This window comes from Vombatus ursinus, unplaced genomic scaffold (assembly GCF_900497805.2).
Source record: "Vombatus ursinus unplaced genomic scaffold, bare-nosed wombat genome assembly UNPS02014789.1, whole genome shotgun sequence".
Taxonomy (NCBI): domain Eukaryota; kingdom Metazoa; phylum Chordata; class Mammalia; order Diprotodontia; family Vombatidae; genus Vombatus; species Vombatus ursinus.
The window spans coordinates 8,929,682-9,200,986 of record NW_020954567.1 but is presented as its reverse complement, the minus strand read 5'-3'; the positions used below and the strand labels follow the sequence as shown (position 1 = coordinate 9,200,986).

The 271,305-nt window shown below is 36.7% G+C and overlaps 1 protein-coding gene across 1 annotated transcript; it reads left to right on the top strand.

Annotated features, from left to right (window-relative positions):
- Positions 1-40,005: 40,005 nt before the first annotated feature.
- On the top strand, positions 40,006-241,985 carry KIFAP3 (kinesin associated protein 3). Its single transcript, XM_027868293.1, has 20 exons — positions 40,006-40,068; positions 60,812-60,943; positions 63,436-63,590; positions 71,898-71,953; positions 72,573-72,714; positions 81,476-81,575; positions 82,100-82,224; positions 85,210-85,308; positions 86,990-87,168; positions 110,163-110,325; positions 152,752-152,852; positions 161,863-161,971; positions 162,424-162,536; positions 168,845-169,010; positions 169,504-169,629; positions 174,714-174,812; positions 181,931-182,016; positions 206,595-206,784; positions 211,801-211,900; positions 241,509-241,985. Exons 1-20 carry the CDS (start codon positions 40,037-40,039, stop codon positions 241,615-241,617), a joined length of 2,382 nt encoding a protein of 793 aa, XP_027724094.1. The 5' UTR covers positions 40,006-40,036; the 3' UTR covers positions 241,618-241,985.
- The last annotated feature ends 29,320 nt before the right edge of the window (positions 241,986-271,305 follow it).

Sequence of the window (271,305 nt, the reverse complement as noted above, 5' to 3'; positions counted from 1 at the left end):
AGAAAGAAAGAGGAAGACAGAAAGAAAAAGGAAGAAGAGAGAAAGAAAGAAAAAGGAAGAAAGAAAGAGAGAAAGAAAGAGACAGAGAAAGAAAGAGAGAGAAAGACAGAGAGAAAGAGAGAGGGAGAGAAAGAAAGAAAGAAAAAAAAAAGAAAAGAGATCTGGTGAGTCTAACCTGTCAGTCAATAGATTATCAGAGTAGCCTTCCAGTTGGCCTTCCTGCCAACTGTCTTTCCCTATTCCATTTTATCCTCTACTCATCCATCAAAATGATCTTCCTAAAGTGCAGGTTTGACCATGTCAATTTCCTTACTCAATTAACTCCAGAAGATCCTTTTTGCCCCCAGGATAAAATATAAAATCTTATCTTTCGCTTTTAAAGCTGCTACCCTGTTCTAGTTTCCTTACACCTTACTCCCTGCCATGTACTCTTTGAGCCAGTGACAATGGCCTCCTTGCTGTTCCATGAATAAGACACTCCATCTCTTATCATTGGGCATTTTCTCTGACTTCCTCACATCTGGAATGTTCTCCCTCCTCATCTTTACCCAGTGGCCTCCCTGGCTTCCTCCAAGTCCCAATTAAAATCCTCCCCTCTAGAGAGGAAGCCTTTCCCAACCTCTCTTAATTCTAGTGCCTTCACTCAGTTAATTATTTCCTATTTATCCTATACATAGCATTTTTGAAAGGAACCAGAGAAGCCAGGATGCAAAAATGAGGAAGAAGAAAATTTCAGGCAAGGGACAGCCAGTGAGAAAGCAGAATTGGAAGATGGAGTGTTTTGTTCAAGGAGCAGCAAAGAAACACTTTTATTTGCTTGTTGACTCCCTCATTAGACTGTGAGCTCCTTGAGGACAGGGGTTGTCTTTTACATATTTTGTAGTCTTAGTGATTAGCACGGGGCCTAGCACATAGCAGGTACTTAATGAATGCTTATTGACTGATACCACAACCTGGTCCTCTCCTACCTTTCCAGTCTTACACCTTACTTCCCACCCACCAATTTAATACAATCATGATGATTCAGTGACGCTGTCTTTTTTGCTGTTTCTTGAACAAGATACTCGTCCCAGCTCTGCATTTTCACTAGCTATCTCCATCCCTGGAATTCTTTCCCTCCTCGTCTCTGCCACCTGGCTTCTCTGGCTTCTTTCAAGTCTCAGCTGAAATTCCACCCTCTGCTAGAAGCCCTTCCCAGTCTTCTTTAATATTAGTGTCTTCTCTCTGAGATTATCTCTAATTTATCCTCTACGTTGTCTTGTTTACGTATAGCTGTTTGCATATTGTCTCCCCTTTACTGCATTAGATTATGGTAAGGACTGTCTTTGCTCTTCTTTGGATTCCTAGCCCATAGCAAAGGATCTGGTACATAGTAGGAGCATAATACTTATTGACTTGACTATCTGCCTACTTATCTTGGATATCATCTTCCTATTAGCTATTTTTTTTAGTCCTGCCATTTCCAAGTCAAAAATAAATCTCCTTAGAAGAGATGAGAAAGACCAAATCAAAGTTGAGAAGTTAGTGGTTACTTCATTAGTTGCATCATTTTTTCAAAATTCAAGTTGCTGTGGAAAATGAAGGCTACACAGTTAAATAGTGCTAAATATAGCACTATTCCCAAACCCTTAAGAACAGAGAAAAATATAGCATTCTGCTCCTCACTTAGACTTAACTAATTTACCACCAAAGGAAATTTGTCTACTTTTGTAGTAAATGTCAACAGAAAAACAGGATTCACTTTCTATTAATACTGCTGGTGTGTGTCTCAAATCCCTTCTATTAAAAATAAACAACAAAAATAAAGAATGACTGTGCTTTTTTAAAATGGGGTAAGTTTTTGTTGCAATCATTTTTTATTTGCTACCCTTCACAATCACCTCTTCCTATTGCAATTCTCTTCTTTCAAGACCCACCTTCTTTCTGAAGCCTTCCCTTATTTCTCCGAGTGAAAGTGATGTTTCCTTCCTCAAATTTGCATAGGGTACTTTGAATCTTTCCTTGGTCCCCATCACAATCTATCTCAATACTGATTGTTGTCCTTATCCTATCTCCTGAATAGACTTTTCTAGGTCAGGAGAAGGATCTCAATTTAGATTTCTCATTTAGAAGATCAAGGAATGGGATACTCTTCTAAGAACCAGGCTTCGTATTTACTTACTCCCTTAGTGCATATAACCCCGGAAGTCTGTTAACAGAGGCAATCACCCTTTCTGAGCTTGGGACATTAGGCACATCAGTTACTTTAGGTATATACTTTCAAAGCCTGACCCTCTTCAGCCAGGATAACGCTTCATGAAATAGAGAACGGCTCTCCTTTGGCTAGTCAGACCAAACAGATTGGAGGTCAGCAGCTCAGTTTCAACTTAATGGTGATCATTAAACATGAAAGGGGTTGTGGCAAATGACCTTTCACAGCTGAAGAAATAATTTAACTCCCAATTTTCTTGTTAATTCATTTCATTTAGCAGATAAAGAGAAAGAGAGGGGCCAGGGCCTATGCTGGGTTCCTTGCTTCCTAAAGAGAAGAATTCAGATATGTAGCTTGGATAGGATTAGGCATTTTAATTCTCAAAGCATCTGAGACGAAAACACAGTGGCATTTTTGATAAGATAAGGATAATGCTCCTGCCTACAACATCTGGTTTTTGTAGAACCTGAGGAGGAGTTTCCTCCCCCACTGAAAAAAGTTGGAAAAAAATTTCAGGTCCAGATCAGGCTTCCTCCTTTTTATGTTATAATACATACCTTCACCTAACATCCAGAACATACTATGTATATGACTTCATGCAGAATCTCTCCTAGAAAGTAGAAATGATATCAGGAAGCAAATGAGCCATAATCCAGTCAGCTTGGTTTGATTTACATTTCTCATCTCATTGAAAGATGATGATAGATGAGGGTTAGTAAAAGCAGGCGGGTTACTGGAGTAGAGAGGGAGGTAAAATTATATCACATTTTCTTACCTTCCCTGAAGAATTATGGGCACTGGATTCAATATGGTAGAAGCATCATTACTTGGCTGGATCACAATGATTTGGAATTGAAAAGGTCCTAGTCCAACATGATCATTTTAGAGACCACGAAACTAAACCTCATAGAGGTTAAGTGATTGGCAATCAGCAAAAGAGCCAGAGCTTGAACCCAGACCTTCTGAATTCATAATCAGTGCTCTCTCCAGAACACTATGCTATCTCCTTTTTGTCATGCATTTTGTATCACAATCCAGTATTTACTGTTTGTTGGTATTATTTATCAGAAATGCTAGGATGGGGAAGTATCAAGAAGATACATGGTTGGGAGGATTATCAACCTATACAGTGAAATTGCTACCTTATTCATAGTGCCTCTAAGCTCACCAGAATCCTCCAACCAAGCACAGGTCTATATATTTGTCCCCATCTAAATGACAGACAGCATGGTGTCATACATAGAGTATGAGACTTGGAATTAGGAAGACCTAAGGTTGAATCTCATCTCTGACATTTACTACTTAAGTGACTAAAGGCAGGTCACTTAAATCACTCTCAGACTCAGTTTCATAATCTATAAAATGGATAATCATATTTGAGGTAGATAATTCACAGGGAGGATATGAGGCTCAAATGAGATACTATGTATAAGGTGTTTGCAAAATCCAAGTAAATGTAAGCTAACATATAGATCATTGATATAGCTTCTATTTAATTTCAAAGTTTTTCCTCATTACTATTTTCTTCCTCTTCACTTCTAAATATATCCCTCCCCATCCCCTTCCCAGAAAGTCATCCTTGTAACAAAGTTTTTTGAGAGAGAGAAAGAAAAAATTTCAGCAAAACTAACCACACATCAATCATGCCTCACGATATGCAGAATATTCCACATCCATAGTCCCCCATCTGTGCAAAGAAGAGAAGGAGGTATGTTTTCTCAAGCCAACCTTGGTCGTTAAAATTAAATAGCATTCAGTTTCATTTTATCATTTGTTCCATTTCCATTGATGTAATCATCCCAGTACTTTTGAACTTCACCTTTCATTGGTCCCTATGTCTTCCAATACTTCTCAGAATTCTTCATAATTTGTTTAGACAGAGAAATATTTTATTATATGTATATAGTGCAATTTGTTTAGCCATTTGCCAATCAATAGGCACCTATTTTGTTTGAAGTTCTTTGAAGTTGCTACAAGAAGTATTTTATTTTGATATCTATAGAACTTTTATTTTTATCTTTGACTTGCTTGAATTATATGCTTAGTAGTGAGATTTCTAGATCAAAGGATGTGCCCACATAAATAATTTTTGACGTAATTCCAAATTGTTCTTCAGAATGGATAGACCAATTCACAGCTCTATAAATAGCATATTAGTGTACTGTATTTACACAGCCTCTCCAAAATGGGTTTTTACCCATCTTTTGTCATTTTTATCAATTTTCTATGTATGAGGGGTAATCTTAGAGTTATTTTTTTTTTTGCTTTTTGGTGAGGCAATTGGGGTTAAGTGACTTGCCCAGGGTCACACAGCTAGTAAGAGTCAAGTGTCTGAGGCTAGATTTGAACTCAGGTCCTCCTGACTCCAAGGCCAAAGCTCTATCTACTGCACCACCTAGATGCCCCAAGAGTTATTTTGATTTTCATTTCTCTTCATATTAATGATTTGGAAACATCTTTTATGGTTGCTAATAGTTTGCAATTCTTCTATTGAAAACAATTTGTTCATATCTTTTGACCACTTATTAGGGTCTTTCTGAGTAATGGCTTTCAGTCATATGTATGTGTATGTGTATGTGTATATATGTATATGTATGTATGTGTATGTATGTGTGTATGTATGTATATGTATATAAAATCTGTTAATTCTCTGTATTTCTTGGATATTAGACTCTTATTATGATGCAAAGATACCCTGCCTCTCCAATCAACAATTTCCCTAATTATCTCAGCTTCATTGATTTAATTTGGGCAAAAGTCTTTCAATTTCATGTAATCTGTCTCCTGACGATCTTATAGGATTGTCTTGCTGTTGAATTTATACTCTTACCAGATAGGTGTGTGTACATACGTATGTATGTGTGTATGCATATATGCATATAATTATGTATTGTCGTTGTTCATTTGTTTCCATTGCATCTGACTCTTTGTGAGCCCATTTGGGATTTTCTTGGCAAAGATACTAGAGTGGTTTGCCATTTCCTTCTGGAAATACTGAAATATTATAATGGCCATGGCATTCTCCCTATCCTATTGCTGAATTCTCTGAAATCTCTTCTCCCAAAATCTAGGCTACATTTCAGACTAAACCTTGCCTTTCTGTCCTTCTTTATCACAAACTCTGAGATGGAGTTCTCTCCCAAGTTTCCCATCATTTCTACTCCAGTTTCTCCTTTTTGGTCAGAATTGAGTCCAGAATAGTGACAATCGTACTCATCCTCTTTATCAACTTCCTCCAAATTTTGAAAGACCAAATTATTAAAGAATGAAATCTACAAAATACATTCTTCACAGAAGAATATAAGTAATGCAAGATACCCTAAGACATAAGTAATGCAAATGTAACTACCCCTATTTTACAAATGAGGAAACTAAGGCTCAGAAAAGTGAAATGACTTGTCAAGGATTGCACAGCTAGTCTAGAACACTGGCCTTGCTCAAAAGTCATTATGCACAGGGTAGAATTTCCTGAATCATTTGTTAGAGAAGTATCCTGAACCTCCCTTTTTTCTATATCCACGTTGACATTGACAGGCATCAATTGGATCATGGTGCAGCACAATGTCCTACTCAGAGGAGATGTTTAATAAATGTTTATTGAATTGTAATAAATTATTGAAGCCTGATTTGCTGTGTCTGTTGTTGTTGAAGTTGAAGGAGGGAGAGAAAGGAGTTACTATTGTTGGAGGAGGAGAGAAAGGAGGAGGAAGAGGTCCAGTCCCGTGGTGTAGGGACTATTAGGATGAAAGCTCTTCTATATTTATGGTTATTTTTAGAGTAGAAAACTCTCCATGTAAAAACTCCCTCCAAAGGGATGTAGGCTGCAGACTGATAACTGGACCTGGTGTCACGAAGACTTGCGTTCAAATCTGGCCTCTGACACTTAGTAGCTATGTGACCCTGGAATCTCCCTCCATTGATACAGAATGCTAACTCCTCTGTAATTCACAGAATTAGAGAACTGTCTCAGTACACTGAGACATTAAGGACCATGCCCATGGTCACATGGTTAGTATACATTAGAGGCATGATTTCAACTAAAGCCTTCATGACTCCAAGGCCAGTTTTTTACTACATCATCATGCCACTCAAAGTCTGAATTTGGAACAATAATACCCACTACTTAGAGAATGAGAGGCTAAACATTTCGTGATTGAACTCTGGTCCTTGTTAGACTTCCTGGAACCTTCTGGAAACCCTTTGTCCATTTTCAGCAAAGAGGGACACCCTATATTTCCCATTAATCAATCTGTTCTAGAATAATGCCCTAACAGCTAATCACTAAATACTGAGGCAGCATAGAGAGGCAGCACAACATAGGATATAGAAGGCCAGCCTTAAAGTTAAAAAAAATCTAGGTCCAAATCCTGCTTCTGACATATGCTGAATGTGTGACTGTGGACAAAGGTGCCTAACCTATTGGTGTCCCAGACAATGATACCGAATAATATATAACATCTACCATTTATACAATACTTTAAGGATGCAAATTACTTTACAAATATGACCTCATTTTATCCTCAAAACAACCCTGTGAGGTAGGTGATATTATTATCCCCATGTTACAGATGAAGAAATTAAGGCAGACAGAGGTCAAGTGACTTGCCCAGGGTCACATAGCTACTAAGTGTCAGAGGCCAGATTTGAACTCAAGTCTTCCTTACATCAGGTCCAGTTGTCAGTCTGCAGCCTACATCCCTTCAGAGGGAGTTTTTACATGGAGAGTTCTCTACTCCAAAAATAACCATAAATATAGAAGAGCTTTCATCCTAATAGTTTTATCCAATTACAAAAAGCAGTCATTTTATCTACCTGCCTATTCTGAAGAATATTAAATATAAAATAATAATAACAGAATAGTTACCTGACACAGGACCATTTGTATCTGAAAATCAACAAAAAAGATGAGAACAAATAACTAGAACAGCTCACATTTGTATATTTCTTTAAGATTTTCAAAGTACCTGGCATACATTATTTTTCTTGAAACTCTCAACAACCCTGAGAGGTAGGTGCTATTATTATCCTCATTTTAAAGATGAGAATGAAACCACAGATCCAGAATTCCTAATGAATCAATTTATTAATTCCATAATGAATAATGTATTTAAGAGAGCTGCCCAGGAAGTAGGAAAAATACCATAATATATTGACATTTCAATAATAGAAGAGAAATAAGGAAGAGGACTTTTTTTAAGTAATGAAAAGATTGCCTATGTCACAAAGGCATAAATTCCCTTTACCCTCTTCAATAAGACACACATGCATATACACATGCATACACACACATGCATGTATATATACAATCTATTGGTATGTAAAAATTGTCCTTTAGTACTGGGAATTAAGACATGAAGTGGCTCAGATAGCTAGGAGGTTTTTCTCTAGAGACAGGGGATTAGGGGTATAGTTCTAGAAGCAAATTTAAAAAATAAATTTAAGCTCTTAAAGGAACTTGACAAGGGAAGCTTAAATCTTATTTTAAAGAGTTAGACTGTACTAAACCTTGAAAAATTCAATCCTCTGGAGGACTATATCTCACTAAGAAAGCTCTATGTAAGTTTATCATGTATCCAACACCTAGACATTGGGCCTTGGGGACCACTAGGATAATATTTCCTCTGGATTAGCACTGAAGCTTGGAAGCAGCGTTTAAACGAAGCATACCATAAGCTCCAGAACTTTTCCTATTATAAAATGATAATGCACAAAAAATAGTGCTAAGTTAAGTAACTGATTTAGAAATCTCAGACAATATTCCTCTTATCAAAATTACTTTGTTGAGCTAAAGCTTGTTTATTTTTTTTTCATTTTAAAGGTACTTTTTTTTTTACTAATACTGAATTCCAATATTTGTTTTAGTCTTTTTTCATTTTAATTTTTAACTTCTTAAAGAATACTTCTTTTTTAAAAAATACTTCTTTTAATTCTAGTGACACTAGCAATTAAATTTTACTCAGGCATAGGTACAAATATGGACTTCAAGATTTTATATATATATATATAATACATATACCTACATATATATATATATTATGAAAACAGAAAGGTATCAGTCAATGGTGTGCTAGTAAATATTTAACAATCGTATCTCAAAAAATGGTAAGCAAGACACATTTGCAAGTTTAATCTGAATTAACTTTTTCTCCATCAATTTCTTACAATCAATAAAAAAAGTCAAGCTTTGGTTTGTAGCATTTGCCTCTTTCCAACATACAAATGTCCCCACTGAAAATTTAACGATTGGACCTCCCAAACTGATTTGAGCTGGCTCCCAGTACACTCCTGGTATCAGAAGATAAAGTGCTGGATACAGAATCAGAAGAACAGAGTTCAAATTCCAGCTCTACCCTCTGTGTGACTTTGGTGAGTCACAGTTTCTCTGGACTTCAGTTTTTCATCTGTAGAATGAGGGGTCTGGACTAAATGACTTCTAAGGTCCCCTCCAGCTCTAAATCTGTGAGATCATAATCCTCTAGAAAATAATCCCACTTTGCTTCTTTTTAGAATGGCCAACATGAACAACTGCCTTGTTTTCCTAACAAGTTACGCTGGTTGTGTGAAGATAGGGGGAGGGAAAAAAAAGCCCAGGCAATTATTAAGTGAGGTTGGTAAGCTATCTTTAATTTTCACCTGTTTTTCTATCAAGAACACCAGGGAAAACTCCTACTATCCCAGTAACAAAGGGTACTTGGAACAAATATCCAGTCACATTCAAGGTAACTCTCAACAGCATTACTCTCCAGATCATGCTACCAAACTGTCTTATACAGATATTCATTTGTATATGTATTTTTATATTGCTGTGAATGGATAGATTGCTTGTATGTGGACATAAGTAACAATTATTATAATAATTATTATATCTAATATTTATAATAGGTAAGTATTGTTCATTATATATGTAATATATACTATATTATATTACGTGTAATAAATATTATATTTTATAATACAAAATATATTATGTATAATAATATAATACATATTATTATAATGATGTAACACTTTAAGGTTTTGCAAAGAGCTTTACAAACATCTCATTTTTTTATTTCAACAATCCTTTGGAAGTAGGTGCTATAATATCATGCCCATTTTACAGATGATAAAACTGAGGTAGGCAATGGTTAAGTGACTTGCCTAGGGTCATAGAGTTAGTATGTGCCTGAGATGGGATTTAAACTCAGGTTTTCCTAACTTCAGGTCCAGTGTTCTATCTACTGCTCTACCTAGCTGTGTAAGAGTGTGCATAACTAATACGCATGTAATATAAGCAAAGATACAATTGTAATAGAGTATACTTTGCCCACAGAGAGAGTATAACAAATGTTTATGGAATAAATTCATGTTTCCCATAAGTATTCAATAGCAACAACAAGAAGTAACATCTATATAGTATCTACTATCTAATTTCAGGCAGGCACTGTCCTAAATGTTTACTCAACTGTAAAAGCCTTCCAAGATTGTTTTCCGGATCAAATGAGATAATATTTTTAAAGTGCTTAGCAGAGTGCCTGTCATATAGTAGGTACTACATAAATACTTATTCCTTTCCCTTCCCCTATTGTAGGTAAAGCATTCTGTAAAATTTTAAAGGACTGTATAAATGTTAGTAATTAATTACTATTATTACCATTACTAGGTATTCCTATCACTCCTGCAATATTGCTAATGAGACTATCTTCTCCCTTCTCCCCAGTAGCAGCTTTTGGGGTAGAAGGTGACCCAAGTGTTGTAGGAGGAGTTATGGCTAGATCCCTGCCCTCTTAAGAATCTTCTTAGTTTAACACCAGGACTTGTGTAATTTTCAGTGTCTCCCCCATGACATCTGTAAGACCCTAATCTGTCATTAAGAGAATAGAATATAAAGTAAGGAGGTTTGGCCCACTGGATGATTCATGTTCTCATATGTCAGCATCACCTCAGAGCAAATGGATCAATCCTTTCCCTACTGAATTCCAATAAGTTAATATCAGTTCTCATGTTTTGGCTCTAGGGAACCTTTACTGTATCCATTTTGTTCCACTTTGACCGTTGTCTACCCAGCCAAGTTAAGACAAGGCCAGGGTTAAATAAAAACTGAGACATTATATTATATGTGGACTCCCAGGAGAGGAAAATCCTGAGGCGTCCACAGTATGTGACAGACCATCTATGCTTAGAAGGGTCTCCTGGTAAATTGCCAGACCTGACAAAACTGTGGGATAATAGCAACATAGTGATGAAAAAGGAAGTCAATAGCAGGAATTTAAGCCTCCAGTCAGAGCTGGACTACAGAACTTCTAATCCAATTCTATAGTTCTATAATTAATTCCCTTTGAGAATGGGAGAGGAGAGAGAGTCCCGTGAAATGCCAGAGGAATCTCTAGAATTCATATTATCCTTTGCTCAGATTAATCAATGATCAAAAATAGATGGGGATCCCAATACTTCACCACACACACCTGACTTTGTAATCCAGACTAGAATGAAACAGTGTATAATAGTAGATGGAGTGCTGTATTTAGAATCAGGAAGACCTGAGTTAAATTCTGCCTTAGGTACTTTGTGGGTGTGTAGTTCTGGGCAAGCCACATCTTCTCTGTCTTATTTTCCTCATTTGTAAAATGGAGATGATAATAGCACCTACCCTGATAGGCTTACTATGAGAATCAAATGAGATAATGCATATAAAGCGCTTTAGAATAAATGTCAGTTATCTTATTTAGTCAAAGAATATGAACCTTAGGACTCTGGGGGTATTAAGTAAGAATCTATTTATCAGTTCCCTTCATCTCATTTCCCTGCAGAAGATTCCTGGGGAATTTGCTTCCTTTCTTTCTCACTCAGACAAGGAGCCTGGAGACCTGTCCTCAAAATGCTTGAGAGATTTGGCGGGAGGACCTAGTTGTTTTTGAAAGGATAACATATGGAAATGGGATTAGACTTGCATTGCTTTGTCCTAGAAAACAGAAACAGGAGCAATGGGTAGAAGTTGTAAAGGTAGATTTCAGCTCAACATAAGAAAAAAAATGTCCTAATATTTCAAACTAACCCAGAAGTTCAACAGGCTGCCCCATGAGGTAGTGGATTCCATATAATGGGAATTAGTCAAGCAAAAGATTGGATAGCCACCTGTTAAGTACAAGCGCCATTACATATGAGTTAATAGGATTTATAATTGGAAAGAGCCCGAGAGCATCTAATCAAACCCTCTCATTTTATATATGATTAACAAACATGAAGTGACTTGTGCAAGGTCACACAGATGGTACTGAACTATATTACTTATGAAATTCCTACCAAATCTGAGTTTCTTTGAGATACATTTGAAATTTACTTCAAGCAAATGGATGAAAACAGAATAAGGTGCTTGAAAATATTTTGACTAAAATGCAAGTAATTCAGTGATAGCTGCAGATATCAATAGATGGAAAAAACAAGGAGAAATCTGGAAACCAAGCAATAAGAATAGAGTGGTAGAAAGGAGAAAGGGAGAGAGTGGCTTGAAAGTTTGTCCTATGATAGATAGGTAAATGTGACAAAGATGAAAAATTATTCAGAAGAATAAATTTTAGGAATAATTTGGGAAGAGTTTAGAGATTTTAAAAGTTAGAAAGAACACTCCAGAATATTATCCAATGCCTAGTCCTTAAGTAGGCTCCTGAAAAGGATCTGTGTAGTAAAATACCATTGCTTCCAAGTTGTCATCTGGATCATACACTGGTATCAAGCCAGGTAAAATTGTTTTTCACAATGAGAATTGCCATCATAAAATGCTTAAAAGATACTCAGTTACATGATTAATCTATTGCTTGAGATTGACAAAATGAATTTTATTTAACCCAGACCTTCTTTTTCTAGTTCATGGTTGTCATAATGCTTTTCACCTTGTTTTAATTATTTAAATTTAATTATTTTACATATAAATAATTATTTTATAAATAAATCAATATTTAAATTTAAACAAATATTTAAACAGGATCTGGTGGCAGAAACTTCTCCAATCATTAAAACTGAGACTATAATGACAAATATACAAACTCTGTTTCTACTCCCTGCACAGCTAAGGCCAATGACTTATATCCATCTGATTCTGTACTTTGGTGGCAATTATTTTTTTGGTGGCTTTATTTTTTTTAAGTAGACTAAAGTTATTAATTTAAGCAGACCATTTATTAATAACTAAATTTAATTAACTAAGTTATTAATCAACATCACCATTTGCTTCTAGTCAAAGACAAGCCCCAGTAGGACAATTAGGTGATGCATAAGGGTTCTGCTTTGATCTGTTCCGTATTATGAAGTACTACTTAGGGCTGGGTTTTTTTTTTCGGTTTTTTTTTGTTGGAATTAAGCTACTACGTGCTAAAGAAGACATGCATGAGTGACATGAGCTAACTGCAGAGTTTATGATTATCCTTCTGTTTGAGTAGCACTGATATCACAGGACCACAGATTTAGAGCTGTAAGAAATCATTAAGAAAGTTCTTAAGAAATCATCTTGTTCCAGCCCCCTTAGTTAGAATCCAAACCCATGCCCTCTGGCTCATGATCTAATGCCTCTCCCATTACAGAACACTGATATGATCATTTCATGTTGCATACATGTTCATCTATGTGACCTTTCAGCCCCCGGGTCAGTACTTTGTGCCTATAAACATCTGCAAGTCTTAAGCATGTATTTCCTGTGCATTATTAGCAGGTAACCAATACTACTCCAGTCTGCAGGCTGGTGAGCTTTATCTGATTGATATCACTGACATTAATGATATAGCAAGGTCAATTCAAGGTAACATTTCAGAGAGAAAAATGACCTTTTATTCTACTTTGCAATATATATATATATATATATACATATATAATGACCAATTGGATTTGCTTTTTCTGTTTTCAGGGAGAAATTTGATGGTAGAAAAAAAGTCAGGCTGTTTTCTCTCTAAGTCATTTTTTTGTGATATCTGATATAAAAAGCAACTAGAATTTGGAAAGCCTAATACTATTCTTGGAAAGAAATTTGAAAAATTTGAAAAGAGTTGTGATTCACAGGTAACCTAAAGAGTAAAAAATAAACAAAAAGTAAATAAAAAAGCAAAAACAGTAAAAAGTAGGTAACCTAAAGAGTAAAAGAAGTAAAAAGGAAAAAGGAAAAAAGCAAAAAGAATAGAAAGTAAAAGTAAAAAGAATTAATTTTTTTCATAACAAAGGAGTGAGACTGCCAGATTCTTGCTTCCTACTAGCTTTGTTGAATTTTTTTAGTTAACTAAATTAAATGTAACTTTGAGTAAGTTTAAGCCAATGTTTCTCAAAACAGAAATCAAATCCAAAAGACTCAGATACCAGATCTGTAAAGGTTCAAAAATATTCTGAATAGAAGTAACATTATCCTCAAAAGCCAAATATACTAACTGGCAGTTGGTGTGGTTGGATGGGACATTTGGAAGCACTTTCCTTTTGGGTTATTTTTTGACTATTATTATTATTAACAAAAACAACAACAAATGACATTTACCTAGCACTTTAAAGTTTGGAAAATGTCTTAAATAAATTTTCATTTGAGTTGAAAAGTGCCTAGGTACCACAGTGTCTAAGTACATTCCTTTGGGTTGTCATTTATTAATTTACTGTGAATTAATTTAATAGATATGTCTATCATCTTATTCGGGCAGCTAGGTGGCACAGTGGATAGAGTACTGGGCCTGAAGCCAGGAAGACTCATCCTCCTAAGTTCAAATCTGGCCTCAGACATTTACTAGCTTGTACCCTGTGGAAGTCACTTAACCCTGTTTGCCTCAGTTCTTCATCTGTAAAATGAGCTGGAGAAGGAAATGGCAAGCCATTCCAGGGTCTTTGCCAAGAAAACTCCATATGAGGTCATAAAAAGTTGGACACAACTGAAATGATGAACAACAGAGTTTTATTTATTTTGTTATTTCCCCCAGTGACTAACAATGCTCTACACAACATGGAATACATAACAAATGTTTGCTCAAGTTGAACCTAAAAATATTATGGATACATGGCAGAAAACAACCTTTGCAAAACGCATTTATGCTTAAACCCCTAAAAAGTATGGCATTAGCAATAAGACAAGAGAAAAAAAAACAGTAATAAAGGTAGACAAAGAAGATAAAATAATTACCCCTGTTCACAGATGACATAATGGTTGCCTAAAAAATATAAACAAAGAAACTAATTAATACAATCAATACTTTTAGCAAAGATGTAAGCTAAAAAATACACTTAAAAATCAATAGCACTTGTATATAGTAACAAAAAACTAAGAGGTGATAATAAAAAAATAAATACTACTCATAACCACAAAATGCATAAAACATTTTGGAGTCAATCTAATGCATTCAATACTTTTATAGGTTTCATTACAAATTGTTCTTTAAAGAAATTTAAAATTGCATAAATAGCTAGAGAAATTTTCAATATTGTGAATTGTTAAGTGGTTTCAGTTGTCTGATTTTTTGTGATCTCATTTGGGGTTTTCTTGGCAAAGAAACCAGAGTGGTTTGCCATTTCCTTCTCTAGCTCATTTTACAGATGAGGAAATTGAGGCAAACAGGGTTAAGTGACTTGCCCAGGGTCACACAGATAGTAAATGTCTTAGCCAAGATTTGAAATTAGGTCTTCCAAGCCCAGCACTCTATCCACTGTGCCACTTAGCTGCCCAGTATTGATGGATAGTCAGTGCCAATATAATAAAAATTACAAAAGTATTAAAATTAACTTACATATTTAATGCTATCATCAAGTCTCAAAGGGATACTTTATACACCTAGATAAAATAATAAAAAAATTAATTTAAAGGGAAAAAATTCTAGAATACCAAGGGTAATAATGAAAAAAGTAGGAGCTTTGAGATACAGACTTCTAGGGAAACCACAATCAAAGGAAGGGAATCAGAAAGTGAGCAATAAGGGAATATAAGGGGAGAAGGGTGAAATTGCCCAAAGAGCAAGAAAACTCATTAAAAATGTAGAATAACAGAAATCCTAGATACATCATTTACTGATCATCATGTAATAAAATTATCTTCAATAAAAGGCCCTTGAGGAAAGAATGAAAAAGTAATTGGAAACTAGCATAATCTAAAGAATTGGTGGGTCAAAGAACAAATTACGTAAACAACAGAAAATTTCAACAAAGAATGCCATCTTTGATTACAATGAGACAACATACCAAAAAATGTGGGATGCGGTTAAAGCAGTTCTGAAGCAAAATTTAATATTTATAAATGCTTTCATTAACAAATGAAAGAAAAAACAAATTAATGAATTGGGAATACAATTCTTTAAAATTGAACAACAAGAAATCAAAGTACCCAGCTAAATAATAGGGTGGAAATAATGAAAATGAAAGAAGAGATTAAAAAGTTGAAAGCAAAAAGACCTGAATAAATATGCTAGGTTTCATATGAAAAAATACTCTAAATCACTATTGATTTAAAGAAATGTAAATTAAAACAACTCTGAGATACTACATCATATCTATCAAATTGGCTAACACGACAAAACAGGAAAATGATAAAAGTTGAAGATGTGGAAAAACTGGAACACTAATGCATTGTTGGTGGAATTGTGAACTGATCCAACCGTTCTGGAGAACAGTTTGGAACTATGGCCAAAGGGCTATAAAACTCTTCATAGTCTTTGATCCAGCAATACCACTACTAGGTCTGTATTCCAAAGAGATCATAAGAAAGGGAAAAGGACCCACATGTACAACAATATTTATGGCAGCTCTTTTTGTGGTGGCAAAGATTTGGAAACTGAGGGGATGCTCATCAGTTGGGGAGTGGCTGAACAAGTTGTGGTATATGAATGTGGAATACTATTGTTCCATAAGAAATGGTGAGCAGGAAGACTTCAGAAAAACCTAGAAAGACTTGCATGAACTGATGCTGAGTGAAGTAAGCAAAATCGGGAAAAAAGTGTACACAGTAACAGCAACATTGTGCAATGACCAACTTTGTTAGACTTATCTCTTCTGAGAAATGCAATGATCTAAGACAGTTCCAAAAGATTCAAGATGGAAAATGCTATCCATATTCAAAGAGAGAACTATGGAGTCTGAATGCAGATTGAAGCATATTATTTTCTCTTTTTTTGTTGTCATTTTTCGTATTTTCTTTCTCATGGTTTTTCCCTTTTGTTCTGATTCTTCTTTCACCACATGACCAATGTGGAAATACATTGAATATGATCAGACATGTATAGCCTATATTAGATTACATGCTGAGGAGTGGAGGGAGGGGAGGAAATTTAGAACTCAAAATCTTATAAAAGCGAATGTTGAAAACTAAAAATAAATCAGTAAATACAGCTAGGTCTTGATTAATGAGAATAATGAATAGTGAATACTGTAAAATGGTTACAAGCATTCAAATTTGCACTATTCAAAGTTATAATCATGAAAAATATGGTTGTTGACTCTAGCTCAATGGAAATATGCATTGCTAATTCAAATTAGGCAATGACAGTGGGATTTTATTTATATTTTTGCACTAATGTAAAATTAGGAACTGTTTTTTCAAAAAATCTTATAAAATAGATTTTTTATTTTTAGGTAGATAATATTTAGATAGATAAATATTTTATATTTTCCAATTACTTGTAGAAGCAATTTTTAGTGTTCTTTTTTTGTAATTTTGAGTTCCAAATTTTCTCCCTCCCTCCCCTGCTCACTCATTGAGAAGGCAAGCAATTTGATATAGGTTATATATGTGCAGTCATGAAGAACATATTTCCATATGATTCATGTTGTGAAAGAAAACACAGACAAAAAAAAACAAGAAAAACAAAGTAAAAGAAAGTATGCTTTGATCTGAATTCAGATTTTATTAGTTCTTTCTCTGTAAGTGGATAGCAGTTTTCTTCATAAGTGCTTCAGAATTGTCTTGGATCATTATACTGCCAATAGCTAGGTCATTCACAGTTTATCACTGTACAATATTGCTATTCCTATGTATACTGTTCTCCTGGTTCTGCTCTGTTCACTTTCCATCAGTTAATGCACATCTTTACAGGTTTTTCTGAAAGCATCCTGCTATCATTTCTTATAGCACAATAGTCTTCTAGGTTTCTATCTTCTAACTTTCTATGGTTAGGTTATTTTGTTGCTGTTTGCTCATTTTTCCAGCCTATTTCTTGACTTTAATTTTATGTTAAAGTTGGGCACTGCTCTCAGGGTGGAGGGGGTACTGTCCCAAGCTTCAGGTTTTTTTGTGCTGCCATTTTCAGAGCTAGTTCTGGCAATCTGTGAGTTTTTAGTTCTTCCAAAATATTACGATCTAAGGAGGAGTGTGGTCACTGCTCTCCTGGCCTATGTTCATTTGTGAGTGACCACAACCATTCTTTTCTGCCCTGGAACTGTGACCAGAGTTCTTGTTCCCTGCAGCCCCCTGCTCTAGGGTGCTAGTGCTCCTTCCCACCCTGGACTTCAACCAGGAACCATTTATGGACAATGCAACAGAGTCCTGCACCAACACTAGCAAAGGATCCCTTGTAATCTCCTTCTGACCAGTTATCTTACCCCACTCTACATCTCTGGGCTGAGAGCTCTGAAGTCCCTGCTTATACAAGTGCACCTAAGGGTTGCTACTGGTTTACAAAGGCATGGCTTGTGCAGCTTTGCTAATGTTAGTAATTATTTTAAATTAATTTTTTACTTTATATGGTTCATAAGTATACCACCACATCATCTGCCAAAAGTAATAATTTTGTTTTCTCTTTAGCTGTGCTTATCCCCTCAATTTCTTTTTCTTGTCTTATTGCTATAGCCAGCATTTTCAGCACTATGTTAAATATTAGTGATAATAATAGGCATCCTTGCTTTACTCCTAATCTGACTGGGAAGACCTCTCTAACTTTCCTCCATGACATAAAATGTTTATTCTTGGGTTTTGATAAATACTATTTACTATATTAAGAAAAGGTGTACTTTTCATTTCTAGAGTTTTAAATAGAAATGAATGTTTGATATTGTAAAAAGCCTTCTGTGCATCTAGCTACATAATCATCCATTCATTTTTGAGGCATTATTTTAAAGTTGTTTGAAGGGGAATTTGGGAGAGCTCAAGAGAGTCCCTGCCTTTACTTCATCATCTTGGCTCCACTACCTGACTTTATTTTTTAAAAAATTATTTGTATCCAGAAAAGAACTTAAAACAACTGAAAAAGAAATAATGAAATTTGTCAGAAACTATTTTGTCCAATTACATGCTCACAAAGTTGATAACTTAGACTTTTGGTTCTTCCTGTATATTTGTTTTTTAGGTCTATAAAATATGCTTTGGGGAGTTTGGTACAGCACTGAATAAGTAAATTAATGAAAAAGAGAGTGTATACTTCAAATATCTTTATGTGATGTAAATATGGTCTTGATACCTAAAACAGAAAGAGATAAAGCAAAAAAAGAAAATGATTCACCAATGTCCCTAATAACCAATGATGCAAAGTGAATTAAATGCTAGCAAGTAGGCTGCAACGTATTAGAAAGATTATATACTATGACCAGGTTAAGGTAATACCAAGAATGCAGGGTTGGTTCAATGTAAGGAAGATTTCAAATTATATATTGTGATGATAATAAAAATAACAAAAGCATTATGATTATGTAGCTAGATGCACAAAAGGCTTTTTACAATATCAAACATTCATTTTTATTTAAAACTGTAGAAATGAAAAGTATACCTTTTCTTAATATAGTAAATAGTATTTATCAAAACCCAAGAACAAACATTTTATGTCATGGAGGAAAGTTAGAGAGGTCTTCCCAGTCAGATTAGGAGTAAAGCAAGGATGCTTATTATTATCACTAATATTTAACATAGTGCTGAAAATGCTGGCTATAGCAATAAGACAAGAAAAAGAAATTGAGGGGAGAAACATAGCTAAAGAGAAAACAAAATTATTGCTTTTGGCAGATGATGTGGTGGTATACTTATGAACCCTATAAAGTAAAAAATTAATTTAAAATAATTATTAATGTTAGCAAAGCTGCAAGATATAAGATAAAGTCACCTAAATCATCAGTATTCCTATATGTAATCAACAAAATCTAGCAAGCAGAGCAAGAAAAAGAATATTAATTCAGAATAACTACAGAAGCTACAAAATACTTGGAAAAATGTCTTCAAAGAGTCACCCAGGGACTATATGAATCTAACTATAAAACATTCTTTGTAGAAATATAGACCTAAATAATTGGAGAAATATTAATTGCCCATGGGTAGCTCATGCCAATATAATTTAAATGATAATACTACCCATTCAGCACTATACCAATCAAAATCCCCAAAGCATTTTTACAGACCTTAAAAAACAATAACAAGTACATTTGGAAGAACAAAAGGGTAACAGGGTAACAATGAAAAAAAAAGTTTAAAAAGGAAGGGGGTCTATCTATATCAGATCTCAAACTGTACTACAAAACAGCATGCAATAGAGAGATCACACAAGATGAAATGAACAATTTTGACTCCATAAAATTAAAAATTATTTTTCACAAATACAATGTAGCTAAGATTATAAGTGAAATGGTTAACTAGAGGAAAATCTTTGCAGCAAGCTTAACTGATGAAGTTCTCATATCTAAGATATAATAGGAACTTACTCAAATTTATAAGAACAAGAGCTGTTCCCCAATAGACAGATGTACAAAGGACATGAAAGTCTTCTTGTAGATGGTGTAATTTCATCTGGGAGATCAAAAAAAGAGGAAAGAAATCTATGTACAAAAATATTTATGGTAGCTCTTTTCATGGTAGTCAAAAAAAATGGAAACTTAAGGGGCTGATATCCTAGTAGAGAAAGGCTAAAGAAGACATGGTATATGAATGTATATTACTGTGTCATAAGAAATTATGAAAGCCAGTTTCAGAGACCAGGCACACCTCTTTGAATTGAGCGGAACTAGAACAATCCACATAATGATAAGATACAGAGAAAAACAACTTTGAAAGACTTTAGAACTCTGAAAGAATGAAAATAAAACATGCTCCTCACCTCCTGACATAGAGGTGATGAATTTAAAATACAGAAGGAAACGTACATATTTGGACATGGCCAATGTGGGAATTTGTTTTGCTTGAATATGCAGCTATGGATTGGAGACTCTATTTTTTTTTTTTAATTGCTCAACATCGGGGAGGAACAGAATAGCAACAACAGATTAAATTTTTTAAAGCTCATTAAAAAAAATAAAAAAACCTTTTTTGGAAAAGGTTCAATGACTCTATTACCTCTAAAATAGCTTAAAAACTCCTCTATTTGTTATTTAATGTCCTTCACAGTCTTATCTTTCTAAATTTCTTTCACATTATTCCGTGTCATATATTATAGATCAATGACAAAGTAGTCTACTCTCTGTTCTCCCTACATGACATCCTTTCTCCCTCCTCCCAGCACAAGCTGTCCCCCATGCCTAGAATGTCCTCTTACCTTCAACTCATGGAATCCCCACATTCCTTCAAGACTCAGTTTAAGTGAGCTACAATAGGCCTTTCCTTATCCACCCAATTTTTAGTGCCCTCCCTAAAATTACTTTGTATATAATTTGTATTAACTTATCTGTGAATACATTTCCCACATTAGCCATGTCCAAAAATCCTTGTCTCCTACATTTTATGTTCATCAACTCTCTGTCAGGAGGCAAGTAGCATGATTTATTTTCATTCTTTTGCATTCGTGTTTTATCATTGTGTAGATCAGAGTTCTGAAGTCTTTCAAAGTTGTTTTTCTCTGTATCTTACCATTATGTAGATTGTTCTACTTCTGCTCAATTCAAAGAGGTGTGCCTAGTTTTCTCTGAAACTTTCATAATATATTTCCTTCCAATAGAATGAGAGAAGGAACCTTTTCTTTTTAGTCTTTGCATAATGACCCAGTGCTTAACACACAATAGATGTTTAATAAATGCCTTTTGAACGAATGGAAAATTGAATGAATGATTGATTCTTTGTCTTAGAATAAACACAATCAGGCAGGTTTAAGGGGAGGTCATCTCTGCTGTGACCAATTATTTTAAAAGTCTGATATTTATACTGCTCTTCAAAGTTTGCAAAGTACTTTGTACATTCAATCTTTACAATAACTTGATATGGCAGGTACTACAGATATTATTACCTTTATACATACAAAGAAAGGGAGGTTTAAAGAGGTAATGTCTTTTACATTTGTCACATAGCTAGTAACTGTCAAAAGCAGGATTTGAACCCAGGTCTTACTCCAGTCCTAGCACCATTTTGGCTCTCTGTACCACACTATCTTGCCATTCAGATAGGTTCTAGGTTGCAGCTCACCATAGTTTTTGTCACTGCTCACTTCTACAATCCTGGTGTTATACTGCGTGTGGTCTCTGTTGGCCCCAGATAGACACAGACACCAGTAATAGCCACACACACCTCCACTCACCCCTTACTACATGGATGACATAAGGAGACCCAGGACCAAACAGCAGTGACTTCCTTCTAGCCTTACCCTGCCTCTTGCATTCCACTAAATCTCAGTCCGTATTTTCTCATCACAAAGTTCAAGCTGGTTCAATCAAGCTTTAAACTTAGGCTCACATTCTCTATTCTCTTGTGAAAATGCACACTGATGCACCCATAAACAAGCTCTGCTCCTCTTCCCGTTCACAACATGCAGACTGACTTCCAGTTCCCTCTGAAGCCACATACACTGGTCCCCCTAAATGATGCCCCCAAATGCCCTTAATTAAGTTGAAATCAGTTGATCCCTACTGTTCAGAAATGAAGTGGAAATCTCCAAAGAGACAACATCTGTATCTGAATTCCTCTCAGCCCTACAACCTTTGAGTATTCTGACATCATGCCCTCAATAATCTTTATTCCCTACTATCCTGACGGCTTCCACTGGCATATGGTCACAGAACTCCATGCACATTCTTCAGACACTTGACTTGAAAGTTAATTTGTTCTCTTCCTTATGATTCATTGCCTGCTTTAAATCAGCTGGGGATTCTCTCTAGCAAATTTTCATCTCTACTTTTTATTTGCTTAATTAAATGTTTTGCAGTCTTGCTAGATATTCTTGGAAGGGAAGTCTTTCTAAATCAAAATGATTAATTGATTCTTTGTCTTAAAATAAGTGTGAACTGGCAAGTTTAAAGGGAGGTCATCTCTGCTTTGAGCTGATGCTTTGAACCAGACCGAAAGGTGAGCGAAGCCATTTTGGAGTTGCCTCTTCCAACTTAGACTTTTTCCAGTTTGGTTTCATTGTTCTTTTGGATTTCCAAAATTAACAGTCAAGATACAAACATTGTCTTTGATAGGTGTAAGTGAACAAGAGGATTACAGGAGAACCTGTGGCTTGTTATATAGATTCAATCAGGAGTTGGAAAAGGTGGGACATAAGAAATGAGCTTTACCAGTCGGTAACTGGATATAGTCCGATTATGAGATGGCCACAGAACAATGATCAGATAATCCATAATTGCCAAAATGCTCCTCTTGATCCCAACTCTCATGTTTTGTTCTGGTAATTTTTTAAAATCATTCTTTACTGCATACTAATGTACTATAGGTTTTGTTGCTACCAATTTGAATGACTAGGAATGAGAATTTTGCTTAGCCTTAAGGAAAGAGTCCTCTCTATTTAAACTCAAATCTAGCCTCAGCTGTTAATGAGTGCATAGCATAGACTTTCAAGATCCCACAGTTCAGCTTTAGAGATTCTGTTTGTTCTTAGTTTGGTCTGTCTTACATCATTAAAGAAACAGTGAGGAAGTCTATGATCCCATCTGGAATCAGAAGCTTAAAAGGTCAATTTTTCTTCCATGAATCCAACTTGTTGAGAAAGCCACTTGTGATTTGATAAATTTCTGGAAAGGGATTAGGAGAGAATAAAACAAGCATAGTCTGTTCTTCATTTTATTTTCATATCTGACACAAAATTTGATGTATAGAATGGTTAAGCACACACACACATATACACACATGCATATATACTGAATAAATGATAAAACACATGTACATATATACAGATAAACATATATACACTTAAATATTTGATTGATGAAATACATACATTTTATACACATATATGAATTTTTAGAAAAACATTTTAACTATATTACATCAAATTAGTGGTACAAATAAAATTTTCAGTTCCCTATTGGTTGTTCTGGTATCGTGTATATTACAGCTCTATCTACATCCAGTCTAGTTGTACTTCTTTGTAACTTAAACACGTTGTTCCAAGTTTCGTCCTCCAGGAAACAAACAGAACAAGTCTAATCTCCCTTCCATATGATAGTCTTTCAAATACTTGAAGACAAGTTATCATGTGTACCTTCTTCCCACCACTCCCCTCCCCAGCCTTCTCTTCTTCATGTTAAACAAACCCTAGTTCCTTCATTCAATGCTCAAATGACATGAACTCAACCCTTTTCATTATCCTAGTTGACATCTTCTAGAATCTCAGTGCTCTACAGTAGAGGTGTCATACACCTTGCATGCAGCCCACATTGTAGCCCGCAACACTCCCGGATGCAATGGCCAGAAAAAAATTAAAATGTAATTGTAAAAGAGTTAACAAAATAAATAAAAATACAATAAAATATAAATAATGTTAATATATTGTTTTCTAAGTCAATAAACAAAGGGCAGGCAAAGATCCTTCCTTTAGTGGTCCCCATTTCTATTCAGTTTGACAACCATGCTCTACAGTTTAACAGGGACCTTTCTAAAACACAGAGCTCCAAGCTAGACACAATATTCTAAATGTAGTCTGACTAGGGCAGAATGGTCCTGCCTCTCTTAATGTAGCCTAAAATTACACTGTCCCATTGGGACTCACTATCACACAATGACACATATTGAGTTTAAAGTCTACGAAAACCTACACATCCTTCTTCACATGAACTGAACTGTGCCTTGCCAATCTTGTACTCATGATTTATTAAACCCAAGTGTAAGGCTCTTATTTTTATCCCAATTTAGTTTCACCTTATTAGGCTCAGTCCAATTTTCTAGCTTTCTCTCTCTCTGTCTATATATATATGTTTTTGTTTGTGTGTGTATATGATGTTTATATATGTATGTATGTATGTATATATCTATGTAGATATGTACATATACATAATATACATATACATACATACATATATATACATATATATATGTGTGTGTGTGTGTGTGTGTGTGTGTGTGTGTGCTCAATTTTCAGTTTCTGGCCCAGAAATCTTAAATTAGAAATACATCGTTAAAAGAGATGTAATGTAAAGTCATTTTGCATCAATGGGCTGTGTTTTAAAAGCACCCCTTAGCAATATATTTGAAGTTCATCAGTTTTCCTTATAACTTTTGAGCCAATTGAATTCAAAATATAATTACTTTTACAAAGTCTTAACACCTTTCACCATTTATGAGATCTGTGAAGAGGCAGCAGCATTTCATCTATTTTCTTTCCCTTTCCTGTTCTTTGTCCAGGAAAACTAATTGTACTTCTTTAAAGCAAAATGACATTTTTGTGATACTGGTTTATTTTTTTTAATTTTAATTACTTAAAACAATCAAACACTGAGGCTAATGAGAAGCACATGTAGGGCTCCAACCTTTCTGGAAATGAATGTGAAATGATGTTCCAATCAGCACTGGGTCAGGTTTCCTGGTCTGTTGCTACATGTGCTAAATTGGAGTGCATGAGAGGGCATATGTAGGTGTGTGTGAGTGTGAGTGTGTGTGTGTGTGTGTGTGTGTGTGAAAGGGCTGCTTCTCCTGCAGTTGACAGCCATATAGAGAAGCAATCTCTAACATGTAGCAGGACACACTCCAGGATATTAACACTCCAACCTTTCCAAGAGCCTCTGTTCACACCATGTCCAGAGTAAACACCATGAAAGAAGGAACCCCAAGCTGCTAAAAAAGGCAAGGAAAGCACCAAGGAGAAACAGACCTCCAAATGGGCTGGAAAATCATTCAAGAACAGCTGCCCATTTGTTCCTGAGTGCCCCCCAGAGCAAGAGGGTAAACAAATCACAGTGCCTGTTAGATTTATAGGCAAATAATCACTATCTACTTCATGCAGATGAGTGAAGGGTAATTTTATGTAAACCACAATAAGTGAATTCAAATAGTATGAACTAAGACTGCACAGTAAGCTCCATAAGTTCAAGGAGCATGGGAAATGGTATTTTCTGTGTGGTATAGCACCATCCTGGGAAATTCATGAAGGAGCCAAAAACCATAGGAGAATTTTATAAAGAGACTGGTGTGAAACACAGCTCTGTTCCCTTTAGGACCTATTCAATGACTTCATACCTGCAGCTAATGGCTTATTACCCCACTGGAAACTTCACATTGCAGAGTGCCCAGTCTACCATGTTCAAAATCTCAATGGCAGATAAAACGTTAGTGAATCCAGTATCTCCTCTCTGACAACCCAGAGCAATCTTCTCAGGAGGCAAGTGCTCATGCTGATAGATCCTGAGTCCTTATGGACTAACATCTCAGAACTACATGCCTGACTAAGCAAATTACTAGTTTGTAAGATTTTTCTCAGGAGGAAGAGTTACATTTTTCCAAGTTTAAAACCTCCTTAGCCTTTGTTGATTTTCAATTTGGATGTGAATTCAAGATTTTTAAGGTTCAAATTTCATTTACTCTTCATGAAATGTGGTTTCCTGAAACAAAGATTTTAAAAGGCTTTTAAAAGATTATATAAAATGCCTATAAATAGATTCATTAAACCGTGGGCATCAATTTGCTAATAACAAACAATATTTTGATGAGGTAGGTGTCAAGGAATCTGACATTTGTGGGTTTCACTTTAAAAGCACATTATATTAAACATTTGTGGGAGAAAGAGTACTTGGAACAATATGGGCTTAGGATTTGGTAAAACTATAATTTTGGAAAGCTGGTTTTACTGAATTCAAAGCTCCAGTGGCTTCATATGGTTCAACTTGACAACAACCTTTCTCATAAATCAAAACAGAACAAATAATTCTCTGACAAGTAAAAACCACAGGATAGAAAAAAATAAATGTACACGAGGGTGATGGTGGGTGGGAAATAAGGACAATCAGCAAAACACCCTTTTAAAGACTGTTTTCATTATTTAAAAATAATATTTCCCATGGTGGATAGATGGCTGACCTAGGTGTCGGGAAGATCTGGGTATAAGTGTTGCTTTCTTACATATTCTAGCTGTATGTATGCCATTTGCCCTCTTCACTGCCCCAGGTAACTCTCAGAGCTGGTGAGTTACAAATGAGTTGCTGAATTACATTGGTGGGAGTAGTTTGAACACCAGGGACATCACCACATTGGTTAAATCATAAGTCTAAACCCAAAACAAATATTTTTCCCTAACATCTTAACCTTTAACTTATGAGCCATGACATTAGAAGAATTAGGGATCATCCCAGCTACAGCCTGTGGCCAACCTCAAAGCCATACAGCAGAAACTGGAGATAATTAACAGAGGACAGGGACTAGAATTAAGGAGGGAATAAATAGAAAAGCATTCCTGGAGAAGATGGGATTTTTGTTGGTACTTGAAAGAAGCTAGAAGGTAGAGATGTGGAGGGAGACCTTTCTAGGCTTGGAAGACAGAAAGAATGCCCAGAGGCAAGATACAGAGAGTGTCTTGTTTGCAGAACAGCAATCAGGCCACTGTGGCTAAATTGAAGAGTACATGGTGAGGATAAAGGTGTAAGAATTCTGGAGATATGGGGCAGATATGTAGGATGTTGAACACCTCTAGGATCATATGAAGTGAGCAGAACCAAGAGCACATTGTACATAGTAACAGCAATATTATATGATGAACAACTATGAATGACTTTGCTATTTTCAGCAATACAATGATCCAAGACAATCCCAAAGGACTCATGATGAAAAATGCTATCTGCTTCCCAAAAAAGAACTGATGGCAAATGAATAAAGACTAAAGCATACTATTTTTCTCTTCCTTTCTTTTTTTCTACCTTCCTTCTTTTCTTTCTTTCTTTTTCTTACTTTCTTCCTTCTTTTCTTCCTTCCTTCCTTCCTTCCTTTTTTTCTTTCTTTCTTTCTTTCCTTCTTTCTTTCTTTTTCTCTTTTGTTAGAGTTTTCTTCCACAAGGTTTTTGTGAGGAAAGTTGAGACTATTTCAAGCATCCTAGCAGGATGATCTCTATTTGCAGAAATGAAGAGAGGCAGTGGAATAGAGCAGAATACAAACTAGATTTAGGGTCAGGACACTTGGGTTTTAATCCCAATCCAGACATTTACTAGCCATATGACCTTGGGATAATAACTTCTTCTCTCTGGAGCCCAATATTCTCCTTGTAAAAAGAAAAACTTGAATCACGGGTGGGAAACCAGCAGCATTGAGGCCACATGTGGCCTCCAGGCCACAGATTCCCCACCCTTGGCTTGGATTAAAATGATCTCCAGTCTCCTTTCTAGTCCTCTAACTTATGATATGAGAAGCATGCCCTCCTCAATGACCAAATAACAGTACCTGCTTCCAGTGGACATCTCTGTCAACAGCCAAGGTCAGTGTCAACTGTCACGAAGTCTCTCCCAGCTTTAAAATTCTGATTCTGTAACTTGCTGCTACAAAGCCACTGTCCATACTCAGTCGGTCCTGTTCTGAAATGGAGAACTTTGGCAATCAGTATGCTCCTGCTAGCTCCAAATTCACTGAATATTTCAAACCCCGAGATGAAATTTTCTGACAGCTTCCTAAAGATGAGCCAATAAGTTGAACAAAAATTGTTCACTGTATAAGAACATGCTAGAAGGTAAGCATAGCTGAAAGTATGTATCACCGCATTATCTGGGAAACAAACATACAAATACATACACACATAGATACAACATGCATATACATGTGTACTTATGTGTGTATATATGCATATATAATATATATAACCACGTGTTAGATTGATGAATATTGCTGGGAAAAATTAACGAAATGATGTGATGTGGTCAGTGGTGAAGCTAACATAATATTGGGCTTCATTATCAAAGATACCATTCAGAATGAAGGAGGTGAAAGTTTCATTGTACTCTACTCTGGTTATACCACATCTGAAATACGTTCAGTCTGGGCACCATTTTTAAAGGAGAGATCATTGGCAGATGGGAATGAGTAGATGCAATTTATAGCTTGATGTAAGGAAACATTTCCCAAGAATTAGATCTGTCCAAAAGTTGAACAGGCTACCTTGGGAAGTGGTGGGTCTCCTTTGGTGGAAGTCTTCAAACAAAGGCTGCATGATTACTTTGGATTATTTTAGAGTAGATTCTTATCCAGGTACTGTTTAGAATAGATGTCCACAGAGGTTCCTTTTAACTCTAAAATTTTTTTATTCTCTGATTCTAATCTCCCCACTTCCACATCTTTCTTTGCCCTATCTACCTTTTATATACCATTGCCAACTCAGTCTTCCTAATGAATAGGACTAATCACACTTCTCTTTCATAAAAACCTGTTTCCCATAGCTTACCAAATAAATTTCAAACTGCTTATTCTAGGATTCATGACCCTTCTTAACCTTGCTCTAATATACCCTCTCATTTTTATCTTGCCACTCCTCTCATTCAAATGTCCTCTACTCCAATTGACTGGGTATAGTTACAGTCCCTTGAATACAGCTTGCACTATCTAGCACTCATGACGTTTGTTCCAAGTATTTCTTGTGATAGGAATGCCCTCTCTCCCTCAAGTCTTCCAGTTGAAACACCATTTTTCCTTCAAGGCCCAGCTCAAATATCACCTTGTCTATGTAGTCTTCCTTGATGTCTGCCAGCTAGACATAATCCATCTCTCCTGTGAACTTTCATAGTCTCTGTTTCATACTCCTATTATTATTTTTTTTGTATATATTTCTTCTATCCAGCCTACAGTTAGAATATAAATTCATCAAGGGCAGAGACTTATGGGTTATATGTCTGTGTTCTCCTTGACCCCTCAGGAAGTAACTTGCACATAGTGGAAACTCAATAAATATCTGTCTAACTGAAATGAAACACATTAGGATAACATTTACATCATGATTAAATATATTTGGGTGAGATACATCATGCTGCCATATCTCTCTAGACTCTTAAAGCATGATTTAGGCATCAAAAGGACCTGAGAAAGGAGAAAGGCAAAGAGATCGAAGGCCCATTGTTGGAGTGGGACTTTGTCTCCCTCTTCATCCTGAGCTTACTGGAAGTGTGGTGATGTCATAGTTGTTGGCCTCTCTGTCATGCCAGTTGTTAACAGGGGAGGGGAGGAGGAGGTCATCAGGGAGGAGATTTCTTTGAAATTCCTTTTCAACTGAAGACTCCTTTGCAGTAAGATGTGCAATGTGAGCTCAGGTTAACGTGAAAGGTGGGAAGATGACTGCATTAATAGGCAGTGGAAGTGGGCTCTTTGGGCCCCAGTGGCCCTTTGATGATATCCCAAAGGCTGTAACCAGGTAAGAAAGGCTTGGGAGAAAGCAAAGGCTGTTGATATGGAAAGGTCCTGAATGTTGTGAAGGTTTTGTTCGTCTGTTATCTTAAGCCTTAGACACCTCTCAGGCATGTATTGTTTTCACCCAGCAGAAAGTAAAGTCTTTGGGGCAGGGACTCTTCCATTTTTGTGCTCATCTCCAAGCACTGAGCACATCGGCTGACATATGGCAGGTGCTCAATAAATGCTTTTTGAATTGAAGTCAATTGAATTTCTCTTTAAGCTCAAGTTATCTATCCCATGAGGAAATAATTGATATGAGTTGAAAAAAGAAACACCTTTTTTCATTATGAATCTTTTTATTATGAGTTACTTAAAACACACACAGAGTCTATGTCTATACCAAAAGAAACTAATCTGCCTAATACATGCCTAAACTAATACGTGCCAGCAAATTGTTCTTTCTTGTCCTGTACATCTTCTCTGTCTTCCGTAATACTGTGAAATCTTCACTTTTCCAATCACCTAATTGCTCTCAATTTTCTCGTAGTATATAACATCTCTACGGCAGCTAGGTGGCACCATAGTGCACCGAGAGCCAGGCTGGAATCAGGAAAACTTCTTCCTGAGATCAAATCTGGCTTCAGATACTTAGTAGCTGTGTAATTGGACAGGTCATTTAACCCTGTTGGCCCCAATGTGCTCATCTGTAAAAATGAGATGGAGAAGGAAATGGTAAACCACTCCAGCGCCTTTTCCAAGAAAACTCCAAATGGGTCGACTGAACAACAGCAACAATAGAACATCTCTAAATGGATCGTGTGTCAATTTCTGACCCCTGGGAGAATATCTGACCATGGCTTTCAAGTATCTTTCACCAGCTAACCCCATCCTATTTGTATGTTCTGCTATTCAACTCTTCCCCGTTTCTTTTCCTACCTACCCCCTACATTTTCTTAATCACATTAACCTCACTGCTGCCCTTTATACTTTAGTCTTCCCTTTCCATCTGAGTTTGAACCAGACTGCCCAAAGGGCACAGAACAGGATCTTTCATCCTCTTTAAGGAAGGAGGTCACTCCTGTCCTTTAAATCACAGTGAAAGTTTTCCAAAAGTAACTGCAAGCAGCCTTCAGTCATCAGTACAATTCTTAACTCTCTCTCCCCTGGGATGTTCTTGCAATTAGTGTATTTATATACATTTAGGCTGATTGCATGTTTGTCATGTAAGCTTCCTGGAGAGTTGGGGCTGTGTCTAATTTTTGCTATATATCAAAGCCCCTAAGGCTCCCTGCACCCTGTGAATATTTACTGACTGGCTTAACTGAGTCGTTGAGATCAAAGGAATGGGGAAATTAAAGGAGTTCAATATTAAGGCTACAGATTAATTATAGCTTAATTTCACTGCAAGTACTAAAGGACAGGAACTATGCCTGTTTTAACTTACTTGGATTTTGTGCCTAATATTCATTCATATGGGTATTTACAAAAAAATTATTTGATTATGAAAACATAAAAATACTTTATAAAAAGAAAAAATTTACCCACTCTTTCTGCCAGTTACATTTCAGAGATGCCATTCTCTCCCAGTTATCAACCTACACAAACACATATAATCTCTCTCTCTCTCTCTCTCTCTCTCTCTCTTCTTCCTTCCCACCCCTCACTGTTTCTGTGTCTCTCAGTCTCTCTACCTCTCCTTCCCTCCCTCACCTCAGGTAGTTTTGCTCATTCCCCGAAGAAAAATGGGTGTCACTGTCCAAATGTTCTTTTAAGTTCTTCTTAAACTGTGATGCCCAGAATGGAAAACAATAATACTTCAGATGAAATCTGATAAGAGTAGAGTACACTGGGTTTATTATCTTTCTATTCCTGGTTTCTCATATATAGTCCGAGATCAAATTTTTTTTTTTTTTGGTCTACCACAACACATAGCTGATTCAGAGCTTTAGCTTGCCAGAACCCTTGGATATTTATTTGTTTGTTTGTTTTCATATTAATTGTTGTCTACAAGACTTTCCTCATCTTATACTTTTGAAATTGGTATTTGTACCCAAGTGTAAAACTTTACATTTATCCCTGTTGAATTTCATCTTATTAGATTCAATCCAGAGCTCTAGTCTGTCAAACTCTTTTCAGATTTTGACTCTATTATCCACTGTCCTAGAGATGCCCCTAACTTTAGGTCATCTGCAAATCTGATAAATATGACATCTGTGTCTTTAAGTCACTGATAAAAATGTTAAAGTGCACAGGTCAAGCAAAAATTCCTGGGATAAGACACTGGAGAGAATGAGATTGAGCCAGTAACAGCTACTTTTTGAGTCGAGCCATCCAGCCAATTCTGAATTCATCTAATTATATTACTATCTAGTCCACATCTCTCCATCTTCTCCACAGGAAATAGTATGAGATACTTTAACAAAAGTTTTGCTAGAAGCTGAACTACATCTGCAGCATTTCCCTCATCTAGTAGTTTAACTGAGGAATGATGTCTAAAAATGAAATCAGGTTATTCTGGCATGACTTTTATTGATGTAGCCCTGTTAGTTCTTTGCTATCACTGCTTCCTTTCTAGAAAGCTAGATATGCAACAATCATTTCTTTAATGATCTGTAGTAAAATTTGCCCTAGAATCAATGTCAAGGTCACTGGCCTTATAAGTTTGCAGCCTTTGTTCTCTTCCCCATTTTTGAATATTGAGACGTTTTTCTTCTATCTTGTGATATCTCTCCTGTTTTCCATTATCTTTCAAATATTATCAACAGTGATCCTACAGTTTACATCAGTCAATTTTTTCAGTACCTGGAAATCTAGTTCATTCAGGGTAGATAATTTGGATTCATCAAGGGTAGCTATCCTCTTCCTTTTCTTGGGCATCAGCTTCCTGTTAGTAATTTTTGCTTTGTTATTTCCAGTGCAAAGTTTGTTCTCTTTGACAGAAAAAATACAAGCAAAATAAAAATTGAACAGGCCTGCCATCTTCTTTCTTTGTCAGTTATCATCATTCAATCCACTTCACGGAAAGGTCCTATACCTTATAAAGCCTTTCAAAGTTTTTTTTTTCTTCACAGCATTATTATTATTGTATGAATTGTTATCTTTGGTCCATTCACTTCACTCTGCATCTGTTTATACAAGTCTCAGGTTTCTCTGAAAATCATCCACTTGCCATTTTTAGGGCATAGTAACATCCCATTATATTCATATCCCATAATTTTATGTATGTTTATTTATTTAGTTTCCAGTTCTTTGCTAGAAATAAAAGAGCTATGGTAAATATTTTACATATAGGGTTGCTTTTCCTCTTTCTTTCATCCCTTTAAGGTACAGTCATAGTCATAATGACTTTTAGGGAATCGTTCCAAATTGATTTCCAGGATGACTGAATAAAATTAAAACTTCACAAATACTGTATTTATAAGCCTGTTTTCCCACAGCCTCTCTAAAAATCATTTTCCTTTTTTACCAATCTGATGGGTTGGAGATAGAATCTCAGAGTTAACTTTAACTTAAATTTATTTTTTTAGTGATTTCAGGAATTTTATTCATGTAGCCATTGATAGTTTGGATTTCTTCTTTTGACAACTGTCTGGTTATAACTGTTGACCATTTGTCCCATACTCTCTCTCTTAACCGCCCCCTCCGCAATTCCTATCTCTACCTATTTCTCCATTGACTTTAATGCATTTCTGTGCAATACTCTTTGCATATATGTGTGTGTGAATATATTCAATTTTCCTTTGTCCAGTTCACATGAAAATGAAGTTTATGGGAAGCCCTTCTACCCCACCCCCATTTCCTCCATGTTTATGTACTGCTCATCTCACGCACACGTATTTGAGTGGACTTCTCTCTCTTTCTTCTTTTTGTGCTACTGTGTTTGAACTTCAAATTTACTATGCAGCTGTGGTCTGTTTCTCAAGAATGCTTAGAAGTTCCTTATTTTATTAAAGGTCCACCCCTCTACCCCACCCCCTCCATGTCTCACCTTAGAATTATACTCACTTTTTGCTAGGTAAGTTATACTTGCCTGTAAGCCTATTTCATTTAGCTTTTGGAATATCATTGATATTTCAACCTCTCTGGTTTCTTTTTTCAAAAAGTTTGGTCATTTTTCAGTAGTGTCCAACTCTTCGGGACCCCATTTGGGGTTTTCTTTGCAAAGACACTGGAGTGGTTTACCATTTCCTTCTTCAGTTTATTTTACAGATGAGGAAACTGAGGCAAACAGGGTTAACTGACTTGCTGAGGATCCCACTGCTAGTATCTGAAACCAGATTTTAACTCAGTCTTCCTGACTCCAAACTGGGCACTCTATCTACAATGCCACTTAGCTGCTAAATCATCTGTGATCCTGACTACAGCTCTTTAGTACTTAAATTCTATATTTCTGGCTACTTGCCATGTTCTTCCTTTTAACTCAAAGCTGTGGGTTTTGGCTACAATGTTCCTTAGAGTTTTCATTTTGAAAAAAAAAATTTCCTTCCCATAGGTTACCAGCGGATTATTTCTCTTTGTCTTCTGGTTCTAAGAGATATAGGCAGTTTTCTTCTAAGGTATATGATATCTTTTAAGGAAATATGATTAGGTTCCTTCTTTTGGTCATGAATTTCCAGGTATTCCAATGATTCTTACATGTTTTCTCCTCAATCTATTTTCCAGGTTAGTTGTTTTTGTTATGAGATACCTAACATATTCTCCTATCTTTTTAGCTTTTTGACTTTGTTTTAATATTCTTGTCTCATGGAATCATTAGCTTCTATTTGGTCCATTCTAATTTGGGGGGAGTTTGTTGCTTGAGCAAAGTTTTGTTCCTCATGCCAATCTGTTAATTCTTTTTCCATTTCTTTCTTCCATAACTCTCATATCTTTTCCAAATTTTTCCTCTAGCACTCTCATCTCATTAATTAAAAATGTGTTTAACTCTTTTTTTTTTTTAATTCTTGCTTCATTTCTTAATTCCTCCTGGACATTACTTCCTTTTTCCACTCTCAGGCAGTAAGTCAACTTTTAGTAAGCACCTATATTATGTGCCAGGCATTGTGCTAAGACTGGAGATACAAATAGGAAAGAAGAAATACAGTCCCTGCCCTTGGGAGCTTACAACGAACACATAGAAAAGCCAAGAGGGAGAGGGAGGAAGAGAAAGAAGATACTCAAATTCCCTCGGAAAAGGGAGTAATGGGACATGATGAAAAAAGTCCACAGTAGTAGAGCCAGAAGGGAAATGAAAATATGGCTAGCCTGGGGGCCTTCCTTAAATGGAGGTTCTCCATCCTCCATTCAGAGGAGTCCCAAGGGTACAATACTGATGAAGTATGAGTATACTAAGGCTGATTTAGTCTTACAGGTTACTATGTCCCTTATGAGGAGATTCATTTGTGATGATGAAGATATAGCATTTATATGTAGTGCTTTAAAGTTTACAAAGTGCTTTCCAAATCATTACTTTATTTTACTATTATAACAACCCTTGCAGGTGGGTATCATTATTATCTCTATTTTACATATGAGGAAACTGAGGCAGACAGAAATTAAGTAACTTTCCTAGAGTTATACAGCTAGGAAGTGATCCAGCCAAATTGATATTCTCTCTGTTCTTTACACATGGCGCTCTATCTGCTGCCTCTGTCTTGATATTGGCTGCCCCCCATGCTTGGTCCTTATATCTACCTCACAGAGTTCTTTTCCTTTAAGACAGATTTCAGGCACCATCATCTGTAGGAAGCCTTTTCTGATTACAACTTCTAGTACTCTCCCTTCCAATGTACCTTGTATTTTACTATGTTTGTTGTGTGTGTATACAAATGTATATGTTACATTTATGCTGTATATATTTGTTTTATGTATTTGTCCTCCTCCCATTTGAATGTAAACTTATTTGAAGTAGAGATTATTTTACTCTTGGTACTTGTATACCCAGTGCTTACCACAATGTCTAGCACAAAGTAGGTTCTTAACAAATTTTTAATTGATTGATACTACATTGGCAAATCAATATCCTTATGCAGAGAATCACCATCTACTACCACTCTTTGCTTCTTTTTCTGACCCTAATTCCATCCTCTTTAGGAAGAGCCCCCAAATATCCTTTTAAACTCTGATTACATGGCTGTCCTTCCTTTTCCTTTGTGTAAAACTCTTCTATTCTCCAATATCTTGTAAAGAATCACCTCCCTCCACCTCAAATCCCCCTTGTCCCCAAAAAAACCCTTCACTTCTATTTTCTGTAGGAGTATTTCATTCCCCTCGACACCTTGGAGTGTGGAGAAGTATTCTTTGAGTCCCTTTACCTTTTCTTTGGGGGATGAGGGGTAGGCATGGTGGTGCTTCGGATCAGCTTTCTCTTTCACCATAGATAACAGTCATTTGGCCTGTGGTAGAAATATAAACATTGTGCTCTCGTAGAAAGTTGCTGTACAATTCCCCCTCCTCTTCAAGCTGGTTGACTTTTCAGTTTATTTATTGATTTATATTTTAGGTGTTTGTGAGTGTTTGCATTTGTCTTTCCTGGTTAAAACTTTTACAACCAATTACAACTTTTTAATCACTTGATAACGTCACCTAACTTCCTTCCTAGTCTCACCAATAAGTCCATAGTCATATCCCCCTTCCCCTCAGCCTTACACCAGCCTCCTTTTTTATCATTTGGTCCCACCCACCAATCTCCTCTATCCATTTATTTTATCTTCTAATTGTTCCACTTAATCTTTTATTACTTATCCTTCCCGGGTCATACCAATTCCCTTCCTTTCTCTCCCTCTTTCTCTTCATTTTCTATTAGCTAATCTTCCTTGATCCTCCTTAATCCTGTTATTATCCTTCTTAATTGTCCCCATCCTCTTGCTCCATCTTGCTCCTCTTTCAGCTATATAGTCAAATCTAGACCTGTATCTAGGCCTGGAAAATTTTCTCCTTCAAATTTCCCTCAAATTCTCCCAAATTTTTCCTCCCCAAATTCAAATTATGACCTCACTTTCCTTAACATGTCTGATTTCAGAAATCTACAGTATTTCCTCCTTATTTAACTCAAGCCCTTCTCCCTCTCCTCCCACAATAATGGAAGTCAGACATAGGTGACATTGCTCTACCTGTTCTCCTACCTGCCTCACCCCTCCTTTTCGGTCTTCCTTGCTTGGATCATCATCCATAATAATGTATTCCCTAATTATGGAGGTGTGCTACAAGGCTCTGTCCTTGGCCTTCTCCTCTCTCCTTATTCTCTCTATTTTGATGATCTATCCCATCAACTCCCACGGTACAACTATCATCTCTATGAAGAGGAATCCCAGGTGTTAGAATGTAATGTCCTTGAGTAGAGATTGTTCTATTCTTTTTATTTGTATATCCAGTGCCTATCATGCAGTAGACACAATAAATGTTTGTTGATTGAGTATTTGATTATATATATCCAACCCTCCTGAATGCCAGTCCAGCATTACCAACTGAATGTTGGACTCTTCAAGTTAATGACCTATAGGCACCTCAACTTCAACATATTCAAAATAGAACTTATCTCTCCCACCAGACTCCCCTTTTCTGAACTTTCCTGTTTCTATTAAGGGTACCACCATCCTACTAATCACCAAGATTTGAAACTTCAGAGGCATCCTCAATTTCCATTTTGGTCTCACCCTTCATATTTAATCAGTCACTATTTCCTGTCCATTTTACCTCTGACATCTCTCACATCTACCCCCTTTTTTTCTGTTCACAAAGCTAGCTCTGGCCCTTATCACCTTTTATCTGGACTATTATAAAAGCCTTCTTTTTTTTCCTTTCCTGTTTTTCCTTTCCCATGTAATTTCAAAACAAGCTACCAATTCCCCCGAGCATTTAGATGTGTCTGTGTTTCTATATTGCTGTCATCTGTGGTGTTATGTCTCTGCGTTTGCCCTGTTTCTCACAACAAATATAATGCCCTTGAGTTCAGGAACCCTCTTTTCTCTTTTTCTGACTTCCAATTTGCCTACTATAGTGTTCCAGATCCAAGGGTTATTCAACTAACTATGATGATCAATTGATAGATGAAATTAGCAAAGGGATGGGCCTTTTGATGAAGACCATGTAATTCTACAGTGGCATCTTGGATCAACTTATTAAGGAGATTGTATACTGTTAAAGCATTGTGAGCTCCATTAGTTGTCCATTAATCCATTATATTGCGAGCTCCTTGAACGCAAGGACTGTCTTTAGTCTCTTTTGGTATTCCCAGCTCTTAGCACAGTGCCTGGCACTTAGTAGGCCCTTAATAAATGTTTACTGATTGATCTCTTCCCTACCCCTCCTGTTCTGCTGCTTGACTCTACACTTCTGCCCAGATGCATATAACAAAACCAAGATTAATAAAAGTAAGTCAACATCAACTGAATGTACAATCAGCCTGGCACTAGGTCAGAATTAGAAGGGATCTAAGACATCACTTAGTCCAAAGATCACAAAAAGGAACCTAATCATAATGATGCAATGTTTGATTCTGTGATGGCAATGAGAGGAAGGATTGAGCTCCCAAGAAGCTATGCTCCTGGTGTTGTAGCTAGTATAACTACATGCTTTGCACAGCTGGCAATGGTAGAAAACTGTAGGAGGTATAGCTTGAGAAAGAGGAAGGGAAACAGGAGGATCCACTTACCCAGCCAATACTAATTTGTGAGCTTTTTATTCATTCCACCTAGTATTTACTGATTGTCTGCTATGTGGCATTGGGCCAGATGCTATAGGAAATACTAGAGAAGTATCTTGCCTCATTGAGGTTGTAATCTAGTTGAGATGGAAAAACCAACATAGGTGAAAAAAAAAATAGTGCTAGCTTAGTGTGGTGGAAAGGAGCACTGGCTTTGGAGTCCGGAAGACCTAAATTTGAATCCTGGCTTTGCTATTTAACTGTCTTTTGCCTCCTTTTTCTTTTTGGTACTGGGAATTTTGAGGTCCTGATTTCAGTGGATGAACTTCACAGATGATACCAAACCCTAGGGAGATTAAATTTCTTGCCCCAGGTCACAAAGATATTAATTGGCAGGGAAAGGATTTGAACCTGGGATCTCTGATTTCAAACTTATTGCTTTTTTTGACTTTTTATTTTATGACTATGCTACATTGCCTCTTTACCAGATGAATTTCCTTCACTTCAAATATGATGAGCCTAGAGTGAATTCCTTACCTGTAGGGCCAGGCTATGAAGGAAGGTTATATTTTGGAAGCCTTGTCTGTAAAGGATGAATTGAAAGGGGGAGGGACTAGAAGCAGGGAGATCCATTAGCAGGCTATTACAACAGTCCAGGTGAGGGGTGATGATTGTCACTGTGGCAGGAAATTTTCAGGAGGTGCAACTGATTTTTCTAAAGTTATGATAATAACTAGTATTTATGTATCAATTTAAGGTTTGTCATATAGTTTACATACATTTTCTCATTTGATCCTCACAACCTATCTAAAAGTGTTAATTAATCCCAGTTGTACAATGAAGAGAACCAAGACAAAAAGAGGTTAAATGACTTGCCCAGGGTAAACAGCTACTAGGTGTCTGAGGCAGGATTGGAACACAGGACATTGCACTACCTAAGCCGTTGTTTTTTATACCGCTCTCAGTCAAGCATTGGAAGCTAGGTCTATCCACCCCAAGGCCATTGCTCTTTCCTTGCTTTTAATAGATTTGCATCAAAGTTACACCACTTCTTAAAACTTAAACTGGGCAGATTCCTGGAACATCAGGCCCAGGCTAGGATTTCTCAGGGCAGCGCGGCTGCCTTCTGCATACTGTCCCCAAAGTGCAAGTACAGGGTGCTGCACAATTCTTAGTGCATTTAATGCCTTAAGTCTTTGGGTCACCCTCTCTTAAAGGTTACCCTGCAGGTTACTGAGCAGATGCCCTATTAAGGCCTGGAATACTTGGATTCTCTGCAATTCCACACCCCTCGTGACCCCACAAAGTGCAATCCAGAAACATCGGCCTGCTTTCCTCAATGCCAAATACCAAGTGTTCATTTCAGTCTTTGCCCATCGGAAGCTTGGGGCCAGCAGTTCCTTTTCCATCCTCTAGGTGACAGTGCCCCCAGGGAGCCTGCCACCCCACTCAAATCTGTCCCAGCGTGCACCCAGACCAGCCGGGCCTCTAACTAGGAGCGGCGTCCCCTAAGGCTTGGGAGCCGGCGCCGAGCACTGAGCCTGCGCGGGCTGCTGGGACGAAGGGGCGCAGGCGCGGTGAGGGGAGTAGCGCGCCTCTGCGACTCGGGCGCACCCAGGTCCTGCTGGTGTTTGGGGCCCCGCAGCTGGGGGAGGAGCCGGCGCCCTCACCGTGGTAACCGCAGCGTCGCCGCCCCTCCCTGCCTGGCCCTGCCCGCCCCGGGACTGTCATCACCTTCGGGGGCTCTGGGCAGCGTTCTCCCCCGCGTCTGCCTCCGAAATACCGCGCCGGCCTCCCGCGGAGACCCGCCCCAGGCCCCGCCGCCGCCGCCGCCATGCAGGGCGAGGATGCCCGATACCTCAAGAGGTGACGAGGCCCCGCCCCCGGCGGGATGCCCCTGACGGGCGTGGGGGGAGGGGAGGGGAGGGGAGGGGAGGGTGAAGAAGAGGGAGAGGGGGAGCCCCGGGCCTGCGCTCGCCCCGCCCTTCTCTGGCCGCCCCTGTCTCCTGTCCTGCTCAGCCCACCCCTGCCATGTCCATCCCTGCCCTGCTCGGCCCACCCCTGCCTTGTCCAACCCTGCTTTGGCTACCCCTGTCTCCTACCCTATTTGTCCCACCCCTGCCATGTCCATCCCTGCACTGGTCATCTGTGTACTGTCCATCCCTGCCCTGCTTGGCCCATCCCTGCCATGTGCATCCCTGCATTGGTCATCTCTGCCCTGTCCATCCCTGCCATGTCCATCCCTGCATTGGTCATCTCTGCCCTGTCCATCCCTGCCCTGCTCAGCCCACCCTGCCATGTCTATCCCTGCACTGGTCATCTCTGCCCTGTCCACCCTGTCCTGTTCGGCCCACCCCTGCCTTGTCCACCCCTGCCCTGTCCACCCCTGCCTAGGTCAGCTCACCCTTGCCTTGTCTACCCCTGCCCTGCTCAGCTCTCCCCCTGCCTTGTCCACCCCTGCCCAGCTCAGCCCATCCCTGCCCTGTCCATCCCTGCTCAGCCCAGCCCCACCCAGGCCCTGCACTGCTCAGTCCTGCCCAGCAGGCCACTTTCTTTGGACCCTACTCCTGGAAGGGGTAAAAATGCTCCTAATGGCTGCTTAAATTGAAATATTTCTTTACTGAAATGAAGAAAGCTGACAAAGAGTTCTTTCCTCTGCACTTCGTTCAACTTGGCAGTCCTAAGATAATAATATATTGTATCTGGTCCATCTTATTTTGTGAAGTGCCTGCCCTGGTCCAGGGATGTTTCTGCCTTTGCCCATTTCTGTCTCCACCTGATTATCTGTCATCTTTACTTGATTTTACGTCACAGTACAACTCCCCTCCCCCTCCACGTACACCCGACAGACTGTTAATATTCTCTAATGTTTGAATCAGTGAATTCTTTAATGTATGAGATAAATTAGAGCATCATAAAGTTAGAATGGGAAGGGTACCTTAGAGATTATCTATGCTAGTCCCTTTAGTTTTCTCATCTTTCAAATATGAATATTAGCTGCTTCTTTAGCAGTTTCATGGAAATCATGTGAGATAATTGAATATGCTCTGAACATCTTAAGATGTGTGAAGAAGCTTGCATTTTGTGAAGGTGACAGTTTATAGAGGTTGGTATATGTAACGTCATATCGATTGGCTTGCTGGTGTTGTCAGCTGATTGCATTTGCTGTGCTGTTGGAGAGTGAGCGATGTTTCAGAATATGTAGAAAGAAAGAAGACTCCATAGACCAATGAGTGGAGAAACTTTATGCCTCTGAATCCTGCTGTACAGCTTCAGAGACTGAAACGATTACTGTTAATTCCTACTTTTTTGGATTAAGATCCAAAGAAAGGGAGGTTAATTGACTCACCATTTATTTTCTGGATTTGGAGGGCTGTAATGTTGAATAAAACCACTTGCTTTCACTTTATAGCTGTGATTTCGTTGCATTTATTACCAAATTTTTAAAAATTGTGATAGCATCCACAAAAGGAGGCAGCTGGGTGGCATAGTGGATAGAGCATCGGGCCTGGACTCAAGGAACACCAGAGTTCAAATCTGTTCTTAGACACTTACTAGCTGTGTGACCCTGGGAAAATCACTTAACTTCTGTTTGCCTTAATTCACTGGAGAAGGAAATGGCAGACCACTTCGGTATCTTTGCCAAGTAAATCTCATGATCCTTGGGGTCACAAAGAGACATGGCTGAATCAAGTGAACTACAGCATCCGCAAAAATTCATGTGTAATATAAGGAAGGATAGACATAATTGTGTAGAGATGACCAGTGGAGACTTAGGCTAACCCCTTGCTCATAAATTGCTTAAAATTTTCTCTTAGACCAAAAGTTTTTATGCCACTAAAATTAAGATGTCATAGTGGAGTATGTTCTGATGTTTTGAGGTAGTGGACTATATATATATATATATATACACATGTATATATACATATATATATATATGAATAGGTATGTATGCATATATATTTCATCATTTTCATCATATTTATTAAAATGACTTTCGGTGAATAGTGTAACCCAACAACACCTAGTAGAGTAGTTTATGTGTTGCTATTTTAACAGTATGATTGTTTTTAGGCTTGATTTCATCATGCGGTATATGACTTTATAATTGTTAAGGGATTTTAGAGACCAAACCTCTTGCTGTACTTAGCCTTAGATTATTTAAGTCTATGGGAAGGTGGTATTGATATTCCATAAGTTTTAACCTAAAATATTTCCCCTTAGGATTCATCACCATTAGGGCTACTAAGACATAGATACATTGGAGAATTTGTTCAGAGCCATACAGATTTGTGGCAAAGCTATGAAAAGGGCCAAGACATTCTATCTTTTAAATCAAGATTCTTTTTATTTGCTTAGAAAAGGTCCATTCAATTCAGAACTCATTTGTTAAATACCCAGTATGTATAAAGTACAATGACAGGAAATCCCGTGAATCTTTTAGACAACTCAGGGTAATAAAACTATGACATGTTCCTTGACTCCGGATACTTAATGTGGCAACCTGTTGCTTCAAGTAGTGTTGTCAACACACCATTTTAATATCATAGACCTGTGAGTCATTTATGGCTGAATGTGAGTATCTCATCTTTAGTTCTTCAGAGGCAGTGGTATTTCACATCTTGTTGCCATGTAACAACAGTGGTAGAGTGTCAGTATTGAAGAGATGGGCTTTTGCTTTCAAGGGGAGCTTAGAATCAGTAAGAGAGCTTTGCAATTTCTCCAGAGCAATCTAACCACTCTCTTCCTGTTCTTTTAAGAAAGTAAGACTGATATGAATTTAAACACAAAATTCAGGAAATGAAAACTATTCTATCATTAATAGGTCACGGTCCATGTGTGGTACTTTCAATTATTAGTTGGGCTATTAAATGTGATACCTTTGAACACAACAAGTGAGATATGGCTAAGTTCATTTTGCTATGAAAGACTCAACAGTTCATTTCCTGAGCCTCTTTTAGTATTTACATTCCCAGACTGAAGTATTTCATTAATTCATATTTTTATATTGAACACATTATATATTAAAATGAACATTTTCCTAAAAATAATGAGGCAATATTGCTCAACTTATGTTCCTTGCATGAAACATTTGAGGAATTATTATCTAGTGAATACTTGGATAGGAATTCATGAAACCTATCTTGTATTTCTAGTTCTGCCATGGTCTCACAGAATCACAGCCTCTCAAAGAGATCATATAGTCCATATCTGAACATGTCATCATTTAACTTTTTTTTGCTTGAAGGCCTGCAGTTATGGGGAACTCATATTTTTAGGGAACCTATTCCACTAAATTTTGGATAGCTCTGACTATTAGGAAGTTTTTCCTTATATTTAGCAGAAATCTGGCTCTGCAATTCTACCACAATTACTCCTAGTTCTGTCTTCTGGGGCCAAGCTATACATGTCTAATCTGATCCTCCACATGACCACTCTTTGGTTTCAGTTAGTTTATTTTTGGGCTAGACCTGTGATTTCATAAGCATAGGGAATTGCTGTTGAGCAGCTTATTCTACCAATGTAGACTGCCACCTTCTCTGCAATTTATTCAATCTTAAAGCATTACTTCGGGCTCTGAAATATGACTTGTCCAAAGTCACATAGCCATTATGTGTAGAAGCAGGATCTGAACCTACGTCTCTTTGACTCCCAGGCCAATTCTCTATCCATTCTCAAGCTTTCTTTCAGCCCTTCAAACATTTGAAGAAAACTATCTTGTCCCTCCAAAGCTTTTTCCTATTGAAGCCAAATAGCCTCAGTTGATAGTATATAGATAGGGATAGAAACCTTCATCCTAATTCATGTGGTTGCATGGTGGCCAGACTTCTGTATATAATCGTTCAATCAAATGTGTAAATTATATATTTGTGAGGTTTTTATGCCCTTTGTTATAAAGACATTAAGCACAATTGGGAAATGTATATACTGCTTGGTATTTCTATTTAGTAATCACCAGAGGCCTATCATATCTTAATTTTTCTAAAATTTTATTCAAGTTTTTAACTTCTTTATTTTTGTAGTTAACTTTATCTAGGTAAATTGAGGGCCCCCTCAATTATAGTTTTATTATGCTTTTTTTTTGTAATTGGATTCTTTTGAGTTTTTTAATGGTTTCTTGAGATACATGATATCCAGGTTCTTTTTTAGTCATGGATTTCAAGTAATCTGGTTATTCTTAAATTATCTCTCCTTGATATAATTTCTAGGGTCAGTTTTTTTTTTAATTGAGATATCTTATAATTTATTTTCTCATTCTGTTAACTTCATTTTAAAAATTCTTGTCTCTTGGAGTCATTAATTTCCATTTGGTCCATTTTTATTTTTAGGAAGTTAGTTACAAGAGCACAGTTTACTTAAAAGATGTTAAGCTATTGACCTTTTTTCTGTTTCTCTACTTCATAGTTCTCATTTCTTAAAAATCTTACATCATTTCTTTGAGGAATTTTAATTGTTCTTATGGACAAGCTAGTTTTTTTTTCTTTAAAGTTTTGATTACAAGTATTTTTGAATTATTCTTTTCTTATGGGTTTTTGCCTTGTACATCCCTTGCATATTGTAAAGGTTCATTTTTTCATTCATGTGTTCATGCATTCATTCAGCTAGCTAGCTGGTTATTTTTATTTATGTTGTTGAGTCCTCAAGAATTGAGTTCTAGGTATCCCTTACTCTGGAAATCGGATTAAGTTGAGATTCTTTCATTTACCCTGGTTGTCGTTAGTTAGACCTTTTCCTTCACTACATAAACTAAAGTTCTCTTCTTATGACCATCTTTAGTTCAAATTCTTTCCTTTGGATGATGAGAGAGAGGAAGAAGAGGCCTTTTCTTTAATCAGTTAATCTGAGGGTGCCTTCGTCTGGTGAGAGAGTCCTAGTTGAGGTCTTTTTCTTCGGGGGAAAGAAGTTAAGGTCTTCTTTGAAAGTATTTTTTTTTAATCAACTGTCAGCTTGTGGGGGAGCTTTTTTCTTCTTCATGTGGAGATTAGGTTTGTTTATTTCTTACTTTGACATTGGAGTCTATCAGTTTCACTTGGAGGGCTCAGGAGATTTCTTCCTGCTGAGGACAGTGGAGGCTTTTAGGGTGAAGTCTATCACTTTCACATTTCTCCTGGAGGGAAATTCTGACCGGGGAGATCTGAAGCCTTTCATCTTCATCCCCTACTGGATCCAGATCTAGATCTTATTTACTGCTTGTTTAAGGAGTGAATTGTTTAGCAATTGGGTTGATGGACAGTGGGATAGAGCTGGCATTGTTTCCTTCTCTTGTGCCATTTTGTTCTCCAGTTCCCTGTTTTTATAATCTTATCATAGTATGTTGTCAAATTGTTTTGGTTCTCCTCACTTCACTCTGAATCGTTTCATGCAAAACTTACCAGGTTTCTTTGAAACTATCCCCTTTGTTGTGTCTTAGAGCACAATAGTATTCCATTACATTCATATATTATACCTTTTTCAGCCATTTGCTCAATTAATATGCAACTCTTTAATTTCCAAGCATTTGCTGCCACAAAAATATCTGCTACAAATATTTTTGTACGTGAGTCCTTTCCTCTTCAATTGTTTTTGGGCAGGATAGGCCTAGAAATGGATCAGAAGGTATGCAGTTTAGTAACTTTTGGAGCAGTTTCAAATTGCTTTCTGGGAGCCATTGGAACTCATTGCATGGGTAGGTGATGTGGTCAGACCTAAACTTTAGAAAAATTACTTTGACAGCTTAGAGGAGAATGGATTTGAGCGGGGGAAGACTTGAGAAAGTCAAAGCAGTAAATTCTTTTTTCTCGGAATTTGGCTAAGGAATGGAAAAGAGTTATAAGATGATAGGTAATAGTGAACATTTTTTAAAGTTGAGAGAGACACATATTTGTAGATGTTATGGAAAGTACCGGTATATAGGGAAGAGAAGGAGGATTGCTTTGCTGTGGTGAGGGCCTAGTCAAGATTAGATAACATTAATTTTTATTGTTAGTTGAATGGCTTTTTCCAGCTCAGTTCACCTGTATGTGAATAGGACCAGAGGAGGTAAATCTGGATTCGAGTGATATGGGTTCAAGTCCTGGCTTTGTCACACACTACCTGTGTGAACTTTTGTATGAAGTTATGTGACCTTTCCATTTGCTCTTTTGTAAAATAAAGAGATTACACTAGATGGCTTCTGGAATTTCATTCAGCTCTATATAAATGACCTGTGATCTTGTCAACCTAGCTTCTGTTTTTGGATTCCCAGATCAATGGCAGTTATTTTTCTTTCCGGTTCCTCCATTTAGACTTCCTTTGAATTTTAGGCCTGCAGGAAGCTTATAGTTGCCTCCCTCCTCTGCAGTTTGTTGGCTGTGGACTACCGGAAGACCTCTGATTGAGTGGTGGGGGAGGAGAAGCCTTCCCTATCAGACCTCCAAATAATTCTCCTCTGTGCTTTTTACCCTTTTTTACACTGCAGTTGACTCCTTCATATGATAATAGGTGACATTAATATTGTGCTTTAAATGCTTTGTACACATCTGATTTGATCTTTATAGTATCTGGTAAAGTAGGTACTTAATAAGTATTCTCTCCATTTTATAAATGAGGCAATTGAAATTCAGAAAAATTAAATGACATACTTGTAGTTGCACCACTTCTAAGGTCAGAGGCAGGGTTTGAACTTAGATCTGTCCTGATTTCAAATCCAGCATACCACTCAGTGGTTCTAGATCCTGTAAATATTCTCACTCTTACCTTTTCTAAATGCAGGCTTGGAAGGTTTGCTTAAAGTCGATTCATTATTAGTTTGATTAATGGTTTGCTCTGCTCTTCATAGTGACCTTTTGGATTCTCTACTTGTTTCCTTAGACTGAATTTAGGGCCTGTTCTTTCTGCAAACCACATTGCTCCTAGTATATTTTCTAACAGTGATTTCTCACTTCCCTCTTCATGTATGTACTCTCTGGAAGATAACTTACCAAGTTTCTATTTCCAGGATTCCTGTGGCTTCCACTTGATTAGCCGATCTGAGATATAATAGACACATGATAGACCAAAAAACAGCAATATATTCCATTGTCCCAGCTATTTTTTCTCTATTCCCCTTCGTATAATCAGGTTTATATCATGGCTTACATCTCTTTCATGAAATTATTTACTAAGACACAGGTTTTGATACAGTTTTACAATAGAAAAAAAATTTCTAGATGTAGTAAACAATAACACATAATTATATCTCCCTCAATTCAAGTAATTCTTCTCTCCCATGAATGTTTTAAGAGTTGAATGTGGCAGTATCTGAAAAAATACTATGTGGTATCTTCAAAGTAATTAACTAATGTAGTAGATGAGCTTCAAATTACTTCTAAGTAATTACATTATAGGAAAGGACGGTTTTTTTTTTGAGTTAGCATGAACCTCCAAAGAGAGGAAGCATGTCCTTTTATTTATATTTCATAAATTTGTAGAAGGATTAAGGGCAAAGAATAGGTAGAGCACTTTTCAATATGCATTCAAATTTAGTAAGCTCCGTCTATCCAGGATTCTCTTTCCTGAAAGGATATGACTGGTTTAGAATGAGAATGCTGAAGGGACATGTGGTTGAAATTCCCACACTAAGGAATAATCTTTAATAGCATTATATAAACATACCTAATGCTCCTTCCTCCAACATGACTACTCTGTTATAAAATAATACCATTATTTTAAAATGAGTTTAAGACATTTAAGCCAGAGACTTCCCATCACCATTTTCTTACTGTAAAATTATGTAGAAAATACTTTTCCAGAAGTACTTCTTTAATAAGGAGGTTTCCTGGTAAGCTTTTTTTTAGTGACTAGGTAACCTACAATATGTTTTGTTCTTAATTGAGCAAGTCTTTTCCCGAATCCTAGATGTGGGGGGTAAAATGCATGGCCTGTATTACTTTAGAAATTATAGATTATCTATCCCTTTTGAATTGCTAGTTCTACCACATGGATATGTAATTATACATAATAGCCAAACTATTAGTAATGAAATTCTATTCCACAAATATTTATTACCATCTTTCACATGCTTAGCATTGGCCTTGGAGGGAAGAGCCAGAAAGGGGGGAAGAGAGAGAAGTAAATGTGGGAGGAGAGTGGGGGAAGACAAAGAAATATATCAACAAGCATTTATTAAGCACTAAGTATATTTGTTTTTTATACATGTAGTTTTATTTCTGCTTAATTTTTTTTCTTTTTTGATCTGCTTCATTAGAATTATGGTGTTAATAAGTCCAAGGTCATTAATCAGTTTATGGGTTTTTAGCTTTGTTTTGGGAAGAAATATTTTTGAGAGCCCACAACCTGTATGTGTATATGTATGTATATCTATGTGTGAGTATGTATTATATATATATTATATATATATAGCATGTATGTATGTATACATATACACATTATATATGTGGGTATACATACATATGAATATACAAACTTGTATGTCTCTTGAAAATGTATGTATAGATTGTTCAGTCAGTCAATAAACATTTATTAAGTACCTACTGAATACCAGGTACCATGTTCTAAGCACTGGGGATACAAAATTAAAAAACAGTCCCTGCTGTCAAGGAGTTCACAGTTTAATGGGGGAGACAATATGCAAACAAGCTACATACAGGATAAATTGGTATTGATCAGCAGAGGTATGGTACTGTAATTAAAGCGGTTTGAGAAAGCAGTTCTATAGAAGGTAGGATTTCTCTGGGACTTGAAAAAAGCCAGGAAGCAGAGATGAGGTGCAAGAGAATTCCAGATATGGGGGTCAGCCAATGAAAATACATACATACATGGAAAAGTAGAGGGACATTTTATGAATGACTTTGAATGGCAGAGGATCTTACAGTTGATCTTGGAGATGATAGAGAATCACTTTAGTTTATTGAGCAGGGAGATGGTATGAGCAGACCTGCCATTTAGGAAGATTGCTTTGTCAGCTGAGTAAAGGTTGGACTGGAATGAGGAGAGACTGAAGCATTCCATATGTAAGGTTATGAGGGCCTGCACCACAGTGGTGTCAGTGTATGAGAACAGGAAGGGGGCATATCTGAGAAATGTCACAAGAAAGCAATGACTGGCTTTGGCAACAGATTGGCTGGAGTGGGGGTGGGGGGATAATTAAGAGTGAGGAGTCAAGGCTATGTTGTGAGCCTCGATGACTGGGAGGATGATGGTATACTTGACAGTGATAGGGAAGTTAGGAAGAAAGAAGGGTTTGGGGAGAAAGATAATGAGTTCAGTTTTTGGTATACTGAATTTAAGTTGTCTGTAAAACATCCAGTTTGGGATGTCTGAAAGGCAGTTGGAGATGCAAGACTGGAGGTCAGCAGAGAGGTAGGGCAAGGTAGGTAGATTTGAAAATAATAAGGATGGAGATGATATTTCAGTTCATAGGAGCTGATGAGATCACCAAGTGAAATAGTATAGTGGAAGAAGAAGGCTCAGGAACAGAGCCCTGCATTTGACTCAGCTGAAGATCCAGCAAAGACTGAAGAGAAATATTCAGATAAGTAAGAGGCAAAGCAGGAGAGAGTAGTGTCGTGAAAACCTATAGAGAAGTATCAAGAAGAGCATGTTTAGCAGTGTCAAAGGCTTCAGAGAGGTTAAGAAGGATGAAGATTGAGCAAAGGCCATTAGATTTGGCAATTAAGAGATCATTAATGACTTTGGAGAGAGAGAAGTTTTGGAAGCCAGGCTGTAGAGAGTTAAGAAGAGAGGAAGTTGAGCCATCTATTGTAGACATCCTTATCAAGGAGCTCGCCACAGAAAGGGAAGAAAGATAGGGGACAATAGCTTATAGGGATGGAGAAGATATGGGCATGTTTGTTGGCAGAAAAGCAACTAGCAGACAAGGAGAGACTGAAAATAAGTGAGAGTGTGGATGATAGACGGCAATCTGCTGGAGAAGACAGAATGGAATGGGATCACTTGTGCATGTAGAAAGATTTCTCTTTGCAAGAAGGGCTACCTTAGTATGTGACACCATGAAGGTGGAGAATGGCAGATTTGGAAGATATAAGTTTAGTAGTAGGAGAGAAAAGGGAGCTCTCAGTTAATGGTCTCAATTTTTTTAATGAAAGCAAAAAAAGCAAATTCTTTAAGAAGGTGGAGGAACAAGGAGCTATAGAAGGTTTTGGGAAGGTGCATGTGAAAAGGTTTTAAAAGCCACTAGGGAGTGGATTAGTGAGTCAGGGAAGTGTGAAAGGATTGCTTTGCAGCATTGAGGACCCAGGTGAGATTACAAGGTAAATTTGTAGTGGATCCAGTCAACATGGTTTCATGACTTTATCTAGCATCATTTAGCAGCATGCAAGTAGGAATGAAGGCAAAAGATGGGAATAATCCAGGCTTGAGGCTTGGTGGGATAAGATCAATGACGGGAACAGGTGGGAAGGGATTCAAGAGAAGAGGATAGTGCAGAATTGAATTGGTCCACTAAGGGATCAAGATGAAGAAGGAAGGAGAGTGTAGAAAGTGCAGGGATGATGGCTTGGGAGGGATTGGAGGTCATAATGAAGACAAAGAACGGTATTTGGGGTTGCAGTGCAGGGGTAGAGGTGGAATGACAACAGATTTTAATCCGAAAAGGAAATTTCAGCATTCATAAATATGGGAGTGTAATGTATTTGTGGGTGATGGCAATATTAAGAATATGATAATCTCATTGCATGGCTGAGGTAGAGTGAAAGAGTAGGTCATTGGGAATGAAAAAGTTGAGGAACTGAACGATAAAGAGAGTAACTTTATATGTTGAAGACCCCTAGTGTGAGGGCAAGAGTTGGGGAAGAGAGAAGACTGTGAGAGCTAGTTACTGAACTCTTTGAGGAATGAAAGGGATTCTCCTAGAGGTCAGTAAATAAGAGTCAGAATTTTGATTGGATGGAGTAAACATTAAAGGAAGAGAGATTATTGAGTGATGCAGTACAGTTATCCCTTCCACATTGCGGAGGTTAGGGTTGCAGCACCCCCACAGTCTGGAAAATCTGTATAAAATTTTTTGGCCCTCAATTCATACCAGTTAAGAAGTCTGGACTTTTTCTTTTATTGGGGTGTTTACAGTACCTTATTGTAAAATTTGGGTTAAGTATTTGGTCATATTTTAACATTAAGAAAGAAATTGTGTATATTTGTGGTATTAATAGTAATTAAATCCTGGACTTTGTCTTCCTAGGAACTGCATGCAGATGGAAGCAAGGAAGCAAAACATTATGAGGAAAATTACTATCTTAAGTTTTTTTTTTTCATTTTTAGTATGCTTTATTTTATGGCTAGCAGAGCTAGTTGGTGCAGTGTTTAGAGCACTGGGCCTGAAGTCAGGAAAACCTGAGGTCAGATATGGCCTCAGACACATACTAGCTTTGTCATCCTGGGCAAGTCCCTTTTAACCTTGTTTATCTCAATTTCTCAGCTGTAAAATGAGCTAGAGAAGGAAATGGCAAACCATTCCAGTATCTTTGCCAAGAAAACCCAGTGACAGAAATGACTGAACAGCAACATTTTTTGATACCTGTATCTTTGCATTGCATGTAGCCTTCCCTCCTGCCCCAATATTGAACTCTATCTTGTGACAAAGAAAATCAATTAAACAAAGACATCTGATACAAGTGTTTCATTTATGTCCAGTAGTGGGACCACAGAGTTTAGTTTAGTCACCTTTGTTGCATAATTCTAAATTTAAATCCAGAAGTTTTGAACTACTTCACAGCTCTACCAGCAGTGCTTATGTGTTTGTCTTCCCATAGCCCCTCTGTCATTTACTGTCCTTATTTTTTTTTCACCTTTGACAATTTGCACAGTGAGGTTTTTTAATTGAGTTGTTTTAATTTTCACTTTTCTTTTCAAAATTCTATTTTTATTCTAAAATTAACAAATAGCTCCCCTAAATAACATTTCCACATATAAAACAGAAGAGGAGAGTTGTATATGAAAACAAGTATCATGTAAATCTTTCTTTAAAAAAAATTCAAAATGTTAACTGTTTCCTTTTGAACTTCATTCTGTTCTCTTTGTTGCATTTTAAAAAATGCTCAGTAACTTCTTTTCTTTTTTTTTGTATTTTGAGGGGGACAACCCTATCACTAGTTCTCTTTTCCCCTAAACCACCTCATAGTGAAACAGGAAAAATAAGTCTTTGTCATTCCTTGTAACCCATGAGCATAATCTAGCAAAACAAATTTACACATTTGCCATGTCAAAAAATATATGCCTGATTCTCTACTTTGACCTCTTTGTCAGGAGTTGGGTACCTTTCTTCACCATTGGTCTGCTGAAATCGTAGCTGGTTACTGTTGATCAGAGTTCTTAACACTTTCAAAGTTATTTTTTATAATGTTTTTCTAAAAATTTTCTACTCATTCTACTCACTTCATTCTATACATCCTATTCGATTTAGGATTATTCCTTTACAGGTACTTAACCTCATTTTCTTGTAATTTTAAAAAATATGTTTATATTCATGTTGCACATCCATTTTAAACTTACAGTGCTCCCTGCTTTAAGATGTTGGGCTAAACCTAGTTTCCACCAAATTGCTTTCTGGTTTTCCTAGCATTTTTTTTGTCAAAAAAAAAAGAGTCAGTTCTTTCCATGTATCACTTATGTTCTTAGATTTTGCAAACACTATACTACTCTGTTTGCTTCTGTTTCTTACTTATCTAGTCTAGTCTACTGATCTGTTTTCTGTTTTTTAATGCATACAAATAATTTTGATGACTGCTGCTTTAAAATGTAGTTTGAGTTCTAGTAATGCTTATACTCTCTTCATACTTAAAAAAATTCCCTTGGTATTCCAGACTTTGGTTCTTCCAAGTGAATTTTTTGATTTTGTTTGTGCAATGAATATCCCCTTGGTAAATGTTCATCACTTTTCTTTAAATTCTCATTTCTGCTTTCGCATAATTTTGTTTTTAGTAGTTTCTGGTAATTGATTTATTAATGAGAGTATAACATAATTTTTCTTTTCAAAATAATCACTATTTTTACTTACTCCTCTCCTGATTTTTTTCTGTTCTACATTTGTTCCTTAGATTCTTTAAGTCATTGATGCTGTCTTTGCTTTCATTGCTGTTACTCTGATAATGTCAGATTTAAAAAACAAACAAACAAAAAAAGCTGCTGCATTGGAGCATGTTAGTTGCCAAGAAGAAGAAGTCTGGAGAATGAATTAAATTGAGAATGAACCATGGGGTGTGCTGGAGCCAGCTCATTACCAGCTCACCAGAGGGTATTGTTAAAATTTTAGTGTAAGCATTTACACTTTTGAAATTGCAAAATGCTGGGGCAGCTAGGTGATGCAATGGGTAGAACACCGGCTCTGAAGTCAAGAGGACCTGAGTTCAAATGTGACCTCAGACCAAACACTTGACACTTACTAGCTGTGTGACCCTGGGCAAGTCACTTAACCCCAATTGCCTAAAAATGAAAAAATAAAATAAAAAGAAATTGCCAAATGCTGCAAATCAGGGTTCAATTTATGTTTTGATGATTTTTTTGGACTTAAGAAAATGATGGAGAAAATATTAATGCAGGTTAAATTTAAAAGTAGTCATACATACATCTTTTTGTTTGTTTTGCTTTGTTTCAGAGAGTCAGGTATTAAACATTTCCCAGCATACCCTTGTAGTTGAGTGGGGAGGCTTTAGCTACTCATAAAATGTTGTCCTGAACTTAGGGAGTCACCAATCAAGAGAGTAAGTCTCAGTGTATAGTTTTCTCTAGGCTAGGAAGGAGGCAGAAAAGTCCAGAGAGTGAGTCATTTTATAAAATGCTATTTTTGGATGCAAGGTAGAAGCCTTTGCTTTTTTGGAATATGATGTCCCTTTTTCTTGGGTGTTTTTTGCTTGTTTGTTTTTTGTAACCATGGGGTAATCCTACACTATTCTGATTTTTCGTGGGACTTTAATGGATTTTTCTTTGTTGCCTGTAAGATTTGTTATTTGATGACATAGTTCTGTAATGTGAGCACAGTGTTTCATAGAGATTTAAACTTGAAGTTTCTCGCTTAGTATTCTGCAAATTCTCTCATTTTTGAACTTTACCATCTGCTTTTCATATTTCTGGGTAAATTTCTGTATGATTTCTTGAAGTTTGGTATCCATACTTTCTTTTTCATTGTTTTTTCCTGGAAGAAATTTACTTCTTAGATTCTTTTCACATCCTATATTCAATTCAAGTCACTATTCTCATTTTGGGGAACTGTCATGTGTTCTTACTTTTTTGTTGTTTTTATTTTGTTCCAACATTTTTCCTTTTAGTCTTGATTATTTTTGCATTCAAATTCTGTCATTTTCTTTTTCAGATACTCTACTGGTATAGAGAATGTCTTTCAACTGCTGTAGTCTCTGATTAGATTTGATGATTTATTCCTTAAGAGCTTTAATTTGTGTTTTTATTTTTCCTGCATTTTCAGTTGTTTGATTGTTCATACTAACTATTCTAGGGCTTCTGAAATTGATGGATTAATATGATTTGCAGAATTTGCTATTCAATCTTTACCTTCCTTCAGAGATTATGATTCAGTTTCCCATGTTGTAAGGTACTTACCCACTGAGGTATATCATTTCTTTGAATTTTCATTTCTCCCTTTTCAATGAGTTTCTGTCAGCCTTAATTCCTCTTCTGAGTTTTCCTCAGCGTACTTGCTGAAAATATGCTTTATTGTTAATCTTTTCCCTTCAGAAGGCCTACTAATATTACGTCCCTTCCTCAGCCCTTACTGCCTCTTCTCTGTGGGGACTTATGAGCCCCATATTTGGAAGAGGTCTGTTTCCCTCATAGTATGAGAGTGCCTATTTTGGACACTGCTGGAAGGAGAATCCAAGTAGTCATTATACTCAGACTTATACTTTACTTTTCCCAGACCTCCTTCTGGGTTCCACTGTCCTTTCCAAAACTGGCTTTCTTCTATTGCTAGCCTGCCCCATATCCACCCAGCATGGGGTGGGGAATGGGTGATGGAGTAGATATGGAATAATCAGGGGTAGGTGCCCTAGGAAACTAATGAGAAAAGAAATTCTTTGGTATGAAGAAAGAAAAGCAAGAATTCACGGCAAATGAAGTTGTGAACAAGCATTTATTACGTGTCTACCCACTGTGCTAAGTGATGGAGTTATACAACAAAGCAAAAAACAGTGCCTGTTCTCAGGGAGCTCATAGTCTAAAGCAGTGGTGTCAGATTCAAATAGAACTAGGAGCCTCCAAAGTATAGATAAGGATTCCTGTAGACTGCGGTTTTAGTTAGTTTTTAAAATGCAGTATTATTCTTGATTTATTGTATATTTCCTTTGCTGAACATTTTTCAATTACATTTAAATCTGATTTAGGCCATATTTAGGAATGTTGCAGGCTGTATATGGCCTGTAATCTTGGGTGTGGGTGTTAGAAAGGGGAAGAGAATAAGCATTTATATACTACCTACAATGTGCCAGGCATTGTGCTAAGTACAAATATTATTTGATCCTCATAGCAATCTTCCAAGTTAAATGCAGTTATTTTCTTCATTTTATGGTTGAGGAGACTGAGGCAAACAGAGATTAAGTGATCTACACAGTGTCACACAGCTAGTATCCAAGGCCATCCTGACTCCAGGTCCAGAAAGGCATGCAAACTACTTACATAAAAGCAAGAAATATATAGAATAAATTGAATATAATCTCAGAGGGCAGGCATTAGAATGGAAAAGGCTTTGTGCAGAGGGTGGGATTTTCACTGAGACCTGAAGGAAGGCAGTGAATCCAGGAGATGGAGATGAGAGAGAGCATTCCAGGGACAGTAAAAATGTATGGAGTCAAGAGATGGTATGTTTTATGTTAGGAACAGCAAAGGAGGCCACTGTCAACAAAGAGTTTGTGGTACAGAGTAAGGGGTAAGAAAACTGGAAATATAGGAAAGGACCAGATTGTGAAGAAAAAAGAGAAGGAAATTATTACAAACTATTTTACCCAACTACATGTCAATAAAACTGACAACATAAATGAATATTTATGGAAAAGTAAAATATCCAGATTAACAGAAGAAGAAATAGTTTTTAAGTAACCCAACATTAGAAAAAGAAATTGAAGAAGTTATAAATGAATTTCTGAAGAAAAATAAAACTGCAGAAGAGATGGATTTATAAGAAATTTCTATCAAACATTTAAAGAACAATTCCATTATTATATAAACTATTTATAAAAATAAGAAAAAATGGAATCCTACCAAATTCCTTCTGTGATAAAAATGCACCTTGATACCTAAACCAGGGAGAGTCAAAACAGAGAAATATAACTAATTATAGACCAGTATCCCTAATCAATATTGACACAAAGATTGAATATAATTAGAATATAATTGAAATAATAGCAAAGTAGTCATAGCAGCATCTAAAAAAACCACGTACTACTATTAGATTGGATTTAAAACAGGAATGCAGGGTTGATTAAGTATTAGGAAAACTATAAACACAATAGATCATATTAATAAAGTAATTAATAGAATAATAGAAATCATATGATCATATAAACAAATGTAGAAAAAACTTTTTTAAAAATCTAACACTTGTTTGTTTAAAAAGAAATGCCAGAAAGCATAAGAATAAATAAATAAGTAAAGCATTTATTAAAGTCTTAACTATGTTTAATCATTATTCTAAGCACTAGGGATGCAGATAGAAAAGTAAGATAGGAACTATTCTCCAGGAGTTCACAATCTAATGAGTGAGGCAACACATAAAGAAGTTTGTTCATCAAACAAAAGGAACTGGGATGATTTTATCATGAGAAATGACATTAGAGAAAAGGCATTGCTATCTGCTTTGCCCCACATCCTAAGGATCAAGAGAATCAGTTTTTTTAAAAACATCAAGGAGGGTAGCTTAGCAGTTCTAGATCTCAAACTGTATTTTAAAGCAGTAATTATCAAATCTCATACTGACTAAGAAATAGAATGTTATATTAGCTACACAGTACACAGTAGTAAATGACCATAGTAATCTAGTGTTTGACAAACCCAAAGATCCAAGATTTGGGGACAAGAAGTCACTATTTGATGAAAGTTGCAGGGAAAACTGGAAAGCAATTTGGCAGAAACTAGGCATAAACTGAGATAAAGTCAAAATGAGACTTTAGTCACTGCTATCTCGATATCACCTTAGAGCCCAAAGAACTTGCACTATGCTTTGGAGGCATAATTCCAACATAAAACTTGAGTTTTAAAGACAAACAATAAAACTGCAAACAATAGATGCACAAGCAGCTCTTTTACGAGGGTAGTGGGAACCAGACCAGTGAAATGCCTAGTAGGATACCAGCTACTCCACAAACTTGCATGAATTGCATCTTTCATTTTTTTCTCTACTGAGCATAGCTGTGAATGTATACTATTGTCAACATGAAAGTGAAAATGAGGTTCCTAATAAAATCATGCTAATACTTGAAGTCGCAAAAGTTCATGAATGATGAAGATTGTCTGTACAAGCAAGCTATGTTATATACAGGATAAATAGGAAATAAAGAGAGAATGCATTAGAATTAAGAAGAGTTAGGAAAGGCTTTCTGTAGAAGATGGTATATTACTTGGGACTTGAGGGAAGCCAAGTAGGCCAGGAGGCAGTGATGAGAAGGGAGAACATTCAAAGGGGACAACCAAGGAAAATGTCCAGAGGCAAGTGATAGAGTGTCTTGTTCTGGGGACAACCAGGAAACCAGTGCCACTGAATCGAAGAGACAGCAGGGAAAAAATTCTGCCCCTTGCCATACTTATGAAAGGTATCTGATCTTGTTCTCATCCAATTATTTATATTCAGTTCACATACTCATTTGGAGTTTACTGTGTAATTTGTATTAGCTATTAGTCTAAATCTAATTTTTAGTTATAAAAAGACTGGAAGGAGGGTAGGGGTGGTGGGAAGATTATGAAGGGCCTTGAACACCAAAGAGAGGATGTCATATTTGATCCTAGAGGTGATGGGGAGCACTGGAGTTTATTGAAGAGGGTGATGACATGGTCAGACCCACGCTTAAGGAAAATCACTTTGGTGGTTAAATGGAAAACGGATTGGAACAGGGAGAGGCTTGAGGCAGGTAGACCTACCAGTAGGCTACTGCAATAGTCTAGCTGTGAGGTGATTGAGGGCCTGTGCTGAAGTGCTGGCAGTATCAGAGGAGAGAAGGAAGTATACTGGAGTGATGTTGTGGAGGTGAAATTGACAGGTCTTGACAACAGATTGGATGTGGGGGTTGGGAGGGGATGATAGATAATGAGAAGTTGAAGCTGACTCCTAGGTGGTAGGTGGTGAGCTTGAGGTACTGAGAGCATGGTGTTGTCATCATGCATAGACATGGAAGTACTTTTTAAAAATATGGTAAAGAATATCTTAAAATCAAAAGCTAGCATTATATACACTAGGGAAACATTAAAAGCTTTTCCAAATAAATGGATGAAGAAAAAGATGCAACTTTTCCTTGCTTTCGATATGGTTTAGAAATGCTAGTATTAGCAGTAAGACAAGAGAAAGACATTGAAGATAAACATAGGCAAAGAGGAAACAAAACTATCCATAGTTGCTGATGGTGTAATAATTTACTTAGGAAATCCTAGCCAATTAGCAAATAAATTAATTGAGACAATAGCTTTAATAGTTGCTGATGGTGTGATAATTTTCTTAGGAAATGGTAGCCAATCCACAAATTAATTGAGATTATAGCTTTATTAAAGTAGCTAATTAAATCACCCCTTCCCCCAAAAAAAACTTCAGTAGCATTTCTACTTTATAAATACAAAGCCCAGAGGAGTGATGGTAATAGAAAGAGAAGCCTCCTTCAAAATAACAGCAAAGTGCATAAAATATCTAAGAATAATTCTACCAATGCACCAGTAGATCAAGAGATAAAGAACTGACATGTAACTGAAGGGAATAATCAGTTCTTGTAGTGAGACCAACACAAATAACAAAAATGAAAATGCTACTTAGATTAATTTGTAGCTTTAGTGCCATCCTAATAAAACTACCAAGAAGATTCTTTAGAAAGTTCAATAAAATTTAACAAAAGATCTAGAATATAAAAAAAGAGAGAATTGGAAAGGGAATAATACCATTTTCAGACCTCAAATTATATTTTAAAGTAGTATTCGGAATCATTGATTAAAAATTAGAAAACTACAAAAGTTGGACAGACTAGACAAGGAAGAATTAAAAGCAAGTGAACTGGACAATCCATTATTCAATAATTTGAAATTTGAAAGCAAAAATTACTTGGAGAAGAGCTCCCTATTTGATAAGAATTACAGGATAGAGGGCTGGGGCTGGAGTCAGGAAAACTCATTTTCCTGAGTTCAGATCTGGGCTCACACATTTTTTTAGCTTTGTGACCCTGGGCAAGTCACTCAACCCTGTTTGCCTCAGTTTCCTGTCTGTAAAATGAACTGGAGAAGGAAATGGCAATCCAGTATGTTTGCCAAGAAAATCCCAAATGGGGTCATGAAGAGTCCAGCAGGACCTGAAACAGCTGAATGACATAACATGTAACATGAGGAGAACCTAGAAAGCAATCTCCAGAAATTAGATTTAGACTAATAGCTAATACAAATTACACAGTAAACTCCAAATGAGTATGTGAACTGAATATAAATAATTGGATGAGAACAAGATCAGATATCTTTCATAAGTATGGCAAGGGGTAGAATTTTTAACCAGTGATAGTGGAGATCACAGCATATAAAATGAATGATTTCACTTGCATCAAGTAGACAGGCTTTTGCATTAACAAAATTAATTCAACTCTATCAACTCCAGTGGCTTCCTGTTATCTTAGAATAAAATGTAAATTCCTGTGTTTGGTGTTAAAACCCTACATTCCTGGCCCCAGCCTCCCTTCCTAGCCTCACTGGAGGCTTCCCCTTCTGCACTTTATGATTCAGGCAAATTGGCATTATCTCTGTTCTTCATTCATAATACTACATGTACCCTCCCCATGCCTTTTTTCTCACACTGCTTGGAAGAACAAGAGTTCCACATATGTCTGTTAGATTGGAGAAGGAAAAGAAAAAATCATTAAGCTTTTTTGATGTGTTAGTGTGCTGGGTAATATGGATACAAATACAAAGAATGAAATAATTCCTACTCTCTAAAAGCTTATGTTCCATCTGAGGAAATAGCTTCCACATATACTTAACACACAAAAGTATCCACAGGATAAATACCAAATAAATAAGAAGATCATACGTGTAGAACTGTAACGGACCTTAGAGGCCTTCTAGTCCAAGGTATTAAATATGAGGAAACCTAGGCTTGGAGAGATTAGGTTATGTGCTCAAGGTCATAGAGCTAGTAAGTGTCAAGGGTGAGATTTGAACCCAGGTATTTCAGGATTCAAATCTAGAACTCTCCTATATCATACTGTTTTTCTAATGTAGCCTAATCTTAGCATGCTCACCCTTCTAGAAGTTGGGGGTAACCAGGACAGGCTTCATGTACAGGTGACTCATTATTCCGTGAAATAGAATTTAACTCCATGGAATGGGAACTGAATAGATGTGTTAACCTAACCCATGTGTATCCCATGTGTATATACAATTGTCCTACCAGATAATGAACAGGAAAATTTTGTGTGATTTATAACAGTAATGACATATTAATTTAACTTTTTAGGAAGGTTAAAGGAGGAAATATTGATGTGCATCCATCAGAAAAGGCACTTATTGTTCAATATGAAGTGGAAGCTACCATTCTTGGAGAAATGGGGGATCCCATGCTGGGAGAACGGAAGGAATGTCAAAAAATGTGAGTTTTATTCAGGTTTGTATACATGTTCTTAGTATTAAGCATTTTATAAATACTCACAACTTACTACTTTTCAAATTTGAACAGAATTTTGTTGGTGACAATATATGTACTGGAGTTGATATTGATTGCCATCATTAATTACGATAACTTTCTTTTTATGCTTTTTCATCTTGATAAATAATAGTCAGTACCAGATGAACTCCAGAGAACAGTTACTGTAGGCATTTTTCAGCAAGGCCTAATGACCAAAGCAAGGTGTCTAGCTCATCTAAAGAGTCTGTCCTGAGTTGGAAGTCCACAAACATTTATGAAGCCCTTATCATGTGCCAGGCATTGTGCTAACTACTTGGAATACCTACCACATGTAAAGAAAAAGAAAGACAGTCCATGCCCTCAAGGAGTTTAAATTCTAATATGTTTAAGCACATAAAAAAGAGCTGAAAAGTTGTGGGTGAGGGAGAAAGTCAGCCTGGAGAAGAGTAAAGAAGGGAATATGAATTTGGCCTGGGCACCTCTTCAAAATAGAGGACATGGATGTAGGGGGGAGGCCAGGGAAGGGAGTGGCGATCTTCCAAAGTGAGTCACCGGAAGGTATCTCAGAGGTCATCTGGTCCAATCTCCTCATTTGCAGATGAGGAGACTGAGACCTAGAGTTAAAGAACTTTCTCAAGTTTACATAGGTAGAAAGTGACAGAGTCAGGATTTGAACACAGTTTCTCTGATTGCAGAGCCAGTATTCATTCCCCACTGTACGTTAGAAGCAATTATATTAGATGCTGGGGATATAGAGACAAAACAAGCAAACCAGCCCCTGCCCTCAAGGAACTTGCGTTCTACTGTTGGGGTAGGGAGATAGCACATATAAAAAAATAAGCCTAACAAGTGTGTAGATATCATGCATGTTTTATGAGTGTGTATCCATATCAATATATATTCATACATATGTGATCATTTGAGGAAGAGAGAGTACGAACAACCAAGAATCAGGGAGGACTTCATATAGGAAGTAGCCTATGAGCTGATCCTGTGAAACATAGGAGTCCTAACAGGTTGGGGTGAGATAGGAAGGCATTCCAGGCACCGGATAGCCAGTGCACAGTCAGGAGATAGGTCAAGTTCAGGTGACAGCTAGCAGGCTAATGTGGCTGGAATGTAGAGTGCATGAAAGTGAGTACTGTGTACTAAACCTGTAAAGGTGATCTGTAGTGAGCGTGCGAATGGCTTTAAATTCCAAACTGAGGCATTTTTATTTTATTCTAGAGGCCGGAGAGGGCTGTTGAAGCTTCTTGAGACGGGGGTGACGTTATGGTTGGATTTATGTTTGGAAAGATTATTTTGGCAGCCGAATGTAAGATAATAGATTGAAAAGAGGAGAGACTGAATGCTGAAAGCCCAGAACTGAATAGGAAGAAGAAAGTAGGCTGGATTGCATTTGGGAAATTATCTTTGCTTTCAGTGATTCGTGGCTTTTCTCTGAAACAAAATCCCATCTTTTTACCATCATATTTTTCTCTGGTATTCTGTATGGCTACATCATGGAATATCACAGTATCTGGGAATCAGAGTTACAGGTTACTCAAAGCACAGTAGAAAAAAAGCATGATGATTTTAACAGATTCCAGCATATTAACATTTATGAATTGCTTACACCAGATGATATAAAAACTGTCATAAAAATTAGGTAGAATATTATCTCCTTGGTTATAGAAACAGTTTCATTTTTGTCTTTGTATCCCTGGTGCTTAACGCAGTGCATGGCATGTAGTAGGCACCTAATAAATATGCTTTCATTGAATTGAATTGAAATAAAGAAATATCTGAGATGAAAAGGAGATAGTCTGGTTTGCATACATCAAGAGCAAGGGGTAACAGACTATCACCTCAGGTACTGCATTGGTACTCCGGTAATGACAGGAAATCTAGCATAAAGCCCTAGCACCTTGGGAGAATCCTCTGTAGAGCATTTATGGGAAAACATGCATAAGAACTGCATGTGATGAGAAAATATGAGATCTGCACCATTGGAGAGAATACCCCCATTAATGAGATTGCTGATCTATTGAAATATGTTTTACCTCTTAAATCCTTTTTCAAATGTGGACTTCTGAGTTATTTTTTATTCTCCTAAAGGCTCTTCTGCTTATTTTCAGCTACTTTCTCCTCAGAGAAGGTAGCCTAGCTTTAAAGAAACAAGATTATTCACTAAGACTATTACTGACCATTGGTGTTCTTTTTCATTCCATATTGTCCAAGTTGTATTTGATATTTCATTGCAATTTCTTCCAATACATCTCATGGATAGCTAGATTTTAATGCTTTCAACTTGTGTATTCATTGGAAGCATGTGAAAAATATATATGTATATATATAAACAAACTTATAAATGTGTATATACATGCAAATAACTATATATTTATATAAATGTTTATATATATGTTAACATATTGCTTACTGTCATGATATCTGAATTGAAAAATTCTTTCTTACAGAATTCGTCTGAAAAGTCTCAATGCTAATACTGATATCACTTCCTTGGCTCGGAAAGTGGTTGAAGAGTGTAAACTCATTCATCCCTCAAAACTAAATGAGGTGGAACAGCTGTTATATTACTTACAGAACCGGCGTGATGCTTTGTCAGGGAAAGGTAAGCAGAATAGTCTCTGACCAGTGTTCAAGGCCAGAGGAGCAGGACTGCAAGGCTCCTCTATTGATCTTTCATAATTTGTTTTTTCCTAGATTTTACTATTTTGTTGTATATACAGAAACATAATAGGAAATTGCATGTCATTTTGATTCAGGAATAATTAATGGAAAGAATTTTAGGACAATATTTGAACAAATTTAGAACAAAATTCACTTTCTGTACTCTAAGTAGATGTGCCAAATTTAATATTGGTCACTATTTTAAAATTTACAGATGATTTACAATTTTAAAACCTTGTTTTATAATACTTATATCTATTATTTCAGAGATTGTCAAAGAAATTATTTTTTAAATGTTGTTCAGAAAAGTACAAACTGTTGTCCTTTGTCTCTACTGTTCCATCACCCTTAACCTCCTCCCCAAACAAAAAACAGTGAAGAAAGACCCTAACAAATAAATATTTCAGAGTATATATTTCAAAATAGCCCAATCCATGATTTTTTGTACTTTAGTCTTTCGTTATTTAAAAGGTCACAAACATATTAATGGTCTGTCACCTCGTGTTGATTATTAGTAGGTTGTACTATTTCACACTGTAATCAACTAAACTCATGACTGTTCCATTATTTAATATATATTTCTAGGCATGGTAGAAATTAATAGGATTTATAAATGTTCAGACTTCATTTTTATTACATTCAAAAAATTTTTTAAATCTTTGATAAGCTGACTTTCCAATGAAACATTCTAGCTCCACCCCCACCCTTTTAAAATAAAAGTTCTCGCTGCTTAATATATGCTTTGTCCCTTGACTGATAGCATCATTCACAACATGCTTAAAATAATGACCCTTGGCACATTTCATTTGGTAGTCAGAATATTTGGTGTGTCAGTTATTTTATTTCTAAAAATTTGTTTTTAATTATTGGGATTATATGCACATGTAAAATATCATTTTTGGTTGTTTTTTCATCGGAAATTCTCTTTCTGAAATATTTGTTCATGCTAAAATAACATTCCTGCTAAAGTATCTTTCTATGCTGTGGTAACAGCCACCTCTTTTTGTATATAGATAGTAAAATTTAAAAGACCATACAGATTATTTTTTGTTTCTGTGCTTGAATGTGTATTGGTGGGGGTGGGAAAGGAGGTGTTCTGTATATCTCCTGTTAATACTGAATATCTTTAGTGTCATATTATGATTATGAAAGTTTTCTTAACAATGTGTTTTTAACAACTAATTAGAACATTTTTACTTTGAATCCAGGGCAAATTCACTTCTCATGCCATTGCAGAAAACCATTTTAAAGTAATATTACAGACATATAAATTGTGTATGTGTTTTAAGTCAAGATGATATTCAGGGAGCAGGATAATAAAAAAACAGTATAACAACTTTAATTGTTCTATTTTATCACTTTCAGACCTTGCAAAATAAGGCCTCTACAATTAAATATTAGTTTGACCATTTATAAAATATTTGTCATTCTGAATCTTCAGAGTCATATTTGAATTGAACAAATAATTCATCCATTCATCTTTCTGTGCCAGTTTCCCCATCAGTGAAATGTCAGCTCTATCACAATACCTGCAGATCAGTGCAATGATAGGATTGAAACTTTGAGCTCAGAACTGCCCATCTTTTACTTGTATTTTCTCCTTACATAATGGCCTTTAGCATGTGGTGGTTTTAAGAATGAAGAAACTGAAGTGATGGAGACTGTTGGGTAGAAATGTACATAAGATAAGAAGAAATTCAAGAGCAAGGCAGAAGAGTTTTGAATATATGGGATACTTATTTTATTGTCTCAGGTTCCTGTTTCCAAGTTCTTCTGTCTCTCCTTAGTACTTCCTACAGACAGAACCTGTTTTACGAGAGATATAATTAGGATCAATACAGCTTCTAGAAAATATTCAGTAAAAGCATGTATAAGGTAGAGGCTGAGAGGAGAGAGAGTGTGGACGGACACAGAAGACATAAAGAAATTCCACGCATTTCATGGTAAAGGGGATCAAATAGCACAGATCAAAACATTGCTTCTTTGGATGTGGTATTTTAATATTCGCCGGCATGCCAAAAATGTTTCATTATGATAAGTGTGAAATATATTTCATATAAAAAAGATTTTATTTCTCTTGATAATTATACTTGTGTTGTTTTTTGTCAACTTCAAACACATGAAACTTAGTTTTAAAAGTTGCTAAATATAGATATATAATATTTTATATTGTGACCTTTCAACCTTCTTTCCCTTTATTAATTTTTTATTACTCAAGTAATTCTAGCATCATGACAAAATATTCATTTGTTCATAAAATTTTATTACTGTAATAAAATTTTATTGTTGTAATTTAGCTGATGGGAAAGTTTCTGATGTACATATCCAGAAATGCATATACCCTCCTTCTGTCAAAGTAATCTTAATGAAAGCAATGATAGTGACTGATAGCAGATACCCTACCTCTTTCAAAGTGATGAAAGTTTTAATAATAACAAAAATAATAATAACAGCTAGTTTTTATATAGTGCCTACTATGTGTCACTATGCAAGCACTTTACAAATGTTACCTCATTTGATCTTCACAATGCTATGAGGTAAGTGCTATTTTTATCCCCATTTTACAGTTGTGGAAACTGAGGCAAACAGAGGCGAAATGACATACCCAGGGTTGAACAGCTAGTAAGTTAGTAAGTGTCTGAGGTCACATTTGAACTCAGATCTTCCTGACTGCAAGCCCAGCGCTCTATACACTAAGGTGCCACCTAGTGGCATCTGTCTTAGTAGTAATTTATAAAGAGCTATAAAGAATCATAATTTCAATACTACTGCTATAATTTATCTTAGTGTAGAAACACCAAATATGAGTCAGTACTCATTCACATCCTAAAATGTATTCTTATCATTCAGTGCAAGAACACTAAGGTATTCCTAAAAGCTAGAATTTGCTAAAATGAAGCCAATGCCAGAATATAAATGTATTAGAGATACTTCTTGAAAATTAGTGGATTTAAGGGGGCAGCTAGGTGGCACAGTGGATAGAACATCAGCACCAGGGTCAGGAGGACCTGAGTTCAAATTTACCTCAGACACATAACACTCACTAGCTGTGTGACCCTGGGCAAGTCACTTAACCCCAATTGCCTTGCCAAAAGAAAAAAAAAAAAGAAAAAAGAAAAACAAAAAAAAAGAAAATTAGTGGATTTATAATTTAGCTTTAAATTGACCTATGTTCCTAGATTAATTACTTAAATTTTGAGTTGAACTGGAATTTATGGATGGGGACTTTAACTTCTTTTACTTCATTTACTGTTCTCTTCGTTACGAGACTTGCAGCTGCCCTTGACTAGGGGAAAGGTAGAATTTCTCTAATAATGCTCTGCCAAGGCAAATATAGTCTAATCACCTTATTTCAAAATAACAGAGGAATGGATGTGGGGAATTTATAGTTAGCACAATGTTTATCTCTACAACTCCATGAACTATTTTAAAGTGTGGCTGTAGCAGCAGTTTTCTCAGTTTGTTTCCAAGCTTTGAATGTTTCATGGTTTCCTCAGAGATGTTTGGGTAAGGATGACATGTATAAGGCTCCACAAATTACTGAAGTGTCTGAAGCACTTATAACTGGACTTGATTACTGTAGTAGAATTAACTACTTTAATTGCTTCTATTGTAGCCTGTGTTAACATATTTTAAAATTTTTTTACATTCTAAACTTGTGAATTTTAGAATTAGGCACATCTGAAAGTTGATGGATTCTGTGAGCCAAGCTGTAAACTAATGTGACTCAATATGTAGTATTTTTTAAAAAGTACTTAGTAATTTAGCTTGTGGTAAAAAAAAATTATTCAGGCATTACCAACAGAATTTGTTAATATACTAAAGATGAAAGATTTATAATTCTTCTGAATAAATGTGAATCCAAACTATGGTGCATGATGACTTACAATATTAATTACTATGGTATAAAAAGTCTGAAAATGGTAGAAAAACAGGTGAAGAATGGATCAATAGATTTACCATAGATCATTATATTTGTTTAATAAATATAAAATGCATTTTGAAATTTTTATTGTTGTTCATACTTCATTTTTGAAGAGGACAAGTGACATCACAGGTGATGTCTTGACTTGTGCGTGAATTGGATTTAAGTGAGGCAGAGTTGCATAAAATCATCAGCCTCACTCTTTCTTCCCGAGTCACTGAAGTCCATTGGCAAAACAAAAGTCAAGATGACTGGCATTGGCCCAGGATGCAGTGGATGATCTTGGCATCTTTGATACCTGTCCAAGCTCTAAGTGCTCCACAACACCTGCTTCAACCACCTTCGTGGCCATTGGAACAAATTGTTGTCATTAACCCATTCTGCTGGAAAATGTCTTCACATGCTTAGAGTAGACATCCCCCTAAATCACATACAAGTTTGAGGCCCATTGGTTACCCTCAACCTGGTTTAGCCTGTCTGCTGAGACAGTTTACCAGGGTGTGACCATTGCACATGGTACAGCTTCTTGGAGCCACAGGTGAGAGTTGGGTGAAGGTGGACACCAAAGGTGGATAAGTATCCTGAGAAAGACTTGGCAAGTCCTCATACTGGAGGAGCTAATCCTCCTGAACTCATGTACCTCCCAAATTTTATTGGAACATTCACAAAGTCCTATTCTGTTATCTCTGTTGCATAGAAGTGACTGGATTATTGAAGGCTATGCCAAGATAGTCCAAGATCTGGCAGGTTATGCCATAGTAGGAAGGATTCAGGTATGATACTGCCAGCAGATTGGATAGACTTTTTGAGGACCAGCCTAGTTATGTTCAGAGAAGCTAGGCAGCCATAGATTAATGACTTGGTGATGAATTTTTTATTCATGGCAACATGAAGCAAAGAAAAATACAAAATGGTCCTCAGTTCTCTGTGACTCCCATCTGTTTTTTCACTGACTATAGAATAAAAAGGGGGCAGAGGAGGCTAAGAATCACACATTCCTTCGATCACCTATAAATATTAACTGTTTGTATTCTACCTGTGAGAACCTTGTTCACTAGTGAATGAACAGAATTTTATTAGTCTTGGTTTATTCACTATAAATAAAACCAAGAGAAGGAAGTTACAGGTAAATAGAAGAGTATTTCTCAAGTTCTCCTTGAAGAAGAAAATAAAGGAGATAGCAGTTTTTATTACGTGTGCATAGGCGACAAGAACACATCATTTCATGCATTATCTCATAGTATAGTAAAAAGAACAGCATGAAAATAATTATAGTTTATATGCATTGTTACAGGAGGTGAAAAGGTAGATAAATTATATGAAGAACTTGATAAGGCCTAATAAGTTACATCGATGTGTAGTTAATTGATCTAAAACCTTCCAGCATAAGGAATGAGTGAAGCCAAAGACTTCCAGACTAAACAGAAATGTTAAGCCTATAAAAAATGAATACTTTTTTTCAAGAAATTATTGTAGGGGTAGCTATGTGAGGTCATGGTGCATAGAGTCCTGGGCCTGGAGTCAGGAAGACCTGTGTTCAGGTTTGACCTCATATACTTACTAGCTGTATGGCCCTGAGCAAGTCACTTAACCTCTGCTTGCTTCAGTTCCCTCATCAATAAAATGGGGATAATAATAGCACTTAACTCCTAAGGTTATTGTGAAGATCAAATAAATTAGTTGTAATTATTATAAAGCACTTTGCACAGTGCCTGACACAAGAAAAGACTTGGAAATGATATATATGGTGAGCACTGAATAACGTTACAAAAATAAAAATTGATGTTATTGATGTGGAAGCCATTCATGAATCAGCTGTGTTGTCAAGCCACCTACTTGTTAGTGTGAAAGTCTAAATACATAGCTAGAAGAATAAAGTTGAGAAAAGATAAGGTTTTCAACTAAAACAATACCAACCAGCATGACCTATTTAACCAAATAGTTATTTTGGTTATTTTAACCAAAAAATGGGAAATGGGCAGAAAAAAGGACATTGATAGTGATTATGACAATTTCATACAAAGTTCAATTGATATCAGTCAGTTTCCATAATGAGAACGAGTGTCTGCAAATGTGTGGAATTTCTCATAAAATAATTTTATATAGATAGAATAGGCAGTATGGTTCAGTCAATACTGATGTGTTCTCAGGGTAGATAGTCTGAACATTTTGTTTAAAATTGAGTTATTCAGCAAATAACTTTAATTCATCATAAGCAGAGAGATATGGAAGCCTAGGGCAATGTTCCTTTAGGAAATAAACTTGTTTGTAAAATCTTAGGTAGAATGATTGTGGGAGATTAAAGAATGCTGCCTTATCAAAAGGCAGGTGGAACTGAGGAAAGGAATGAGAAATAGGAGAGGGAGATAAGATGGATGAGGGGAAGAGAACCTGTGGGAATACAGTTACTGTAAAATAGATTGAGGAAAGATAACTAGAGACAAGGAACTATCTTTAAAGAGAGAAAGAAACAATAATGACAGCAAATCTTAATTCTAAAGAAAAGCAATATTAGAGATAAATGGAGGAAAATTAAATATAAATCTAACTCATAACTTTAAATGTGAATGGATTAAACAATCCAGTAAAATAAAAGAGAGCAATAGGTCGAACAGGAAAATAAACACCACAATCTTTTGCTTATAGGAAACACAATTAAAAGGCAAAGACATCCAGAATAAAAATGATGGTCAGGAACAAATTTGCTGTGCATTATGTGAATCCAAAAAACAAGAGTTGTGATCATGTCAGACAAAGCAAAAACAGAAATTTACAACATAAAAAGAGACAAACAAGGAGAGTTATGCTATCCTGAAATGAAACCTAAACATGCCAATGTCATATTAAACTTACATACTCCAAATGCCTTAGCAACTAAATTCATAAAGGTGAAATTAATTGAATTAACAAAAGACATAGACAAGAATACAATAGTGGCAAAATTGAAAAAAAAATTGCTGGAGAAATTAGAGCCAAAACACTTAAGGCATGTTATAAGCAGAAATTATAAAGAATATACATATTTCTTAATACCACATGGAATATTTAGAAAGATTAATCCTATATTAGGTCACACAAATGTTGCAAATAAATGTTGAAAGGTAAAAATGGTTGATACATCTTTTACAGACTATAAGGCACTAAAAATATTAATCGGTACAGGGAGTACAATATAGACCCAAATGGAAACTTAAAAGCAAAATCTTAAATAATGAGTGGGTCAACCAACAAATCTTAGAAATAATTATTATATGAAAGAAAATTATAATAACAAAGTCACATACTAAAATTTCTTGAATTCAGTTAAAGCAGTCCTCAGGGGGAAATTATATCCCTAAAAATATTTATTAACAAACTACAAAAGGAGAGGATTAATGAATCTCCATTTTTTAAAATTAGGTGACAAAATTAGGCAAGAATGAGGGATGACATTGGTATCTGTGTGCTCTAGTGGTATTTATCTAATGTCAAGAGAATGTATGAAGGAATGACCTTGTGAGTCACTTAACCTCTTGGGGCCTTTATTTTCTTCCATAAAGAGTGAAGGTTTTGAACTAGATAACCTCTGAGGTCCTATATCTATGATCCTGTTTTTGTGTGAAGACACTCAGGATATTTGGCAGTCTTCTTTTGATAGAGGATCATGGACAAAATTTGCCAAAGTTGGGCTTCAACTTGCGTCCTTGGTACATAATGATGAGATCACCAATCCATTAGAATATTTGAGAATTATAAAGTAAAATTGTATTCATCAAAAATTTTCCTATGTTTCCAGATTGTGACATATGTTCATCAGTCTCACTTTGTTGTTTTAGGTGCCAAGGGAAGGGAAAATACTGCCAACTATAAGCATTTACCTTTTTTTATATCAACTTAATCTATATTTGCAGCAAGACTGCTTCTTAATCATTCAAGGTCTGGTTTTCTTTGGTGTGAATTGTATAATCTCTGCTTCACCTCTTTATCTTCCTTTGTCTGCCTTTTTCTCTCTTTTCTCATTCTCATTTGAAATGTTAATTAGTCAGGAGACTAGAAAGTAAGATCACTACTATACAGGAAGTTTACATTACTGCTTAAAATGAATTTAGGGATTTCTGGGAGCTGTATTTATTTACATAGCTTACTTTAAGTAAGTATGAGTTCATTACACATACACATACACACATCCCTAGGTTTTTGGAAAGAAAAAAATAACAGTTTATTTTCCTAAATTATTCAGATTTAAAACATCTCACTAAGCTAGAATTAATATCTGTTCATAGGAAAGTATTTTATCAATAAATACTCATAACCTCATAATTGCTCTGCCTTTTATTGTTACAGAAAAAAAAGAAAAATCTAGCAAGCCTAAAGATCCACCTCCTTTTGAAGGAATGGAGGTAAGACTACACTTTAATAGGATGTTGATTTTAAAGTATTGTAGCTAAATAACTACTTGTTATTTTTCTTTGAATAATGACCACAATCAAATTAGTGAAGTATGGATTTTTTTTGTAAATGAGACTGAAAAAGAACTTGTCTACAATTACTGCTAGGAAAAAAAGAATACCAGCTTCTTAAACTGATAAAGAGGAATAATGCTAACTATGACATTTATGGTATGATTTCTTGTGATAAGATGGGTAAAGTTTTGAAATATTCTCTTTATAATAAAATTACATTATTGAATGGCCTTTTTAGTCTGTTGCAGTTCCTACAAATTATTCAGCACAGTGTTTTAGATATTTTACATTTGGAGTAATCGTAATTCCAATTTTTAGAGTATATGCTTCCCTCTATATTTTGTGTTTTTATAACTACTATACCTGGTGCCCCAATCCTAAATGTCCAGTTCTTTCCACAACAAAAAGAGGTCCATTACAAGTCCATTAGAAATTTGTTGTTGTAAGGAAGTATTAATTACAGCCTTGTGCCAAAAAATAAACTCCCTTTGGCTACACATTAGGTATAATTTTTTTTCACTTTAGTATTTCCTACATCTCTCTTTGTATATTTCAGATTGATGAAGTCGCCAATATTAATGATATGGATGAGTACATTGAATTATTGTATGAAGATATTCCTGATAAGGTGCGCGGTTCTGCCTTGATTCTGCAGCTTGCTCGGAATCCTGATAACTTGGAAGAACTACTGCTCAATGGTAATTTACATATGTCCTGATTTTAAGAAAAACAAAAAACTCATGGTCACAAAACTCAATTTTTTGATTATCCATGATAATAGATGGATCAATTTCATGAATAATCCAGAAATCACTCATAATTAGCTTTTGAAAACATTGTAATTTTCAGCTAACTTATTTTCTTGCTGATATCTTATTTAGGCTAATATTAAAATATATATGTCTTGGAATATGTGCTATTTGAGAGGAATGTGCCTATCCAAGGAGGTCACTTGATGGCAGATAATGATAGTGGATTGATTTTAAAAATTCTCTGTGGACTCTATAAAACATCTAAATCACACAGAAAAATAAGAGTTGCCTTCAATGTTATCTTTTCTCTTCTCAAAAATCCCTTTTCTTACTAAGGTAATAGTCATACAAACATTTTTATTCTGGTTACAATTTTAATATTTTCTTAGACAGAAATGAAACTAGCTTGTTTACTGTATTTTTTAATTCTCTGAATTCCAGATTCTTGTTTTCCATTCACCAGAAGTGCTTGATAGTTGAAGTTATTTCAGGTTGGTGTTTGCTTTAGGGCCTATTATGTGCAAGGCATTTTTTAAGTATTAGTTATGGTAAAAGTTAAATCTCTTGTGATTTTATTGATAATTCTTCCATTTAATAGAGTTGTTCCAAAATATTGTCAGAGTAGCCAAATAGTCTTTTTTACAGTTGCTATTACTGTGCACAATAATCACTCAGTTCTTCTCACTTCACTTTGCATCAGTTCATGTAGATCTTGTCATGTTTTTCTGAAACCACTCCCCTCGTCATTTCTTATAGCACAATCGTACTCCATCACAATCGTATGCCACCACTTGTTCAACCGTTCCCCAGTTGATGATCATCCCCTTGATTTCCAGTTCTTTGCCACCACAAATAGAGCTACCATAAATATTTTTGTACTTATACATCTTTTTCTTTTTTCATTAATCTCTTTGGGATACAGCCCTAGTAGTGTTATTGCTGGGTCAAAGTGTATGCACAATTTTATAGCCCTTTGGGCATAGTTCCAAATTATTCTTCAGAATGGTCATACCTCCCTACTCCACCAGCAGTTTATTATTATGCCTATTTTCCCCACATCCCATCTAGCATTTGTCATTTTTTCTCGGTGTGAGGTCATACCTCAGAGTTTATAAATTTGATTTAGAGCATATTTTCATATGACTATAGATAGCTTCAATTTCTTCTTCTAAAAACTGCCTGTTTATATCATTTGATCATTTATCAATTGGGGTTTGATTTTTTTTCAATGTGTATCTCAGTGATACAAATCAAAACCCATCCATAGTTACCAGTCTTGTGTAACTCACATCCATATTCTCTAATAAGTTCACCAAAGGGGTTTCCATTCAGTGTACTTTCTTTACATTTTCTTGGCTTTGCATAGATAACAATGGAAAATGAGCTATCCATCAATTATCTCTCCCTTTCTGTGTGACTGATCCATATTTTTTCTATTCATTTATTTCTCAGATGCTATCTTTTATACCAGTTTTCCTAATTTGTTTTTGTAATGTGCGCTAGCATACACACATCCAAGTCCCCTCTCACTTGATCTTTGGGTGATATTCAGCTGTTGTTCTTCAAAGACTGTAATATTCCATGACTCACAGTAATATGTTATCTTTGAAAGAAAATGGGCATTTGAAAGTTTAGCCTTTGTTTCAAAGAGAAGTTTGAGGATCATTTAAAGAAGTTGGCAGTTTCCTAAGGCAAACCAGCCAACTCTTCTCTTGTTCAGTTTTAGGCCAACTAAGCTCACTGCCCAATTGTAGTATGTGTCCAGGGTACACATACTGATGGATAAGCTATATAGGCTGTCTCTCCATCCATATACCATGTTCTTGAGAGAAGGTGATTTGTTACCACCTTGGTTTTTCTTGTGTGTCAGTAACAGTGAGACCAAACTCTTTAAAATGATTATGGATCTCACTTAGGAGGCTTCTCAGTCTTGATAAAAATCAGCACAATTTCATCGGAAAATAGGAACAACTCAAGGAGTTTACCATCTATGGAGAATTCCTCTTTGCGTTGGTCCTTACATCGAACCTCTTCTTCTCTTCAGTAGTTTAATAGTTATGACTGTTGTAATATCTTTTCAGAAATCTTTTATTATTTGGACATATGCATAAGAGATGTGTTGAAGGAGAGCATTTAAGCTACCATTTTGCTCAATTAAATGCTGAATTTATAATTGATAAGCACAGTAAGATTTTATATATTGTCTTGCATTTACTCTTTATACTTTGTCAAACCTCAACCCTGTCTCTATCTACCTCTCCTATTGCTCATGTTGAACAGAACTGAAGGAAAAAAATTCTGGAGTACACTATAGATTTAAGCTAGCTAATCTCAACTGGGCCCACCCTAATTCCCTTTATTGCTTAACTTGTTTCAAACCTTTTTCCTGGAAGCTGTTGACACCGCTTATTTTCTGCTGCCTATAAACATGCCCATGTTTGTCCCCATTTTTAAAAATCCTCAATAGATCCTAGCATCATTCTATACATCTCCTGCCCTTCTCAGCCAAGCTCCTTAAAAAAGTCATCTATACTTCCTCTACTTTCACTCTGTTCCAAACCATGTGCAATCTGGCTTCGACCTCATCATTTAGATGAAACTTTTCTATCCAAAGTCACTGTTGCTCTCTCAATTGCTAAATTTAATGCCCTCTTCTCAATCTTCATCCTTTTCGACCTTTACAGCATTTGACACTATTTTCTCCTCCTGGATGTGCTCTGCTTTCTGGGTTTTTGTGATAATTGTGGTTTTCCTCTTCCCCATATGACTGCTCCTTCTCAGTCTTCTTTGCTGAATCTGCTTCCACATTATGTTCACTAACTGTGGCTCTGTCCTGGACCCTCTTCTCTTTTCTCCCTCACTTGGTGATCTCATCAGCACCCATGAGTTCAGTTATCATCTTTATTCAGATGATTCCCATATTTGCTTATCCAGCTGCAGTCTCTCTCTTGACTTCTAGCCCCACATCACCAACTAGCTGGACATTTTCAGCTGGACGTGCTATAGACATTTCAAACTCAGCATTTCCAAAAGAGAATTTATCTTTCCTCACAAACTCTTTCCTCCTCCAAACTATTACTGTCAAGGGTACCATCATCCTTCTAGTCACCCAGGTTCACAACCTCAGGATTATCCTTGACTCCTCACTCTTTGCACACTCCACATATCCAAATCTCATAATTTTTTTCCTCTATATTGTCTCTTGTGCCCTTGTTTCTACCTATACAGCCACCAACCCTAGTTCAGGCCCTTATCACCTTACATCGGGGTTATTACAATAGGTGGTTGGTGGGTCTGCCTGCCCCATGTCACTCCTTATGTTAATCTGCCCTCCATTCAGCCACTAAAGTGATTTTTCCCCAAAGCAGAAGTCTGACCAAGTCACCTCCCTGCTTAATAAATTTCATTAGCTCTCTATTGCCTGTAGGACAAAATACTACTTGCGGTGTTCAGAGCCCTTCATAATCTAGCCCGCTACTACCTTTCCAGTTTTCTTACACGTTCTACTCTTTAATCCAGTAACACTGTCCCTTTATCTGTTCCACAAACAAAACGTTCCAGCTCTCAGCCCTGAGCATTTTTTCTGGCTTCTCTCATGCCTGGAATGCTCCCCTTCCTCATCTCTGCCTTCTGCCTTTGCTGGCTTCCTTTAAGTCCCAACTAAAATCTCAACTTCTACAGGAAACCTTTCCTAACCCATATTATTTCTACTGCTTTCCCTCTGTTAATTATTTCCTGTTTATCTGGAGTATAGCTTGTTTGTGTGTATTTATTGTCTCCAATAGGGCATGAGCTCCTGAAGGGCAGGAGCTATCTGGTTAAAAGAGGGAAGGATATACAAACACACAGTTGTGTATAGGTTGCCCAGCAGTGAAGTTGAAGGGAAAGGAGTTAAAAGAAAGAGTGAGGGGATAAGAGAAGAGGAAGGATAGATTAAGGGAGGCAGCAGTCAGAAGCAAAACAGACTCTTAAGTAGAGGACAGAGGACAGAAAGAGAAGGGAAAATATAAGAGAATGGGATGTAGAGAAATACCGTAGAACTTGAATAGATTACCTCACCCATAAAACAGAAGATAATAGAATAAATTAAAAATAGAATTCCATAATATATTGTTTATAGTAAAGACACTTGAAACAGATGCAGAATTAAAATAGGAGCTAGATCAAATTTTGTTACTCTTCAGCCCAAGTTAAAAAAGGCAGGAGTAGTAATCATCTCAGACAAAGCAAAAGTAAATATAGACCTAATAGAGATAAACAAGACTACATTTTGCTAAAAGATATCATAGACAATGAATTAAAATTAATACTAAACATATATACACCAGACGACATAGCATCTAAATTCTTAAAGGAAAAGCTAATGAATTATTGGAGGAAATAGAGAGTAGAACTATGATATTGAAGGATCTGGATTTACCCCTCTCAGATCTAGATAAATCTAATCTAAAAATAAACAAAAAAGAAGTTAAGGAGATGAATGGAATTTTGTAAAAGTTAGATATGGTAGATTTGTAGGGAACATTGAATGGGAATAGAAAGGAGTATATTTCTCAGCTATTTTTTAGCTGTACATAAAACCTTTACAAGAATTGACCATGTATTAGGGCATAAAAACCTCACAAACAGATGCAGAAAATTAAAAATGTTAAATGCACTTTTACTACCCATAATGAAATAAAAATCATATTCAATAAAGGACCTTTGAAGCAAAGATTAAAAATTAAAAGATTAAAAAATTAAAAATTAATTGGAAATTAACTTCATCCTAAAGAATGAGTAGATCAAAAATATCATAGAAACAATTAATAATTTCCTTAAAGATAATGACAGCAGTGAGACAAAATTTAAAAATTTGTAGCCAAAGTTGTGTATGTATCCAAAGTACTACAAAGGGGAAATTTTATATTTCTGAACAAATGGACTAGACATGCAAAGAACCACAAAACCAACAAATTAAAAATCTTGACTTAAACACCAAAATAGCAATCCTGAAAAACAAAGGTGAAATGAACAAAATTGAAAGTTTAAAAAAATAAAGCATTGAACTAATAAATAGAAGTAGTAGTTTTAAAAATAAATAATTTAGAAAATTTGATTTAAATAAAGAAGAAAACCAAATTAGCCATATCAAAAATGAAAAAGGTGAAGTCACAATCATTGAAGAAGAAATAAAAGCAATTATTAGGAGTTGTTTTGCCCTACAACATGCCAATAAAACTGACAATCTAAATGAAATGTATAAATATTTACAAACAAAAAATTTTCTAAGATAACCAAACAAGAAATAGAATAATCATATTTTAGAAAAATAAATTGAAGAAGCCATAAATGAACTCCCAAAGGAAAAATAAAAGATCAGATGGATTGGCAAGTGAATTCCATGAACATTTACTTAATAATTCCAATATTACATAAGCTATTTGAAAAAATAAAGAAGGAATCCAACTAAATTCCTTCTATAACACAAATGTGATATATGGTCATGATATCTAAATCAGAGAGTCAAGAGAGAAGGAAAACTATAGCCTAATTTTCACAATAAACACTTATGCAAAAAACTTAAATGAAATACTAGCAAGAAGATTATAACAATATATTACAAAGATCATACACCATAACTACGCTGGATTTATGCCAGAAATATAGGGCTTTTTCAACATTAGTAAAATAATAAGGGGGGCAGCTAGGTGGCTCAGTGGATAGAGCACTGGCCCTGAAGTCAGGAGGACCTGAGTTCAAATCCAGTCTCAGACCAAACACTTGACACTTACTAACTGTATGACCCTGGGCAAGTCATTTAATTCCAGTTGCCTAAAAAAAAAAAAAAGTGTCCTTGTCATTGGGAAATATTTAAAAGGGGCAGCTAGGTGGTGCAGTGGATAGAGCACTGGCCCTGGAATTCAGGAGGACCTGAGTTCAAATCCAGCCTCAGCCACATAACACTTACTAGCTCTGTGACCCTGGGCAAGTCACTTAACTCCATTGCCTGGCCCCCCCCCAAAAATAATGATATGATTGAACGTATTAATAACAAAAGCAACTAAGATCATTATTTCAATAGATGCAGAAACCTTTTGACAAAATACAACATCTATTCTCAATAAAAACACAAGAAAGCATAGGAATAAACAAATCTTTCCCTAAAATGATAAGCAATATCCACCTAAAACCAAGAGCCAACATTATATGTAATAGGGACAAGTTAGGTATTTTTCCAAAATGATAAGGAATGAAGCAAGTTCATTGTCATTATTACTGTTCAGTATTGGACTAGAAATGCTATCTATAGCAATAAGACAAGAAAAAGAAATTAAGAGAATAAGCATAAGCAAAGAGAAAAAACTCGCTTTTTGTAGAAGATAAGATATTTTACTTAAAGAGTCTTAGTGAGTCAACTAAAAACTAACTGAAACAATTATAAAATTTCAGGAAAGTTGCAGGATATGAAATAAAGACATACAAGCCATTGACATTTCTGTATATTACCCAGGACATCCACCAGGAAAAGATAGAAAGAGAAATTTCAGTTAAAGCAACTACAGATAATATAAAACACATGAGTCTACTGTTCAAGACACAACACATAAGAGCTATATGAACACAATTGCAGAACAATCATTATACAAATAAAGGCTGAACTAAATAATTGGAGACGTATTAATTTCTCATGGGAAGGCCAAGCCAATATAATAAAAATGACAATATTGCCTAGATTAATTTACTTACTCAGTGCTGTACTGATCAAACTACCAAAGAATTACTTTGACCTTGAAAAAAATATTAATAAAATTCACCTGAAGAGGGAAGAGTCAAAAATATTAAGGGAATCAATAAAAAAAATGGTGAGGAAGGAGGCCTAGTAATACCTAATCTCAAACTATACTATGAATTTGTAATTTTCAAAACACTTTGAGACTGGGAAAGAAATAGAGAGGTTGATCAGTGGAATAGATTAGGCACACAATGTATAGAAGCAAGTGAGTACAGTAACCTGGTGTTTGATAAACTGAAAGATCCCAGATATTGGGGCAAGAACTCATTATTTGACAGAAAGTATTGGGGAAACTGTATAACAATCTGGCAGAATCCAGCTATAGACTAATATCATACATCATATATCAAGATAAGCTCCAAATGGGTACATGATTTATATGTAAAGAGTGATGCCATGAGCAAATTAGGGGATCATGGAAGAAATCACCTCTCTGATCTATGGATAGGGGAAGAGTTCATGACCAAATCGATAAAGAGGTTAATAGGAAGCAACTCTGAAAGACTTAAGAACTCTGATCAACACAGTGACTAACCATAATTCCAAAGGACTCATGATGAAACATGCTAGTGGACCAGGATATAAATCAAAACTTTTTTTCTTTTCTTTTCTTTTCTTTTCTTTTCCTTTCTCAGATTTTCTTTCTTTCTTTCTTTTTGACATGACTAATGAAGGAACTTGTTTTGTATGAGTATTTTGTATGTATATTTTTAATGAGCATTTTTCTAGCCTCAATAAGTAGGGGAGGGGCTGGGGATAGGAGAGAATTTGGAAATGAAAATAAAATAAAATTGAATTTTTTAAATGGAAAAAATAGAACATATTACTGACGATTTTTAACACCCTGCCCCCCCGGTAAATACCAACTTCCAATTACCTATAGGATTGACTATGAAATCCTCTATTTGGCAACAGCCTGGCCCTTTCTACCATTGTTGTTCAGTCATGTCCAACTCTTCATGACTCTGTGTGGGGCTTTCTTGGCAAAGGTACTGGAGTGGCTTGCCATTTCCCTTCGGCAGTGGATTAAAACAAACAGAGATTGAGTGACTTGCCCAGGGTCTCACAACTAGGAAGTGTCTGAGGCCCGTTTGAACTTAGGTCTTCTTGACTCCAGGCCCTGGTTCTATCCACTGAGCCACCTAGCTGCCTCCTGATAATGTAATTGTCCCATTGCGTTTTTCCCTGGTAAGATCACCTCCGGAATATTTCAGTGAGTTCAGGTTATCACATTTTAGAAAGGTCTTTTAAAAAAAGAGATTGTACCCAGAGGGGGGTGAACAGGATGGTGAGTGGCCTGGAACCATTTCATAAGAGTATTTCTTAAAGGAACTAGGGAAATTTAGGCTGGAAAATGAAATACATGCGTGGAGGGGTGAGAAATGATTTCTGTCTTAAGGTATTTGAGCAGTTGTATTGTGAAGGCTTGTTCAGTTTGTCTCCAAAGGGTAAAAGAGCTAGGAGCAACAAGAGGAAGCTGTAGAGAGGCAGATTTAAGTTTAATACAAAGAAAATTTAACAAAGAATTAAAGGGGTCCAAAGGTAGAATGAATTCCCTTAATTGATTAGGGAGGTCCCTTTTACTGGACTTGGAGTCCACAGAAACTTAGTTTCAAAAATGGGAAGACATTCATAAGCTACACACCCCAGGCTCCTGAACTGAACTTCCATTTTGGCAAAATTTTATAACATATAAATAAAGGGAGTCCTTATTTTATGTTTACGTTCTTAATGTATTTTTGTGAAGTTTTACATTTTATGGAATTTAATTTATTGAACATATTTTCTGTGGCTAAAAACAAAGACTTGCTTTCTATCATCTTTTTCCCCAATTCTAACATATTAGCCTGATTTTAATAGGTGAAATTGTCACGTTGTACATTGTACTAGAGATGAAGTAGATAATTGTTCTTTGGAAATTTTTTTCATCAGAAACTGCCCTTGGTGCATTAGCCAGAGTATTGAGAGAAGACTGGAAGCAAAGTGTGGAATTGGCTACTAACATAATATATATTTTCTTCTGCTTTTCCAGGTAAGGACAAGAATTATGAAACTAATGTTAAGTGCCTCTCCTGTATTGCAGTTTTGTTTTTTTTTATCATTCTAACATAGTACATTGTAGAAAATAAACAATAAATGTTCATTTAGTAAACAGGAAGATATTGGAAGTTATAGTCTATGTGATAAAGTGGCTTTCAAACATTGTGACGTGATTAGTCTTGCTAAGTAGCTTTCTGAAAATTGTCTTTGAGGATAGCTTAGTGAATGGCTACTAGAGTCACAATTATTAAAAAATATGTTGTGAGTAATTCTATTTTTTTTGCTTTAAATTTTAATCATTTTATAAGAACTTAAAGAATGTCAATTCTGAGAGCAATAAAGTCTTACAGATTTCAGGTCTTCAATGTGTAATGTGTATATATTCATTTATAAAAATATTATCTCATAGTATAGTGTATATTACTTTATTTTACTGTGTACCTAAAACCTGTTGCCTCAAGCTTGAAATGCACCTATTTCTATAAATACATACATACATCTTTCCTTTTAATGTAGTTTTTCTCAGTTTCATGGGCTAATCACTCACTATAAAATTGGAGCTCTGTGTATGAATATAATTGATCATGAACTGAAGAGACATGAACTCTGGCAAGAGGAACTTTCTAAGAAGAAGAAAGCTGATATCCTTTCAGAATGAGAGTTCAGTCTGAAGACTGTAGCTTTTTGCAGTAGATACATTGAAAATTTTTTGTCTGGTCATATTGGTGATACAGCGTTAATAAAGTACTTTTACTCAAAGAAGGTAAAAGGGAAAATATCAGAATAAATAGTTATGCTAAAAAGTTCTTTGTTGTATCAAATTGAAATTTGTTTCCCTATAACTTAAACCCTTGATTCTAGTTTTCTCTCTGGAGTAACACACAACAAATCTTCATCTACATGCTAGCCATGCACATATTTTAAGATGCCTTTCTTCATGACAAATAACTGAATGAATGAATGAATGAATGAATCCTCAGCTTCCTCATTGTCCCTTCATGACAGTGTCTCTCTCTGTATTGCTGTCACCTGAATGCTCTCTATTTAGTCACTGCTTTCTCAAAGTGTGGCTGCCAGAATTAGCTAAGATACTCACTAACCAAATGGACAATATAGACAGCCTGTTGTGTTCAAAGATTTTGTATGTGAGGTGGTTGGAACTTGGAATTCATTAGAGCAAACCACTTTTATGACATTTTTTCCAATGGAAAATTCATTTAGAGTTCTAATTTAGGATGCCAAAAACACATCTACTTCCATTCCTACAATGAGGCTGTGGACCTGCTCTTCTATCCAAGAGGCAATAGTACTGTTGATAAACAAACATTTATTATATACACTATGTAGGAAGTACTATCCTGCCTGCTAGGAATACAAAGAATGGTTTAAAATATCTCTGCCTTCAAGGAGCTTATGTTCCAGTGAGAGAAAACATGCAGACAACTATGTACATACAAAATATATACAGAGTAGATGAAATAGTCTCAGAGGGAAAGCCTTATAAGGTAGAGGAGATTGGGAATGCTGGGAAAGATCTCCTGCCGAAAGTAGAGTTTGAGCTGAGTCCTGAAAGAAGTCAGAGAAGCCAGTAGGAAAAGATGAAAAGGGAGAGCATTCCAGGCATGAGGGACAGCCATTAAAAAGGAATGGAGATGGGATGTCATGTGTGAGGAATAGCAAATAATGCACATATTGCTGGATCATAAAATATAAATAGCGGAGTAAAGTGTAAGACTGGATACAATGATTTTAAAATGCAACATTATGAAGAGCTTTAAATGTTAAACAGAATGTTTTATATTAGATCCTAGAAGTAACAAGGAGTCATTTGTGTTTATTGATTATGGAGTGATATGGTTATTCCTCTCCAGGCTGCACTCAGGACTTCCTGTACTGTGCCCCAGCTTCTCTTCCTGAAGCTTTACTTCAACCTTGGAATTCATATATTGGAATTGCCTTGTTTCTCTGATTGATGGCTCCTCCCAGAACCTCCATTTATGGAAGAGTGCCCTGGCCAAACATGTCTCAGTCCTCATAGAACTGCATACGGGACTTCCTCTCCCTTGCCTCTTGGCAGGGTACTTCCCCCCTTAACACAAACACGCACGCACACACACACACACAAACTTTTCAGATTTTGTTTATGTGTTGTCTTCCCCTATTAGAATGTAAGCTCCTTGAGATCAAGGATTGTCCTTTTTTTCCTACTTGAATTTGTATTCCCAGCATTTGGTGCAGTAGTTGGCATGCTTCAAAAGTGCTTGTTGGCCAGCCGACTGACTCTACTACAGGAAGATCGCTGTGGTAGCCAAATGGAGGATGAATTAAAGTGGGGAGAGGCTTGAGGTACAGAGGCAGTTAGAAGCCTGTTGTAATAGTCCAGTCATGAAATGATGAGCGTCTATAACTCTGTGTGAGTCAGAAGAAGGGGATGTATGTGAGAAATGTTATAAAAGTAAAAACAATAAGACATGGCAACAGAGAGGATGTGTAGAGTTGAATGCAAGACGAATCAAGAAGGACACCAAGTTTGAGATCAATTGGGAATGTTGTAGCATGCTTAATAGTGATAGGGAAATTTGGGAGAGGCATATATTTGGTGGGAAAAATGACGAGTTTAGTTTTGGATGCATTGAGTTTGAGATGCCCATGGTCCATACAGGTCTAGATATCCAAGAATGCTTCATTGGCAGTAGCTCTTGTAGACTAGTAGTTGTGGACAATAAATAGGAAGTGAGGATAGGGATTTGGGGGGTTGAGGTTAAATAGCAGTAGCAGCAGAGCTTCCTATCAATATCAGCCGTGGGTGAAACTTCTTGGTCTCAGTCTTGGTAATATGCCAAAATCCCTTTTTATTTCTTCTGTGAGTCTCAAGAATTTATTTTCCTGTTTACTTTTTCTTGGTTAACAACTGTCGTTTCTGAGGATTTCATACCATTATGACCAATCGTTAATAGAATATTGTCTCACATATTGTATCTCTTCTATTTTCCTGAACCTGTTCCAAACACATTGCCCTATGGGAGTGGGCAGAGTTGTTTTTGTATGACTACTGTGTGCTAGTGATAGTGTACTTTATGTGCAGAAGACCTTTTCAACCCATGTCTTTTCCAACCCTAAAATATATTCAATGCTACTCATTCCAAAAGAGGTGTCAAAATTTGTCCATTTCACAAAACATTAGGCCTGGCCCTCTAACATTGAAAGTTGGACCTTATTTAAATCAGAAGCTCTGATAAACTTGAAGGAGAACTGTGGTAAACATTCCTGTCTGTAGTACAGTGTTTAACCAATCTTGTTATAAGTTCATGTGTTGTCTCTAGTTATTACTTAATTTTATGTTAAGTGAGCTTTTGGACACTGTGTAGCTTTTTAATGATGTATTTTAATTGAAGGTGTAATTAATAAGCATCATGTAAGGTGTTGAGGCTATAAAGACAGAAATGAAACAGTCTCTGCCCACAAGAGACTCACATTCTACGGGTATGTGTTTGTTCAGAATTAATGAATAAAGTTCTATGTGATTGAACATAGGAATATGTGAGTATGGCAATTTTGAATACTTTTTTCAATAGGTTTTCTCTGCTTTTATGAATATAATGTGATCCTTAACTTGATATTTTTACTTGAAGAAGACCCTGAAAACCAAACTATGAAAAAAGATTATGAAAAAACCTATAAGAAGTACCAAGGTTTGGTGGTAAAGCAGGAACAGCTCTTACGAGGTACGGATTCCTAATCCGTAAAAAGGAAAAAAGTATTTACTTTATAGATGTATTCATTTGTTCTGGTTTTCATCATCTTACAAAAGCTAAATCCAAAATTAATAGAAAATGTTATACATTTCAATATAATATAAGCCTTCTCATTGCCTATCCTTACCTTGTTTATTTCCAGTTAGTTGGTTGTTTAAGCAATCATCAATTCCCCTTCTATTCCTCAGTTACCTGCATTGGATTTTCATCAATATAGCACTCTAAATATTAAAGTTTATATATACTTAGAGCTCAAATATCTCAAACATAACTTTTCAGAGATGTTTTTCCTAATATTAAAATACCTTTCATCTAATTTCCAACATAAAAGGTTACTGTTTTCCATAGATGAAATTGCAAAAACATAGATAGATAGATAGTTAAAATAAATAAATAAATCTGAGCATTTCTTTGATTTAAGAACAGTACTCTCATGTTTCTGGACTTTTTTGATAGTATAAAATAAACATAAACAGAGTCTGGAACTTAGAATCTCTGGATCCTTGTTTAAGACTAAAACTCTGAAGATGGTTATTAGCAAGAATGAAATGATACTCTTTGATGGATGTTCAGCTCCATATTGTAGATAGCCATTGGTTATCTACAGTATTAGTATTATGTATTATTAGTATTATGGTCCTAAGTATTTATTTGATCAACACACTGAAATCTGGCAGTTTTAGTTCCTATGTTTTTATTGTTGTTCAGTTATTTTCAGTCACATCCAACTCTTAGTAACCCCATTTGGGGTTTTCTTGGAGAAGATACTGGACTGGTTTGCCATTTCCTTCTCCAGCTCATTTTACAGATGAGAAAACTGAGGAAAATAAGGTCAAATGACTTGCCCAGGGTCACATAGCTAGTAAGTGTATTCAGGTCTTCCTGACTCCAGGCCCCGTGCTTTATCTACTGTGCCACCTACCTGCCCATTAAAAACTGTATTACATAGAGGTAATTTGTTATAGTCACATAGCAACATTTTACAAAACCATTTAAATCTCTGAGCATTAACAGAAGTTGCATAATTTGTCCTAATTGTTCAAGAAGCACTTTGATCACATTTTTTTCAGAAGTTGGGCTTTAAATAGAATTTTTAGAAAGAGGCATGAGAGATCAATAAATTATCTTAGTCTTAAGGGATCTATTTATTAATTTCTAATGTTTTTATATAAAAGTTTAACAGACCTAAATTGAATTTTTAACTTTTAACATGCCACAATGTTAATCAGATATTTAAGTGATGTGTTGAAAATTATGATGAAATAACCTATTTTAAACTTTCTTATATTTTAGGCCTTCATTAACATTTATTGATTTATTGTAGCAATTTGAATGAGAAAAAATGATTTCTTTCTCACAAAATTTGGAGGCACATTTTTCATTTTAACTAGCTTCAGAATAGCAACCTTAGTGTATTAGAAAGCACATAATAAATAACTTGCCTTGCTTTCTCAGATCTCCAATAATTACTATTTTCACATCTGCATATTTTACAATTTTTTTCTGACTTATCTACCCTTAATTATTAACTAACAAAATTGACTGAAAATAATGCTCATCTCCCCTTAGAACTTTGGTTTATAGGAAGAAATTATGTTTTGAAAAACTCTTGTCAATCCAGTACTCTGACCAGTTACCTTTATTTTTCTAGTTGCTCTTTATTTGCTTTTGAACCTTGCTGAGGATACTCGGACTGAGCTGAAAATGAGGAACAAGAACATAGTTCATATGCTAGTGAAGGCACTTGATCGAGATAATTTTGAACTCCTAATTCTGGTGGTGTCTTTCCTAAAGAAACTTAGCATTTTTATGGAAAACAAAAATGATATGGTAAGTTGTGAACCTACTTCCTAAACTGTTCTATATTGGAAGTTGCTATAAAAAATACTGTAGTACTATCAGAGCAAAATCATTTATCCAAATTTCAGTTCTCCTTTACCATAGTAATATCTCATTTATCTGATAACATCAGGGAAAGAGGTATTCAATATCAGAGAGTCTTCCAGATAAGTCAAGCTTTTTAGATAAGCAAGATATATTTTATAGAGCACTGAAGAAAAGAGCATAATTTGACTTGTTCCGTTGAAAATTGAGTCTCAGTTGATCAGAGAGGAACGATTTAAGAGGTATGAACAGTGGATAACATGTCTACTTATTTAGTGCCCAATTATGAAATAACACATAGGGTTTTAATTCCAAAATTATCTATCTATCCAATAGGTAGATATACATAGAAATAGATAACATAAGCGTATGTGTTCTTAAATCTATATATACTTACACGTATCCTTGCATTCATACACATATCAATTAAATATATGCCCATAGAAGTACACACATAAATTAAATATACATGCATTTACAAATAATGGGAAATAAATATAGATATGTATAAACATATGTTTTTAAAAGAATTATTATTCAATATATGGTTTTTAAAAAAATTTTATTTTGAACTTAAACACAAAAAAAATCATTTCCATAGACATAACACAAAAGGAAGAATTATATCTGAAACTTTGAATCTCCATTTCATACTGCTTGTTTTTTTTTAAAAGTTATGGTAAAATCTACACATTACTTTGAGAACTGTTTTGCTTGTCTGTGCTTTCTTCTGCACTCCGTTCTGATCTCTTCCATACAATTAAAAAAAAATGTTTCATTGGTCTTTTGTTTTCTGACCTTCCTCCACAATTAAAAAAACTCCCTTGAGAAAGGAGAAAAAAAAACCCTTTATAACAAAAAAGCATAGTCAAGCACAAATCTACACAATAGCCATATTCAAAAATATTTCTCTTGCACGTTGAGTCTCTTAGCTTTCTGTCACAAGGTGAACAGCATGTTGCATGTTAGGCCTCCTAGAGGTGCAGTTCATTTTGTTGTTTGGCTCTTAGTTGGCTCTCAGAGTTGTTTTTCTTTACAGTATTGTTGTCCCTGTGTAAGTTTTTTTCCTGATTCAACTCACTTTATTGTATGTCAATTCATCCTATCCCGGATTCTCTGAAATCTTTTTCATCATTTCTTACCATGCAGAAATATTCCATTACATTCATAAACCACAATTTAGTCAGCCATTCCCCAATTGAAATTCACTTCTTTGGATTCTTGTTATTTATTTGTTTTCTTTTTAAACCCCTCCTTCAGAATAGTAAAGTATATTTTGCTGGGGGCTATTCCTTCCCCTTCAGTATTCTCCCTTTTAACTTCCTTATCCCTATCACCACTTGATTCTTTGTTGGGTTTGATGTATTTTTATACCAAACTATATATATGTATGTTCAACCCTCCTTTGTTTATTTCAGGTAAGAGTACAATTCATCTGATGCTGGCTTCCCCCACCTCTTGCTTCATGTTTGTAAAACTTTTCCTCTCACTCAACCCAATTGTGATAAATAGCCAGTTCTCTCCCCTTCCTTTTTTCTATAATAGTGGTTTCCTTTTGCATTTCCTTCTCTTTACCCTCTTAACCCTCAGAATAGAACCAATCCACTACTTTTTAAAATCATTTTATTTTTGCATGAATTTATAATCTGTCCCTCTCACTTCTTTTTCCCAACTAATTAAATTAAAAGAAAGAAACCCTCATTACAAATGTTCGTGATCTGGCAAATCAAATTTCTTACATTGTCCACATCCAAAAATATATGTCTCGTGGCATTTTAAGTTCATCACTTCTCTGGCAGGAACTGAGTGGCTTGTTTCATTTTCAGTCTTTTGGACTTGTGTTTTTTCATTGCATCGGTCAGAGTTCTAAAGTCTTTCAAAGTGATTTCTCTTTACAATGTTACTGTGAAATAAATCAAATCAAATTTGTCAAATCAAATAGCATTTATTGTGCCTCCTATGTGCCAGACACCATTCTGCTTACTTTGCTGTTGTCATGGACATCTTCCTAATTTCCTCTGAAATTGTCCATTTCATCATTTCTTCTGACATAATATTCCATTATATTCATTTAGGCATTCTCCAATGGGATAACTCCTGCCCCTTTCTTTTCAGTTTTCAGCTACTAGGTAAATAATTGCTGTAAATAGTTTTGTCTATGTAGGTCCATTTCCTCTTTCTTTTAATCTCTTTGGGGTGGGGTGGGGTGAGGTGGGGTATAAGCCTAAAAGTGGTATAGATGGATCAGTGACTATACATAGTTTGCAAAGTTACCACTTTGAGAGCATAGTATTGAATTACTTTGCAGAACAAGTCACAACTCCACCAACTGTGCATTAGTATGCCTCCTTTCTCACAGGCCTTCCAGTAATTTTCCTCTTATATCTTTACCATTCTGTTGTGTGTGAGTTGGAACCTCAAAGTTATTTTAATTTGCTTTTCTCTGATTATTAGCAATTTAGAAAATGTTTTTCGTACATTTGTTGATAGCTTAGATTATATCCAAACATTGATATTTATTGGGTAATGGATTAGTTTTAAAATTTTGAATTGATTCCATATATCTGTTAGATATGAGTCCTTTATAAGAAAAGTTTGCTATAAGATTTGTTCTCAGTTAAGTGTTTCTGTTCTAATTAATTCTAATTATATCAGACTTGTTTATGCAAAACCTTCTTAATTTTATATAATCAGAATTACCCATTGTATTTTCTGTGATCCTCCCTATTACTTGTTTAGTCTGTATCCATAGAGGTGAAGGGTAATTCCTTCCTTACTCCTCTAATTTATTCATAATACGACCTTTTATATCTGGGTCGTATATACATTTGGAACTTAGCTTGATATATGGTGTGAGGTATTAGTCTAAACTTAATTTATGTCCAATAGTTGTTTTTCAGTTTTTACAGCAGTCAAATACAAAAGCACTCAAATAATGAGACCTTTCAGTAAGTGGGGGTCTTTAGTTTATTGAACACTATTCTACTATTTTTATTTGCTTCTGTATGCTGAGTATATAATCTCTTCTACTGATATACTTATTTTTTAACCACTACCAGATCATTTTAACAGTTACTGCTTTGTAGTATCATTTAAGATTTGGTGCTAATGGATCTTCCTTCCTACTTTTTTTTTGTTATTATTCTTGAGATTCTTGACTTTTTGTTTTCATCCATATGAATTTCATTATTATTTTTCCTAACGTTTTATAATATTACTTTGAAAGTTTGATTGGTACGACACTGAATGAATAAATAAATAAATTTAGATAGTATTGCCTTTTTATTATAAATCTACTTGTGAGCAATTAATATTTTTTCCAATCATTTGGGTCTATATTTCTTTAAAGAATGTTTTATTATTAGATTCATAGGTTCTTGGGTAAATCTTGGTAAATATACACCCAAATATTTTGTAGTTATTTTAAGTGGAGTTTCTATTTCTATTTCTGCTGGCTTAGTTTTGTTTCTGATACAGGAAAACTGATGATTTGTATGAATTTATTTTATATTCTGCAACTTTCTTGATATTATTGTTTCATTTAGTTTTTGTTTGACTCTAGGGTTTCCTAGGGAAATAATTTTATCTGCAAAAAGTGATAATTTTTTCTTTCCTTTTGTTCATTTAGATTTTTCATGTCTTATTCTAGAGCTAGTATTCTGTGTTACATAGTAGTGGTGATAATGGATGTCCTTCTTTTACTCTTGATCTTACTCTTTTTACAGTTACATATAATGTTTATTCTTGGATTTATATAGATATTATTTACTATGTTAAGAAAAGGTTCATTTATTCCTATGCTTTCTAGAATTTTTAATTGAAATTGGTGTTGGATTTTGTCAAACATCTTTTCTGCATTTATTGATTTAATTATATGGTTTTTGTTATTTATATTATTAACATGATTTATTATATTTATAGTCTTACTTTGAACCAACACTGGTGTAAACCCAATCTGATCGTGGTGCACAATATTTCTAATATGTCATTGTAGCCTACTTGCTAATATTTTATTTTATTTAAAGTTTTTGTGTCAGTGTCCTTTTGGGATATTAATTTGTAATTTTCTTTCTCTGCTTTGGAAAAGACTGAAAGGTTTCCAGAAATATTACTGCAAGTAGTTTGTGTAGCACTGAAATTATTTTTTTAATGTTAGATAGAATTTGTTTGTAAATGTTTCTGTAAATTAATAAAATATTTCTTTTTCCCCTTTGGGGGTTTATGGGTTGTTCAATTTCTTTTTCTGATGTCGATTATTTAAATAGTCTGTTTTATTAATTTAGAGATTTTATGTATTTGTATTAATTCATTTGCTCTAAGTGATCAGCTTTGTTAGCTTATAATGGGAAAAATAAATTCTAAAAATTTCCTTTATTTCCTCTAACATTGTTTTGAGGTCTCCTTCTATATTTTTTTCTAAACATTTGGGTTTTCCTTTCTGTTTTTTAAAGTCAGATGACCTAATTGTATTTTATTTGTTTTTTTTTTTTTCAAAAAACTGTCTCCTAGTTTAATTTATCAATTCTTGCTGCTTTCAGTTTTATAATCTCTAATTTTTGGAATTTCTACTTTGTTGCTTAGTTGAGAATTTATTGATTTGTTAAGTCTTTTTAATTGTATGTTCAGTTCATTGATTTATTTCTCTTTTATTGAGGACTATGTTTAGAGATATATTTCCCCTAAGATCTGCTTTAGCTACATTCCATATGTTTTAGTGATGCTGTTAAAGTGCTGCACTCAATATGCCAGTGAATTTGGAAAACTCAACAGTGACCACAGAATTGGGAAAGATGAGTTTATATCCCAGTCCTAAAGAAGGGCAATGCCAAGAAATGTTCAAATTACTGAACAATTGCACTCATTTCACATGCCAGTAAAATTGTGCTTAAGATTCTGCAAACTAAACTTCAGCAATATGTGAACCAAGAGTTACCAGAAGAGTAGGTTGGCTTTCAAGAGGCAGAGGAACTAGAGACCACATTGCCAGCATTCACTGGATTATAGAGAAAGCAAAGGAGTTCTAGAAAAAGTCTACTTCTGCTTCATTGACTGCACTCAAGCATTTGACTGTGTGGATCACCGCAAATTTTGGCAAGTTTTCAAAGAGATGAGAGTACCAGATCATCCTACTCGTCTTCTGAGGAACCTTTATTTGGGCCAAGAAGCAACCAATGTTTGGTTAGAACCAAACGTAGAACAACTGATTGGTTTAATATTGGAAAATGAGTATTACAAAGCTGTATATTGTCACCTTTTTTTATTTAACATATATACAGAGTACATCATGTGAAATGCCAGGCTGGATGAATCAAAAGCCAGAATTAAAGTTGCCTTAATATCAGTGATCTCAGATATACAGATGAGTGAAGAGGAATCAAGAAGCCTCTTGATGAGGGTGAAAAAGGAGAGTGTGAAGCTTTAAAAAAATAAAATCTTGGCAACTGGTCTCATCACTTCCTGGCAAATAGAAGGAGAAGAAATGGAAGCAGTGTCAGATTTTATATTCTTAGACTCAAAGATCACCACAGATGGCAGCTGCAGCAATGAAATTAAAAGATGTTTGCTTCTTGGAAAGAAAGCTATGACAAATCTGGACAGGATGGTAAAAAGCAGAAACATCACATTGCTGACAAAGGTCCATATGGTCAAAGCTACAGTTTTTCTGGTAGCAGTGTTATGTATGAGAGTTGGTCTCCAAGGAAAGCTGAGTGTTGTAGATTCCATGCTTTCAAATTGTGCTGGAGAAGACTTTGGAGAGTCCCTTGGATAGCAAGGAAATCAAACCCATCATTACTTAAATAAATTAATTCAGGCTATTCAGTTGAAGGTCAAATACTAAAGCTGAAGCTTAAATACTTTGGCCACGTAACAAGAAGACAGGACTCATTGGAAAAGATCCTGATTTTGGGAAAGATTGTAGGCAAAAGAAAAAGGGAAGAGCAGAAGATGAGATGGATAGAGAGTGTCATGGAAACAACAAACATGAACTTGGACAGACTTTGAGAGGGAGCAGAGGATAGCAGGGCCTAGTGTACTATGGTCCATGAGGTCATGAGGAGTCAGACATGACCGAAGAACAACAAAATTATGTTTTAGTATATTATCTCATTGGGGCAGCTAGATGGCACAGTGGATAGAGTACTGGTTCTGGAGTCAGGAAGGGTCTCAGACATTTAGTAGCTATGTGAACCTTGGCAAGTCACTTAACCTTATTGGCCTCAGTTTCCCCGTCTTTAAAATGTGCTGGAAAAAGAGATGGCAAACCACGCCAGGATCTTAGCCAAGAAAACCCCAAGTGGTATCATGAAGAGTCGGTCACGACTGAAATAACTGAACAACATATTATCTCTTTATTTTTATTTTCTTTGATGAAATTTCTGTTGTTTCTATAATTTGTCTTTTGACCCACCCATTCCTTAGAATTGTGCTTTCCAATGCATTCTTTAATTTGAAATTTTACCCCTTTTACACCCTCTGAAGACTTTAATGTTCTGAAGGGCTACAGCATCATGTAGCGCCTTCTAATTGGTCAAATGCGCTTACTTTTCAAGATTTCTCCTGATTCTTGTGTTTGCATTTCAAACTTTCTATTCAGCTCTGATCTTTTCCTGGGGAATATTTTAAAGTCTTTATGCCTATAAAAGTACAGATCACATTGGTTATTTCAGAACACATACTGGGTGCTACTGCTCCCCAAGGATGCCAAGGGCCTTGCTGTGGGTTTATCCTGGGGCTTTCTCAAGAAGCATTCCATTCTTGCTGCCTCCAAATTGAGAGCTCACTAAACCGTATTGGCTTATTTGCTCATGCTGATGCTGGCTTTGCTGATTGTCTCCTTTCCTATTACCCATGGGCTGTTGGTTGACCTTTTATACAGTTTTCTTGATTGACACTCAGTTGGTTACTAATATCTCTTTTTTGGTGATATAGGTGTCAGGGAGCAGGCCATCCTGCCTCCATTCAGGTAGATGTTTGGCCAGAAATATCTATAAAGTTCTTATAGTATTGTTGGGTTTTGTCGAATATATTTATTGGTAATAATGTTAAATTTGTAAACATCTAATCCTAAGACTTGGGTGTTTTTATTAGTTAATTGGAAGAATAAGCTTTTAGATTTGTTGGCAGCAGAATTCCAAATTGCTTTTTTTTTGCAATGCATTTAGTAACACTATTTAGACATTTTTTAAAGTAGTAATTGCTTTAAAAAGTATTTTAAGTGAGTACAACATGCACGGCACCATGTACCTTAAGCTCTGGAGATTATAATGATAAAATGGAAATTAAGATATTTGGTGCCCCCTCAATAACAATTTAGATTTCCTTTTTATTTTCTAAGATCACTTTATTCTGATTTTAAATTTAAATTTATTAAATGTGTGTGTCAAAATGGTTGAATTATATGGCTAAGGGAAAAGAGATGCTATGATACTCTCTTTTTTGCCTTCCATCACTTCTGCCACAGCTATATTATCAGAAACATGGTCTGAGAAAGATTTCCCTTGTCTCCCTATGACTGTCTCTCAGAGCATTAGTAAGATGATCCCTACAACACCCTTTTTCTTTCCTCACTATCACTCTACTAGTGTGCTTTTATCTAATTGTGGGAACAGTGGGATCAAGTAAAGAGTTAGCTTCATAGGATTATTTGTAACATTGGCATGAATTTATCATGAGGTCAAGCCAGTCTTGAACTTAACCTTAGAATAGTACTGAGTTTTCCACTTTTGCTTCTGAATTCCAAAAACTGACCTTTAAGAAAATGAAATATATTATCTTTGTAAACTTTTCAAATCTTTGAGCTAACAATTAACACCTCTCTCACCTGCCACACAAATGAAACATCTTTTTAAGCTAACAGTTATTTGTATTAGAGTAGATTTTGATTGGTGACCTCATCCTTCAAAAGCCATCATCTAATCTTTTACTAAGTACCTGGCACATAAAAGACACTTAATAAAGGCTTGTTAATGTGACTTTTTACATGAAGGCACACACATGCCTTTTTTCATCAAAAATAAAGTTTTTGTATAATGCAAGATAAATGGTTTTAAGAAACGTTTTTGTGACCACGTATTAGTGGTCAGTGGTGTAAAGATTTCTAATGGCTCTTCTTTTAAGTAACCAAGGTCGCCACTACTTTTTCTATATAATCTTTTTTGTTTTTGTTAAGCATATGTGCAGGCACCAGTTTTTTATTTTCTTTATTTAATGATAGATTGAAGATTCTTTTAGTCCTTGGACTATTCTAAACTTTTTAAATTTCAGAGAGCATTGTGCATTGCTGTGTATTCTGTTGAATACACAGTAAATATTTGTTTATATTCATGAAGTTTGGCACTTAACCACAGCACTTTGGTCTCAACTGTCATCTATCATCATAATATAGTTACTGAGTTCTTAATGTGTTTGTGAACAGTGCGCTGGGAACCAGGTTATAGAAGCTAATAAAAAAACATGCTTCTTGTCTTTGTTGATCTTCCTTAGAAAAACAGTATGATGAGAACAATTAGTTACCCTTTGAGTTGATTGTATGTGCCTAGTTAAATCGTCTACCTTGCTGGTAGTTGGGCAGAGTGATTTCAGAATACATCATCATCAACATGCAACTAATATGTATGATTTATAGAATTTTAGAGAATAGATTTAGTGCTATGCAAAAAAACACTGACTCTGGAGTCAGAAAACAGATTCAAATCCCACCTTACAACATGTGTGACTATGGACAAGTAATAAACTTCCTGAACCTCATTTTCTTCATTTTTAAAGTGAGATAATTGAACTAGATGTGTTTCTAAGGTTCCTTCCAGCTCTTGAGCCTTGATCCTGTGATTCTTTCATTTCAGTGTACTTGGTTGATAAAAATGTCTTTTCCCTTAAAAAACATAACTAGAAAAAAAAATTAAGAAAGATTTGGTAGTTGTTTAAAAAAAAAAAAACTCCGAGGTATTTAGAGAAGGAATGGAATTTACTCAAAGGTGTTTCATAGGCATAATTTTTAGAGCTAGAAATTAAGGCCTTAGGCATGTTCTTGTCATACATTTGAAATTTACAGATGAGAAAATTGAAGCCCAGAGTGGTAAGTGGCTTGCCCAAAGTACATGGCAGAACCAGAAAGAGGTGGAATGGAATAAGCATTTGTATATTGTCTACCATATGCCAGCCACAGTGCCAAGAACTTTTTATAAATATTATCTCATTTGATCCTAACAGTAACCCTTTGAGGTAGGTGTTGTTATCTCCATTCACAGTTGAGGAAACTGAGGCAAACTGAAGTGACTTGCCCTCACATCACCATATTGCCCTATCTCTAAATTATTGGCTTAAGGAATCTTTATGCATTTTGAAAATTTTTGCCTGGAATATAATTTTTATGTCTGGATGATTTTCTATCAGCATCATTGGCAAATGAATACCAATAAAATGTTGACTTTCAAGTGACATTGGGGGAAATGATTTGAAGGCTGAAGTAAACTTATTGGTAGGTTAGATGTTTCATGATACATGATTTTTCATGTAAAACTCAAAATGGACACTAATCTGTGCTCCTAACTTCTATTCCATTTCATAGAAACAAGATACTGGGCATTCGTTTTTGAACAATTATTTCATTTACTGGTTGGCACTGTGCCTTTATCAACTGGAAAGGCATGGACTAGAGAGATGAATTAAATAAATAAGAATCTATCGTTTAACCTTGTGATTGATTTCCTGGCACACATTCACGTTCCATTTAGTGTAGTGAGAGGACAATTAATAAACAAAGCTGCCAGGTTATTTGTTTATAAATCTCTCGTACAACCACTGGTATGCATTGCAGATTTTTCAAAAGAAAAATGTAACTTAAAATAATTAGTATCAGATGTGGCCTCTAGTAACTATGCAAAAATAGTGAGTATCTAATATGTCAGACTACATCATTAATTAAGTATAGTTTTTTTCTTTTACTGTAATATTTAACTAATACTTCCCCTTCTTTTTGTCAAATAGATTATGGAAAATATAGGGTATTTATAGGCTTTTCATATGCGGTAAAGATAGCCTGAAGCAGAGGTATCTAACTCATGGCCTCAGAGCCCAGTATTCCTGAGTGCTGCCTGAACCATATTAAAATGTAATTGGGAAATACTTGATAAAATAAATAGAAATACAATTAAACATACATAATATAACATTTTAAAACTTAAGTTAATATATGGCCCTCAGGGATCCTTATTATGGTTTAGTGGCCACTATTTCTATTTGAGTTCGACACCACTAGCCTAAAGGTTCCAAATGAATTTTCAGGCTTTGGATAAAATAGGAAAGTCAACAAGGGAGTAAATAACCTCAGAAGATTTAAGACAAGCATCAGCGAAAATCAAGACTGCTTTTTTTTTTTTAAGTAAGAGAAAAAGGGTTCTCTGAAGACTTGCCACACACAGTATCTTTTGGCTAGAAGAGCAACCAGTGACTTCAGATAGTGATGTTGCTATTCAAACCTTAAAATACAATAACATTGTTATTCAAACCTTAGATAATTTTAAACATAAGATAATTTTTATTTTTCTCCATTTGAAATAAAATATGAAGGATCACAATATGGACCTAGATTTTTTTTTCATTGGTGTGGGGAACTCCAGAGAAAACTAAACTCCCTTCAGCAGTGCAGATCAACAAATTCTATATAATTTATAGTCTTAGAGAATTGCCCAGAATGTTGAAAGATTAAGTGATTTGTTCCAGTATGTTTCAGAGGGAGGACTTGAACGTAAGTCTTCTTGAGTCACAATTGGACTTTCTATCCACTATGGCATACTATCTCCATAACTTAAAATACATATATATATAGATAGATAGATAGATAGATAGATAGATAGATAGATAGATAGATAGATAGATAGATATACATACCCACACACATATTTGTGTGGCTTAAGTACAGTAGGCTTAATTGAATGTTACTAGTGAAACTGCTTGTTTTGGGCACCAGTGAAATTCTAGATATTGTATCATTCTTATTTCTTTATTTCTTGGCCAAGGGAATGGAAATTTTGTAATCCATTCCTTGTAATATAGTAGAGCAAGCTCTTAAGTCTTAAAGAGGGCAAATTACCCGGGCCCTTATCTTCCTTTCTGTTCCTGTAGATTAGTTGGTCATTTCTGTTAACATTTATTTTTGCATATAGTTTTATGAAGACAGATCTTGAAATTGTTAGATTGAAGATATTTGGGGAATTAGTTTTAGATTTGCTTTACACTGGTTGTGAATAAAAAAGTTACTAAGTATCTGGTTATGTCCTACATGTTGTACTGAGCACTGGGGTTACAGACACAGAAGTGAAAGAGTCTCTGCCCTCAAAGGGTTTACTTTCTTCCAGGAATATAACATATACAGACATAAATTTTATATGTATATATATATATGTATATGTATGTATGTATGTATGTGTGTATGTATACATAATAACAAAAGATAATGGAGGGGGAGTTGTTATTACTTTTCCTACCTTTTTAGATAATCCAACCAAAGAGAGAAGTTGAATAATCAGTTTAAAGAATCACAGCAAGTCAGGAAGTGATCCAGGACTTAAGTTTTGAATGTTTTAACCTTTTGATTTTGTGACGGTTTATGTAATTATTCTAGTAAATGCCTACTTGTTTTAGATTTCTGTCTTGAAGTTTATATGACTAGCAAAGCATCCCTCTGAGCCAAAAAGTAGAAAATTCAAGGAAGATATATGAATGTGTCTTTTAAAAACTTCATACATACATTACATCAGGTTGTTGTTTATTTGCATTCACAGTGAGGAGCAGAGACAATGGAAGGTTTGGGGCTATTGGCATTTGACCCTCCCCAATATTCTGGGTGGTTGTTGTTGTTGTTGCTGTTGTTGTTGTTGTTGTTGTAGAGTTGTTTCCAACAAAATATTTTGTCAGTTTCAGTCATATCCAACTTTACATGACCCTATTTGGAGTTTTCTTGGCAAAGATACAGGAGTAGTTTATCATTTCCTTCTCCAGCTCATTTTACAGATGAGGAAGCTGAGGCAAAGAGGGTTAAGGGACATGCTCAGGGTCACATAGCTAGTAAATATCTGAGATCAAATTTGATCTCAGTTCTTCTTGACTCCAGGCCCAGTGCATCCACTGTGTCACCTATTCTGGAAGTTTACTTCAAATAAAGTAAAGAAACAGTGTTGTAAAGTGCCACCTAAGGATAGGGAGAAAGGTGTCCAGTTTTTTCTTGTTCTTATATGGTATAACCACCTTTTTTGGCCTTTCTTTGTGTGTCCAGTGCTAGCCTAAAGCTTGTCACATGGTAAGCACTTAATCAGTGTTGGTTGACTGATTAACCAGGATATAATAGAATGTTGTGTTGCCATGTAGTGTCCACTCAAACCTACATTACTCTTTCTTGAACTTTTCTATAGAACAAGTAATGACTTGTTCTTCAGGTTTTAAAGGACTTCATCGCTATGCCAAAAAAATAGACCTTTCGGATAAAAACTAAATAATAATTCCAGTGGAATTAATTGCTTTTTGAAGTAGTCACTTCCCCCGATTAGAATTATTTAAACATCAGCTAACTGATTATATATCCGTAATGTAGAAGAGATTCCTATTTGGAGTAGGAGGCTAGACTAAATAATCTCTGAGGTCCCTTCCGACTGTTGGTACTCAGTCAGTAGTTAGTATCCCATGTTTTCAAAAGCTTCATCTTCAGGGTAGATGCTCTCAGTCATGAAAGCAGCAAGCTAATCAGTAAGATTTACAGAAATAGCCTCAGATCCATTCACAGCTCTGCCACTTATAACACTGGTCCTTAGCCAAGTCACTTATCACCTCTTGGGGTACTAGTTTCCCTGTAAAATGAGGAGGTTAGAATAGATAATCTAAGAAATCCATTCCCACTCAAAAATCCTTTAATCAGGAGTTGACTGTTTATAAATTGACAACCAGAATTAGATATAAAGTATAGTGCTCTGAAGGTAGTTGCCTCATGTTACTATGCAAGTTTGAAATATTAAAAGAATTGAACTTACTCCTTTCAATTTCAGAAATTATTTTTCATGATTTAATAACTTGGTTATTGGGCACATGCTTCTGAATTTACTTAGATTTTGTAGACTGAAAAGTAAAGAAAGTTAATGAACAGGGATTCCACCCTTAAGTGCAATAAATACATGCTGAGTAGAAACAGTCAATTAGCATTTCCTTGTTAAAGACAGTCCTAATAGAAAGAACTAAATCTTAAACCTTTATTCCTGTGGTGGTACCATAAAAGTTTTTAATGTTATCCTTAGGTTGGCATTTATATTTTAAAATGTATGGTTCTTTTTTATTTCTTGCTTTTTAAGAATAACTTAAAATACTGCAGAGTTTTAAAAGCTGGTTGGCAAGCGGGTTGGGTCTCTCACAGCTCCCTACTCCTAGCAGGTATATGTGGAAGAGAGAAAAAAAGGTAGACCTAATGCTAAAGTCATTGAAGGATATAGGATTAGAGGTTTGGAGCATCAAGGAACCTTAGAGGTCATCTTAGTCCAATCTCCTCATTTTACAGAGGAAAAACTCAATCCTAGAGAGGGTTGTGCCTTGCTCAAAGTCACCCAGTAAGTAGCAGAGCCAGGATTGGAGCTTATTTGCTCTGACTATAAATTCTGTGCTCTTTCCACTATACCATATGCCATTTATAAGGTAGCCCTCGGAGAAGTATCTGTGTATGTCTTGGGGTGAGTGGTAATGTAATAATAATACTTGATCTTTATATACTGCTTAAGGTTTACAAAATGGTATGTTAACTAAATTAACTCATCTTCATAACATCTCTGTGAAGCTAGTACAAGTATGACTGCTCCCATTTTACAGATGAGAAAATTGAGGCTTAAATGACTTGCACATGGTTCACAGAACTAACTAAATGTCAGAGGTGAGGTTCTAACTTAGGTGTCTCTTTAGTTAGTCATTCATCATCTATTTAGTAAGCACCTTCTATGTGCCAGGCACATAGCTTAAAAAATTGATGGGGATGCAAAGAAAGGCAAAAACATGTTGAATTTGAGATGCCCACAGGACATCTAGTTTGAGATGTCCAGTGGGCAGTTTTTGATGTGTGACTGGTATTGAGGAGAAAGAAAGACTAGAACTAGCTACATAGATCTGAGAGTCATGGATATAGAGAGATGAGAATTGGGCCCATGATGAAATCACCAAGTGAGAGGAATATAGATAGAGAAGGAAATATCTAGCAAAGGAGACTGATAAGGAGTAGTCAGACAGGTAGGAGAAAAACCAAGAGAGAAAATAGTCACAAAAACTGAGAGGAGAGGGCATCCAGAGAAGATGGTCAAGAGTGTTAAATGCCACCAAGAAGTCAAGAAATATAAGAATTGAGCAAAGGCTATTAGATTTGGCAATTTAGAGATCACTGATGATATAATTGAGGGTGATTTCAATAAATGATGAGGTCAGAAGGCAGATTCCAGAAGGCTTAGAAAAGAATGAAAGTAGAAGTGAAATGGATGATAGCTACTGAGGATAGTAGAAACTAGTGAGGGCCTTTCATGGAAAGATCTGAGTGTGTTTACAGGCAACAGGGAAAGAACCAGTAGATAAGGAAACTTTGAAGATAGAGTGAGGGAATGATAGTGGGGACAGTCTGATGGAGAATAAGGAAGGAGATAAGATCAAGGGTACATGTAAAGGAGTTTGCCATGGCAATGAGTAGGATCATCTCTTCATCAGAGACTGACATAAAGGACAACATAGTAGAAAATGATATCAAGGGATTGTGAAGTAAGGTAGAGGCAGGATGAGGGAGTAGTGTAGTGAATGATTTTTTTAAGTGATGCATGAAGCTATGTCCTCACTTGAGAAGGTGGGGGAGAAATAAGGTGAGAGACTTGAGAAATTAGAAGAGATAAATAATCAATTAGGGAATAGAAGGACTGCCTTTCTGTAGTGAGGGCCCAGTTGAGATTATAGAAGAAATTTGTAGCAGACTGAATCACACAATTTTGTAATTTATTTCAGCTCCAATCAGTAGCACATGTTTTAGAGTGAAGGAGGCAAATGGTGGAAGTAATTCAGATTTATGGTTTGGCAAAGTATAAGCAGAGATAGAACACGGGAACGTTTTAGTCACTTTCTTAGTATAATTCCAAATTGATCCTTCAGTTTTTAACAAAGGGAGTTTCCAGATTATGCGAGCAACAAGATGGCGGACTAGACATTTTCTCTAATGTCGCTGACTTCTCATACCTCTCCAAAACTGAAATTTTTCACCAAAGATAAAGCAACTTCAGCTATCTCCAAGATCTGTCATAACCAGGAATCCAAAAAGAAGTTTTAAAAATTCCCAAAACTCAAGAACTGACACTTACTGACCCAGAGTTCACTGAGCACCCCTCCCCTACCTCCTACACTACCAGCAGCAAGATTATACTAGCATACCCAAGGTTATAACACAGGCTTATGTAAAAAACCACCTCTGCACTCCATTTCCCCCATTCTTCTTTCCATTGATGTAGAAACCCCAGTTCTAAGCTATGGAAGTTTGCTCAGGACTTAACAACCAACTTGGCTACAACCCTTCAGGAGCAAAAGCCTTCCAGGGGCTACAGCTCAGAAGCACCAGTGCTGCAAAGCTCTGAACTGGCAGTGCCAGGAATTGCAAGTGCTAGTTCAGAGCTTTTGGGAATAGAAGGAATAGGACAGGACACTATGCTTGGGGTGGGGAGTGGGGAGGGGTGCAGCACTCCACCAAGCCTTAGGGAAAGAGCATAGCATCCAGAAGTTGGGGCCAGTTCTGACCATCCAAAAGTCAGTTGGGGCAAAGATGGGGCTGGTGAACCATGAATTTCTCAATGTGGGAGGAGGCTGAGACACTTTAGGAGTCAGCCCCCAAGAAAACCACAGTCAGAGGAGAGGGAGTCAAGAATTGAATGATAAGAAAAATAAGGGGAAAAGAAATACTTAAAAATACGAAAGATTTCAAGAAGAAAAATCAAAGACCTTGAACATAAGTAGATAAATCAACAGGAAAAACACTAACAACATAAGGAAATACGACCTCCAGATCTAGTTAATCAGTTCAGGCATCTATGAATAAATACTGCAAAATAAAAAGATCAAACACTTGATGAGACAGAGGACCCTGTGGAATTGGATAAGAACATGGAACCACAACACATTGTTCTTGAGTGGTTTAAAAGAGAAAAGAGAATTATGAGAACAGAATTTATATCCTGCACAACAGCATAAATGAACCAAATAGAAAAACTCGAATTTGCTGTGGCAAGCCTCAGTAAAGAAACAAAAGAGAACAAAATATTGGGAATATAGTACGTGGAAGTCAAAGACAACCTAGATGAATAGAAACAAAAAAATATATTAAAAGAAAATATGCTCTGGAGGCAACTGAGTGGCACAGTGGATAGAGCACAGGCCCTGGAGTCAGGAGGACCTGAGTTCAAATCTGGCCTCAGACACATAACACTCACTAGCTGTGTGACTCTGAGCAAGTCATTTAACCCCAATTGCCTCACCAGAAAAAAAAAAGAAAAGAAAATATGCTCTCTGTGAAAGCAAAACATACTGATCTTGAAGATAGGGTGCATAGAGACAGTCTAAGGATTGTTGGTTTCACCAGAGAACATAACAGGACTCAGCACCCTAACACCATAATGAAGAAAATAATAGAAAAGAATTATCCAGAATTTCTGAACATAGAAAATGAAATTCCAATGGAAAGAATTCACAAATCACCTCCAGGAAAAACAACAACAACAACAACAACAAAAACAAAACCCCAATGCTGAAAACTCCTAGACACATAGTGCTTAATTTTTACATTTCAATTCGGAAACAAGTTCTGCAGGCCATCAGGAGAAAGACCTTCAGATATAGAGGATAGTCACATAATGTAAGACTATTTGGCACCCACTAGAAAAAGGAGGAGGGAATGGAATAATGTGCTTGGAAGAGCAGTGGAACTCAGGAGGCAGCCCAGAGTGACCTATCCTGTAAATTTGAGCTTAAGCATACATGATAAAAGTTCAATTGTAAAAAAGAGATTGAAACATTTTTAGAAAGCAGACCAGAACTAAAGAGATTATTTGCGTCTGAAAATTTTAATGAGGGGAACTGTATTAAATTTGATTAATAGAAAATTGCCACTCATTTCAGTGTCACTGAAGAACTTTATTTACTTCAGTACTTAAGCCTCAATGGAACTGTGATCGTGTAGGTATAGGTACTCTTTCTAGTGGTACAGATTTCACAGCTCATCCATGTTTTCTCATCCTTTTGAATTGTTGTCCATGTCCTCTCATAAATATCCTCTAGATATTCTACCCACTGTACAATGGGATCTTTCTCTGAACCTCTTAACATTATGTGGGTACCAGGGCAGCTCACTAATTGTTCATTTTTCCTATGGTTTGCTTACTTTTTTGGCCAGAAATTGCTTTGATAGTCTCTGCATGCAATTCCTCATAGGTAATATATTGCAGCCCATTTATACCCACAATTTAACTCTTTCTATTGCCCTTTGAGTGATCTGCAATTTTATTTCTTTTGAGATTTTGATATTCCATGATTCACAGTTCCATAGCATAATGTGGGGGGAAATTGTTGTTAAAGGATAGGTTTTTTTAAAAGATAGAGGCTTGGTTTCTTTGAAATGAAAGTCAACTTGATTTAGTAGTGGGCTTGAGCCAGGAAGACTTGGGTCTAATCTCCATCCCAGATATCTAATAGCTATATAGTACTTAAGTAAGACATTTAATTCTCAGGGCTTCAGTCTCCTCGTGTGTAAAATAAATGAATTTGACTTGATTCTGTACCTAGATAGCTGATTAATTCACTCATGTAAAATCCCATGCTTTAAAAAAAATTATTGATGGAGCAACTAGGTGGTGCAGTGCATCAGCCCTGGAGTCAAGAGGACCTAAGTTCAAGTTTGACCTCAGACATTTTATACTTACTAGCTGTGTGACCCTGTGACTTAACTCCTATTGCTTCACCAAAAACAACAACAACAAACTATTGATAGTTTGTTTTTACTCAAGAGATATTTCCCAAGAGACATCTAAACGACCCCTTTTACAAAGTATGTTTACCTATAGCACTTACAGACTTCACACTATATTATAAATCATTAATTATCAACAATATTTGATCCTGGTTAAAAACAGAAAAGCAGATCAGTGAAAGATCCTATATAAAGAAGAATCAGAAAAAAATTACCTTAATAACTCAGTGTTTGATAACCTTATAATATAAATTAGTTGGGGAAAGAACTCCTTATTTGACAAGAACTACCAAGAAAATCAGAAAGCAGTTTGTCAGAAATTAGGTTTGCACTTGCATCTCAATCAATTGATCAGTAAACATGTATTAAATGATGGCTATATGGCAGACACTGCACTAAGCACTGGGAATACAAAGAGAGGCAAAAGACAGTTGGACAACAAATATCACTGTAAGCTCAAAATGTACGTGTGCCCTAAATATTAAAATTCATACTATAAAAAATAGAGAATGAGATAAGATACCTTTCACAGCAATGCATAGGGAATTGGTTTTTTTAATTAATAAGCATTTATTTTCTCCCCTGCCCACCTTCTAATTAAAAAGAAAAAGAAACTCATAATAAATATTCATAGTTAATTAAACAAAACAAATGTCCATTTCTGGAAAAAAAAATGCATGTTTCATTCTGCATTTCAAATACATCACTTCTCTGTCAGGAGATGAGTAACATAGATCATCTTCAGCCCTCTGGAATTGTGACTGGCCATTGTATTGGTCAGAGTTCTTAAAACTTCCTCAGTTGTTTGTACTTAGAATGTTGTTGTTATTGTGTATATTATTCTTCTGGTTCTGCCCTCTTCACTGTGCTCCAGTTCATACAAGTCTTCCCAGGTTTCTCTAAACCTATCCCTTCATCATTTCATATGGTACAGTAGTATTTCATAATATTTATATATAATAATTTGTCAACTATTCATCAATCTGGGCACTAGAAGGAGAATTCTTCATATGTATGTGTGTATATATATATATACACACATACATATATATTTCATTATTTCTCAATTACATGTAAAAAATTTTAACATTTTTTTAAAAGTTTGAGTTCCAAATTCTCTTCCTCCCTCCTTCCCATTCCCCACCCATTGAGAAGGCAAGTAATATGACATAAGTTACACATGTGAAGTTGTGCAAAACATATTTTCATGTTAGCCATGTTACAAAAGAAAACAGACAAAACTTCCCCAGAAAAACTAAAGTAAAAAAGGTATGCTTCAGTCTGCATTCAGAGTTCATTAGTTCTCTCCCTGGAGGTGGATAGCATTTTTTATCATGAGTCCTTTGGAATTATCTTGGATCATTGTCTTGCCCAGAATAGATAAGTCTTTCATAGTTGATCATCCTTACAATATTGTTGTTACTGTATACAATATTCTCCTGGTTCTGTTCACTTCACTTTGCATGAGTTCATACAAGTCTTCCCAAGTTTTTCTGAAACTGTCCTGCCCATCATTTCTTATAGCACAAGTGTTTCATTACAATCATATACCACAGCTTATTCAGCCATTCCCCAATTGCTGAGAATCCCCTCAATTTCTAATTCTCTAAAAAAACAAGCTGCTATAAATATTTTTGTACATATAGGTCCTTTTCCCTTTTCTTCAGTCTTTTTGGGATACAGACCTAGTAATGGTATTGTTGGGTCAAAGGGTATTCATGGTTTTATAGCCCTTTGGGCATAGTTCCTAATTGTTTTCCAGAATGATTTAACTAGTTTACAACTTCACCAACAATGTGTTAGTGTCCTGATTTTTCCACATCTCCTCCAGCTTTTGTCGTTTTCCTTTTCTCCCATTGTTAGCCAGTCTGATAAGTGTGAGATGGTATCTCAGAGTTGTTTTAATTTGCATTTCTTTTAATCAGTAGTGATTTAGAACATTTTTTTTATATGACTGTTAATTGCTTTGATTTCTCCTTCTGAAAAGTGCTTGTTCATATCCTTTGGCCCATTTGGGGAATGACTCTTATTTTTATACATTTGGCTCAGTTCCCAATATGGTTAAGAAATGGGGACTTTATCAGAGAAATTTGCTGTAAAATTTTTTTCCCAGTTTCCTGTTTTCCTTCTAATTTTGAGTTCTTTAGATTTTTTGTGCAAAAACCTTTTAATTTCATGTAATAAAAATTCCCCATTTTACTTTCCATGATCCCCTCTATATCTTCATTGGTCATAAACTCTTCCCTTATCCATAGCTCTGACAAGTACATTTTTCTATGCTCCACTGATCTACTTAAAACATAGCTCTTTATGTCCAAATCATTTATCCATTTTGACCTTATCTTGATATATGGTGTGAGATATTGGTCTTTGCCTAGTTTCTTCCAAACTACTTTCTAGTTTTCCCAGCAATTTTTGTCAAATTGTGAGTTCTTACCCCAAAAACTTGAATCTTTGGGTTTATCAGACACTGAATTCTATGGACATTTACTACTGTGTATTGTATACCTAATCTATTTGACTGGTCCACCCCTCTATTTCTTAGCCAATATCAATTTTTTTATGATTATCATTGTGTAATATAGTTTGAAATCCAGTAGTGCTAGGCTGCCTTCCTTCACATTTTCCCCATTGATTCCTAGAGGGAGAATTCTTAACCAAATAAGAGATATGCAATCACAAAAGATACAATAAATGATTTCCATTACATGAAATTGAAAAGATTTTGCACATAGAATTAATGGATTGAAGCTATAAAGAGAAATAATTAGGGGGAGGGGAAATCTTCATATCAGATATGTTTGATAATGGTGTTGTATCTAAAATATATAGAGAACTAATACAAATATGAGACCAAAAACCATTCCTCAGTGTTTAAGTGGCCAAAGAAAAAAGAATTACAAATGATTAACTGTGTGAAAAATTCCTTCAAATCACTAATGTACAAGAAATGCCAATCCATTCAGTTCTGGGCTTTCACTTAACACCTAGTAAATGAGCACAGATGCCAAATAGGGAAAATAATCAGTGCTGGATGGGTTGTGGAAAGACCAGGAACACTAATGCACTGTGAGTGGAACTTCGCATTTTTCTAAAGCATCTTGTAATTGTGCTAAGACAGTAACTAAAATGCCCATACCTTGGCCTGTAGAACCTACTGCTAGGCATATATTCCAAGGCGATCAGTGGTAAGAAGAAAGGTCCTATATACATCACAGTCTATGTAGCAACACTTTTATAGTAACGAAGAACTGGAAACAAAGTAGTTGCCCATCATCAATTGGGAAATGTCTAAACAAATAGTTATACATAAATGTAATGGAATATTTCTCTTCTATAAAAAATCATGAAAATAATGTATAGATAGGAATCTGGGAAGATTTTTTATAAGCTTAGGCAAAATGAAGTAAGCAGAGTCAGGAATACAACATACACAATGACTTCCACAAGTAAATGGAAAGAACCACACCGAAATAATCAAAACTAAATCCTATGAATTATAATGTCCAAACTTGTTCCCAAACCAAGAGCTTAATATTCACTCCAGTTAAAACTTGTCATTTCTTAATAAGAGGATTTGAAGAGATGTCAGTAGTCCTTAGACAGTCTTTCTCTTTCAGAAAGTAAGTTCATTTAGATATCTTCAAGTATGCTTATTTAGCTTTCAGACAACATTGACAGATAGCATCTGAAAATTATTTTAAAATTATGAAATTATGAATTGTGAAAATTGTGAATTTTGAGATCAATGATCAATTATGGAAAAGGTTCTCAAAATTTTGATGGGAGAAAAATGTGGTAGGAGAGAAGTATGTAAGTACATAACTGTGATACTTCGATGGTTTCATGATATGGATATTCCCTCTGTATAGATGGAATCTTTTCATTCTCTGTGATTCTTATCCATGTCCTTTCATTAATCATACATAGGGGAGTTACCCAAAGTACTGGATAATTTCAGAAGAGCAATAGTTTAACAGTTAATTTATATTTAACTGCCCATCTGTTATCCCTCCCTCTTGCTACATGATTAACCTAACTCCTTCTCTAGTCATAAATGACCTTGGAGATTTCTTTTATAGCACATCTTGCACACAAATTATTATCATTGGTGATATGCTACAGTACATTTGAACTCATCTTTCATATAGTTTCCAGTGTCCCTTGGGTAACCTATAATTTGTGATTCTTTGGAAACTATGGTGTTGGGGTACCAGTAACTGCTATCTAGCAGGTTTTTTTTTAAAAGATCCTGAAATGATCTGGAAGCACAGTGTGAGTCAACAGCATCATATGACGACCAAGAAACCTAATATAATCTTGGACTGAATGAAGAGGAATTTGTAGTGTCCAGGCTGAAGAAGTTGGGGATGTTTAGCAGAGAAGGCTTGGCGAGAAAGGGAAATGTTCATGAATACCATAACTATCTCCCAGTGTATGAATGGCTGTCTTGTGGATGGGGGATTATATTTGTCACATAAGCTTGATCACGTATGTCAGAACTGGGAGCAATGGGTGGAAGCTGTGAAGAGGTAAATTTAGGCTTTGTGTAAGAAGAACTTTAAAAATAATTTTTAACCAATTACAGCTATCCCAAAATGAAATTTGCTGCGTCTAGAAATAGTGACTTCTCCCTTAATGGATTTCATTAAGCAAATGATGGATGACCAAAGTATTTTGTAGAATTTCCTCTTCCAACCCTGAGTTTCTGTGTGTTACATGATTCTCAGCTCTATTGCATCACTAGGAAAATGTCAGTGTTGAAAAATAAGAGTTTTGTTTTAAGGAGGATCTTTTGATCTGAAGTACATACATATAATGCATTAAATATTTACATAGAAAGTATACAGCTTATTACAGACAAAGAAAAATTGGTTTTTTCTATTGCTTTAAATTGAATTTCAGTTTTTCTTATCCTGTTTTTTTATAGGTAGAAATGGACATCGTTGAAAAATTGGTGAAAATGGTACCTTGTGAACATGAAGATCTCCTAAATATCACCCTAAGACTTTTGTTAAATCTGTCCTTTGATACAGGACTGAGAAACAAGATGGTACAAGTTGGACTACTTCCCAAACTTACTGCACTTTTAGGTATGTTCTTTTAAAACAAGTGATAATGCTACTCACACTTTGAGCATCTTTAATGGAAAAGAGTTATCTTTGTGTTGAAACTTTAGCTGGAAAAAAGCATTCTGTATATATCCTTTGATTGAGAACTGAATAACACAAATAACAGAATAATGAAGAAAAACTTACCTCTTCCAGAATCCCCTGGTGGAAATACAACTTTTAACCCGATAGTTGCATTTCCCCGTTTTTTTGATCCAAAGTGAAGGAATGAAAAAACTGCATGGGGAGTGAAGTTGGGTATATATGCTTTCTCATTGGTAGAATTTGCTGTGAGATGAAAGACAGGATATAAATTCTGTGTTATAACATTTAATGCATCGTTTGTGAGTGATTCTTTGTTGTTAGTTCTGTTTTAAAATGCTGTTGTAGACTTTTCCTACAATTCAGGTAAATATGGAATGTAAGTATGGGTACTGAGCACTCGCAGTCAAAAAGTTCCTATAAATTAGAAAATATTCCACTAAAAGAGTGCATTTTATAGTAAATAAATAAAATTTACTCTAACTTTTCTATACTTAATGAATCCTCAAGCTGAGATAGATCCCAAAGAAAATGATAGTGCTGGCAGGAATGGAAGTTGATTTTGAGTTAATGCCTTGGATTAAATAGTAAGGGACACTACCTTAGAGATTCTTTATTTCAGATGAAAAACCAAACAGAAGATGCTTGTTTTTGATTATTACAAGTTAGCTTTCACAAGAATTGGGCTTTTTATGAATTATATTCTAGATAGTTGAACTTTGCTATAGCTCATAATTTCTGTTGGATTATTCATTTATCTTAAACTTGTACCATTTCTAGTAGAATATATAAGCTCTTTGAGGGTAAAGAGTGTTGTGTTTTTTCTAAATCTTTAACGTTTCAGCACAGTATATGTATCTAACACAATACTTTATAATTAGTTGACACCTAAATATTTGTTGAATTTGATTGAATCTAGTTTTTCACTGATTTAGAATTTTTAATTATTTATTTATTTTTAGTTTTCAGCATTCACTTCCATCAGATTTTGAGTTCCAAATTTTTCCCCATCTCTCCCCTTCCCTCACCCCAAGACAACATGCAATTTGATATAGGCTCTACATGTACATTTACATTGAACCTATTTTCACATTAGTCATGTTGTAGACAAGAATTATAGCCATTGGGAGAAACCATGAGAAAGAAAAAACAAAAAAAGAAAAAAAGAGAGAGAGCAAATAATATGCTTCAATCTGTATTCAGACTCCATAGTTCTTTTTCTGGATGTGGATAGCATTTTCCATCATTAGTCCTTTGGAGTTCTCTTTTTTACCACAATTTTAACACTTGATATTAGTGCCAGTGGATTTTATATCCTGCAACTTTGTTATTTCGAGTAGTTTTTTCCTTGATTCTCTTGGATCCTTGCATTGCTAAGAGATAAGTCTGTCAAAGTTAGTCATCACATATTGTGGCTGTTACTGTGTACAATATTCACCTGGTTCTGCTCACTTCACTCAACTTTAGTTCATTCACATGCTTTACAGGTTTTTCTGAAGTCTCCCTGCTCATTATTTCTTATAGCACAATAGTGTTCCATTATATTCATATACCGCAACGTGTTCAGTCATTCCCCAAGTGATGGGCATCACCTCAATTTCCAATTCTTTGCCACTACAAAAAAAAAGCTGTTACAAATATTTTTGTACATGTTAGGTCCTTTTCCCATTTTTATGATCTCTTAGGGATGCAGACCTAGAAGTGGTATTGCTGGGTCAAAGGGTGTGCGTAGTTTTATAGCCCTTTGTGCATAATTCTAAATCGCTCTCCAGAATGGATGGGTCAGTTCACAACTCTACCAACAATGCATTAGTGTTCCAATTTTCCCACATCTTCTCCAGCATTTATCATTTTTCTGTTTTGTCATGTTAGCCAATCTGATAGGTGTGATGTGGTACCTCAGAGTTGTTTTGATTTACATTTCTCTGATCAATAGTAATTGAGAGCATTTTTTCATATGACTCTAGATAACTTTAATTTCTTCCTCTGAAAACTGCATTTTCATATCCTTTGACCATTTATCAGTTGGGGAATAACTTATATTCTTATAAATTTGACTTAGTTCTCTATATATTTTAGAAATGAGGCCTTTATCAGAGATACTAGTTGTAAAAATTCTTTCCCAGTTTTCTGTGTCCCTCCTAATCTTGGTTTTATTGGCTTTGTTTGTGCAAAAACTTTGCAATTTAAAGTAATCAAAATTATCCGTTTTGCATTTCATAATGTTCTCTATCTCTTGTTTAGTCATAAATTCTTCTATTCTCCATAAATCTGACAGGTAAACTATTCTTTGCTCTCCCAGTTTGTTTACAGTATCAGCCTTTATATCTAAATCATGAACCCATTTTGACTTTATTTCAGTATATGCTGTGAGATTTTGATCTATGCCTCGATTCTGCCATACTCTTTTCCAGTTTTCCAAGCAGTTTTTGTCACATAGCGAGTTCTTATCCTAGAAGCTGGAGTCTTTGGGTTTATCAAATAGTAGATTACTATAGTCTTTGACTACTGTGTCTTGTATACCTAACCTGTTCCACTGATCCACCACTCTATTTCTTAGCCAGTACCAAGTAGTTTTGATGATTGCTACTTTATAATACAATTTAAGATCTGGTATGGCTAGGCCATGTTTCCTAGCATTTGTTTTCATTAGTTGCCTTGATATTCTGGACCTTTCATTCTTCCAGGTGAAATTTGTTATTATTTTTTTCTAGCTCTATGAAATAATTTTTTGGTAATTTGGTTGGTATGGCACTGAATAAGTAAATTAATTTAGGTAGATTTGTCATTTTATTATGTAAGCTTAGCCTACCCATGAGCCACTGATGCTTTTCCAATTATTTGGATCTGACTTTATTTGTGGGAAACTGTTTTGTAATTATGTTCATATGGTTCCTGGGTTTGTTTTGGCAGGTAGACTCCCAAATATTTTATAATGTTTACAGTAACATTAAATGAAATTTCTCTTTCTATCTCTTGCTGTTGGGTGGTGTTAGTAATATATAGAAATGCCTATGATTTATGCGGATTTTATATCCTGCAACTTTGCTAAAGGTGTTTGTTATTTCAAGTAGTTTTTTCCTTGATTCTCTAGGATTCTCTAAGTATGTCATCATATCATCTTCAAAGTGATAGCTTTGTTTCTTCTTTGCCTATTCTAATTCCCTCAATTTCTTTTTCTTCTCATTGCTGAAGCTAATGTTTCTACTACCATATTGAATAACAGTGGTGATAATGGACAACCTTGTTTCACCCCCAATCTTATTGGAAACGCTTCTAGCTCATCCCCATTACATATAATGCTTGCTGATGGTTTTAGGTACATGCTACTTATCATTTTAAGGAAGATTCCATTTATTCCCATGCCCTCTAGTGTTTTCAATAGGAATGGATACTGTATTTTGTAAAAAGCTTTTTCTGCATCTCTTGAGATAATCATATGGTTTCTATTAGTTTTGTTGTTGATATGGTCAATTATAATGATAGTTTTCCTAATATTGAACCAGCCCTGCATTCCTGGTATAATTTCTACCTCACTATAGTGTATTGTTGTTGTGACAAATTGCTGTATTCTTTTTGCTAATATTGTATTTAAAACTTTTGCATCTATATTCATTAGGGAAATTGGTCTGTAATTTTATTTCTCTGTTTTGACTCTTCCTGGTTTAGGTATCAGTTGTTTGTGTCATAAAAAGAATTTAGTAGGACTTCTTCTTCATCTTTTTTTTGGGGGGGGGCGGCAATTGGGGTTAAGTGAACTTGCCCAGGGTCACAGCTAATAAGAGTCAAATGTTTGGTCTGAGGCTGGATTTGAACTCAAGTCCTCCTGACTTCAGGGCCGGTGCTCTATCCACTGTGCCACCTAACTGCCCCAAAATAAAGATATAATTGCTTTTTTGGGGGGTAGGCAATGGGATTAAGTGACTTGCCCAGGGTCAATCAGTTAGTAAGTGTTATGTGTCTGAAGCCGGATTTGATCTTAGGTCCTCCTGATTCCAGGGCCGGTGCTCTATCCACTGTACCACCTAGCTGCCCTATTGACCTATTTTCCCAAATAGTTTATATAGTATTGGAATTAATTGTTCTTTAAATGTTTAATAAAATTCTCTTGTAAATCCATCTGGCCCTGGAGATTTTTTTTTCTAGGGAGTTCATTGATGGCTTGTTCAATTTCTCTTTTCTGAAATAGAGTTATTTAAGTATTTTATTTCCTCTTCTGTTAATCTGGGTAATTTGTATTTTTGTAAATATTCATCCATTTCACTAAGATTGTCAAATTTATTGGTATACAGTTGGGTAAAATAGTTCCTAATTATTGTTTTAATTTCCTCTTCCTTTGTGGTACTGATTTAGAATTTTAACACTTGGTATTAGTACCAGTGATGCCAGCAAACCATCTTTTTTCCGAACTGTCTGCACAATCAAATAAAATATGGCCACAGCTAACTTTGTTGTAGGGAAGTTACTCTTCAAAGGACTGTTTATGTCACTGGTAAGCCTTCTCTTTTTTAATTTGTTGAAATCATTAATTTCTACCATGAGTTAAGGATAGCACAACTTGGTATAATCTTTAATCGTTCTCCATTGTCCCCTTTCTTTTGACTAAGTTGAATGTATTCTTCCCATATTGGTAATTAAAATCGAGATTCAAAATAGACAGCTGCATTTTGGTCCTGAATTGGTTTTTGAATTGTTTATATTTTCAAGCATCTGTGGATCTTAATTTAAAGTTCTTATGCATATAATTAGTTCCCCAAGCCAAAATTAAAGTGAAAAAGTATTCCACTCTCCCCATTCACTTTGAGTATTTCAAGTATGTATCAAGTAAGTCTGGAAGAGTGAAAGGAAAGATTCTGGCAACAGCTCTCATTCCTCATTCTCTGTTCAGTTCTGACATTCTTCCTTTGAATCATCAGTTATGGAAGGTAATGCTCCCAAAGGGACACTCCAAATGAACTGGGAGAAGCCCCCTCGATGGTCCCAGGCACCTTTAAGAAATTTCTTTTGAGGGATGAATCTCAGGGTGCCTTCTAATTTGTAGATCAAGTATCCCAGTCCTCGGTGACTTTAGTCACCATGTTTTAAAGCCCTAGCTTGGGAGATCTTGAAAGGGAAGGAAAGGATTTTAGTGATTTAAAATTGAGATTTTGGAACGCCAATAACAATTTTTAATCATTTGTACATACTCGTCTCTTAAATTAAGCTTTCAGTTGAAGGACTTTATTTAATCCCTTCCCTAGTACAGGATAAGCATCCAATAAATGCTGGATGTTATTTAATCTTTCCAAGAGCTCCCATTCCTCCTAATCCTACCCTATCCCTTCGGTAAGAATAGGGAGCTACATCCTAATTATCTTGATTTCTCCATTATGTTTGTGTCTAATACTAGGCTTTTTTGCCCAAACATTTACATTACTTTCATGAAAAGACATGAAACAAAAATAGAATACAAAAAAATGTGTCCAACTTTTAGCCTGTTTTTTTCTGATACTTTGTGTCAGTTTGAAAAGCAATTCTATCATTATGGTGTGGCATAGGGAGCAGGAAAGAATTCTGAGCACAGAAAACAGCTTTTTCCCTCCTCCCAAGTTGACCTTTTATAGTGAAACTTCATCATTTTGTTTAAATTCCCAAGACATGAGATATCACTTTTCTGGACAAGGGGGAAAAAAAGCTCTTATTATTCTATCCTGATATTAGTAAAAACCAGAACTGCATGGTCTTAGCGTTTCCACTGCTATCTCAGCTACTTTTCAGGAATTGATTGAAGGCAAAAATAGTTCTGTTGGAGCATTTATGGCAAAACTTAGCTGGACCTTCATCTTCTGCAACCTTTGTTGGTACATAAGCTGCCATTACTTTCTTGGTGGCCTTTTTGTAATCATGAGCATTGCAGTAGGAGATGACCAAGTGTCCCTTGAAATTATGTTTCTTGTGGTCTTTGAGCACACAATAAAACCAGTTCCACCAATTCTTTTCTTTGCCTTACCAAGACATAGTTGCGAGCCATTCTTCTACTTGGCTGCAAATTCCTTCTTTCTTCTGGTTTTACATATAGTGAAGTGATCAAGATTATGATGATTTGTTTTGTATAATAACATGTACCCTCATTGATCATTGGATCGATTCCCTTAAGAGTACCTCTAGCCAAATTGAAGCTGATAGATGGTCTGAAAAATGTATTTCTTAGCACTGTCTTTCTTCTTTTATGACTCGCAAAAAGGATGGAGATGAGTCCTTGATCACATTCTCTCCTGTCTTCTCCAACAGATTGTGTCCTCAATCACCTTCCCACTCCAGGCCCCTTTAATCTTCCAACTTTCCCTATCCATACTACTCTCTTCTTCTCATCCTAACTGTTCAACTGTTCCTCTTATATCTCCTTAGCTGTTTCATCGTCCATATCTTACCCCTAAGTGTAGGTGTTCTCTCTGTAGGGGAAGGCTCTGGAGTTAGGAAAATCTTTGTTCAATTCTGGGACCATATTCAAAGTCTTTTCACCCTTGCTAACTAAGTCTGCTACAAAGCTGTATTATCTAATCTCAACTTCACTGCAGTAAAGTCATCCCTTTACCCCTCCATCTATTCCAAGTCTTCTTTCATCTCCTCAGGCTACTTGTACAATAAGTAGCCTCTAAGAGAACCTTACCTCATGCCTTGCTGAGATAATAAAGATGATTTGCTGGAACCTTCCTCTTTATTCTATACATCTCACATTTCTTACTCTTGACTTGTCCACTCCTATCTCCTTCAACCTATTACTCCACAGTCTGCCTTCCTCTCTCTCTGATCTTAAATTTCCCTCTTTATCTATTGGCATATTCCCTTCTATTAGCAGGCCTACTCACTCTCTTCTGTCCTTGCCCCTGCAATCTTTAAAAACAAACAAACAAACAAAAAAAAAAACAAAACCCCTCACTTAGTACTACTGTATCCTCAAACTGGCCTCCTATATTTCTCCTTCCTTTCTCAGTTATACTTCTAGGGGAAAAAAAAAAATCTACACTTATTGCCTCAACTCCCAAGTGACCGGTGCTCTCTTGCCTAATAAAGCTGATGTGCGATTCTTATTCCTCGCCCTTCTTGACCCCTCTGCTGCATTTAAAACTGTTAATTACCCTTTTTTTCTGAATTTTCTTTTTTCTCTAGATACCCATGACACTGTTCTCTCTTCGTTCTTCTACCTGTCTGACAGTTCTTTCTGTTTTCTTTGTTGTACTGACAGCAGTAGTAGTGATACCCTCTAGGCTCTGTCCTGGATCCTCTTGTCTTTGTTCTCTTCCTAATCTCCTTAGCTCTCATAACTTCACTTATCAGCTCTACACAAACAATTCTCCTATCCCTGAATATCCAGTTTGCTTTCCTGAGCTTTAGCTTAAATGTCACCTCCTACTGGAGGCTTTTCCTGGTTCCACACAGTTGTAAGTGCTTTACCTCCAAAATTATCCTGTTTGTTTTGTATATCTTTTGTATAAGAAGCTGAGTGGTGTAGGGCATAGGTGTCAAACTAGAATATCTCAGGCCACTACAAAACTCCCTCGAGTGACTGAGCTAAACTAAAACATAATTGGGAAATAATTAATAAAATAAATAAAAATACAAAAACATAGATGATGTTAATTTATAGTTTTCCCAGTCAATATGCTGAGAAGGGATCCATTTCTATTTGAGTTTGACATCAGTGTGTAGGGAATAGAAAGCCACTGAATATTAACATCAAATGAGGTATAAAGCAGGGAGAAATTGTTGTTTATACAAGGTGTATTGGCTGGTATTAAGGAAGATGCCCGACATGAAGTTCAAACAAAAGGGGGCACAATCCAGTTAATGCTAAGATTCTTCAAAAGCTCATATTCACAGGTAATATATTAATTTTACTGATTGCATTGGGCCCTGATACACTAACAATCCTTCTTGGTGAAATTCATAATTATTTGAATGTGTCTTTTAATCGTGCATTCTTGGAAAATTAAAGTGGATGAGAAACGTTTTCCAGATTTTGACATTAGTTGGATGGACAACCCATTGAGGTTAGTAGTCCATCAGCATTTAGACCTTGGGCAGGTGCTATGTAGCTGGATGATAACCTGGGCCCAGAGTTAATTAGGAGGGAAAGTTTAGGCTCTGACTCTTTGGGGAAAGTCAGTGCTTTCAGTTCAATCAGTCAGTGAATAAACATTTATTAAACACCTACTGTGTGCAAATGCTAAATGCTGGAGATACAAAAAGGGGCAAAAGACAGTCCCTGCCCTCAAGGAGCTCACAGCCTGATGGGAGAGACAACAAGCAAATATGTACAAACAAGCTGTATATACAATAAAAAGTGAATAATGGAAAGAGGGAAGACACTAGAATTAAGATTTCAGCTACTTTCTGCTATAAAAGCCAACCTCTTAAGGGGCAGTATTTTCCTTTTGATGCCATGTATCTGCTGATTATAGCTCTCAAGACTCCACATGCTAATGTTTCTCTACCAGTTGTACACAAGTCAACCACTTTAACTCATAATACCATAGGACTAATTTGTCAGCTCATGTAAGTCACTGTATTTTAACTAACCTTTACCTTCTACTTATAAGAATTTTTGTCAGTGGCTCCAAGGAAACAGAATAGTAAAACAGTGGAAGTCCGTAAGTGCAGGTGAAGTGAAGATAAGGTGAAAGGATGAGAAATGTTTAACCTACAGAAGAGAATGCTGGAGGGTGGGTGAGAATGGAGATCACCGGCTGTCTTCAAGAATTTTAGGGATTCTCACATGGAAGTGGAATTATATTTGTTTCACATCACCCCAGGGGGCAGAACTAGGAATAATCCATGGAAGTTGCAAAGAGGTAAATTTGAAGTCGTGTAAAGAAAAACTTCCTATCAATAATAAGCGCTATCCAGAAGTCGAATGGGCTGCCCCGTGAAGGAGAAGGGTTCCCTTCACTAGAGGTTTTTAAGCAAAGTCTGGATATGCCACTTGTTGTGAATAGTACAGAGGAGATTCAGGTTTAGGTATGTGCTGGACTATGATAACTTCTGTTTTACCTTTCAAATTTGATGCTCTGTGGTTCTGAATTGCCATTCTCAGAAACAAAATTCCTCTTCTTGATTTCTCTAAGTTTTTATTCCTTTCTGGGCAGCAGAACTTTTCAACATGCTTTTAAAAGAGACTTTGTTTTAGCTGGAAATGCTACCCAATTTTATGAAGATTTTCCTATTACTTAGGCCTTACCTGAAAAATCTGTATTTGTTGTTTTTTAGACAAAAGTGCCATTTTGATTAGTGAACAATAAATCATAAGTCATTCAGACTTTAAGAAACCTGTGTTATTAACAGATATACTAATACTTTATTTCCTGAAGTAAATGGCTGGTACACTGCGACCCCTGCTGATGGGAATGAGAGTAACAGAGTGTGTGTGTGTGTGTGTGTGTGTGTGTGTGTGTGTGTGTGTGTGTACTGAATTAGAAATTACTAGGAAAATTAATTCTTTTTAAAATTTATTTTTAGTTTTCAGCATTCACTTTTCTAAGATTTTGAGTCCTAAATTTTCCCCCTTCCTCCCCTCCCACCTCCCCAAGACAGTGTGCAATCTGATATAGGAGATATGTATGTGTGTGTGTGTGTGTGTGTGTATACACACACCCATAATATACATATATATACACATATACATACACATGTATATACATATACACATATATACACATGTACATATATACATATATACAATCATATATACACATATATACATATATATACAATCATATTAAACATATTTCTACATTAGTCATGTTGTAAAATAAGAATCAGAACCAAAGGGAAAAACCATAAGAAAGAAAAATAAAAGAGAGAAAATAGTGTGCTTCGATCTGCATTCAGCCTCCATAGTTCCTTCTCTGCATGTGGATAGTATTTTCCATTATGAGTCTTTTGGAATAGTCTTAGATCATTGCATTGCTGTAGGAAAAGTAATTCTTTTTTAATAATTAATTTTTAGTTTTCAACATTCACTTACATAAGCTTTTGAGTTTTAAATTTTCTCCCCCTTCCTCCCCACCTCCCTTCCCAAGACAGCATGCAATCTGATATAGGATCTACATATACATTCCTTTTAAACATATTTTCACATTAGTCATGTTGTAAAGAATTAGAACCAATAGGAGGAACCACAAGAAAGAAGAAACAAAACAAAACAGAAGAGAAAAAAAAGAGCAAATAGTATGCTTCAATTTGTATTCCAACTCCATAGTTCTTTTTCTGGATGTGGATGGCATTTTCCATTATGAGACTTCTTAGCTTCTTGCATTGCAAAGAAGAGCTAAGTCTATCAAAGTTAGTCATCACACAACGTGGCTATTACTGTGTACGGTATTCTCTTGATTCTGCTCACTTCATTCCGCATCATTCCATACCAGTGTTTGCAGGTTTTTCTGAAGTCTGCTTGCTCATCATTTCTTATAGCACAATAGTATGCCATTATATTCAAATACCACAACTTGTTCAGCCATTCTCCAGTTGTTAGGCATCCCTTCAATTTCCAATTCTTTGCTACCACAGAAAGTCCTACTATGAATATTTTTGTACATGTGGGTCCTTAGGAAAAGTAATTCTTAAAAATTATCTAAGAAAATATTTTAACTAGGAGTTTTGTTTTTTCTTCCAGAATGACACTGCGTTGTCTCTTAGGAGAGACATAACTGTCTTCCTCCTTTACATAAATACTGAGGCCTAGGAAGACCTTATTTCTCTGTTACTTTTCTTATCTTTTTCATCTATCCTCAGATTAATTTATTTGGTGAGAATAATAACTCACATTTACATAATGCCATAAGTTTTAAAAAGCAGATTCCTTACAACAGTGGGAGATAGATAATGTAGCAATACTATTATCTCCATTTTACAGAAGAAACAGAGGTTCATGGAGGCAATAAGACTTATGCAAGGTCATATAGCTAGTACATATTAAAGCTTGAATTTGATTCCAGGTTTCCTGGTAAGACCAAGTCTCTTTTTTCTTGCTTGGAAAGCACTTTAAAGGTCGTTCAGTCTAATTCTCAAAGTTGATAGCAAAAGATACTGAAAGAGGGAAAGTGATTTGTCTAACCTTAAATAGCTACTTATCAGAAGGGCTACAACTTGAACTCGTGTCCACTAACTCAGTGTTCTTTCCACTATATTGTCTCCCCAGTTACTGAATATTTATCAGGGTCTAAAGAAGAAGAGAGTACTCTCTTGGAATGTGTGAGGTTTTTCACTAATCACTTGAAAATATTATATATAACTTTCTTTCCTTTTGTACCATAGCACTGAAATTCATTTAACAAGTATTTATCAGCAGCTGCAGCAACAGTACTTCAAGGTTTACAAAGAGCTTTTCTCACAACAAGCTTGTGAGGTAAATAGTGTACATATTATCATTGCTTTTTGTAGGTAAAGAAATTGAAAGCTTTGTAATGGAGGTCATGAGAGAGATAGCAAGATTAGTAAGACAGTCCTTGTTCACAAAGGGCTTATAGTATAGTAGAGAAGATAAGAAAGATATTCACAAATAACTATAATAGAAAACAAGACTATAAATATATGAGGTACATAAGGTATAGTAAGAGTTCCTAGGAAAAGGAGATCAATTCTGGATGAAGGGATCAGAGAAACCTTCATAGAGGTGGTGGGATTTGATCTGAACCTTGAAGAATGGTTAGGGTTTTAAGCAGAGTGGGGGAGGAGTAGAGAGAAGGATAGAGTTGAGGTGTGTAGAAGAGTATTCCAAGCATATAGAGAAAGATAAGTTACTCATCTAATTTCATTTCCTACAGTTCAGTATTTGCAATTATTGTGATATAATAAAAGTTATCCATTATCCATCAGACTTCAGCATCCTAATATTGTATACTTTGGCACATATTTTTTTTATTATCTAGTTTTGCTTGACTTCATAGCATTTTGCTATATGGGATATCCCTATTAGCGTGGCCAGTACTGTAAGCAAATGAAAAGTAAGTTTATTTGTGTTTAGAAATCTTAACTTTAATATATCTAGAAGTTTCATATGAACTGTTAAGCATAATTCTTCCAGTATATTTTTACATGTTCCTAGTTAACTTTCTCAGCACATTTGTTGATTTTTTTTGGCTCATTCAAGAATAAAATATGAATCCAAAAGAGTACTTTATTAAAAGTTCTTAAGTCATTTGACCTTTATGTGTATTTTATAGTGCTTCCTTGTGTCAGTGTATCCAGGGATGTAAGATGCTGAGAAAATTCCTCGTCATAATAGATCCTCGTCCTAATAGATTTGGCAACTAGAGAGTACATTGACAAAGTTTCAAAAGTATTTTGACTAACTTTGGTTCTCCTCATCTTTTTTAGGGCTTAATGTATCAAGGAAGTGTATCAATATGTATACCTTTTGGGGTCCCCATCTTGACTACGTTATAAGCTTTGGGATGCTTTGGTATAGTAGCCCACCTCTGTATATCAGCATATGTGCCCCAGTGAAGGATGTCCTTTGTTGAATGTCTACCTCATCAAAAAAATTAGTTCCTACATAAAACTCACACTTCATATAATGATAAAGTTGAAGTTTCGTAGAATCCATGCTTGATATAGAAAATAACATATTCCCTAAGAGAATCTATTGAGAAATTTTAACACTACAATAATAGGTTTTTTCTTATAAAAACTGACTTTTTAAATTAACTTTAAGAAATTTGCATTAATTTTCAGAGAAAACAATATAGTGGGGAAGATTCATAGACTGTGTTGTGAGACTCATTGCAAAATCTTACATAATTTAATAAGTAGACAGTGGCAGGTGAAAGACAAAATGACTGAGGAAACGAAGGTTCAATCTTCTTAGCATATCAGTTTATTAAGCAATGCATAGCAGTTTCCCAATAAACCAGGCCCAGACCTCCTCAGCTTAGGCCTGGACCCCAAATACAGAGAGAGACAGACTTTTATACATTAAAAACAATTAATCAAATAAGGCCAGTTAACTGAAAGGAGATAATACCATACTAGGTAATCAGATTTCTAGTAGGATGAAAGATTAGGGGCTTTCCAAGTTGGGAGGGGGAAAATGAACAGGTACAATTCCCTGAATGTGCTGACTGGTGTCCCTTAGTCTGCCATTCCCATCTCAACACTGAACCCCATGGACAATGAGCTGGGTTTTGAAGGAGTGGTTATTGTTATTGTTAACATTACCTCAAGCGAGGCCAAAGTCCTGTAGCAGACCATATGACCATCCTTCCTATCTTGTCAAGTCATCTACTTGAGCCATCTTGCCATCCATCCATCCTGCTGCTACCACACTTCTTACAAACTATACTCCTGTATCATACTGGCCCACTAGAAAGCATCTCCAGAACCATCAGTTTCTATGGTTCCTTAATGTTTGCCAGCTTGCAGCTCCATCTGTAACACACATTTAAAACATTTGAAGGGAAATGCAAGTAGTGAAATAATCAATCATAGAATCTTATATTAGACAGAAACCTTGGAAATGATCTACATCAAGCCCTCATTTTACAAATGAATAAACTGAGTCCCAGAGAGAAATGACTGTCCCAAAGGGAATACACACAACTTATTATTGACAGAGTAATATTAGAATTTAAGTCTTACAACACCGAGTTCAGTGCCTTTATCACTACATCACACTAATTTTCTAATGAGCAAATTTTCAAATATAATAAAATGATAAGTTTATAAATAAAGCAATACATATATAACAGATTCTTATGTTCTCAAACTAACAGAATGAACTTCAGATCTGTAAATGTTATAATATTTTTCCCCTCAATTAAGTTTAGGTGGAATTATGCCTCATTAGCTTCAAAATTTCATCATCTAATGGTTATGAATAAGTATATTTTTTGGATACTTGTTTAATCATTTAATATGTGTAATTTCTTAATACTTTAGTTTTTCTACTTATTTTAAACTGAACTATTAAAGGTGTCATTCAGTGAGGCAGCGTGGTGCAGTTAGAAAGCATGTCGAATGTGACATCAGAATGTTATTTCACGTGCAGATATGTTGAAAGTGACATCATGTTGAAATCATGACTGCCACTTACCACCACTGTAACCCTGGGCAAATCACTTCACCTTTCTGAGCCCCTGCTTCCTCGTTTATACTAGAGAATCTCTAAGTTTCCTTCCCTCTCTACATTTCTTATCCTATGATCTTAAGAAAAAGTATTATTTAAAAAAATCAGGGTAGCCTACAGCAAATCAGCCAAAACCCACATAAGGTTCTCCATGTAATTATATTATCAAGTCTATCTATACTTTAATTCATTTTACTACTGAAAATTTAATATATCCAAATATTATTTTCACATTTAAAAAAACGTTCTTCTCTTTCCTCTAAAATTCAGTGAACAATGTTACATTTGAAGAATCAGCATCACAAATGTATAAGTAGGACTACCCTAAAATTAGGCTAAAAAATACTGAATTAGCCAATAAGTCAATAATATCAGTTATGAAAATGTAATCACATCAGTTGATAAATGATGATAATGGCAATAGTTGACATTTCTATCACACTCTGTGGTTTACAAAGTGTTTTACATACTTTGTCTTAACTGAGCCTCACAGATTGGTGGTGCTAAATACAAACATCCATGTCACAGTTTTAGGTATTGTTGACCCAGAGAGTAAGCATTACTGTCCAGTGATGTAGTGACCATGGATTTTATTACTTTCATTTATAGGTGAGGAATCTGAGGCTCAGTGAGGTCAAATGACTTGTCAGAAGCACTAATCAAGCAGTAAATTAGTAACAATATTTAACAAAGGCTTGCCATGTTCTCGGCACGGTACTAAGCCCTAGGATAAAAAAGTAAAAAACAATCCTTGCTGTCAAGAAGCTCATAGTCCAATGGAGGAGATAACATGCAAGCAACTATATAGAAGTTAAACAAGGAACAAGACAAATTGTGAATAGTCTGAGAGGGAAGATACTAAGATTAAGGAGCACTGAGAAAGACTTCTGGCAGAAGGTGAGGCTTTAGCTGAGACTTGGAGGAAGGTGGTCAATCAATAAACATTTATTAAGTGCCTACTTAACAAAATGCAGAGGCAGTTGATGACTCAGTAGATAGAGCAATGGGCCTAGAGTCAGGAAGATCCTGAGTTCAAATGTGGACTCAGACACTTACTAGCTGTGTGACCCTGAGCAAGTCACATAACCTCTGATTGCCTGACAAAATTATCCACTGGAGAAGGAAATGGCAAACCACTCCAGTATTATTGTCAAGAAAACCCCAAAAGGGGGTCACAGAGGGCCAACATGACCGAAATGACTGAACAACTACAAAGTGCCTAATATGTGTCAAGCGCTATGCTAAGCTTTGGGGATAAAAAAAATGAGGCAAAAGACAATCCCTGCCCCCAAGGAGCTTATGATCAAATTGGGGAGACAACACGTAATCAAGTATATACCAAGTGAGTTATATACATGATAAATAGGAAATAATGAGTGGAGTAAAAGCACTAGAATTAAGAGAGGTTGAGAAAGGCTTCCTATAGAAGATGAGATTTTAATGGGCCTTGAAGGAAGCAAGGGGGAGACCAGGAGGCAGAGATGAAGAGGGGGGAGAGCATTTCAGGCATAAGGGATAGTCAGAGAGAATGTCTGTCATCAAGAGTTAGAGTGTCTTGTTTATGGAATAGCAAAGAGGCCATGTTATTGAATTGAAAAGTACATATTGGGAAGGAAAGTGTAAGAAGACTGGAAAAGGGGTTGGAGGAGAGGTTATGCAGGATTTCAAACACCAGAGGATTTTGTATTTGATCCTGGAGGCGATAGGAAGCTGCTGACATTTATTGAGTAGTAGGGTGACATGGTCCGACGTGTGCTTTAGGAAAATCACTTTAATGGCCAAATGGAAGGTGGATTGGAGTGAGGAGGGACTAGAAGCAGGCAGATTTGCCAGCAGTAATCCAAGTGTGAAATGATGAAGGCCTACACCCAGGGTGGTCATAGGAGAGAAGGAAGCATATTCTGTGAAATTAACAGACCTTGACAACAGAGTGGGTACGGGAGACGAGTTGAAGAGATTCCTAGGTTGCAAACCTGGGGGACTGAGTGGATGATGTTGCCCTTTATTGTAATAGAGGGAAGGGTTTAGGGTGAAAGGTAATGAGTTCAGTTTTGGGCATATTGAGTGTAAGATGTCTATTGGACATCCAGTTTGAGATGTCTGAAAGGCAGTGGAAGGAGATTTGAGAATCATCAGCATAGAGAAAAAAATCCATGGAAGCTGATGAGATCACCAGAGGAAATAGTATAGAGGCAGGGAGGCCAGGAGGTAGAGATGAGGAGGGAGAGAATTCCGAGCATGGAGTGATAGCCGGTGAAAATTTTAGGAGTCAAGAGATGGAGTGTTGTGTGCAATGAAATCAGTATCTTTGAATGACAGAGTACGTGGAGGAGAGTAAAACATAAGAATACTGGAAAGGTAAGAGGAAGAACCAGGTTGCAAAGTGTTTTGAACACCAAACAGAGGATTTTATTTTGATTCAAGAGATGATAGGGAGCCACTGGAGTATAATGAGTAGGAGAGTCACATGATCAGGCTTGTACTTTAGGAAGATCAATTTGACATCCCAGTGAAAGACGGATTAGAGTGGGAAGAGACTTAAGGCATGAAGACCGAACAGCAAGCTATTGCAGTCCGGGCTAGCTAGTCCAGGAATAAGGTCATGAGGGCCTGCTTGAGGGTAGTGGCAGTGTCAGAAGAGAGAAGTGGGTTTGTGGGAACAGCAGAAGCAACTGATTGGATGTGGGGGAGGGGGGCTATGAGAGAGTAAGGAGTCAAGGATGACATCCAAGTTGTATGCCTGGGTTACTGGTAGGATAATGGATACCCCCATTGGTAATAGGATAGTTAAGAAGAGGGGAAGACTTGAGGGTAAAGATAACGAGTTTAAGCTGTGTGGGGGACATCCAGTTTGAGATGTCTAATACACAGTTGGAGATGCAAGAATGAAGATCAGCAGAGAAGTTAGGACTGAAGAAACCTGAGAAGCGTCATCTCAGAAAGATTAATTGAATCCATGGGAGCTAATAAGATCATCAAGTGAAAATACAATAGAGGGAAAACAGAGGAGGACCCAGACAGTAGCTTTATGGACACCCATTTAGCTGATGTGATCTGCAGTAAGATCCAGCAAAGGAAACTGAAAAGGAACTGTTAGAGAGTTGAGTCAAACCAGGAGAAAGCAGGGTCACAAACAACTAGAGAGTTAAAGGTATCAAGGAGAAATGGGTGACTGACAAGTGTCAGAAGCTGCAAAAACGTCAAAAAAAGGATAGGCATTGAGAAAAGGCCATTAGATTCGGCAGTTAAGAGATCATTGGTAACTTCAGAGAAAATAGTTTCTGTTGGATGATGAGTTAGGAAGCCAGACTGCAGACTGAAGATGTGAATGAGAGATATGGAAATGGAAACTTTTAATTGTAGTCAGCCTCAAGAAGAGGGAACTCATCAAATTTCCTCTGTAAAATAAGAGAGAGGGTCCTTAGCTGAGGTGGGAGTGGGAAAGGAAGGAGGAGATTTGAAAGGTTTGAGGAAGAAAAGAACTGCCTTGTTGCAATGAGGGTCCAGTTGAAGTTGGATATCATGAATTTGTAATGCATCTAGTCAACCTGTAATAAAACTTCCTCTGGCTGCATTTAGAAACAGAGGTAGGTAGATGGTAGGGAGGCCAATGATTGGAATAATTTAGGACTAAGGTTTATTCAAAGAAGAGTAACTTAATAGGACAAAGGGCCAAGAGATTCAAAAGTTTTGGCAACAGATTGGATAGGGAGAATGAAAGATAGTGAGAAGTCGAGGATATCATCTAGGCTGTGAGCTTGGGGGAGCGAGGAGAAGGTAGTTGACAGTAATAAGGAAAGTTGGAAGGGAGAAGGGTTAGCGCCAGGGGAAAAGATAATAAGTGAAGTTTGAGACATTTTTACTATAAGATGCCTACTGGAAATCCAGTTCGAGATATATGAAAAGTATTTTGAGTTGTGAGACTGGGAGTCATCAGAGACATTAGGGCAGGATGGGTAGATTTGAGAATCGTCAGCACAGAAATGGTAATTAAATAAATGGGAACTGATGAGATCAGTAAGTAAAGTAGTATAGTGCAGAGAACAGTAGAGTTGAAATGTCTAAACTTGGGTTAAAGTTGGAGAGTAATGAAAGTGAAGTAAAATAGGGTTAAATGGCCTGAGGAGATGCTGAGATATGGAAAGATGAGAGTTCTGGTGTAGGAAGCGGGTAGAGGAAGGGAAAGGAACAGTGCCTACTATGTGTCAGGCTCTGTGCTCAACCCTTTACAAATATTGTCTCATTTGATCCTCACAACTCTGAGAAGTAGGTGCTGTTATGAACTCTGTTTTACAGTTGAGGAAACTGAGGCAAAGACAGATTAAGTGACTTATGATCATACAGCTAATAAGTAGCCGAGACTAGATTTTAAGTCAGGTCTTCCTGACTATCTACTTGGTCACCTACCTGCCTCTAGTGGTGAAGCATAAGGTGAAGTGATAGATTGTGATCACAGAGGGAAATGTTAGAGTTTCTAATTAAGGAAGTGGGACATTTATGGGTAATAGTCTTGAAATATTATTAACTGTGTATGTGTGTGTCTTAAGGATTGATATAATTTTTAAAAATTTTCCCTCAGAAAAAGTTGAAATAATATATTCCACTTTTGAGCCTATGTCCAACCTTAATTTTAAAATAGTACCTTAAATCCTTCTCTCCCTCCATAGACGAGGTAACAATGATCAAATGTGAATCCAGCAAACTTTATAATTAGAGCATCTTCATTCTTTAGTCTTGTTTCTGTTTATATAATGTAATTTACATGAAAGGAGAAATTGTTCCTTTTTTATATTTTTCTCAATACTTAGGAAGTACTTACTACATAGTAGTCGCTTAATGCATGTTTGCTAATGATTGATTTGTGTTCTGCTCTACTGTTAACTTGAAAAAAAGTTTGTGACCCTTCATTATGGTCAGCAATTGAGCCCTGCCTAATCGTTAATCACACTTACTAGATTTCACTAAATCTGCTCTTTCTTATGCTTACACAGTGATCCCTGCATGCATAAGAGAAAAGGAAATGCGTGGGTCAGTGGAAGTGGTCACTAGCCACCAGTACATGTAGCTGTCCTTTACGATTCAAGATGTATACTGTGCAGATATGTGCACATTCTTTTTTTAGTCATTCAAGTGGATCTATTAGCAACTTTTGTAGATTCTTGATAATGTCGATTTAGGTCTTGACTTGAAGGTAGAAACTAATACCGATATGAACTAATGTCTTACAACAATATGGTGCCCTTTTTTCCTATAGTTTTTCTTTCCCCAGAAGCATCTGGTTGCTAAATTTGGGAGCTTGATACAAAAGTAAAAGCAAAATTTTCTAGGCCTAGTTTAACTATACAGCGTAGCAAGAATCATTTCTTTAAAAAATATATAGCTGTTCTGGTGGATCAAAGGGATATTGCAGATATATTTTAACCTAGATTTCTAGCTAATCATAGTCTGTTTCACTATGCTTACATACAAGATGCTTTGATGTAGGCTAGAAATGATAGAACATTTAGGCAGATTTAGAACTGGTTGAATGACTGAATCTAAAGAGTAGCATTATGTCCAAGACTAGGAAGATGACAGTCTCATTTTTCTCAGCCTTGAGCAGACATATGAAATGTTTTCATTTATGGGTACCACATTTTAGAAAAGATACTGATAAGCTGGAGAAAGCAGCTAGAGAAAGGTACCAGAATGGTGAAGGGCATCAGTGTCATGCCATGTGACAACTGGTTGAAGGAACTGGCAGAAAGAAGATCAGGGGAACTTGACAACTATCTTCAAGTATTTGAAGGGTTATCATATGAAATGGGGATAAAACTTGTTTTTCCTAGCCATAGAGAGTAGCAGTAGTAGCAATAGATGTAACTTACAGTGTGGCAGATGTAGACTTGTAAGAAAAAAAAACTTCCCTCCAATTAAGAGTTATCTACAACTTGAATAAATGGCTTAAGGAAGTAGAGGGCTCACCTTCTTAAGAGGGGAAATATAAATTCTATATGGTCAATTTCAGGGGGGGCGTCTTATAGAGGAGATTCAGGTATAGGTTGGATTAGATGGATTCTGAAGTCTCTTCCAACTCTAAGATTACATCATTTTCTGATTTATAAGCAAGAATGTGATATACTAAGCATTATGCAATGTGGGTGTCCACAAAATGTATTTTTTTCTCTTGTTCTGCTAAGTATTAAGTAGTCATATCATCATAGTGCCTTATAATTGAAGGAATCTTAGAGGCTATTTTCTAGCATAGTTTTAGTTTGGCTTCCTACCTGATGCAAGAATCCTTTCTGCAAAATCCCTGATAGATGATTTCCCCTGAACACTTGCAGGGACAGAGAGCCTACTACCTCCTAAAGTAGCCTATTTCATTTTTTAATTATATTTTTGTTTATTTCACTCAGTATTTTCCAGTTACATTTTTTAAAGTTTTAAAATTTCTTTTTTTTAAATTTTGAGTTCCAAATTCTCTTCTTCCCTCCTGCCCCTTTCTCCCTCCTTGAAAAGGCAAGCAATTTGATTTCAATTAAAATGTGAAGTCATGCAAAACATACTTCCATATGAGTCATGTTGCGAAAGAAAAACAAAAAAAAAGTGAAAAAGTATGCTTCAGTCTTCATTCCGAGTTCATCAGTTCTCCCTGTGGAGGTAGATGGCAGTTCTTTGGAATTGTCTTGAATCATTGCCTTGATCAGAGTAGCTAAGTCTTTCACAGTTGATTATCCTTACAGTATTACTGTTACCGTGTACAGTGTTCTCCTGGTTCTGCTCATTTCACTTTGCATGAGTTCACATACATCTTCCCAGGTTGTTCTGAAACTTTATAGCACATATTCTATCACAGCCATTCCCCAATTGATAGTAAACCCCTCAATTTCTAATTCTTTAAGAAACTGCTATAAATATTTTTGTACATATATGTCCTTTTTCCTTTTATTCAATCTTTTTGGGATACAGACCTAGTAGTGGTATTGCTGAGTCAAAAGGTATGCATAGTTTTATAACTCTTTGGGTGTAGTTCCAAATTGTTCTCCAGAATGGTTAGACCAGTTCACAACTCCACTAACAGCGTATTAGTGTCCCAGTTTTTCCACATCCCCTCCAACTTTTGTAATTTTCCTTTTCTCACATGTTAGCCGATCTGATAAGTGTGAGGTGGTATCTCAGAGTTGTTTTAATTCATTATTTATTTAATCAGTTGTGATTTATAACATATTTTTCATGTGACTGTTGGTATCTTTGATTTCTCCTTCTGAAAACTGCCTGCTCATATCCTTTGACCATTTATCGATTGGGGAATGGCTCTTATTTTTATACATTTGGCTCAGTTCCCTATATAGTTGAGAAATGAGGTATTTATTAGAGAAATTTGCTGTAAAATATTTTTCCGTTTCTCATTTTTTTTCTAATTCTGGCTGCATTAATTTGTGCAAAAGCTTTTTAATTTCATGTTATCCAAATTATCCATTTTACTTCCCATGATCCCCTCTATCTCTTGTTTGGTCATAAACACTTCTCTAATCCATGGCTCTGACAGGTACACTTTTCCATGCTCCACTAATGTACATATAATATAACGTAACATAACATAACGTAGTATAATATAATATAACAATATGTAATATAATATAACCCTTTGTATTCTGTTATATTAAATCATTTCTCCATTTTGACCTTATCTTGATATATGGCATAAGATGTTGGTCTATGCCTAGTTTCTTCCAAACTATTTTCTTGTTTTCTCAGTAATTTTTATGAGATTGTGAGTTCTTACCCCAAAAGCTTGGATCTTTGGGTTTATCAAACACTAAATTACTATGATCATTTACTACTGTGTACTCAATCTATTCCTCTGATCTCCCATTCTGTTTCTTAGCCCGTATCAGATTGTTTTGATGATTATCACTTTGTAATATAGTTTGAAATCTGGTACTGCTAGGCCACCTTCCTTCACTTTTTTTTTCATTGATTCCCTTGATATTCTTGAACTTTTTTTCTTCCAAATGAATTTTGTTATTATTTTCCCTGGCTTCTTAAATAATTGTTTGGTAGTTTGATTCTTGTGGCTCTGAAAAAGTAAATTAACTTACATATCACTGTAATTTTTATCGTATTGGCTCGGCCTACCTATGAGCAGTTATTATTTCTCGGATTGTTTAGATCTGTCTTCATTCGTGTGAAGCTTCTTTCATTTTTAAACAGTTTTGTCTGTTACCAAATTCTTCCTTATATTATGTCACGTGGTGCTTTCCTGAAATTTTTACTAAGTTTTTTAGTTCTCTCTGGGACTACAAATATTAAGTCTAATCTCATTTATGTGTTAAGACCCTTCAGAAATTTGAAGACAGCTTTCATGTATCCATCTCTTTACTTATTACAAGTCTTTTCTCCAGGCTGAACATCCCTAGTCCTTCAGCCATTTAATATGTATCTTGGATTCCAGACCCTACACCATCCTCTTAAAATATAGTACTCAGAATGGAACAGAGTACACTGGATGTGATCTAACCAGGACAAAGTAAGGATCTCTTCTGCCTTTTATGGCTAAACTCCCTGGGAAGGCCATCTGCAGTAGGTGCCTCCACTTCCTTTCTGTGTACACTCTCTTAGCTTTACACTCTGGTTTCCAACTCCATCATTCAACTGAAACCACTCTCTCCAAAGTCACTTGTGAACTATTAATTGTTAAATATGATGGCCTTTTTCTCAGTCCTCATTCTTCTTGACCTTTCTGCAGCCTTTGGCGTTGTCAGTCACCCTCTTCTCTTTGACACTTCCTTCTAGGTTTTCTTGCTACTGCTCTCTTCTGGTTCTGCTCCTACCTATATGATCTCTTCTCAGTCTCCTTTACTGGATCATAATGCTGGTCACACTTACTAAACAGGGCTCTGTTCTAGGTCTTCTTCTCTTCTCCCTCTATACTATTTCACTTGGTGATCTCATTACCTTCTATCGATTCAGTTATCATCTCTTTGATGATGATTCTCAAATCTACTTAACCAGCCTTAACCTCTCCACTGATCTCCAGTGGCACCTCCACTGCCTGTTAGACATATCAAACTGGATCCCCCCTGGACATCTTCAGCTCAGTATGTCAGAAACTGACCTCATAATCTTTTCCTCCAAACCTTCCATACTTCCAAAGTTCCCTGTTGCTTTCAAAGACACCACTATCCTCCCAGTCACTCAGGCTCACAAACTAGGTGTCATCCTTGGTTCCATACACTCTCTCAATCCCTATATCCAATCTGTTGTCAGGTCCTGTCAGTTTTACCTTTTTAACATCTCTTGAATCTGTGCTTTTCTCTCTTCTGACACTGCTACCACCCTGGTTCAGGTCCTGATTGTCTCATGCTTGGACTATTACAAAAGCCTGCTGTTGGATCTGTTTACCACAAGTCTGTCCCAATTATAGTCCATCTTCCATTCAGCTGTCAGTGATCTTTTAAAGTGACCTTGTTACCCCCTCCCTCAACCTTCTCCTCCCCACAACACATGCACTCTCAATAAACTCTAGTAACACTGTCACACTTCCATGACCATATACAAAATCCTCTGGTGTTCAAAGCCCTTCATAAACTGCCTCCCCTTCCCTTACCAGTCTTCTTGCACCTTATACCCCATCCTGTATTCTTCAATCCAGTGATACTGGTCTCCTTGCTATTCCTCAAATAAAAACTCCATTTCTCAACTCCAGGCTTTTTCACTAGTTGTCCCCATGCCTGAAATGTTCTCTCTCCTCATCTCTGCCTTCTGGATTTTGGACTCCTTCCAATCCCAGCTAAAACCCACCTTCTACAAGAAGCCATTCCCTCTTAATTTTAGTACCTTCTCTCTGTTGATTAATTCCAATTTATCTTGTATATAGTTTGTACATAGTTATGCTGTGCATGTTGTCACCCTCATTAGATTGTGAACTCCTTTACAGAAGGAATTATTTTTGCCTTTCTTTGTATCCCCAGCTCTTAATACAGTGCATGGCACATAGTAGGTATTTAATTTGACTGACTCTATAGATAGAACTTTTGTTTCCATTTATTACTATTAAAATCTGTCCTAGTTTTTACATGTCATTTTACCCTTGCCTGAGATGTTTTTTAAATCTTTTAATCCTTTTTTTAAAATTCATCATATCTTTCTTAGCTTTGAATCATCAATCCATTTAATCTGCATTCCTTCTTTGTATTCTTGCAGGCCACTGGCAAAAGTATTGAACATTATAGGGCCAAGGATAGTGCCCTGTAGCATGTCATTAGAGACTTCTCTTCAAATTGACTTCTTTAATATTTCTAAAGAGTTGAGACATCACTAGGATGGGTACTATTTCCACGAGTACATGTCACAATCTCTTCATGCCTCTAGATAGTTTTATGAGTTGTTATAGCACCCCCCCCCAACTCATTATTTGATGGCCAGCTTTCTGGGGATGAACCTTTCCAATCTAAGCTGTTTCTCAGAAAGTAATCTATTACTGAGCCCTCACTTGAACCCATTTCAGCTTAATAGGGCCTGCCAGAGCTGACCTCTAGGTTGGCATTGATCCATTACTAAAGACTCTGGGTACAGTGTTTAAATCCACTTAATTGCTACTACTCTGTTTACAAGCCTCTCCTCCATCAAAATAAGGTACCACCTCCTTCAAGAAACCCTCTCTAATCCACTCAGATAAAAATGAACTATCCCTCTTCAGATTTCTCCTAGAATGTTCTTTTTCTCCTTTGCCTTTACCATTCTCTGCCTCATTGTATAGATAGTTCTTTGTATATATGTCCTATCATTCTTATTAGCTTGTAAGCTTCCTGAAGGTCAGGTGTCTGTCTTATTTCCTTGTTTTTTCCCTGTTGTTGGCACAACGCCTTGCATGAAGCAGGTGTCTGATACATGTTGAAGTAAAATGCTTTGAGTAATCCAAATATATTACATCTACAATATTCTCCTTCATTGTCAGCCTAGTAATTCTATCAAAAACATTAGTAATAGTAATTCAAATTTTTCCTTAACTTGAATAATCAGAGATGTTTCCCAATGAAAATGGTTCTTTAACCAGATGTTTTTGGCACATAGTAAGCATTTAATAAGTGCTTTTGAACTGACTGACTATTGCTGCAGAACCCTTTATAATAAATTTAATAAAGAGTTAACTGTAATTCAGTGTAAATAATTATAATACATTCAGAATGTTGCTTATTTGAGCCTTGGACAAAAGTTTAGAAATTGTCCCATTTGTAGAGGAGGTCCTTCTACGTCTTCAGCTTCTTTAAGCCTTAATACAGTTACTTGTGTCATAGTAATGACTGACCTCATTTTTCTTCACCCAATATATCCAATCATTTACCAGATCTTACTATTTCTACCCCCATATCATCTCAAATTCAACTTTTTTTTTTACTCACATCCACCACCCTAATTCGGGTCCTCATCACTTCTCCCCTTCACTTAGCACAGTGTCTAGTATGCAGTAGGAGCTTAATGAATGTTTATTGATTGATTGACTATTGCAACAGTCTCCTTTCCCTGCCTCAAGTTTCTGTCTCTCCTAAACTGCATCTTCCACACAGCTGCCACAGGGATTTTTCTTAAGCCTTGAACTGACCATGTCACAACTATACTCAAATAAATGCCACTGGCTCCCTCGTGACTCCAGGATAAAATATAAACTTCTCTGGTTAGTTTTTAAAAATCCCCTCACAACCTGACCCTGACCTACCTTTCCAGACTTATTTTATGCTATTCCCCTTCCTGTGTACCTTATGTATGATACTGCATCTCCTGTATCTTGAGTGGACTTCCTCTTCATTGAACTCCTCTCCTCCTTCAAGATGCAGCTGAAGTACCACTTCTGTGCGGAGCCTTTCCTGATCTCATCAACTGCTGGGGACGTGCTTCAGACCACCAGCATTTATGAAGTGTTTACTGTGTGCCAGGCAATGTAGGGGGAATACAGATACAAGCAGAAGGAAAGAAAGCCCTTGTCCTCGAAGAGCTTACGTTCTAGTGGGGGAGGGTAACGCATAAAAGGAAGCAGAAAAGGAAGGGGAGGCAGGGGGGAAATGAAGGTACTGACTTGAGGAATGTTAGAGAAAATCTGAAGAGTCAGGAGTGCAGTCCTGATAGGGATGATGACATGATTGGCCTGGACTTCCTCCTTAAAATGGAGGTTTTGGGGGGAACCAGCCAAGCAGAGGGAGAGGCCCCAGGGGTCAAGGGCCCAGGGATAGGGTAAGCTTCCATAATGAAAAAGTGTGATATGATATTTATGTGATATTTAGGGTGTGATAGAGAAAAGGCCTATGGAGAGCTACGAGTGCAGGCCAGAAAGGAATGAAGATTACTACTTTGTATTTATTCCTTGTATACTTATATATGTTGATGCTGTCTCCCTAATAGAATGTAAGCTCCTCAAGAGTGAGAATTGTTTCATTCTTTGTATTGGGATCGCCTGCACCTAATAAAGTTTCAGCCACACAGAGAACCTTAATAAGTACTTTTTGATTAACTGACTTATAAATTAGTCAAAATCATCAGTTGTCTAAAGTAGTACAGTAGCAGTGTTCTATGCTGTATTTTCAGTTTTGATTAAAACTTTTTATCTGCATACCAGCATGATTTTAAAGGTCTCTTATAAATCTTTGCTAATTTGCATGGCTACCTTATTCAGAAAGAAAGTGCCTTTATTAGCCATGCCAGGAAAATTAGGATTCTGATTCAGTAGCATATGCTGTGCTTATTTCTTAGTTTTGCAACAGTCATTTAGATTTCATTCAGTGCAAGGTCAGGCCAGGATGTCCTTTTTAGAAGACAAATTAAGAGTGGTCTAAAACTATTCCAATTTAATGTAAAAATATGGGGGAAAAGAGAGCATCAGATCCGAGGAGAGCAATTCTAGAATTGGTTTTGTAATTCCTAATAAGGGGACCTGATTTCTCTTTATCTAAGTAGGTTATGCTTTAGTAATCTGGGTCTGAGGGTACTTTCAAGCGCTGTTGAAACATTTCATCAACATATAGAGAGTTGTTCCAGGTCAAGAGTTAAGTGATTAATGTTTGTTCTCTTCCGGTCAAGACAAGTCTGATTTCACTTACTTTTGGAGATGGCCAAAGCAGATAGTGTTGGACTACCACCTTTGATCCCTTAAAACTTAAGTATTATTTCCTCTGCCCATTGCATCAGATGTCTTTGAAACAACATTCAACGATTCGGCTTTGGACATCTACAGTTTTTTTTATGTTTGCATTTTAAAATAATGCTTAGGTATGATTTAATTTTGAATTCCTAGGAAGTATCAGCTAATGCAAAGACTGTACTTGCGCATGAGCTTGTAGATTGGGATTTGTGAGTAGAGGTATTGTATACTTCCATTAGATACTTGGGGTGGTTCACCCCAAATATTATTTCAAAAGTGAGATAATGCAAGTAAAATATAACATGGTATTTGCATTTAGCTAATAATTTTGGTTGTGAACAGTGAGATATTATATACTTATGTTCTGAGTTGATCATCCCAAATGTTCTTTTAAAACTGAAAAAGTGCTTTGTTTTTAAGTTAGCGTGCTTTTGCTTTTTAAAAACTCGGTTGCCTTTATAATGGCTTCTTTAAATAAAGCTGCAAGAAAAAAAATTTAAGTGACTTGCATTTTGGCCTTTTTGTTACCAAACTTGTTATGGAATTTCAAACATCTGTTTCAGAGAGCAGCTCCTCATAGGCTACTGCACTATTTCCCAATGTTAATAGGCCTCATTTATCCTATAAAAAAACCCTACATTTTCCTACCTGATCAAGTGAGCAAACAATAAGGGTCAGATGTGGCCAACACCCTAACACAAAGCACATGTCTAGCCGTCAGGGTGAGGTAAAGTCATATCAAGATTGCTTGAAGTTATTAATGGCAGTAAAATTTATGCTTCCTCCTGTTTTCCCAATTAAATCAAGAAGCCTTTTTTCTTCAGGTTCTTCTGCAGCAGCTGGTTCTAATATGTTGTGTGTGAACATTGCCTGAGGTGTCTCCATTTCTGGATAGTAAAAATGGACTAAAGCACATTAAGTAATAGGTCAATGGAAGGGGCTTATTGGCTAGAAAATAGTTACTATTAAAGGGTTTTTGTCCTTATTTATACTATGGGAATGCATATTTATATAGTATTTACATTCTTGCTGAAATTTGCTATGATGAAAACCACTCCTTAAAGTGCTTCTTTTTATATAACATTTGCTGATCTGGATATAATAAAGAATGTTACTTAAATAGGTAATAAAATAATGGAAGACATTGTGTTGAAAAGGTTTGGAAAAATAACATCATGGCAAAGTGTGGCAGTTGTACATAGTAAAACATAAATTATTGAATTTCACACAAATGCACATTTAGTTTACATTTTTAATGTGTCTAACATCCCCTTGATAAGTTTACAAGTTTAGTAACTTTTTGGTTTTAAGTGAAATAATTGGACACACTGAATACATCATTACATCAATCATCTAATCAAAATTACCTGTAAAGCCAACATTTTTCATATTTATCATTGACCTACAAATTCTTTAGCTTATTCATGTAATTTTAACTGATAATTTTTCTTGGCTCTTTCATAGCATAGATGTATTACCTATCCCAAAGGATAGATATTTATATCTTCTATGTGATAGAGCTCAGACAACCCCATTGGCTTATACCAATAGAAGCTTAAACAGAAAGGGGGCAAGGGATGGGAATAAGCATTTCCATATGCCAGGTACTGTGTGCCAGGTACTATGCCAAGCACCTTTTTTTTTTTTTTAAACAAAGATCTCATTTGATCCTCACAACAACCCCACAAGATAAGTGCTGTTATTATCCCCATTTTACATTTGAGGAAATTGAGGCAAACAGCAGCTCAGTGACTTGCCCAAGGTTATACAGCTAATAAATTAATAAGGCCAAATTTGAACTCAGAGTTTGCTTCCTGGTTCCAGGCCGAATTGCCTGCAAAATAAAAAGCATCTGATTTTTGTATTCAGTTTCATATGTGCTTTATTAAGCTAAGACACAGCAACTAGTTTGAAACTAATTATTGCATAGTGAAGAAATCCAAGTAGATGACACTTAATAAGTGTTTGTGGAATTTAATCGAGTTAAATACATCAATTTAGCATGTGTTTATAGTTTGTTTAAAAAAAACAGTGAAGATTGAACTTGTCTTGCTAATCTTACAAAAGAAGAAGCCCTATTTTATGCAGTTCAAGGGTTCTTAACCCTCCTTTATGTCCTGGACCACTTTGGTAGTCTGGTGAAACCAGAATAAGGTTTTTAAATTAAATTAATTTTTTTAATAATTTAAAATTTTTTTAAATTCATAAAATAATGTAATTTTCCCATTCATATTCAAACTCCTTTGGGGTCTGTGTAACCCAGATTAAGAACCTCTGATCTAGTGATATTCATTATGACATTTAAATAGTTTTGAAATGTATGTATATATACATACATATATCCATATTCAACATAACAACACCTGTTTTCTGAAAATATTGCACTAGATAGATGTTCCAGTTTTGATTAGCCCAACAGTACTATTACTTTAGTACTGCCCCATTTTGATACAGATGTAGTCATATTGCCACACTACTCTCATCTGGATTTGAAGTCTTTGTTGACTTCAAAGGGAGTCCTGTATTTAGAAGGCAGACATGGGGTGTGGAGAATGAGAATCTGGCTAATAATGTGGCCCATAATTTGTGTTCTCACTCTCTTCACAGAGTCTTGGGCTGGGCCTGCAGCAGAAGCGGAAATTTGGTTTAGAGTTTTGGTGTTCAGAACTCATATTTTTACTTGACTGAGCTATAAATGGAGAATACAGGTCTCAAAATCCCAAAATGTCTTAGAAAATTAGTTGCTGAATGGCCCTTTACTAATCACTTCAAAGATTGGATTGGGGGAAGGGGAGAAATTGAAGACATTTTTAATTCAGAACCTAATCAGTATGTATTTTGCCTTTTAATTGGCAGAAAATCAATTGCAAAAGCAGCCCAGGTCAGAGACTTTAGTTGTTTTTTTTCCTTCTCCATTCCAGCTGTTCCAGCTGACCTGCAGCTGCAAATTTATTTTAAAAATAAAAAAAAAGTGTTTCTATAAACTCTTGAATGTATTTTATAACAGCAATAATTCCCACAAAATCATTTACTAGGGTTAATGATTGGTTTTGTTAAGGCATTAACCGCCCTCATCTGGGAATGACCAAATTGTCTGAAATGGCTGCAGAAAGCGCTAAGATAATTCAGTAACACTTTCAAACAGTGATTCAGTTAATTAATGGTAAATTCATGTGGAAATCCTATCGAAGTACTTATGACCTCTGCATTTAATACCCAATGAGTTCATCATAATTTATGTTGATTACCACAAATACCAAAGGATTCCATAATGACTGGGACATTATTTTTTACCCTGCCTTCACTCCTTGAGTAGATTTGACTAATCTAACTGAAGTCATTAAGGATCGAGTTCTCAAAACTGTCAGTCTTTTCACTGTGTCGCTTGAAATTCATTTAACCTTTGGTGCTGTGCCAACGTACAGACTTTTGGCAACGTAACCTTACTTGCGTGTGCTGCTGTTGGGGTATAATTGATGTCTGCTAGTCATGGGGGAGCCTTTTTGAAATACCTGCTATTCACAGGAGAATACTAGCCATTTGGGTAGAGGTTGGGGCTCCTAGTGCAAAGGTGTTTTACAAAAATGAACCCCCATTATTCCTTAAGAAAGCCGTTTAGTAAGGTTATAAATGTTTCTTCATCTTAAAATGGTACTTTTAAGAACTAAGCTTGGCCTTTTTAGTCCAAAGATATGTAGAAGATTAGCTCATAATTAGGGATTAAACTCTAAACTTCACTCTGATCATTTAATCTCTCTTAGAAACTGTTTATTACTATGTAGAATGAAAAGCAATAGAACAGGCTTTAAATAACAATTTGCTGACTGCCAAAGAGCTACGACCATACCCTATCCACAGCTGTTGTTAGAGGAATAAATACAGGCTAATTTCAGAAACCTTCCCATGTCATGTCTTCCCTTCTTGTCCTAAATTGTGTCCTTTTGTTAGATGAAATCATCTGACAAAAGAAGTATATTTTTGTGATGAAATTTACTAGGTATATATATTGTGTTCATATTTAGAAAACTTATTTAGGTATTTGAGAATGAAAAGAGCTATAACATAACTAAGTTGTTGGCAATGTCTGGAATCAGTAAGCTAGGGTTCAGGATACTATACTGGTTATAACATTTGTCTATGAAGCCCTTGTTCGCAACATCTTTCCCCCCTCCCCCATGGTGTAAACTACAAATTTCATTGTCTCTGACTGGTCTCATTATATGAACAATTGAGGAGAGAGACAGCACATTTATTCAGTCAATTGTATTATTCAGTTAATCCTAGAAACCTTCAAGATACTTCTGTTAGATACTTGGGCAACCTCTACCATACTCCCTAGTCTCTCCACATAACACTGGAGCTTAAAGTAAGGACAGGGAGGCTTCCATGGCACTGTTTGAGGTCTAGGCAATGATCATGCCATCCAAACCACATAAAGTAGTCTGAGTATATAAGGGCTAGAAATAGAGATGTATCATAGAAAAATATCAGAACACAAATCAAAGATCTAAAACGAACTTAAAAAAAAAGAAAAAGAAAAGCTGTTCTGCCAAGTAAGCCTAGTCATCTACCACATCTGATGGTGGAGGCCACATTTGTCAGGAAAAACCATCCATGTTTTTCTTTTCTTCTTCTACCTTCACATCATGCTTCCTTTCTTGACAACCCTCTTTCATTCTAGAAAATGTGGGACTAGAAACTAGAGAAAGAGCTATGAGGCTCCTACTTCTTTTAGGGGAAAACCGAGATCCTAAAGCGAGACAGAAGTGCTAGACTCTGCTTACTCCATAGCTTGGAGAGCTGAGTTGGAGGCAGAGCCTTGAGATGCTTGCTCTCTTTCCAGGGGGCAAGAAAACATTTAAGAGCAAGACCATATCAGGACAACTAACTGAAAAATGCTAAGAATGGAAGATCATACTGTCTTTTTTGTTCTCTGTTAAATATATTTTGTTCCGTAGAGCCGAATGCAGCCTTAAAGACTCTCCTCCTCCAACGAGGTTATGCCCCTTTGGAGAATTTATGGGAGAGCATAGGCAAGATTTGCAGGTGATTAGGAGACATGGAGGGGTTACAATTTGCACTTATTGAGGGAATATTCATATTGTAGTATTTAAGATAGCTCTTTAAGGTTTGTGAAGCACTTTACAGATATCTCATTTGATAGCAGAGATCCATTAAAATATTAAAGAAGGAAAAACTTCGCAGCACATAGAACTGCTGCTTAAACTGACATGGGCTTTCTTGAGCATAGTGAGTTCTCCCTTATTCTAGAGAGCTTCAGAAGGAGGCTAATTGTTATGGATGTCATAGAGGGGATTCCTCTTTGGGTTTGAATAGATGGTCTCAGACGTCCTTCCTGATTTTGAGATTCTGTGATTCTCTGGGTATAGGATGAAACTCTAAATAGAAAAGGAGGCATTTTCTGTCAACCCATGCCTCTTGTATGAAGGATAGTACACTAGTGTCTAAGATCTTTTACAGCTAGATAATTTGACTTATCTTGCATGGAGGACCCATTAGTTTTTAAGGACTTCCAGACGAGGCACCTTGGCATGGAGCTCTTGACCTGTTAAAATACAGAAGTTATTTACTTTAGTTACCACCCTGACTCATGTAACCTTCATTGTTTTAGTGGCTGAGTCTGAATATAAAGTTGATCTGCTTATGGGTCCTATCCTGTTAACATTGATGCTCATTGCCCCATCCATATATACCAAAATATTTATAGTAACACTTTTTTGAGGTAGTAAGAAACTAGAAGCAAAGTAGATTTCCATCAGTTGAGAATAGCCAAACAAATTACAGTACATGAATGTAATGAAATATTACTATTGTAAGAAACTACAAATTCGATGAATAGAGAAGCATGAAGAGATTTAACATAAACTGATGCAAAGTCAAGTAAGCAGAGTCAAGAAAATAATATACACAGTGATGACAACAATGTAAATGGAAATAACAATAGCCCCAAAGCATTTAAAAATGAATGTTGTAAAATTACAAAGAATAAGTTTGGTCCCAAAGAAGAGACATGAGAAAATACCTCCCCCCACTCCTATGGGGGGAAGAGTGAAGGAGTCCACAAGTGTGGGAAACCACATATTTTATCAGAATTTTTATTATTAATTAGTTTTGCTGATTTTTTTCTCTTTTTCTTCTTTCTCTTTTATATAATTATTGGTTATATGAGATGGCTTTCTGTTTGGAGGAGGGGAAATTAAATTTTTAGATAAAATATAAGTAAAAATTTATTTTTAAAAAAACATGCTAATCAGAGGAATCAGATAACTGAGAAAAACTATAAGTTGGGAGGCTTTATGTAAAAGTTATGTAAATTAGCCATTTATAGGAACTAATCATTTTTGTTACTTTCATTCATGTCATTAATGTGTCTAGTAATTTTATTCTAAATTTGATTATAGTATTAAAGTTTTCTGTTGTCTATTGAGCAAGAAGCATAGTGATCTGCTGTGCAATTTTTAAGACTTTATCGACAGAATTTTAGAACTGAAAGTTAAGAAGTCATCTACTTCAAACCTCGTATTATAAATGAGTAACTAGGAACAAAAGGACTCATATGACTTACTGAAGATCACCAAGTAGTTATAGTCAGACAATAGCTGGACAATAGCTCAGGTATCCTGATTTCTGGGTCAGTCAGTAGAACACTTCCCATATTATCATACTAAAGTGCAATTGTGGGTTTCTTTCCTCCAAAACTTTTACTTTAATAAATTTCCTTCACCTTGCCCTTACAAATCTTTTTACCACCTCTTCCCACTTCTGCCTTTAAAGAACTGCAATTGCAGTCTCCATTCTGGAGCATTCACCCATTTGAGCAGTTGACTCCCTTTCTACCTGTCATGACTCCCTATTTTGGAACCTCCTTTTCCAAAATTCTTTCACTGTTACCAACAACACATATGCTACTTAGCACATAGAACTGTTATATCTCTACTTTCTATACCTCTGTTGAATTTTAGTGGATTTTTACTATAATGAGCAACATTTATACTTAAAACTCCCAACTGCTATATTATTATTGATTCCTTATTTTTCTCCATTACAACCCAGCAGGTCCTGTTGATTTTAAATCACGTCTTATTTTTTAAAAGCATTTTTAGTGTAATGACTAGAAAATAGAAAATCACTTAGTATAATAAAGCTGGGTAAATATTAGATAGGCATAGGATTTTATCTACAGTGTTAAACTAGTCATGTTTAAGAATTAGTTTTTTGACCCCAAATTGAAAGCATTCAAAAGTTCCTGCATTTCTGGAAAAGAAAGTTAAACATAAAGGAATGCATTCTTAGTACGATATTAGGAGTGCTTGTCATTTTGAATGTGTAAACTGAATTTTATTTCCTTATTTTCATGACTCCTCACATGAAACTCCATCTTCCTTCTCTGTATCTTTGCACTGGCTGTCTACCATGACTGTGCTCTTCATTTTCCACCTGGCTGGTCACCTCTGGACTTCATCATGCCCCCTAGGAACTTCATCTTCCTTTATGATCATATTAACCCTGGAACTCATACCTCATCAGTATCCCCTGCCCTTAGGTCCCTTCTCTCCCTCTTGATTGGAAAGGGTAGAAGGTGGACGGTGGAGAGCTCCTTCCAGATCCTTCATTTAAGGGAGGCATCCAGACTAGCTGTCACTTCATTTTTCATCCAACAGCACTGCCACTAGATACCATTTGCCCTCCCCTCTTTTTAAGTATTGTCTCCACCATTAGAATGTGAGCTCCTGGAGGGCAGGAACTATCTTTTGCTTCTTCCTAATCCCCAAACTTGCTGTGCCCTTAATTTACCTTGTATTTACTCTACATATATAAATATGTACGCATACACACATACACATACATACAAGAAAAATATGTGTGTGTATATATACATAAATGTGTATATATATACACCTACATATATATATATATATATAATATGCTTATTCGTGTACATGTTATCTTCCCTGATAGAATGTAAACTCCTTGAGGTCAAGACCATTTCATTTTTTATCTTTGTATCCCCAGCACCTAGCATGGTGCCTGGTGTATAATAATGCTTCATAAATGTTTTTTGATTGATTGATAACAAAGTTATTTTCTCTATTTTTTTGTTATGACCCAGATGTATTTTATATTGGCTATCACTGATCTAAATTAAATACCTTCTCAGCACAAGAATGTATATTGTTAGAACTTAGATATTCACATTTACTCTTTTAGGATGGGCAGTAAAGCACATACTTAGAGTTCTGATCTGAAAGGCTAGAATCTCTCAAGCACATTTTTAGATAGTTTTTATTTATAACCTACAAAATGATTGTACGAATATAATGCTACTTATTAATGGTATCCTATTTAGTAACTGTCATCTTCACTGTACAATATAGAAATATTTTATTTTTGAGTGATGTATTTTGTAGGGAGGGGGACTAGACCAGTAAATTCATTGAAAGAGGGAGCTCACAAAAGAGAAAACTTCTTTTATTAGTGAAGGTCAGCACCTTCTCTGCAACTGAAAGTGTTAGAGAGATGTCTGGAGCACTGAGAGCTTAAGTGACTTGCCCTGAGTCATAGCCAGTATGCATCCAAGGCAAGAGACTTGAAGCCAGGGCCTTCTAGTTCTGAGGCTTGCTCTCTATCCACTATGTCACAGATACCGATGAATTTTATACTATTACAGATATGAAGTGGCCTACGTGCCACTCTGTTGTTTCCTATGTATAAAACTAATAGATTACATACTGTCTAAAGTTCCTTTCAATTCAAAAATTCTATGATGAGTGGAAATAAAATTATATTTCAGCATATTCTAAAAATTAAATGACTTTGTATTATGTGTTCCCTCTTGTACAAAGGGGAGAGGTGTCAGGATACATACTAAAATTCTTCTTGGTAATTTGACTTAGAATTTATTTCAATGCATCTACTATTATATTGTTGAGATATAATGACACACAAATGAATATGGAGTACTGAGTCATTGTGTTAAGGCCAGGTCCTTAAATGGAAAATGAAAGGCAAAGAATTCCAATGGAATTATTTTTTTTGTTTGTTTGTTTAGTAGAAACCTCCATGATCAATTTGGCTGTGGTATTTAATATCAATCATAAAGACAACTAAAATGAGTAGACTCCATTCTCTCAGAGCCTGGCTCATCTGTCTGCCGACATGGATGATGTAAGATATTAAGTAGGTTGCCATGTTAGTTTCTAACTTACATAAACATTTTATAGTTACAAAGTACTATATATATATATATATATATATATATATATATATTTATAATTTGTTTTGCAGGAAACCCTAAAATCTTAAAAATACTTCTCAAATCTGAGGCAGGGCCTGATAGCAGGGCCCTAATTTTGTCTTAATGTGTAACATAGCATCTCTTTCTTATTATCTACTCGTCTTAGATCCTCTCTTGACTGAATGTTTAAAAAAAATGAGGGGCGCAGTGGATAGAGCTCTGTCCTTGGAGTCAGGAGGACCAGAGTTCAAATCCGGCCTCAGACACTTACTAGCTGAGTGACCCCGGGCAAATCACTTAACCTCAATTGCCTCAGCAGAGAGCAAAAACAAAAACAAAAAAAAATTGAGATCACGCAAGTGTTGATTAGATATGTACTATGTGTTCAGCCCTGTGTTAGGAACTATAGGCATATGAGCCTGTATGATTTACTTCCAGCCATCAAAGAACATAATAATCCAATTGAACTGAGTAAAATACATAAAAGAATTGGAGAATATAAAACATGTATCTTAGACCTCAATAATTTTGGCTATTTTTGTGTTAATTAGAGGTAAAAGTTAACACACTAAATAAAGGCATTTTTCCAGATAAAAGATGTTTTTTGGTTTGTTTTTGTTTTTGTTTTATGTCCATGGAAACCACCTGCCTGCCATTATACTCAGTGATTTATAGGTTAATAGCATTAATCAACAAGAGTAAGAATCATCAGTCAGTATGCCTTTATTAAGCACTTAACATGTGCACTGTACAAGGAGAATGAAACAAACCCATACTCTCAAGAGATTTATATTTTAGTGTCATATCTATAACTATATAGAGAATAAATATAAAGAGATAAACACAAACAAATACGTAATTAAACACAAGGTAGTTTGGGAGGGAGGACACTAGTAGTTTGGGAAGTGTCAGAAGGCTTTTTATAGAAAGTGATCCTCGGATTTTGTCATGAAGTGGAATTGTGTGGAGCAGTCATGAGGAGGTGTCTTCCACAAATGAAGGATGGTTAAAGGTGCAGATGCAACAAATGCATGAGGATCAGAGAGGAAGCTAGTTGGGATGTATCACAGGCTTCCAGAGGTGGGGGAGGATTGTACAGTGAAGCTGGAAAGACAGTTGGAGCCAGGTTGTAAAGGGCTTCAAAAACTAAACAGAGGAGTTTATATTTTATCCTAGAGTCAGTAGGGAACCATTGGAGTTTATTGAGTAAGGGAGAGGTATGGTCAGATATATGCTTAAGGAAAATCATTCTGGCAGCAGTGTGTAGGATAAACTGGAGAAAGGAAAGATTTGAGGAGGGAAGACCAGTTAGGCCATTGCAGTAATCTAGACAAGATGTGTGATGAAGGCCTGAACAAGGCTACTAGCTGTGTAATTGTAAGGGAGGGGTCAGGTTTAAGTAAAAACAGCAATAATTAATTGTTTATGTGTGAGGGAGGGGTCAAAGATAATAGTGATCTATTACTCTGGAAGAATGGTGATGCCTTCAAGTCAACAAGCATTTATTAAACATTTACAGTGCTAATCACTGGAGATAAAAATGTAAGCAAAAAGAAAGACATCCCTGCTTTCAGGGAGCTTAACATTCTAATGGAGAAAGGTAGCACTTAAAAGGGAGTTGAAAAAGTGGGGCAGGGATGGATTGGGGAGGAGAGAGAGATATCCCTAAGGAGGTCTGGGGTTAAAATCCAGAAAATGAAGGAGACTGGTCTGAGCTCTTCCTTGAAATTGATTTTGGGGAGGAATTCACCAGTGGGAGATGAAGTCTCAGGGGAAGAGGGAGAAAGCAACTGAGTCATGGTGGTGAAGTCTGGAGAATGAAGGCTGGCTGGTCTGGGCCCTTTCTCAAAATGGAGGCTTTAGGAGAGCCTTCAACTGAAATAAAGAAATTTGGAAGAGGAGTGGGTTTAGGGGAATGGGGATGAAAGGAGAATTCTGTTTTGAACATGTGGAGTTTGATATGTCTCCAGGACAACATCCAGTTTTGAAATGTTTAGTTGGTAATTGATGATGCACAACTAAAGCTCAAGGGGAAAACTGGATATAGACAGACAAATAGATGATAGATAGATACATAGATGGATGGATGGATCTGGGAATCATTTGCATAGAGATGATAATTAAACTCATGGAAGTTAATGAGGTCCCTGAGAAAATAGAGAGAAAGAAGAAAAGAGGGCCAAAGACAGAACTTTGAAGAATACTTACCCCTAGAGGACAGGATATGGATGATGAGCCAGCAAAGGAGATGTAGGAGGAGCATTTAAACAGTAGATGGTGAATCAGGAGAGCATAGTGTCACAAAAAAACCATAATAACAGTATCAGAGGCAGCTGTTGTTTTTGTCCTTTGTTCTCAGAGAGGACCATGACATCAAGAAGGTGATGCCATAACTTACAAGTGAATTGGATTTAGGTGATGGAGGGCTGTGCAGTCACCTCACCTTCTCCTCTAGAGCCATCTGGATCCAGTGGCAAGATGTAGATCAAGACAACTGGAGATGGTCCTGGATGCAAGTCGGAAATCTTGGCCTTTTTAAGTTAAGGTCTTTCCAAGATCTCAGTTTGACTGAGGTAATACCCATTCAATGATTAAGGCTAGCTAAGAAATGAGGCACATGATGGCCTCTTTTACCAAGTCCAGAAAAAAAATTAATCTGGAAGGGGAAGACCCTCAGGGTTTCTGACCAAAACAGAAATAATTGCTATTTACATTCACTCTGAACCATCTGGGTCTAAACAGTGACCAACTGAGGCATGGACTGGGACTTATTGTTGACCAATTAATGAGAGCCAGAATGATTTGGGTTTAAGGCATGGTCCTTAAGAAGGAAATCTAGCCCTAAACCCCAAGATATCTTGCCAGGTTTCAGTGAGCAAAATTTACATTCCTTTGGGCAGAGCACCTGCAGATAAGGGTATGATACCCGTTGTGGACAGAGGGAAAAGAAGGAAGGGAGGAAGGAAAGAAGGAAGGAGGAAGGGAGCAAGCTGCATTACCCAACTGGAACTGGCCCATTGAGTCCCCAGTGGGGCACCTATTACTACTCACAGGTCATTGTTTGTCCTTCATTCTCAAAGAGGACCATGACATCAGGAAGGTGATGTCATGACTTGCAAGTGAGCTGGAAGCTGTGTAAAGTCACCAGCCTCACTCTCTCCAACTCCTTCCTTCCCTCCTTCCTTTCTTTCCCTTTCCTTTCCTCTTTCTCTCTGTCCACAGAGGGTATCATATACCCTTACCTATGGGTGCTCTGCCTAAAGGAATATAAGTTTTGATCACTGCAACCTTGCAAGATATCTTGGGGTTTACAGGCTAGATTTCTTTCTTAGGACCATGCCTTAAACTCAAATCACTCTGGCTCTCGTTGATTGATCAACAATAAGTCACAGCCCAAGCCTCACTTGGTCGTTGTTTGGGCCCTGATGGCTTAGATTGAGTGTAAATAGCAATTGTTTCTGTTATGGCCAAAAACCCTGAGGGTCTTCCCCTCCCAGATTGAGATAAATATATTTGGACTAGGTAAAAGAGGTCATTCTTTGCCTCATTTCTTACCTACCTTTAATCACTGAATGATCACTGCCTCAGTCAAACTGAGACCTGGGAAAAACCTTAACTTAAAAGGCCAAGGTTTCCACTGCATCTGGGGCCATCTCCGGTTGTTCCGATCTATTTCTTGCCACTGGACCCAGATGGCTCTGGAGGAGAGAGTGAATTAAAGGCAGCAGATAAGTTAAGATCGATGAGAGTTTAGAAAATACAATTAGATTTGGCAATTAAAATTGGTGGTAACTGAAAAGAGCTCTTCCAGTTGAGTGATAATGTTGAAAGCCAGATTGTGGAGGGTTGAAGAATGACAGAGGAGAGAAAGTGGAAACAAAGAACGTAAACTGTTGCCACCTTGCCCCCCAGGAGTTTGGCTAAGAAAGAGAAGAGAGTTACAGGATGATAACTTTAAAAAAGATGGCAGGATTTAGTGAAGGTCTTTTAAGAATGAAACAGATACTTGCTTACTTGAGGGCAGTGGTAAAGGAAATAGTAGATAGGAAAAGATTGAAGATTAGAGAAAGGCAAATAGTCAATGATACACCTGGCTGGAGAAGGAAAGTGATGGGATTGAGGTCACATATAAAGGTTTTACCTTGGCAACAAGGACCACCTCATTATCAGACTGGGGAACAGGATTGGAGAATGAGAGATAATCTCAAGGGGCTGGATGAGGAGAAGAGGCTGTAAATTAAGAGGCAAGATCCTTAACTAAGAGAAAGGGAAGGATGGAAAGTGTTGGAGTTTTGAGGAAAAAAAGAAAAAGTTCAGAATAGTTTCTGTGGGGGTGAAATAGGGAATCAATTTAAGAGGAATAAGAGATTTGCCTTGCAATGTGACTCAGTTTCACTTGGATGACATGAATTTGTAATGTACCTGAGAGCAGTTTGTGACTTCCTCCAGCTCTGGTCAGCAACACATGAATTATAATTGAGGAGTCGGATGGTAGGAGTAATCCAGAACTGAAGTTTTTGCTGGGCTGGGTGGGGAGAAGCATTCAAAGATTGATGACAGTAAGGAGATGAATTGCCAAAATGGGCGGAGTGAGAAGATGTCTCCATGAAGGAGGGTGAAGAATGTATTTAGGAGCAGTGAGGCCTAGTGAGAGAGTCATGTTCAGAGTGAGGTCAGTTGTTTCGATTGAAGAAGTAGAACATTTATGGGTAATGGTAAGATCCAGGATCTGACCATCCTTGTGTGAGGAACTGGGAAGTTTGAGAGTTTGAGACATCATCAGTATGGACACTGAAGTCCCCCTTTTTAAGGGCAGGAGTTGAGGAGGAGAGGAAGACAATGAGTTAGAAGTTTAGAGAATATCTAGTTCAGTCCTCTCATTTTACAAAGTAGGGAATAAATAGATTAAATAAATCAGCTCTACCAGTGTGATCTGGGCAAGACACTTCTCTTTGGGCCTCGGTTTCATCTGTGAAATGATTGGGTTAGGTGAGGTGACTCTTTAGGTCCTTTCAGCTGTAAATCTATAATCCTATAATCATGTGACTTGCCGAGCAGAGCCAGGATACAAACACAGGGACTTCTCCAAATCTGCTGCCCCATGCTCCGTTTAAAATCTACAATGATCTTAAGAATAAATATTTTATTAGAAAAGTGTTCTATCCATCTAGCTTTGCCACTGACTTCAGGGGGTGTTTTTTAAGTAAAAGTTTTCTATACATTTAGAGTTGGAAGAAGATTTTAGAGCTCCTCTAATTCAAGCCCCTTATTTTTATAGATGAGGAAGTTGAAGCTCAGACAAGTTTAGTTACTGGCCCAAAGGCAATGAACTCCAGAGCTAGGTTTAAATCCAGCTCTTCTGACTCTAAATACAGTGTCCTTTGTACTTGGAAGGTGTTATTTAATTGGACAATGTGTTTTGTTTTTTGTAGTTATTCCTATATGATAAATATAGTTTTAAAATTAATATATTATATATTAATACTAATAGTGAAGGAAAGAATTTGCTTAGTCTGTATATTGTTAGCCACATACAATGGTGAAGTCAGTAAAGGAAAATTATAAAATGTCCTGGCCTTATATTATACACTATAAGAAAGTAGCAACTGTTCATAATTATGGTTTTATTATTTTTTTCTGAAAGTTCTTTTCTTCAGATACTCACTTCAATTAAAACACTTTCACTTTTGAGGATCTTACTGTCTTTCAAAGATAGCTTGAATGTGATTCAAGCCTTCTGATTGTCATTTGAAAATAATTAAAGTAGAGAATTTAAAATTTGTCAGATTGTTAATATTGGGTAAACATTTACGAATTTAAACACATTCTTTGTATGTTTGTATTTGTGGATCATTTACTAAAAATGTCATCATATGTGATTTGTCATTTCAGGAAATGAAAATTACAAGCAAATAGCAATGTGTGTTCTCTACCACATAAGCATGGATGACCGATTTAAGTCAATGTTTGCATATACTGATTGTATACCACAGGTAGGTATTTCTTTTTTAAGAAAAATTTGTAAGATGTCTGTTTTTCTTACTTTTCTTCCCCTGCACCTTCCTTGCCAATCCTCTTTTCTTCTTTATATTTTTATATATGCTTTATATACTTCTTTTATACTTTGATACTTAAATGAATCGTTTCAGTTCAACAAACATTTATTAAATAGTTATGTATATGCAAAGATACAAATGGTTGTGACCTGTCCTCAAGGAGCCTCCATTCTCTTGGGATGCCTATATATACAAGTAAATTCAAAATACATAGAAAACAATGCTATCTGACTTCAAGCAAGAGAATATGAACAAATGAGAGGAAAAGCAAAGACCCCATTGGTGGTAGTGCCTGAGCTGTCTGGAACAAAGTTAAGGGTGCCAAGTGGTCGAGGTGATGACTAAATGCATTTGAGATTCAAGGGATTACCCTTGCAGAGGAGGCAAGAGATGGGCTGGTGTGTATGTGGTATAGAATGACTGAAAGATTTCCTACCTATTCATCTCAGGTCACCCAGCCAAGTCAGCAAGCATTTATTAAGCACTTAGGATATACTACCTACTATTTTAAGATTGAGGATATGAAGACACAGTAAAACAGCCCTAACCCTCAAGGAGTTAACATTCTCTTGGTGGGTAATGGAACGATATGTCCGTATAAGTAAATACAAAGTAATTTCTAGGGCAGAGAAGCACAAGCCCGGCATAAGAAGTGCTTTGTTAACTCCAAAACCAGATTACAACTGCACTGGGAGGGGGCAAGAGAAAGGATGGCAGAGTGGGCAACCAGAGGGATGAAGCTTACGGGAATGGGTGTGAGGGAACAGAGGGTAGTGCTTAGAAAAGGTAGGAAGGCCAAAGGATTTGGCACACCAGTGGTAGGACTGAGGACTAGTCCTTGCTCTCTCTACCCAGTGATAATGTTGAGGTACTCTCACCCATGACCAGATCAGTTTTTTCCAAGATTTATACCAATTTTGAGTTTTCTCCTCCATCATGGTGGGGAAGGGGCATGGGTCAGGAGTGTGGTCAGCCATTGTGGCACAGGAGGGGCAACAGAGCAGATGTCCAGTCCTTGATCCTGGCTGACTGAATGTCTTCTAAAGCCCTTTCTGGCTCTATATCCTATAATAAGTAGCTGTGGAATTAAGGTTTCCAACTCTGACCTTCGGTGACACTTAACGATCTTGGGTCAGTAGTCAGGTCCTAGGTTTTCTATGGGCATCTTGACAGTGCTTCAGGAATTGTCAAACAGTCATAAAGACAGTCCATGATCTCATCTCTCCATCAGTAAATCAATCTACATTTATTAAGTACTTAATATGTACAATGCATTCTACCAAGAGCTAGGGATAAAGACAAAAGTTAAATAGTTCCTACCTTCATGGAACTTAGGTTCTCCAGTGGTACAGTTTTCAATCTATCATACCTTCTCATCCTGGGGCCTTCTTCTCCATGTTCTACCAAAAATATTCTGGCTATTATTGATGGAGTGAAGCAAAATTTTTATTTTGCATTAAATAGTAGCTTCGTTTGGCTGTGTTCTGAAGGACATGATTTATTTTGGCAAGATTTGATGTCCTACTAAGTAGTAGAGCAAAATAGATTAGAACCCGGTTTTATCTAAACCTAGAACTCTTTCCACTCTCAGGTGATATGTTAATAAAATCCTTCTTAAGTTTCCTACAAATTTTTACCAGATATTCTGTTAGTTTAATTGGAGTTACTACATAGCAAGCCCTTGAAAGAAATAAACTTTTAAAAAATGTTGTCTTTTCACTAATTTAAACAAGTACCCTTCTCATCCAAATTAAGTTTTAATGTAATTGTGTTTCCTATCAGTGAACTAAAGCTACACCTGCAGGAAGTTAAAAAAAAAAGGTGAACACAACTGAAAATTTCACAAACCATTAGGCCTTTATTCCAAGACGCAACCTAATTATAGCTGTTTGTGGAAAATAGATCTCTTTCAAAAGAATATGCAACAAATCTTAACAGACAGACGTTTTCATCAAAATGCTGTGTGTCAGCTTATGGCCAGTGCTCTGTGTCATCAAGCCCCTTGTCAAAACAAGTTTTCAATAAAAGAGTAGCCCTGTCAAAGGGGGATTCCAGGTGATTTACTGCCCTCCTGCTCCAAGTGTCCTGAAGGCCTCTGCTTTGCAGTTTCAAAGGGGGCTTCTTTTCTAATCCTGTTTTGTGCCCAGACTTCATGAACTACAGGATATGAGCTGGAAACCAGCCAACCCAGAATAATGCCCTCATCTAGATTGACAGGTCTTATACAGCCTAAAGTCACAGCATAATTAGGGTCAATAAAAGAGAAATGCAAAGTAGATAGGGATAGCAAATTCTCTTTCTGACTTTATAAATTATAACCCCTTTTTCAGAATTATAGGCCTAACCAAAGATTCAAACATGAAATTTTATTAAAAAGGAAAAGAATGTAGAAATATGAACATGTTAAAACTACTGTGTTAGTGTATCTTTTGAGATATTGTTAATATTGATCCTGGAGTTCAAAGCCTCATACATATATATGTATATGTATATATATGTATATATACACACACACATATATACACATATATGTATATACACACATGTATATATTCTTGTGTGTATATATATGTGTATGTGTGTATATATATATATATATATATATACACACACATATATATGGAGGGGGAGAGAGAGAGAGAGAGAGAGTGCTTCTTATCTTTTTAAGAACTTTACCACCTCTTGTGCTTTCTTGACAAATGTTCTAAGATCAAACATGACTGTAATGGGAATTTACCATCGAAAGTTTTCAGAACATTTATGTTTTGTGTTTCTTGATTAAAATTTCCTCAAACTTTTCCAAAAGGCCAAGAATTTTTTTCTTTTTGAACATTGAGTTTTTATGGGAACAGCAAAGTTATATTACCAAAGTCTATCGTAAACATCCTTCTCCTTGGTTTTGCTAATAGGAAGGAGGCAGTTTCCTGAGAAATGTATACAGTAGACTATGTTTCTTACTGCAATGATGCCCACCTACAACTTCACTTCAGGGCTCAATTATGGCACACTTAAGGGAAATGTTGACATGGTTTATAACTACCCAGTGCCAAATTTATTGCAATATAAAAGAACCATGGAAATTTCAGTTAGATCTATGATTCCTCTGACTTCACTAATCATTCACTGAGCTGTAACTAACATTCTATTCAGAGCAGCAGACACTGGCTGTTCAAAGCAATGTTTACAGTGCTAGTAAAGCTTTAAACTGGTCTGTGACCACAAACAGTTAACTCACTTATTAAAGCCATATCTGATGTTTGGAATTTCATAGGGTTTAATAGAATGTTTGTTCTCTTTGAAATTGTACCCAGCAGTTTTAGGTAAGAAACAAGGGACACATATATATATAGGTAGGAAGCATAAATAGGTCATAACAATAATAAAACAGGAAATCAGTATGAATGTTTTCCTAAATAACAAATAAATTGGCAAAGATAGTTAAGGACATCTTGCTATCTCTTTATTTTAGGCTTCATTCATTTTCCAATTTAAAACTGTTTTTTTTCCCCTCTGTTGTTAAATAAATAGGCAGGGGAGCTATTTCCCCCTCTGCCAAGCACAGTGGTTTGGACATGGTACTCATTTAGTAAATGGTCATTGAATGAATGGATAAATCTTACAAATGTAAGATTCATTGTTATAAAGAACTGAATATCTAGAGGCAGTGATTTTGACCACTGTTGCTCATACACACACTACACTCACAATTATATTACCTTCCCTGTGTCAGATTATTTCTGATGTGCTGTCTTTATCTCTACTTGACCTTTGTGCTGGTCCATTTTAGTCAGGTCATAGATTCTTTTGCTTTTTAATAGTCTTGATGGGTGGATTATCTCAGGTAAGTATCCTTGTGGAAGTCAGGAGTTAATGGTTGTATTCTAGTAACAGTTAAAAATAGGTATTAACAGTTCATTGTTATTTAGACCTCTAAAATGCATGTTTTGTTTAAATAGGTGCAAATGCCATCCAGATGCTTATAAAAAGTATTTATTAGTAATGGAATGACCAATCAAAGTACATGGTTAGGTAATGATGTCATGGTGTTATTTAATATTTTACCACAGAACAGTATGCTAGGATCTCCATAGCTACCCACATGTTTTCCACCACAGTTGTCCTATTGGGCCCCTCTTTGATCTACATGCTCCTTTTTAGCTGAATACTGGTAAACGTCCTTTCTGACAGCACCCTTTGCTCCTGCCTGCCATTATCTGCCGAAGTTCAGAAACCAGAGCATCACTTCAAACAGCAGAGTTAGGGAGTAGCCAGTCAGGAGAGATTCCTGAGGCATGCAAAGTTCTGGCATAATCATTCAAAGATGTTTGGGCAGGGGGTTGGAGGGGAGGGGCGGGGGAGATGTGTGCAGAGGTGTGTGTGAATACAGCGAGCGGTGGGGGTTGGCCTCTGGTCACTGGTAAATAAGTGAAGTCAGGTGCCAGAGAGTCTAGACACAGTGATTTCAGTCCTGGGTCTGTGGTATCTGATACTCAATATGGGACTTGTCTGATTGAACACTACTGCCTCTTCATTGCACAGGCTGTAGACCTTTTAGTGCCTTCCTGTTAAATCAGTAAAAGATGACAATGGACATAGTTAAAGCATAACAAATTTAATTTTAATATTTCCTAGTTGGCAGCAATTATACTCACTTTTGAAGTGCCACGGGTAGCAATCAAATTAAATATAAGTATAATGGTACACGTGGAGGTCATATTAAACTGTTGTTTTAAAATTTGAATACATTTAATTGGAATTGAAGTGAGTTTCTTTTTCTTATTATAAAGAACTAATTCTGTATCAGAATGTATTCTATTCATTTTAAGTTTTAATATCCCTTGATTTTGTGAGAGAATTGCTAAGATTAAAAAAAACATAATTTGACTTATGAAAAAAGGTATAGAAATAATTAGAAACCAAATAAGTTTTAAGAGTTTAATGTGAGAATTGCTGACAGGTAATAACTTCATCACCTAAATTATCATCTCCTTTGACCTCATAAATCAGGGTAGTGTTAATTTTATGGAATTACAGATTAGTTAATTCTTGTTTGTGACATGAATAATTCTATAAGGCATGTTAGAGATCAACCAATTGTTTTTTTTAATCTTAAAGCAGTAAAGGTTTGAAAGATATCTATAATAGGTTTTAGACTGGAATGTGAAAACCCCAAGTAAAATAAATATGAATTACATTAATTAGAACATTATGACTTAGTTTGCAGTTACTTTGGATTGTTACTATGTTAGACAGTTGATATATGTATAGCAAATGAAATCTGCTACAAGACACATCTAGTGAATATAGATTTAATAATTGATAACAGTATCTTTTTATTTATATAGTCATCTTAGGTTTTAGTTGCTCCTGGTGTTATTCGAAAGATTCAAGTATCAGTAACATAGAGGTTAAAAGGATCCCTTTAGGGAAGTGGCATGATAGAGTATCTGCACATGTTTTAAACCATTCACCTGCCTTACTGCAATAGCACAGAAGTACTTCCAAGTCATAAATCATAAATTTACCAAATTCACCTGCTTTTAAAATATCATCTTTATTTCATGGATGATTTAGGATCTACCTCCTTTAAATTCTATGTTATTTCTTCTCTAAAGCCAATTCATAGTTTGTTTAGTCCTTTCTAAGTATAAAATAACTTTTAAAATTGCTTCCGTTTCAGTAGGGGTTTTCATTTTTTACTTACCAAAGATTTTGTTTTATTTTCTCTTTCTTCTAATTCAACATCTTAGGACAGGAGATCAATAATTAATCAACAAGCATTTATTAAGCCCCTTCTGTATACCAGTCACTATACTAAATGTAGAGATACAAAGACACAAAAGTGACACAGTCTAGATGAGAGATGATAAAGCTTTGAATTAGGTTTGTGATTATATGAGTGGAGACAAGAAAGAAATATTTTAGCATTAGAAATGATAAAATTTGACAACTGAGTGAATATGTGGGCTGAGTGAGAATGGAAGAGTCAAGGATGACATCAGGCTTGTAAACCTGGGTGACCAGAAGACAACCCAAATTATTGTGCAGCCCACAACAATAACAGGGACGTTCAAAAGAGAAGCTAGTTTGGGGAGAAAAGTGAATGAGTTCTTTTCGGACGTGTGCATTTAAGATGTCGTTGGTACATAAAGTTTAAAATGTCTGATAGGCAGTGCATGGTGCAACATGAGCTTTGGAGAAAGAGTTTAGGCCTTGATGTATAGCTGTAGGAGTCATCTTCATAGACGTGATAATTAACCCTATGGGAGCCAATTAGTTTATCCAGAGAGTATAGAGAAAAAAAAGATGAGGGCTTAGAACAGATTTTTGTGGGTCACCCGCAGTTAGTGGGTGTGATATAGATGATGATACAGCAGAGTAGACTAAGGGGAAGGGCTTAAGCAGGTAGGAGAACCAGGAGAGAGAAATGCCATGAAATAAATATTAGAGAGAAGAGAGTATCCAGAAGGATGATTAACATTGTGAAATGCTTCAGAGATGTCAAGGAGAATGGGAACTGGGAAAAGGTCAGCAGATTTGTTAGTTGAGAGATTAGATTGACTTTAGAGAAAATAGTTGCAATAATGTGATGACATTGGAAACCAGATTGCATAGGTTTGAGAAATGAGTGAGATGAGAGGAAGTGGAGACAATGACCTTAGATAACTTTTTCTAGGAATTTATCTAAAAAAGGGAGGAGAGATGTAGGATAATAACTAGTGGGATTTGGTGAGAGGTTTTGTTTGTTTTGGATTGAGAAGATTTCGAGGTGTTTATAGGCACCACAGAAGAACTAGTAGAGTGGAAAAGATTAAAGATTAGGAAGAGAAGGAGGGTGGGTGATCATAGAGGCAGCATGATAGAAAAGGCAAGAAGGAATGGGATCAAGGGTTGTCCTGGGCAAGGAGAAAAAAGGGCCACTCTTAAGAGAATGATGTGAAGGAAGAGAGGATGGGGGGATGATGTTGAGGCTTTATGAGATGAAGAGAAGGGGAGGAGAATCATAGGATCATAGATTTAGAACTGGAAGAAATCTTGGAGGCCATTGAGTCTAACTCCTTCATTTTATGAAACTGAGAAGGAAAATCGCTTGCCCAGAATCATGTAGCTAGCTAGCTAGCTAGCTAGTTAAGTGTCTGAGGCAGGATTTGAACTCTGGTCTTCCTAACTGCCAAGTACATTGTTCTACTGCATTACACATCTGCTTCAATTAGAAAGTTTGGAATAGCCACTGTGGAGAGTAGGCCAAAAAAATAAATTAAGGAGGAGGAAAAGAATTGCCTTGCCACAATTAAGGCCCCATTGTGATTAGACAGCATGAATTTGTAGTGGACCCAGTCAGCACAGTTGTGTAACATTTTCCAGTTTGTTAACCACCACATGAGTAAGAACATTACATTACATTAGTTTTTTGGGCTATCGTGACATACTGCTCAACCATGGTAATCTTACAGTCCACAAAAGTAATTATTTATAAGGGAAAGAGCACTTGGGCCTCATCAGTAAAATCTTTTATCATTCTGAAAGGCATTAGACTTTAAGAATCTCTATGGTTCCTTCTAGCTCTAAATTTCTAATACAAACTCCCTAGATCATTTTCATATCTGCTATTGTCTAAATATGCTTTCCCAGTCCTATGCTTAAGAAGTTGATTTTTTAACCTAAATAGAAAATTTTGTCTCTATTAAATTCCATCTTACTAGATTTAATTTATCAGTCCAGCCAGTTGAGAATTTTTTGGATTCTGAATGTCATTCAGCATCTTCAGTGGCAACTGATAAGTCAGTATAAGAGTATTTAGGAAATAATTTTTGATGACAGTCATAAAAATTAAAAGATCTTCCCTATGTTTTTAAAATACCTGTTCTAGGGGCAGCTAGGTGACGCAGTAGATAAGAGCTCTGGCCTTGGAGTCAGGAGGACCTGAGTTCAAATCCGGCCTCAGACACTTGACACTTAATAGCTGTATGTCCCTGGGCAAGTCACTTAACCCTGATTAAAAAAAATCTATTCTACCAAAAGCTATTATGACCTTTAAAAGGAATGTTCAAATACATCATACTTACTGGTAGCAATTATCCTTTGTTCATCTCTTTCATGAAACCTTTGTAAAAGTACTCCACAACCCACGTTTTACTCTTTTCTGAACACCTTTTGTTCTTGCAATCTATACAATAATATGTACATGTATAAAGATATGTGTGTGTATCTATAATACATATATGTATAATTTAGTTGTGTTGTACATCATCTCCTTGCATCATAGTTATTTCTTGTGCATAAGGTTTTGTCTCTTCAGTCATAGCGTAAGCCAGTCATACAAAATATGTTCATACTCACTTTATATTTCCCATAGCACCTGGTACAGTCCTAGGCCCATTGCATCAAGAGTTTAGTAAATATTTATTCAATCAGTCACTCAGTAATCATTTATAAAGCACTTACTATGTGCCAGACACTGTGCTAAATTCTGGGAATATAAATAGAAGCAAAAAAAACCCATACAGTCCATACCCTCAAGGACATTCTGATGGGAAAAGACAACACACAAAATTGGGTTTAGGATGAGGGTGGGAAATCAGTGTAGTTAGGTCAGGGGCATGGTGAAGAAAGTCCAGAGTGCAGCCTGGAGAGGAATGAGACATGGCTAGCTTGAGTACCTGCCTTAAATGTTTAGTTAGTCATCAGACATTCTGACCATTTTTTTTTGTATTAACCTATCAGTTCCCAAAAGAAGACAGTAATGCCATTGGCCAGTTTCATGCATTGGATTAATTTTTCATTATGTGTTTATTTCTTGATTACGAGGTTTTTGTCATTGCCGCAGAGTGTATAATATAAAATACAGTGTGCATAGTTAAAATTTGTTGTCATTCTTTTGTTTTTGAGTTTTCAAGTGTTCTGATGATATAACTTGTGGTGTGCATGTGTGTGTGTTTATTGCTAGCTAATGAAAATGCTCTTTGAGTGCTCTGATGAACGAATTGACCTAGAGCTCATCTCCTTCTGCATCAACCTTGCTGCTAACAAGAGGAACGTACAGCTTATTTGTGAAGGTCAGTGATCTTGAGTTTCTTACTGCTTATCTTTGAACATAGGATACAATCAGGCAATTGGCAAGACATTAAGGTATAGGTTATATGATGGACAGACACCACTGCAAATCATTCAAGAGCCGTCTTATTTGACTTTAGTCTCTGCAGGTATTAGACACTACTAATATGAAGTCCTAAAATGCTCTTGTATTATAGATGGAAACATAGTATGTTCTTGTTCTTGAGTGGTAACATTGAACATTAAGGTGAATTTGTGTCTCTCTTGGGTTCTCCAAAATTAATACTGGTTAATTTATATATTTTCTGGAAAGAAACTTTTTTTCATGTTTGCTTCTCTTTTAATCACTTATTTGTTAATAAACTGGTATTGAGAGAGTTTTTTTTCCTTAATTTTCTTGCACTAAAGTTAAACTTGAATTGTATTTGGCATACTTAGTATTTTTTATCTATAGGAAATGGACTGAAGATGCTTATGAAGAGGGCTCTAAAATTCAAGGATCCACTGTTGATGAAGATGATTAGGAACATTTCACAGCATGATGGACCAACTAAAAATTTGTTTATTGTAAGCACATATACTTTATTATGGGTTAACTTGTGTCAAGTTCTGTCCTATATAGATAGAAAACATTTTATTCTACTAGGATCTCAGTGTATTGGAGAGGCAGCACCAAGTTGTGGATAGAGTTTTACACTTGATGTCAGAAAGAACTGGCTTCATATCTTGCCTTAGACACTGATTGACTGTGTGACTCTGGACAAGTCCCTCTACCTCTCTGAGCCTGTTTCCTTATCAGTAAAATGAGAGTTGTAATATCACCTACCTTACAGAGTTTTTATTAGGATCAAATGAGATTATGTATGTAAAGTGCTTTTAAACCTTAAGATTCTATATGAATGCAAGATAGTATTATCATCATCATCTTTGATGTCATTGTTGTGGATATTCCCTCCACACCCGTACAATATAACTTTTGTCCAAACTCTCCCATAAGTATACCTTAGTAAGTCCATCCAACTTTCCTGGGGCACTGTTTGCACTCACTTAACACTGCATGGATACTGATGGAGCTAATGATAAGAACATCAGTTATCCTTTACTAGTCTGTCTTTTTTCCTTATCATTTATTTCTCTGGGATAATCTTTTATACCATTTCTCCTGTGTAATTGCTCATTTATTAGGCGTTGCAGCCTATGATAATTCTCATTACATGATGAATACAGAGAATCATAGAAAGATTTATTTGAACTGATGCAAAATGAAGTAAACAGGGCCAGGAAAACAATATACACAATGACTACAGCAATATAAATAGAAAGAACAGCCACAACAAATAATCTAAACTGAGTATTTTGAAATTAGAAAGAACAATTTTGTCCCCAAAGAAGAGACATGAGAACACACCTCCCCAAACTCCTTTGTGGGGAGAGGAAGTACAGTCCACAGATGTAGAATGCTGCCTATGATATAATATGATATGATAATTTTTTTATTGTGTTGATTGGATTCACTGAATTTTTTTCCCTTCTTTAAAAAAAAATTCATTGTTGTAAGGGATGGTTTTCTGGAGAGATCCAGGGAAGAAATATGGCAGTGTAAAAACAAAGGATATTAATAAAATAATCTTTTTTAATGAATGTAAACTTCTTGAGGGGCAAGAACTATTTTTTTCTTTTGTGTTTGTATCTTCTGCACCCAGCATAGTGCTTGACATAGTAAATGCTTGATAAATTCACTTTCATAATTAAAAAGAATATATAGACATAAAGACGAGAGTGGTGAAGCAGTAAGTTCAGCAGTTTCCCTCTTATCAGAACAAGGAGAAGGAAAGGAGAATACACACACATATATTTATATACTGTGCCCTGTTTCCCCACCGCATTGATATATGTACAGACTTGAGTGCATTAATATCAATAGAGCAACAGGTGGAGATAGAGGGTAGAAGTAGGGAAGAAATACTCACAAACAAAATAAACCTTACCCAAGGAAGTTGGATTATAAAGGGGGAATTAAAAGGGGAGAAATAAAGGGAAAGATAAAACAACTAAGGCCTGGGACAGAAAGGTAAAAATGGAAAATCAGACCATTAGATTATTAGTGATAATACTACCCCCTTTTGCCATCTTTTTTTCCTTTTTAAAAGGAGTGGGTTAGCTGGCCAAGAGAGGAAATATTGTAATAGGATCTGATGGAAGGAAAAACATGCTTACTAGTATGTAGTCATATTCTAAGTGTGACTGGGATTAATCACCTATCATTCCTTCCCCCTGAGAAAATTATTTATTTTGTTTGTAACTACTTTAGCTCCTCATCTTAACTCTTCCATATGGAAATTATATCCTCTGAGCACACTGATATACTCTGCACAGGCTTAAAAGGACTAAGCATGTTGGTCCCAGATATAAAGCTATTAACACAAGCGTTAAGATGAGGAACTAACATCAGGAGATGAGTTTCAGGGGAAGCCAAAACAGTGATAGTCATAATCTCAGACAAGGCAACGGTTTTTTTTAAAGTGGTTTTTAAAAATTACCTCCCTTTTAAGATAAGCAAGTAGAATATTAATGTGCCATAAGATATGAGAAAATGGATAATTTACTGAGAATATCTATAAACTGATGCAGAATGAAGTGAGCAGAACTCAGAAAACAATTATACAATGATAACATTATAAAGAAAAACCATTTTGAAAGACTTTGGAATACTTATCATTGCCATGGTAAACCATGATCTCAAAGGACCAAAAATAAATCACACTACTCACCTCCAGTTAGAAAGGTGATGGATTTAAGATCAGTGTGAGACATACATTTGAGAAAATAGGCAATGTGAAAATTTGTTTTGCTGGACAATGCAAATTGTTATGAGGGTTTTCTTTTCCTTCTTTTTTTAAATTTTTCAGCAGGCCCAGGGAATGGAAGGAGAGAAAATAAATGTTTGTAAATTTTTTTAAGGAGGCATGTTACATAGAGCAAAAGATGTCAATAAAATATCTTTAAAATAAAAAGAGATAAGCATAAAAACTGCAGTGTCCTTAATGGTACCATAAATAATGAACTGTTAACTTATATATACATATATGTGTGTGTGTGTGTGTGTGTGTTTGTGTGTGTGTGCGCATATGTTTATACATATATATATGCACCAAATAACATAAAATCTAAATATCTTAAGGAAAAATGAATTGAACAACAGGGAGGAATAGACAACAAAACAATATTTGTTTGAGGCCTTAATGTGCCCTTTCAGACTTAGATCAAACAAAAAACAATCAATAAATGAAACATTAAGTGTTACAGGCAAAGCACTGTGCTAAGTGCCGGGGTTTCAAGTAGAAAAATAAGTGAGTTGTGCTCTCAAAGAGCTTGCATTTTAATAGGGGAGGCAGCACATAGGGAAGGTTTTAGCTGCAAATCAGATGGAAAGCTCCCATAGTCCATAGGGTACAAAGGCAAAGTAGATGGTAATCTCCCTTTTAAAAAAACCATTTCCCCTGATAAAATCATATCAGTCTCTGATGATGAACCATCTGACACTTACCTGGAAGCACTAATGTTCCAAAGTCTCTTGAATTTAAGGTCTCAAGCTGTCACTATCAGGGTCTGTGAGGAGACGGTGGCCCGTGTGAAAAGGACTCGCTGGATTTGACTCACCAAGCAAATGCTGCCTCTGGCCTCTCACTCAGGGTGCCTTGCTGCTTTAGCTCACCTAGCCTGCCTTCTCTGTGAGTGGCAGTGTGGCAGTTGGTGGGGATGGCTGGCCCCTTGTTCACAGGAGTTGCTTCTGTGAGGGCTCAGCCATGGGTGGTCTTTGGGGCACTGCTACCCCCAAGGGCTACTTCACTTATCTGCCTGTTGATTGCAGCTGGACAGTTGGTAGTGGTGGTGAAGAAAGTGGGCCTCTCCTCCACAGTGATTTCTTCTCAATAATGCCGGTGGGTCTCCATCAGAAAACAGGTCCAATAGCCTGAGAGACGTTGCTACTCCCAAGGTTCTTGGATTCAGGGTCCTCAGTTTTCTCCATCAGGATCTTTTTAAGAGATGGTGGTCCTGGTTGTAGTGTTGGTTTGACATGCCTCGGACATGCTTCCTCAACAGGAACCATGAAAGAACTGAATAAAATTTTTGGATAAGTTAAATATAGGAGAAGTCTGGTGACTATTGCATGAGAATTGAAAGGAGTATACATATTTTTAGCTTTATATGGTACCTTTAAAAACTGACCTTGTACTCTAGGGTAGAAAAAAAATAAGCAAATGTAGAAAAGCAGAGATATTAAACATTTTTATTAACTTAAATATAATAAAAGTTATAACAGTAATTTAAAGGAAGGATTCAGATTTAAATGGAGACTAAATAATAAAACACTACAGAACGCATAGGTTAAAAAGCAAATAATAGAAATGGTAGGTAATTTTATTTTAAAAAATACAATAATGAAACAACATACCAAAACTCTCGTTATACAGCTAAAGCAGTTCATAGATGAAATTATATCTCGCTAAACATGTTTATCAACAAAAGATAGAAGAAATTAATAAACTGGGAATGTAATAAAAAGACTAGAAAAGCAGCAAATCACAAAATACCCAGTAAACACAAAAATGGCCATATATGATAATGAACTCTAAAGTGATACATAATTTAATTATAAAAGGTGATGTAATGAAAGAAACTAAAGACAAAGGAAGAATTTTCAGAAGGGGAGAATTCTTATGTAAATAAGGTAGAGATCAGCGTAAAAGATGAAATGGAGAGTTAGAGGTAGAAAGTATAGCAGGCTTACACTAGAGCTAGCTCAAACTGGCTCAGTTGTTAAATTTTTAGTATGAGCATTTTCACCTTGGAAATCAGCAAATACTACTATGAGTTGATTTATTGTTTTATTGATTTCTGGACTTAAGAAAGTGATGAAGAAAATGTTAATAATGTAGATTGTACTTAAAAGTGCATGTGAATGCATATATGGTATAGATATACATATATACATGCAGAGAGAGAGATTTGGTTGTTAAACATTCATTAGCATAGTCTGAGAGTATAAGTTATCAATGACTATATAGAAAAATGGTCCAAATCAATAATAAGAGAAGTGCAAATTAGAACAATTCTGATATTCTTCTCATTCATCAGATAGACAAAGATGATGAAAAGAAGTAGGTTAGCAATTGCTGGGGGGTTATGGAAGGACAGGCACACTAAATGCATTGTTGATGGGGCTGCAAATTGGTTTGACCATTCTGGGAAATAATTTGCAACTATTCTCCCAAAATCATTAAACTTTACGTGCCCCTTTACCCAGTGATACTGTTAGGCATACACCTCAAGGATAGGAAGGGCAAAGGGAAAGGACCTACATGTACAAAAATATAGTATCACTTTTTTTGTTTTTGCAAAGAACTGGAAGCAAAATAAATATTATTTTGAACAAACTGACATACATGAATATAATGGAATTTTATAGATTCATATAAATATGGAGAGTCTTGTATAAACTGATGAAAAATGAAATGAGCAGAACCATAAAAACAGTTTATGTGAAGGCCACAAATAATCACTTAAGAGGAAGTAACTTTGAAAGATCATAGAACTCTAACCAAAGCCACAACCAATCATGACTTCAAAAGACCAATGATAAAACAGACCTCCCACCTTTTGGCAGAGAAGTGATGGACTGGAGGTGTAGAATGGGTATGCATTCCCAGACATGGCTAATGAGTTGATTTTATTTTTTTAACTATGCATATTTATTACAATGAAGGCCTTCAATTCCAGGGGCAGCGAGGGTAGTGATAGGGCAGATAGATGGCACAATACATAGAGTACCTGGCCTGTAGTCAGGAAGACCCATCTTCCTGACGTCAAATCTGGCCTCAGACACTAGCTATGTGACCCTGGGCAAGTCACTGAATTAATCTTGTTTGCCTCAGTTTCCTCATCTGTAAAATGAGCTGGAAAAGGAAATAGCAAACCACTCCAGTATATTTGCCAAGAAAACCCTGAATAAAGTCATGAAGAGTCAAACAAGACTGAAAAGCAACTGATAGACTTGGGTGGGGAAGGGATTTTTTTTTTTTTAATCAGAAGGGAAAAAGAAGTACAGAAGGGGTTACAAATGGAGGGGTTTTGTCTTTGTGTGACATACATATATACATACATACTCTGTATATTTCTTTTTAAAAAAAACATAAGCTGTGTAACAGAAGTTTACAGTTTTTTTTTATACAACCTTCTTTCCCGTTCTTTTTTGTATCTTGGAGTATCTGTATTTGTTAATGAGTAAATTCATGATAAAAAAGAAAATCTCTTTTTAAAAATATATACATAAAAATATGCATGTATATATTTATAGTCTTTGTGTTCAAGGTATTTGAAATCTAATAGTTTAATAATACAGAACTACCCATATGGCAAGCATAAATACCAAGTCATTTCTTCTTAGTCAAATCTTTTATTTTATTCGGTTATGAGAATATGCTTGTGCTGAAAAGTAAAATTCTGTAGTAATGTTAGAAATACTAAGAGAGGGGCAGCTAGGTGGCACAGTGGATAGAGCACCGGCCTTGAAGTCAGGAGGACCTGAGTTCAAATCCAACCTCAGACCAAACACTTGACACTAGCTGTGTGACCCTGGGCAAGTCACTTAATCCCAATTGCCTAAAAAAAAAAGAAAAAGAAAGAAATACTAAGAGAATGAGGACTCGAGTGGATTTGTTTACCTTCACTTAACATGCCACTTTAAATTTATGCAAATGAGACAGTTTATATTAAATAATATTATAAGTCTACAATAGACCAGAGAAAAATAACAACACCCCTTTGTGCTTTTATGTAACTTTACTGAGCACCCATTTCTGTGTTTTATTTAGGATTATGTTGGGGATCTCGCAGCTCAGATCTCTAATGATGAAGAAGAGGAATTTGTGATAGAATGTTTGGGGACCCTAGCAAATCTCACCATCCCTGACTTGGACTGGGAGCTAGTTCTCAAAGAGTACAAGTTGGCCCCGTACCTCAAGGATAAACTTAAACCAGGTCTGTCGTAGGCGTTTGACTTTATGGTGTCAATCGTTCTCTTCGGTTAGACGTGAAGGTCTTAACTGAACAATTTATTACAGTGCTGTTATATCACTTTAGGCCGTTGCTCTGCAAGCCAAGCTTTTCCTCCTCCTCCTCCCCGCCATAGAAGAAATGAACCTTCTCCTGCATGTTTTATTGTTTTTTATTAATGTTTTCTTACCTTCCACCTTTTCTTAATCTCATCCTTCCCCTAGCTCCTGACTCTTCCACTTTCCAACCAGGTCTCCAAGGGCGAGGTTCATTTTCCCCTTCCCTTTTCAGTTGGACCACAGCAAAATTAGAAGTTTGCAAGTGTGTGCAAGAATTTAAGAGGTAGAAAACATGATACTATCTTATAGTCTTTAATGTTTTTTCTTATAGGCAGGTTGATGCTGTAGTAGGATGTCATGCAAAGTTGTTGTTTTTGTTTTTTTTTTAATGAGCAATTTCCACTCTTTGACTTCACTAGGTGCTGCCGAAGATGATCTTGTTTTAGAAGTGGTTATAATGATTGGAACTGTGTCTATGGATGATTCTTGTGCTGCATTGCTAGCCAAATCAGGAATCATTCCAGCACTTATTGAATTGCTGAATGGTAGGTCGTGATCCATTTTATTTTGTTTCCATGCTCACTAGTTTATAGGTTAAGTAATTAGTTAAGACATTAATTTGTTGAAAATTGCTCATGTGCAAGTTACATTCGTTAAACTACATTTTACCTTGTCATGCTGGTAACTATATGGCAAGATAGAAATCTCTGGAATTCTACAATTAAGGGAAATAAATAGAAGTGTAAATGCCTCTTCTAGTTACTGGACAAAGCTGTATCAAAAGCTTATGCTACCTGTCCTTTTTTCCCATTGCACCAGTCTAAGAGAATTAAGTGACTCTTCTTTGCCAGGGCTTATCTTGTACTCTTGCATTCCATCACTTCCAAGATTTATTCCATTGATCATCTCCTCTATCATATTTCCCTGCTTACTAACTTTTCCACTGCCAGCAAACATTCTCAAATAGCTCCAATGCTAGATAGATGAATTTTTAAATAGGCCCTTTCTCCCTCCTCCCACCTTGTCATTCCCTCAACAGTATATTCTTTTTTCTCCTTAGAGTGTTATATACCTGCTCCTTTCACTCCTCACAACTCACAACTCAGTCCTCAGCCCCTTTTGGCCTGCCTTCTGAACCAATGTTAAGAATCGGTTCTTAACTCGGTGCAGCTTCACCGATGACCGGTTAGTTGCCACTCCATGGCATTTACCCAGTCCTCATCCCCCTTCACCTTCCTGCAGCATTTGGCACTGCTAACCACTTCTTCATTCTAAATATTCTTTCCTCCCCTTAGTTTCCTGGATATTATTTTCTGTAGTTTTTCTTTGTAGTTTCTCATCTGCTCCTCTTTAATGTCTTTCACCGGTTCATCATATTTTCCTGCCCTTTAAGTGTGGGTATTCCCTAAGACTCTTCCTTTATACCTCTTTTTTCCATATAATCTTTCCTATTTCTGGCATCTACTCCCATTCTGCTGTCTGAAATGATGATCTCTGCAAATGATTTCCAAATCTATATATCCAATGCCAGTGTCGTCTTCTTCCCTCCAGCTTCTGGGGGATGCCATACCAGCACTGCCAAACTTCACATGTTCAAAGCTGAACTCATCTTTCCCCACTAAAACCTTTTACTGCTTCCTATTATTCTGCTCTGTTCTTCCTCATTTCCTTATTTCTGTTGATGGTACCATCATTTAACCAGTCAACCAAAATTGAAACCTAAGTCATTTATTCTTCCTTTCCCTTTCCCTTTCCTTCCACATCCATTTAGGTCCCAAGTCCTACTAATTATACTTCTCTATTATTTCTTGAATCTGTCCCTTCCTCTTTACTCAGCTGCTACCATATGAGTTCAGGCTGTCATCATCTTGCGTCTTCTTACTAGTCTTTCTAATTCCAGTCTCTTCCCTCTCCAGTATATCCTTTAAAGATTTCCATGGCTCCCACTTGCTTACAAGATATAATGTAAATTTCTAAACGGCATTTGAGGCCTTTTACATTCTTGCTCTAATCTACCTTTCCAGCCTTATTTCACATTTCTACCCTTTGTGCAGTCTGCATTCCAACCAGATTCACTGTATGTTCACTGACCTAGTTTTTCTTGTTCTGTGCATGTGCACAGCCCGTTCCCTGTGCCTAGAATATACTGTCTTCTTATTACTGCCTGTTGAAATCCTTCTTTTCCTTTGAGGACCAGTTCTTAGCCTACCTCTGCCATGAAACCTGTGCTCTTTTCTGTAGCTGGACATTCCCTCTTGCTCCTCAGATTTTCCTTTAGTACTTTGTGTGTACTTTGCTATTATAATTTAGATAAACAAATAGTATGTATCCTAGCATATATTGTAAAATCTTTGTGAGAGCAACAATTCTCATTTTTATTCTTCATATCTTCAGTGCCTAATGCATGACTTCCACAGTATAGACTTAATTGTTGAATTGAATTAATTTCTTTTCCTTCTTGCCCAGTCTTTTACCTAGTTAATATAAAAATACATAAAGAAAATGCTTTTCTTTGCATGAGTGATCATCGTGAAGAATGAAAATTATGTAACTGAATCCTTACCTAAAGAAGAAAATGAGGTCTGATGGAAGAAACCATAGGAGAGTAAATTACTGTGATATTAGGACCAACATTGATTTTTAGCTTTAAATTTATTTTTTGACAGGTTATGGCTTCAGAGGTACAATTTAGCATAGGTTTGCCAGTTCTAAGCTCCAGTCTCTCAGTTTGAAGAGGCTCCTGGAAATTTCTGATTCTTCCTTATAGAAACAATTATACTGTGAGCTACAAAAGGAGTTCTTTTGCCAGATGTTCTGATGGCAGCTTGGTGTATGTATGACAGAGGGCCCAGGCTTTTCATCCTGAGGCTGTAGTATGTGTGACAGTAATTGTCTTTTTTTGTTTTGGGGCTCAACAACTTCATTCTTGTACTCGTTTTAGTTTCCCATGTCTGACATGGAAGCTTATGTGGCTGTCCTAGAACTGGAGGCATCCTTTTCTCTTACTAGTTGTAGAATACTGTGATCATTTCCTCATTATTTTTCCCTTTCTCCCAGTTTTCAAATGCGGTGTTAGAATTAAGAGTTTCCTTTCTATTACCAGCTGCCATACTGAGATATTTCAGAGTATTATAACTTAATTTGAGCCATTACTTTTGTGGCACATCAGTTACTAAGTATCTAATGTGACTAGTGCTCTGCTAGCATTACAAAGGTTATAAAAATAGCAGAAAACATGTCCTTATTCTGTGTATTTATAGTAATATGAAAGCCCAAATAGACTTTCAGATTCGCTTCTATTTGTTAGATGGAATGGATACAGACTTTGCTGTTCACCAGTAAATCGCAGTGGTTCCCTGTTACCTCTGAGATCAAGTGTAAACTTTTCATCTTTCCAGTCTTCTTACATACTGTTTTCTTTTACACACTCTTCAGTGCAGTCATTACACATTGTACTTTGTCTCCAATGTCAGTGCCTTTTATTTGCTCTTCTCAATGTTTTGAATGCCACCTCCCCCCCTTACCTGTACCTCTTACCCCTGGCTTCCTTCAAGACTTGGCTAGAACACCACCTTTTGCAGAAGGCCTTTCTCGGTCTGCCTTCCTCTGTAAAGTCACCTTATATCTACTTTGTGTGTATTTTATACGTATTTCCATATGTATATCTTGTCTCCCATATTCGAATATAAGCTCCTGGAGAGACTTTTCACTGGTTCTTTGTATGTCTAGCTCTTAGTCCAGTGTGTAGCACGTAAGCTTAATAAATATTTGCTGCTTGAAACAGCTAAAACTCATTGTTTTCATTCTTATACATACACACACAGAGAGAGAGACTAAGTTACTGAAATTAGATTGGTGCCTTGGTCATGCTGTATTGTCATAGGCTCTAGGATAAGTTTATTTTCATGTTATGATGGTCAGAGAAAATTTGACCCTGATGCAATGTCTATACAAAATTAGGAAGTGAATGTACTTGTGTCTGCCATCTCTCTCCTCACTTCAAGTACTCTACCCTCAAGGTCCAATCTTCCTTTGCCCATTATCTTAATGTTGCTACCTGGGCAGCCATAGTTAGTAAATTCCCTTTCTCTCTATACCTAATTTGTGACCTAATCTATCCCTTCTCTCAATCCTTGAGGGACAGGCTTTCTGTAAATTCAGATTGGTTATTGGTTAATCTGATAAACTCATCTGTGCAAATGTGCTGATGGTAGGGGTGAGGAGGAATATGGAGAAGGCTAGAGGAGTTCCCATGGCCCTCCTCACCTCAGAAAATATATGTTTTTTCTAACAGTGACTTTCTAGCAACAGTACTGCCCCGCCCCACCACTCCCCACCTCTAATGTCTTACCTAAGGCAGTGAGTGACTCATGGTGATAATTTCATACCATATAGTTTTAGAGGGTTGGTATTTGATTATACCTTGGGTCAGGAGAGGAGAGTGTTAACACAGCAGGATTTCCCCTTGACTGAAGTTGTCAGGAAAAACCCAACGCTCATAAGTAAACCAATCTCATCACAGGCACCTCAAAGCAAGGTTTCTATAAGTAATCTGTTTTTCCTAGCACTTGCACAATAAATTATTCTTTTCATAACATGAAAAGTGTCCGATTAATTTATGGGACTGACAAAGACCTTCTATAACAAGCCTTATGTCATTAAATTTAAATAAGCTAAAATAAGATATCCTAATGTACCAAACTAGTAAATACTCTTATGCAATTTGAAATAATTTCTATTTTTACAATATGGAATTTTTGTAATCTCATTTTTTCCTAATCTACTTATTAATTTTTAAAAAGACATATGCTTTTATGCATATAAGCAATATCATACAGAAGCACCATCATGGAAAAATAAGAATCAGATTTTTTTCCAAAAAGAGAATGATTTGAATAATTCATGTGATGGAGAGGGAAAACATATGTGGTATTTTTGAATGTGTTCTTGTATTGTTTTAAAAATAAGGATTTGATGCACTAATTGGTACAAATCGCAGGGTGACAGTTCACTTCACTATAAGGAAAAACTTTACAACAATTAGAACTGCCATGTAAGGTACCGAGTTCCCCATCACTAGATGTATTATTGACACAGAGAGTTGTCAAGAGACTTGTCACAGTTGTTTCAGAGGGAATTTCTCAGGTGACAGCCAGAGAGAGAGAGTGAAAAACCAAGAGAAAGTAATATTAGTACTCTCTAAATTCCACTACACTGTTTAATTCCTTGTAGGCCTGACTCATTCAAATCTTATATAATTTTATCTTTTCAAATAAAATGTCCTATTGAATATATTATTAGTGTCAGCATAACATATTTCCTTTCCTCAAAGTTCTTGACCTTGAGACTTCAAAAGAAATTTTTATTTAACTACAACCAAATTTTCCAAAGATCAAACTATGACAGTTCATATTCCTAAATTATCACAGTCATACAAGTGGAATAAATACCTGATAAAAGTAAATAAAATGTTGCTAAATAACTCAATGCTATTAAACCAACTGATTATTTTCCCCCTCCCTTTCTTGTGTAGTCTGTCATTCTTAAACCTTCCCCTAAAATGTTGCTATTTAGGGACTTAAGCATAGAGCGCTCTGACTTAAAGAAACTCCTTTTTAACTTTTTTCAGCTCAACAAGAAGATGATGAGTTTGTGTGTCAGATAATCTATGTCTTCTACCAGATGGTTTTCCACCAAGCTACTAGAGATGTCATCATCAAGGAAACACGTATCCTTTTCCTGTTTAAAATATTTTGAAAGCATTCCACTTTTTCCTAATAAATATAGGTATGCATTTTCTTTTTACAAATATACAACTATAGGGGCAGCTAGGTGGCACAGTGGATAGAGCTGCAGCCTTGGAGTCAGGAGGACCTGAGTTCAAATCCAGCCTCAGACACTTAATACTTACTAGCTGTGTGACCCTGGGCAGGTCACTTAACCTCAATTGCCTCAGCAAAAACCAAAATAAATATACAACTATTAATGTAGAATTTAGATTCAGCAAACATTTATTAAGCAGCTACAATATTCAAGGCAATGTGCTAAGAGCTTGGGATAAAAATAAAAATGAAAAAGAGCCTCTGTTCTCAAGGAGCTTATGTTCTGTTGTTGTCAAAGTTTGACTTAAACTTAGAAGACATTTCTAATTCCATATTGAGTACTATTATTATTACTCCTTACTCCTTTAGTAATAGAAAACCAGCAGAGTGTAGGGCAAAGAGCACAGAAACTTTAATGAATATAATAGAATATCATCTAAATAAATGTGACGCCTTTCATTGTGGAAGCCTTGGGAGGCTATATGTTTCGTCCATGTTGCCATGATGCAAAGTACATTTGAAACTTTACTTTTTGAATTGTCTCTGGAAGACTCTAGATCACACATCCTGGTGGATATTTTCAGTTGTCTCTAAGTCTTCAGTCTTTGGTGGTGAGTTTGATTTTTGGAAATAACCAAAAGTAGTTCAGTCTAGTGATAGAAATAGTGATCAAACCAGTTACTAAGTAATAACACTAATTTTCTTATAGGATAGTTCTGAAGACATTTCCAAAAATATTATGAGCTTGTAAGCCAGTGTTCTTTTGAGTGGTGATAGGGCTGTATAATTTAGTAACTCAACAAAAAATTTACAGAAATAAACTGATCAAGGATGGAACACACTTATGCTGCATTTATGTGTACAACTGACTACCATTCTGACTGACACAATTGATCAGAATGATTGAGGTACTTAAATATGAAACTATTACTCTAGTTTTGAAGAAGTCATATTTGTAAATGCTCATGTTAGTGAGCACTTGGGGCTTTCTTGTTTTCAGAAGTGCTACCTCACATTAGAAGTCAGTGTGGTATAGCAGATAGAGAGCTGATTACAAAATCAGGAAGACCTGGGTTCAGTCCCTGTTCTGAAATATACTGCCTGTTGGACCTAGGGCAGGTACATAACCTCTCAGTGCCCTAGGCAGCTCTAAGACTCTTAAGTTAATCAACAGATATCATATGCCATACAGTGTGCTAAACACTATGAATTTAAAAAAAAAAGTGAAAACACTGCTTGTCCTCAAGTGTACATTGCAGTAGAGGAGACAATGTGTATTGGGGGGGAGGGCTTCTATGAATAAGCATATGCATATATTGAAATATATAAGATACATATAAAGTAGATAAAAGGTAACCTTAGAGAAAAAAGTATTCATATCTAGGAAGGGACCATGAAAGACCTCTTATAGAAGGTGGCATTTAGGTTGAATTTTGAAAGAATACAGGAATTCTGAAAGCCAAAGTGGAAGAGGGAGTATATTGCAGGCATTCTGTACAGCTAGTCCAGATGCACAGAGACACGAGGTGTATAATCATGTGTGAAGAATAGAGACCAGTACAGCTGCATGTGGAGTATGTAGAGGCGAGAATTTTGAAGCCTGGAAGTGGAAAAGGGACCAAGTTGTGAAGAGCTTTAAAATGCCAAGAAGAAGAGTTCATGTTGGCTCCTGTATTTTAGGACCATCCTTTGGAAGCCATGCAAAAGATGGATTGAATTAGGAAGAAATGAGTCAGGAAGATAAATTTTAAGAGTCCAGGTAATAGAAGATGAAAGCTTGAACTAAGGTGGTGTAGTATTTGAGTAGAGAAGGGGAGATGTATGCAAAAGATGTTACTTCATACATAGTAAACTTATCACAAATGCTTGTTGATTGATAATGAGGTAGCATGGCATAGCAGGTTGGGTATGAGACTTGGAGTCAGAAGTTCTTACTCAGATATATATTACTAGATGTGTGGCCCTGGGTGAGTTACTTAATCTTTTCATCAGTAAAATGAGGGTGTTGCAATCAATGGCCTCGAGGGAACCTTCCAGCTTTAAATCTATGATGATGTGATAGAAACAACAAGTTTGGCAGCTGGTTGGAGATGTGGTGACACTGAGGACTCAAAGATGACATCAGAGTTGTGTCTGGAAGGATTGTGGTACTCTGGATAGTTATAGGGAAGTGGTTCTGAACTGTTTCTCATTCAGGTTTTCAGCCTTGGTATCATCCTCAGTGCTTTAGTAGGAACTTTCTCTACACTGATAAATCACAGTTCCACTTAAAAAAAGGCAACATAACATAGCAGTCCAGTAATATGGCTCAATGGATAGAGTGCCAGGCCTAGAGTCAGGAAGATTCATCTTCCTGATTCAAGTCCAGCCTCAGACACTTACTAACTGTGTGACCCTGGGCAAGTCACTTAACCCTGGAAAGACTTTTCACAAAAGACATTGCATGACCAGCATCATTTTTCCATTAAGGAAAAGAGGGATTCTAAGATGTAGGGAGGTAAAGAAGGGAGTGCTTCCTATATGACATAGACAGTGCAAAGGCACAGACATGGAAAATGGGTATTGTGTGTAAGGAACAGAAAGAAGGCCATTCTGATTGCATCAGAGAGTATGGGGCGGGGGGGATAATGAGACTGGAAAGACAGGTTGGGGCTAGATTGTATAGGATTTTAAAAGCCAAACAGGCAAATTTATATTTTATCTCGGAAGTGATGAAAGGTCTCTAGAGGTGATTGGGTAGGTGATCACCCAAGGAGAATTATTTTGGCAGCAATGTGTAGAATCAGCTGGAGTGGTGAGAAATTTGAAGCAGGGAGCCCAATTGGGGGCAGTTACAATAATCTAGTTGAGAGGTGATAAGAACCTGAACAAAGGTGATATGAATAGAGGGAAGGAATAGGATGTTCAAGCTGTTATAAAGGTAGAAACAGCAAGATTTGGCAACTGATTGGATATGTGAGGTAAGGAAGAATGAGGAGTCCAGAATAATGCCAAGATTGTGAACCCTGGAAACTTAAAAGATTGTGGTGTCTTTGATAAAAACAAGGGAATATGGAAGAGGGAAGGGTTTAGGGGAAAGAGATAATGAGTTCAGTTTTGAAGATACTGAGTTTAAGATATCTCTGGGAAAATTCAGTGTGAAATGTCCAGTAGGCAATGGCGATCTGGGACTAAAGTTTGAGGGAGAGAGTGGAGCTGAATATATAGATCTGGGAGTTATCTGTATAGAGATGATAATTAAACCTATGTACTCATAAGGACAAAAGGTATAAAGGGAGAAGAGGACCCAGGACAAAACCTTGTGGAATAACCACATTTAGGGGGCATCATATGGATGAGAAGCCAGAAGAGAAGACTGAGGAGTGATTAGAGAGGTCGAAGACAAACCAGGAGAGAATAGTGTCACAAAAGTCTAGAGAGGAAAGAGTTCCCCAAAAGAGAGTGCTCAGCAATTTCAAACAGATAATTCAGGAAGGATTAGAACTGAGGAAAAGACCGTTAGAGTTGGTAATTAAGAGTTCAGGTAACTGGAGACAGCAGCTTCAGTTGAGTGGTAAGGTCAAAAGCCATATTCCAAAGAGTAGAGGAGTGAGTAAAAGAAGTAGAGCAAGCAAGTTTAGACCTTCCTTCCCTGCTTGTCTCCCTTTCCTCCTCCTTCCCTCTCTTCCTTCCTTCCTTTTATATTGGGGTGTCTTGTCTTTGACCCAGACTGGAAATACAGTAGCTACTCCCAGACCTGAACCCACTACTGATTGGTACAGGCCTGACCACTCCTCCTCAGGTAGCCTGAAGGTTCACCAGACAGTAAAGACAAAAGATCAGCTTAGCCCACCGCAGCTCAAAACTCTTATGCTCAAGATATCCTCCAGTCTCAGGATCCCCAGAATCAGAGATTAGAGGCACACAACATACATGTAGGATTATAGGCAAGAATGGGAGAAGGTGTCAAGGAGTTTTGTATGAAGAGAATTAAAGAAGGAGCTAATGTAGAATATAGAATAGCCTTATTTTTTTCAGGAAAATAAGAATTAAAGTCTTCAGCTGAAAGAGGAGAAATAGAGAGGCTAAAGGATATAAGAAAAGGTTTGTAATAGTTTCTTTGGGGAGTAAGATAAAGAATCAATTGGAAGGAACAAAAGGACCTGTTTCAGTAAGAGCCTAGTTGCAGTGTTATAACATGAATTTGTAACTCATCAGTATAACTACATCAACATCCTTGAACTTCATTCAGTAGCTCATGAGTGGGATCTATGGAAATGGATAGTGTGAGTAATACCCAGCTAAGAGAGAAGAGCAGCAGAAGAACAGGGTGCCAGGGGATTCAAGAGCAAAGGACAATATAGAGTTAAAATAGCTAATGATTTGGAAAGGAAAATAAAGTCAGAGCTGAGGTAATGGCCTGGGAATATTAAGGAGTAGGGGGCATGGAGGTTTCAATGATGATGAAGAACTGATACAGGAAGATTGAAAGATGGGGAATATAAGGACCAAGGCCCTACAAAAATAGTATCCGGAGGTTCGAAGCTCAGAGTGAGCTGAGGCTGTCATGGGACGCTGAGGACAATAAGAGAAGGAATGGAACTTTTACTGGGGCTGTGTAGAAAAATGATAGCAGTCAACAGAGAAAAGGCAGAGCTGCTCATCTATTTTTTTCTGCTAAGGGAAATAAATAACAAAATAAATATATAGAATAGGCTAGATTAGACTAAAAATGATAGAATAAAAAAGAGTAGAATAGAATAACAAAGTTGATACCCAAAAAAAGAGAATAGTAAAAAAGTATCTAGTTGCCCTTGGTACATTCAAGTCATCTGGTCTAGATGAACTATAACTTAGGTACTGAAAGAACTGTCAGAGTAATATTTGAAAGATCATAGGTAAAGTAAGTAGAGTACCAGAAGATTGGAGGTGGGCAAATGTCCCAATTTTCAATTAAGACAAAATAAAAGAATCTGCAAACACTGTGCCAGGGTTGGGGGAGTGTGAGAATATATATGTGTGTGTGTATCTGTGTCTGTGTGTACACACACACACAGAGTATATAGTATGCACCTGAGAAAATTCTAGTATTGGATCATTAAAGGGAATGAATTTTTAGAAAGAACAGGCATGACTTTGTCAAGAATAGGTCATGTTAGACTTATTTCCCTTTTTTGACAGAATTATAAAAGTAGTAGATGAGGAAAATGCATTAGATAAATTTATCTAGATTTTAATAAAGCATTCCATAAAATACCTGATGCCATTCTCATAGAGAAGATAGAGAAGTATGGATTTGATAATATAGTTAGATGGATTCAGATTTGTTTGAATAATCAGACTCGATAGTTGTTAGTGGTTCAGTCTTCAGCATAGGAGCGAGTTTCCAGTGGAGCATCCCAGGAATCTGCACAGTTTAACATTTTTATCAGTAACTTGGATAAAGGCATAAATGGAATGCTTGTCACATTTTCAGATGACAAAAAGCTAGGAGGGGTAGCGAAAATTAGATGAAAGATCATTGGGCTAAATCTATTAAAATGAAATTCAGTACAAGTAAATCTAGTCTTACACTTGAATAGAAAAGAACACAACTTTACAAGTATAAAATGGAGGAGGTATGTTTAGATAACAAATCTAAAGAACATCTGAGGGTTTTAGCTCAATACAAGTCAGCAATGTGGTGTAGCAACCAAAATAGCAAATGCCGTCCTGGACTGCATTAAGAGAGGCACACCTTCTCAGAAACTGAGAGGTCTAGTTCCACTGTATTCAGCTCTAGTCAGACCACATCTAGAGTGTCCTGTGCTTAGATCTGGGTGTCACAGTTTAAGAACCTTAGGACATTAATAAAATGGAAAGTGAGCAGAAGAAGGCAGCTAGGATGGTGAAGGGCCTTAAGCCTCTGACGTGAGAGGATCAGTTGAAGGAATTGGGGTTGTTTGGTCTAGAGAAGATTGAGGATTGAGATTGCAATAATTGTCTTCAAATATTTGAAGAGCTGCCATGTGGAGGAGAAGTTAGATTTGTTCTTTTTGGCCTCAAAGGGTCGAACCAGGAGCAGTGAGTGAGTGAAGTTGCACAAAGGTCAGTTTAGGCTTGAGGTCAGGATAAACTTGCTGGCACATAGAGCTGTTCAGAAGTGGAATGGACCTAAGACCTCATTGGAGGTCTTCATGAAGAACCCAGGTAACCACTAGTTAGGTATGCTATAGCAGGTATGGGTTGGGCCAGATAGCCAGTGGTGTCCCTTCCACTTTGACAACACTGATTCTTTGCATCCAAGATGTAACAGAGAATCTCTCAAGACTTAGGATAATGGAGAACTACTAACCACTTCTGGTGATTCACATGGGTACAAGTGGTATTGCCAGAAGGAATCTAGAAAGCACTGCCAAAGATTATCAAAGAAATGGAAGACCTTTAGGGCATATATTATGTTTTCCTTAGTGCTGCCTGTGGAAAGTAAGAGGTGCAGAAGACAAAATTTGTTTTGGTAGGTAAACGGTTGATTTACAAGCTAGTATCTGAGATTGGGATTTGAATTTCTGCACCACAGCTTAAAATATAGACAGTACACTCTTGGCCAGGGATGAGTATGTAGCATGGGACTACAGATCAGATCATCACTTGTACTGTTACAAATACAGTCACAACATTTGACGTCCATGAGACTTGTTGTCATTTGACAACAAGTTGACTTGTTAGTCATTTTAAATGTGTTTATCCCTAGGAAAGCTCAACAACAAAGCAATTCAGAAAAAAAACCAAACAACTCTGGTTTGTATTATGATTTCCCATAATGTTATCTTTCAGAAAAAGAAAGAATTCTTTTCATAAGTATATTTTTGTGTGTATTGCCTTAATTTTCAGTACATGAAATAATGGATGATTCCATTTATTCTTTGTTATTTTTTGTTGAATAATTTACAATTTACTCTCAATTATGGCATTTATGGTTAGATAAATGAAATCTTTTTAAATGTGTCTGAACATTCTAAATCAATTTTAAATGCACTTTATATCTTTAACCATTTTTATCCAGAGGCTCCAGCTTATCTAATAGACCTAATGCATGACAAAAATAATGAGATCCGCAAAGTCTGTGATAATACGTTAGATATCATAGCGGTAAGTACTATAATTACACCTTCCACTCAAAGAAGTTACTCTTTTGTGTCACATTCTGAAATGCAGTGTAATATACCCTTTTGTATTCTCTTTGTTTCTTTTTAAATGTCACTTTTATGAAGTGAAAATGTTTTACTTACTAAAGCCATGTTGCAGAGCGAACGTAAGTTTGTATTTTGTTAGAGTTCTAGAAATATTCTACTTAAGTTCATGTTTTATAGATGAGAGGCTTTATTCTCAATCAAGCTTATGATCAAATACAGGTTTTTTTAATTGAAACATTTATAAGCATTAAGTATTTTAGAGTATACTTGCTGAATGTTTAATTGCTTTTTAAATTTTTTTTCTGTGTTATATGTATAATCAGCTAGGTAGTTCGTATAGTTTAGTTCAAAAGGATGCTGAAAACCCTGGGTCCACCAGTCTTCAGTTCATTGGAGGTGGGTTTGGATTTTTATTGAAGGGGGATCTGTTACGTAGATTGCAAATCAGCTGTTTCTCAGTGAGAGCAATCTTTATGTTCTTTGAGAAGTTATTCTCATTTAGTGTCAATTATTTCTTTTTAAATTATTTATTGATATATGTTGTTCTAGAAGCTTTTATTATCTTTTCCTTCTGTGGCCCCATCTCTAATTGAAAACAAAAAACAAAACACCTGATATCAAATGTGCACAGACTAGCAACATGCGGACACAAATTCGTGTCTTTGTTCCAGATTTGAAGTCTGTCTCTTCGCTGGCGAAAGCGCCGCCTTGTCTTTTGAGCTTAGCGTTGCCCATGACACTGATCCGAACTCTAGAGTCAACACCGCCGTTGAGTGAACCCTTCTCCTGGCTCTGCACTCGTTCGTGGAGTTCTCCCATTTCCCTGTGGAACTGTCCGTTCCATCGTTTCCTGTGGCACAAAAATATTTCACTATATTCATGTGCCGTCATTTATTCATTCCCTAAAAAGTGGGTACGTGGGGCCACGAGGGGGCGCAGTGGGTAGAGCACCGGCCCTGGAGTCAAGAGGACCTGAGTTCAAATCCGGCCTCAGACCAAACACTTGACATGTACTAGCTGTGTGACCCTGGCCAAGTCACTTAACCCCAACTGCCTAAAAATTTAAAAAAAAAAGTGGGTACCATCCCACCTTAGTTTTCAATTTTTGCCTACTATAAAAAGAGCTATTATAAATATTTTTTGTACGTATGGGTTCTTTTCCTCTTTCTCCGATCACTTCAGGATATAGGCCTAATAGTGATCTAGCTAGGTCAAGGGACATGTACAATTTGGTAACTTTTTTTTTAAACTAGTTCCAATTTGCTCTTTTTAGTGTCCTCATTTCCCAAAGCCCCTCCAGCATTTGTGAATTCTGTCTTTTGTCATATTTGCCAAATTGATAGGTGAGAGATAGAAACTCAGTTACTTTCATTTCTCTAAAGATTTGACCCATTTTCATATGATTGTTGATAGCTTAGATTTCTTCCTTCACTAATAATAACAGCCAGCATTCATATAGCACTTTAAGGTTTGCAAAACAGCTTTACAAAATATTATTTTATCCTTACAACACCTCTGTGAGGGAGGTCCTTTTATTATCTCCATTTTACGGATGAGGCAGCTGAGGCATTCCCCAAGGCTATACAGCCAGTAAGGATCTGAGGATGGGTTTGAACTCCAGTCTTCTTCACTCCAGGACCAGCACTCTATCCACAGTGCCACCTAGCTGCCTCTACAATAATAGCTAGCATGTATATTTAAGCTTATATGGCAACTTGGTGGCACAGGGAACGGAACGCTGGGCCTGGAGTCAGGAAGACTTGAATTCAAATGTGACCTCAGAAACTTACTAGCTGTGTGACCCTGCACAAGTTACTTAACCCTGTTTGCCTCAGTTTCCTCATCTTTAAAATGAGCTGGAGAAGGAAATAGCAAACCACTCCAGTATCTTTGCCAAGAAAATCCTAAATGGGGTCATGAAGAATCAGACATGATTGAAAAACCACTGAACAACAAAAAAATGTTTAAGGTTACAGCACTTTAAGGTTTGTGAAGCACTTTGTATATGTTATCTCTTTTGATTCTCACAACTCTAGGAAGTGTTATTATCATCCCCATTTTACAGATGAAGAAATTCAGATATCTTGGTAGTGAGACTTTATCAGAGAAACTTGCTACAAAGTTTTTTTTTTTCCCAGTTACCTATTTCTCTTCTAATTTTAACTCCATTTGTTTTGTTTGTACAAACTCTTTTTAGTTTGATATAACCAAGTTTGTCTTTTTTATCTTCTGTGATTCTCTTTATTGCTTGTTTGGTCATAAACTCTTCCTTTCTCCATAGATCTGAAAGGACTTTCTTCCTTACTCTTTTAATTTGTTTATCAAGTCATCTTTTATGTCTAAGTCATGTTTCCATTTGGAGTTAATGTGACAGGTTGATCTATGCCTTATTTCTGCCAAACTGCTTTCCAGTTTTCTCAATAGTTTTTGTTCAGTAGTGACACGTTATGCTAGTAGCTTGGGTCTTTGGGTTTATCCAACATTAGTTATTGTTTCTTTTGCTTCTCTGTGTTATGTAACTAATCTATTCCACCAGTAAACATTTATTAAGAACCTGTTGTGTGCCAGGCACTGTGCTAAGTACTGGGGATAAAAAAAAAATGGTTAAAAAAAAAAACAAAAAGAAAAACCAAAAAACAATTCCTTCTCTCAGGGAGCTCGTATTTTAATGGAGGAGACAACATGCAAATGACTATGTACCAGTAAACTATATAGGGAAAAATTGGAAATAAACAGCAGAAGGAGAATTAAATGGGATCAAAGATTTACTGTAGAAGGTATAATTTACTTGAGACTTGAAGAAAGCTGTGGAAGCCAGGAGGCAGAGATGAGGAGAGAAGAGAGCATTCCATGCATGGAGGACAGCCAGGGAAAATGCCTGGAGTGGGGAGATGGAATGTCTTGTGCAAAGACCAGCAAGGAGGCCAATGTTACTGGATCAAAGAATATAAGGAAGTGGGGGTGGGAGGGTGGGGGGAGGAATAAGAATACTGGAAAGGAGAAGGGATATGAGTGAAGGGCTTTGAATGCCAAACAGAGGATTTTTTTATCTGATCCTAGAGGTGATAGGGAGCCTCTGGAGTTTGTTGAGTCAGCGGTGCTATCTTTTCAACCATAGGACAGTCTCCCTCCTTTCTCAATAAGTTCACAGTTTCACAGTCTTTTTCTCCATCCCAGCTCCTGCCTCATACATATATATTGATGACTTCAACATATAAATACATATATGTGTGTGTATATATATAGATATATCCATAGATGTATGTATGTATATATGTGTGTATATACAGATACACACACATACCCTTGAACATCCTCCTAACTTCCTGGTACCTCAATCAACAGCTTCCATGATCTACTTCTTCACCTTACCCCAGCTACAAGCAGGGATGGTTATACCTTTGATCTTCATTCTGTCCCTTCTTGCTCCTACCCTGTTCTTCATTCTCTCTGTGACTGCTCATGTGTGATTGACTGATTGATCGATTAACTCTGACTATTCAGGCCAATAGGTAAGTGGCTAGGAGAACAAGTGGACAGGCTGATTGATGAAAAGTAGGTTTATATATACTCTCTTTGAGAACAATTGTAGGATGTATATTTTGCTAATTTTTCATGTATCTTATTATTTATGTATACATTTTATCTCTCCTATGAGATAAATTGTGATTCTCTGAGAGCAAAGATTATATGGCTAATTTTTTTCTTGTATCCCTGGTGCAACAGATATTGCCTTCCATATAAGTCCCTAATAAATGTTTATTGAATTGAATTTGGCATATTATCATTAGATTAGAGCCTATGGCATGCTTGCTCTGACAGGAGGACACAGAAAAACTAGATTGAATTAAAAAAGAGAATACGGAAAACTCAGTTGACTGCTAATTAACCAGAAATGGATAAACCACACATTGGGAACCATGCATGGGAACCAATTCATCTGAATTAGAACATTGGCCCAGTTCCTCACAGAAAACTTTCCGCAAGTATGGAAAATGTCCCATGCATAGTGGGAGCCCTGGCTGTGGGAAATAGCCCCATTTCTTCCCAGGAATGCTTTTTTTTGCCTTCCTGTTGCCATATTGCTATTTGAGCCACATCCAAAGCCATCTCATCTAAGAGCAGTGCTGTTTTCCAAAGTAGAGTTCCTTTCAGCCCAGCTGGGTTGAAGGCTTGTACTTACATCTTGATCCAGGTTTTATTCATAAAATAACGGGAAGGAGATAAGTTGGTATTTTGAATGTAATAGCAGAAAGCTGTTTATGTTAGGTTTGGGGGACCAGACATGTCACACTTTATACATTATATTTTATATCCAATTCCAGATGAGCAATCTAATAACACTTATTCAACACTGTAGCAACCCTCCCCCAGATAATCCTAAATCCAGTAGCATATGCACAATTATGAGCAATATGCAAATGGCTAGCCAGAGTTACAAACACTGGCCTCCTGTCATGTAATTAGGGGTTGAGATGAACATAAATTTAGTACTATTAGCTAGACTTATGTGTAGTCTTTAGTGTTGCCTACTTTTAAAATGCTTGTATAAGTAAATAGAAATTTAATCTAGGGGTACTTGAGTTGCACAAAAGTATTTATTAAGCTCCAAGAGACTTGAATACCTGACAGTATTTTATAATTTAGGAGGAGAAAATTGCAGAATATTTTCAAGTTAGTCATCTGCATTTTATGCTGTCATTTAAGCTGGTGATATTGAAGAAATAAAAGAAATGTGATTTCTAGATTTATGTTGAAAGGAAGGGAAGGAAGGAAATAGGGAAGAAAGGAATGAAGGAAGGGAGGGATGGAAAGGATGGAAAGGAAAGAAGGAAGAGGAGAGTAAAGGAAATCAGGAAGCATTTATTTGGCACCTACAATGTGCAAGCCTTGTGCTAAGTGCTGGGAATACAAAGAAAGTCAAAAATAATCCCTACTCTTGAGGAGCTTATATTCTAATTGAAAGAGACAGTGTCTGTAAGACAGTATAGATAGAGGGCATGTGTAAAGACCCAGGAGTTCCCTAGAGTTCATAGGCAGGTCAGATAACAGGGCCCACAGTGGCAAATAAGATGGTAAGACACTGAGGACTTTACCATTCAGTGGCAGTGAAGTTGACCAGGCTTGGAGATCTTACATATCACCAAAAGGATTGCAATTGGTCATGCCACTCTCATACAAACAGTGTCAGCATCCATATATGCTGCAGGGAGCTTGGAAGGGCCTTTCCCACCACCATTGGGAAGGAGAGAATTAGCCTAAATGTGAAACAAGGTACACTAAGTTCCTTTCCAAAGGAATGGGGATGAGACAGTCATTGTTAGTCAGCTAGTGTTTATTAAGAATCTACTATGTGCCAGGCTAGGTGGCTAGGTTCTGGGGATAGATACAGGAAAGGCAAAAAACAATCCCTACTGTCAAGGAGTTCAAATCTAATGAAGGAGCAACATGCAAACAAGATATTGGAAAGAATCTCCAGGAAAAGGCACTGAGATTAAAGCCGACTGGGAAAGGCTTCTCATAGAAGATGGGACTTTAGCTGAGACTTGAAGGAAACCAGGAGGCAGAGATAAGGAGAGAGAGTTCCAGGCATGACGGACAGCCAGTGAAAACACTCAGCATCCAGAGATGGAATGTCTTGTTCGAGGAATAGCCAGGAGGGCCAGTATCGCTGAATCACAGCGATGGGGGAATGGGGGAGGTAAGGTGTAAAAAGAAGACTGTAAAGTTAGGAAGGGGGCAGGTAATGAAGGGTTTTGAAAACTAAAAGAGGATTTTCTATTTTATCATAGAGGTAATAGGGAGGCACTGAAGTTTATTCACAGGGGTGGAGAGCAGGGTGATATGGTCAAGCCTGCATTTTAGAAAGGTCACTTTGACAGCTGAGTGGAGGATGGACTGGAGCGAGGAGAGACTTGAGGCAAGACAATTCAGTAGTTCAGGTGCAAGGTGATGAGGGCCTGAATAAGAGTGGTGGCAGTGTCACAGGAGAGAAGGGGATGAAGTTGAGAGATGCTCACAAAGGGAGAAACAGCAGGACTTGAAAACTGATTGGATATGGGAGGTAAAAGAGGGAGTTTACAAACCTGAGGGACTGGGAGGATGGTGGTGCCCTTGACACTAATAGAGATGCTCGGAATAGGGAAGGTCTGGGGAGGAAGATGATTTCAGTTTTGAACATGTTGAGTGTAAGATATCTTCTGAACATCTAATTCAAATTGTCAAAAAGGCAGTTGCAGATGTGAGACTGTAGGCCTCATATCTGAAAAGATCTGGGGGGGGGGCAACTAGGTGGCGCAGTGGATAGAGCACTGGCCCTGAAGTCAGGAGGACCTGAGTTCAAATCCAGCCTCAGACCAAACACTTGACACTTACTAGCTGTGTGACCCTGGGCAAGTCACTTAACTCCAATTGCCTAAAAAAAAAAAAAATAAAAATAAAAAAATAAGAACATAGTAAAAAAAAAAAAAGATCTGGGGACAAAGATTAGGATTGAACAAGGAAATCTGAAAGTTATCTACATAGAAATGATCATTGAATCCAGAAGAGCTGATGAAATTCAAGTGAAATATTATAAAGGCAAAGGGGAAAACAGGTCCCAGCAGCCCCAGGGGACATCTAGAATTAGTGGGTGAAACTTGCATGAAGACCCAGCAAATGAAGCAGAGAGGAGGAGAACCAGGAGAGAGCAGTGTCACAAAAACCTTGAGAAGAGAGAATCCAGGAGAAGAAGGCGATTGACAGTGATAAAGGCTGCAGAGAAGTCAAGAAGATACAGATTGAGAAAAGGCCATTAAATTTGACAGTTAAGAGAGCATTAGTAACACTGCAAAGAGCAGTTTTGGTTAAAGGATGAGATTGGAAGACAGACTGCAAAGACTTAAGAAGAAAGTGAGACTAGATGAAATGTAGGTATCTGTTATAGACAGCTTTCTCAATGAGTTTAGCCACAAAAGGGTGGAGAGAGAGAGAGATAGGATGATAGTTAGCAGTGATGGATGGATGAGGGTTTTTTGAGGATGAGAGAGATGTGGACATCTTTGTAGCAGTAAGGCAGAAGCCAGTAGACAAGTAAAAATTGAAGATAAACAGGAAATTAATAAGAGGAGGCATTCTGCTGGAGAAGACAGGATAGAACAGGATCACACTGTATAGGTGAAGGGGTTTGCTTTGGCAAGAACTGCTACCTCATGTGAAATGGGAGTGGCAGAAAGCAGAAAGAAGAATGTGAAGGAGATGAGAATAAATATTAAGGACCTACCATGTGAAAGAGACTGTGCTAAGTGCTTCACAAACAGATCCTCATGACAACCCTAGGAGGTAGGTTCTATACTCACCAACATTTTACTTACAGAGAACCTGAGGCAAACAGTGGTTAAATGACTTGCCTAAGGTTACTTAGCTAGTAAATGTCTGAGGCTGAGTTTGACCTCAAGTTTTCCTGATTTCAGGTCAAACACTCTTATCCATTGTACCACCTAGTTAATTGCCTCTTGAGGTGGGATAAGGAACAGGAGAGAAGGCCTCAATTTTTTCACTAAAACATTAGCCTAGATTCTTAGCTGAGAATGTGGATAAAAGGGAGCTATGGGAGGTTTGAGAAGGGGTGGAAAGGTTTGGAAAAACCCTGTAGTGAGTGGGATAGTGAATTAATTTTATTTTTGTTGAGTCATTTCAGGCATTTCTGACTCTTCGTGACCCCATTTGGGGTTTTCTTGGCAAAGAGACTGGAGTGGTTTGCTATTTCCTTCTCCAACTCATTTTACAGAAGGGGCAAACTAGCTTAAGTGACTTGCCCAGGGTCACACAGCTAGTAAGTCTGAGGCCTGCCCCAGTGAATCAATGATGGAGGTGGAAAAGAATTGCCTTGCCACAGTGAGGGCCTAGTTGAGATTGTATAACATAACCTTGTAGTGGACCTGGTCAGTATGGTTTCATTGTACAGCCAGGAGAGAGGAAGGGAAAGGGAACAGTGACAGGAAGACTGGAGAAGAGTGTCTTGTAGCACTTGCAATGCCAACTTTTTAACACCTTGATGGGCTCATAGTTGTGGAAGGAAGAATCTGAGATGACAAACCCCTCCCCCAGGGAGTTCTGAATGATTTTGTTCAGTAGAAGGAGGAGGAGGAGGAGGAGGAAGAAAGGGTGCTGTATATAGGTCTCTTTTTTCCAGAAGGAGGGAATACATGTTTTAGAGGAGGGATAATTGTTTTCTTTTCAACTTTCACCAAATTATAGTATATAGTGTATATCAAAGACTGCCATTTTTGCAAGGAGATAATCAAATGAGAAAAATATATAGTTAGAAACACACCATAAGGAAGCTGCCTGCATCTTTAGAATCTGGCTTGGTAAGGCATTCAAGTTTGAATCTAACCCCTGAGCTAATCCTGGACCAAAGTTGTCCTCTAGTTTATGTTAGGCGTAGGAGGAGCAAGCAAAGCATGTGTGAGGCAGTAATTCCCCAAATATTTGTCTGATTTTTTTTACCACATTTTAAAATTAGATGTTTATTCATGAAGTACCTTTATGGAGTGCCATCAGCAAGAAGGCATAGCCACAGCCATATCTCAGTTCAATTTGGGGCTTAGAGATAACTCTTGTTCCATTGTTACTACTGGAACTTAAGGCATGGGACCAGGTACATAACTAAGGGTGCTGATAAGCTAGCTTTATTGTATATTCATACACAAAAGGTGCTGACTCAAACAGGTATCTCTTGAAGTACAATTAAGCATAGCAAGTACTAGAAGAGATGAGATTGAAGTAACAGTCTCTAATTCTGAATTAAGGTTGGATATTATAAATAGTCATAATGTTTGAATAATTTAGGTGTAGTCTTCATGGAATCAGAGCATTAAATGAAATCATCCCTTGAGGACCTTTCCATATCTAAGAGAGTTGTCTTGAAACACCCACAATCTGATCATAAAAAGGAATTGAATATAAAGTGTTAATATAACTATAAAAGATGAGGCTAAGCCAAAAGATCCCTTTATGTGGCACAGATTAATTCTTTGAATAAATCCAAAAAAATCATCATGATAGAGTAAGAGTGAGGCCATGCCTCAGAGTAACCTTTAAAAGTCAGTTCACTGAGTCCAGGATAAAGACTTAAAGAGGAACCCTGCTCCTAGTTTCAAGTAGAACATACAGGGAACTGAAGAAAGGGAGTCTGTAAGGGGTTATAGGGAGCATAGGCAGAGACAACCAAACCACCAGAGTTAATCAGGAAGCATTTGTTAAGTACCTACCATGCCAGGGACTGTGCTAATAGCTGAGAACATAAAGAAAGGCGAAAAACAGCTCACAGTCTAATAGAGGAGACAACATGCCAACGACTATATACAGAATAAATATATACAGGATAAATTGGAAATAATAGAAGACTTTAAAATGTAAATTATTTCTACTTCTCTGCTCTAGCCTTAACTTGTATTAGAATGAGCATTGGTTTGAAGACTAGGACCCTGGGAGTAAGGCTATTTGAGATAATTAGACAAGAGGAGAGTGTCAGGACAAATGCAGTGTTGCTAAAATTTCCTGACTGCAGTGTTATATCTCCTTTTCCCTTTGGACTCTCTCATGAAAACCTGAAATCTTTCTTTCCTTCTGATCATGGGAAAAGTCTGATAGATATTTTAGATATTTATTTTGTCCTTATAAACAGCATTAATCACAGCAATAACCATTGTTAGTATGGGTGTACTTACTGGAAATGAATTTCCAATTGGGAGGAAGCAATTGAGGAGGTACCCAGAAGAGAGACAGAGATAGATCTAGTTCTGGAGTGTTTTTGCCAGAACAGTATCTTTGGCTAGGGACTCAGAGCTAACAAAAACGATAGAGTAAAGAAGGGATGTTTATGCTGATTATACCAGGAAACCCAACTGGGCCGTGAGTCAGTGGTGGGGTTGAAGTGGTTGTACAATCCTGATGACTCCCCCACCCTACATATATCTAAGATTCTTTGTTTCCTAAATTGTGGTATATGTAATATATTGTGCCATAAGAAATTATTAATGGTTTCAGAAGAAACTGGAAAACCTCTATGAACTGATATTGCTGAGTGAAATAAGCAAAAGTTGAACAATTTACATATATCAACATTAGGGCAGCTAGGTGGTGCAGTGGATAGAGTGCTGGCCCTGGAGTCAGGAGGACCTGAGTTCAAATGTGGTCTCAGACAAGACACTTGACACTTACTAGTCGTGTGACCCTGGGCAAGTCACTTTACCCCAATTGCCTTGCCAGAAAACAAAACAAAACAAAAAATACATACATCAACATTAGAGAAAACAAATTTGAAAGACTTTAGAATTCTGATTTATGTAATTATCATAAACCACAAGTGCCAGGTCTCAAGATGCCACCTACCTCTTGACAGAGGAGTGATGGACATAAAATCCAGAATGACACATGTGTTTTTGGTCACGACCACTGTGAGAGTTTGTTTTGCCGGGTGCCACGTTTGTTGAGAGGTATTTCTTTTTAAATTGGTCACTTTGGGGAACAGTGGAAAGAAGAGATAGTAAATGTCCATAAAAATAAATTTTTTTTAAAAAAATGATTCTGCTTTCTACTTTTTCATCATAACTAGTTTTTGTAAATTCAAAGGTCTAAAACTATATTTGGGAAGAGGGTTTTTGGACTTTATTTTTAAAGAGATAAACTCCATTTTTACTCAACAGACAGAATATGATTGTAATATTGAGAAGAATTAGATGCTTTGCAAACCTTCTGTAGCAGTTGTCACAGAAATTATGGAAATGTTACACTCGTGATGATTTGTTTAATATAGTTTGGCCCAAGTCTGCAATTGATGAATTAAAACAGATGTGCTTAGTACAGTATGTACCATGGTAGATTACATGATTTGCTGATACAGTCTCCATAGCCTTGTCACCAAGTTGTCACCTAACTGACTGAGACTCCCTTGAAACCAAAACAAACCCAATCAATTAGCTTCCCATGGAAATAACTGGTCAATTGGACACCACCACCTCCCTTCCAAGCCTTTCAGAACCATGGAAATGGGGGTGAGGAGGGACATCATCTAACCTAATCATTTGTTAAAATTTGAGATTTCTCTCCCTCATAGTCTTTCCCTTCCCTCCACATCCACCTTCACTCTTAGGAATTCACCAGGACATGCCAGGTGCCTTCCTTCTAATTTGGTTATGGATTTGAGATGCCTTTAAATTCTCTAACCTACCAGATGATTTCCATCCTTATATAACTAGGGAGGCCTGCAGAACCTTGAATTTCAAAGATGTATGCTGGGCTTCCAGAAACATGGCTGCTGAGGACCCACTAATAACTAGATATCCAAGAATGCTTTAGGGAGAGAGGCCATGTGTAGCTTAGTATAGAGCACCAGCCCTGGAGTCAGGAGGACCTGAGTTCAAATCCGGCCTTAGACACATAACACTCACTAGCTGTATGACTCTGGGCAAGTCACTTAATCTCAGTTGCCTCACCAAAAAAAAAAAAGCTTTTGGAGGCCTGTCCATTCTTGCTTTAATATTCTGAAATTAATGCTATGATCCTGTATCAGATAGCTTATTATTTGGAAACACATTGTCTGCCTTCATTCCAAAACAGACCAGTCACGTAGAAAATATATTTTACACGTGCCAATAAAAAAATAAATTTAATATACAGAGTACCTGGTTATCAATTTTGTATAAATCAATTTTGACGCAATTTATTAAAATGAGACAAGCCCATGTCATTTATATATAGCCTCTGGGACTTATCAGTTCTCTGTGAACAAACCGCAAAGCTTTACAAGATGAGTTAGAGTAATCTCTATTCACACATTGCATGAACCTCTTGTTAGAATTCATTCACAATGAACCTATTAGGCAGAACTTTAATATCTTTTTCTAAGTGTAATAGATTTTCTGTGTACATATACTTATTAGCTGGTTATATATGACATATGTATATGTGTATGTATACACATATATCTGTATGAGTGTGTGTGTATATACATTGCCAGATTTTAGAGATTCCTTAGTGGTTATATACTACTCCTTGAAGTTCCATAGCTATTTCCACACCCAAAGAACAAGAGGCATAAATAACTTTCTTCCCTGCCCTCCCCCTACATACTCACATGGATGGATCCAGATCCCTTCTCTGTTCTCTTTCATTGATTCATTATTTCATTACCCTTCATTGTTTAATCATTTTATTATTTTAATGATTGCTGCTTTCCAGAGAGCAACAAATGGATTTTTAAAGAACCAAAGATTATAATTAAGGGCAGAAATCATCATTTTTGCTTAAACATATGCAATTGTTATCTTTTGCTTAGTAGTCTGAGTTGATCTGCTGTTGCACTGACATTGAACAGGGTAACCCTACTCAGTGCATATTCCAGGAGATACTTAGACTTCCCAGTCTGGTTTGGGAATGCCATAAGCAGGAACCTAAAGAATTACATTTGTGCCTCTTCTTGTGAGAAAGAAGTAAAGCATGTATTAAATTTCATAATTCTGTTGTATAGAAAGTATTCCTTTAGGAAATTGACAGCAGTGTATCATTTTGCTCCTGCTAATAACTTAACCTTAAATGAACAACCAGGTTATTCTAGACTTCTTTAATTCAGTATGAAAAATTGCATTAAATAAGCCATATTACAGACCCAATTAGAGGGCAGCTGCATTAAAGAAGAAAGGAAAATCTGTTTTACATCAGGAGCATTAGAACACAAAGCAGATCTGTGTAGCTCTATGTTATCCTATAGTGTGTTAATCAGATACAAGGTGTGACGGAAGCCAGTGACAAAGAGTATTCTTGATAGGGAACAGGCTCTGATAATAGGCTGTTTAACGCTTCATAATGTTTCAGTGGTTCAGTAGTAAACAAAACTAGATGTAGAACTTCAAAAAGGATGGCACATTCCATACAGAATCAAACCATAAGTCTTCCATGACACTTTAGGATTTATGGAAACTGAGTGCTTAAGATCATGATGTCAGGGGGCTCTGACAAGAAGAAAATCAAAAACAAAACACTCCAGTCTTTAAATAAAGGGTAAGCTCTTGCCTAAAAATGAGGATACCAGGGCATACTGCTCTTAATTTGACATTTTTTGAATGAAGGAAAACTACTTTCTAACATTGTTCCCACAATGGTCTAACTTACTGATAAATTTTAGTGTCATGTTTTGACTCTGGTTGGGCTGTGATTAACTTCATACACTTATTTTCCTGGAAAAAAGTATGTACTTTTTTTATTTAAGCAGGTTTGTAAGGATCAATTTTAGCCAATATATGGTAAGATCTTTTGTTGAAACCATGAATTTACATAGTTATTATGTGCCATTAAAATTTTTGCCAGTTTTTATAATTTTTTTACTAGTTATTTCCTTTAACTTTGTAAAGTACTATTAATCATAGAATTTGAGTCAAAGCCTATTTCAGCCAAGAGGGATCTTTGCAGTCCAACAGCCTCATTTTACAGAGGAAGAAACTTGAGTCTTAAGGAGATGACTTGCCCAAAGTTTTACAGATAGAACCTCCTTGTCTTAATGTCATCGCAAATTGTATTACATTGCATAGATTTAATAATGGCTTACAAATAGAAGAAGTGAGGCACAGGAAGGTTGTGACTTGTACTTTTTACTCTAAATCTGGTCTGTACAGAATTAGAATGTTTATGATCATCCTTCAAATAACAGATATATCTTATCTGTAACTTCTCAAGATAAGAGGGAAAGATAAAGTGTATAAGTTGGGCACTTCATAATTGGTCCCCATTCACCTCTACTCTCTGCCATCCTAATGTGAGTCCAGGAATTTGCCAATGGAACCTGGTCATTACCAGCACCACAACTGCAAATCTCCCTTTAGTGGCATCTAGGGCACTTTCTGGACCATATACATAAGACCTTGTCTCTCTCTTCAACTGTCAAACCATTCAACTTTCACTGTAAATACAGATATACATATACATAAATACACACAGGGGTTTACATATTTATTTTTCAGTGTATAAATGAACTTTTCCTTTCAGGGAGATCTGATTTTAAGAATACAGTCTCTATTCACATCAATGTGATATTAGTAGAATTAGAAGAGACTAGTCCTAAGCTTAGCCTTTTTTTTTCCAGGATCCCTAAATAGAATTTCATAGCTTAAAAACTTTTTCCATAAAAATCTGGTTGAATTTGGCATTTTCAAGAGCTTAATAGAATGGTATTTAAAGAAAATAGTCAGCTGTAGTGTGGTATAACTTTGCTTATTACATGAAAGGAGCAGTCTTACTTTTACTATGCACTTACCATGTTCTAATCTGAATTGTGTATTTGTGTATATGGCATCTCCATTATGAGCTATTAAGATTCTTTAAAACAAGGACTTTCTGCCTTACTTATCTCTGCATTCCCTGGAAACAAACATAGTTCTTTATATATACAAAGATCTTAATAAATGTTTGTTGAATTGCTTGCTAAGCACATGGTTGTGAGATCGTTATAATGTATATCACTACTACAAGAGTGAAGAATAAGAAAATATTTAAACTAACATTACCAATAGCACATCTTCATGTCAACCTGCTTTATAAGCACCATAAGGCACCCCAGAAGATCAAATGTATTACAAGGTAGAACATTTTATTATACTTGTTTGAAAGCCTAGTAGTATTTTCTACAGAGGCTATTAAGATTGAAATTAAGAATGGGACTCTACTGTTACCTGAGGTAGCAGTATTTATTTATTATTTATCTGAAATAAATAAATTGAAATTTTAGAAGTGTAGAATGGTTAAAGGTATTTTTCTAAGTGTAAAAAAAAGAAAATTTTGTTTAAGAGACTGACATAAAAGATAGCCCACCTTTGACTTTTTTAGGAAGCAAACACAGAAAAGGGAATAATATATACAAGTAATTGGTCTGACTGGTTACTTTAAAGTTTTCAGGGATGAGATTATGAATTATTTCATAAAAGATAAGCTTACCAAGGGAAAAGGACTCAGGACTTACTTGTACAAAAATATTTATAGCAGCTCTTACTCCTTTCCAGAGAGCAACAAATGGATTTTTAAAGAACCAAAGATTATAATTAAGGGCAGAAATGATCATTTTTGCTTAAACATATGCAATTGTTATCTTTTGCTTAGTAGTCTGAGTTAGTCTGATGTTGCACTGACATTGAACAGGGTAACCCTACTCAGTGCATATTCCAGGAGGTACTTAGACTTCCCGGTCTGGTTTGGGAATGCCACAAGCAGGAACCTAAAGAATTATATTTGTGCTCTTCTTATGAGAAAGAAGTAAAGCATGTAGTAAATTTCATAATTCTATTGTATAGAAAGTATTCCTTTAGGAAATTGATAGCAGTGTATCATTTTGCTCCTGCATTCCCTGGAAACAAGCATAGTGCTTTATATATATACAAAGATCTTAATAAATGTTTGTTGAATTGCTTGCTAAGCACATGGTTGTGAGATCGTTATAATGTGTATCACTACTACAAAAGTGAAGAATTAGAAAATATTTAATTTAATGTGGTGGCAAAGAATTGGAAGTTGAGGGGATGACCATCAAATGGGGAATGACTGAACAATCATAGTATATGATTGTAAATTGTGCTATAAGAAATGATGAGCAGGCAGATTTCAGAAAAACCTGGAAAGGCTTTCATGAACTGATGCTGAATGAAGTGAGCAGAACCAGGAGAACATCATACACAGAAACAGCCACATTGTGCAATGATCATCTATGAATGACTTAGCTATTCTCAGCAACACAGTGATCTAAGACAGTTCTAAAAGACTCATGATGAAAAATGCTATCCATATCCAGAGAAAGACCTGATGAAGTCTGAATACAAAGCATACTATTTTCACTTTCTTTATTTTTTTCATGTTTTTTTTCTTTTAGTCTGTTTCTTCTTTCACAACATGACTAATATGGAAATATGTTTTACAAGATTTGCACATATATAACTGTATTGGATTGTTTAATGTCCTGGGGGGAGGGGGTTATGAGGGAGAGAGGGAGAAGATTTGGAATTCAGTTCTTTTAAAAGATTAATGTTAAAATTTGTCTTTACATGTAATTGGAAAAAAATAAAATACTATTAAAATAGATAAAAATACAAGAGAACATTAAAAAATTAGTTTACCTTTTTCTAAGTAGACTCTAATTTTGATTTCTCACTATCTATTTAACCCAAAGAAAAACACAGTTTTTATTGTAAGACCTTGACCTAGGTTACATATAGAGTAACACATAATTTCTGAGGTATAACCTAAATTTGTCTTTAAGCTACCAAGGATTTTAAAAATATTTTGCTACAAACCTGGTATAGCCCAGTAACTTAAATATATAATATTTTTAGTGTAAGTTAAAATTTTGTTGTAGTTCAATAATTTTTGAGTCATGTCTGCCTCTTTATGACCCAAACTCCCTAGGTTTTTTAACCCAAGTGTGACATATTATCCAGTGTGACATATTTATCCAATGTGACATATTGGATAGTGTACTAGCTGGATATAGTATCACGAAGACTGAGCTAGGTGGTACTAGGCAAATTACATAGTTTATCTCAGCTTTATTTTCCTAATCTGTAAAATTCAATAGAATTCAACAAGTATGTATTAATTTCCTTCTTTGTGCCAGGCACTATGTTAGTCACTGATGGGGATGATAATGATATTTATCCCTCAGGGTTAGGGTCAAATGAGATCATGAATGTAGAGGGACTTTGCAAAACGTAATGTGACATATAAATGTGAACCATTATTATTATTTCTGTTTAATTACTTATTGTGAGGCATCCAGCTCTTTGACAGTCAAGGAGGACTTGACAGTTACCTTCTGATGTTGGAAGAGTACTCAGAACTGGAGATGAGCATTGAATTGACAACTGATACCCTAACAGGTCTAGGCATTGTTCAACTCTATGCCTTAATTATGATGTATGGGGGCTTATCCAGGATATCCTTCAAAGTACAGTTTTTATCATTAAGCTTGGAACAGGCCAACCACTTACCATGACTGGACTTTGTTGGTCATTTTTAAAATTTTGTTTTGTGTTTTTCTCATACGGACTCTCGGGCCAGAGAGAACTGCTGTGTGACACCGTACTTCTAATTTTGTGCTAATATTCTAAAACTATACTAAATCTATATAGCCTAGCTTATTAATTTTGCATAAGAATTAACGTCTGTTACATTTCTGTGTAAACTGTGATTATAAGTAAAGCTAAACATTTTTAAAATTCCTGTCTTATTAGCTTTTGTCTACCATTCTACACTGTCACATTTTTATATCCCAACTCTGTCGTGCATTGCGTTATCTGTTTCTAACAGCATCTTGTCGTCTGCAAATTTGATCATCCTTAATTCAAGTTCTTTATGAATTTTGGCAAGGAAGGAAAGTTGATGCACTTTACTATAGGTATCCCTTCAGGATGCCAGTCTATGGATTACTGTTCTTTGGGTCGAGTCAATCAAGCAGTTTGTAGGTTAGATGATAGTACAGTCAGGGCAGCTTAGATCTCTCTATTTTGTCCACAAGAATTTTGTGCAAGATGTTGTATGTCTTGCTGAATTCTAGTTGTTTTGTTTATAATATTGCTCTGATCTACTAGACTAGTAACCTCATCATGAAAGAAAATGAGGTTTGGTATAACCTGATCTTGGGAGACCTTTGCTGACCTCCCTTTCTACATGTTTACAAAATTATATGTTCTACAATTTTACCAAGAATCAATGTTAAAGCTATACTATCCTATAGTTTGAATTACATAATTTCTTCACTCTTTGAAGATCTATTGGTTTACCATTCCTCAGGCTCAAAGCATCTTTCTCATTCTCCAGAGTTTTTAGTTTAGCAATCACAGCCACAAATTCCTTCAGTATTTTGTGATGTAGTTCATCCAATTCATGTAACTTGAATTTATTGAGGACCTCTAGGTAATTTCAAAGAAGGTTGTTATTCTACCTTTCCCATTCTGAAGATAACTTTGTACAGGGGTGGAGGAGGGGAGAGCCAGGTAGGAGTTAAATAGTCTCACTTTCTCTGTATCAGTCATCTTATTGTCCACCTCAAACACTGGCTATATGCCGTCTTAATTCTTACTCCTGCTCCCGTCATAGCTTACAAACCTTTTTTTTTTTTCTTGTGGCATATGATGCCATATACGTTAGTGAAAGCAAGCATTTAGGATAAAACAAATGATAGATTTTTAAAACCTGACTTATGACATCAGCTGCCAAACCGTGATGTAGAATGACCCTCCTACACAAAAAGCGTAACTCACAGCTTCAAATTTTGATAGGCAAACATAGTTCTTTCTTATCTTGGATGTTAGAAGAGATAAAGTAGAAATTGTTGTTGCTAGCTTCTCTACTAGCTCACTTTTGGAAGACCGGAAACTAAGCACTGATAAGTGGAAATTAAATGGCCAGTGGGTCAGCTTTCATAGAGAAGCTGATGGATTCTTTTGTTTCTATGTTTTAGCTAGAGAGAGAGAGACAGAATGTTTTCTTTTAAGAACATTATGTCCCCAATGTGTATTGGTTCATTAAGTGATTTTGTGAGTCTTCATGAGAAAGCCTAAAGTTGGCAAAGAAAGTGTATGTGAGCTGAGTACAACCACTTTGCTATAAGTTTCTGTACTTATGGGAAGACTTTTTGCTTCAATTAGGATAATAAAGTCTTACTGGAGGGTGTAAGATGATCATCCCTAGAGCAAGGCGGAATTTTTCCTTCGTGCGGAAGATTTTTATTCACTTGTCTAAATCTATTATATCTGTGTTTAAGATCTTGTTTTTTTCTTTTAACTTTTTCCTATCTGTGACATTTTACAGGTATTGATCAGATTTAGTGCTGGTAGCAAGATATTCCTCTTGATGAACTAGCAAACCCATTATATTATGTTCATTGAACAGTTGGTTGAATTCTCAATACCTCTTATTCTACAAGGAATCCATACTATAAAACATAAATTTGTTTCTTTTAAGAATTTCTATTCTTTTAATAAAATCCAAAAATTTTCATTAGATAATATATTTTTCTATCATTCTCCTGGCATATGTATTCACTTGAATAATTAATCAAATTATTAGTGTCTGAATGAAAAACTCTTATTATACTCTTAAGAAAACATTCTAAGACTGGAATTTGTTCTAAGACTTCATATACATTGAAAAGGCATTTTGGTATAACACTCGGTCTAACTCAAGAAGTTTTAGAGACTTGAAATTTGCTTATCTTTTAGAGAAAGTGAGATGAGATGGAGAAATTTCTTTCCTTAGAATGATATTTTGAGACCTGATTCTTTGTTTTTTCTCCATGAACTAATTAAACTCATTGTCTCAATTGATAGCTTTTGATTAAGCAATCAGTCCCCCTTGACTCATGGGCATAGTGGGAATATAACAGGACAAATTTCATAATTTGCTAACTAATTAATTATTTTCCATGGCCCCCTGAAAAACATTTGGTAGCATATCATTACGCAGAAAACATTCTCCTGAAATGGTATTATTTGCAGACTGGGCCAGTATTCAAAGCAGGCAGGATAAGTTATCAGGATGTCAGATCATCAGTTTCCTTCTCACCTTTCATTGTTCAAAAAGCATAGTTTATCACATAGCTCCATTTTCAAAGGCTTGATAGCTCTCTTAGATGGTCCTGTTGTATTTTAATGATTGGAAATGTTCTTGGAATATGTATAAAGAATAAAAGAGCCAATTACATGAATATACATTATGGATGTCTAAGCATAGTTTTGATATGCTTATCAAACAGTTATTAAAGTCACTTGAAGATTAAGAAAAATACAGAAAAGCCAATTATATAATTTCATCTATATTGCTATGACTTCAAAACTAACTATGGAACCTAGAATAGGATATTTTAGAATCATATTCAAGTTTAAGGAAAAACCATGTGTGTACCACCCAAAACTGAGGTAAAATTAAAGAGATAGAAAACAAATCTAATATATAAAACTAAACATGATAAGTTTAAGCTTAGATTATTGATAAAGTTTATCAAAAAAGGTGCTTTTTCTTTCTTTCTTTCTTTTCTCCTTCCCCCAGAGTACAACTAGATTACTGTGGGCACAATTCAAAAGATGGCGTAGAGGGTAGCTCTCAGCCTGGAGGGTTTTCTCTGCCATGTCTCACACTGTGCTCAACAGTCATTCATGAAATGAAAACTACAGCACAACTTTTACAATGTCACCTCCACCCCATTCAATAAACTCTAGTGGCTCCCTATCACCTCCAGAATCAAGTATAAAATTCTTTAGTTGGCATTTAAAGCCCTTCATAACCTGACCCTCCCCTACCATGCCAGTCTTCTTATACCTTCCACTCTCTACCCTCCCCGATGTACTCTAGAATCCAGTGCCATTGGCCTCCTGGCTGGCCCCATCCCTGGAGCGCTCTGCTTCCTCATCTCGACTTCCGGGCTTCCATCCCACCTGCCATAGGGAAGCCTCTCCTGATCCCCCTTAATTCTAGTTCCTTCCCTCTGTTGCTTTATCCTATGACAGAATAAATCCTTTCTAATTTACCCTATATTCAGTGTGTTTGTGCAGTGGTTTGCATGTTGTTTTCCTAATTTGACTATGAGCTCCTTGAGAGCAGGGACTATTTTTTGCCTTTCTTTGTATCTTCAGTGTTTAGCACAGTACCTGGCACATGGTTGGCATTTACTAAATGTTAATTGACTGATTATCTTATGTGCTGCTAGAAGAGATATGAACAATGTAAATAACTGAAACAAGATTATGTATATACATAGATACATATTTGTGTGTAAGAACTGGCATTTACTCGTATTTTTAATTTTGAAAAGCACTTCACATACATTGTATCACAGAAAATCCTGTAAGGTAGGTCCTACAGATATGTTTATCCCCATATTATGGAGGAAACCGAGGCTCAGAGAGATGAGCTGACGTACTCATGGCCACACAGCTGGTGAGGTCAGCAGTGGCATTTGCGCTCATGGATTCCTAGCCACAAGTCTTCTGTGCTTGGTCACCCAGACTTGGCTTAAATAGCTCTTCTACTGGTTCCGCTCTTGTACTGCAGAGATTTATAGTTCCCACTTTAGTTCACTATAGCCAGCACTGTAGGTTCTATCATGTACATCACCAGCTTTAGTTATCTCCCCCACCTCCACTCCACCCCATCCTTGAAACTGCCTTGTATATATTTTGTATGATCAGAGGCAGCATGACATTGTGAAGAGAAAACTGTCCTTGGAACCAGGAAGACCGAGGTTCAAATTCTACCTCTTTTCACACACTGTCTTTGTGTTCCTGACCCTGGACAAGTCAGTTAACCTCTCTGTAATTCTGGCAACTCTCTGAGCTCTGTAAGTTGCGGAAAGGATGTTTACCTGAATTGGTAGAGGGAGCTTCCTCACTCAGGAGTCCCCATACAGTCCTGGCCCTGAATTGTGTATCTGTTTTTATGTGTACAGGTTGTTTCCCCTGAGAGAGTGTCAACTCCTTGAGTTCAGGCCCTGTTTCACTGTTTGTCTTTTTATCCCAAGCCTTGCGTAGCGCTTGATACATAGAAGGTCCTTAACGCTGAGCTGGCAGAAAGTCTTGAAAAGTTCGAATTCCAGACCAACTCCACCTTTTGACCCATTGCTGCAGTTGATTAAAGGCATCTAGGTGCTGTTTTGGATATGATATAGTGGATCTAGAGTCAGAAGACCCGAGTTCAAATTTGGCCTCAAACACTTTTCTAGTTGTATGATCCTTGGGCAGATCACTTAACCTCTGTCTCCTTCAATTTCCTCAGCTGCAAAAGGAGTGTGCGTGTGTGTGTGTGTGTGTGTGTGTGTGTGTGATAACACCTATCTTCCAAGGGTTTTACAAGGATCAAATGACATATTTGGAAAACACTTAGCAGCATGTAGTAGTTGCTTAATAAGTGCTTCTTTCCTTCCCCTCTCCTTTGCTCAAGGCAGCCAAAAAAAAATCTCTACTCAGAAGTCTCAACAGATAACTTTGAAGTTGGAACCAAGACTTGATTGAGTTACACATTAAAAAGCTTTCACATGTCACCTGAGCAGTCTTTACATGCTTTACAGTCATTTACAGTCTTTACAGGGTACTGTGCCTAGGTAGCTGACCCCTAATAATGTTCATTTCAATTCAAATATTTTTAGGTGTCCACTATATCCAAGGCATCGGAGATACAATAACAAAACAAAATAGACCCTTCATCAAGGGGGATGTATTTTTACAGGTGGTGGCACTGGAAGGCTAGCCAGTCTTGAGTTGTCAGTCATCCATCAGTTAGTTAGCAGACCCATTGAGCATGCTCATACAACTACCTTCCCCTGACTTTGTGTCAGAGGACTATCCAGAACAACCTGTTTTCTATTCAGGAATAAGGTTTTCCCTTTCCGAGAAAACTTCTCCCTTCCCTGTCTAGAGAATGACTAGCTTTTCAAAAGCCTAGTGTAGCAAATAGCCACCAGAAGGTCTCAGCAAAGGAAAGGAAAAAACGTCCATGCTTTAGTCCCTTCACAACCTGCACTTCTGACTAGCTCCCAATTTTATTTCTAGAGGTATCTGAATTCCAAAGATGTTAGCAAATTTACATTGTCTGATACTGGTCTACCTCCTCTTTCTTAGTTGTTATAAAATAGCTCCTAAGACCCTGAGTCCAAGCTAAACAAAATTGTTCACTTTTCTGGAACAGGGAACACTCTCTGATTATTTTGCTATTTGTGAACCTAAAAAAAATACACGCATAACTTGGCATTTTTTCTGGCCAAGACTGTTAATAGATAATTGAAATCTAAATTGAAAAGAACAGATAAGTAATTAAGACAGCTGGCCAACTTGGAAAGGGAAAATGGCTCTACCAGAAGGTAGAAAGGGTCTCCGGAACAGTACTATCCTTTTGTCCTACTCTCACCATTCTAGAGCTTCCAATCCCTGGTGTTGCCCTCTTGCCATTCTATGATCACAGCATAGCATCAGGCCAAACCCCTCTGATCACCAGCTCTCATGGCTGAATATTGGAAGCTTTTCACTTCCCTTCCATCTCTTCTTTCTGCTTATTTTGCTCTGCTTCTTTGGATTCTTCTATCCTTTTTCTCAGAAGACTGAAGTGGGGGTAGGAGTGGGGTAAGTGCTGCTCTAGGAGATGTTCAAGCTTCAGAATCAAGGTGACTATCTAACTAGCACTCGGGCTTCCCCAAAAGGCAGGTTCCAAATAAATATAAGGCAGTAAGCATTACCTATTAGGTGGATCAGGGAAGGTTTTAATAGAGGATATGGCATTGAAGGAAGAGAAACATGCTGACTTAGAATGTGCCTATTCATTCTAATGGGTTAAGATGAGAAAGGAGCAGTTCTAAGCCTAGGATATATTTTATTCAAATACGTTTGAAAAATAGTTTTTCCAGTTGGGAACTTAAGAGTAGGTAAAGTGTAATAGTAATGTGTGATCAGACTAGAAAGGTAGATTAGAGTCAGTTTCAGGAGGAAACCTCTGAAGTCTTTTGAGAAGGGAAATGCTAAGTTTGGACTAGATATATGGAGGAAGAATTGGAGATGGGAGAGACTGAAGCAAGGGAGGTAGAGAGCACAGTTAGGAGGCTAAGGCTATTATAATAGTCTGCATGAGATGCTATTTTGTTGTAATTTCTTCATTTGTCTTGCCTTAAAACAAAAATGTTAATGATTCAAGTGAGAAAATAGTTATCTTTTGATTTTTTTCATCCAATGACACAAGGTATTTTTTATGCCTCAGCTCTTTCAAAATTTCTAAATTTATTGCTTGCCTATTGCCAATTCCATCATACCAGGTAACAAGCCTTTATACTGCATAATGAGAAGTACCAATTATAAGAAATCATAGAAATTAAAACTTTTCAATTTCTATGGAGTTGGGACAAAAATTAATCTTCATAGATTTTGTTATTCATCTTCTAGGAATTAAAACCCTGATGAGGCATTTTAAACTTGCCTGTGAAGCACAGTATGTAATATGTTAGAAATGTGTATTTTGTCATTTACAAAGTGTTACCTAAACATACAGAATGTAAATATAAAACTAACTAGCTGTCCAAAATGTCACAAAAAATTACAGCCATAAGACCTCTTGGAACACTGAAATTTGATTGCTTATATGAGTGCTGCCAATCTTTTAGATAGTTTATGGGATTTAAACTCCTTGCAGGGTGTTTGAATTAGCATCCATGGGATTTAAATCAACCGTGAGTTTGTCATATAGGACAGATGTTTGTTTATTACTTTTTTTTGCAACTGATAATGTTGACCTTGAAAGATGAATATATGAATGCCTCTTTTTAGAATGCCTGCCTCCTTAACACCTATGTAGGTTTTTTTAGAGATTGTTGAGGATGGTTGTATACAGTTTTTAAAATATTCCTTCTAGCCCACAGAAAAGTAGCCAAAATTATTTTCCTGGGACAAAAATTCTTACTATCTAAATGTATTCATATATCACACAAATTCTTCATTGAATATGTCATATATCATTAGCTCTGTGTTTGATTTTCAACAGGAATACGATGAAGAGTGGGCTAAGAAAATTCAGAGTGAGAAGTTCCGCTGGCATAACTCTCAGTGGCTTGAGATGGTAGAGAGTCGTCAGATGGATGAGAGTGAACAATACTTATATGGAGATGATCGAATTGAACCATACATCCATGAAGCAGATATCCTTGAAAGACCTGACCTGTTCTACAGTTCAGGTAAGATGGTACCAAGAATTTTCCTATGTCTTTTCCTGAATCACCAGTTAAACAAGTAAATTGTTGTATAGTATAAACTGGAGTTTCGATTTGCCAACTCAGGTCATTTCCAGGCCTTATAAGAATGTCTTTTAGACAAGTGAACTTCTGGCAAGGATTTTAGATGTGACATCTATGACACCAAGCCAGTCTCTTTCCTTTAAGTTTGGTATGTGTACATACCTTCATCCATCCCACTTAATGATTGTTTCCACAGCAGTGAGTTAGAGTGAAATGTCAGTAGCTTTTCATATCCAGACTTTCAGTGCTTTTTTGTATTATTGCTGTAGCATATTGTAATGGATAATTTTAACTGAGCAGGGTGAGATGAAGGACATTGCCAGTGACATAATGTATAGAAGGTTAAAAATTATGCTAAGATGAAAAAATATTTAAGTAGGTGATTGTGTCTAAATTATTAGTTTATTTTCCAGTTTTTTTTTCCCAGTTCCTATCAGAGCAGTGTGGTCTTACATGTGAATTTTGAAAGTGCTGCCCATAAACATTTATTATTGTTCATACACAGGAGTTATCCCTGCAGTACTTGATGAAGACTTGAATTCCTAAAGTTGAAAATTAAGTAGACTTGTTTCCTAAATAAACTTTGCAGTAGTTTCATAATATATTACTTTGTGTTTCATGCCAGAAAGAGTAGATCTTTTATTTCAACCAGAATATCTCATTCAATAATAACAACAGTTGCCTCTTGAATACTCAAGTATTCAATAAGTAAATTTATTTTAAATATATTTGATGTAAATTATTGAGATTCATAGGCCCATAGAATCATAGACCACAGCTGAAAGGGACTTCATGGATATCTAATACAGCACTTTCATTTTACTGGTGAGGAAACTAAAGCCCATGGGAGTGACTGTCCCAAAGTTACACAGGTAGAAGTGGAAGAAGGCCAGACTTGAACCTAGGTTGTCAGACCACAGAATTATACATTTAAAACTAGAAGGGGCCTCCGAGCTCATCTAGTCTGGCCCCTTATTTTATATCTAGGGAAACTGAGGTCTGGAGATGTGGTAATTTGCCTAAGGTCACAAAGAGAGAGTAAGCATTATAGCAGGTCCCTCAACTTCAAAGCTAGTGCTCTTTCTAGTTTATCTTGCTCCACAAATGATTCCAAAGCAAATTTTATAGTTTGAAAATAGACAATCTACTTTGCATTAATATTGCTTGTCAGTGTGAATATGGTATCAGTTCCCAGTCAACCATCAACCATGTATTTATTAAATTCTTACTGTGTGCCAGGCACTGTTTTAAGTTCTGGGGACACAAAGAAAGGTAAAAACAGACCTTACCCTCAAGAAGCTCACATTCTAATGGGGAAGTAAGATATCTATGGAGTGGATGGCAGGTAATATGAGAGAAGAAGATAGTAGAAGCTAGGAGGGAAAGTGTTAGGGAAGGCCTCGTGCAGATGGTAGAACCAGAACAGAGACTTGAATGAAGCCAGGAAAACCAAGAGGCCTGGGGAGCCGCAGAGCATGACAGACCTCTAGGTTATCAGTTCAAATTCACAGAGACGGGATGGAGCTTCATGTTGGAGAAACTACAGAAGTGCAAGAACAGGGTAGCTGGATCACAGAGAGCAAAGGAAGCGTGAAGAGATAAGAGAGTAAGGGGCCCTGACACTGTGGAGCTTACTGTATTTAACATTTTTAAAGAGATCAATTGCCTAAAATGCTGATATCTAATGAGCCCAAATGTGAATTATTTTGCATATTTTAGGTACTGAAATTATAATTGAAATGAGAAGGCAGCAACAGTTCATGACGACAGAAACTAATTATTTTGGAGAATGAGTGGTATAAAGAAGAGTTACTAGTCCCTCCCATAAACTGTGCAGAAATCTCTTGCTGTATCTTATACTTTGCTTCCCAGGTGCTTCTTTTCTTGCCGTCTTTCTTCTGCTTTAGATACACGTGGAAATTTGACAGTTCAAATAAAAATACCACAAATACCTCTATAGAGGTAGCACAAGGTCTCCATTTTTCTTTCTGGTCTGTTCCATCCAGTCAATCACTTTTCCCATGAACTCTTCTTATCTAATAAATGAATCTTTGTAGCACCTCATCAAATGCCTCTTAGAAATCTAGATAATGTCAGCCTTGTTCCTTTCATCCTGTACCACTCTAGGATCTTTGGAAACATCAGGTAAATTTGTAACACAGGAGAAGATTTGTTTGAATGCCTGAATCATCTAATTTAAATCCATGGGTCTGTAAGAAACTCTTGGCTGTTTCCTGTAAAAGCAGCTTTAGTAGCTTTCTAGTCACAGGGGTTAAGCTAAGTGGCCTGTGATTCCCTGGATCTTATCTCTTTTACTTTAAAATGGAATGGCATTTGCTACTTCCTAGTCATTAAAATCTCTTTCTATCTTCTGTTAAACTATTAAAATATCAGTCACAGTGCATCTGTTTCTTCCATTTTATGGGAATCTTAGTGTTGCCATCTGATAGGTGAACCTAGAGTCTATTTCAGATATGTCAGTCTTTTTCTTGAACACTTTAACATTATTGAACACCTCTATATCAGTATCTGCTTTGCAGTAATCTACCAGTTTTCTTTTTTATAATGAAAATGAAGTTGTTTAATTAAGTCTTCTTGCCAGCAGAAGAAAAGTGGGTATTTTAAAATGAAATAGTTTTAAAATTAACTCTTCTGTCCCATTCTTAAATAAAACTGTTACACTACACATTTATAAATAGAAAGTAAAAATAATAAGCTTCCAAAATATAAATAATTTTTTCTCTTTACTGGTAGGATCAGGACTATTATATTACAAAAGTAGTTATGTTCTGGTTTTATATCACTTCTTACTGACTTTTAATTTGTTGCTTTTTTTTTTGCTTCATTCTTTTCAGAAGTTGTAGTTTTGATTTTCTCTATGTATCGTTTTTTTTTTTGGTATATGCATTATTCCCTTTGAAGCCAGTGGGAGTTCTGAATATGGAAGGAAGATGTTGAGAATTTAACCAACACTTTTTCATTTATTAGTTTCCTCTTATCCTAGCACACTGTCTAGTTCATGTTTCGTGTAATTTGAACTTTTTACCGTAATTCCAGTATTGTCTTTATTTCATTACAGTGAGATCTCAAATAATTCTGAATGTTTAAAATTCTTTTCACTCCTTTGGCATACCAATGAATTCAGCACTTCTTTCATTCAGTTTGGAAGTGTGGAGCACATTTTATTTTTGACATTAAGTTTAGTTTATTTCTTCTTTAATTGGTGGATTCCTTGAAAATACTGTTCCTCAATTTGCTTTTCAATTACCAGAGGAACTTGTTAATTTTGATCTTGACCTTGTTCATTGTTCTTACACTTTGATGATGGCTCATCCATCAAAAAATGGATCTTAAAAACTCCTTGACTCTCATTTTGTTAAATCTGTAGTGTCTTGGTTCATCCCATTACTCTGTCGTGTGTGTGTGTGTGTGCATGTGTGCATGTGTGCATGCGTGCTGGTGTAGCCAGTCTTACAACTTCTGGAGCTGATAACAATCAGACTATTGATTGCTACTCTACTTTTAGTACTGCTGGATGAATATTCTGTTTCTTTGCCATTAGCAGGTCTTTACCTCCTAATTAATCTATATTTTCTATTCTCATCCTTTTGACAAAAATGGGAAAGTAAACCCAATTTCAACCTTTTACTATGCTTATTAAATGGATGATAAATAGATGAATTTTCCAGCTTCCTCTCAGCTCTTCTTTTATGCATTCTGTACATTCTCACCAATTAATACATAATTACCAACTCAATTTTTCTTTACTTTTCCTCCTCTCTTCCACTTTTCCGAATCTTGTCCATACTTCAAAGTTCCATCTCCAACTCTTCTGTAAAGCCTTCCCTGACCACCTTAATACATAATGATCTTTCCTCTCAACTCAAAGCACTTGTATGTATAAATTATTTGTACTTAATCATATATTGCATTGTGACATGTTTTCTGATGACATTATTATTTACCTCTGGCATTGTTTATTCATTTTTAAAGTATATATATATTCTTTCTCTCTCTACCTAGACTGGAAGCTCCTCAAGGTTAGGGATCATGTATTATTCATTTTTGTAACCCCCGTAATGCCTAGCATAAGTTTATTCACACAGACACAATTAACTTAATAAGCTCTTTGTTGAGGGTCTACCATGGATAGAACATTCACTAATGTTGGTGATATATGTAAATATAATAATACATTTATCTAAAGGTCTCTTATTTAGCTATCTCAGCTTTCAAGTACATTTTTTTCATTGAAAGTACACTGGAACAATTATTCAGTGCTTATTTACTTTTGTTTTACAAATAATTCTAACTAAAGTTAGAGGTGCTCAAACAGGAAGAGGTGACATCTGGCATACCAACAAATGAGGAGACAAAAATAATATGAAAAGCAAATGTAAGAACTTAAAAAGCATATTTATTGTAGAAATAAATATCTAAATAGTGCCTTATTATGCTTTTGCATTAAGAAAAGGTTAAATTAGAGTCAGTTCATTCTGTTTAGGGAGGCAGTGAAATGGAGAGCCCACTTTCAAAAAAGATTTCTATCAAAAAATGATTAACATTAAAAAATTGGGGCATTTAGTACCAAGCTTCATTTATCTGGAAAAGTCACTTCCATCAAACAGTTCTGAATAAGGATCAAACAAATAACATGTAAAGCATTTTGCAAAATTTAATGCTTTATATAAATGCTGGCTGTCATCATCATCATCATCATCATCATCATCAAATGAAGCATTCATTAAGCTTTGTCCTCAAGGGAGTGACAGTTTAATTATGGAGACAGGGCAAAAATAGAGAGAGATGGAAGTAATCTCTGATCATGACATTGGAAAGAGAAGCAAATGACTTTGCATTGTTTCATATTAACATTTATCCTCCTTGACCATGGATAATTTCAATTGTAGAAATTAATGCCTGTTTGTCATTTTTATACCTTTTTCTGTTCATTAGATGGATTGATTGCTCCTGAAGGTGCCATGAGTCCGGATTTCTTCAATGATTATCACCTTCAGAATGGAGACTTAGTGGGGCAACATTCCTTTCCTGGAAGGTAAGTACATCTTGAAATAAAATGTAATTAACACTTTGGGGGGAAAGAACCATTTTCTTTCTGTTTTTGAAACAGTTGAGATTTTTCAGAATTTGTCTATATTTTTCATTAAGAAAATAACTTTCATCTTTTTAAGCAGAATTTTTTATTAGTATGCAGTCACACTTTAATTTTTAAAGTTTGTTTAAATCAGATTTTTAAAGAATCGTTTTATCATATCACTTTGGAAAGTCCAGGCTGTGTCTTGAAACAAACACTGCTGTTGCCATGTGAATCTGAGAACCTTCTAAAATCAATAAAAACAGAAAAGAAAATACAAATGAGTTATCATGTATTTTAACAGTTGTTCAGACACATATGCTTGGAAAAGTTTTAAAGCTTTGATTAAATTGAAGATTTTTTCCCAATAATATGATGTTGAAAAGGCAGATTTCCAGCTTTGTCACTGATGAGATAGGCTTCGAAAACCTTGCCAGAAAAGATATTTTCCCCTCTGCCATCATTGAATGATTACTAGAGGTATAAGTCTCTTATTTCAAAGGTGACCTTGTTGAATATCACTTTTGAAATTTACATAGCTATAGCTTCCAATTAATTATATATTCTTGTTTTACTAAAAAGAAACTTGTTTTACTAAAAATTATCTCTAGGACAGTCTTAAAGATGTATGTTGTTTTGGCAATATATTGTTGTAATTATTATGGTTATGAGAGTCCCTTGGATGTCTTAGCCCCTTTATTTTATTTCTTGCCATAAGCCATCTTAAATCTGAAGTAAAGAAATTAACACTAGATTGTTGGTATAACAAACTTGGTGCTTTAGGAGGTCAGAGCTGAACTTTTGGTTGAATATTATGAAACAGATTTTCCATAACAAAATTAGAAAAGGAAGAAATTTGGACTGTGTTTCCAGAAAACATATATTACCAAGTTTTACAGATATTTACAGGATTAGCTCATCAGCCATTTTTCTTTTGCCTTGGGCAACTTCCCATATTCATACTTTCTGCTGGTCCTTTTTCATCTATCTTCACATAAAGTCAGATCAGCAGGAAACTTGAGAACATATTTCTTCACTTTCATTGAAAGTTATTTTTAATGAAAGCCCTGTGAGAAAATGATTCACTTTACAACCAACTTTTTAGCAACAATCTATTGGGTAATGTGAGAAAAACCTTTTTGGAGAGTTGGTAACTAGCTTGAGATAATTATGATTAACACTGGAAAGATTATTTTCATCCAGGTACAGCCTCATAATGATAAAAAACATTAATTATCATTCTTTTCTCTAAAAAGTAAATATTCAAATTAACATGCTGGTAATTTAATTAATTAGTTTGACAAAAACTCATATTCATAATGTTTTGAAATCACATTTTGGAAAAGAATAAAAATACTTTGCAGGACTGTATAATTACTCAGTGGCAAAATGATGAACTAGAACCCAGAACAGTTCAATATTTTAATTCTCTCTCTGCTGTACATTTCTGTAACCTGGGAAAGTTCATTTATCCCTATTCTCTAATTTTCTTTTCTGAAAAGTAACACTTAAAATATCATTTCTTCTGTATCATTCATGTTGCAATAATGTTGACTTAAAGTTGCTTTGGGTAGTTTAGCTAATAAAACTTATAAATCACTTTGTAGACCACAAGTGTGATCTAAAATACTTAACAATAATAGGTGGAACTTGGGAATTGTTTTCCCTTTAATCAAAATGTCCCATGAGAAAGTTGGTTCTTTCATCTCTTGTCCTTTGTAGTTTCTCAGATCTCAAATCATTTTCTCTTTTATATTTCCAGAAGATTCCAATTTATAATGAATTCACTCAGTTTTCTTTAGGTGATAGCTTAAGTGGGAGGGGACCATTTCTAAGCAGCGCCAGTAGAGATGCAAACAATTACAGTATACATTATATCCAAAAAGTTGTACTTGTTCTTATTTTCATTCTTTTTATAGCTGACCCTACTCCTGGAATCACTTACTTGGTCTATTATCCAGTCCTTCTACTTGGTTTGGTTTATTTTTTTATAGGATTTTTTTTTTTTTTGCTTTGCTTTGTTGCTATAAGACTAAGAATATTATACTTTTTTAGTTTAATTCTAGAAAGATTTCAGTACCTTTCTCATACCATATAAACATTTAAATGTTTGGGTATGTTATAATTGCTTCAAAATATGTCAAATATGAACCAATACCTGTCTTTCAGTCCTGATGCATGATGGGGGAAATTAATGTATATTTTATTTGATTACATTGAAAAGAGAATGACATTTTATGAAACTGATTTCAAAGTAAAAAAAATGAGGATGGTTTTCAGATATGTGAAATTACCAATTAGTTCTTCCTTGTATCTACTGAGAATACGACAAAAGACCAGATGACTTTAGAGGTCCCTTCTAAGTCAAAATCTGTGCTTCTGTAAATAGGCATAAGATATAACATGAAAGATATAGGCTAATAAGAATTACCCAATAGGATTATTATATGTTGGAATGGCATTGAGAGAGTCATGGGACTTCTCTTGTTTTTTCCTGCTCTTTAGTCAAAAATAAAATGACTCCTGTTAAGAATTATCTGAAAAAATAATTATGAAGTTAGAGCATGTGCAATTTAAATTGCTATTCTCATGACTATTATTAGTAAACATTGGAATACCAGCAATGTGCTAGGTGCAGCACAAAATCAGGATAAAGCAGTCTTTTCCTAGGAGACTTATCCTTAGACTTATTCTTTAGGCCATGCCCATGATTGAAAAGCCTTTCTCTTCCTAGGTGATTTCACTTTTAGTTGACTAAATGTGGAAATTGACTATCTCAAATATCCTGAAGATGAAAAGAAAAAAAGCTTTTGCCACCTCGCACAGCAGTATATTTTTATATTCAACAAGAATATTATTGACTTAAATGTAGACCTCATTGTTATCTAACTTCATTATTATCTCACAAGTTCAAATTACATGAGGAAGTCAAACCCAAGTTAAAAAAGAGACTAAAAAATTTTCATTTGTGTGATATTTTTCCTCCCTTTTTTTTAGTATGGTGGTGGGAGGAGCTTTTTCATCTGAATGCATACATTTTTATAATACAATTGGGAACCTAATTGGAAACAGTAAAAATGATTGCACACATTTTTCCCTATTATGCAAAGGAGGCAATATGTTTGATAAAATAGACACTGGCAGTTGGACAGCAAATACTAAGTTTTAGACATGTGTCACTATCGTTTTGAAACTCTTGGCGCCAGGATTTCCCGACATTTAGAACTAATGCAAAATGCATTAGTGCTCCAAGGCATAAGCAAAGGAATTGCCAATCCCAGAGTGTTAAATGTAAATCTTTCCCTCCCAATTCTGAAATGGTGTTAGAAAGTAAAATGGGATTTATTATAGAAGCTAATTAAAAATAATAAGAACAAGTCTAGATTTTTTTTTGCATTATATATCATATATTGGCCCCATATTTTAGTGCCTTTTTTTTTTTATAACTCTTACTTTTCAAGCCTAACAAGAACCTCATGTTTAGCATATTTTTAAACTGGTTCCAGCTTTTACAAATCAGTTTTTGTTGCAGTAAAAATGGTCTATTTTTCTACTTTTATAGGAATCCAATTTTCATAAACTATTTTTTAAAAATCGCAGAGACTGCTGAGTTTTCCTTAGGGCTTTAAAAATATTTTTCAATGGGCCTGGTGTTCCTCTTTGTGGTTGGCACAGTAATATAGTTTACTAACCATATTACTGAGGGCAAAGATAAACTAACAGCCTTCTGATTCTGAAAAGATGTACAACAATTGTCTTTTTATCTTTCCTTGTACAATCTTCCACTCCTTTATTTTTTGTTTAAAAACAAGCTCACATTCATTGTATTGTGTCATTCTTTGTTTATGTGTATACATTTGCATATGTGCTACTTTTCTTCATGCTAATTTACCATTCTTACAAAAGCAGAGTCAGAGATACAAATACTTTGTACTCACTATAAAAACTAACATTAGAGTTTTTCGAATTATGGATTAACGGGAGGGAAGCTATCATTTTGGGGTTGGTGCACATGGTGTTATTAAAAAAAACTCTTGGGACAGCTCGGTGGCACAGTAGATAGAGCTTTGGTCTTGAAGTCAGGAGGACCTGAGTTCAAATGTAGCCTCAGACATTTAACACTTACTAGCTGTGTGACCCTGGGCAAGTCACTTAACCCCAATTGCCAAAACCAAAAAAAAAAAAAAAGACTAAGTCTGAAAAGAGCCCTGGATTTGGAGTCAAGACATGGGTTCTAGTCTTGGCTCTTTACTATCCGAATAACTATTCCTTCTATGAATTTCATTGTCCTCATCTGTAAAATTATCTTTCATGCTGTGGTTCTGTGATTCTATTATCTTATAATCCTCTGTGGTTAGGAGCTCATTGTTTGATATTAGTAACCATTGTAACAAGGAGCTCTGATTAGAATGTGATATTTTATATTAAGTTTCCAGAATTTCCCTGAATAACATCAGTTTCAATGTGGAATAGTTATTAGGACTCAAAAATTTAAACATTAAGACTTTCTTCCTCCCTGGTTAGAACTCTGGACCTGGAGTCAAGAACACGAGTTCAAATCCAGCCTCATATACTTACTAATTGTGTGATCTGGGACAAATCAATTACCTTCTGTCTGTCTCAGTTTCCTCAACTGTATGGGGATCATAACAGCACCTACCTCCCCAGGTTGTTGTGAGGATCACATGAGATCATATTTGAAAAGCACTTAAAGACAGTACCTGGAACATAGGAGGCACTTAATAAATTCTTGTTCCCTTCCTCCCTTTTCCTGTTTTACCCAAAAGATTAGAGCACAAAGACAATATATTGCACAGGAAGTTGCATAGAACTCCATCTTATATATTTGTTGTGACAGGCTATATCAAGAAGTACATTTGGAAAGGCGAGACATTTTTCTGTATTGTGACAACAGTTAAATATCCTTCCATTTTTACTTAATAAGCCTATTTTGTCTGATTAATTGAGGTTTGTTGTATCTCCATGGCAAAATTAATAATAAATAACATATAATCTGAAAAAAAAGCAAGAACCACTAAGGAAAACACATGTGGAGGGCAATTTCCCTCATGTGTAGCAACATTATAAGTATTAATGGATTAATCAGGGACATGTTTCATTTTTATCCTTGTTTATTTTGTTTTTTATGCTTAGTCAACAGAGCTTGCACCTTTTTCCCCCCTATTCCTGATTCAGAGTAATTTCATTTACTGATACATAGGACTTCAAAGCTTTTATTGGGCCACAGAAACTTTTGGTGATGGTAATTTGATTTTAAAAGTCTATTATGTGCTACATCATTAAGATTACAAGTTTTAAAAAATATTATTTTCATAGTAATAAAAGCAATCATTTATGTAGTGCTTTATGGTTATGAAGCACTTTTTATGTTTTCTCATTATATTATATAAGTATTACTTACAGTCATAGTGATAATACTACTTTACAGTCACATCACGTGCCATCTCTGGAGTTCATGTCCCCCCTGGCTAAAACACTTTCCCTCCTTGACTCTGCACCCTTGCTTCCTGGATTCCCTTCAAGACTCAGCTCAGATCTCACCTGTGCAGGAGGCATATTCCATTCATCTTTATTTTAAAAATAATATATACAATATTGACAAACATATACAGTGTGACTGTGCCCTATGTTGAGTACCAATCTGTGAAAATCCAATTTTACAGAGCATATTACATAATTAGGACATTGTCATAATGACAAGATTATTCATTTTCCAAAAGGATTCATCATATAGATCCTGTAATGCCCTTAAAATAGAATTCTTTTTACAAAAACTTGATTTATATATGATATTGGTAAGATTGCAAGTAGTGGATTTGACAAATAATTATTTCTGAGTAAAAGTCAGGTACATCATGTCTCAATGGAAATTTCATCTCCATATATAAATGACATTGATTACATATACAGATGACATTATTACTATTGCATGGTATCAGTCTTTAAGCAAATATTGAATAATCGAGCATTTATTGAGCGCTTTGTGTATGCCAGGTCCAGGTAAGTGTTCAAGATGTAAAAATGCCTGGTCCTTGTCCTCAGGGAGCTCATGTTGTAGCATGGAAGATAATGTACGAGTAACTGTGCACATGGTTATAGATCTGTCAAGTGTAAATGAAAGGCAGTCTGGAGAGGAGATGCCTGAAGAGGCCTCCTGCACAGGTGAGATCTGAGCTGAGTCTTGAAGGGAATCCAGGAAGCAAGGATGCAGAGTCAAGCAGGGAAAGTGTTTCAGCCAGGGGGGGACATGAACTCCAGAGATGGCGCATGATGTGTCTCACAAAACATGACTTACCACTCTCTCTATATGTCCAAGTGTGTGTGATAGGAGTTGTTCTAATGGAACTCTACAGTACCTGGTATTCTGCAGTTACAGGGTTTTTATTTTATTTTTATTTTTTCTAAATTTACATTGAAATAAAGATCAACTCCAAAGTTGCAATTCATAGGAAAAACTACAATACCAATTCAGAATAATTTCAACTTTGTTTCACTATCAGTGCAAATTGAGCAGAAATGAATATTTGCCCAAATGATAATAAAGTTTCCTAATGTTAATAAAACCATTCATAGGAAATACCATCACATATTATAAGAGATTATACCTAATGTGAGGAAAAGGTTGTTAGCCATTCATTTCTCACCTGTTAAGCTTTTGAAATAGTGTAACTGCCGTGACAATATGAATGAAAGTTCAAATAAAAATATGAAACTGAATGTCTTTTTGCATTTATACATGTTCAGCCTCATTTTTCTCCCTTAACTCAATAATGCTATGCCAAGAAGACCTATTTTCCAAGATGATTAGTTGTTTGAAATCAACCTGAGAAGGGGTCCAAAGTCAGTAAGGTTTGAGGCTTAATCCACTTAAAGTCTCAGCATACAGGCTCACAGAATCCAAATGACAGTCTGATTTATTAGTCATCCAATGAGTTGTGTTAAAAGAAAGTTTATAGTGAGAGTTAATAGAATTCAAAGTCAAGTAAATGGCTTTTCATTACATATTAACTTCCAGTAGTGTGTAGGATCTTGTTTACTTGTATTTTGCTTTAACACATTTGGCATCATTCACTGTGAATAACTGCTACAGATTTGCTGCAGACAAGTTGCTAAATGCTTCAGTGCTTATTAAAGTTCATGCTCCCATGAGTGAGTTTACTGTTGATGTCCCAGTTGACATCCAGTTATTTTTAAAATGGAGCAGCAAATTATAAAGTGATTCATAGGTGGGATACTGATGTTGCATGAATCATGCCAATCATTTACTTAAGTAATTAGTAACCATTTTTTTTCTATAAACAAACTCCCATGGGCTATGTTAATTTTATGTTGTTTAGATTTTTTTATAAAGTGACTACCCCCTTGCTAACATTTGAAAAGTAGAAAATTTCATTTCCATTATTTGGACATTAATCCATTTGTACTTCCCAAAGAGAGTTGAATTAGGTTTTATTAGTAAATTGGGCATATAACCTTGTATGTCCAAATTTTATTAGTTTATCACACATTAGCAAATTGTAAACCTTATACATGCAAAAAGGAACGGTGGTTTAAAAATAAGGTTTAGAGACTTGTAGAAGGTTTAGAAGAAAATCTCATCTTGAAAAATTTGTATTGTAGACTGGGGAAAATATTTTTAATGATTTATTCACCTCTGAACCTCACTAGCAGGAGAAATAATTGATAGGGTTGCCTTTGTCAAGTTCATATTACATTTCAGACTGCTGGTCTGAGTGAATATTATGCAAATCCAACAGTTACTTAAAATCTAAAATATGTTAATGGGGGAAACTTAATTTAAATAAAAGTCAGGATAACTCTGTCCATGAATAATCTAGTAATCTAAATTCATCTAGGTCCTGTAAAAATGTTAACACATCAATCTTCATCTAGCTTTTAAAATCAATCAGTCAGCTCTTAAAAAGCTGATTGTGTCAGGCATGGTTTTGTACCAGAAGAAATAACATGGGTGTTAATCCAAATGATTCATAAGTGAATTACTACACCTCCATCTTACAAACTGATTTAATTTAATAGTGTCTAATAATGGTAGTCAGACATTTTTCACATTCATTAATGAAACTTAGGTTGGGTGTACATACACGGCTGAACCAGTGCCCTTAGGAACTTAGAAATAAATTATGAACTTCTATAGGAAGAAAATATAAAGCCCCTAAATAAAGATGGCTATTTCAGTGATCTATTTATTAGAATCCCAGAGACAGACTTTCCCATTTACTCTTTGTAACTGCCTAGCTTGTGAAACAAGAATGTTCATATTTTAGACATGAGTTAACTGTTGCAAGGGCTTATTTGTGTTTTACCAGAAACTTGAAGTAACTTAGACTTTTAAATTTAAGTTTGCAATTGTGTCAGCAGTTGTAAGCTACTTTTGCAAAGAATTGGTATTTTCATCGTTTTTCTCCTTCACATCCTGAATCAGTCACATTTGAACCAATTTTTGACATGGATGCTGTCTCCGAGTTTGAGGTTGCATTTATTTCTAGCCCAGCTGCATTTTGAGTGACTCAACAATGTAGTTTAAGTAGTTATTAACAATTTTGGAAGATTACTAGAATAGCAGTAAGCGAGTTCAAGTCCCTTAAATATTGAAAAAGTAAACCAAAACCTGGGGGTCTGTAGATTTTTAAGCAGAACATTAATTAATTCCCTCATTCTCTCTGTTGCCTATAGTCTCTCCAGATGTGCTACTACGAATGTCCCCCTCCTGAGATACAAGCCATCTGGGTTCTGTAAACTGATTTGCACTTATTTTAAACAATAATTGAATAGAATGCAGATGAATTATTAAAGTAAATGTATGTTGCTAATAAATCTAAAAGCAAAATATTTAACCATAGTAAATGAGAAAGGAATGTGCAAATGAAGACCTGCTTACTTTAATGAGTTTAGTGGTAACCTTCTCAATTTCAACCAAAAGAAAAAATTTTATTTTTCTGGTTTTTTTTTAATCTATAAAACTGCTTACAGAAGTATCTGAGACAAAAACAAGGAAATATAATGTTCTAAACTCAACCAGTCCAAACCACTCGAACTGCTATGACAGCTCATAAAACTGAGAGTAGTTTTTAACTGGGCTCTGTTTTACATTGCTAAAGTGAATTTTCCTTGCAGGAAGTAGCCAGCGGGTTTATTTAGTTTCCAGACCATGGCTTTGATCTTTCTGTACTGTCACTTCTCAGATTACATAGCCCTTTTTCACTGCCGTAAATCTGCAACAGTTAATGAGAATAAAATTTCCCCCTCCTCACAGATCACATGCTGTTAAACGCCAAACCACAGCCAACTGCATATTTGCAGAATTTTAGCTACAGTGTATGAAAACAGCACAATCAGTTTAATCTTGTTGTCTTTGTCATTCATTTTATTGAGCTTTCCTCCTTTTTTAAGTGACCTACTTTATCAAGTCAAGTGGTTGGAGGCCAGAGCTGGAAGAAAGATTTAGAGCAGTCATAAACTGAGAGGAGAGAGAGAGAGAGAGAGAGAGAGAGAGAGAGAGAGAGAGTGTGTGTGTGTGTGTGTGTGTGTGTGTGAGCACCACCATTCAGATTCACAATTAAAGCAACTTTAAGTGCTTTTAAAAGCCTAAACTTTCCTCCACAATACAAGAATGGTTTTCTTATTCCTTCACTTATACCGCGTGCTCAGTTTTGACATAAATTAGCACTCAGGAGGTAAATTCATTTAACAAGTCAGATCATTATATTTCACTTTTTGACAACCATAGTGAAAGAATTGTGGTGGAATAAAGGACTTTGGGGTTTTTTTCAAGATATTTTGACATTTTTAAAGTCCTTTTATTGAAGTAGGAATAGCAGTTTTTAGAAATCTCTTTTATTATCTTTTCATAGCATAATACTGTGAATTTTCAGAATAAATTATCAGATGACTATCATGCATTATAAATTATGCATATTTTATACACCAGTATGCACTGATACAAAACACAGGACAAGGAACATATAAAATATAACATTTGTCAGTGCCTATCATGTGGGATTGATGCAAAGTTTTGATAAGATATGGTCCCTGCCTTCATGAAGCTGACAGTCTAGTTGGTGAAATGTGTTGTTTAATCCTTTTTTGCAGCAGTTCTAGCTTGAGTTAAATTCAATTTAAATTAAACTCTTAATCCTCTTGGGTAGTACTTCTCATAGGATGACTTTTTAGCTCTGACAAATAAGACAGTTGTAGAAAGCTGTTATTGATCCCAGCCAGGGGTAACAGTAGGCCAAAGGAGGAATGTGCCCACATTGACCAACCAAGGCATGTAGTTCTAGACCCTAGCACCCCCACGAGGAAGGTAAAGGAATCCTGAGTCCTTCACTCACTCCTACAATAAGCCATTGTGATTCAAATAGTAATTTTTATCCTGACAATATTCAGAGGAAAGCATCAGGGTAAAATATGTTATCGATGCCTATCATAATCAAATGTTAGATGTAAGTGCAGTTACTCCTGTTTTGAATTCTGTGGAGCTAAGGGAGTAAGAAAACCATAAGGAAGATCTGATATAGAATACCTCCCTCTTCTCTGTTGAAGAGAATACTGACACTTAGAAGGTCATTTTTTTAAAAAAACAGATTTCTATACATCCTTCCGACTTCAAATCCATTATTCTTTGTTTTACTCAGCTCTTTGCGTCGATATTTGCTCCTGAAACATCTAGTTGTACAAATTGAGAATTACTTTTCCGTACTGAATATTTGAATCTATTTCAGAATAAAATTTGGCAGAATATAAGCTTCTCAAAGGTAGGGACTATGTTGTTTTTGTTTTGTATTGTTTTGTTTTGTATTGTTTTGTTTTTAATTTTTGTATATGTAGTACTTGCACATAGTAGCACCTGTTTTGTTGTTGTTGTTGTTGTTCAATAGTGGAAAAGTGTGCTGGCTTTGGAGTCAAGAGACCTTGGTTTGAACCTGGCTCTGCTACTTATGTTTCCTTGGCCTCAGTTTCCTCATCTGTAAAAATGATGGAGTTAGACCAGATGACCTTAGTGGTTCTTTCCAGTCTTAAGTCTGTGATCTTCAAAAATTAAATGAACCATTCTGGTGAATGTGGCAATTATTGAAGGCCAGTTGAAGTATGTAAAGTGATGTGTATGGACAATATCCTGGTTATGTAGTGACGAAGGTAAAATAATCATGTTTAAAATAAAACTGCTTGGAGCTGATAGAAATATTCCAATCATCGTTGAAATCTACCAGTGAGGTCTGATAGTAGAAGTATCATTAGGTTGACTTTTAGATGCTCTGTGTCCACCAGGAATTCAGATTTTTCCAAAGGAGAAAGAATGTTAAATGAGTTAATATATGCAAAGTGCTTTGCAAACCTTAAAGTACTATGGAAATCTATTATTATTTTTATCATAAGGTTAGAAATATGGTAGCATGAGCTGTAATTACAGCTTCTCTCACTGACTTGATGTGAAGCTATATAAAAGCAATTTAAATTTCCATTTTCCTGTCGCTGAAATAGATATTATAGTCAGATATTTACATATCATACTTGTCCTCTACTTACCCCATAGGGAGAACTTATTATCACATTTTGTGAATTCTGCTATGTAATGTATTGTTATTACATGTTTTGGGGGGGTTGAGGGGAATATTTTTCATTGTATTAACCTCATAAGGTTTGGTAGAGAGAAAATGCCTCCATAGTTAAAATTCTGACCTTTGTTAAAATAAGGACGAGAGTTTCCTTTTATTGCCCCCTATTTTTGCACAGTTCATCATTGGTCTCTTACCAAGCGGTAAATCTACTGTACATTTTTTTAATTTTGATTTACTTCCAAAATAAACTCATTTACTTACATGTGACAAGAAGTATAGGGAGTGTATTTTATTTTAATCTGGTGTCCTTTTGAATCAACACACAATGTAAAAAACATTACTTGTTAAGATGTAAGTTGAAGCTTCAGTTTTTTTCTTATGTTCTACTACCAAATGTTATGTACTATTGCCAAATGCTATATTTTTACCATCCCTGTTTTTCCACTTGTCCTGACTACCACCTTTTGGTCATTTGGACCCTGCCCCGTCCCGCCCTTTGCTGAGAAAGTAAAGAATTGCATCAGCACAGGAAAACACAACCAAACAATATTGCAACAGAGATTGGCTTTTCTAAGCTGTACTTAGTATTTTTATAAGAAGTCATTCACATTGAATTGATTCTCCTTCCCTAAGTGAATTTATGGCAGTCATCTTATTCTTGCCTAAATTTTCTTGGTTCTGCATTACTTTGACTCAGTACCTAAAACTTCTGTTTAGTGCAATGTAGTGTTCCTTAGATTACTACAATTACAAAACACTACAGGCCCTTAATACGTTTTCCTGACAGAAAAATTAGGATCTGTGATAATTTGTCTAGGAATGGAGGTTTGGGAGGTGGGGCAAGATTTACTTCTTCAAATTTTATGACATTTTAATTTAACCAGTGGTCACTAAGAATCACATTAAGGTTTAAGTACAAATTTCCTGAATTAAAGATATCTTCATAAAACATTGCATTGTGATAGTCTGGTAATTCACTTCATCTTAGTCTTTCCATTAGATGTGATAGACAGTTTGGAAGATTTGATCCCAACAGCAACTTATTGTGGCTTTACAATGGGATTGTAAAATGGGATTGTGGATTTACAGTGGGGATTATTTTACTAAAACACATCCCTATCCTGCATGAATAATAGTGGATTTCTCAATAAACTATTGAGTGCACCAAGAGCTTTGATATAAATGGTAATTTCTCAAGGCTAAAGGTCTGCTGCGTAGAAATGTTGGCCTCTAGTATAGTAGCATATGCTTTTAGAAACTGAATTCCTGGAAGAAAACCCAAATTCACTTGGGTAAATAATGATTGTAAAAATATATTGCCATGGTAATAATTGTTGTAGGATTTCAGATGACAGATTTTTGAACTTTTTTTCTAAAGTAACAGTAAAGCCAATAATTAGTTCATATATAAACAAAAACTCTTAATTGGAAGAGATTTGGATACTTCATAGAGTAGTATCAAAGGGTCTTTTCATATTCATCAGGTTTTCACATTTTTTTTTAAAGCAGAAATAAAAGTCCAATGCTTTTTATTTGAAAATGGAGGAGATGGGTTATGGGTTAAAGACCTGAGTAGCAGAGCCTTTCAGCTGGAAATGGTCCAGCATATGGCAATATGATAGTGACTCCAATCACTCCCTGTATTTTTCCTCACCAGACAAAGATACAGAAACCAAGCCTTGGAAGATTTGATTCTTTCATGCCCTGAACTGTTCTGCCATGAAGTCCCTGTTGTCTTGATTGGTGGTTATCTGTCTCCGTCAGTGGTCCCAGCTCTAGCTATGCTTCACTTCACTTCCCTTCCCTCCCCTGACTACTCTTTTTTTTTTTTTTTTGGTGAGGCAATTGGGGTTAAGTGACTTGCCCAAGGTCACTCAGCTAGTACATGTCAAGTGTTTGGTCTGAGGCCAGATTTGAACTCAGGTCCTCCTGACTTCAGGGCCGGTGCTCTATCCATTGCACCACCTAGTTGCCCCTCCCCTGACTACTCTTAACCAGCCAACATGCATAGCAGTGACTGCCTTTACTTTCTCCCTCCCCCTTTTCTAGTTCTGGAACCATAATCAAATCAATCCTGTCATTATTCCTAGAAAGGGTGTGTCAAATCTATTCTGCTACCCATCCCTGTAATTTACAAACTAAAATATCACCCTGGTCACCACCTCATATATGTTGTCTTTGCTTAGTTTCACGTAAGCCTCTTGGGAGCAGGGATTTGTCTTCCTTTTTGAATTTGTAACCCCAGCTATACTTGGAACATAGCAAATGATTAATAAATGCATTTCATTTATTCATCCATCAAATCACTTGGTAATCTCAGAGCTTCCCAAAGCCTCCATTGAATGGAATGCAATTTAATTCTACTCTAAGGAGAATAATTAGCCACTATAACATCAATTTGGTGGTCATTCTTCTGATTGAGATAAGAAGTGCTAGCTACCGGATAGCTTTGATCTAGCTTATATACAGGGAAGAACACAGACAATTCTTAATCTTTACTTGTATACACTTATCTGAAGCCTCGTTTATTTAAATGCAAATTTCTGATTAATCTTTTTATTTTTTAAAGATAGAGTTCTAAGTTTTTAGCTAAGGAGTCTTATATTTCACACCCAGAAGTCAGGCTCAACAAATACTCTCCAGGTAAAAGGCCTTAAAGAAAGTATCCCTGAGGATAGAAGTATAAACAAAATTAATGCCTATTGAATGAATGAAAGTACAGTTAATAAATTTTCAAATTGATGTAACATGGACCTTAGCATTTCATCTTGAATGGTAACATATACACATGCATATGTATGATCACATGAATTAGAATAATAGTTTATTACCTAGTAGTAAGAGAAATTATATTTTAAAGTCAAATGATCCTATTTGTTGCTTGCCTCACCCCCCACACACATTATTTTCATTTGCATAATCAGGATATAGGTTTTCTTAGCAAATTATAAAATACCTTCAGACTAACCTATCAGAAATTAAATGGCAAAGCAATCACATAAAAGGAATCCAAATTGAGATAAGTAGTCTAAGTGGCTAATTTTAAGTCTGCAAAATAGGAGAGGTTTAGGAGGAAACTTCATGAACACAATGGGGCAAATAACTATTTTAATGGTAATTTTCCCTTATAACCTTTAACTTAAACTGAATCTTTTTGCACTTGTAAAGGATACCCATCAAGTTGCATGTGTTTATCTTAACATTTTAATATAATTTTATATAATTAGCATTTATGTTATCAGACATCTGGGTGGTTTCTTTCTTCTTGCTTGTATTGCTTGTATTTGTATTCCCAGCATAGAATGCTTAGAATAGCACCTGACACATAGTGCTTGATAAATACTTGTTGGCTTACTAGGGCACTAAATAGAATGGTGCACCTAGAATCGGCAGTCCTGAGTTCAGATTTGGCCTCAGATACTTCCTTAGCTTTATGACCCTGGGCAAGTTACATAACCATTCTCAACCTCAGCTATAAAATGAGGATGATAGTAACAACCACCTCATAAGGTTATCGTGAGGATCAAATGAAATAACATATGGAAAGCTCTATGCAAACTTTAGAGTGCTATAGAAATGCCATCTATTCATAATAATACTCTTTTAAGGGGAAAAATAAAACAGAAACTTTAAAAACGTCAATAGAGAAAAAAACTTCTCAAGACATTATTTAAGACTTTAGAAGTGAAATAATTATTTCATTTTGGATTTTGTAGCTAGTTGATGACTTTTTCTTTAAATGTGATTTCAGTTCCCTTGCAATAGAGTAGACAAAGACTTAATAACTTACAAACCATATTTCCTTTCAGGTGCAATTTGCCTTTGCAGGCCATCTACAAATATCCCCCACAATTGTTTTCTTACTGACCAGTAAGCATTCTTTAGTTCTTGAATTTGAAACGAGGACAGATACATCTTCATTTTGCCTGCAGTTAGGGTGATGCCCATAGTCCTCTGTTATAGTGATAGCCTCAATAATCTATGACGTTATTCCAACCTCCCTCCAAATCTTTCTCTTCTCATTTGTAACACTTCCATCAAAGTTCCTCCCTTACATCTTCCCACCCCTGATCTCATGTCCCAAATACCAGATCATCAGGGTGACACACTCTCTAAAACAGTATAGGAATCACAGGGTGTAAGTCCTCCACCTTCGAGGTCTCTTTGGCCATTACTAGAGAAGGCAGAAGTCAAAAAACAGTGTTGGGTACAGAGATGAGGTAGATGTCTATTTTACATGGAGCAGCAAAGACCTGGTGCTGAGCCTATACTTTTTTTTTTTTAATAACTTTCAGGTACTAAATGAATAGGAAATATGCCAAGGATCCTGTGTCCAAAGAGACTCTGTTCAAGTATTTTTCTTTCTTAAAGGGAATATGACATTTGACTCAAAAATAAGCTAGAAACCCAAAATATTTCTACAGAATTCATTCAGTTGGACAGGCAATTCAGTGCCACTTTGATAAAATGGAGGCTGTGATTGGCAGTGGCATTCTTTTAGCGCAACCACTATGGGTATACTTTTGTGTCCATAGATCTCTGTGAATTATGTAGGGGCTCTGTGAAGGCAGACAAACAGAAAGCATGTGTAAGAAGCATGCCAGGCATTATGGAGTATCTCCTAACTGTCTAGATTCTACATAAGGAGCCAGCTTCTCCTCCTAGATATTGTTAGGAAAGAATCCATAATGATTTTCATATGTTGTTAAGAATACTAAATGTGTACTATAATGTTTTACCTTTTGTTCAAGGGGCTTTGCAAACATAATAATGTTCTCATAATAAGGAAAAATTGAAGAGGACAAACTTTCATTTTCACAAATGAGGAAATTAAAACATTGACAAGAAAGTGAGCTATCCAACACAGGCAGCCTATCGAACTGGAAATTACATACAAGTCTTTTTTTTTTCTCAAGCCACTAAATTGCATTAAATTACTGAAGATTAGAAAACTAGTATACTGGTATGTACTTAGGTACTAGTAGGTACTATAGGTACTTAGGTTGATTTAATAAAGTAGTATAACCAATTCAGGAGGTGACAATTTCTAAACTACCCTAAAGCAAGGGAGTTGAGAAACACGAACATGTGTAGTCTAAGACTCTAAGGTTAAATTTTAAAACAATAAGATACCTCTTCACCCGAAAGATTAGGGTGACTGATAGAGGGATCAGGTAGATTAGCATAGCATTTCTTTATTGATCAGATTGATTTGGAAACACAAGTTCTATTTTAAATGTGGTAATAAAATTTCAGGTAAAGAAGGTAAGGTAAGAATTGTATCCATCAATAATGTCCAATTCAGATAGAAAGAGAACCCTGAGAGCAGCATGTTGACTTAGAAAACCACAAATTCATGTTACCTATATAGTATTGTATTTTTATTTATTTTGCTTAAACATTTCCCAATTAGATTTTAATTTGGTTGAGAGCACTCAGGATTTTTTTCCAGTGCTTGGCCAGCATACTGCCAAGTTTGACAATTTCTGCCATATATCAGCCCATATTGAATTTAGTTAATAGTTGCCAAGTATCCATTGAGTTTCTAACCGTGTTTTGGTATTATAGGAAGATCTTACTTAATAGAGAAATGATATGGTTTCAGCCCTCAAGGGACTTAGTCTATTAGGGACCATAATTTAAATATATGTACTCACTTTAATCATTGAACTGGGTCTTGGCACGATAGGTTCAAATGGGAAAAGAATTGAGTTCCCTTTATCGGACTACCTTCTGTAGGCCTTACAGTACAATAAAAAGTTTACTTGTCCGTTGGCATGGTTGATATTACTATTTTTTACAGACTAGAGATGCATTTCATTTTCTGCTGTTTATTTAGTACTATTTTTATTGCCGGTATAGACCCTGAGTTCCAGTGGCAGAGATCAATGGGAGATAAGTTGTTAACTATTTTATAATATTAAGGGGTAAAAGGCACAGAGCAAATATGAAATATCATTTGGTCTGTGTAACTTTCATACCAGAGTATGACTGAAAGTATCAAAGATTTCTAACCAAAACTGCCCACCAGAAATCTTTTTTAAATAACTTGGAAAACTAGAAGTATAAGGAAATGGCTTGCTGTTTATAGATTTGGGACTACAGATTTGGTTTCGATTCAGGTTTCAAAAATTTGAGTCATAGTTGCTTAGCTGTTTAAAAACAGGTGCTTAGGGAGGGGGTAATCTTAATTGCTTTATACAAACTCTAGCTATGTGTTTAAAATATGTGGCTTGCTTACATTTCTAGAAAGTATTATTTTGATTTCTCAGGGGAAACAAAGTCTTCGATAATTTTTAGCCAGCTGATATTTTTTATTATAGCAGAAATATATTTTGAGGCTTATAGAATAAAAAAGGAGGTGAGAAGAATAAATAGAAAAAGGCACAAATTGTGAGAAATGAAAACTTTACATTAAGCATTTTGCTTAAGATGATTACTAGTGTTTTCCTACACAAAAAAAAAAAAATCTAAGGCTTTTTCCTTCTAAGTCAGTGAAGGAAAATGAATTCCTTAATAAATATGGCCAAGGAATATGAACATGTCTATTTTTTAGACTTTCAGTGGCATGAGTTTTACACTGTGGGACTTCAGAAATCTTTCATTTAAGAAAGACTTGTAGTATGTCAAAAGGGATAACCTTCAAGAGACCTGCACCATGTCCCTGCTTTGATTTGGTGCACGTGGAGGACTTCTGTCTGTTTTTTAAAGGAAGTTGGGGAGTTGACACAGCCCCCGACTTATTAGTTGTCCCGATGCTTTGAGATTCTGTAAATACTTGAGCTTGTTCACTTTGACATTGTATTATCACATGGAGATATAACTCTGGGGGAGGGGCTTAAGTTCTACTCACTGGCAAGATCATTAAACATGTTTTAATTGGACTAAAGGATTTTTAGTACTGTATTAACTTTTGAATTATGTGTGAGGTCATGCACTTTGGGGCATTTCTTATTAATATTTTAGTACTTAATAGTTCTCTCTTTCTCCTCCCCTCTCACCAGCCAAGAACCCTCCTTGCTGCTCAGCATTAGGAACGTTTTCCTCTTTGGCATGTGCTTTCTAGTTCCCCAGCAATATAAGCGAATTGGAAAGTTCAGCTGTCATTCTTGGAAGGTCATAGATCACACTAGCAGCCTGAGTAATCCAAGAGGTTTTAAGTATCATAGCATTTAGTTTAAAGTGAAATTTGCTCTGACAGGGCTGGCAGACCAATAGGAAAAAGAAATATTTGTGCTTGGAAAAGTGCATCTGTAGAGACCACTAGTATAACTGATGGCTGGAAGTGATTTCAGTCTAAAAAAACAAATCATTAAGAGAGTGCATAGGGGTAAAATACACAGTTCATATTTTAAAAGGTCTCGAAATGAACCAGCAACTGAGGTTAGCATTACATAGTAATTAGTTGTAGTGTTCAGTGTTTAACCCACTCATTTCCAGATTGTATGGTTAAACAATCAGGAAGAAAAAAAATGCCACCTTTTCCTTTGCCTCCTCTTTAAGCCGAGAGCGCTATTTTATTCCAGTAATTTCAATATTTTAAAAGAAAGAAAGGTACTATGACAAATTATGTAAATATGAAACTAGTAAGGACAAGCAAGCCATTATCCAGATGGCTTGTTAATGATTCAGAGAGTTTATTCACCCAGTTCTGGGGTTACTTAATCGGTCTTAAGTGTTACCCTGACCTTTGTACCTTACTGATATAAAATGGGACATTACCTGACAGAACAAGATGGCCAGTGTCAAGAAATTCTCACAATTTGCTCAAAAAGTGTAAGCCCAAATTGACATACCTTCTTTAAAAAAAAAAAATAAACTGCTGTGAGGAACTTGTACCCATCATGGTTTTGAGTAATTAATTGGCTTTAATTTGATCACTTGACAGGCATTGAACACCTATTGTAATAAAAGAAAGTGGATTTGGAATCTGAGAACTTGAGGTGGAATCCAGTTCAGTGCCTGCACCCTAGTGTAACCTTGGACAAATCACTTGATTTTATCTGGGCCTCAGTTTTGCTCATCTGTGAAATGAGAGTTGGGCTAGATGATCTCCAAGATATTTTCCAGCTCTAGATCTATAATTTTCTTTAAAAGTAGCTGCCAAGGAGGAAAAGAAAACTCTTTTAATATCTACAGTTACTTTATAGTGTCACTATTTCCTCCAAGTCCAATGTGAAAATTTTTTGATTAATAGAGCTATAACATTAGTAAATTCTATCCTTGGAAGCATAAATAAGTATGATACAGAATCTCATTGAAATTCTAAAAGGATAAATGATTACCACCATCATTTGTAGTACAAGTTGGTATTTCAAAAGAACACCTAAATTTGAAGGGATGTCCACCTAAAGGTAAATTTCAATTTTGTTTCTTATGGAGATCTTTGAAGTACAGCTTATAAGATATTTATGAAAATGTTTAGGAGAAGACTGTATGATTGCTGTCTAGGTTGCTATTCTCCCCAAAGTACAGAATTTGAAGTCTCGACTTACAGACGGGTCACCTTTGCATAGTATTAAGGAAATACCTTGTATATATGTATATGCATATGTATGATAACTAGATACTCCACATACAGCATGCATATGCCAGATAGAGTCTCTTTAACAGATGTTAAATGGAAATTTTAGACACTGTTTTGCAATAGTATTTTATCATGCATTCAGTGTAATTTTTTTAAGTGTCCAAAACAATCAGCCGCTGATCTTCTACTCTTGACATTTTCTAGAACCCCAGAGCCAAAAAACTTTTTTGGAAATGACTGATAGATTGATATTCCAGAGACCTGTACCTAAATTACTTTCACATTTGTATAAAAAAGACATTGATTTGCTGAAAAAGTAATGGAAACCATGGCTTATTCTCTTTATCGATTTATGGATGTTGAGGAATTGTTTGGATTTGAGAATCCTGCTTTGGAAACTTTTTTAAAAGCACATGGTAGTAAAGATGGAGTAACTACTCCATCTAGTGGTTAGATTATAAATTATAATCAGTTAGGTTTGGGTTGGGGTTTTTTTTTTTTAGTATTGTTGTTTTGGTTTGGTTTTTTTTTGTTTGTTTTTTGTTTTTTGTTTTTTGGTCAGATTTCTTTTACTGCCCCAATGGTATCCTCAGGCATTCTCATTGAAAATAAAGATTTCATCTAGGGCAGGGGTGGGGAACCTGCGACCCTCGAGGTCACATGTGGCCCTCTGGGTCCTCAGGGTGCGTGCGGCCTTTTGACTGAATCCAAGTTTTACAGAACAAACCCCTTTATTAAGGGGATTTGTTCTGTTAAGTTTGGATTTAATCAAAGGGCCGCACCTGAGGACCCAGAGGCCCACATGTGCACATGTGGCCTTGAGACTGCAGGTTCCTCATCCCCGGTCTAGGTGAACATGTTATATCCGGTGATTGACTGTTTTTGTCTGAATATGAGGCCACACAGCCTGCTGGTTATTTCTGTGAAGTGGTATGGTCTCATATTAGGAGAAGGGTCATAGGGTTGTAGATTTACAGCTAAAACTTGAAAGTCATCAAGTCCAGCCTCTTCATTTTATAGATGAAAGAATGGAAGCCCAGAAAGGTGGGCACACAGGTAGCAAGTGGCCGAACTCCAGTTCGGATCTAGATTCTCGACTCCAGGCCAAGTCTTTGCTATCCTCTGCTAATTAGGTGCACTCAATAGTGAGCGTTTATAGAGGGCTTTAAAATGTCCAAAGCACATGTCAGATTTAGAGTCTGTTTTCATCCGTCTCTGCATTCCCAATCTGCACTCCATTGTCCAGTGGGTCTGGAATATCTTCAGTGTGAGCGCTCCTCCAGTGATAATGGGCTAACAGAGACTTAGGTCCCTGTGGGCCAGGCAAGCAAAAACAAAGCAGTTCTTGCTCTTCAGGTGAAAACAACACAGACACGTGTCAGTATGTCCAAAAAAGATCCAGACCCACGACTTCAGTGATACAGAGAATTTCCAGGGAGGAAGTTTCCCGTCCTAATGCAGATCAGCGGTCATGCTGCACTTGATAGTCTCGGGGGCCTGAAACCCACTCGCTTGAGTCATGTGTCAGAAGTGGGACTTGAACCGAAGTCACGCTGGCTGCATATCTACAGTGTCATTCTACTTGCCCTTCCCCCCATGTGTGTGTCAGTGTGTGTGTGATTATGTATGTGAGTAGATCTGATCTAGATGTGGAACTGTCCTTGGGGACAACAAGACCATAGGTGTGTATGTAAAGGTGAGGTTGAAAGATTGAAAGCGTCTGGAGTTTAAATACTAGTATAAATTCAAAACCCACCAGGATTTTTCTATTCAGTCTTGGTATTTACTCAAACCACCCCCATCCCACTTAAGGTAACTATTAAGATAATCAGTCATAGACTTTGGACTAAATGTGAAAAGTTACACGGGGATTGTTAGGATAAGCCAAGGAAATGTGGCTACACCCAAGAGGGTCACCTAAAAATTCTCATGCTAGAGAACTGGAGTCATTTAAGAAATTGGAACAAGTGTGGCTTTCCAACATATCCTTGAAGAATTACTTGAGAGTTGAGGGTATGGCTGGAAGTGAGAGAGGGCTTAGCCAGGTCTCTTCCTTCTCTTCTCCTACTTTAACCTGAAAAGGACCTTGTGAACTTTGAAGGGTTCAAAGGACTGTGTCCTTTGGTGTCCTGGCCCCATCCCCAAAAGTCGGGGATAGCATTGTCTTCATGGGAGCCAAGGAGAGACAGACAGCAGATTTACGAATCATACTTGAAGGAAACTTCTTGAGTAGCCCTTGAGTGAGAGGAAACCAGGAGCTTTGTTAGCTCTTTGTCACATAGGCTTTTGAAGCTTGAGTCTACTTTCTCTGGACTCCTTTTGCATTTGTGGGAGAAGGTACCACAGACTATTGGGGGGCGAGATTGTACCAGCTGATCTTACTTTACTGCTGTAGTAAATACTCCTTTTCTGAAAGCTGCTTCCAGCTTGCTGAATAAATGATTCTCAGCTGATAGTCTTGGGGGAAGCACATCAGTGCATGCATTAGAGAATCACCTTTGCCTCTTCAAGGATACCTCTAGAATCCTGAGAGAAGAAGGAGAGCAGAGATCAAGTTTGAAGAAGCTACTATTTCTGAGAGGTGGAGATGAGCACGTCCATTCTGTGCATAGGAGACAGCCCATGTGAAAGTAGAGATGGGAGATGGAATGTCATGTGTGAAGAAGAACAAGGCCGACGTGGCTGGAACGTCCAGTGCGGGGAAACTAGACATGAAAGTGAGCCTGGGAAGAGATGAGTGACTGCCAGATTATATAGGGTTTTAATGCCAATCAGAGAAGTTTGCATTAGGAAGCCAATAAAGCTTGCCGAGCAGGAGAAGTGACCTGGTAAGACCTATACTTGAAGAATTTCACTTTGGCCCCTGTATGGAAGGTGGGTTGGATGACTAGTTAGGAGGGTTGGTTAGGAGGTTATTGCACCAGTTCAGCTGAGAAGTGATGAAGCCTGACAAGATCAGTGGTTGCATAAGCAGATGTTTTGGAAGTACAGTTGATAAAAGTTGGGGCAGCCACCTATATCTGTCCATCTTTTCCTATAAATTCAGCACTGGGGTGTATCTAACATGCCACACAGCCTACCTCCCATCCTGGCCACGTTGTGTAGATGTCAATGAAGCAAGCAGGCTATCCATCAGGTTCCCTGTATTCTTGCCACACAACCGGCTCATTGTTTGGTTTTGGTTTTTTTTTTTTTTTCCCCAGTCATACATTGCTCTGACAGCATCTTTCATACCACTTTTCTCTCATGATTTCACATTTGTAATATGGTATAGCCATGCTAATGCCCACCATGAGCTTCTTTTCATCCAGGTTATTGTCTGTTTTCAGTGTCAGCCATAAATCTGTGTACTGATGGATGAGCTCTATAGATTGTCTCTCCAAATGTATTTCATAGACTGGACAATAGGCATTTTTTATCTGCTTGGCTTTTCCTATATGTCTGGTTAGGCCAGTCTCTTTTGTGTGAGCACAGACTTCATTTGGAAGTCTCTGAAAGAGTCTAGTATTTAAATATTAGCAAAAGCATAAATTCAGGACTCATAAAAATGTGTCTTGAATGAAATTGCTCATATTCTCTCTGCTTCCCTCAAAGAGGAAAAAAAAACACCATTTGTTTTTCAGAGGTTTCATGTATTTGCTTCCACTAAAGTACTTCTATAATAATTATGGCATATAGATGACCCTGAGTTCTTCGAGGCCATGATTGCAGAGTATATTCTCTGGAAAGTTCTACCAAACTGGAAAGACTATAAGTAAGCACTCACTAATAGACTGTTATGAAAGAACCTACCTGTTCTCTTCCAGGTGCTAAATTTTCTCACCTGTAACATAAACCAAATTACTAAGATTCGTAGGGTTGTGATTTGTCATGGTAGAGTATCCACAATGATATGATCATATAATTTTTTTTAATATTTATGTCTTTGGTTAGGGCATAACAAAAACATCAACCTTAAAACAGAAGTTTTAACACTGAAAAAAGTAAGCCCCCTAATCAATAAGATTTAAGCTTTATTTTATTTTATTCTTTATTTGATCTCCCTAAGATCTGCTTATCAGATTTGCAGATGGCTAGGAAGGACAGCTAACACTTTGGATTATAGAGTCATAATCCAAAAAGTTGTTGACAGAGCTACAGCATTAGATCTAGACTAATATTACATCTAATGAAGGCTTGTCGCATGTAAGATGCCATCCAGTAGAAGTAAATAAAGTCTGGCACTTGGATTCAGAAAATCAACTCTGTATGTACCAGATAGGGGACGAATGATTAGATAGCAGTTGTTTGGGAAAAACAACAATGACTTGTGGTTTTAGTGACCTGCCCAGCTTTGTAAGAGTCAGCCATGTGATACAGCAGGCAAAAAGGCAAATAGCAACTTGGGCTGCATTAAAAGAGGCCTAGTATCCATGACTGGGAGGATGGTCCTGTTTTACACAGACTGTCCAGAGCACATCTGGAGTACTGTGTTCAGTTCTGCGCACTACAGTTCAGAGAGGACATTTATCAGCTGAAAAGTGTCCAGAGGAACGTCAGCAGGATGGTGAAGGACCTTAAGTCCATGTCATCCTAGGCTCAGAAGAAGGACTTATGGAAAAGAGAAGATGTAGGCAAGACAAGATAACTGAGGGATCAGACTTATTTGACCTCAGAGTCCAGAATGAGGCGTGATCATAGAGGTCGCAAAGAGACAAATCTAGGCTTGGTGTCGGGAAAAATATTCTCCCCCCTTGAGGGGTCCCTAAGTAGCATAGGCCACCCCAAGAGGTAGTGAGTTCCCCGTCACTGGGAGTCTTCAAACAGAGGCTGAAGGGAGCCCTTATCACATGGGTTGTAGTGAGAATTTCTCTTCAGGTATTACTGGTTGAACTAAACAGTGTCTGAGGTCCCTGACTTTCAAATGCTTCAGGTTGAAGAAGTGGATGAACTCTCTCAGCACACTTTTGGCGCATGATTTCTTATGGGAGGAAAGATGGAAACAAGCCTTTCTCGAGCACAACAGTGGGCGCTGCTGTGTGGAGTAAGCACTTTACAAACAACACTGAGAGACAGGGGCTTTTATCACCTTCATTTTACAGATGAAAAAATCAGGTAGATGGCAGTCCCTGACTCCAGGCAGCTCGACCTAGAGGCGCCATAGTTATCTAGTCTAGTCGCAAAATTAAAGAAAAATTGTATCAGGAGGTAGAAGGAAACCAGATAGCATTATAGCACCATTCTAGGTCATGTGACCAACCAGAGGGCGGGCTAGACATTTTCTCTGCTCCTCAACTCTCAGACCTCTCCAAAGTAAGAACTGTGGACAAGAAATAAAGCACTCTTGGTTCTCTCTATGGTCTAGGACATCAAGAATCCTAATTTAGGCAGCAATTCAATGAAGTAACAACAGACAAGGCCAATTGCTAATGTCCAGCTCACACTCCCACACCCACCACATCGAAGGTGGCGCTGCACAAGCCAACCCAGAAGCTTGCAAAGGAAAGTAACAGATCCCACTGGCAAGTAACCCTCTCCCAAGTCTCTTTACCACCTCAGTTACCAACGCACAGATCCCTCCCCTGCTGCAGGGGGCTTCAGGTGTTATCCTCAGTGGTGGATTCTCCTTTAGCAACCTGTCAGCTCCTTCTGTCCATCACCAGGATTCTCTCTCATGAGGGCTCTCTATCAGGGAAAATCTTTCTCTGACTTTCGAGATACAGTCACTGCCTAACCAGGAAGACCTTCACAGTTTTTCCTACTTGACAGGAAACACAGTTTCCCTGCATTATAGCTTAAATTGTAAAGTGCCAAACCAGGAAACTCTTCTCATGAAGCCTAGATCCCTCTTCCCCTATCCCGTAAACCTCTGGCCTGACAAAAATTTGCCAATGGATAGAATGGAACCCCACCATTCTCCTGTGCACAAGAGAGAGTCTCTGTTATTAATTTCAGGTTCAGATATGATGATTCCCAATTTTGTTCCCTGCCATTTTGATGGAAGGGAATCCATTTAAGAGCTATCAAATCTCTTCCTAATTATTTCTTCTGTGCCGTAGATTTTGCCTAAGGCAACTGGATAGGATTATTCAAATCATTTTAGGCTGCTACTAACTAGTACTTTGGGAGAAAGGAGAGGTAGGAGAAAACTGCTTTCTGGGACTTCTCCAGCATGCATGCCTTCAGGGGATATTCAGAAAGTAACTGGTAGAAGGGTGGATTTGTGACCAACTGGTCATTGGAATTGTTCCAGAAGATTATAGATGATATAGATAATCTCAAAGGTCTCTTGTCAATTCAACAAGAATTGACTTGAAGTCAATTATCTATCTTTTGTTCCTAGTATCCACTCAAATGCCTAATACTCCTTATTTGTTGTATGTTTATATCACTGACCTGGGATTATAAAAGAAGAAAAGAAATCCATAGTCCCTGTAATCTAATGTTAATAACATGATAATGCTTTTCGCTTATGCAGCACTTTTCATCCAAGGATTTCGAAATGCTTTACAAATATGCATTAACTAAGCCTAACAAACCACTGAGGTAGGTGATCTCCTTTTACAGAAGTGAGGCAAAGAGACTTGGCAAGAGGCTAAGAACAGATTCATTCACCTTTCCCCTGCCCTTATCACTGGCTGGTATCCTCCCTTGCAATGTGCTGCATGTAAAGAGGCCTCTTTAACGTCTGGATTTTTTTTTCTGTTTCACAAGCATACATACACTTATACATACATGTATATTATATATGTATGTGTGCAATATTTTTTTCAAATTATTTCTGTTGACCATTTATAGATTTAGGATTATAATAAATGTCCTTTTAAGCAAATATCTCAGCCCTTTTAATTTTAGAGAACATTCTAAGGCATTAGTCTGCTGCTAGCTCAGTGCCAATGGACTTCTAAGACTTAGTTTACAATGGCAATTGTAGACCAGCTGGGATATACACTTATATTCTTAGACGTATTTAGGTTTTAGATAATGTAGTTGGTGTTGAAGTATCATTTTTTACTCTTAGGAAGGTCCTCTTTTTCTCCCTTTGTGGTCACTATGCTCAGGTTTAAATATCAAGAAAAAAACCGATTGAGGCTTTACCTCTTCTAGTGAACAATAATATATTATTTGGGTTATTATTCTCAGTACTTCCAAGGAAGTACATTGATTTATGATATTTTCCAGGTTTAAAGAACTCAGTTTGAGATCCAAACATTGAGAATGAGGGTTAAATTATCTTTAAATGAGTAATCCTAGAAATAATCAATAGGAGACAGACTGCACCTGGGATTTCATTAATATAAGGAACTAATTCCCAGATGACTAAACTCCTCCTAGTGATACAGTTGACACCTTGCCTGAAATTTATAGTTGTAGAGAATTCCTTAGATGACAGAGGTTGTCTTATCCAGGGTCACACAGCCAGCTGATTCCGAGGCCAGCTCACCAGCCATTATCCCTTAGCACAAATAGATGATCCCCAAAATGTATTTTGGCAATTAATTTTAAACTTTTATTTCCATTAAAATTTTAATGAGTTGTTGCTAATAAGTGGCAAAATTACTTTTGAGTTTCACACATCTCTGACCACATACAATCTCTAGTAAAGATGTTAAAATGTAGTCAGTAAAATGCAGAGAAAGAGAAAGCATAGTAAGGCACTTGGATAAACCATAAATTATATAAGCAATCCTTTAGTAACCAAGAGTTTGACTAGGTCCATGTTTCTTATCTGTAGTAGTGCCTTAGAACAAAGTAGTATTTTAGCACTCTTCCACAAAGCTGTTTCCCATCTATTGTGGGTAGACCAGCCTTTTCTCTACTAGTAAAAAGATGTAGTGTGCCTCACTCCCAGGGATAGATGCATTTCTGAAACAATATCCATAATCTCTGAAATCATATTTTCGTACTGCCTTTTTAAAAAAATTTTGAGATGTGCTCCCAAATCGGGGGATGGGTATAAGGGGAAAAATTGGTTCCAAGTCATAGTAAAAATCATACTGATAGATTCCACCAACCTTTTAAAATTACATATTTCAAAGAGAAACATTTTTAATTTTCTAGAACTCTATCAGAGTAAGCAAATGTACAAATAAAGATGATCTGAAATATAGGTACTGCCCTTAATATAAGATCACTATGAAAGGAAAGAAAAAGTAGGCTGAAAAATAACACTGATTACACAACACAATGAAAGCTAGATCTGAGGGGCAAGTATAGCCTATATTGGGGTCAATATTTTTTTTTTACCAGAAACCATACTCCCCTGAGCCCTGAAAACAGACACATATAAGGGGGAGATGTATTTTGTGTGTTGCTTGATATTTAAATTTTAGTCTGGCACTGTTCCTACCAAAGATAGAAATTTCCTTTTAAAGTCCCTAAACCTGTCATTGTTATTTCTACAAAGATTTCTTAGTTAAGGCTGGGTTTTTTGTTTGTGTGGATTTTTTGATAGTATGCTAACAAGTTTTTTTTATGGTTTTTATGGTGAGGGCCTAGGTATCTTTCTAAGCAGCAGGATGTTAAAATGATATAAAATAATTCATTTACCTATTTTTTCTGAATTTTTCTATAATGGGTTTCTTTTAAAAGGGGAGGGGGGGTGGCAGGGTAACAGCTGAACCAGAACCCACTGCATGAGCTCTGCATGAGCATGTTGTAACCACTCCATTTGCCTGGCACACTGAATACTTTGCCCCATTGCTGTGTGTTTCTTTGATTGTTCTGATAATCTAGAAAACAGATTCATTTCCTAATAATTTGTTGATGATCAGATAATCACTTTTAAATATAATAAAGTTCTCCATCCTTTAGGTTTTCCGTGTTTACCACACAGCAGATTAGCTCTTGGCTTCTGGTTATTAACGTGCAATGCATTTGTCCAGAATCAACTTTTGTCCTTTTATCAGTCACAAGAAGAAATTTACTGTTTGATTACATTATGCTTCAAAAATTCAGCAACAGGCTTTAAAAATTACACACACCATAACTTCCAGAGGTCTGAGTGTCAGAATTCCTCGTTCTAGTCTTCATTCCGCCATAGCCTTATTGCAAGGCTTAGCCCTCCTTGACTGAGAGGTGCAACCTTTCAACGTTTTACATGCCATACTGATGATTAGCTAGTAATGCCAGCTTCATGTAGGCCAATATATTAGTAGTAGAGCTTGGCAAAACTCCCTTTTCCGCACTTGCTTCTGTTTTGTCCACTAGAAGAAAGCTATTGATACTTTCTGGAATGTAAAATCTTTTGTTAAATTGTTGAAGCTATGCTTTATTATGTACATTTAATGGACAGAGAAACTTGAGCAGAGAAAAAATAAGGGTCAATTAATGAGTCCAAAGACCAGTATCACTATTAGGAATAGAACCTTGGAATTCTAAAATACCAGACCTCTTTGAACTATGCCATATGTCTCTGTGATGAGAAATATAACAACTGTGATTTCTTTTCCTCTTCCTCTAGTCTTGGAGTTGATGGTTTTGGTCAGCCAGTTGGCATTCTTGGACGCCCCGCCACAGCTTATGGATTCCGCCCTGATGAACCTTACTACTATGGCTATGGATCTCGCTGAAAGTCATCCCTGCCCCAATTCCTTTTTGATGTGTCCTCCCAACTTGCTAGAAAACAGTGTGTGTTTAGCTCCTTTGGACCTTGGCCTGGTAATGCATGTTGATACCACTGCAGGTCTGTGTGATGTTTCCTTTTTTGTCTTGTTGTTAGCTGATGGTTAAACCCAACTCTTTCTTCTTGTGTTAATGTTGCTGGTGGTGATGTAGTTCACACATCAGGCTACATTTTGAGGTTGTACAGTATTTGCCATGGGACTTGAAAGTGAATGTTAAAAAGCTACTGGACTGGAAAGTAAACACTACATTATGTATATTAAGCAATTAATTTAATTTCTATTAAAAACAAGAAGCTTACAGTGCTGATAAACAAGCCAAAGTCACGTGTTTGTATTTAATGCATTTCATTTGTAATCACACACTTATGTAATTTATGTATGATTTTTTTTCTTTCCTTTTCTTCCCTGGTTATATCCGGAGCATGACTTTCAGATTCACAAAAAGAAGTGGTCACCTTTCATACCATGCATGGTCAGAAACCACTTTCGCAAAGCTGGCTACTGCACTGTCAGGAAGTAATGGGACAAATGTGCAGTTTTCAAGTTCTTTTCTCTTGGTTTTTGTAAATTAGAACATGTTGCCCCTCTCCAGTCCTGGAGCACCACAACGTGGTGTATTTTTGAGTTTATTAAATATGACTAGATGCTTTTAAGCAGAAAAAGAAATCATTTATATTCACTTATCCCAGCCTCTTTCTTGTTAAGTGGCAATCAGTCTGTTGAAGTGTTTCTTGGTTTCAAATTCTTTCAGTTTCCTTTAGTTCAAAAGACCCAGTCTATGTAGCTTAGACTTAGTGTGCTCCCATCCAGCCTATTTCATCTAGCTTATTTAGCACTTGATTATAAGACCCACTGAATTGAAGCTAGGGAATATAATCTTTAATTTATTATAACTTTTCTTTACTGGCTTCTCTTTCAAGCTGGGAATCTCAGATTTAGATTTGGAAGTAGGGAAGAATTATCAGCTGTACCCTGAGTCAGGGCAGAACTGAACCAATAGTGGACAGCAAGCACTGAAAGGTTTGCAAAGTGCTTTCTACGCACGGTCTCACTTGAGCCTCACAACAACCCTAGAAGGTAGGCTTTACAGGTGTCATTACCCCCATTTCATAGATGAGGAAACTGAGGCTCAGAGAAGTGACTTGTCCATAACTAATAGGATTAGAACCCAGATCTCCCCTGTCTCCAGGTCCAGTTCCCAACAGATCAAATGTGAAATAAACAAATATGTATTGATCACCTACTGTGTATAAATCCGTGGATGATTCAGAGATCTAAAGCATTATCCCTCCCCTGTAAAGGATCTTATCATATATATATTTGATCACTTAAACTATGCTGACATGGCATCTAAAAGGTGACATGATACTTAGCACTGTGACGTTAATACAAGTCTAGCAAACCCTCTACAGCTTTGAGTTCTCCAGATGTTAGACCCTGGGGCAGACCGAGCTGGGACCCTGAGTGGAAGATGACAAATGACAAAGGGCTCCATGCCTCTTGGATCATTAGCACCACCTTTCTTCTGCCAGAATTCCTCTGCTTCTGATGTTCAAAATGGAAGACATCCATTTCTGTCTTCTACCTTTACTCTCTTTATCTAATATATCTCCGAAATAAATGCAAAACACCTTTTTTTAAGGTTTCTAAGGATTTTTACTGCTGTTGGTCATAGTTTACATTGATATGATGCTTTGCCACTGACAAAGGGCCCTCTCACAGTCACCCTGTGATTGCAAGTATTATTATACCATAATAAAAATGAACTCTCTGAGGCCCATCAAAAGAGGATTCAGGAACTCAGGGCTGGACCAACATGTACCATTATGCATCTGTGGAGGAAATTAGCAAGTTTACTAAGCAAATTAATACTATGTAAGAATTCAGAGGGAACATTTAAATTTTCAGAGCATAAAGTGTATATACCTCAAGCACTTTTAGAAACACTCTTTACATAGAAATAATTTACATGGGTGAATGAAATGCTGTAAAATTACTGACAGAGAAAACAGAACCATTTGCCTGATATTTTGCTGTTGCTTTATCAAGAAGAATGAAATTTGAACTAGAAAGAATAGAACCAAAATGGCTAATACAGAGTTGATATTGTAGGTAAGTAGAGAGACAGAAAGCAGCCAGCAGCCAGTTTTGCCTGAAGACTTCAAGCCATCAGGCTCAAATGAACTACATCCCAGACGTTGTGACTGCTGAAGCAGTCATATAAAGGTATTGCAAAGCAATCAAGGTGCCCCAGGCCTGGAGAGGGGCAAACTTTTTGTTTACAAAAAGGAGAAGAGAATGGAGTCTACAAACTAGAAACCAGTGATCTTGAATTTGAACCCTGTTTGGTCACATTATTCATGAACAGCTAGAAAAGGAAGTGCTCACAAAGAATCAACATAGCTTCATCAAGAATAGCTCATGTCAGTCTAACTTTTCCTTTTATCATCAGAGAAATGCTGTAGGGAAGCCAGGGGGCATGGTGAATAGAGCTCTGGCCTTGGAGTCAGGAGGACCTGAGTTCAAATGTGGCCTCAGATACTTGATACTTATTAGCTGTGTGACCTTGGGCAAGTCACTTAACCCCAATCACCTCACCCCCCAAAAAAAAAAAACTGAGATAGAAATGCTGTAGATATAGTTTATCAAAGATTTAAGTAAAGCTTTTGATAAAGTCTCCCATGATGTCCTTTTGAGTAAGATGTGACTTAGATTATACCATAGTTAGATGGATTAAAAAATAGTTGAATGACTGGACCCAAAAGAGTTCATTGTCAACATTGCTCCAGTGATTTTTACTATTTGATATTTTTATCAGTTACTTGTAGCAAGGCAAAAATATTAAGTTTATATACACAGGTAACAAAAAGCTAGAAGAAATAAATCATGTTATATGATGGAATCAGGATTCAAAAAGTTCCCAATAGGCTTGAACATTGGATTGAACCTAATATTACTTAATCAAACCTGTGATTTCAAGAGAACTTAACAACTTCTCTGCAATTTAGAGATTCTGTTTCCTGGGGCACCAAGAGGCTAAGTGATTTGCCTAGTTCATATGGTCAGTGTGTATCAGAGGCAGTAGTTAAACCTAGGTCTTTCTGACTCTGAAACCAGTTCTCTATCTCCATAATAAAACCAAATTTGGTGTTTATTTAAAAAGTTAGGAAATTTTGAAAGAGGTAACTCAGGGATATAACTCAAATTATATCCTTTATTTCATATTACTTTACAAAAGTCTTTTTTTTATCTAAAAAGCTTAGGAATCATGACAAGGATCATGATATGAATGTGGAATGGATTGAGCATTTATCAGTGTTATAAAACATATAATAGAAGTTTCAACTGAAAATATGATAGTGCTTCCTAAGAAGAAGAAAAGCTTACATTTATATAACATTTACATGTACCTTAAAATGTTTTAAGTTTTACAAAGAGCTTTAAAATATTATTTTATTGTCACATCCACCCTGGGAGGTAGGTACTGTTTTTATCCCCATTTTACAAATATGAGAGAGAGGAAGTGATTTGCCCAGAGTCACCCAGCTGTTACCCATCTGAGGGTGGATTTGAACTTGGGTCTTCCTGACTTTACCAGTGCTATACCTAGGTTATGGCCAGCAGTCTTGACAGATGAAATTTAATAAAGTCTTATATAAGGGACTTTCTCAAGAGCAGAACTTCTTGGGGTAGCTAGGTGGCGCAGTGGATAGAGCACCGGCCCTGAAGTCAGGAGGACCTGAGTTCAAATCCGGCCTCAGACTAAACACTTGACACTTACTAGCCATGTGACCCTGGGCAAGTCACTTAACCCCAATTGCCTTAAAAAAAAAAAAAAAACAGAACTTCTTAACCTAGGGTCTAGGCCAGGGGTGGGAAACCTGCAGCCTTGAGGTCACATGTGACCCTTTAGGTCCTCAAGTGGACCCTTTTGGATTCAAAGGGCTACACTTGAGGACCTAGAGGGCCACATGTGGCCTCGAGGCCAAGGTTCCCCACCCCTGATCTAGGCAAACAAAATTAAGCTCTCAAGTGAAATAAAGACAATCTGGATGCATTAAGAGAACTGTCTAAATCTAGCAAAGTGATGATCCTGCTGTTTTCTGCCCTGATCAGAATCTGGGATATTGTATTCAGTTCTGGGCATCATCCATTCAGCAAATAATTTATTAAATATACATACCTGTATGCCAGGCACTAAGTTAGGCTCTGGGGGTACAAAAAAAAAAAAAAAAGGACAAACCTTACAATCTATTGAGGGAAAACAACATGTACACACAGATAAGTAAACACAAGATACTGTCTGAGTGCAAAGTGATTTCAGGGAAGGCCAAAACAAGCAAATTTGGAGATCAAGAGAGACGTCCTATGTGAAGTGGCCTTGTGCTAAGCCATCAAGGCCAGCTCAGGATTCTGATAGGTAAGGAGATAGTTGTGTTCCAGTCATGGGCAAATGAACCTGAGCAAAGGTACAGGTGGGAAGTGGAATGCCACGTGTGGAGAGCAGCAGGTAAACACCACTAACTGGGTGACCCCTTTTTAGGACCGCCAACGCTGGGAAGGGTTTCAGGTGATTGGAGGAGAGGAGGTGATGGGGTACAGTGGGAGAAGGACTAGATGTGGAGTCAAAGGACTTGAGTGCTGACCGTCACTAACTACTGTGTGACTGTGAGCAGGTCACCTCGCATCTCTCCATCTCAGTCTCCTCAACTGTCAAATGAGGGGGTTGGGCTAAATGGCCTAGAATGACTCTTCGAGCTCCAGACCTATGAGCTTCTGAATGAAAGTGTCCAGCCTAGAGAAGAGAATACAGGGAGAACATAATCTCTTTCTTCCTTTCATCTTTTCTGTCCATAATCCCTCTTTCTTCCTGTATAAAAGGGCTATCAAGAAGGAGAAGGGTTATTTGTCCTACATGCCCTTATGAATGAAAAGGCAAACAAGAACAGATGATGAGGAATAGATCCCAATCCTTGGAGAGCTTTGAGTAGTTATAATTCACAGAACCAATCTGTCACTTCCTTTGATGAGAGTTGACATAGAAGCCATGACTGTCTCATAGTGGCAGGACATGTGTACGGAAAGCTGCCCAATATCTTAAGTGCCAAGAATGGAAATGTTCTTGAAGATAGTTGGAGGCACGTGGGTATATCATCATGGGTTATTATTTCTTCTGCCTTCAAGTTTTCCAAGATTATAGACTGGGGGTAAATAAAACAGAGATTTAAATTAGTTTGGACTAGGAACTCCTTGAGTTTTTTGCCCAGTTAAGATGATTGAACATCCTTTCTGAATTCAGCAGGGCCCAAAGATCCCTGTTTCTGACCATTTTACATAAATATTTCAAAAAAAAAAAAGAAATAAAGGAAAGAAAAAAAAAACAGTTTCTGGGTAATTAATTATCTCAATTTCTTAATTAGATTAGCTGATAATCAAGACATTGATGATCAGTGGTTTCTCTCCATAACCAAAGACAAAACCATGGAGATCACTGACTGCTTAAATACCTTTGGAAAAGGAGGTGCCCTTGACAGGTGAAAATCCACCCTGATTGGTGAACAATTAATGAGGAGGTGGGCTAAAAGTCTTCAGCTCCTGCTGCTGAGATGTGACTTGATCCTGCAGCTCAGATGCCACCAGCCATCCGAACAAAGGAATCCATCACCATTCTGGTCTGTTTTCTCCTTCATAAACTGGGTTACCCTAAATTCCAGTGGTGGGGTACAATGACACGGGCTTACTTTCCTAAGGGTAAGAATTCACCTAGATTAGATTCTATAGATTACTCTAAACAGAAGAAAGGTCTTCTAGGTGGGTAGGGTCCCACCAAGAAGAATGTTCCTGGAGGATTTGGACAATCTCATTTATCAACAGTGTCCTTCAGAAACTGACTGACTTCAGGGGCTGGTCCCTGAATAAAGAAATAGAGAGAAAAAACCTTAATCCTAAATTTTAATAACTGGTTATCAACATAATAAAAAAATAATCACTTCTCTCAGAGCAAATAAAAGGTAGTAATAGGCAAGATTTGAAGAGAAGCAGATTCAGGTTTGATCACAAAAAAACTTGCTAAAAATTAGACCTGTCCAAAAGTTGACTGGTCTGCCTCAGGAAAAGGTTAAATGACTAGTTAAGGACCTTATGTGTGGTAGATTAGGCTATCACTAATGTCATCAAGTGGGTTGAAATGCTAAAAACACAGTGCTTGAATGTGTATTTATGTAATACTTACGGTACAAACCAACACATTTGTAGTTGTTACATATCTGCAAGAGACAGTTAACATTCATCCCGTGGTCCCTGGTTTGGTAGCCTTTCAGAAATGGGGTAACAAGTTCCTAAACCTATTCTGGAAGGGAAATTGTTTTCTTGGAATAGACAGTGGAACCAGGAAGATTCCACAGTTCAAAACCATTTCCACACACATTCTATCAACTAGAGATCAAATGCAAAAAATTCAGATAATTTTTGGAGTCACACTCAAGCCCTTGCTTAGTGTCTGGACTTGGAAAGTAAGGTAACTTACTTTCACAAACTAAGTTATGTTTTTTGGCCAGGACCTTCTCTTCTTCCCCAGTTGCCATAAAGAGCAGAAGCAGTAAGGAGGACGCAGCTAGTGACTTTATACCAACATGCAGGTTGTATGTAGCTAGGGTACCTTGATCTTCTATCCAGTCTAGCCTCAAAAGGCTAGAAAAATATAATTCCCAAAGTGTTAATGAGGTGTTAGAGCTAATTGTAAAGATGAATCTATTCCCTAATCCCTTTATGAGGTGTAAACATCTTTTTCTGATTGAGTTTATGGAACAGTGGTATTAGGTCAGCAAAGCAATTAACCCTCCCAATGGGGATTTTAATAGCTAAACTCTGAGGAGTTTGGGAGAGACCCAAAAAACCAAGGCCTGTGAGAGGGAACTGTTTTTGATAGCTAAAGAGCTTCTCTTGTCCCCTTTCTTGCACTGGCCACCTCCCTTTGACAATGGACACGTAAAGAGTAGAGAGAGAAGATGGACACAGATTCAGAGAGGCAGTCACTTGGCGGAGGAAGCACCTTCAAAGAGTGGGACCCCAAGCACAGAGAAGAGAGATGGCTAGGGAGCAGAGTAGACACTGGAAATCTGGGGAACAGGCAAGCTGCCTGTCAGACAAGCTACCCCAAGGGAGGTTTCCTGAGCACTCTGAAGAGAACAAAGCCTTCCAGATCTTGTGGTATATATGTCGGGAATTGTGAGTTACCTATGTATAACCTACACCTGTGCCTAACTACCCTTGTTCTCTTAAGTTTGACCCCACTCTGTCCATACATGCTCTGTGCATTTGTAGAAGAGTGAGCCCCAGGTTTATGGGGGTGGGGACAATGTTTCTACTATGCCAACTCTGCACCTGCTCTTGTTTTGAGTTAATTGTGTCTATTGCTGTGACTGTTGTTGAGAAAAACTACTAATGAACAAAGCCTGTAGAGTTATCCCAAAACCCAAGATGGCAGCCACCCTCTGGGTCCTCAATCCCAACCAGTGTAAATTGGGAGTGTATCCCAGAGAGCTTGCTACATGTGAGTATGAATGAGTTCAAACATACCTCATGATTGCTTGAGCTCACTTCAGATAATCAGCTGCCCATGAAGTCCAAGTTGTCTAGAGGGCAGATTACGTCTTGCATTATAATGAGCCTAACCTAGAGAGCTAATATTTCCTTCCTTTGGGGACTGCAAGGCTCATAGTGGTGTGTCTTGATGTGTAACTTTTCTTAACTCAAACTAAGTAAACTCTGGGAACTGGGATTAGCTTGCAAACCCCAAAACACAGTGGGAGACCCTGGAAAGGGTAGCAGGACAGATGAGCACATTTTCACTCATACCAGGACGTCACCTTAATTTAGGCAAAGCAGTAAAAGAAACTGAGTTAAAACACAGCAAAGAAAACACACTTCCAATAGCCATAATTTAGACTCCCTAAAAACAGGGAGAAGCAAAAGCCCACTTGTGAATTCAGCCACGGTTCCCCAGTGAACTCTCCTGTCAAAAGGAAAATTCTGTGGGCTTTCCCTTTGATTAGCAAGGCAAAACTGAAGGAGTACAAAAGAAGTAAAAGTTGTTTATTAAAAAATTCATCATAGATTGCTAGAGATCAGCAAGGAAATCTAGATGGAGCCAGATTTTATTGGTAACTTTCATAATGAAATAAAGACAATTTGGATAAAGTAGCCAAAGAGGATAGGCAATTGTGTCTCAGCTCCCTCCAATTTCTGCATCATAAAATTATAGGTAAGGGGCTGGCTAACAGGTAAGAGATGACCTATTACATGCTGGATAGCAGGTAATACAAAAGCTGCAGGTTGCGTGATGGCTTCCCCAACACTGATTAATAAGTACCCAGAAAACAAGCCCGACTGGAGACTGGAGAGTTGGCTACAAACACACTCATATACACCAAAGCTTGCCAGATTTAATTATCCCAGCCTCCTCATACTGCTCCTAATTAACCCAGAGAGAGGGAAGAAGGAGATTAAATTTAGACTACAAACTTAAAGAGATACATGAAAACACCAAATTCAAAAGCAATTACTTTTCTACCCTATGGGAGGAGAAACTAGATACCAAGTCAGAAAGCATTTATTAAGTGCTTAATATTTGCAAAAGCACTGTGCTAAACCCGGGAATACTCAGAAAAGCAAAAAGCCAGTTCCTGCTTTCAAGAAGCTTAGTTTAATGAAGGAGATAATGTGCAAACTGCTATGTACAGAACCAGTTACATACAGGATAAATTGGGTGTGCCTGGAGGGAAGGCACTAACACTAAGGGGAAATGCTAGCAGCTGAATGACACACACTGGGCCTGCATTTAAATCTGGCCTCAGACAATTACTAGTCCTGTCACCCTGGGCAAGTCTCTGACTGCTGTCTGCCTTGGTTTCCTCATCTGCAAAATGGGGATGATAACAGCACTTACCTTCCAGGATTGTTATGAGGATCACATGAGATAATATTTGTAAAGTGTTTTGCAAACTTTAAAATGCTAGATAAATGCTAGCTATTGTTGTTGTTAATTTTATTATTATGAAAAATTTTTCGTAGAAAGTAGGATTTTAAGTGGGACATGAAAAATGCCAGAGAAGCCAGGAGATGTTGATGATAAGGGAGTTTATTCCAGACATTTAAGAGAGCCAGCATACATAACCTAGAATCAGGAGATAGAGTGTCTTGTGGGAGGAATACAAAGGAGGCCAGTCTGCATTGGGTGTGAGGGGGAAGAAGACTAGAAAGGTAGTAGGGGGCCAGGTTTTAGAGGGCTTTAAAAGCCAAACAGATGATTTTATATTTGATGCTGGTGGTAATGGGAAGCTACAGTAAGAGTGTGACATGGTCATACCGGTCTTATAGTATAATAAATTCAACAACTAAAGGGATTATGGGGTGTATTTTATTATCGGTGACAACATTCTACTCTCAAAAGAGGGCTTATAGGGTCATTGTCATTTTGTAAGGTACCTAACCTCTTGAGACGAGAGGAACTCAACAAATGCATGTTACTAACAGTGACAGGGTTATGTGCCCACCATCCAGTTTGAAAACTCTTAAATTTTTAGATTCCCCTTGTCGCCCTTCCAAAGCCTCAGCCTGGCCTTTTTAATCTTATTCAAATGCACCTTTGCCCCTGGCCCTAAAAAGAATCTGGCTTCAGTTTGTCTGCTGGTCCAGGAAAACCTTAAAGTTTTAGAAGCTGCCTTCTTTCCCTTTGAAAGCTCTCTTTATCTCCCTTTGAAAGCAAACATCTACCTTCCAGCTCCCTTCATTATCTATTCTCATTGCCTGTTCAAATCTCTCAGACCACAGAATTCCCACCTGGACCTTTTTTCTCAACCACCTCCCCCTTCAACTGGCCTTTTATTATGACTACACCCAATCTCCCCTCCATTGTTTTACTTTGCTGTGGCCCCTGGCCATTTCCCACCCTTAATCCTAGCTAGGTGCCACGAGGTCCAGGGCCCAGGAGTTCTGTTCACCCCAGCTTACTAGCCACTCCCATCCAGATCTCCTGAGACCCTTCCTCCAGTCACTCCAGACTACTTGGCCACTCTTAGATCTCTCCCACAGTCTTTCTGTACTTAAGATTCACCTTAGCCACCATTCAAATGCTAGAAATTTCTCAAGCCCAAAGGCTGAGACTCTCATGCCTGCTCATCCCTATGGGCATCACCTGGCCTCCCCCATTCAGACCCCCCATTCTGAGGCTGAGCTGTTCTCATGCCTAAAGGCTGAGACTCTCATGCCCGCTCATCCTCACGGGCATTACCTGCCCTCCCCCATTCAGAGGCTGAGCTTTTCTCATGCCTAAAGGCTGAGACTCTCATGCCCGCTCATCCTCACGGGCATTACCTGCCCTCCCCCATTCAGAGGCTGAGCTTTTCTCATGCTCGTCCTTACGGGCGTTACTGATGTTTGGGTTCCTTGGGAGTCTGGCCTATATGCTTTATCTTTAATAAACTTTTTCTCTGGCTGGAAGAAGATTTGGGTTGAATTCATTCAGGCAGACAAATAATAAGATAAGGGCTTGTAAAACAGGATGTGTCTAAGTGCCTCATAACTGACAGTTAGGGGAGTCTCTGAAGATAAGGATGTTTCTTGAAGGTCCATAAACCACCAAATGGCTCCAGGTCTGCTTTAAAGCTGGTATGAGCTTAATTGGCTTCAGAGTTTCAGAATTTTCTGCACGTTCAGCTGAGTTTACTTTCGGTCACCGCAAAGGATTGTTGGTATGTCAAACCACTCTGTATCTCAGCTAATACAGCCAGTCCTCATATAGCCTTTCTCAGTTACCTGGATAATTGGGGAGCTCAAGTACAAAAATTTCTTATTGAAAAGTGCTCCAGAACATGAGTGTTTATTAGAATGGTCACATGACCAGAAAGGTCACAGAAGTGTCACTCTTTACAAACCTTATCGACACTTCTCCCCAAAGGAATTATGCATAAGATATTAAATGGCTCAATATATGGATAAAGATAGGATCCAAATTATAATAAAATCTGTTATCAATTAACTCTAGAAAATTCCAATCCTCCTCTCCCACCAGTCACCATGCATGCACAGCGGGAACACAAGCAGACTTACAGGATTATATGAAACATGGTCCCCACTGCTCTAGTGGTCCACACAAACACCTTTCTCCAGCAGTCTCTCATCCCATAAGAAGCAGAAGACACCAATTCTGCCCAGTCACCTGAAAGGGAAGAAGTAAGCCAATGGAGAATCAGGGGTCCTGAAAGTAGATCTCTTTATGATTAGGTCTGGTGTTAGGGCAGGGACCACCCCACCCCCCAGGCAGCAGTGGCTTTGTCCGAATTTCCCCATCCTCCACCTACCCAGCAAGAAGCTACAGAAGCTGATTCTCCCCCACCGCATGAAGGCAAAGAGGACAGAAGAGGGAGGAAGTGGGTTGGGGGCCAACATGGGCTACTCCATCAGACCTGAAATGAGGGGGTCTAAACCCAGCAGGGACTAGCTCTATGGAATTTGAAAAATGCCAGGGAAGCCAGGAGATGAAGATGATGAGGGACAGAATTTCAGACACAGAAGGCAGCCAGTGAAAACAAGTTACTCAGGGCAGAGACCCAAGCTGATGAAGCCTATATTCTCTGTGAGGCGGCTCCAACAGCTTGCAGCCCATTCCCAAAGGATCTGCTTACTAGCAAAGCAGGAAGGGGCAGCTTAACATTGCTTCTTCCTAATTCTACAGCAGCATTTTAAGGGAGAATACAAAATGCTCTATTTGCCATTCAAAGCCCTTTATAACATAGCCCCTTCCTACCTTTCCAGTCTTCTTACACCTTTCTCCCCACCAAATAGTCTTTGATCCAGTGACACTGGCCTCCTGGCTGTTCTAGACACAAGACACTCCATCTCTCAGCCCTAGACCTTCCCTCCCACTTCTCCCACACTGGGATGCTGTCCTTCCTCTGACGGCTGACCTCCCTGGCTTCCTTTAAGCCCCAAATAAAATCCCACCTTCTATAGGAAGCTGTTCCCAACCCCTTAATTACAGTACCTCTCTCTATTAGTTATTTCCTATTTATCTTATATATAGCTTGCCATGTATATATTTGTTTGCATGTTGTCTCCCCCATTAGACTGTAAACTCCTTGAGGATAGGTACTGTTTTTTGCATCTTTTTGTATTCCCAGTACTTAGCACAGTGCCTGGCACATAGTAGGCATTTAATAAATATTTGATTGAGAAGAGCCAATATTCTTAGAATATAGCTTTTTGAAAGCCTACATTTACATATGTAGAAAATATATATGCATGTATACATATATATACATACATACATATGTATGTATGGGTGTACACAGATAAATGCTATTTTTCAATTGGTGTAAAATTTTTTCACATCATCTCATCTGTCCCAGTTGATGCATTGTTATTATTTATACAAATCATATGTTACAAAGTAATTTGTTAAGTTAATAATTTGTATTATTTTTAAAATAAGGCCCTTCCTTGTTATAATCTACTTGTAGCTTAGAAATTTCAGGGGTGGAGTCAAGATGGCAGAGTAAAAGCAGTGACTTGCTTGAGCTCTCCCCCAAACCCCTCCAAATACCTGTAAAAAATGGCTCTAAACAAATTCTAAAGCAGCAGAACCCACAAAAAGACAGAGTGAAACAATTTTCCAGCCCAGGACAACCTGGATGGTTGACTGGAAAGGTCTGTTGTGCCAGGCTGGGAGAGGAGCACAGTTCAGTGTGGCCTGAGCAGGCAAAGATGGGCCTCAATGAACCTGGAGCAGGCCTCAGGGGACTGAATCACCACGGGCAGCTGTGGCAGTTTCCAGACTTCTCAACCCACAAACGGCAAAGACAACTTGGAAGGGCAGTAGGAAAGGTCTGTCAGACCTGGGTGAGAGAGGAGTTCAGTCCGGTTCCAGTCCTGGTGCAGCCCTGGAGCTCGGCCCACAGACAGAGTGGGGATAGAATGAAGGGGATTGCAGGGATCTCTTCACTGGTGCTGAGGCAAGATTCTCTTGCTTTGCCTCTGCTTGAATCTGAGTCACAGTCCTGAGTGGTGGTCCTGGGGTGAGGAGGAGCACTGGCATGATGGAGCTTGTAGTGGTGGTGGAGAGGAAGTCCTCCTCACAGTTCCAAGATAGAAAAGAGTGCTTGTGGTCACTCATAGACCACCGCACAAGCCAGGAAAGGAGTAAACACCTCGCCTTTGATCATACCACCTTGGAAGAACTAAAAATTTATAGGTCCCTAGAAATATCTCTGAAAACAGCTGCACAAAACCCCTGAAGCTTGGGACAGTATATTCTCCACACTGGAAGCAGACCCCTACCTTAACAGGGTTTAATAGTCAAGTAATTGGCTGGGAACATGAGCAAACAGAGCAAAAAAAGTCAGACCATAGAATCTTACTTTGGTGACAAAGAAAATCAAAACATACAACCAGAAGAAGACAACAAAGTCAAAGCTCCTACATCTAAAGCCTCCAAGAAAATATGAATCAGTCCCAGGCCATGGAAGAGCTCAAAAAGGATTCTGAGAAGCAAGTAAGAGAAGTAGAGGAAAAATTGGGAAGAGAAATGAGAGTGATGCAAGAAAATCATGAAAAACAAGTCAACAGCCTGCTAAAGGAGACCCCAAAAAAAAATACTGAAGAAAAGAACACCTTAAAAAATAGCCCAACCCAAATTGCAAAAGGGGTCAAAAAAGCCAATGAGGAGAAGAATGCCTTAAAAAGCAGAATTGGCCAAATGGAAAAGGAAGTCCAAAAGCTCACTGAAGAAAAGAATTCCTTAAAATTAGAATGGAGCAAATGGAAGCTTATGATTTTATGAGAAATCAAGAAACTATAAAACAAAACCAAAAGAATGAAAAAATAGAAGACAATGTGAAATATCTCATTGGAAAAACAAATGACCTGGAAAATAGATCCAGGGGAGATAATTTAAAAATTATTGGACTACCTGAAAGCCATGATCAAGAAAAGAGCCTAAAAATTATCTTTCAAGAAATTATCAAGGAAAACGGCCCTGATATTCTAGAACCAGAAGGTAAAATAGAAATGGAAAGAATCCACCAATCACCTCCTGAAAGAGATCCCCAAAGGAAAACCCCTAGGAATATTGTAACCAAATTCCAGAGTTCCCAGGTCAAGGAGAAAATATTGCAAGCATCCAGAAAGAAACAATTCAAGTATTATAGAAACACAATCAGGATAACACAGGATTTAGCAGCTTCTACATTAAGGGACCATAGGGCTTGGAATATGATATTCCAGAGGCTAAAGGAGATAGGATTGAAACCAAGAATCACCTACCCAGCAAAACTGAGTAAAATTCTTCAGGGGTAATAATGGACATTTAGTGAAATAGAGGACTTTCAAGCATTCTTGATAAAAAGACCAGAGCTGAATAGAAAATCTGACTTTCAAAGACAAGACTCAAGAGAAGAATGAAAAGGTAAACAGGAAAGAGAAATCATAAGGGAATTATTCAAGTTGAATTGTTTACATTCCTACATGGAAAGATGATACTTGTAACTCATGAGACCTTTCTCAGTATTAGGGTAGTTGGAGGGAATATATATATAGACAGAGGGCATAGGGTGAGTTGAATATGAAGGGATGATATCTAAAAAATAAAATTAAGGGGTGAGAGAGAATTGTACTGGGAGAAGGAGAAAGGGAGAGGTAGAATGGGGTAAATTATCTTACATAAAAGAGGGAAGAAAAAGCTTTTACAGTGGAAAGGAAGAGGGGGGAGAGGGGAGAGGGAATGAATGAATCTTACTCTCATTGGATTTGGCTTAAGGAGGGAATAACATACACACTCAATTGGGTATGGAAATCTATCTTACCCTACAAGAAAATAGGGGGGAAGGGAATAAACGAGGGGGGACGATAGAAGGGAGGACAGATTGGGGGAGGGGGTCCTCAGAAGCAAACACTTTTGAGGAGGGACAGGATCAAAGGAGAGAATAAATGGGGGGGTGGGATAGGATGGAGGGAAATATAGTTAAGTTTTTCCACAACATAGCTATTATGGAAGTGTTTTGCATGACTTCACATGTATAACCTGTATCAAGTTGCTTGCCTTTTCAATGAGGGTGGGTGGGCAGGGAGGAAGGGAGAGAATTTAGAACCTAAAGTTTTAAAAACAAATGTTAAAACTGATTTTACATGTAACTGGGAAATAAGATATACAGGTAATGGGGTATAGAAATCTATCCTGCCCTACAGGAAAATAGAAGGGGGAGAGGATAAGAAAAGGGAGGGGGGTGATAGAAGGAAGGGACGATTGTGGGAAGGGGTATTCAGAATGCATGCCATCTTGGGGTGGGGGAAGGGGAGAGATGGGGAGAAAATTTGGAACTCAAAATCTTGTGGAAGTGAATGTTGAAAACTAAAAATAAATAAATTTTTTTTAAAAAAAAGAAATTTCAGGAACAAAAATGGTCTACTCTTAAAACCTTCTACCTTTAGCATTTTCAAATGGGTTTGTCATATTAGGTCTTTGTCAATTTAAAAAAGACTGGAAAAGCTTGGGCCCTAATGGGATTGTATAGGAACAAGAGGGAATAGAAGTATGAGAGAAGCTTGGAAGCAAAAAAAAAAAAAAAAAAAAAATTGAGTGGCAAGATCACTGAATGGATAAAATTACCAAGGAATGAAGCCTTACTGCAGCACTAACGGCCCCACCTTGTTGGGTCATTGGACACTAGAGGGTACAAGAGCCTTAGGCCTGAACTGGACTGGCTTCTATCAATCACAATATGATGGATTAGTCCTCTGCAAGTATCTTCAACTCTTTAATCTCTAAACAAAGGAATTATATGTCAATTTAAAAGCAAACTGAGCTAAATCTTCAAGAAGTAAAGACATAAAAGTCCTGGGTAAGGTTGAAATTTTAGGAATTTACACTGAGGAATTTTGATTCTTAAATTAATTAAAATTACTCAGTGCCATACCCACCACCCACCTACACTAAACACAAGTTAAATTTCAAGATTATGCAGTCCTTGAAAGGAAAATTATTCATTTGAGATTTCACCTTGATTAATGAGACAAACTTCAGGACAAAGAAAATTAAAAGGATTTTATTTATAAGTACATCAAGGTAACAACATATTGATGGGCTAATCACTGGCACTGGCTTCAAGGTGGGGATGATGGGATACTTGTGCTTGGACCCCAAACCTAAGACCATGTCTTTCTCTAGTCCAAAGACCATATCTCTGGCAATAAGTGATGATTATGCCTCAGTGAACCAAATGCTCTCCTCCTGTTACAGTGACCTCTGTAAGAATTTTCTTTGCATACACAGGACCATCTGGTACTTAGTCCTATGACATCTTGTACCACCCTAATTATTTTGTACCAACTCCGCTTAGGTGCTGTATACATTTCATTAGTCAAGATACACATTCACTCCCCCATCCATCTTGCCTAAGAAGACATTGATTGGTAACAGACAGGACAACCCTGACCATTGGTTGACTTAGTGACTTGGCAAGCTTAAAACTCCTCAGTGCCTCCCCTTATTTTTCATAGTGTATTCTGGGTAAAACGCCTGCTCAGTAGATTTTTTAAAACTGCGTGTTCCTTTAAGAACTGACCACTCCTTAACCACTCCCTACTCCTGCCCCTGAGCACCTAATTAGCATAGTTGGCACACTATTCACTGAAGATTTCCTATATATGCTTTAGCTTTACCCCATTAGGTTGCAGGTTCCCTATAGAACTTTGCCTGCTCTTACAGCATCATAATAAAGTTTTATCACTTGACTGAAAGATGGTTTGTGTTTGCAAATTCATTCCAGACGACTCCATGACCCCTAATAGTTTTGGGGTCCCCTAAATCTCATTAGGGACAGCTTTTATAGGTAACTTAAAGACAATTCAGATAGGTCCACTTCAACAGAAAAGGTTGGGCCATTGCATCTCAGTTCCTCTCCAAGGTAGCAAGAATGTGACAATTTGCAAGTAGGGGTACAGACAAAAAGTGGGTGATACAAAAAGGTGCAGACTTAGTGTCTCCTTCCCCACCCCAGACTCCCTTAACACTGATTGATAAGCAGGGCTGGGAACAATGGGATGCTGAGTCAACATAACTTTTAACACAGTCTTTCCGCTCACTTACGGTAGTGTACCTGATCCCCAAATGTATGATTCTGTCCAAGAAGTAGCTGGCGCTGACTTCTCAGTCATATGACAGAAAGGGGAGCAGAAGGAGAAATTGTGGTGGTTCTAAACAAGATGCCTTGTGACTGGGCAGCAGCCCTGGGGCAACAAGGACTTTGACTGGACACCCATCCTGTGGAACCACCTTCCCCCAACCTGAGTTCTTGGAACATCCAAACGAAATTAGGAGTGACCTTGGGCCAGAAACTGGAGTCCTCAACACAGAAACAAGAACACTCAACTGAAAAAACAGAATTAACAGAATTGGAAAAATGGAGTCTATGATAGCAAATTTCTCCAAAATGTGGAAGAAGAAAAGACTTGTTAAAAAAAAAAAAGAGTAAAATATTTGGTAGAAAAGAAATAAAAGGAAATAATAAAATAATAAATAATATAATAAAAGAGCACATGAATTCCTTGTACCCAATATTTCAGATCATTAATAAAATAAGGCAACTTATAGATACAGATTCATTGTTTCATTTTGACTGAAAGAATCCAGGTATGTCCTTAATGAATTGCATGTGAAACTATAGTTCGCTACATCCTAATAAGCTGTCATCTCTCTTTTGTTTCATTGTGGCCCCAGTGTTACTGCCAGCTAAAAAATGCTTAGAAGAGGGGGTGGGGTAGAAGTACATACTGAGTCCTGACTGAACTTTAACAGGCATTTGAGGATTCACTGACACCTTAGTTGAGGACTTAATGCGAAAGAAAGATGCCTAGATGAAATTTTTGAAAAAAGCCCCCCACCCTCAAAGGATGGTGGTTGTTATTTCTCCAGGATGGACCTGCCAGGGTCCTAGGGAATGACCTTTATCTCTGTCAGCCTTCATATGGCAGAGCCAAGGGATGAAATAAAAACCCTATACCATACAATTGAATTTTTTAACCCAAATACAAGACTTTAAATTTATTGTAATTAAATTTTGTCTCATTCAGTTCAGTCCATTATTCTGGGATTTGTTTTTTCTCTTTGTTTCCCCAATGCCTATAATAGTGTCTGGCAAATCTTAGGTACTTAATAAATGCCAGTTGAATTTAATTGAGTTCTTTTTGGATTCTGATTCCATGTAGTGCCTTAGCTCTGCTTTCCGTACCTTCATCCAAGTTACAGATAAAAATACTAAATAGCATATTTGACTCAAGACAGGGCCCAGGAGCCAAACCGACACATATTATCATATGGCATGCATCCCCATCTTGTTTATGAGGATGACATAAAAGACTTTTTGCTAACTCTGGGTATACACTATCTATAGCATTCTTGATTTCTAATCTAGTTACCCCATAAAAAACTGAAATGAGGTTACCATGGAAGCTCAGATGGGCACAAATGATATTGTTAAAAGAAATCCTGAAAGTATTGGTCAACCAGAAATCACAACTTCATGAAACACGTGAAATTCGATTTTATTACAAGAGAAGTGAACATGCATATGGAACCCCTACAAAGATGCAAGGAGTTCCTAATCCAAACTGAAACTTGCATATTTATGAAATTGCAACAAAGGGAGGAGGAGGGACAGAGATCTCCTCCTATGTGGTAGGGGCATGGGAGGAGGAAAAGAGCAACAGGGGAGGAGAAAGGATTAATCCCCTCCTGAAGAGGAGCAAGGCGATGGTAAAAGTCGAATTCTTTTCCCTTGGGAACTGCTAGACCAAGAATATGGTCTGCTTATCTATAAGGGTCCCAGCTAAAAAAAAAAACAATTTCCCAGTCTAGTGCAGACTGACTGGCGCCTGTCCTGACTCCCAGGACACACAGGGAGTCCAGCTTAGGATGCAAACAATACATTATGTCAGCTAGTGGGGGGGAGGGGTCATCCTTGACACTTTCAGGGCTTCCTGCACACTCTGGGTCCAGTGTTTCTGGAAAATATGGCAACTCAAGAAGATAGGTTAAGTTGAATTCAGGGCAACATTAATGCTAAGGATTATGGGGTCTTGAGCAAGAAACTAGTATCTTAGTGGCATAGGTGGTATTTATTACTGCTACTGATAGAAGGCTAGGGCTTCAAAAAAGAGAGTAGTTTAGGAAGTCAATAGCTGATTAAGATGAAGTCTGAGAACAGGATTTAAAGATGCTGATTTCTAGTCTATGGTCTGAAGCATAGGTATGATGGGTTCCTAGTCAAGAATAAGCTTAACAAGAGCTGGGAAAAATGCATTTGCCTTAAGTCTTAGAACTCTAATTAAAAATTGGGGAGAGAGAATTATAAATGTACATCCACTAAACTGAAAAAAACATAGCTAGTGTCTATAATTTAGTAGAAAGAATAGCAGTAGAGACACCTTCTGATCTGTGCAAATCTGTAAAAGACGCACTATCCAAATGAGGAAAAAGTAAATGGATTCAGAAATCTACACTCAAAAGCACTAACTCTGGGGGCAGCTAGGTGGTGCAGTGGATACAGCACCGGCCCTGGATTCAGGAGGAACTGAGTTCAAATCCAGTCTCAGACCAGACACTTGATACTCACTAGCTGTGTGACCCTGGGCTAGTCACTTAACCCCATTGCCTAACCAAAAAAAAAAAGCACTAAATCTGAGTTTCATATTAAGATGAATTAATGAGCCTGTAACAAAGGGACAACTTTTTTGAACATTTATAATTTTATTTATTTGTTTTTAGTTTTCAACATTCACTTCCATAAAATTTTGAATTCTAAATTTTCTCCCCCACCCTCTGCTCTCACCTCCTCAAGATGGCATACAATCTGATACAGGATATACATGTACAATCATATTAAACATATTTCCATATTAGTCATCTTGTAAAGAAGAATTAGAACCAAAGGGAAAAGCCATGAGAAAAAAGAAACAAAACCAAAAAAGAGAGAGAGAGAGAGAGAGAGAGAGAGAGAGAGAGAATAGTATGTTTTGATCTGCATTCATACTGTATAGTTCTTTCTCTGGATGTGGATAGCATTTTCCTTCATGAGTCTTTCGGAATTGTCTTAGATCCTTGTATTGCTGAGAAGAATTAAGTCTAACAAAGTTGAACATTGCACAATGTTGCGGTTACTGTGTACAATGTTCTCCTGGTTCTGCTCACTTCACTCAGCATCAGTTCATTCAAGTCTTTATAGGTTTTTCTGAAGTCTGCCTGCTCATCATTTCTTACAAAACAATAGTATTCCATTATATTCACATACCACAACTTGCTCAGCCATTCCCCAATTGATGGGCATGCCCTCAATTTCCAATTCTTAGCTACTACAAAAAGAGCTCTCATAAATATTTTTGTACATATGGGTCTTTTTCCCATTTTTTATGGTCTCTTTGTTATGCAGACCTAGAAGTGGTATTGCTGGCTCAAACGGTATACACAGTTTTATAGCCCTTTGTGTATAGTTCCAAACTGCTCTCCAGAATGGTTGAATCAGTTCACAACTCCACCAACAATGCATTAGTGTTCCAATTTTCCCACATCTCCAGCATTTATCATTTTCCTGTTTTGTCATGTTAGCCAATCTGATAGATGTGATGTGGTACCTCATGGTTTTTTTTTTAATTTGCATTTCTCTAATCAATAGTGATTCAGAGCATTTTTTCATATGAATATAGATAACTTTAATTTCTTCACCTGAAAACTGCCTGTTCATATCCAAAGAGACAAATTTGACCTCACCTGTATCACTGAGACTTGATGACTCATAACTCTCTAATACTTTATTCAGAAGGAATAAAGATAAAAGAGGAATTATAATGACATCATACATTCCCATCAGGAAATCCAGGAGCCAATGCAAGGAAACATGGAGGCAAACAAGGAATTAATCAATATAATTTTTTAAAAACACACAGAAGACAGAAACAAGGTCAGATAACAGAAAATAACTACAAAAATGTTCCATTGTCCTGAAAGAATAGTGTCAAAAGAGCTAAAACTCTGACTGAGCTCAGACTGGGGAGAAAAGCTAACAAGAATTAAAAAAATAGATTTTTATTTATATTAGGAGAGAGGAAGGAGAACAAAAATGGGATAGACAACACAGAAAAAGGCATTGTTACTGAGCTCTTTTTGCTTCTATTTTCTTTGCCGTGGAGAATCATCTTTGGAACAGAGTAGAAAGAAAAGAATAAAACTGACTAATAGGTCACTGGAACCAAAAATAAGTCAAGCAATCATACAAGAATAATTTGCTGTCCTCAATGAGTTCATTACCAGGCCCTAATGAACTATATCTGACAATGCTGAATAAACCTGAAAATATGATTGCTAAACCATTAGTCAGTGATTTTTTTTTAAATCATAAAGAATGGGAGACTTGCCATAGTGCTCAATAAAATGAAAGACTTAAATTACTGTAGCAAGGACTCACTATTTGACAAAACTTCTGGGGAAATCTGGTCAACATTTTGACAGAAATTAGGTTTAGACCAACACTTTATACAATATACCACAATAAGCTCCAAATGGACACATGACCTAAATATAAAAGGTCACATAATTTAAAAAAATTAGAGGAGCTGTGAAGAAAGCAGCTTTTACAACTGTGAATACAGAAAGAGTTCTTTTTCTTTTTTCTTTTTTTATTTTTGGTGACACAATCAGGGTTAAGTGACTTGTCCAGAGTCACACAGTTAGTGAGTGTGTCTGAGGTCACATTTGAACTCAGGTCCTCCTGATTCCAGGGCCACTGCTCTATTTACTGTGCCACCTAGCTGCCCCTAAAGAAAGAGTTCTTAACCAAGGGATGCTGATAATCACAGTGGATAAAAAGTACAAGTTTGATTACATTAAATTTAAGTTTTACACAAACAAAATGCATATAAAATTGAAAAGGAAATAGTTAACTGGTGAGAAAAAAAATCTTTGCTGCAAGTTTCTCTGATAAAGGTCTGATATCTAAGATTTATAGGGAATTGATCCAAAAAATAAGAACAAAGTCATTACTCAATAGATACTAAAAGGACCTAATAGGTAGTTCTCAAAAGAAAAATAGCAAGCTATCAATAACCATATGAAATAATGCTATAGATCACTAATAAAAAGAGAAATTCAAAGTAAAACAACTCTGAGGTTCTAACTCATACCTATTTAATTAGCAAAGATGACCAAGGACAACAGGTGGTAGAGCTATGAACTGGTACAGTAATTTTGAACTTAACACCAAAAGTCACTAAACTATGCATACCCTTTAACCTAGTAATAATACTACTATAAGACATATACACCAAATAGATTTTTATTATAGCAGAGAATGGAAAACTAAGGAGGAGTTCATCAACTGGGGAATGGTTGAACAACTTATGGTATATAAATATAATGTAATATTATTGTACCATGAGAAATAATGAAAGGGGTGAATTGAGAGAAACCTGGGAAGACCTGTGTGAACTGATACAGACCAAAGTGATCAGAACCAAAAGAACAGTTTATACAATGACTACAACATTGTAAAGAAAAACAACTTTGAAAGTCTTAGGAATTCTGATTAGTGACTAACCCTAATTCCAAATTCCATAATGAAACACACTTCCCACCTCTTAACAGGTTGGTACAGAATGAGACATACTTTTTTTGGACATGGCCAATGTGTGGATTTGTGTTACTTGACTATATTAACATTTTACAAGGAAGTGAGGCTCGGGGGAAGGGACAAAAGAAGGGAGATTTGAGGGTGGTAATTAGAGCTAGTAATAATAGCAATGCCAACAACAACAAATGACGGGAAAAAAATCAATGAGCATTTAAAGAAAATGCATAGAAGAAATCAGAAAAAAGGTTCAGAGTGTAACAGAGAAGTGACATGGTTTTGGAATTAACATGCTGAATGAGTATGTACTTTTAAAAAAAGCTGTACATAATAAGATTTTGTTCTCATATAATTTCCTTTTTTCTGTTCTCTATATATGGACATGTTCATGTTTCTTGTTTGTCAAGTTCAGAAAAACAATTTAGAAAACATGAATTTATTAAATACTTACTATAGACAAGGTTCTGGAATGAAAAGAAAAAAATGAAACAATCTCTGTTGTCTTTTATTAGGAGAAACAACAAGTATGTAAATAGATACATGCAAAATAAATACAATATAAATTTGAGGGTGGGGGAAATAGCAGGAATAGCTAGAGGGCCCAGGAAAGGCTTCATGTAGAAAATGGTGCTTGAGCAGAGTTTGAAAGGAAATGAGATTCTTTTTAAATGTTTGTTTAATATCTTATTATTTTTATTTTTCAAGTAACAAGTTTTAAAAGTTAATCTTTCCCTCCTATTGAGAAATAGGAGAAATCCCTCCTTTGCCCCACTTATTGAGAAAATTAAAAAACAAACCCCCAAAACAAATCCCTCAATTCAAAGCTACATAAGCTAGTAAAACAAATTCCTACATTGGCCATGTCTGAAAATGTATGTCATTTTCTGCATTTTAAGTTCATTACGTCTCTATCAGGAAGTGATGAACTTATGGTTTATCATTGAGTTAATGCTGTTAATCAGAGTTCTTAAGGTTTTCAAAGTTGTTTTTCTCTATAATGTTATCACTGTATAAATTGTTCTCCTATTTCTGTTCATTTCTATCTGCATCATTTCATAAAGGTGTTTCTAGTTTCCTCTGTTCATTTCAGCATTTCTTATAGCATGGTAATATTTCATTTTATCCATATACTTCAATTTGTTTAACCATTCCCCAGCACAATGGCACCTCCTTAGTTCCCAATTTTTGGCTACCATGAAAAGAATTGCTATAACTATTTTTTTTTACATACAGATGTTTTTCCTCTTTCTTTGGTTTATAGGTCTATTAGTGGATAGAGAAGGCATACATTTTAATAACATGTTGGACATGGTTCCAAATTGCTAGGAAATGAGATTCTAAAAGGTAAGAGTGAAAGTAAGAGCATATTACTGGTATGGGCAAGATGCAAAGATGAGAGACGGAGTGTCATATGTGAAGGACAGGAAGAAAATCATGGAGTATGGGAAAGGGAGTAATACATAACAAGATTGAAAAGGTACATTGAATCTACATTGTGATGGGCTTGAAAAACTAAGCAGAGGGGTTTATATTTGATCCTAGAGGCAATGGGGAACCACTGGAGTTTATTAAGTAAAGGGGTAACATGGTCACACCTGCACTTTAGAAAAATTACTTTGTCAGCTATGTGGAGGAATAATTGATGAGGGAGAAGAAATGAGACAGGAAGGTGAATTAGGAGGCACTTAACACTTACAAAGGTACTAAGTGGCAGATTTGGGTTTCAAACTAGTCATCTGTAGCCAAAAAACCCAAAACAAAACAACTAATGCTGCATTAAGAGACAGGTAGTGTCCTTAACCCACAATTTCTACTCCCAATCTTATCTCTTATTAGTCTCAGACTTCCTCTCCCTTGGACCTTTCTACTTTGCCCTCCCCAGAAGGGACACTCTTTCCCCTCACATTCTTTCCACACTCTCGACACTCATAGAAACCTTGTTTTTTCCAGAATACTCATTCCTAGAAACCTTCCCTTTCCTAATGCTGGCCATTCTGTCTCTCAAGCCAAGTGATACACTGCAGCAGAAAAAGGAGCCGATATGCTCTTTTGCCACATGCTATCGTTTTCATTCGTCGGCCTGTCTTTTGATATATGCTCCGTCTCTGTCACTGTTCAGGTACTCGTTGTGGTCACTGATTAGTGTCCAGGTTACTCTCTGTCCTTTCTCATAGAGTTCAGTGTTTGTTTCAATGTTCTTATCTATCGCAACCTCTGAACTCATCCTTAATGCCTCCCCATATCTATCCTGATGTACCTGATGGATTATCTATGGCTAATGGCCCACCTTTCAGGGAGTTAGAGAAGGGCTTTGCCTGTACTGCCAGAATACTATTACTAGGGAGGGGGCAGGCAAGGACCAGGAGATACCTCTTCAAGAAGAGTTTTAGGCTAGAATTACCTCTACTTGTAATTCCTCCATCCCCACCCAATATTTATGGTCTAAAGATATGATAGATTCAAAAGAAAGTGGTTTCCCAGACCTCACTTTACCAGATTAGCCCCACCGTACCAAATACGATTTATATAAAAGATCATCACAAAGAGCTAATAATGAATAAATACATTTATCCAAGCAAAATAGCACACATACTTGGAGAAGTTCTACAGATTATAGTAAAACGGGAAATACACAGGAACAAAGGAGTTCTTCAGCTGAAATTTTAAAAAAGATCTCAGCTCAAATCAGGAGAGAGAATAATCTCACACAGGAAGGTCTTCTCTCAGCAATCTCTAGAATTACAGGCCCAGGAGTTGAGAAGAGCTGGTTTCTCCACGTCTGCCACTCAGAAAACAGTAGCCTGGCATTCAGTCTTTCTCAGTTGCTTTCCTAGATCTCTGAAGAATCTCAATAATTGAATTAAGTTAACTCAATAATTAACTGAATGAAGTTAACTCAATAATCTCAATAACTGAATCAAGTCCCTTGTTGCTGTTGGTTGTTGTTGTCTGTCCTTCTTTTGAAGAGGACCTTGACATCAGGGAGGTGATGCTATGACACGCAAGTGAATTGGATTTAAGTGAGGGAGGGCTGTGCAAAGTCACCTGCCTCACTTTCTCCTCCAGAGCCATCTGGGTCCTGTGGCAGAGATATAGATCAAGAGGACTGAAGGTGGCCCTGGATGCAGTGGGGGACCTTGGCCTTTTTAAGCTAAGGTCTTAAATCCAGTATGAAGGTGTCAGGCTCAGCTCTCAAAAGTCACATCAGAAGCCAAGAAAGCCTAAGGCAAAGCTGTGCCAGGCTTGGGTGAAATCTGAGTTACATTGACCTGATATGCATGCTTAAGTCACCCTCCATTCCTGGAATGAGCCCTCTTAACAATCCTCAGGTTTTGGTGGGGTTTTTCCTTCAAGGTGCAGCTCCAGTCCAGACTCCTCCATGAAACTTCCCTGATTTTTTCCCTTCCTCTCCTCACCAAGTTGGTAATAGTCTCTTCATCCTCAAATTGATTTGGTTTATTCCTCCAAAAGAATTCAAGTTTCTTGCAGTTGGGCATTCTTGCTTTTGTTTTCTATCTACAACATCTAGCATAGTGCCCTGTACATGACATTTAATTAGTCGGTTTAACTGAAATGTATGAGGGAGAAGAGAGTTCTGCTACACTCTATCCTAATAAAGGCTATATTTGCAATAGGAAAGCTACAGAGGTAATCTATGGCTTGTGGGCCCCCCCACCAAAAGATTCTAGATTCATTCAGAATGCGTCTGATTCTGGGAGCTTAACCTTTAAATTACTGGTTTCCATTCTTTTAGCTTGTTATAACCACTGAATGGATAATCCATGAAACTATAAAATTATCAAATGGAAGTAGGCAAGCTCAGTTCTTTGGGTACTTGCCAAGAAAGACCATGATTGGCAACAGGAAATGAGGCAGCAAACACACTTTATTAAGGCACAGAGACAAGCAGTGAAAAGTGGGGAGGGATACAAAGGGAATGGATAGTGAAGGAGGCACAACGGGGAAGGGGATGAGGAAGACGCGAGGCAGAGAATATCACAACATCATGGATTAGAATTGGGAGCACTGGGCAGCACGGATCAGATGGAGATGGAAGAGGGCTGGGGGAGAGGGAGGAGCTTGAGGTCTTACTTTGTAGGGTTTTGGGGGGAACAGACTCTTAGCTTCGGGTTAGTTCATTAACATTTCCAGACTATCTCAAAGTTATCTGAAAAACTTCAAAGTCAACAGGACCATGTCATCAAAGTTATCACCACCTTTTTGATGTTCTGCTGGTCTGGAGCTGTGCAGGTCTGGATTTTGTCTGGAATAGGACCAGAACCCTTGATAGCAGTGCCTATATGGTTTCCTCTGATTCGGCATATATTGCCAGGCTTTTGCTAAATATATCTTAAATTTTGTAAATTATGCTCCTTTGATCTTTGGAAGAATACACAAGGAAAAAGGCAAGTGAGTCCTCAAACTGAGACATATTTTGAGGCATAGCCTAACAGGGAATTTGTTTTGCTGGACTATACATATTTAGGATGAGTTTTATTTTTTATTTGTTCATTGCTGTTCAATTAGGGAGAGTAGGGTACAGCAAGAGGTAGAAATTATAAATATAAAATAAATGTTTTCAAAAGCCCTCCAGAGTCATAATCACCTACGTTTCCCCTTAAGCCAACTTCAAATCTATTTCCCCAATCCTTTCAATTTGTTTTACCCTTCCAATTTTTCACTTACCTTTTCTTGGCTGAAGACCCAGCATCTCTCAGAGCTCTTCCCTTTCTCCACCCTAGCCTCTATTGCAGGCCTGTACAACCTATGGCCTGTGGGCAGGCAGTTTACAGCCCATGGGATGCTTGCAGCGGGCCAAAGGATTTCCTCTATATGCAGAGGATGTTTTCCTCTACATTTTTGAGGGCCTCCCCCCTCCCCCTAATCCTTTGGTGGGCAGCAGGTTGTGAAGGCCTGCTCTATTGCTTAGATGCTAGATGATTATTCTGCCCCTATTTTCAAGCCCTGTTGGAAATAACCAAGTTGTCTTCTCTAATCCTCAGTTCCACTTCCTATTTCACAGCAGTCACTAGCTAAGGATACAGACATTCGCACCAGTTCCATGAGCAGGAAATCATCAGCTACAAACCTTCTGGTGGGATGGTAGACCACAGGACCTTACTGTCTGTCCTGTCATTGCTTCCTAACATCTACCAAGCCTTACCATCTGCCTGGCCAGTTCCTTCCAGACTATTAGGCACTGCCATCTGACCTGCAGCTGAATCTTTCCATTCCAGTTTTCTTCCCTAATTAGAATGTGAGCTCTTTGAGAGCTGGGACTGCCTTGCTGTTCTAGTTGTATTCTCAGCACTTAGCTGTGCTTGGCACAAAGTAAGTATTTAAATGCTTTTCCATTTCATTTCTCTGCAAATCATACTCCTTAATCCCCTTTAATCATTTGAACCTGCTCTTTATCTTTCAATCTTGTCTAAAAGAATACAAAATTGTTTTCTTCATATTGAGCATGAATCCTTTTCTCTTCTCTTATTCCTTCTCCCACAATCTCCTACAGAAGTTATTCTTCCCCGTATACAATGCAGCTTTAGAAGAGAGTGGATTTTGATAGGCATAGAGGAAGGAAGAGTGCATTCCAATGTGACAGAAGACATACTTATGGAGATGGAGAAAACAAGCCACAAGGCATGTTTACAGAGCTATGAGTAAATTCCTAATACATCCAGGGTTTGGGACCATGAATAGGTCACTTGTACTAGTCAGGAAGAAATCTAGCCCCAATCCTTCTTATGTATTAACTAGAAAAATCATTCCAAACATTAACTATCAAGCCATGTGAAACAAGAGTGGAGTGTATTAATCTTTATTGCCAGGGCTAGGTTGTCCAATATGCCTTTAATGGTTGGACGTTCATTAAACATGGAGAAAAGAAAATGGCACAAGACCCAAAATCTGAAATGAATGGAAGGCATGAAGTAGAAAAAGGGAGGAAAATCTTGGTGGTATGCAAGATTGAGGGTGATAGTCCACATCTGGCCAAATGGCCAAGGCATCCCCAGGTCTCTCAAGAGGGCAATTATCCTCTGTCCAATCAAGTGGTCACGAAGCTGGGCCTTATAAGATTTTGGTGCTGTTGTTCAGTTGAGTCCACTATTTTTTAATTTCAAAACTAAATTTCAAATTTTAAATTAAATTTCATTTCAAATGAAATTAAATTGTAAATTAAAATATTTTTGATGTATAAAGTAAGGCCACATACTTTTCACAGTTCCCATCAAAGGATCTACTTACTATAAGCCTCCTCTTCTCTTGGGTAGCTGGGGGTTAACTGTCCTGCCACCAAGGGTTCCCCCAAGTACCTGAGGCCATGGGACCTGCTTCGACACAAGGTGTCATCTTACTTGGGTCTAGGTTGGATGCAGGGTGTCACTGTGGAGGGGAAGGTATTATAGGTGAAACTGGTTCTTCTCTCTGGTTCCAAGGGATGCTTGTCCAGGGCACTTTTTGAAATAACTTTTTTTTTTTTAAATAGGTGAAAGTGCGCGGGATTGGAGTTAAATACCCTGGGTCATCTGTGTGACCCCGGGCAAGTGGGTTACCTTCTTCGGGACTCAGTTTCCCCATTTGTAAAATTCAATCGGACAAGCATTTAAGAAGCCCTCGCGGGCAAGGCCTGCGCCAGGGATCGGGGTGCCAAGCCCCCTTCGGTGGATTCTGCCCGCTAAAGACAGCCCTCGGGGCGGGGGGGGAAACCTTCGCCTGGCTGAGGCCAGAGCACGGGCGGCCCCACGAAGCTCCGAAGGTCCCTTCCAGCCGAGGCCGCGGCTCCCGGACATCTGCCCCGGGGCCGCAAGGCGTGCGGTGCTTCCGGACCGCTCGAGAGTTCTAAAAATGACTTATTGTATTTATTTGAAAATCAGCAACTAGAAAAGGGCCGTGAACTACGGTACAAGCGAGGGGCGGGGGAGGGGGTGGGACAGATGGGGAGAGGGGGTGGGACAGATGGGGAGAG

What these genes read in the sequence shown, in the direction of transcription:
- KIFAP3 (XM_027868293.1), top strand. Translation starts at nt 40,037, where the DNA reads ATGCAGGGCGAGGATGCCCGATACCTCAAGAG. An exon ending in CAAGGATAAACTTAAACCAG is followed by an intron (nt 169,011 to 169,503) that starts GTCTGTCGTAGG and finishes TGACTTCACTAG; the next exon opens with GTGCTGCCGAAGATGATCTT. An exon ending in ACTTATTGAATTGCTGAATG is followed by an intron (nt 169,630 to 174,713) that starts GTAGGTCGTGAT and finishes AACTTTTTTCAG; the next exon opens with CTCAACAAGAAGATGATGAG.